This window comes from Miniopterus schreibersii (assembly GCF_964146895.1).
Source record: "Miniopterus schreibersii genome assembly, chromosome: 4".
In the NCBI taxonomy this organism is placed as follows: Eukaryota; Metazoa; Chordata; class Mammalia; order Chiroptera; family Miniopteridae; genus Miniopterus; species Miniopterus schreibersii.
In genome coordinates, this window is record NC_138105.1 from 12,597,839 (window position 1) to 12,883,046 (window position 285,208).

General features: G+C 43.6%; 2 protein-coding genes across 6 annotated transcripts; both read left to right on the forward strand.

Moving 5' to 3' along the window:
• Positions 1-28,759: 28,759 nt before the first annotated feature.
• On the forward strand, positions 28,760-37,744 carry SPINK1 (serine peptidase inhibitor Kazal type 1). Its single transcript, XM_081134019.1, has 4 exons — positions 28,760-28,942; positions 29,667-29,698; positions 33,678-33,784; positions 37,620-37,744. The coding sequence occupies exons 1-4, from the start codon at positions 28,888-28,890 to the stop codon at positions 37,663-37,665; spliced, it is 240 nt and encodes a 79-aa protein (XP_080990145.1). The 5' UTR covers positions 28,760-28,887; the 3' UTR covers positions 37,666-37,744.
• A 22,649-nt stretch (positions 37,745-60,393) lies between these two features.
• Positions 60,394-209,671, forward strand: JAKMIP2 (janus kinase and microtubule interacting protein 2). 5 transcript variants are annotated; one of them, XM_081135097.1, is made up of 22 exons: positions 60,394-60,722; positions 145,794-146,070; positions 157,633-158,130; positions 161,866-162,075; positions 163,884-163,982; positions 167,459-167,605; positions 168,477-168,617; positions 170,750-170,806; positions 171,934-172,053; positions 173,297-173,425; positions 175,813-175,896; positions 176,555-176,617; positions 179,247-179,345; positions 180,529-180,627; positions 182,318-182,371; positions 183,240-183,305; positions 186,113-186,181; positions 188,353-188,430; positions 190,767-190,970; positions 196,614-196,679; positions 200,325-200,395; positions 209,132-209,671. In XM_081135097.1, the coding sequence occupies exons 2-21, from the start codon at positions 145,942-145,944 to the stop codon at positions 200,373-200,375; spliced, it is 2,463 nt and encodes an 820-aa protein (XP_080991223.1). In that variant the 5' UTR covers positions 60,394-60,722; positions 145,794-145,941; the 3' UTR covers positions 200,376-200,395; positions 209,132-209,671. The 5 variants fall into 5 exon arrangements, with proteins under 5 accessions (XP_080991223.1, XP_080991224.1, XP_080991226.1 ...); XM_081135098.1 differs by lacking the exon at positions 200,325-200,395; XM_081135100.1 differs by lacking the exon at positions 190,767-190,970.
• Positions 209,672-285,208: the final 75,537 nt, after the last annotated feature.

Here is a 285,208-nt window from a genome sequence, read left to right on the forward strand (position 1 = left end):
CATCTCTTTGTTGTCTGCATAAGTGATAAACTGAATCTAAAAGCGGTTCACTGGATCCTTAGCAGTCCTTTCAGTCAGGCCTTGGCTTTGCCTTGTCCCGTATGTGTGAGCTGGACGCACTGTCAATACCCAGCCAAACCGCACCTTCTCCATGTGGGTGCGATTCCAAGAAGAACATCAAGAGTTCATGGTGTACTTGGCCATGTAAAGGTCTTCACTCAGTGCCTCAGCTATAAATCATGTCCCCCTTTCCAAATGTTTATACTGTGACTCTTGTGGCCAGAAGTACAGGGTGGGGAGGCCTTTTTATAAGGCATGTTGGCTCCAGGCAAGTCTCCTACAAGTGTGCACAGTGAATGGTGTTTGCTCAGCAATGTCTCCAGCTCCTTCAACCCTCCCCAACCCTGGGCTGCTCTTCTGCTCCTTGAACTCTCTTTTGCCCTCTGGAGTGATTAAACTCTGGCCCCGGAGCCAGCCTGTCTGCATTCACAGCCTCGCTCCTTCTTTGGGGAAGCTAATTTCTCTCTGGGCCTCTTTATCATCTTATAACATGAGGCTAACAAAAGTGTCTTCCCTATTGGATTGTTCTGAGGAGTAATGAATAAACATACATTAAATGTTTACAAAAATCAGTACCTCCGAATGGGCACTCAGTATATGTTAGAGGATTTTTTTTGTGTGTGTGTGAGCGATGGAGCATTAGATCAGCAATTTACTCTCTCCATTTGTACCCTCTCCATTTCTACTTTAAGTTTTCCAACTTCCTAACTATAACCTCAAACACAGCAACCACCATTACCGACACTTTCATGAACACTACTTCTTAATTCTGAGTGATTTTATTTAAAATTTTCTCTTTAATACATCCCCTCTTTCTTTGACTTCCTATAGAACGAGGGGGATTGATAACCACCCTATTAAGTAAACAAATAATGGAGGGGGTTTTTGGTATAAGATTTTTTAATCTGAGAAAATTTTAGACTTACAGAAAAGATCTGAGTATAGTACAAAAAAAAAAAAAACACAAAAAACTTGTTTCTGAACCATTTGAGAGTAAATTGCTGATATAATGCTCCATCACTCACAAATACTGGTGCACACTACAAGCAAAGACCTTCTCCTACATGGCCATAATCAGGGATCTAGCATAACTACCACCTAAGACTTAGACCTAATTCCAATGTCGCCAGCAGTCTCAACAATGTCCTTTAGAGCAAGAGGGTCCAGTTCAGAATCGTGTGTTATGTTTAGTTGCCAGGTCTTCATTCTCTCCTTGACTTTCACGACCCTGACATTTTTTAAGATTATAGGCCAGTGTTTTCGCAGGCTGTTGCTCAAGTTGGGTTTGTCTGACGTTTCCTCAGGGCTAGGCGCCGGTTATGCAAGAACCCAAGCTGTGTTCTCAGTGGATCTTTAGGAGTTGGCACGGGATTTGTCCCCTTACTAACTGAAGTTGTTCATCTGGATAATCTGATTAAGGCAGAGTCTGCCAGATTTCTCCACAGGACTTTTTGTCCTGTTCGTCTTGTTAATTAACAAGTATTTTGTGGGAAAGTACTTCGAAACTATGTAAATATCCCATTCCTAATCAAACTTTCAACTTATCTTAAATTATCAGAATGGATTCATGGTTTCATACTTTATTAAATGAATTATAATCCATTACTATGATGTTTTATTTAATAACAAAAGTGACCCAGACATTGCCAGTAGGAGCCCCTTCACACTGGCCTCCCTTTGCCTGTTGGTGTGTCCCCATCAGTCTTTGTGAACTTCCCTGCTTTCTGGTACCACAAGATGCTCCAGGCTCGTCTTCAATAATCCCGGTCCAGCCCTGGAATAAACCCTCTCTCCAACAGAGAGCCTTAGCTCTCTCTAACAGAACAGTAATTTTGTGGGATCATCAACGTCCTAAGTTGCTCATTTCAATTGGGGTGTCCTGCTCCAAGGCCATCTCAGTGGACAGAGCTAGGGAAGGTAGGTATATATACATGGAAATGTCTTCCTCACGCTGCAAGGCCTTGCCTCCTCAGGAAGACCTTCACACCCCACTAGGGCCCCGACTCCCCATGCCAGGCCAAACCCGTGGATGCCTCACCTCTCTCGGTTAAATCAGCTCTCCAGTGAAAGAAGTCCTGTTCCTACCCTGCGCCCACATCTCAGTGCACTAGCTCCATCCACCTGAACTGCTGATGGGATGGCTGGACATGCAAAACACTGGCATTTGTGGTTGGCTTGGCCAGGAGCTCAGCAGGAACTGTCTTCAAGAGCTCAAGACAGTACATTCTGAGACTTGAAAATTGAAACTGCAGATGTTCCTAATGCTTAGCCTCAAAAGAGTCACAGCATCTCTTATGCTACATTCTGTTAGTCCAACCAAGCCAGAGGACCAGTCCAGGTCCCAGGGGAGAGGAAACAGACTCTACCTCTTGGTGGGAGGAAGTGCAAACAATATGGTCCATATTTAATCCACAACAAACCCGTATTTAAAAAGGGTGTCCAGGCTTTCAAGTGACTGTATGAGGGACAGTTAATGAAGATGGGAACATCAGCCAGGAGATCAGATGAATCGAGAAGACCTTAAGCTGTTATTCAAATACTTGGAGGGCTATCACAATGAAGGAAGAACAGATTTAGATAGAGAATAGAATGTGAGAGTTCTTTTGAAATGTGATTAGAAATGATAAGAATCTACAGTTTAGTGATTCAATATTGACACCCACAAACAGAGGTTGACTAATGTCATAAATACTGTAGGAAAGTTTCTTATAACAGATAAGAGGATGGATTAAATAGTCTTCATTGCCCTTTCCATTTCCATAATAATAGACTCCAACAGCTTCCTTGGCCTAAAGCTTAATTTAAATTTTAAAAAAAAGTGCTCAATGCTCTGGTTGGTGTGGCTAAATTGGTTGGGCATCATTCCATGCACCAAAATGCTGCGGGTTTGATTCCTGGTCAGAGCACATGCCTGGGTTGCAAGTTCGATCCCCATTCGGGACATGTTCAGAAGTCAACTAATCAATGTTTCTCTTTCACACCAATGTTTCTCTCTCTCTCTCCCTCTCCCTTCTTCTTTCTCTAAAAATCAATTAAAACTCTTTTTTAAAAAGTGCTCAAGACTGCAATAAACCATTTTAAAATGCTTAAATTTCTCTCCCACCATCTCTGGAACCGTATCACAAGCAGAAGTCTTCAGTTCAGTAAATACCGATGCACAAATTCTGTTTCCCTATGAGTTCCAATTTGTTAAGGTTTTGACGATCAAGTAAGAGGAGCTATAATAATTTAAGTCAAAAGCAAAGCTTACTTGACCTCTTTAATACCAATTTAAATACTTAAAATATTTCTTTTTTGAAATATATAAAATAACTTGCCGTGCCTCACTAAACTAACAAGTTGGATTAGACTATGGCTGATATGCTCCTTTGTTTAGAAGCTTCATAACTGTACATTTTATTTCTTCCAAGCCTTGGGAAACCTTGCGGGTTTGTGAAATCTGATGTTGACCACGAATAATTTTCAGAATGGTTTACGAGCACCCTCTTGTGGCCAGTTTCGAGATTGTGCTACAGTTTGTCTATGAAACAAAGCAAAACAAGAGACCATAGGTTATGCATAGCTTCTATGTGTCAGGCCCTATACTAGAAGCAAAAAATAACTGTAAAGTTTAAAAGGAAAAGGCACGAGCTTATTGTTTTTTGTTTTACTTCCCAGATGATAATCCAGCTAAAAGAAACACTGCGTCAAAACGCAGCAGAAGGTTTGGAGACTATTATAGAGGATTTGGGCATATATGTGTGTTTTTGTGCCTCAGGAGGGTGGGATGCACAGGGTGATGGCAGAGTAGTCAAACTGACTGAGGAAGCCTCTAATCCTAAGAGACTTTCACAGCATCCCAAAATAGCAGGAAAGACAGAGCTTTGGGATCCTTAGGTCGCGTCATGACACGGGCTGCATTAATATTCAGTCCTCCTGCGTTCCTAAGTCCACAGGTGCCAAATGCAGGACTTGCAAGATATTATGGTCAACCATAGGAAAAAACACTTAGAAAGGTAGAGCTTTTTTCTGATTCCACGTGTAAGGAGCTTGGGAGTCTCCACTTTGTCCTAACGACAGGTAAGAAGCCGAAAAGACTGAAAAATCAACAACTCTTCTTGGATCTGTAGGATGTGGAAGACACAGAGCAAACCGCTGCCCCAAGACTGGAGAGACAGACAGGCAAACACAGAGTCACGGCTACCAGAGCCGAGCCTCATGATTCATCTTCACGATTTATATTAATACATTTATATTCAATACTTAAGTTCAAAATTATATCCAACTTTTACCCCTAATGCTAATCTTTCCCCTCTCTTTCAATATTAAAACTTCACTCACCTTTCAGCCTTCCCACAGTAACCCCTCCCATCTTTGGGGAGGTTCCCAGTTCTGACTTTCTGCACATAGGGGAGGTCACTAGACATTCCTAAGGTACAATCAATGAGCCATCTCAACAGTGCCCTGACAGGAGAGAAGCTCTCTGAGCCTCAGTCTTCTCTTCCACCTAAGTCTAACCTTGAAGATGGCCTTTCCAAATACTAACATTACATCTTTATAATGTCAAACTATTTTTTTTTAATTTATCTTTATTGTTGAGAGTATTACAGGTGTCTCATTTTTCCCCCCAATTGACCCCCTCCATTTCACTCTCACCCCTTCCCCAGGCCTTCACCCCGTTACTAACTGTATCCATGGGTTATGCATACAACTTCTTTGGTTAATCTCTTCCCACCCTCCACCCTCTTTCCCTCTTCCTTCTGAAATATGATTGTCTGTTGCATACGTCCATGTCTCTGGATATCTTTAGTTCATCAGATTCTTTTGTTCATTAGCTTCTTCTTAAAGAAGACCCTTCAACATTTCCTCTAGTGCTGATCTGGTGGTGATGAACTCCTTTAGCTTTTTCTTATCTGTGAAGCTCTTTATCTGACCTTCAGTTCTAAATGATAGCTTTGCTGGGTAGAGCAATCTTGGTTGTAGTTCCATGTTCTTCATCACTTTGAATATTTTTTGCCACTCCCTTCTGGCCTGCAAGGTTTCTGTTGAGAAATCAGCTGACAGTCATATGGGGGCTCCCTTGTAGGTAACTAACTGCTTTTCTCTTGCTGCTTTTAAGATTCTCTCTTTGTCTTTAACCTTTGGCATTTTAATTATGATTTGTCTTGCTGTGGGCCTCTTTAGATTCCTCTTGTTGGGACCCCCTGTGCTTCCTGGACTTGTAAGTTGATTTCTTTCCCCAGGTAGGGGAAGTTTTCTGTGATTATTTTGTCAAATAGGTTTTCAATTTCTTGGTCTCTTTTTTCCCCTTCTGGCACCCCAATAATACAAATTTTGGGCCTCTTGAAGTTGTCCCAGGGGCTCCTTATACTATTTTCATATTTCTGGATTCGTTTTGCTTTTTGCTCTTCTGGTTGGGTGTTTTTTGTTTCCTCATGTTCCAAATTGCTGATTTGATTCTCAGCGTCCTCTAGTCTACTTTTGATTCCCTGTAACTTATTCATTTCCGTTTGTGTAGCCTTCATTTCAAATTGGTACTTTATTATGTCATCAATTTCCTCAGTTATTTCCCTAACCATTTGCTTAAACATCCTTATAAACAAAATTCTGAACTCTGTATCTGTTAGCCTGCTTGGATCTATTTCATTTAGTTCCTCTTCTAGGAACTAAATTTCTTCTGTTCTTTCCTTTGTGACATGTTTCTTTGCCTCCGAATTTTGGCTGCTTCCAGGTGTTTGTTTCTATGTATTAGGTAGAGCTACTATGTCTCCTGGAATTGGTAGAGTGGCTTTCTGTAGTAGGTGTCCTGTAGGGTCCAGTGGCTCAGCCTCCCCAGTCACCTGAGCTGGGCCTTCTCGGTGCTCCCCTGTGTGGGCTGTGTGCACTGTCCTGTTGTAGTTGAGCCTTGGTTGCTGTTGGCTTCACTGGAAGGAATTGATGCCCAGGCCAATCGGCTGTGACAACCAGCTGCAACTACAGCCAAAGAGCTGCTGTGCTGGAGACCCCCCTATGGAGCAGGATTCACTTCAGTGGGGCTTTGTTGTTGACCAAGTGCGCCCCTTGAGTGTGTCACTCGTGGATGTGGTAGGGTTGTAATCCAGCGTGGTCGAGCCTGACCATCAGGTGCACTGTCTCTGGGACCTCCCTGGAGGTGCAAAGTGAGCCTGTGCCAGTGCCTTGCCCAGGCCCACCCAGCATGAGCTACACAGCAAACCGTAGTTGGCTGCTACTTGTGCTGGGCTTGGAGGTGCCCAGGAGAGGCCAAGCTATGAGTCAATGCAGCTGCCGCTAGTGCCAGGCCTGGGGCCACTTATCAAGCCGTATGGGGCCTGCTGCTGCTTGTTTGAGAGATTTTAGGAAAGTCCTAAGCATGAGGCTGGAGAGGCCACTTGCACAGAAAAGCCCCTGGAAATGGCCTGGATGAGCTGCAGGTGGGGAGGGGCGGGGCCTCCGGGAATCACGGGGCGGGGCCAAAGGTGAGAGTCAGGTGCTGGCGACTCAAATATGGCGCCTGCCTGCGGGCTGTGCGGGGAGGACTCGCCAAAGGAGCCATGGCCTCTGCCAGCCCTTCTGACCGGGAGGAAGCCGCCCCTACAGTCTCCCCCAGATCTCAGGCAGGTTAGTTCCCCCCCGTGTCTCCCAGGTCCCAGCGCTGGGCTCAGAGGGAGCGTCCGAGTGAGTCTGTGCCGGGCCCTTTAGAGGAGCTGCTGGGGCTCCCGCAGCCTCCGCGACCCTCAGGGACAGTCCCTGCTGGTTTCGCAGCCCGGAGTTTTGGAGGCTTCTCTTCCTGGCCCTGGAGCTCTGGGCTGGGGGCCTGCTGTGGGGCTGGGACTCCTTCCTCCTCCAGGAAACCCCCACCAGGGAGATGCCCTCCTGGGTTTACCCAGCGGCACCGGGTGCAGGCCCTCGGCCGCATCTCCGCCCCTCCTCCCCTCTCGGTGCTGCTTCAGCTCCCTGGTTGTGGGGCTTCTGTGCAGCCAGATCTCAGGAGGCTCTGAGTGCTGGTGGTCCTGTATTTTAGTTGTGATTTTGATGTGGTTGCGGGAGGCGGCGAGTGCAGCGGTTCCCTACATCGCCATCTTGTTTCCTGTCAAACTATTTTAAATCAAGCCATAATTCACACATTCGTAGTATGCTTTCTGGTTGTCAGATTGCTTTCATTAACTGGACCTATTTAAGCTACGGGAATCGATACTAATTCTTTTGCTAGGGCCTAATGAGGTTGAGCTCATTTTACAGCTTGGTCTCAGCATTAAGACTCAAAGCCTTCGAAGCCCAGTGATTTGATTGGCATTTGTGACCAAGCGACCGCCCCTTCCATCCCCACAGGACATTCTTTGATGTGGTCTTTCCGAATGCTCATACCACTCTGCTGTTGCCAAATACAGACAAACGAGAGAGTAAAGCTGCCCTGTACTAAGCACTCCATAAATATTAGCTGTTACTGTTATAATTAACATCAAGCTATGCTCACGTACTTTTGTATTATTTTTTATATACTTGTTTTAAAAGTGTAGACAAAAAAATCCCGTCAAGGATAAGGTTACCATTTCCTAAAAGTTTCAATGGCCTGGCCAATGGCCAGTGAACTTCAAGTCCAGGAGAAGTACAAAAGATTCTTATTGTGAAATAATTCTAGGCATTTAGGCAAACCTTCTCATTTATGTCCCTAAGTTCCTCCTTTCAATCATATTATTTAGGTCCTCAGCAGAGTCTTCTCCAGTCTGACAACTGACCCAGAAGCCTCAGAATCCCACAGACCCCAGGCAGTGAACAACCCTCCAGGAAGCCCCAAGCTAGCCAAGGTGAGGGTGTGGGGCTCCACTCCTGACACAGGCACGGGAGGGCTCAATAGGTATTTGGGGAGATGTTTGTGGGAAGCTGGGTATGGATTGGTCAAGAAGAGGGAGGCTTCACTTAAATAAATGAGCAAATAAGACACCGTAGTTTCCTATATCATCTCGTTTAATCTTGATCAGTACTACAATAAATAAATAAATACATAAATACATAAATAAATACATGCTATGGAATGGCTAATATAAACCAAATGTATGGGATAAAGTAATAATAACAACATCAACAAAAGTAATAGCTGACATTATCAGCAGTATTTTTAATATATCAGATATACTCCCAAATGTTTCACAGGACTATTCCTGCAGAGCTTGGCAGCCGCCCTATGAGGTATAAATATTATATATGCATTTTAAAGAGGAAGAGCATAGAGTTCAGAGAGGCTAAATCTCTGGCCTAAAGTGTTAGGAAGCAGAAGCAGAGGAGGGTGTGGCTTGTAAGATGAACCCTGAGACAAGGGTTTCTGATAAACGGGCATGACTGCTGGCATCAAGCAGATACCAAGTACTAGGAGCAGTCAGAGGGAGAAACAACTGAATCTACTAGGATATTTTGTGCAGGATTTCACCAATAGAAAAGTGGGGGCATCCCAGGCAGTGAGAACAGTGTAAGCAAAACTTGAGGGCATTAATAGGATCGAAGACCATCCCCACTGCTTAAGGGATGTAAAGCTTAAAACAGGAGAACAGAATAGAAATAGATGACAAGACAGCAATGTGAGGCAAAATTTACTGAATTTTCTGTAAGAAACTGAGGAACAATTATTCATAAGGGTGCTACTCTTATGCCTGGCTCCTAAATGCAGCTGATGGGACCACAGTCCCTTAAGAGAACCTGGAGGTTCACTGGGAGAGAGCCCAGTACCTCCAGGGCAGCAGTTTCAAGATACTCTTTCCCCATAATAAGGAAGCATTGAGATGAGGTGGGGAAAAGATAGGGTTTGGCATCAGGAAGTCTTAGTTCAAGACCCAGATCTGCTAGTTCCCAGTGCAGCGAACCACATGAAAACAGCCTCTCTGAGTCTTTGTTTCCATATATGTAAAATGAGATCAATAATAAAACATGTCTGGCCAAGCATTCCACCTTGGGAGTTATTAAATGCTGTGAAGTACAGGAAAGCTCCTTTGTAAACAAATTTTTAAAAATAAAGATGAGTCCCCTCATGACACTGAGAAAGCAGTGTACCTTGAGAATCAAAGAACAGTGCCAGAAATATGAATTATTAATTCAGCAGAATTAGGCCCAAAATTCAGTTCTGCTTTATTTTATTTTATTTTTACTACTGGATAATTGACTTTCAGGAATTTACTAACCTCTCTGAACCCTTTTTCCTCGTGCATAATAATTTCTTTCTACATCACAGGCTTATTATAAGTGATAAATGCAATATATGAGCAAAGCATTGGATTCATAGTTGGTGTTTAACTCGTTATATGCAATATCATATGGAAAGTAGGTGATATACAATAAGTGATCTAAGTGTAGTGAAGAAAGTGAATAGAAAAGGAAAATAAAGAGGAAAGGAAGGAGAAAGAACAGGAGGAGGGGGAAGGGAGGGGAACAGTCCAAAGAGGAGAAGAAATATCAGCAGTAGAGAAAGATACACCCTAAAGCATGGACACGAAAGCTCTCGGCAGTTATTATAAGAAGGGAGATGGTGAGAATTTAAGCAATGTATGTAGTTGTGGAAGTTGGAGTCTAACTAAACCTTAGTTCTTTGCAGTAGCATGGAGAAGGTATCTATGATATCACTGTGGACCACGGAGAGTTCTACGTCTATGACAGACGATGATGATGATTCTTTGGAGAGAGTCAAGTCTCCTCTTGACATCTTTCCCATGGTAGTCTACTCAGTGACTTTCTTCCTAGGCTTGACTGGCAATGGCCTTGTCTTCTGGGTGGCCGGCTTCCACATGCCCCACACAATCAACGTGGTGTGGTACCTCAACCTGGCGGTGGCTGGCTTCACCATCATCCTCTCGTTACCTCTCCTGCTCATCTTGGTGGCTCTGCACAACCACTGGCCCTTTGGCCAGTTGCTCTGTAAGCTCAATAGCACTAAGTCTATTCTTCATCTTCTGTCCAGTGTCTTTCTTTGACCCTCACCTCCATGAACCACTGTGTTGTGATCTTTTGGCCAATCCAATCCTGAAACCACAACACACAAGCTAAAGTAGCTCTGGGGGCTTTGGGAGCATGGCTTTTGGCAGTCTCCTTCTATGTGCCCTACTTTTCCTTTAAGGAAACAGTTACAGGGGGGTCACCTATTGCTTCAACCAATATGACCTTTGGAATCAAACTCAAAGAAGTCACCAACTGTTGAAGGAGATCATTATTCTACAGTAACATGGCTGATCTCCAGCCATTTGTCTCTGGTTTCTTTCTCCCTCTGGCCATCATGACCTGCTGCTATATCCTTATAGCGCTGAAGCGTAAACAAAGCCAGCGGGCTAGGTTCAGCTGACTCTTCCAGGTCCTTGCAACCATAGAGATTGCCTTCTTCCTCTGCTGGTGGCCCTTGCAAGTATCCTGTGGCTGGACTTTGCCTCCTACCAAGAGAACAGGGAGGACCTATACCAAGTTGCCTTATTTATAGGCCCCTTGGCCTCATCTTATGGCCTTTATCAACAGCTGCCTCAACCCGGTTCTTTATGTCTTCATTGGGCACGATTTCTGTAAGTACTTGTTTTACTCCCTGCTGGCTACATTGGAGAGGACACCAGAGGTGCAAATCCAGCTCGCAGACAAATGAATCCTTCATAATATGACCCAGTTTCCCAGGCCATCTGGTCACAACTCACTCCATCTTTATAGGCAGGTCTCCAGGAATCCAAGATTAAAACAGAATTTTAGAGAATAAATCACACCTTGAAAATGGGCTGAGCTATGTTTCAGGAATAGAGCTTTAAGAGCTTGGGAAACAAGAGCAAGAAACAAACAAGATCTCACTCTAAAGAGGAAGACATGCTGACCAGCTCACCAAGACTCAAACAGAAAAGGGATAGGACTCCTGAGAGAACTGATCACAAGGTATGATCAGACTGCAGAAAGAGAGACTTAACACTAGAGTCCAGAGCGCTGATGGGAAATTGCTTTAAGTTTGCCTATAGAAGGTCAAGGTTGGACATAAGCATCAGCCAAAACCTGCTGGAGACGAGCTGGTTTGGTATTAAAACTTTAGTGGATGGCTCAGTGTCTTAATGGTGATATGGGGTCTTTGAACCAAGGAATCTGAGCAGATGGGTCTAACAGTGTTTATGTACATGTTATATATCAGGTGCTTGGTGGATGTTTAATAAGAGAAGGAAAGAGGGGAAAAAATTAACGAGAAACTTTAGTCATGCTCCACATTAAAAGGAACCTCAAGTTGCAGTAGTGTAAGCTAACCTACACAGGTAACCCAGTGTACAGATTAACCTGTGTTTAGAGTTTATAACATTGTCTCAATTAACCTGTAACCCCACTTGGATCACTCTAAAATTTATAAGGCTTGTATAATTCTATTTGGTAATTTGCTGAAAGACCAAGACTTAGTCAGATGTTTATCCATACCTATGCCATCCCTGATATTGATGAGAGCTGGGACTGTTTATCAGGAACAAGCCCGGAATATCTTGCAGAGCCAAGGGGTGAATCAACTAAAATCGCCTGAGACCAGTTGGAGCAGCCTGAAGGACATCCAGCGACCTTCTCATGAACTTTTCTCATGATACCATACCTGCCATTTTGAACATGTGATACATGCATAGCTGTATTTTCTGGCTGCACATGCACCGAAATGTCTCCACCCACACACACAATGACGAAGCCTACCTTGATGCCGATGCATGATTTCCCCTAATAAAGATGGATTTGATGGTTTGTTCAGGGACATGCTGCTCTGGGAGCCATCCCCAGTGTGTCCTGGCTTGCCGGCTTGCAATTAAGTTCCTTCTCATAAAATCATCTCAGAGTTGCCTTTTGGCTGGCTAAGCACTAGGACCCAGTTCAGTGCAGTAACAGAAGCCCATGGGCATGTTTCAAACTCCCAGCACATGTGCTTGACTCACATATTTCCTACTCCCTTCGTAAATAGGTGTAACTCTTGCATCCTGGAAAGGGTCCTGGAACTAAGCCCAGAGTTACTGAAGAGGCACTCCGCAAAAGACAACTAGCAAGGATGCATTTTCCCTCCAAGCTAAAAGTCACTTGACAGTTTAAACTCCCCGCCTCCCAGGCTTTTTTGTGACACTGATGGATATTGCGGTGATAGCTGCCCACTGCTTTCTGCCTGAAGTAACACCCAGTAGCTGTGGCCACTGCCCCTTCTATCTCACAGCAAGTGGAAAGAGGGATTATGTCCCATTCTTGTCCCAACCAATAAGTGGACAGTGGAAGTGTTCAATTTCTATAGGAAACACAGCGTTGATCAGAGCAACAACAACAACAATTGGGAGCCATTAGTATAAAGATTTATTCAGTATATCCATATAGGATCAGAGTCTCAGGCTCTGAATGTCATTTTTTGGCTGTTGGCCAGAAGTCTGATACTGGTTCCTAAATAACTGCTGTTGAAGAGGGTGTGGAGGGAACTTTAATAAGCACCTAATAGTCTGGACGGCCAAAGCAGCAGCCCTCGCGTGCTTAACGTTCATGATACACATAATGTAATAGATGCCACCTGAGTTATAAAGAATAAAGCTCCTATGTAAGTGGTAAGGGGTTTGGATGCTCATTTTTGCTTTTGTTAAACCCATACAGAGTAAAGGCCTACGGGAGAGAAAATAAATCAGATACTAAAATGAAGGCCTAATTCCTTACTAGGTGGGCAGGAGGTAAGAAAGAAGACATTTGCGGTTTCAAAGACAGCCCTGTCATGTCAGGAATGATACACATGGGTAATAGTCCCGAGGCCAGAGCCTTGCCAGGACTGATAAAACCCAGAGGGATAAAGTTTGCAATATATTTTTTCAGAGGCGAAGGAGAGTTCTGGGCCAAATCAATGGATTCACTACTAGTTCATGGTAGCTGTTGCCAGTTTACACCACAATTCAGAACTGGCTTGTTGCTAAGAAGAAAAAACACAGAAATAATAGTAAGAGCCCTTGATCAGACCAGGGGAAATTTTCAGAGGACAAGAGGAAATCTGTTGCAGACAACCCCACTAGCAACTGAGAAGGGTGGGGCCTGGAATAATGTTGCTACAAAAGAGGGAAAAGGAAAATTCCTGTTCCCAGGTTTTGCCCACAGGATACTGCTTTTAAAGAAACTAATGGTAACCAATTGCATACTCAAGTTTGGACAGAATTCAGACACTTAAAGTTACTGGAAAAACATTTTGAAATCTGTAACTCAAAGACAGAAGGAAATCCGGCAAATCTAGAACTTGGAAATGGGGCATAGTCAGGGTCCTGCCAAAACAATGGTGAGTGCTGGCATGGGAATTAGGATGAGTGTCCCCAGAGTGGGAAGCTGAGGCACGCCGGCAAAGTCTGAGAGAGTCTTCACGGAGGGTGGGAATTCAGGCAGGCCTGGAGGAGTGGGCAGAACCTAGGAATGTAACAGTGGGTGAGGATGAGTAGCATGGCTGGAGGCAAGAAAGGCGAAAAGATGCTAGGTGGAGGGACAAATGGGGGAAGAGAGGGGGCATCTGTAATACTTTCAACAATAAAGATAAATTTAAAAACCAAACAAACAAGAATTCCAGCTACACTATCTCAGTAAGCTTCCATGGAAATAGTGTCAAAAACTCAAGTACCAGTGGGATCCCATATTCAGTCAAATTTGTACCCAAAACAACTAAAATAATGGTGTTTGGTAATCAGAACACTGGCAGGGCTGGTACCTCAGGGTCAAAATGTAAGGGGGCTCCAAAAACTCAGCAGCAAGATAAATAATTCCTTGCTGTAATATTTTTTAAAATTAAAACCCAACACTCATGATAAACAAAATATAAAATTTTAAATAAAGATAGGATTCAACTCCGCCGCTGAATGACTCAGCCTCACCTCACCCCAACCAGGGCCCTAAACAATAGGCTAGTTTTTCATCATTAAAGGAAGTCAGCTCATTCAACTCTACACAGTGACTAGGAACAAGGATTGACGCATTTTTTAAAAAATATATTTTTTCAACAAGGGTTGAAAACTAAAAATATTAAATGAGACAACCAGCACTGAAAGGCCACGTGTCTTTCAATGAATTTTTGGAAACCATTTGTATGGTGACAAATAAATGCTTAATAATAAGTATCTTTTGCAAGAGGATCACCAGTTAAAGCCAGTGCTATGAACCATGAAACTGCCCTGTGGCAAGCACTGTGCCCGGGGCTGGGGATGACCGTCTTTGCCATCAGTAACTCACTGTCTGGTATGTAGATGAGATGCTCCCCTTCTCTAAGGTAGAGGGAGAGTGGTAATGGACGCGTACAAAGGGCATCTTACAATCGCTTGTTAGTGAGAGCCTCAGATGAAGCCACTTAAATTATGGTCCCAGACCGACATCTGGAAGCAAGGGCCTCTTCTGGAAACTTGTCAACAAATTCTCTGTCTCCATCTTAAATCTACTGAATCAGAAACTCTGGAGCTCAAGCCCAGGAATGTGTGGTTTAATAAGCCCTCCAAGGGATTCTAATGTACGTTCAAGTTGAGAACCTCTGAGACAGAAGAAAGAACACTTGTCTTAAGATCAGACCAACTACAATTCTGGATCACTCTTGGTAACAGTGGCTTGGGGCCAGGTACTTCATTTCAGTTGTTTTTTATTGTTTAAATTGGAAACAGTAGCTGTCTCACAATGTTGGTGATAAATGAGTCATGTGTATTTGAAGGCATTTTGTATGTGAAAACCTTTAAGGAAATGTAAGGGATTATGCTTCTGCTGGGCAGGCCGAGCCTCAGGATGCCTACTGTGCTGATGAAAGGAAGCCCTTTTCTCTCACAGCCCATCTACTAGATGGCCATGAAGTTGACCAGAAGAACCAATCCAAGGGCTCCGAAGGACTTATCCAGGGACCATGCACTTGGCTCTAGGGCAGGCAAGTTCCAGGCTGGCCTGTGAACTATGGAACGACCTGGTTAAAACACACACACACACACACACACACACACGTAGGTCAGGATTTGCATTTAGGAGCATGAAAGTATTGATGCAAGAAAACAAAATAGTGGGCGATAGAAGCTGAAAACAAAAGACTGCTTTGAGTCAAGAGAGGCCACGGCGAGGTGAAACGATAAGGAAGCAGAATCTTTAAGATAAGAGACCAGATATAGAGAAGTGGCTGTCCCAAGAGAAAGAGGGGAGCAGGGACAAGGCAGAGCTGCCTTAAAAGATGGCCACATTGTGAGCCACGAGGCAGAGCAGAAAGAAGAGCTGAGCCCCAAAGCAACCTTAGCTTCTGATGAAATTTCTAGCACCCATTTGAATCCTCCCTCATACCTTTTCCCTTGAGTGGGCCCCTGTTCCTTTAAAGCCCAAACCCTCAACTCAACATGTTTCCATTAGTACCCTGTTCAGGCTGTAGAAGAGGGGACCCAGCCTGGCCAGGAGTGGCGAGTGGGCCACTGCCCTCAGCTACATGATGGGCTCTTGCAGGGAAAACAGGCGGCCTCGCTCTGTGTCGCCAGGAGCTTGAGCTGGAATGAATAGCTGGACCTTAGATGATCCACCAGGGCTTAACAAGGAAGGCTTTCTAACGACATTTTCTTTTTTTACTTCTTTTATCAAATTTTCCATCTTGAGCATGTTTCATGGTTTATTGAAAATGTTTTTAGACATTGGATCCTTCCCATAATCATCTTTAGAAAAAGGTGTGTCCTTCGGTAAACACTGGATTAGTGGTGTTTGTTAAAAGTTTCTATGTAAAGTTCAGCAGATGAATTATGGGATTTTGACACCCTGCTTTGGCACCAGTCTCTGTCCTGTGCTGAGTGGACAATGAATGTAGCATTTGACCAAGGGACGCTGAGCAGATTCCAACCTAAGATTCAACACACTGTTCTTTAGAGATTTCCTCCATAACCCTTTTCCAATATAGAAAAGGAACAACTTGCTCCCATGCCGAAGGCATACCCTATCTTCCTGAGACACACGCAGATGTTTCATCTGCACCGATGCTGAGAATGTGTGGGGAGAGGACAGTTTCTAGCATGTTGAAGAACATGGCTGTGGACTCCCTCGCATGTGCCAGCTCCAGTCATGAGGCCTCGAGGGTGGCTAACAAGATTCTCAACCTACATAGCCTTGGTTTTCTCATCTGCTGATGGGGTAATAATAGTCCTTTATATGTTTGCGTAGCATTAGATAAGCTCCATGGTATTTGGCACAGTCCTTGGCATGCAATGAGTACTTTTTATTACTTATTCATTTTTTATTATTTGCCATAAACTTTTATTTCTACTGGTGCTTTTATCAATAATTATTTTGGGTTTACCATTATCATTAATGGAAAAGACTTAGGTTTGCTTTCTAGGCTAAAGAATCACCAACAATGTGGGCTGCCTTTTCAGAGGTAGGCATTTTCCTAAACTCAGTATGTAATATGGTGATTTAAGTTCAATAAAATCTGAATCAGGCATTTTTCCAGCTCCAGAGACCACCAGTACCTGAGGACCATTCTCCCCTCAGCTCTGATAAAGCCTAAATTTAGGGGAAGCCAAATGAGAGTGGAGGTTGAACGCACATATAATCAAAAGGAAGCTACAAAACCTTTCAGATTTTCCGTTTCTAGGTACATGCGTTTCTCTCCACATTTACATGAACTCAGCAGGGGATAATCTAGTTGGAAAGTCCTTTAAGGCCTGGCCATGACCCAAAGTCCTACCCATGCCCCTGTAAAATGATTTCTGTCCTGTGGCCACCTTTCCTCTCCCAAATACCCCTGAGGAGAGCTCATTACATATTTGGGCAGTTCTGGCTGTTGACAAGTTCTTTTAAATATTTGCCTAATATCTGTCTTCTTTCACTCATTGGTCCTAATTGAACCCTCTGAGGGCACAAAGGAAAATGTTCCCCCTTTTTACTCAATAACCCTTCAGATAGATATTATAACCCCTCGTGTCATTCTTGCATGGTTTTAATTATTTACTTATTAAATGCACTCAGAAAAATTACTACACACTCTATCAGAAGCTGTGCTTGGTACTAGGAGGCTACAACAAGGGGAAACATGACACAGCCCTTAACCTCTAGAAGCTTACATTATCCTAAGTCTAGGTCAAAATTTCTCAGAGTAGTTTTTTCAACTTCTAACAACTTGATTGCAAAACCTCCCAAACAATTGAGAGGAACTGAATAGACAGTTTTCCAAAGAAGATATACAAATGGCCAACATAGATGAAAAGGATCTCATAGTATTGATCATCAGGGAAATGCAAATCACAATCACAATGATATATCACTTCATACCTGTTAAAAAGGTGACTGTCAAAAAGAAAAGAGATAGCATGTGCTGGTGATGATGTGGAGAAAAGGGAACCCTTGTACACCGTTGGTGGTAATCTAAATTGGCAAAGTCTCTATGGAAAACTGTATGGAGGTTCCTCAAAATTAAAAATAGAACTACTATATGACCCAGAAATCCCCCTTCTGGGTAAATTCGAAGGAAATGAAATCACTATCTCAAAGAGATATCTTCACTGTTATGTTCATTGAAGCATTACAATAGTCAACACAGGAAAACATTCTAAGTGTCCAACAAAGAAAATGTGGTATATGGATACACAGTGGAATATTATTCCTGAGAGTTAAGATTTTTAAAAGTAATTTCAACATGACTTGGTGACTATGTTAGGGGACAAAGGAAACTGAGAGGAGACAGAGATTACATTGTCGGTAAGCGACTGAACCGGGTCATAATCCAGGTCCTCTGCTTCTTGAGGCCCATTAGAGTCATGGCATACAGCATGTAGCAGAGCCCATCCGAAATATCATAGGGGAATAGTCCGGGCACGGGGCAGAGTGGTGCAGCAGGAACAGAAAGAAGGCTGTGGAAATAAAATGAACTAGGAGCTTTGGTTGATTAGATCAAGGGCCATGGGAAAGTGGGAACCAGTGATGTTGATGCTCTCAAGAGAGCAGAAGTTTGGGAGAGGAGGACTGTAGGAAAGAAGATCAGATTTGTTTTATAACGTGTGTTGGAAAGGACATCCGGGTATTATTGGAAATGCTCCATGGTAGAATAAAGCCAGGGAGAGTCTGGAGACATCTACCATGTGTCTAGAGACGTGAGAAAGACTAGAAGGTAATTTTGATTGGCGAGAATGAATTCATTAATAAAATGTGAGAGGTAAGTTTAAGAGCAGCAGGACCAGACCCCAGAATCTACTCCAACTGTTTTCATTTTCTTCACATACCCTTTCATTGCTGTGGTTGCCCCGTGCCCATCCCAGATTTCCTTATTGGAGATGTGGTTAGCTATATGTCAATCTTTTGTCCCCACATATGACTCTGTGTTTACCTACAGATTTTTTGGGGGGTTTCCATAGATCACAAAAAACACTTTCTGTTCTGGTAAACATTTACATTTCTCCACTGAAATGCTTCCTTCTCTCCCGTTTGAGCGCTGAGTTAATTATTGCCAGAGGAGGATCGGTGCCAGGCCAGAAGAACAAAGCTCTGGAAAGTGAGACTCAGGCTTCTGTCAACCAGGAAACCTCGGTGGGAGGCGTTCACAACCGGCCTGGGCCCAGCGATGTCCACCAGTGGCGGCTTGCTTTTTAAAAAACTGATAATAAAAGAGCAGCTCAGAAATTTCCTATAAATTACATATACAGTATAGAAATATTTTACCAATAAGAGAAATGAGAAAGGGCAGGAAGTGATCCCAGGTTTAAGGTGAGCTAAAGGCTGGCGGCAGTAACCATGCACCAAGCTTTTAGCGTCAGGGCCTGAGCCATGAGCTGTACTCGCACCGTCCTCTTTGTTCCCAGGGACAACTCCATGAAGCACGTAGAGGTTCATAGTCCCTAACTCGTAATTCCAAACCCCACAGAATTACAAAACCAGAAGTTTTTGTTTTATTTTGTAACTCATTCGACAACAAGACCTGTCAAGGGATGATTTAAGGCTATCTATTTCTTATATTATTTTATTATAATACTGTATGTTTGATTAGAGGGTGCATCATATGCTTTCTAAAATAAAACTCTGAATTCTAAAACTCACCTGGCACCAGGGGTTTTGGAGAAAAGATTGTGAAAACTGAGGGTCAGAAATATAAAGTTTAGCTCAAAACCACACAAGCAGAGAATGAAGTTGAGGTCTGTCCTGTCAATCACTAGAAATGTTATTATCTCAACTGCTGGCACCAGAATTTATCTTAGGGAAAGAATTATCTTTGGGGGGAAAATACCCAAAAAGAATCTATTAGAGCATCGTTCCCATATACCCATGCGGGTTCGATCCCTGGTCATGGCACATAGAGAAATCAATCAATGATGCACAAATAAGTGGACAAAAAAATCAATGTTTCTCTCTCTCAAAAATCAGTCAATAAAAATTTTTAGAAGAATATATTGGGGGTGGTATCTTAAGGGTCTAGGTGCTTTAGACAAGAAAAGAAGCTGGTGTTTTGCTCTGGAGGGAAGGGGGTAGATAAGAGAAAGGGGGAGAAACAGCCAAACATTTGTGGGTTTGGCTTCCGCTTGGGGGGAAACGAGCAAGGAGGGCCCCCCAGTAAGGCGCCTACGAAGGCCGATGGGTTGTTTTGCCGCCTGGTGTCTGATGCAACACCTTCCATCATTCCTCTGCAAACACCTTATTAAAGTCTACCGTGCCCACAATGCTTAGAGCGAATGGATTTCTCTTTCCATTTTATCAGGTGATTTGAGATTAAATAGTGTGCTTAACTCTGGAGATTTAAAAAAAGGTCTCAACTGCAGGAGTTTAGGAGAAGAGAAAGGATGAAAGGTTAGAAGCCCTGGTTTAGTGCTATTGAGAGAAGCATGCGTAAGGAGGGCAGAGTGTGCACGGGGGAGGGAGCCACTCTCACTGCCCAGCAGGGCATCGCCATGGGTCCACTGGGGCAGCCGAGGCAGGGGAGGCCACCCTCACATGATACTGCAGGGTGCCCGTTCAACAACGGTCACCTGACATGCACTGCGAGGGTTCTTAGTGCTGGAAGAAATTCCCTCGAGTGCTACAGTTGCTTTTGATCTCTCTTAGCAGTCCTGTATTCAAAAACATGATTGCCTAAGCTGGTACCTTCCTGTATTTTATTTTACTTTTTTTTCCAAATGCAAGTGAAAGTTTATTTAGAAAGTCACAGAGGTAGAAAAAGTGAGCCAGTCCCACCTGGCGTGGCTCAGCAGTTGAGCATCGACCTAGGATCCAGGAGATTGAGGTTCGATTCCCGGTCAGGGCACATGCCCGGGTTGTGGGCTCCATCCCCCGTGGGGGGTGTGCAGGAGGCAGCCAATCGGTTACTCTCTCATCATTGATGTTTCTATCTCTCTCTCCCTCTCCCTTCCTCTCTCTGAAATCAATAAAGATATATTTTTTTAAAAATAGTGACCTTTTAAAAGAAAAGAAAAAGTGAGCCAGCTGGGTTGGGAGACTTAGGAAATGAGTTACAGAGGCAAAAGCCAGGCCCTTGGAGCTTAGAATACATGGGGGGAGGGGGGAAGGGAGCAGGTGTGCTCCAGAGAGAGGGAGAGAGAAAAAGAGAGAGAGCCGCTATGTTCCTGTCTTACCCCCACAGTAAATGCGTATCACTTGCCTTCTATACTGGAAGGTTCTATGAAGGTTTTATGACATTTTCTTTCCACTCTGATAATTAATTAAAGGGGCTGAAAATTTTGATCCTGAGGGAAAGAGTATTTGGAGGTGACCCAGTGGTTGTCTACACAAATCTGTATTTGAGGTACATCATTTCCCATGTTAAAACCCTATAGGACCCATGTCCGCTTTCAGCAACAGCCTGTATATCCCACTCTCTTTAGAGCAATGCTTCATGAAATAGGTGCGAGCCCTTTGTCTCTACTTCTCACTTTCTGTCCACTTTTTAACTTACTTTCAATGGAATTTACATATTCCTTCTACCAACCCCTAACACATAAGTCTAGATAAGCATTTGTTGAACAAAAAAGTACATTGATTATAAAATCCCCCTGTGGCGGGAGTGAGGGACTTCCCCCTCTGGTTCCCCCAGATGACCTGATGTGCTGAGCGCCGGCAGAAGGGCAGAAGTGAGAAAAGACACTGAGCAGGATCACGGGGGGGGGGGGGGGGGGGGGGGGGGGGACTGTAGGCAAATTCTGCGTGGTAAAGTAAGTGAAAGCATAACTTTGAGTTAGAAGATACTCAGTGAGGTTTTGGACGTCGCTGTTAGAGTTTTGTGCACGGAATGAGAGAGTAACAGTCCTGCAGGCCGCTGCTGTGGCCCAACAGTCCTGCGGCAGGACTCTAGGTAGCTCCTAGATCCCTTTAAAACGCAGAAAGCCGCGTAGAACCGCTCAGTGGAAGAAAAAGTTGCAGAAATATCAAAGGAGAAGCAGCTGATAGGTTATCTCGGGGAAGAGAAGACACAGTGGACTGCAGTCATTATGAACAAATATTTGAGGGAGGATCGGAGTGGTGATAAAGCCGAATTGTTCTGGTCAAGGGTTAAGATAAATAGATGAAGTTCCAGAAGGACGGCTTTCAGCTTCAGATAAGGAAGCGCTAATCCCTCTCTGTCACCTGAGGTAATTAAGCATCTGCTTCATGTCCACAATAGAGAGAAAAAATGTAAACATCAGAAGGAGAGTGAGAACAGATGATTCTTTCCTCCCCAGTCCCGTGAGGAGCACAGTTATTCTACGGGACAGTCGCAAACCCTGGAAAGGTCTGTTGAGGCAGCCAGCTGACATTCACTTTGCCTTAGAATAGTGTTGCTAAAAATCCTACTGGCATTCCTTAAGGTTAAACACCAGACTTTTATAATGATGAAAATGTTAAAACAACCAGTTGATTGACAGAAACATCTAAGCTCAGTCCCTCTCGGACAAAGACACAGCAGGTGCTCATCTCCACTATCTCCTTGACTAAAAAAAGCAAGCCCAAGAAAGAGGGGAATGTTCCAACTCCAGTTCAGTTTTTAGTGGTATCAGTTAAAGACCTATTTCGATGAGACCAAGGTGACCTGAGACAGGTCAGGGGAATTTTCCACAGCCACAGGATGGGCCTCTACAACGCCAAGAAACTTTAGCCAGTGGCAAAGACGGACACCACGGAGGGGAAAGGCTGCCATCTACTGTGCACAGCAGTAAACGAAAGTGGTGCGTCTGTGAGGGCCAAGTCGGTGTTACAAAGGAAAACACATTAGATAAAAAGCCCAGGATAGTATCTGAGCAAAGATGGGCCAAAGGAAATAGGATGCAGAAACTTACCCACAGTATATAACCAACTGGTTTCAAGAGCTGACACTGCATGGTGATGGGGGGGGTGGTAATTTAACGACTGAAAATGGGTTGGCTATCCACAAATCAATGTTGAAAAAATATTGGATCTTGACACCTATTTACATAATTTATAAAATTAATTACAAGGGATTGTACAGTTTCTAGAATCATATAGAATATCTTTATAATCTTGGGGCAACACTTTCTTAAATAGGATACAAGTCTACTCTAAGACATTAAAGAAAAAGAGTGCTAAATTGGACTCAATTAAAATTAAGAGTCTTTGTTCATCAAAAGATATGATTAAGAGGGTGAAAATGCAAGGCACTCAGTAGAAGAAGATGCTTGTAATACTTATACTGAAAGAAACTGAAGCTGGCAGAGTAGGGAGGCCTTGCAAAATATCAGACGGTTGCCAGTGGCAATATCAAATTAGGAGCCAAGCCTCCCGAAGCTTAAGCCAGTGCTCTAACCATGTCATTACACTCCAATAACTGTTTCCAAGTGAAAAGTGTGGGACATAAAGTGCATTAGGAAGAATGAACAAAAGATATGAGGTCAAGTGTATATTATACACACACATACATGTATATATATGATGTGTACATGTGTGTATATATAGGCGTATATATATATGTGTGTATATCTTTATATATATGTATATATATCATAAATATGTATATGCTGGTATTGGATCTCTGTGACCAGAAATATGTCAACTAAAATATCTGTGTTTCAGTTTCCTTACCTGTAAAATGGGAATAATGCTGTAAGGATTAAAAATAATGAAAATAAAGTACCACAGTACCTGGCACAGAAGCTTTTGACACTTTTCAGCAGTCAGTCATGGTTATAATTACAGTTACATAATGAGGCAATTAACACAGTTATTACTTAGTGAGAGCTTTATGGACTAGCCCGAGAGAGAGATAAACATGTCACGAATTGATTTAAGCGCCACAGATATCTTAGCCAAGCTATAAAGGACGGGTCCAATCAAACCCACTGGAAGCTGTTTGGAGAGTAAGGGTAGAAGGAAAAGAGATTATTAAGAAAAGTAAGTTCTATAAATAATAAAATGCAAGTGCTAAGACAGAGCTAAGTCAAAGAGGTCTTCAAATGTCAGGCTAGACACGTGAGCTCCGTAACTCTAGTTTCTGTCATTTTTCTTACATGTCACAGCTTGGGCAGAGCATGAGCGAGGCGAAAGGGAATAAGAGGTGCTAACTTCCAGTTACAAGACCAGCAAGGCACAAGGACACAGTGCACAGACACAGGACACAGTCAGCGTCGTGGTGACTGTCTGGTGAAAGATGGTTGCTAGACTCACAGCGGTGATCACATCTTAAGGTACATAAGTGTTGAATCATTAGGTTGTATGCATGAAACTAATATAATATTGTATGTCGATTTTACTTTAATAAAGATACAAGCTGGGCACAGCTTGTGAAAATCAACAGGTGCCCAGCAAACCCCCCCATTCCGGCAAATATTATCAGCAGCCAGCAGAACAGTTCTCCTGAGTTTGGTCATAATTCTTTATTCAGGTGAATAATTCGTCCTTGAAAGAGAGAGGAGTGGGTCATAATGTGTTTGCTTGAGTTCCTCATGATGTACGTCCTCGGATATGTACACAGAGAAGTGAAGGAGGGGGGATTTGTGAAAAGCTAGGTCATGGAAACACAGTAAATGTGACTAAGAGTCTAGCACATGAGCAGAGCTGTTTGACCAAGGCTGCTCCTATCCGTAAGGCATTGACCATCTGAAGCCTAAATGGATTTCCCATTATTCCCATTATTCCCATTATTCCCATTATTCCCATTATTCCCATTATTCTGGCCGGGGAAGGAAGAAGGGCTTCATTACCAGCGAGCAATGATCCTTCCGGGCCGAATGGACGACCACATTTTTCCACAATATGTAGTTACTTTTCTGAGTTTACTCTCACACCAAGAGAATCTATTATGACATACATCTTTGTAGTTGAGGAAAATGATTTTCCCAGAGTCACGTCCGTCCCAATTGAGATGGCGTATTTGTAACTGGAGCCAGGCCTGTCCTCTCATGTCCTCTCCAACTAGCTGCCTCCAAAGAGCCATTTCCCATCACACTTTTGAGGGCCAGCTTCTAACTAGAATTTTATCTGAGTTTATTGCAGTTAAGAAGATAAGATTGAGTCCATAGGAGGTCACTTTAGTGAAATGTTTTTTCCAACCGCAAGGCAGAATTGGTATGAGGTAGAACAAAGTACAAAGTGCCAAGAATCATCACATAGAATAAGGCACCATTTTGTTTCTTAACCATTGCATTGGTCCACACATAGGTGTAAATAGGCTAGGCCATAACATAGAATTTATTTATTTTTACTTTGGTCCACAGTCAAAATGTTTAAAAGTCAGTGTTTGGTGGGGAGAGTCCAGGCTTTGGCATCAAAGACGGGTCTGCATCTGAATGCTAGGAATGCTGCTGTGATTACCTAGAGAATTCCTGGGACAGGAGCCCAGCCAATCCCCTTCTGCTCAGACTACTTGTGAGACCAAAGTAAGATCCCTTTTCTCAAATATTAATCCCCTTTACAGTGGCTACTGGAACCTTCTTATTGGTAACAAGACTACTTACATTATAATTTAAGAAGAAAAGAAAAAGCTTGACTCATCTAACCAGTGTATATCAATGATTAGCCTAAACTCTATGAGGGCAGAAATCAACTCTATTTCCCTAACGCTCAGGCTAGAGCTTTTAAACAGTAGGAACTCAATGAATATCTGTATTGTAACAATAATGGAATAAATAAGACTGAATGAACCAGTGGACGACTGTTCTACAGCAGACACCGGAGATACAGAAATGAACAAGGCATAAATCTGGGCCTTTAAGAAAATGACTATATATATATACACACACACACATATATATAGTAATTATAGTCACTATATACATATACATGAATGTATAGATATATTTACTTAATTCATGTTTTCAACAAATATTTATTTAGAAGCTACTATTTTCTGGGTACTTTGCTAGGCACTGCAGTAAACAAAACAACCATATTTGTTCCATAGAGGTGAAAATACACTATGTAATAATAATCATACAAACAGCCATAGCATGAAATTGAAGTGCTTTGCGGGGTACCATAAAATCATATCACAGCAAGGCCTAACCTGGATGCACAAGAGAGCAAGGGAGGACTCGGAAAAGCAGCTCCATGAGGAAACTACATTTAGCCTGAGTTTGAGGGTTAAAAGCTAGAAGCTCTTTGTCCCCTGTTAACTGACATAGAAGCATGGAACAGACTGACGGATCTCAGAGGGAAGGCGGGGGTGGGTGGGAGGGGGAGACATGAACCAAAGAACTTAGATGCATATATGCACGACCCATGGACACAGACAAGAGTGTGGGGAAGGCCTGGGGCGGGGTGGAAGGGGCCAGTGGTGGGAAAAGGGGGACATCTGTAATACTTTCAACAATAAAGATAAATTAAAAAAAAAAAAAGAGGGAATAGAGAAAGGACCAATGTAGCTCAACAGACTGAACAGAAGGAAACGAGAGGGGATAAAGTGAGAGAGGAAGAAAGGAGCCAAATCACGAAGAGCCTAAATCCTCCCTGAGGATTCTGAGCAAAGGGAGGCTGGAAATGCACCGATCACATGTGCATTCTCTAAAGATCATTGGGCTGTCCTATGGATAGCAGCTTTGAGGAAGAAATAATCGTAGAAGCTGTTAGGAGACAATTTGAAGGAAATTTCAGAAAGCCAAAGGGGCACAGATATCATCTTAGAGATGGCAGCGTAAGGTGAGAAGTGTCCAAAATTAAGGTGATCTTGGACACAGATTCAAGAACAGAACTTGGTAACAAATTAAGTGCAGAAGATGGTGCATGGTAAGGCCAAGGGAGGCACTGAGGAGAACATTTGGGTTTGGGGTTGACCAACCATTTGGAAGAAAGAGAAGCAATGGGGTGGACTGAAAACAATTTTTTTGTTGTGAATGATCAAAACAGCAATATAGGACATATTAATTTTGAAGTGCCTATAGGATGTCCAGATCATCACGAAGGCACTTAATATCAGGTCTGAGGGTCAGAGGAGAGATCTAGGACCCAGGGCCAATATTTCAGAGACTCCAAGTCTTTACACATTAGAGTAAGAAGAACCAATGGAGAGAATGGAGAGGATACGAGGATGGAGGAGGTATGGAGATGTAGGGGAATGTGCAGTCATGAAACCCAAGGAAAGAGGTGATATCCAGTGTGAAGGATTAGAAGCCACATGCTCTGAGAGGATCTCAAAGGACTGAATCAACCTGCATTGGTGACCTAAACAAGAACTAGATCACTAGCAATAGTAAAGGAAGAAGCTAGAACGTGAAGGTTGAAGCATCAATGGAAGGTGGGAGAACTAGTCATAGACACAAACGGTTTCAACAGTGTGTTATATGTTATACTCAAGCATGCTCAAAATGCCACAGAAGCCCAGAATGGGCTGAAGAAGTTTTCCAGCAGGAAACGACATTCACACTGGGCCTTAAAGACTTAGGAAGACTGTATTCACGTGTAAGCCTAAAGAGGAGCCTTCTGTTTAGGCGGAACAGCATTAGAAATACTGAAAAAATAACAACAATCAAGATAATATTGATGGATACTATTTCTGAGTGTTTACCATGCGCTAGAGACTGTTATAAAAGCTTCATAGGTATTAATTCGCCTAAGCTGCAAAACCGACCTTGTCCTACAGTCACCATCATCTCTTGGTTGGACCATTACAATAGCCTAGCAGCTGGATTGCCTGCTGCTGTACTTGCCTCCTGGTTTATCCTCATAGAACAGATAAAGTGACCTTTTAGAACAAACATCAGATGTCATCCCTCTGCCACGCTCTCCAGAGGCTTTCCCTTTGGTCAAAAAACAAAGGCCCTTTATTACCGAGTGCCCCACTGCTTCCTTTATCTTACCGCCTGTTCTCTCCATCACATTGCTGCAGATAGTCATCCTGGATATTTCTCCAACATCTCAAGCAAGTTTCTGTCTCTGAGCCTTTGCACTTGCTATTATTTCTTTCTGTCTGGATGGCTTGTTCTTGGATAGTCACATGGTTTACACATCTCACTTCCTTCACGTCTCAGTTCAGAGTCACCTGATCAGCAAGGCCATCTCTGACCAATCTATAACGACACTCTCCCAGATCCTCAGGCACACTTATCCTCTCTGTCCATCTTCTCCATGATATTTATCATAATCTGACATACTTTATAATTATGTATTTTTTTTATTGCCTGTCTCTCCCATCTAAAATTCGATAGAAGCTCCACGAGGGTAGAGACTATCATTTCTAGTCACTGATATGTCCTCAGAGATGAGTACAGCTCTTGATGTATATGAAGATCTGGAAGCGTCTGAGATTTTACCCTACTTGAAAGCTAACAAGTTAGCCTGCCACGGTTAAATGGATGCTGGCAGAAGACACGAACTCCTGGGTCAGAGACAAGAGACTTAATTATTCAACGGCCACAGTCAGAGTGTCAGCATTTGTTTCAGGTTCCCAGGGTGATGTGAAGAGGACCCAATGGTACCCGGACAGAAAGTGCAGTGTGTGGCAAGAGTAGGATGTCTAGTTTTAAAAAAATCTCAAATCTTTTTAAAAGGGCACTATCCCTACCTAAGCTTTGCCCTGGGGGGAGAGAGTATCTTTATTACACTAAACATAAACAAACCTCCCCTTCATTCCAGAGGGGAACTATTCCTCTCTCCAAGGCCATTCGTTATACAAACACTCTTGAGAAGATGGGCTGAAACACAGGCAGGCAGTGCCTCTAGTCACAAGGCATGCAAAACATGAGAGAGAGTAGGGAATTGTTTCCCAATGACATGTAGTAGACACAGTACATATTTCTGAATGAAAGATCAACACTTTGAGTTAGGTGCTGTTATTATTTCAGTACTCAGATGAATAAATTGAGACACAGCAAAAGTATGCTACATCTCCAATATCATAGAGCTAGTAAGCGTCTCTGGCAAGTAAGCACGCACACACACACACATACACACACACACACTCACACACACCCCTCAAGGAAGTGAGTCCTCCTTGTCTCTAACCTGCCCCTCTGTCGGCTACTTGAGGCTTTGTGAATGGGTGACAGAAAAATAGAGAAACAGTCAAAAAGGGGAAAGCTGAAGAAAAGCAAGAAAGAATGGAGAGAGGGCTTTTTAAAAAAATACCCACACCAGTTCAGATATCCAGAACTACAGAGTACAAGGGACCTTTGAGTTCACCTAACAGAAGAGAAAACGGGGGCTGAGGAAAGGAAAGGCTTCCCCAAATCACAGAGGAGGCTAGGGAGAGAGCCAACTAACGAACTAGCAGAGCTCTTGTCCTGACGGGATGTTGGCCTTGCACCTTTCAGGCCATGGCATGCCTTTCTGCTTTCTTACACAGGTGACGTCACCCAACCCTGGAGGCCAGGCTGCGCTGCGAAGTCAATGAATAACCCCGGAGACCCGTGACACAGGGCAGCAGGTGGAGCCTGGGTTGCCATCCTGCCTATATAACCCTTCCTGTCCAAGGGTTCTGAAGAGAACTGGTAAGTTCAGTGCGGTTTTCAGCTGAGTTCTGAACACAAAACTTCAGCCATGAAGATAGTGGCGATCTTTCTTCTCAGTGCCTTGGCCCTGTTGAGTTTATCTGGTAGGTGCCTTTGCATATTTTTTCTGATTTGAATAAAACCTTTGGATCTGTTGCTTTACTGGGCGCATTATCTTCTAGACTTAGGATCTAGTCTTCAACAAAACTTTTGGTCCCAGTGAGATGAAGTAAGATCAATGGATGAGCATTCTAGAAAGAGGAATTTTAATATAAAAGAAAGAAAACAATTTTTTAACATTGCTTATGAAAGGAAACTTAAAGATAATTGCAAAAGTTAGTTTTACATCAGAAGGCCTGGTTACTGCTGGTTGTGTTTGACAGCCAGCTATATAAACTCCATGGGTAAACTGAGATGAAGATACTTATATTTCCTATATCACTGGTGGTGAGATCGAAGGTCTAAGTAACTGGCTGTGGGGATGTCAGTGAGCATTCAGAAGATATCTGTTCAGTGCCTGATACATTTCAGGCAGTAAACACATCATTTCTATTTTCAAGGCCATGGGTCAACTTTTTGGAAATACCAAATTGAGATGCTTTGGTCACAATCACATTTTTGCTTAATTTTTTGAGGTTTCAACAGGTAGGGAGTGAGTGGACACCAATGAGACGTCCTTCAGAGAAAACAGCAGTAAGAAGGGGTGGGGAATGGAAGAGGCTGGCAGAGAGGTCATGGTCTTAAACAGAAGCAGAGAATTCTGAGCGAAACAGGTCTAGCTTCTCCCATTCAGGACCCAATTTCACAGGTCTGATTTATGTTTTCTAGGTAACGCTAAAGCTGATGTTCCAGGAACAAAGGTAAAGACAATTTTGTAATCTCTTATTTCTCAGGACAGAACTGTTGGTTTCAATCACAGTCTAGTGGACACCTTTCAGTTTAGCCTAAAGTCAAGACAAATGAATGCTAGCAAGGCTCAACCTCTTAATGCAGATACTAACAGCAGTTCCCCCACAGGGGCTCATGTTGAAGGACAAATTCAGTGATACACAGGCAATTTCGATGTAGTCACATAATGCCTGCTGGGAAGAGGTTATTATATATACCAGGGGTATCTGGAAGGACAAGAATTGGGGGTGGGAGCCTTCTTAACTTCACTCCAAATAGTTCTTCCTCCTCATATGCTTCCATGTTGGCTTAAAGTTCTCCAAGTCACCAAGACGCAGCTCTACTTAACAATGATCAGAGGAACATCATAAACTAGGTTCTTCCTCTATGAAAAAATTATATATTCAAATATCTAAAAATATTCCATGTCTATATCTAAAGGAAGAAATGCCCCCCTTTTCATTACATTTATATGTAGAGGGGAGGCAGATGACAAACCAAAAGCACATAGTGAATATATTATTCCATCTGTGATAAGTATCATAAAGAAGTTCTGGTACTTTTGGGAACCTAGCTTAGGGTGATCAGGGAAAGTACCCCTAAGGAAGTGAGATTTATTTTGAGCCACGAAAGATAAATGAGTGTCAGCAAAATATAACTGGTGAGAAGCAGTAGAGTAAAATAGCTAAGAGATAGGGTTCAGGACCTACACTGACTGGATTTGAATCCTGGATCCAGGAATTAATAGCTGTGTGGCCACAAGTGATTTAATCTCTTTGTGCCTCATTGTCTTCAGCAGAAGGAGAGTATAATAAAAAGTTCATAGAATAGTTGTGAGTTTTAAATAGGATAATAAATAAAAAGCATTCGGGACAGTCTCTGGCCTGTAATAGTCACTTAATAATTACTAGTTCTTATTGACATAGAGGAAATAGGCTGTGCAAAGACTCCAGGGGTGGAAGGCACCCAGTGTCCCCAAGTGACTAAGAGAATGGACTACAGCGTGCAAGGAGGACTGTGCTCCAAGGTGTGGCTGGCCTGAGGGGAACTAGCACCTGCAGTGATCATAAACTTGGACATTATCTCACTCACCTTATTAAAATTTCATACAACCATTGTGAATAGATGATTTTATTCCCATTTTCAGATAAAGTAACTGAGGTCTTGAGACACCAGGATACTTACCAATGTCAGGCAACTTGTAAACAGCATAGGCATTACCTAAAACCAGGCTTTCTGACTTAAAATCTTTCATTCTTTTTTTTTTTAATTTATCTTTATTGTTGAAAGTATTACAGGTGTCCCATTTCCCCCCCCCCCCAATTGACCCCCTCCACCTCACTCCCACTCCCTCCCCAGGCCTTAACCCCATCATTGTCTGTGTCCATAGGTTATGCATATATGCATATAACTTCTTCGGTTAATCTCTTCCCACCCTCCATCCCCCTTCCCTCTTCCCTCTGAAATATGATTGCTACATGCATCAATATCTCTGGATCTATTTAGTTCATCAGATTCTTTTGTTCATTAGCTTCTTGTTAAAGAAGACCCTAAATGATGAACTCATTTAGCTTTTCCTTGTCTGAGAAGCTCTTTATCTGACCTTCAATTCTAAATGATAGCTTTGCTGGGTAGAGTAATCTTGGTTGTAGTTCTATGTTTTTCATCACTTTGAATATTTCTTGCCATTCCCTTCTAGCCTGCAAAGTTTCTGTTGAGAAATCAGCTGACAGTCGTATGGGTGCTCCCTTGTATGTAATTAACTGCTTTTCTCTTGCTGCTTTTAAGATTCTCTCTTTGTCTTTAACCTTTGGCATTTTCATTATGATGTGTCTTGCTGTGGGCCTCTTTGGGTTCCTCTTGTTTGGGACCCTCTGTGCTTCCTGGACTTCTAAGTCAATTTCTTTCCCCAGGTAGGGGAAGTTTTCTGTCATTATTTTTTCAAATAGGTTTTCAATTTCTTGGTCTCTTTCCTCTCCTTCTGGCACCCCAATAATACGAATGTCGGGCCTTTTGAAGTTTTCCCAGAGGCTCCTTATGCTATCTTCATATTTGTGGATTCTTTTTTCTTTTTGTTCTTCTGGTTGGGTGTTTTTTGTTTCCTCATGTTCCAAATTGCTGATTTGATTCTCAGCATCCTCTACTCTACTGTTGATTCCCTGTAAATTATTCTTCATTTCAGTTTGTGTAGCCTTCATTTCAAATTGATACTTTATTATGTCATCAATTTTCTCAATTATTTTCATCATACTCTTACTAATATCCTTGAGCATCCTTATAGCCATTATTCTGAATTCTGTATCTGTTAGCTTGCTTGGATTTATTTCATTTAGTTCCTCTTCTAGACATTTCTTCTGTTCTTTCCTTTGTGACATGTTTCTTTCCCTCCACATTTTGGCTGCTTCCAGGTGTTTGTTTCTATGTATTAGGTAGAGCTGCTATGTCTCCTGGAATGTGTAGAGTGGCTTTGTGTAGTAGGTGTCCTGTAGGTCCAGTGGGCTCAGCCTCCCCAGTCCCCTGAGCTGGGCCTTCTAGGTGCTCCCCTGTGTGGGCTGTGTGCACTGTCCTGTTGTAGTTGAGCCTTGGTTGCTGTTGGCGTCCCTGGGAGGAACTGACCCCCAGGCCAATCAGCTGTGAGGACCAGCTGCAACTACAGACAAAGAGCTGCTGTGCTGGGGACACCCCTATGGAGCAGGATTCACTTCAGTGGGGCTTTGGTTCACCAAGTGCGCCCCTTGAGTGTGTCACTCGTGGATGTGGTAGGGCTGTAATCCAGCGTGGTCCAGTCTGACCACCAGGTGCACTGTCTCTGGGCCTCCCGGGAGGTGCAAAGTCAGCCTGTGCCAGTGCCTTGCCCAGGGCCACCCAGCATGAGCTACACAGCAAACTCTAGTTGGCTGCTCCTTGTGCTGGGCTTGGAGGTGCCCAGGAGAGGCCAAGCTGTGAGCCAATGCAGCTGCCGCTAGTGCCAGGCCTGGGGCCGCTTATCAAGCCGTATGGGGCCCGCTGCTGCTTGTTTGAGAGATTTTAGGAAAGTCCTGAGCATGAGGCTTGAGAGGCCACTTGCACAGAAAGGCCCCTGGAAATGGCCCGGATGAGCTGCAGGTGGGGAGGGGCGGGGCCTCCGGGAATCACGGGGCGGGGCCAAAGGTGAGTCAGGTGCTGGCGACTCAAATATGGCGCCTGCCTGCCGGCTGTGCGGGGAGGACTCGCCACAGGAGCCATGGCCTCCGCCAGCCCTTCTGCCCGGGAGGAAGCCGCCCTCCGCCTCTCGCCCGGATCTCAGGCAGGTTAGTTCCCCCCGAGTGTCCCGGGTCCTTTCCTGCTGCCCGGCGCCGGGTCAGAGGGAGCGTCCGAGTGAGTCCGCGCCGGGCCCTTTAGAGGAGCTGCTGGGGCTCCCGCAGCCTCCGCGACCCTCAGCCACAGTCCCCGCTGGTTTCACAGCCCGGAGTTGTGGGGATGTCTCTTCCTGGCCCTGGAGCCCTGGGCTGGGGGCCTGCTGTGGGGCTGGGACCCCTCCCTCCTCCAGGAAACCCCCACCGCCGAGATTCCCTCCCGGGTTTACACCCAGGGCCGCGTCTCCGGGATCCAGCCCGGATCCGCCCGCGTCTCCGCCCCTCCTCCCAGTCTTGGTGCTGCTTCAGGTCCCTGTTTGTGGGGCTTCTGCTCAGCCAGATCTCAGGAGGCTCTGAGTGACGGTGGTTCTGTGTTTTAGTTGTGATTTTGATGTGGTTGCGGGAGGTGGCATGTGCAGCTGTTACCTACTTCGCCGTCTTGTTCTTCTCTGTCCCAAATCTTTCATTCTTTCTCTCGGAACACTCATATCCCTCTCGCAATCACAATTGTGCTTCCATCTTTATGCCGAGCAACTCCAGGGTGGCAAAAACCATTTGGGAGATTTTGCTATAAATTCAAAGAATGGACTCTGATTCTGTTTCGTTCCACTTGCAGGCTGTATGTAACAGTAGTGTGAATGGATGTACCAAGATCTATAAACCCGTCTGTGGGACTGATGGACAAACTTATTCTAATGAATGCATTCTATGCATGGAAAATAAGTGAGTAAAAGCTTAAATTTCTTTTAAAATATATTTTAAGCTAGTTGTCTTCAAATTTTCATGTATCTTATCTCTTGAAGCCCCAATCAATATAGCAATATCATCCACCTTACCACGAGAAAAACAAGACATCTAGTTTTCCAAAAATAATTTTCAACCCTTTTTTTCTCCTTAATATATATCTGGTATGATTATATAGAGGTGTGTGTGTGTGTGTTGGTAGAAAATAATAGTTATTGTGTTGAGCATTGTGCAAGGCACTTAATATTCACAAAGGCTCTATGAGGTAAATAACACTAAGCCCGTTACACACATGACGAAATTGACTCAGTTAGTCTACATAACTTACCCGAGATCACCAGCAGTAAGTGGCAGAGTGGGGACCTAGTCCTTGCTCTTCCAAACATGCTTCAGCGTCAAGTACCAGACTGAGGATCTGTGAGATACAGAAGAAAATCCAACCTGCTTTGTTTCTCAGTTTGCTTACACTCAACGCTAACAGTGTGGTCAATGGGTGTCTGAGCACAGAGCTCAGAGAGCAGAAAATTAAAACCAATGAATTCTGCCTGCTAGGATTTGGAAAAGTTTGGGGACTTTTTCTATGCCATAAAGAAGGAGAGAAATAAGAAGGGGAAAAAACAAATAAAAGAGACTGGAATTAATTAATATAGTACAACATAAAATATGTTAAGGACAATGGAATAGAGGAGGGAAAATGTTTGAATGGTTTTCTCATGAATTAAAAAAATCAATGCTTTCATAGCAAAACTGTAGATAGTCTGGATTTTTAAAAAGCTTATACACCCCAAATGCCCTTAAAGGTAAAATATCATTGTAGGTATAGTAATAATTGTGTTTACTAAAACCTGAAATATGCAAGTATGAATTATATAGATTAGGTGACCAAAACATATCTTTGTAACTTTTTTATTTGTGGCATGAGAGCCGGCCACAATGAAGCTCATTTTCTGAAGTGATTAGAGGTGGGTAATGGGAACCAGACTCAGGCCCTCAGAGAAATAGCTCTGCCACGGATTTCCTACCTTACTCAGCTACCGAACACAAGCACCATGCTAGTCGCTGCTTTTCTTGTGCTTATGAATAAGTGGAGATAGGTCCTGAGCACAAGTAAGGGAGCTTCTTACAACTTGTGACAAATGCCGCCAAAGGAGCTACGAGCAAACTGTTACAGGAGTGAAGAAAAGCTAGAGATTTCTTCTTACTAAAAGGGTCAAGAAAGGATCCATGAAAAGGATGTTCTTTTGGTAGCATCACAAAAGTACTCCAGGTCAAATAAAGGTGTAAAATGATCAGAACAAGAGATTCCACAACTGACCCAGAAAACTCAGTTACCATAGAGCTTATTGGGTATTAAAACTTTGATTTAGGCTCAAATGACTACATTTTCACAATTCCATGGTATAAATTCCCTCTAACGTGATCTCTCTTCTTGGTCTACTTTAAATCATTTTAGAAAAGTCTCAGTGTTTAACAAGGATTGTGGAAATAGGTCATCAGGGAGAAAGGTCTAATATCCTAAAGTTTATTTCCACTTTAAAGAGTTGCAAGAGGCCCCGGCTGGTGCGGCTCAGTTGGTTGAGTGTTGTCCCATGCACCAAAAGGTCAGGGCACGTACCCAGGTTGCGGTTCAATCCCTGGTCAGGGTGCATACGGGAGGTAACTGATTGATATTTCTCTCTCCTATCCATGTTTCTCTCTCTCCTCTCTTTCGAAAATCAATACAAATCCATTTTTTTAAAAAAGGCTTGTAAGAGGGACTTGAAACCACTTGTTAATTTTCTCATGACCTATGTTGTTGACATTAAGGTCAAATATCATATTTCCATCCAAGGGAAGGAGAAAGCAATAGAACAGCCTTGGACACCTGGGAAATTTCCAAGTGCTAAGACCGAGAGGCTCAATGTTTAGAGTGAAACATATTGGGAAACATGAGCGCAGAGCCGGGACACCCGCCCTGTTCCCTCAGCCTTCACAATGTACCAGTCCTGCTTTCTCTCTGTTCTTAAAAAAAAAAAAAAAAAAAAGTAAATATGGGAGGAACATTTGATTGCCAGAAAATGTAACTTCTCCAGTATTTTTCAGATAAGAAAACAGGTCTACAGAGAAAATTACTCAAAGGCAACATCTTCTCAAATGCACCACATTGCCTTTCTCTCTATTGCCCATTAAAAGCACCCAGCAAGTGCACTGTATCCTTAATAACTTAACCCCTAGTTATCGGGTTTTGTGATGGGTAGACAAACGAGGGCTTCTGTCTCCTTGATAGTTATGTGCTTGGCAGATATATTCAGTAAGGGCCGTTTCCTATTTCTTCTGCATCTTCGGGACTTTGTACTGGCAAGTTCTTTTCAGCATCTCCAGCAGAGCCTTCTGCAACGACGGACGTGCTCTCTGTGCCGTCCAATATGGAAGCCCCGAGCCACGCCTCTGGCACTTAAAATGCAGCTAATACAACGGAGAAACTGAATTTTAATATCAATTAGCTTTAACTGATTTACATTCAAATAGCTACATGTGGATAGTGTCTACTATACTGGACAGCACAGCTCAAGAAAAGGAGGGACTTGAGTGCTCTGTTTAGATGTTTGTGCTTGTATATGCTACGTCAGAAATAAGCATTATGAGTGGTTAAGAATTATGGAGCCCGGCCAGCCGTGGCTCAGCAGTTGAGCGTCAACCTGGGATCGAGGCGATCGGGGTTCAATTCCCTGTCAGGGCACATGCCCGGGTTGTGGGCTCGATCAATGACTCTCATCATTGCTGTTTCTATCTCTCTCTCCCTCTTCTTTCCTTTCTCTGAAATCAATAAAGATATATTAAAAAAATAATAATTATTGAACAAGAAAGCATAAAAAAACTCCTAAAATGAAGAATCAGCAAGGTCTAGATAAATACAGGCATAAAGATATATGAGCCTGGCCAGTGTGGCTCAGAAGTTGAGCATTGACTTGTGATCCAGGAGATTGCAGCTCAATTCCCCATCAGGGCTCATGGCCGGGGTTTCGGGCTCGATCCTCAGTAAGGGTCGTGCAGGAGGCGGCAGATCAATGACTCTCTCTCATCATTGATGTTTCTCTCTCTCTCCCTCTCCCTTCCTCTCTCTGAAATCAGTAAAATGATATTTAAACATATATATATATATGAGTCAGATGTCCTCAAGCAATAGAGAAGTAAAATAATTTTTATAACCCAGTATATTCAAGGAAAGAATGGATAGAAAAATGAGAGATCTGGAACTAATCTCACAAGGAACAATGAAAGGATTTAGAAATATTTGGCTTAGAGAAGAGAAACTGGTTTGGGAAAGGAGGACAGAAAATTTTTTATTGGAGGGGAGGGTGCTTCGAGCTGGCAGGTATCAGATGGGAGAGAGATGGCTTCCTTTGTGAGGTCTCAGGAACATGAATCCCAAGAATTCTAAGGGGAAAGCTCAATCAGTTGGAAGGCCTTGCAGTCGCCCAGGCACCAACCTGGAGACTCAGTGGTTGGGACAATGACATCAGGAGCAAAAGAAGCAACAATGGATTTGAGGTTAATTTCAGAGGTTCCACTGTGATTCCCACCTGATCTGTAAGGACACATACTTTTTCTTTCTGTTATATCCCTAGTGTATGTAATAGTTCTCAATCAGTACTTGGTGAATTAATGAATAGGTGGATGAAAGAAAGAGAAATGGGGATAAATCTCAAACCTCAAGTCTTTAAAAACACCTCTCTATTTTGAATAAAGCTAAACTTTTTTCGTTGGTTTTCTCCCATAGTCATTTTTTATGTCAGCAAAGTTTAAGCTAATTTTTTTTCAATGTCTTCTACAGGAACCGCAAGACTCCTGTCCTCATTAAAAAACAGGGGCCTTGCTGAGAACCCAGGTTCTGAAATCCTGTGAGGTCACCATGATGCCCACTGCCTGATTGTTAAATAAAATGCATCTAAATATTTCCTGTGGCTCCCATATGCTTTATTCTCAGAGACATGTTCAATTATAGTGGGGACAAAGAGCCAAGTTTATGAAATCCAGCAATCCTGTAATTTCAGACAGGGTTTCCTTCGCGATACTTTTCCCTTCCCCATCTTCCCCACATTCTGAGGACTCTGTCTCAGGAAATGTGACTGCTGATATTAAGTGACAGGACACAGTTGATCAGCAATACATTTAGGATTAGACTAGCATTTTCAGAAACAGTTGGAAAACTAGTCCGGAAACATGTTAGCCATCACCTTTCACTACTGAAATCATTCCTTTAGGTTTCTTTGGGATTTAATTGAGCATCTGTTGCGCCTGGCATTGGCCTAGCTACATGTATGTAAGATTTCAAAGAGCTATCTGGTAGGAAAAAAAATAGCCAATATTTTCCTTCTATCTCAGAGTATAGATTTCAGGTGAGACACGATTTTCTCAAAGAGGCTCTGAATCATTGGAGAAACCAGAAAAGCTACATTTTCTCAACTCTGCTGTGGAACAGCCTCTGCATTCAGCCATACGTCATCCTCAGCAGGGGTAACTCCCCCTTAGTGAGTGGGGTGAGTAGCAGTGCTACTGAGCTCCCCACTTTCGCTGGTACCTGAGGTCTGGATGGAGGGCTTCATAGAGCTTGACTCAGAGATGTGCTTCATAGGGCCTGAGGGCTTTGTGCTGAGCTAACCAGAAGGGGACCAAAAGCCTGATTCTGAATTATTTGAGGAATGGTCTCCTTTGCCACCAAACCATCAGGCAAGAAAGGAGCTACAGGCCAGATGAACGGGTGGTGAGGACTCTGTGTGGTTCACTTTGTTTCTCATGTCAGCCACAATAGCCCTGAAAGGTTAACTTTATCTTGTGAGTAAACAGAAAAGTTAAATAACATGGCTAATATTAGCAGCACATAAGAGGGCAGAGCTAGGCTTTGGAGCCAGGGCTGACTCCAAGCCTAATGCTTCATCTCGAGTGCAGTCACCTCCGGTGGATTGTTCGTTGTCTATTTCTTCTGTCCGAGCATTAGGTAAGATCCTCATATTAAAATATGTATTTATACTCAGAAACAGCAAGGTAGAAATAAAGAACTACCTTCAAGAGAGGAAAGTGTCGGTAATTATTGAAAAGGAAAAGCAACTTAAACTCCTGAGCTCAAGTAGAGAACTGAGCCTGGAATGGAGAAATGGACAGAGGGCTGAAAGGGCCTGAGATGCATCAGGCTCCCCGATATACAGTGGGGAAGAGTCACCCATCCAACCAGAAATAGCCAATCAAAATCTGTCCCACGCCTGCAAAAGACCAACGCTCAAGTTTAGGCGAATTTCTTGTGATACCCAGAATACACGTGTCTTAAGGTTTGAATCCGACCACTAGAGGATGCTGTGGTCTGCCAAGTGTCTCGGCCAACCGGGCACGGAACAGCCCCGGGATAACCTGCTACCAGACCGTGTGGGTGCAAGATGGCTTCCAGCATCTTGTCCGTGATGCTAGAGGACACCTGAAGGGCACATTAAGGAACTTTGCCAGAGGTAACAGAATGTGAATCACTGAGTGCTAGAAATAATCAAGTCTAACTGGACCATTTCACAGATCTTGAGACAAAAGGTTTGGAGGCGATAGGCAGAGGTGATGCATACGTGCAGATTGTCTGCCTCTAATGCTCTGCTCTCTCTCTGACCTGTTAAAAAATAAACTGAGGCAACTCGTATTTCTGCCCGGCCATATCTGGGGGGCCTCCAACCTGACTGCTGCCAAGTCAAGTCCTCAGGACACGAGAGAGGACAAGCAAGAAGACATAGCTTTCCCGGGGGGAGAATGGATCTACAACCAATGGGTGACTGAAAGCAAATACACAAGCCACAATTCAAAGATCTAATTCCTTTTTTTTTTTTTTTTTTTGCCTGACAATCTGAACTTGGAAAGGAACAAAGTGAAATTTGACCTTCCTGTCTCAACCAGGCACCACAGACAGAGAGAGCGATGGGAGAGCTGACTTTGGTAAGAATTCTTCCTCTTTGCCAGCATCTGCCAGTTTTCCCTGGATCCTGTCTGCAGGCTCTGGAGCAAGCGGGGTGTCCTAGTGGGTCTCATCCGGGTCACCAGAAACTGTAGAGAAGGAAAATAATTTTCCCAACGTCCTTATGGTGACAGCTTGGCTGAGAGGTGCCTTTTCCTCTAAGGTAGAAAGTCAGAGAATTTCTCAAATTCTCAGTTTCCTTATATCTAATATGAGGTTAATAAGAACAGTTCCTGCCATACAGCAATCACTCAGGAAGTATTAGCTATTATTATTGTTATTGTTACGGTTACTACTCATCTCCTTGACCTTCAAGCTCACTAAAAAGGTCTCGTGGTGCGTGAACATTTCCCTGGGAGCAGGAGCTCTGCTTCTTCTGGTAACAATTCATCATATTCGTGGACTGTCAGGGATTTTATGGAAGAGATTCCTCGACTAGGTAGGAGATTGGACTGACATCTCTCTGCTTTTAACTGTAAAACAATTCCAGAATTATAAACCACACCCTCAAAGTAGGAACTCGGGCATAGCGGCCGAGTTTTGTGGACTGAGAAGGGTTTTGTGGCCCTGGTAGGGATAGGGTAGTAAACCCAGTTCCCACTGGTAGGTCCCCATCCCTGGGTCCTGCAATCCTCATAAATACAGGACCACACAGCTGCAGCTGCACTCCAAGGGGCATGGCCACAGGGACAACAGATTTCTGTAGTTGCCTTTACTGGTTTCAGAGTATTTGAAATATGGGACTATCAGAAGGAAATAGTATACCAAGAATATTTTGTCCTGTTGGAAAAGTAAACTTGTTTGAAATTAAATTTATTTTTTTAAATGAGCTATACTGAACCTCCTGACAAATAGGAACATGAAAAACATTCAACCATATCTTCATGTCACTGATGGAAATACCAATATAGCCCCTATAAACCTTGGCTTACTTCAACAAAGTAAAAATAAAATGTATTGGCAGAATAGAGGCAGCAGTTACACTGAAACATGCCAAGCTCTACCATTCAAAGTCTTAGCACTGCCAACAATTTCCTTTGTTTGCTTTCACTGTTTAAATGGTAGCTAATTTTTTTTTAATTGATTTCAGAGAGAGGGCGGGAGAGGGAGAGAGAGAGAGAAACATCAATGATGAGAGAGAGCCATTGATCAGCTGCCTCCTGCACGCCCCCTGCTGGGGATCGAGCCTGCAACCCCGGCATGTGCCCTGACCGGGAACCAAACCACAGTCTCCCGGATCCCAGGTCGATGCTCAACCGCTGAGCCACACCCGGCGGGGCAAATGGTAGCTAATTTTTAGCTAAAAATATGGACTATGTAGAGAAGAAGATGTTCACTAAAAGGAAAAATACAGTTTGCTTTTAAACAAGATTAACCGAAAAGTCAACAAACAACAAGAGCGACTGCAACAGAGCCTGGCTGTGGCAACAGGCAACCCACTCTACTCAATGCATGTGCAGCCAGGAATTAAGAGTGTAAAACAGAATCCGTTCATTTTGGCTTTTCAGCATTCCCCATAGAAGGAAGAAGCAGGGAGGAGACTAAAGCGGGGACTAGGAGTCACCAGCCGAAGAGCTGTGTTAGAAACAAAAAAGTAAACACAAAGAGAAAACCACAAAAGAAAGCGAGAGAGAGAGAGAGAGAGAGAGAGAGAGAGGGGGATGGAGAAAAACCTACCTGTGGACGTCCGAGGGGAAAGCAGCAGAGAGGGCCAAGTGACACAGAACAAAACAAACCCAAACCAGGAAGATAAGCAGCAGAACGGAAAAAGAGAAGCAGAAAGACAGTGAAAATCTAGTAAGTTCCGTCGTGAGTGAGACCCTGGAAGACCACAAGCAAATCAAGCTCTGTTTTGAACTGCTCGTGCTAAATTTCAGTTTCTTTAAAAGGCCTTTTATTTACTGAAACGAACTGTATGTGCCTTTCTTTAAAACTTAAAACTATTTATATATTTAAAAAACCTATCTTTATTGTTGAAACTATTACAGACGTCCTCTATTTTTGCCCATTGACCCCTTCTGCTCCCACCCCCGCCCCCCGCCCCTCGCCCCAGGCCTTCACCACACTCTTGTCCACAAGTATATTTTTTGAAATAAATTTTTTTTGGAGTTCTAGAGACCATTAAACTATTCAAGCGTCTTCATAGAAATTACCGCCAAACTTTAAAGACGTAAATTAGCCCCAGGCGAGAGTAAAGGGGATGGAAGCTAACCTGCACCGAGTAGCTCCATGTGCCAGACCCTCCCTCACACGGGGCGGCGGGCGGGCGGTCCCCGAGTCCCCGCTCAGCTCTGCGGCGCGGTGCAGGTTAGGAGCTCCCGCCGCCTGCTCAGCGCAGGGTGCTCTCAGGCCCATGCAGCGCTTCCAGCCGACAGCTGGCAGAGCAAGCTAGGCCCTGGCCAGCTTCTAGGCCCTTGGTATCACCTTCTTTCTTTTTGTTCCTCCAGCCCTTCTAAGAACATTGTAACCAACTCCCTCATGAAATCCCTCCGAGAAATATTTAGAGATGTCTCTGACTTCTGGGCATGACACTAACTGATACACATGTGAACCTCTGGCTTATGAAATACAGGAGAAAACTATTTTCTGAAGCTGTCTGCTCTTTCTGGTCGCTATTTCCTGCCCTAGTCTGGTATATCATTTGGGAAATAGGTCCGATCATCTCAGCCAGGGCAACAGTGTGGTGTAGCAGAAAAACAGTGGCGTGATCTTGGGCAAATGAAAATTATCTTTCAGGGCAAATTTCCTTCAAAATGGAATCACGAATATAGGTTGCTGCTCAAAAAAATGGAGATAATTATGTTAATTGCAATACACAAATCATTTGCTTGTGAAAGGAGTTAAATGGTTTAGAACTTAAAAAAGAAACTGAAATCAATAGACGTGAGGCTAGCTGGCTGCTCCAGGAGTTGAAGTTTCTGTCTGTCTCCTACCCTCCGGCCCCAATCAGTCAATCTCTCCCACCCTTTCTCTCCCCCCTTCCCTCTCCCCTTCCCTCCCTCTTCCCACTTAACTCTATCTCTTTACTTTCTTCCTCATCTTTTCTTCACTCATGTTTCCGCCCCCTATTATCAATCCACTCCCCCCCTTCCAAGTTTAAGGTCACTGACAATGTAGGCACACTATCCTAGCATGTGCATCTAGAACTACAGACCTAACTTAGCCGACTTCATATGTGTTCCCCATCGAGCACGCCATGCAAACAAAAGATGAAGAAGTTTCAAAGCCTGAAGAACTGCAATTCAGATATCGTTCAATTAACTTGGAGCCGCATGGGGCATAGGTACCTAAAAACAAACCTTGGAAACTCGGAGGGGGCTGGCTAAGCCAGATACTGGTCCAGGCTGAAGGGGAAAGATCAGGATCCTATCCAGGGATGGAGCTGAGCTTACTGGCCCCAGAGGAGACGTACCTTTCCCTGCAGAGCGAAGGGGGTAAGACATCAAAGAATATGCTGGGTCTGTGAGCCAGAGCAAGGAGAGATGTAAGTCTGGGGAAGAAGCATGTGGAAGATGCCGCCTTCCCCTCATCCAGAGGGCCCCACCCCACCGCTACTCCTACTTGTACCCCTGACAGCTACTGCTAAGGGGGAGCCTCGTGTGAGTCCAAAGGCCTAAGTGTCCAGGCTCCCCAGGCTCCTGCATGGAACTGCTGCTGACGCCAAGCTTAATCAAGCAAAATGTCCTGAGCATGGAGGACCCCTTCTGTTCAACAGAGAAAATCCTGGACACACTAGGATGGGAGAAAGGGCCGAAGTCCATGGAAAAAGAAAACACAACCATCAAAGGAGGCAGGTCAAGGATTGGGAACTGATGCTTTCAGTGAAGCTGGCAGTGAGCACAGGGCTTCTTAGGGCCCAGAGGAGAGGGACAGGTAAGGCATGGGGGACATTCCCAAGCATCAGGGCAAGTTATCTTCAGGGAAAAGATTGTCACTGTTCTCAAAGACATCGTCCCTGTGCCAGATTTCTCACTCTTCTCACACCCCTACCACCAACACCCCTCCGAAGCCTGCCTCGGTGTAATTTATGCCTCACTTTTCTCACTCCTACCTTCCTCCGGTCTTATCTTTCCCTGTTTTTACCACGTTTAGCTAGAGTTTTATTTCAAGACAGTGAAGCATCTCACCTCTACGAATTGTGTCCATGAGAACTAAAATGGGCATTTTGCCCACCTGACTGAGGAGGAAGCTCATGAATCGATGATTTTGGAAAGTGACACAGAGTTTTCACCTCAGACATTCAAAGACTCAAAAGCCAGAGGTTATTTATCTGATATAAAGTGCCTTCAACCAAACATCATTGAGAGAGACTGGTATCAATGTTGTTAAGTTCTAAAAGAGGTGCGATCTGGCCTGTCCTGAGGAATCCGTGTGAAGTACAGGACACCTCGTTTCACTGTGCTTCGCTTTACTGTGCTTCACAGATGTAGGGGGGTTAATTTTTTACAAATTGAAGACAAGACCCTCCACCAGCGAAAGGATGACTACTCGCTTTATTGTGCTGTTCGCTTTATCTCAGTCATCTGGAACCGGGCTTGCAGTATCCCTGAGGGATGCCCACACTCTGGAGCTGGCAGAGACCAAGGCTGGAGCAGAGAGCAGAGACACCTAACATTAAGGCAGCACCTGATTTCTTCATCAGTCATTACCTGGAGGCCAGTTTCAGGTGACAGGCCAGGAACTAAGGAAAAATTCACCTCTGTAACAGGATTCTATTTTTTTTTTCAATCCTCACATGAGGACATTTTTTCCATTGCTTTTCAGAGAGGGTGGAAGGGGGAGAGAGAAGAGAGAAACATGGATTGGTTGCCTCCTGCACTTTGCACCCGTCTGGAGCCTACAACCGAGGTACGTGCCCTTGGCCGGAATCAAACCTGGGACCCTTCCGTCCCTTTGGTCCACGGGCCAACGGTCTAACCACTGAACCAAACCGGCCAAGGCTGACGGGATTCTTTTAGCGATGAGAAGGTCTGCGCTTTGGCCCCAGGAGAGAAAACTGTGAACTTCCCTAGAAGGGATGGAAGGAGAAGGGAAGAGCATGTAGCTCTGTCTTCTCCACTCCGACCCAAGTGCCCTGGACAGCCCTGTATTGCCTGCGATAAAGTTCCTCTTCCTCTTACGGCCCAGAAACCCCGGGTGGGGACACCTGTGCTCTGTATGATGCCCAGGGGGCCCTGACACCAGCCGAGGAGGTTTCTGTGCAATTACCCGCCCGTCCTTTCAGAATAAAGGGAATTCCAGGAGTCACACCTTTTTCATTCCTTGGAAAGGAAAACAGAGGGTCGGGCATCAGACAGAATCATCTGCCTCTGTCCTCCTGTGACAGCCACCAGTCCTACCTGTCTAATTCCCCTGGAAACCCCAAAGTACGGAGGGGAATATACTGCAGTTTCCCCCCGGCGAGGCCTTCACGTTGCAGAAACCAGTTAAGCAGGCTCCCAGACAATCTTTTGAAATTAATTTTGAGTGTGCAAGGTTCTCTAGGATTGCTTGTCCCCTCTGACCTGGGAGAGCACTTGGGGTGTCAGAGAAGGCGACCCACAGGCGTAAGGGGCAGAAAGTGTAAGGTAAGGGGCAGAGCGAAAAACAAATGTTAGGGCAGGATGCTCAGATCATAAGCATATCAAAACTATTTTTAGTGTTTTCCTCCCTCCGTCCCCACAAAGCCCTTCAGTCTTCCCTGCCACGTCCCAGGTTAACCCTAGGTGCTCACACGGCCCGGCTCCTAACTCTTGTAATTACCTGTTTATCCTGCTGTGTTCTCAGTATTTCTGGCTGCATGGTTGCCCCAGGCAGACCAGGTGTGAGGCATGTCCATCTGTCTCCCCAGATCAACTTCATTCAAATGAGCATGTCCTCCTGCTTCAAACAAGAGAGCTTTTTTAAAATTGATGTTTCGGGGAAACTGGGACAGAGTCATTTCTCAAAGCCGCTGGGATAGAATGATGGGCCAAGATTTGTTTCTCACCATATGTAACCAAAACAGCCTGCATTAAGTGTTGCTACGTTTCTCAGCATGAGTCAATGGAAAGCATGTTTGATTGAAACAAGAGAGAGCTATTTAAGTGACCTCCTTTATTTTAGTAGTAATATTAGGCCACAAATCAATCGGGTCTTCTATATAAAACCTGGAATTTCTAAAGTTATTAAGTAAATACCAAATTACTAACTTTCACCATGTGAAGCCAGGGATGGTGCATATATGGAAGCATATGAGAAATTTTGAAATCAGAAATACTAATTCTCAGGCTTGAAAGACCACTTAACTATGAACAAGAGAGCCTGGCTAAAGGGTTTCTTCCTAAAGGTCTAGCATTTTCTGTATGATCACCTGGATCCTGCGGTAAACCCACCCATATGTTTAGCTTGTTTTTGCCACATTTGCTTACCTTGACTGTCTGATTAGTCCTGCTCGACCTGCCCTTTTCACCTGAAGTTCCCTTCTCAAATGCTTAATTGCAGGGAACTCTCTCCCATTTCAGAGAACATATTCCTAATGCTCTTTATGCGCCATCCTTGAGGTATTTCCTTTCAGTGAGGGCTGGCAGAAATCCCATCAGTGCCAGTGCAGTGAGAAATGTGAGGCCGGGGGATGTGAAAGGCAGAGTCGAGCTGTTTATAAACTTGTTATATAAGTAGACTCTATAGGGCATTTGCACTGTACTCCCTTGAAGTATGATTACATCATGAAATTGGTCAACAATGAAAATTGCTACTGGACCAGGTATAGGGCTAAGATAATCCCCCAGCCCTCAAAAACTCAACTGAGCACCCCTATCATGTGAGAACCATGGAACAGGTCCTCGGGAGACAAAGGGAGGAGACGGAAGATTACATTTCATTTCCTACCTCTTCTAGCTCCTGCTCTACTCATTTGGGCAAAGAAAGCGCAAAAGGGTCTGAAATAAAACTCAGGCTCCTGCTCTATTTCTCTATGACCCCATCCATGCTGATACTAAGAGTCACAGGTGCGTGTGGAACATGCACTGGAGCTGCCCAGAAAGCTGCATTCCTCCTGATTCCACTCAAGTTGATTTGTTGCTCATGGTAGGCGGTGACCTACTGGAACTGTCCAGCAGTTGAGGCCCTTAGAAGGGACAGTAGAGCAGAGAGCCCAGAGAGCTCACATAATCTAATAAATAAACAAGCAAACAAACATCTCAGCCCCGAAGGTCAAATTCAGAGAGATCTGGTTATGCTATTGGGAGGGAGAGACTCTCATTCAACATGCAACAGGAGTGTCTTACATTCCATAAAGCCTGAAGGAGAGAGTTAGATAATCCTAAAGGTTTGTCCCTGGAGAAGGAGCTCATACTTGCTTCTCCACTACAGGTCCCAAGACTAGTGTGAAAAACTTGCTGAGGATTTCAAAGGAACTTCTAACTATAAGCATACAGCATATGGTTTACTTCCTACATGATAAAAACGTCCCCTTTAAGAAAATGACACTAGCAATTTTGAGCACTCAGAGGCCAGAGTCCTGCCTCCCTGCAAAGCAGCATGAAGCTCCCCCTCCAAGGCTCAGTCTCTTACACTGAAGTATAATTAACACAGGAAGGCACCTCCTGGAAAACTGATGGGCTAAGACACAGAAAGCATTGTGTCTCAGCTTCAAGTCCTCCCTTCAGTCTTTGATTTATGATGTTAGCGCTGACGCTATGCAAACCCCATTGCTGCATGACCAGTCAGCCAACTTTGCCAATGAGGCGGAGGAAAGGGGGGGCGGTGCTGGAGGGAGGCTAGAAGGCTGTAGGAGGGAGAAGGGGATTTTTCTTTCCCGTTTGTATCCTGTGGGCTTGAGGTTCCTGTGAGCATCACTCCAGCAACACTAGGAATGGGCGGGAGATGGGGGTGCTTGAGAAAGAACCAGTGGAGGGGACGAAGGGGAGGAAAAGGGAAAAACCTCCAGAAAAATGTTGCAGACACTATGTTCTCTCCCCTAACTACTTCTACGTGTACCTCCTTAAAGCAAGGACAATTTCTTTCAAAACAGAAGTTCAGTTGGCAAAATCAGGAAACTAACATTGATATAATTCTCTCTATCTGCCTTACTCAAATATTGCCAATTATGCCATTAGTGTCTTTATGGCAAGGTGTTTCGTTTTGGTTTGGTTTGGTTCCCCAGGATCAGATCCAAGATTCCATAGCATTGAACAATCATGTCTCTAGCCCTGGCTGGTTCGGCTCAGTGGTTAGAGCTCTGGCCTGCAGACTGAAGGGTCCCAGCCTCGATTCCAGCCAAGGTCACGTATCTCGGTTGCAGGCTCAGCCCCAGCCCCTGTCGGGGTGCATGCAGGAGGTGACCAACTGATGTGTCTCTCACACATCAATGCTTCTCTCTCTCTCTGTCTCTGTCTCTCTCTCTGTCTCTCCCTCTCTCTCTTCTCTCCTCTCTTCCACTCTCTCCGAAAAGCAATGGAAAAAATATCCTCTGGTGGGATTAAAAAATAATAATCATCATCATATCTCTAATCTTCTTTAACCTAGAAGATTTTCTCAGTCCTACTTTACCTATTACAACCTTGACATTTTTGAAGGGTACAGGCCAGTTATTTCGTAGCGTGTCCCTCAGCTTGGGTTTGTCTGCTGTTTCTTCATGGGTTAGGATCAGTGATGCATTTTGGCAGAACTACCGCAGAAGGGATGTTGTTCTTTTCAGGCATCATGTTGAGGCACGTGATTTCTTTCCTGTACTCTTGGTGCTAACTTTAGTCAGCTGATTAAAGAAATATCAACCAGCTTTCTTCACTGTGAAGCTACTGTTTTTCCTTAGTAATTAATAGGAACTTTGTGAGGAAATAGATTGAAAATCTAAATTTCCTTTCCCCCTCAAACTCATTAGTTTCAGCATCCACGATGATTCATGCCTAAAAATATTATGATGATATTTGCAAAATAACAATTTGCCAAATGATGGATCATTCCTTTTATAATTATTAGTAGACTTCTTCCTGTAAGAGGTTTTCCTTCTCCCCATTTATTCCATTTTGTTTGTTTGTTTATAACAGTATAGACTCATGGATTCTAATTTTATTCCATGGACTATATTCCATGACTACCATTATTCACTGTGATGCTCCGACATTCCCATATTTTGCTAGTGGGAGTCCTTTCAAGCTGGTGCCACTGACTTCTGGACTGTCCCCATCATTGTTTGAATACCCCTTTACTTTCCTCATGGCAAGATGTTCCAGGCTCATCTTGTGCTTTGCCGCTCCTGCCCTGCAATCGGCCATTTCTCCAAGGAGTCCCGGTTTCTTTGCTTTTAAGGAAGTGTGGCATTTAGAGGTCATGCTCTGGGTGGCGGTGCGTCATCGCTGCCAGGGCCCGCAGCAGGCAGCCGGCGAACGTGTGTACGTGTCCTTTCTCTCCGCCACATCTCCCTTTCAACTTGATCCGTACAATCTATGAGAGTGTCTGTTTCACCGCAGCATCAACAGAAGCTGTTTTCACAAGGATCTGATTTAATGAGACAGTTTCCAACGGTCTGTTGTAGTCATAAGGCCAGGCTCACGCAGATCCGGGAGCGGGCCATGCTCACAGTGTGCTTCGAAGTGGACACTGCGCACAGGGTGGCTACGTGTCTCCCAAGGGCTCCCCTGAGGGCGGCCGTCTACCACTGAAGTTCTGTCTGCAGCTCTCATAGAGACCAGGCTGGGTATTTCCGAATAATCTCTGTCCACCCATCCCCTTGTGTATGCGAGACATAAAAAGGGCCCACACAAATCAGAGCGCAAATTACAGGAGACACCTGAAGTCCTGACTCAAAATCTGGTCCCTGATATTAGACTTGGAGTATTAAAACCCCTGCTAACTCTAGAAACTTCAGAGGTTTGTCAGCGAAAAAGAATCCTCTATTTTGGCTTTAAAGGCTCACATAGAAACTTGCCACCAAGACAATTAAGAGTAGAAAGGAATATTGGGAAATGAGCTTATGACAAAGCAAAGGGTCCTATTACTCCTCTTTGGCCTGCTCTCAATGCCAAGATTCCTGCCCAGAGTAAAAGGTGACTGAATGGAGAAAAAAGATAAAAAGAGTTAGCAGAAGCTCTGTTCCACTTGATTCTCCCCCAGCAGATTTGTTCACCAAAGTGTGCGTGCTAAAGCCAATCCCAGACCGTGAATAGCATTGGACAAGGAAAATATCCACGGCTGCTCCATAGTTTCGATGAGGTCCTACCAGAAGGCACGACTGAAAAGGTCTTGGTCTTGATGGTTAGATCCAGAAAGTTCTGGGATGATCCTAGAAGGAATGATAGTCAATGTTCCATTGATGAACTTTCAATCAAGCCAAGATTGGAGGAAGAATTAAGTGAAATGTGTTCTAAAGGCTTTTCATTGGAGAAGGGAGGAAGAATTCTAGTTTCCAGCTGCAGCTCCCATGCACAGCTACAAAGCCTGGGGGATCTTGGCAACAGTCATGGAGTCCCTTTTCCACTGAGGGACATGGTCAGAGGGGAGGTGCCCACACCAAGAGGACACTGGGAATGCTGGTGACACATCACTCAAATACTCATCAAAGAAAATGGAGAGAAACAGCACCAGGATTGCTCTCCGAGTTTGGTCTCTCAGACTAGGCTCCAAACTAAGAAATTACCATCCTATACTCGGAATTATTAGTCTCAGTCATCTTCATCTTTCCTTCCTCTGTTTTATGCATGAATCTGCCTGACCTGAGAATAGGGCGCTGAATGGAGGAAAGTGTGAGGACTGGGGGACACTGAATGAAGCAAACAATTATTTTGTGATATATTAGCTAAAGCTTAGAGTAAAGAAATCTGGGATGACAAGGAGGTGATAGTAGCTGAAACATGAAGCTCCTTTTTCTTGGTCATATACCATCTGCTTCTAAAATCCTGTTTATAGAGCCTTTATAACTTGATCAGAGGAACTAAGGCCCCCAAACTAAATTTAATATCCAGTCAAACCTTGGGCTCAAGAGATAGAAAAGACTGACATTGTGACTTATAAAAGGCCAGGCCTTAATTTAGGTCACAGAGGCCACGAGTAAGCATAAAATATTCTTTCTGGGCTCGATATCCCATCCTGAGGTCTGGGGAATGAAGGCCCTTTAGGGAAAGGAACATGAAACAACTTACCCTTGTCCTTTAATATCTCCACATAGATCTCAGCATAAACTCGGACCTAGATTATTTTTCAGAGAATCCTGAGAATTTAGGATTCTGCATGATACAAAGCATTGCTCTTCCCCTTGGATATCCCCATTGATTCAGGTGATACAAGGGCTGCTACTAGGACCTACAAAGGGTCAACCACTAGCTTAGTTTATTCAAGGTCATAAAGATCAATCCTGTGGATAAAATTTATATCTCAAGGCTTGAAGCTCAAGGGAAACTGCACAAGTAAAACCACTCTTGTCCTTTCCTTTGTATATTGCCTATAAATATCCAGCTTCTCAAAAGCTCTTTGGGCCAGTTTTAACACATTACAGGTCCTCTGATGAAAAGAGATAAATAAACCCCTGATGTGCACATTTGCATTTGCCCGAGGGTCCTGGCTTTATCATTTTGAAAATTTCACTTCAACAAGAGTTTAGAGTATCACAGATTTATTTCCGAGACGGATCGGGGTTTTGTTAGGGACTGATAAATGTGTTAAGAAAAGACATAGATGCCGAGAAAGGAGAAGCAATTTAGGCTTAGGGTAAAAGAAAGGAGGCTTAAAAAGAGTTAAAAGGAGGAAAGCCGCTTCTTGAAATGTTAACTGCCCCTCTCTGGGTTTGGCTCTGCCTTCCTTCCATCAACCCCACTCAAAATCCAACCACGTGCTTCAGAGCCGTGGTCTCTGAGTCCTCAGGAGAGACCCTGGGGCCAGGGGCATCATAAGCAAGAGTCCCCCAGAGAGGGTCGTGGGCAGATGCAAAGAATCTTAAAGATTTTGTTGACAGAGTTTGGTTCTCCTTGGTGGGGGAGAAGCCCCCCAAAACTCAAATTCCTTCAGTATGTATTTTTCCAACGTGGAAGTATTAGCAAGCTCCAGGCTCCCAATTTCACACTTCAGACCAACTGTAAGAAACAAATCGACGAGTAATAAAATGTAAATGTGGGACATAAGCATTTAAAGAAAGTTGGCTCGTAAGTATGAGGCCGTGAAATCTGGATGCTGTACTTGTGGACTCCCCTTTCCTCCCCTCTCAGTCCCTGTGCACCTGTCACGTCTGTCACAGGGAAATAAGCACTCAGCCATTCGAGGGACGCCAGGGATCACTTGGGGTTCTTGAGGTGAGAGGTATTAGGGAATTTTTTAAAATTTGGGGGCTCGAAGGAAAAGAACGGCTTTAGAGACTTTAATGAGGAAGGTTCAGGTTTGGGGGAGAGGGTCATGCACTAGAACAGCTGAAATGCATGGAGATCCCACTCCATGCCAGGCGTGTGTAAAGTACTTTCAAACATCATTCATTTAAATCTCCATTCAGCAGGCAAAGGCAATTTTCAACCCAGCTTCATAGATGAAACAGTGAGACTGAGAGTAGATATGGCTGCAAGGTCTCATGATTAGAGGGCGGTGGAATTGGGCCTATAACCCTAGGAAGCAGTGGCTGTGGAAGAATATACATTTGGAATATTTAGGAGGCCCGGGTAGAAGAAAGCCATTTCTTCTCGGCAAGCCACTTCTCAAGGCGGAGGGATTCTCAGAGTCAAAATCCTGGTGTTCTTCCAGGCCTCATTTGTCCCTCTCAGCCCAAATACTCATGTGTGGTGATGGTTTTCCCAACGCTCTGACTGGTCATTAATGCCTAACTCTCAAGAGCACTAGGCCTGGGGAGAGAGGGAGGAAAGACCCCTGAATGTTGGGTGCTTGGAAACCCTTCAAGTTTCCCCCCAAATTCCCAGAGACAGAGCCCTGAGGCCTTTCCTCACTGCAGAAGGTGAGAACTGAACCTCAACAGAGACACCTTCAAAACGGAAGAGTTGTCTGTGTCGAAGGGATCCTTGATATCTGCCTCCCCCTCAGCCCAACATCTAATCCATGAGCAAGTCCTCACAATGTATTTATTCAAAACAGCCCAATTTTCTCCATTTCCACTGCCACCACCCTAGTCTAATCACTGGCATCTCCAGCCTAGATGAGCATCATCCTAACTACGTGCACTTTTGCCCACCACCAATTCATTTCCCCCAATGCTTTCAACCAAATTCAAATGGCTCTTTGTGGGCTCCGGGGTGCTGCGTAATTTGGTTCCTGCCCATCCTTCCGACTTCCTCTCATGCAGCATTGCCCGTGCTCACCATCTCCAGCTGTACTGACCTTCAGGAACATTCCTCATGCCTCAGCTCTCTCCTCTGAGCTCATCCTTCCATCTGAAACTCTCTCTTCTTCCTTCTTACAGGCCCGGCATGATCCACACTCCATTCCTCAATTTAAATGTCACCCCCACAGAGAGTCGTGCTCTCTCTCCCCACCTCCAGTCCCACACTCCCTTTCAGTTCATTGTTTCACAACACTTGGGGAAATTTGCTGCGATTTTGGTGTTTTGTTTTCTTGTTTTTTGGCTACTCGCCCCCTAGATGCTCAGCTCCATCAGGACAAGAACTGTGTGTGTTTTGTTCACTGTGGGATGTATGTGCTAATCATATTACCTGGCTCATGTTTCTACTGTTGTGCCGCATGTAATAAGACATTCTGAGTTCCTAACTATAAAAACTATGGTGCCTCCATGGACAACTAAAAGAAAGAACTATACTAAAATTAAAGTAAAACTTGCATGTATAGTGAAATTAAACAAACTTATTGTAGATTTTCTAATCATAAAGTTTCAGAAAAGATCATTGAAACAGAACTTGTCTCATTTCTTCGTTGTCCCTGACTTGCTGGACACCTAAGCCCGGATGCTGTCTGCCACTGGGTCATAACCAATTACACAGGGCCTGAAAGGAAAAACTGCTTCTTGTTCCAACATCAGAGCGAAAGGTTAGATTACTGTGTAATGTTATTTGACAAATCTGCAATGGAACAGGGGTTACTTTAGCATCACACCTTTTTCGACCATAAGACCACTGAACCTGTTGGCTTCTCTGCACCTTTTCACTCCACACAGCCTGTGAGCTCCTGAGCTAATGACAACCTCGAGTCCCCCAAGTAAATCAGCAGAAGGGATATACAAAGAAAAGAAATTCTGGGTTTTTGTGTGTTAGAAAGGGAAGGAGGCAGATTCTTTCAACAAACATGTAAGTGGCACATGATTTATGTGCACAGGTATTAAGCTATATAAGAGCATTAAACAAAAATTGAGTAACATGCCATGTTCTTCTGGACCTAGGGATCTGCATACATTTCCTTCGCTCGGTCTGAAACCATCTGCCCCTCCCGCCCCACCCCACATTCCCTCCAGTAATATCTTCCCGGGGCTCCCACACTGTTTCCTCCCCCCTTTATGTGCTATCAGAGCTTCCTGCTGTCCTCCGGTGCAGCCTTCATCTTCATTTATGTTAAGTAATTACGCAGCCTCACTTCCCTTTCAGATTATAAGCCCCGGGCCCTAGGATAGTACACAGTAACAGCTAGCAAGAAATATTTGTTAATGGATCCATAAATGACTGAATACACAGTATTCCTGACCTCAAAATGCTTACAGTCAAATAGGAGGGAAAGACAAAGGAAAAAAGACTTACCCTTCAACATCCTAAGTGAAGCAATAAAGCCACGACAGGGGACCATGGGAGCCTCAGTTCTAATGCTAATCCTGGTATCACCGAAGACCCCCCTGAAAGAGGTGATGGATGAATCTTGAAGGTTGAAGAGTTTGGGAAAGAGGAGGGACTTCCAGAGGAAATGGGGTAGCCAAAGGCAAAAGCGTCCACCTGCTTCTGCAGGGAGTCACCCCTAAGGAGGTTGGCCATGGGAATGGAGAGTTCATGAAAGGGTTCCTCTCACACACTTGCTTACCGATACTACAGACACGGGTCAGAGGGGTGTCATTTTTCTTAGGGGACTCAGAGGGTCTTGACTGTTCACATCTAACGTTCTCTGCAAATATATAGCATGTTAATAATCTCTTATAGAGTAAACGGAATAAAAACACGTTCATTTGAAGTCCTCCCTTTTTGCCTCATTTTTGGGAGAAATCAGGACATTGGCCTGTCTCTGAGATAAACATCTCCAGAAATCCTCACAGTCTGCTGAAAGCTGGTCTGCAGCCCTAACAGCAGTTCTTAAAATAACCCTAAGTGATCTGAGTGTTTTGAAAACATCCAGGAAAATGTGTTATGCATAATTATAGTTACTAAAAATTATGTTAATAATGGCATTAGCTAACATTTTTGCCACTTACTTACTACCTGCCACATACTGGTTAACTCTGCACACATGTACGCTGATCTTCAAAACAACCCAGCGAAGCGGGTACTGCTCTTAGGTCATGCAATGAAGAAACTGAGGCACAGAGAAATTAAGCAACTCACCCAAGGTCACTCAGAAAACAAATGGTGAAGCATGGCCTCCATCCAAGCAGCCTGTCTCCAGAGCCCACACTCTGCAGCTTCCTCCCATTACACTGTGGTTTCTCCTGAAAATTTAATGACGCTTTTGGAGCCAAGACCCACACCCTGTACTTTTTTAGAAATGCCTTAGAATTCAGAAGTCAAAGTTGGAAAGGTCCCAGAAGAGGGAGACAAGCCTGCTCACTGTTAGTATTACCGGAGAAGACACTCTTAGTACAAAATCAGTAGTTCCCAAAGAATCCATGCATACCACTGGCAAATGCTAGCTGACTTTGAATATACATGCACAAGCATTTCCATTTTAATAACCATGTATATTTAAGATATGGATTAGATAAACATTATGCTAATATGCATGTATACAAATAAAATAATTATTACGTTTTAATTTTCAGAAATATCAAAAATATATAACTAGAAAAAGAATATTATAATAACTTATATAGCCATGCTTCAATGCAAAAACTTGTTGATATTATATTTATTTACTGTCTTACTCAAGAAATTGATGGTGGCCAGATGGTAGTAGGTTGGGGCACGGGGATGGGTAAAAAAGAGGAAGGGATTAGGATGTACAAATTGTCAGTTATAAAGACAGTTAGAGTGATATAAAGTACTGTACAGCATAGGAAATATAGTCGATAATATTGTAATAACTATGCATGGTGTCAAACGGGTACTAGACTGATCAGGCTGATCTTCATATACTATGAAATGTCTAATCACTGTGTTGTACACCTGAAACTAATATAACAGTGCATGTCAACTGTAATTGAAAAAAGATTTTTCTCAAAAATCCCCACCCTTTCATAGCTTACATTATAGTGGGGAGAGACAGACAAAACATTTTAAAGTACAAATAAGTAATATAGTATATTAGATGATAAATACTAGGGAAAATAAAGCATGGTAAGAAAGGGCATGGCAATGAAGAGAAGGGCTATTGTTTAAAGTTTAATTTTTTTTTTTAAATATATCTTTATTGATTTCAGAGAGAGGGAAGGAGAGGGAGAGAGGGAGATAGAAACATCAATGATGAGAGAGTCATTGATCGAGCCCACAACCCGGGCATGTGCCCTGACCGGGAATCGAACCCCGATCGCCTGGATCCTAGGTCAACGCTCAACCACTGAGCCACACCCGGCCAGGCTAAAGTTTAATTTTTAAAAATAAAAGTTATTACAAACACAGTTGAAGTCCCTGTTTTACTCCCCTCTCCCCCCAAAAAGTATGGTTTCGCTTCAAGATCCTCTCACTGGGGACACTCTCCCTACCATGCCTGTTTCTATTACTGTTCTGCTGAAGCCAGAGACAAATTTCATTTCCAAGTAAATAAGTAACAAGCAATTAAATAACAATAACTCCTGCATAATTAAATATCTAAAGAAATCATTAGCTAATCATTAAATACTATTAAATAATGATGCGCGTGCTGCACAGATACAGAAGAGAACGAGTGTGTTTGGACGTTCAAACCTGGGGCTGTTCCTCAGGGAACCCCAGACCCTCCTCTCTCCGCCAGCTGATGCTGGTCGTGTTGACGGGGAGAGAGGACCAGAATCCCTGCCCCGCCAGGCCCGCCAGGCGCTGGGCGCGACGCTCCTCACAGGCCAGTGGGGAGGGTGCTGTCACCTCCACAGGGCACCCCTGCACCCGCAGCTTCCTCCTGGGCTTCCTCGCGGGCACCTCTGTGGGGACAGCGGACTGTGAACCGCACAAAAGAAGCGGGGTCATCACAGCCCAGCCCTTTACCTAACAGCCTCACTTCCAGGGCCCCAGGACTCAGGGGCGGCTGCCCCCGGCTTCTTTGCCCCAGGCATTGCCCCCCAACACTCTCTATGCATAAGTGATGGGCCTTAAGGCAGCTTTGCAGTAAAAAAGATAAAAGAGTGACAAATAAAGAAGGGATGTTAAAAGGGCATGAAGATACAGGAAAAAATGGGTAACAAAATTAACAAGACTTTATTGGGAAATACAAAGTATTTGAATACATTTTAAATGTCTGTAGCTTTGTCTGGGTGGTGTGGCTCAGTGGTTGAACGCCGGCCTATAAACCAGGAGATCACGGTTGGATTCCCGGTCAGGGCACATGCCAGGGTCGCAGGCTCGATCCCCAGCAGGGGGCGTGCAGGAAGCAGCCCATCAATGACTCTCTCATCATTAATGTTTCTCTCTCTCTCCTTCTCCCTTCCTCTCTCTGAAATCAATAAGGATATATTTAAAAATATATTTTAAATGTCCACAGCTTCATGGCGATACTACTCAAATAACTGATCTTTGTTGTGTGTGCCTAAGCACGAATCTTTGTTCTGTGGGAAATGTGGGTTCCACTCCATCTTCAGAGGGCCCTGGCCTCTCTTTCTTCTCTCAATACAATGTGCTTCAAAATAACAAGCCACCAACTCTTGGGGCAAATCCTCCTCACCTGGAAGGGATGCTACTTCCAGATCACCAGCACCAGGTCTACTAACCGTATGTAGGCCACTACGAGGGCGAGCTAAGATTTCTATATAATATAAAAGTGGGAGTAACCGCGAGAAATTCATCCAAACTAAAAATCCCCACCGCACAAACAAAAACACCCAAACTGTCAGCCAGTTATTTCACCTTTTTTACGGAGGTTGACTGATGAATGGAGAAATGACACCCTTCCCCCCCTAAAAAACCCCAAACAGTTCATCAGTTTATAATATCTTTTATGACAAACTTGCCTGACCGCCAGTTAGTGATGCTGCAAAAATGCTGTGGCAAAGATGCTTAAGGCGAAAATCCCGGTCGGTGATGCGGACGTGGAGGTGAGCGCAGACCGCGTGCTCGCTCGGGCTCTAGGAAGGCGGGTGCGCCGGCTGCACCGGGCAGGAGCGCTGAGGGTAAGCGGCCACCCTGTTCCCGACAACCTAAATAAGTGCAGGAAAAAGCTCTCTCACCTGTTAGTATCAATCAGGTAAGAATGTGTAGCAAACAATCATAGCGAATATTTATTGAGCACCTACTATGTACTAGCCGTGCTAAACGGTCTCTATGCATCGTTCTGTTTCATTCTCACGATGACTGTGAGGTTCTATGGTTAGCTCCATTTCCCAGGCAGAGACACATAGGTTCAGGGAAGTTAATTAACACGCCGAAAATCACATCTAATAGTAAATCAAGCCCTGGCTGTCCGGCTCAGAAACTTGTACTAATCCCATTTGAACCTATAAATAACCCTAGGGGTTAAGAACAAACAGTATCCCCGCTCCTTGGCAGAGTGGCAGAAAAATGTACAGTAAAACCTCGATACAACGACCTAATTCGGACGAGAGGGTGTCTGTTAAAGCCATAAGTCTGTTATATAATAAACTAGGTTTTCCAAATGCGAATGCGTATGTTAAAAATTTGACAATTAATTTACCTGTTTTTACTTACGTAGACATGTTTGTGTAATTAGAATTAAGTATGTATGAAAAGTTTAACTTCGCAGAACATTTTCTATATGTATTACTGCAATTTTAAATTGATCCTGAATAGGTCTAGTAAACGTGTGAGTTCACCAGTCACCTCAAGTAAACAAATGCACAGGACTAGGGCGTGGCTTAGTGCACGTGGCCACATGGGCTGGCGCCTGTTAAAAGTGTTGCAGAAAGTCAGGGGCGAGACAACAACCAATTACCATGCACGGTGCAGTGTGACCACGTGCTAATCATTTGCCAAGCATAGTTTAAGAGCAGTGACTCTTGGATTTAAATATGTAGACTACAGCTGTAGATATGTAATATGTATGTCGGTGAAATTACTATAGTGTTTTTTCCAACATATGGCCTATTCACTAAAATTTATTAAAAATAACAGTGAATTAATAACAACAAAAAAATAACCTGTTAATTTAATTGTAAGCAAATCTTGGTTAAAAACATTTTTAAATTAACAGTGCGTTAATTTTCACATATGATATATGGACCGGAAATTCTGTCTGTTAAATCTGAAGTTAGAAGAGCCAGAGTTTTAATTCTGGCTCTGCCATTTATGGGCTGTGTGAATTCTGGAAACTTATCCAACTCCTTTAGGACTTAGAACGTCCTCCATTGTCACACATTAGAGAACTTTTAATCTCTCAGGCCTCCCAGTCTTTATCATAGTCATTGTCATCATCATCATCATCATCACAGATAACATGTATTAAGTGTTTTCTCACCTTAGTTTTTCCCCGTATCTGCAGTTGCCACGCTATTCCTTTAACTTTTTGGATTAGGACATGAATACAAGGTACCCCTACTAACAGTAATCATTTACTGTACACTTACTACGTGCCATGCTTTTAGTGCATTGCCTCATTTGATCTTTACAACTGCTGCATGAGATAAAGACTAGTGTCATCCGTAACTTACGGTCAGAAACAGAACTCACCTAGAACTCAACACTGCTGACTTCACTTTTTTTTTTTTTCTTCTACCTACCTACCACCCTGACTACCATCTGTCTTGGGATCTCCAAAACAGCACTCATGAAACAGGCATGAACTTATGCAGGAAAAGGGCATTCCAGCAGTCTGACACTAAAAAGGCTTGGAACTGCCCACCACCTTGTGCTCCTGAGGCCCCTGATTGCTCAAGGAATTTGTTTCCTCGCTTCCATCTTTCCTTTCCCACAGGGTCTTGCCCATAAACTCTGGGTCTCCTCGGGGTGCAGCTGCAAAAACTGTAAAACCAAGCGACTCCCCTGGAAAGAACAAGGGAGAGGAGCGCCCAGGCTCAGATTCGTGCTTTATTGCAAAGTCCACTCGCTCATTTTGCTTTTTAACAACCTTGATGCTGCAAAGGACAAACATTTGGAGTGATCCTTTCCTGTTCCTGGATGTCATTTTCTTTGCATTTGTTACTCTTTTTTCCCCGATCGCCGATAAAATGCACAGATAAAGCTGAGCTGTTCTGTATGTCAGAGCCCAGGTTGCATTCAATTGACCGTATTCCGGAGCCCAAGGTGGGAGAGACCTGGAGCCTGCCGGCGGGCAGCAGCCCAAACTCCAGCCCCCCCAGCCCCCCGGCCCCCCGGCCCGGTTCCCGCAGCTCCCCTCCCCCTCAGCCCGCTGGCGGCCCATTGGCTGTTGCCATGCCAACCAGCAGCTGCCGGGCGGGCGGCTCGGCCGCCGCAGGGGTGGGGCCGTGGGGGAGGGGCGCGCGGGCGGGGCGGGGGGCGGCGCCTGCTGCCCGTTCCGGCCGCCGCCGAGCTCACCCCATCCTCCGGGAGGGAGGCGGCCCAGTGGCGATGCGCGTGTCGCCGCCGCCGCGCCTGCGGACGCTCTAGCGGGGCTGGAAGGGTGGCTCCCGTTGGCACCATCGCCAGCCAGAGACGGAGGGAGGAGAAAAAAAAAAACCCAAAAAAACAACAACCCGAAACCCCAGCAGCCGCTGCCGATGTTGGGTTCGGAGGCTGCATCCGACTCGCGCTCCGGGAAAATGGGTCCAGTTTGCATCGCTGCCCCCGTTCTGCAGCTTCTCCGGGTCTCGGCGTGGTGAGTAGGCGGCCGCGCGGCGCCCGGGGGGCGCAGCCGGCTCCCGCGGGGCGCGCAGACCTCCGGGCCTGCTCGGAACAATGACTCCCTCGGAGCCGGAGAGGGAGGTGGGGGGACGGGTGGGGAGGGAGAGGGGGCAGGCTGCCAGGACGCGAGAAGGGAGGCATCCGCTCCCGTTTGCTTTCTTTTTTTTTTTTTTTTTTTTAAATGATGCTCTGATTTGATCCTGAGCTGGCTCAGGATGCAGAGCGGGCCACTTGGTTCCTGCCCTTCCAAGCTTAGCAGCAGACTCAGGGGCTGGGGACAGCGCTCAGGAGAAATGGGTGGCGTTTGTGGCTCCCCCCTGCAGGGCTGGGCCTTCCTGGGAAACACAGTCGCTGCCTGCTGGGCTTCCCTGCCTGATGAGAAGGTGGCTTTGCTCACCCCCTTCAGTGCCCGGAATTTAGCGCCCTGTTCCAGATTCTCATGTGCTCCTGTTGAGACACCATTGGCTGGGGACAGTGTCATTTTTCGTGCCTAGATGTGATTGTGAAGAGCCCAGTGTATACTCCGTGGATATGCAGATCATCTATACACGTTACTTAGCATTTTGGAGTGCCTTTATGGAACGTATTTATGGGCAGAGCGTTCTTTGCAGTCATTTTTATGGGTTATAAATGCCCTTGCGTGCCTGGAGGTAATGGGATGTTCTTGAAACTGTGCTTCTGGTTTGTAATATCATTCATTGACTTCATCTGGATTAATGTGAGATTTATTCTTGCGATTGCCCCTCAGTTTTGTTGTGACCAATTAGGACAGATGCCTATCATTTAATGTGTATGGGAGCCCCGGTTGCGAATCCGTAGGCTGCCTCTTTTCTTTATTTTTAATTAGGTTTGTGGGGGTTGATTTGAGAGCCCTGACTTGACAATGATGGGAAAGGGAGGCGGCTCGTGGTATTATTTCGTGCACAGCCTCTCGCCAAATGATTGTGGAAACAAATCAGTTTTCTTGAAATTCTACCCCAACCCCTTCACGTCCGTGCCTTATGTCCGGGAAAGGACAGGCGAGCAGGGCCTATTAAATAGAAGGGCTATTTTATTTAATAGTGCTGCTATTTGCTGTTCATTCCTTCAGTATCGGGCACCATTTTAGAGTTCTCTCAAATGCTGTATTGTAGATTCACATCTTTAGGTGGCTAACTAGGAAAGTGGGATTGTTTTGAAAGATCTAGGTATTTCCTAAGTACCCTAGCCATTTCCAAATTAACCTCTTACACAATGAAATGCAATAAGAGAGAGCAAAGCTCAGCCCAAGAATGTGTGGCTTGTAGCCTAAATGGGGTGGAGGGGTGGTTATTGTAGTTTACAAATGCTTGCTGGGATCTGCTTGACCTTTTAGTATGTCAAGGCTTTAAGGCAGCCCAGGATACTAAAGATGCCTGAGATGAGTAGGGTACAGGGCTCCATTACCACCCAGGATAATGGATTTCATTGAATTAAAGCCAGAAAAATCCTTGCAGGTAAAAAGTGTGTTAGTAGTGTTACATTCATCACAAGGACTAGTTTTATCCATCGATCTTCTCTCTAACAGTATCACTGTCAGAGCAAACATTTTTTCAGTGTAAAATATCCCTATTTTTGTTTCAATTTTTCATTTTATTTGACCTATTGTCCCCCTTTATTTAAAAATTTTATATGTATTTGAATCAGGTTTATATTTAATTTCTCTGAGAATAAATGCCCTATTTGGTTTATATATGGGAAGACCCTTTAGAGACTTTAATGTGAAGAATGCATTTAATATGCTTATGGTATGTCATATATTATTATATAGATTCACAACTCTGTAAAGTGATGCTACCATGTGCCTAATTATGACAACTATATAAAGTTGGGCAAGGAAAGGTCCTGGGCTTGTATGTCATATCAAAATTTTAACACACTGCATCCTGAATTTTTTAATGATAACTTTTGACCTCCAAAAATTATAATGTTAGATATATCTACAGTAAGATTTAAAGAATTGAGACATAGTTGACTCTGTTTCATGCAATGAAAATAGGTATCTTGGGGCTTTGTTTTATTTCCTTTGTGTTGACTTTTCATTGGGATGTGGTTTTATAGGTGAAGTTGGAACAATTTGAGCAGAGGCAAATCACTGTAGGCCATGGACTCAGAACTAACAGTCATATGTTTCATCTATGTGTTCAGACCATGATGGGAATCCAGGTCTATATTTTAGTCCCACAACTTGAGATGATTACTTGGCCTTCTCAGAGGAGCCACAGAAAAGTGAAGCATGTTTAAAGGGCTACAAGTTGAACTCTTAAAAAAGAATAAGGAAACTAGGATTATTATGTTTGGAGGAAACTGAGAGGGGACAATTATTTGCTTTAGAAGAGCTGAGGGTTTGGACGTAGGGCATTGCTTCTTGCTATTTTTTGGAACCTAAAATATGGTCACTGGGATTCAACTGCATTAGGAGGAATGAAGATTATAAATACAAGATGTAGAGCTTCCGGACAGCAAATGTGAGTGGTCAGCTGGGTCACCAGATAGGGCCGTGAATTCTCTTTTCATCAAAACCTCCATAAGTATGACCTAGACATGGATTTATTTGGGATGGACTAGATTCTTTCTCAAAAACTTCTCTGACTTTTTCTAAACTGTCCGTTTAAGAATGTGTTTTAGTACTTTAACATCATGTCCTTCTACACCTGAAATAGTAAGACTTCATTTTGTAATGGGCTTTTAAATGACAAAATCTGGATTTTTAAAAAATATATATCTTTATTAATTTCAGAGAGAGGAAGAGAGAGAGAGAAACATCAATGATGAGAGAGTCACTGACTTGCTGCCTCCTGCACGCCCCCTACTGGGGATGGAGCCCGCAGCCCGGGCATGTGCCCTGACTGGGAATCGAACCTCGACGATCTCTTGGATCCTAGGTCGATGCTCAACCTCTGAGCCACGCCAGCTGAGTAGAATCTGGAAGTTTTTAAAGAAATCAGTTGATCATCTGCAGGGAGACATGTATGTGTCATCTTGTCAGGATGCAGGGAACTGAACACTGGCCGCTTCACAAGAGTCCTTTCCCAGCAACATTATGGAATGTGATGCCTTATAGCCATTTTAAAAATATCCCCTTCTGGGTGGCTGATTTTGAAAAATGAAATGGGGTTTTGTGGGGTCAACATACAAAATAATTCAAGAGCCATCAAGTTGATGACACACAAAAACAAAACATGGAAAAGGTACATTCTAGCCATGGCCATTGTGGCTCAGTTGGTTGGGTTCATCCTGTGCACGGAAAGGTTGCTGGTTGGACTCCTGGTTGGGGCACATGCCTGGGTTTCGGGCTCAATCTCCAGTGGGGGGCGTGCAGGAGGCAGGAGACCAATGTTATGCTCTCACATCAATGCTTCTCTCTCTCCCTTCCTCTCTCTCTAAAAATCAGTAAACTATTCTTTTTTTTAAAAAAAAGATACATTCAAGTTATTGTTTAAATGTGCTGTTTAACAGCAAATTAATTTTATTAATTATCTTTTTCTCAAACACTGTCTTGGAAATCCTATTCTTCTTGTTGGGATAGTGAATATTTTGACTGGTATTTAAACTTTAAAACCTGTTTTAATTGGAGTAAAATGCATTATCTGATTTCTCACTTTGTGATAGGATGTTCCTTATTTCTTCAAGTGACCTCAAAACATATTTCAGTTTTATGTACATGCTTCAAGTCCCCCTCAGGGTGACTTAGAAAGTATCTGGAGAGTCAAAACCATGATCTTCATTTCTCATAGGTTTATCAAAAGATTAATGTTTTTTTCTCCACGGTTGGAGCCTAAAAGAAAACCAGATTTATCATGGAAGTTTCAACATAAATAATTCGACATTTGGTTTTTACTGAAATAAATAAACCAGATTTATACTTGGGTGTTATTCTGAGAGGTCAGTTATAACTCACCTCTTCAAACTGAAAACACATCTTTCAGATGAAAATGTGTTTTCAAACAAGAAAAATTAATTAACTGAAAAACAACTATTTGTAGAGCTCTTATATGACTGGCAAAATTTGCATATGCTAGCAACAGAGTTGGTTTGGAGAATATAAGATGTACACAGGTGAAAGCGTTAATGACAAAAATAATGCATCTTATATTCATCATTAACGCCTTATATTAATATAATCTTTTGTAGTTCTCAGTCACTTTACAATGTTTTATTTTTAACTTTTATTCCCCCAAATTCTATCACTGTAACTATTTTAAATAAGTGGAAACAGTCAAAGAGGTTAGACTTGTTGAAGTTTGGGTTAAGTAAATGGTCCAACAAAGCTGGACTCCAAATCTCATGAGCCCAAATCTGCCATATAAGAAAATGTAACAGCCCGGCAGGCGTGGCTCAGCGGCTGAGCGTTGACCTAGGATCCAGGCGACCGGGGTTCGATTCCTGGTCAGGGCACAGGCCCGGGTTGCGGGCTCGATCCCCAGTCAGGGGCGTGCAGGAGGCAGCCGATCAGTGACTCTCTCATCATTGATGTTTTTCTCTCTCTCTCTCCCTCTCCCTTTCTCTCTCTGAAATCAATAAAAAAAGAAAGAAAATGTAACAAATTATCTTGCCAATTTGAATTTTTAAATATCAAATATAGTAAATCTGCATTAAATGTGCCTCATTTTTTTTTTTTTAATATTTCAGGTGCCATGATTTGTTCTTTGGCCATATTGAGTTGGTCCAGTAGACTAAGTACACATTTAGGGTATCAGACCAAAAAGAAAGGGTGCGTACAAAAATTGTTTTGGAGAAAATTTGGGATTTCTAATATTTCAGAAAAGCAGAGAAGACTCAGAACTTTGTTGGGCTGATGTGCACTTATTTTATGACTAAGCACTATTTTTATTTTTAATGAGAGGTTGGGAGGTAACATAATTTTATTCTGTGCTTTGCACCTTGAAAGAACTTCGCCATACCTCCTACCTATATGTTCTAAATATCTTTCCACCCACATGTTCTTGGAAATAAAAATGACATTAAGTAATAAATAAGTGTACATCACTTCAACATCTTCCTAGTATTTTCCCTGGACAAATACTTTTACACTTTTCTGAAATATCAAAAGTCAACTAAGCACCGTTCTCCAAAACATTCTCATGTCGGTGTCTCCCTTTCTTGGCGAAGGCCCCGGCACATACTTCTGTTTGGTGACTCCGTGCTGGCCAAAGAGCAGACTGTGCCGTCTGGACTCTCATTCCACGTTGATTAGCCTGCGGTACATGTGAGATGTCACACCAAAGACATTCAGCTTTAAGTCAGTATCACCAGTACCATTAAAGTTTGTCTCTGAAAGGCTTTTTTTTTTAAAATGTATTTTAAAAATACATGCTCATTTTGAGGGAAAAAGAAAAAACAGATAATACAGAAATATTTAAAAAGGAAATCACCCTTAATCTTACCATCAAGAAATAATTCCTCTTAGCATTTTAGAATATTTCCCTCTATAGCCGATCAGTGACTCTCTCATCATTGACGATTCTATCTCTCTCTCTCCCTCTCCCTTCCTCTTTCTGAAATCAATAAAGATTATTTAAAAAAAAAAAAAAAAGATATTTCTCTCTAGATTTTTTTTTTTCTGTATGACACTATAAACATACTCAGGAATACAGTTTCATAAATAGGGCCATATTCTATGCATTGTTCTGTAGTTCTTTTACCGTGTCAATGAAATATGTCTCTACTAAAATTTTAATCGCTGTGCATTTTTCTTGATGATTCAAGATGTTTTTTCCCCCACTTGGGGCTCTTTACACTTTGCTTTAAATACTTATGATACAGGTAGAGCCTGCTGATTTACAGCAGCTGTGAGTCGAGCATTATTTTCAGGCAATGTGAGATCTGTTACCCAGACTTACCAATACCTCTCACAATGGGCATTAAGTTAACCTCAGTCATCTCTTGTCTGCTGGTTATGAATGAGTTTAAAGCCCAAGTCTGCAAAATCTCTGTTTGGGTCACTAGGAATTTCAGCAGGAATTTCTGTGCATGCATCACCAGCAATCACAAAGCCAAACCCAAACATCTCTTTCAGATTCATGTTCTTTTTCCTCAGTACAGTAGTGGCATCCTGCAGTCTTAACCTCTGTGACCAGCTCAACTCCTTTATGAAAAGATATTTTAGTACATACATTAGCTGTCACATGACTTCTCAGACTAAACCGAGATCTATTTTTGGTATGTATATTCCTTAAACCTGTATATATTTTATCTTTTCATATTTTATATATATATATTTTTTATTGAAGTGTAGTTGACATACAATGTTATGCTGGTTGCAGGGTTGTGAAATGGTGATTCTACATTTATATACCTTATGATGTGATTATCACAATAAATCTTAACCATCTGTCGCCACACAAATTTATTACCGCCTCATTGCCCATGCTGCACATTTCGCCCCATGACTTATTTATGTTAAAACTGGAAGCTTATACCTATTATTCCCCTTCGCCTTTTTCATCCATTCCTGTCGCCCCTTCCGTCGGGCAACCGTCGGTTTGTTCTCTGTGTCTATGAGCCTGTTTCTGTTTTGTTTTAAACGTGCGTATGGTTTTTAACTGAAGCCCAGTCATCAGACCCCTCCCCTTTTAAAATATGAATAGTTGGGTTCTTCTTATGCTTTAAGCGTGAGCTTCACTACGGCCCCTTGTAGCGGTCCATGTATATGTGCACTGTGTTTCCTTCATCGCATTCATCAGAGGTGTCCTTGTAGACAATCTAGCTTTTCGCTAGATTGTAAGTGCTATGAGAGCAGCAGACAAGACAGTTAATAACAGATGCTCTGGCACAACACATGTGCTCAGTAAATACTGGTTGAATGAATGAATGAATGAATGAATGAATGAATGAATGAATGGACTGACCTCCGGCCTAAGATTGTAGAAGAGCCTTTTCTCCAGTAGTTCCTTGCACTGTTCGCACCCCTTTCCCCCATCACCTATTATCCCTTCTGTGCCCTGTACCGCCTCCCCCCCCCAGTCACCACGCTGCTGTCCATGACCATGAGGTCTCGCTCATTTTTTTTGTTTTGCGCAATCACCACCCCCCCCCAGCTGTCTGCCTGCTCTCTATCTATGAGTCTGTCTCTGTTCTGCTTCGTAGTTCAGTTTGCTCATTAAGTCCCACATAGGAGTGAAGTCACATGCTATTCTCTTACTCTGGCTGCCTTATTTCACTGAGCATAACGCTCTACGGGTCCGTCCATGCTGATTTGGGCTGTGAAGATAAAACGGATTTTGTATCCATATATGTGATACTCTCGGGATTTTAAATTGTGATGAAAGAAAACCAAAATTTTAAAGGTAACAAACGTCCTTAAACATCCATCATTAAAAATTGTACGCTATATGCTCTGACGTAGATAAGAAAAACTGTGGACAATTCTTTTCTTCCCTTGTGGTTCCTCTTACTCCCTTTCAGAAGGAACTACAAGTCAGAAATGTGGACACCCTTATGAGAATACCTTTGGTTTCAGTGTAATTTATTAAAATAAATTAGTAATTTAATCAATATCAGCATCAAATTACATGATACACCCTCATAGCTATTTTACTATTCTAGAAATCCACCCTAATAAAGCCACTCATCATAAACAAACCATTTCTTCATATCTATGTCCAAAAATCAAGCTGAAACAGAAATTGGAGTAATAACCTCACTCAAAAGATCAATTAAGGCAGCACCTTGCTTTCATGAAAGTTTTGAAATCAAATATGAACAGAAGAACTTGGAAGAGTGAGGTGTAGTTGGCAAATACGGGGAAATGTCTTTAAACCAACGGGAACAGCCACCTCCATAGGTGCCTAACCTGCTAATACAGTTGAACTCAAGTAGGAGGAGAAAGTCTTTGTTCCCTTTCTATGAATCTATATCAAGGTCATTGACTTGACATTCTGGAGTCCAACTGCAAATAAAATCTCCACAGAAGACCAAATCGAAGTTTTATTGATGCTATCTGGTCTGAAAACAATTCATTGGCATTATTTTCAAGAAGGAAATTTTGCTGAGATCATCGTGATTCTAAAAAAGCCTTGTGAGCACGTGCGTAAGAAAAGAGGGTGATATTTTCATCGTGCCTTGTGTTGCAAGCTGGGAAATTTCCCCTGGAAAAGCCTACCCATGATAACCACGATGAAAATGTAAACCATGCAAATGTTTCTCACCCACGTTTCTTCCCTGGCCCGCTCTTGTGCGGCATTTCATGGAGAGAGGTACCTTCCACAAATAAGCTAAGTTCTTCCACTATAGTCATTACTGATCCATATTTAAGTCCCCAAAACTATACATAGGTGAGATAGACATAATTTGAACGCATATTTTAAAACAAAAATTGTTTTTTTAAATGCAAGAATACTGATGGAAACAACTAGAGAGACTACTTTAAATAAGTACCATTCCATGAAATACAGGATATGGTGTCATTCTACCAATAAACCACTAAAAGAAAAGCAAGATAATTGATAATATTTTCTTTAATGAACAACAACTAACCTGGAGAGTTTATGTTAAAAAATCAACACTGAATTCACAAGATTCTAATTCTGCCAATAGGCACTGACAAGCCAGAGGGAAGGACTTAGGTGTTTTGAAGACGTTGCAGATCCCATGTCGCCTGGATGATTCGGATCGTGAGAACAGGTCCCCGGCAGTCACTGGGGTTCCCTATTCTCCACTCTCCACTCTGGTTATCTAGACCCTGGGGAAGGTACTACTCGTACTTTATTGGCTGAGTCTTTGTCCCTGCATCTCTCAAGAAGGAATTAAGTGGTAGTTAATTAGCCATAAAATGAATTTTGAATTTTAGAAAACATGACATTTTTTGCTGTATTAAGGAAAACATTTGAATTATGACTTATTTTTATTTTTAAAGCATACCCCTAGTCAACTTTGCAGAAAGGGAACATTTAGCCACCTTGCTCTCTTCTTGCTAGGTTGCCCATATTTTGGGCTCCACGGGGCACAAGGCTACACTCTGAAACAAGAGAAAGGGAAATATTAGCCTTCAACGGAGACATTGATTTTTCCACCGCTGTGCGACCTTCAGGTTTCCGTCCTTTGTAGAGCCCAGTCTCCAAATGCATGCTGAAACACGCCTGATTCATACTAATGCTCCTAACTGGACAGGTTTGATACCCATATTGTCCAATCTCTTCTAGCTGTGGTATATGATTTTATGTTTTTCTTCTGTCTTTCTACTTAACAGTTTTTGAAATCTAACTAAATGGTTCAGACAAGGACCCCAGAAGGCAGTAAAGAGACAGGATTAATATTTCTAGTCAGTCACTGGTCGTTTGCTTACTGAACTTACACTAACATTTGTATAGTTTGAAAACAGTAATGGCCTAAATTTATTTTATATAATCCTCTTGCTTTGAAACATCAATCTTTGGCTGTACAGTCAACTGTAATCTAAGCAGGATCGATCTGCTCTCAGCTCTCACGGTGCCATCACCTCCCACATTCTCGACGCCCTTAAATGCTGTTTGACTAACACAGGGCCCTTTATGACTGAGGGTAGCTAATGAAATAGTGCAAAAGCGTTTTGTCCAGGAGACAGTAATTTTGCAAAACAGCGCCCTCCCTTGGGTCAATCTGAAAAATATTTCTGACTTGATGCTGACTCATCTCTTATCGAGAAGAATTGGGGATAGCCATCGTTTCACATTTTCTTTCTAATTCAAAGAAAACAACTTACTTCAACACTGGATGGGCTAGCTCTGACCTCCTTAATAGCAAGGATATCTGAGGTGCTCTGTATATAACAAGTATAAAAAGAAGAAAACAGAACCACTTACTTTTTTTTCTAAGTTACCCAGAGAAAAAGGCAAAAGAGCTGAATTCTTTGAGCCTATTACATATATATCAGTGTTTTCACCGTGTCCCTTTGTGCAGCCCTGGCGGCGGAAGCACAGTTTTTCCCACCGGGAAGAGAAATGAAGCCCAGAGAGGCTGCACTTTGCAGCCAGAGCCGCCCAGCCGGGGAGTGGGGAGCTGAGGTCGAAGGAAGGGCTGGGCACCTAGCACAGGGCCTGGAAGCTGGAGCTTGGTGGGCTGGGCCCACCTCGGGGAAGTGCTCGTAAACGTGTAGAGAGTTTGTAAACAACAATATAAATGCTTCCTGCACAATATTTTTAAAAACATATTTGTATTCAAAATTTTATAGTTTTGATATTTCAAAAACCAGCTGAGTTATCTGTCTCCTCTTGGAAATCAAGACAGTCAGGCATCACCAGGCCCTCATCTTCTGGCAGACACATCTGGAGCTGGTAACGGGCATTCCTGCGGGTGGGCATTGTGCTCTATAGGGGCCCTGCCTTGACCCCCAGCGCCCCTGCGCCCTCATTTGATTTGCGTTAGCTCTCTGGCCCTTGAGGCGACTGGGGTTTTGACCCTGGTTTAGCTCATAGTTAAGCATGGTTTTTGCTCCTCAGGGAAACATTCGGATTTCATTAACATAGAAGCTGAAATGGGTGTAAAGTCTAATCCAGCAGATAAGCTTTTGATACAAATGAACTATTTGCATGAAATGTAATGGTGCCGATCTGGTTTGGGGGCAATCACAGTGACATTTTTTACAGTTTGCTTCAGGAGTTTTCTCTTGTGCCCCATGAATTATTTGTTTTTGTCTCTCTTTTTTTTAAAATATGTTTTTATTGATTTTTTTTTTTTTTTTAGAGAGAGAGGAATAGAGAAGGGGAGAGAGAGGAACATTGATCAGTTGCCTCCCTCAGCACGCCCTGGCAGGGGACTGAACCCGCAACCTGGGCTTGCGCCTTGACCAGGAATCGAACCAGTGACCTTTTGGTGCACGGGAAGATGCTCAACCACTGAGCCACACTGGCCAGGGCTTGTCTCTTTTATAATTAGTAAGCTAAGGCATTTTCCACAACAATTAATGTGTTTAATACTTTATTTTACAAGTTACAAAGAACTTTTGAAATCTCACAAGCATATAGATAGAAAAGATATTATATACTATGTTTATTATATTACATTATGTTATGTTATATTATTTATAACTATCCTCAGGGTAAAGTTCAGAGAGTTTACCTATATTCAGCATCACATATCCACTAAGAGAAAAAAAAGTATAGAACTTGAATCCAGATTTTTTTACTTGAGAATTTTCTTGTTTGTCTTATAAGATGCTGCCCCAAACAACCAAAGGATGCACCAGTGGTGTGAATCAGGGCCAGGGAATTATGACATGGTCCGACCTGGCTGTAAGTCCTGCCTCGGGCACTGGGGTAACTTAGCCTTCGGGTGTCCTCACCAGGTCCTTCCTTTCACATACAGCTAGTGGGTATGTGTCTGTATATGAAACAACTAAATAAACCAAGAGCTTTGGTGGGGGGTGCGAATAAATAGCTGCCACATGGGAATCATTATCGTCATTACCGATGCCATAAAAGCCTAACAAGGTCCTTAGAATAGAAGGCATTCATAGATGCCAATTATTAGCCCTACTCCCTGTCCAAAAGGAACTTACATTTTTAAAAGGACCAGACTTAACTAGAATATTAACGCACTGAACACTTACATGGAATGCATAAATAGCACCACCGTTCCCAGCAGAAGTCTGTGTTTTTGAGGACTGACCACTGTGGCTTCTAGCCAACGGGCCCAAACTACAGATGCGCATGTTGAGGAGAATGGCTTTGGATCAGTATCCACTCTCTTCTCTCTCGCACTAAGTTATATCTTTCAGTTGATGAGCCAACTACAATAATGTTTATGTTAGTAAGTAGACATTATTGAGGCATAGCAATCTGATTTTTGGACTAAATGTAGGTTTAGAAGTGTCTAAGAAAAATTTTCCAAAACATAGTTGACATTAATGTTAGTTGTTGTGTGGGCTTTTATTTTACTGCGCTGCCTCGATGCCAAGCATGGCGCTGAGATTGTTGCATGCCTTGCACCACACACTTTGAAGAAGGGAATGGCATCCCTATCTTACGCGTAGCTAAACTAAGGTTTACTTAGGTAAAGCAATTTAATGCTTACTCAAGAGTATTTCACTAATAACCGATAGAGCCAGATTCTGAACTCAAGCCTGTCTCACTCCAAAGTCACTCTTAACTAATAAGCTACAGCTCTTCCTCTTGTTATGAAAACTTGATTGTGCTCCTGAAAGTTAAAGTAAATGAAGGGAAGGCACACATATATTTACTGTTGTTGTTGTTATTAATCAAGCCCTCATGCTTGCTAAGTGGAGGATAGCAACACTGCTAAAATTTTCATTCAAGAGCGAAGTTCTCATAAGCAGTTTCCTCAGTGAGGAAATAAATCAGGAGCTGCATGATTCCTACGCCTAAAATAAGCCACTTGAAGACTTGTGTTTAAATACCTATTAGGAGAGCATGTCTGAGTTGTGTGTACTTGTACACTGTAATACAGGATTTTCATTTTAAAACAAAAGTTTAAATAGGAATTCAATATATTTTAAAAAAAAGAAAATTACTTAACTACCCTTCTGACTTTTTTCAAGCAATAAAAAAGCAAGAAAACATTTTTGTTCTGTGTTTTTGACAGTTCTTAAACTATGAACATTTTCTTTTGCTCTGAAGAGATTCAGAGAATAGTTTTACTGGCATTTCTTCTCTGGAAAATATCCCCAACTGCAAAATGACTGAGCAGCGCACACCTCAGAACTTAATGCCACGAATAATACAGTTTCTGTGTACTTGCAGCTTCCATGGTGCAAAATTCAACGCAACTGAAGACTTTCGTGTTTGAATCTTTTGCCTAGAGTGAATAGCAGGAGGTTTGATAAGAGTAGGATTTGGTGAGGAAACAGTGAAACCCTGATTTGCTTTTCTCTGTGTGTAGGTCAGCTGTCCATGATAAGTTCATTGTGACCTATCGCAGCTGTGGAATACAGTGGAGCCCTTTAACAGGACATTGTAGAAGAAGGTTTAGTGACCTAGGGAAATATGTAAGATGTGCCTTTTAAGTTAAAAAAGGTCAAAAGTCAAAAGATGTGATTTAATCCCAATTTCATGAAATGGGGAAAAATTATACAAACATACTTGCATTTTTCAGAAGGACCAACAGAGTGTAAATCAAAATATACCAAGGAGTATTTATTATAATATATTAACAGGGATAATTAATTCTGGATGGTAAGTTTATGAGAAATTTCTTCATTGAGTTTTTGGTGTTTTCCAAATTTACTAGAATGCATTTTCTTTAATTAGCAGAATGTGGTGAATGTTTTTAAATGAGAGCTTTTGTCATCAAAATTTTGAAATCATCCACTAACCCAAATATTTAACTAGTTAGAGTGACTCTTCAAAGCTTCTGAGAGCTGGGAGTTCCACTCTCTGTGGGCCAGAGGCTCACACCGGTGTCCTTAGACAGCCACAGTGCTCCTGATGAGGCAGAGAGAGAGGTGAGGCTGGCATAGGGCCCGGGCTCTCTGTCCATAATGCCCATTGCATGTACTCCTAAAGTTTTGAGAAAGAGATCCTGTCACAAAATCGATTGAAACCCAAGGACGTAATTGATATCATTAATACCCTATGTGCCAAAATATCTAATTCCTTTAAACACGAACATTTTCAGTTTTCACTTGGGTTTTCATCTTATTTTCACCAGCCTCTAGTGGTTTCAGATCACAGTACTCATTAGGATCAGTGTTAATGAGACAAAACGCCAAGCTTAACTCCACGTGATTCAGTCAATTTGTTTTTTACGAAAGACCCCAAAAAAGGGTAATTAGGTGAGAGAGCCAAAATCCACACACATGATTCAAAATTCTGACTTTTCTCCTGCTCAGTGGTAGACAGTTATTTCTGTCACGAAGGGCCTGCGTACACTGCGGCTGCCCTGTGTAGTTTCAGATGAAGTGACATTTTTGTGTTCTTGAGCCCCGTGACGGTGATGGTGGTGGTGATGATGCTAAGGAAGGTGACACTTCATGCTTCGAGGGCGGGGTCAGGAGTTGCACAGCTCCAGGGAGGGCTGTGTGAACGACATCTGCCAGAGCTGTGCCAAGGAGCAGCGCTGACCTGGCATCCGCTGTGTGCCAGGCGAAGTCCTGAGCACTTTACAAGGGTGACACCTCCGGGTGGAGGTCCTGCTGTACCCGCTTCTTACCCCTTCGGCTGAGGAAACAGAGAAATGTTCAGCCAGCTAACAGATGGTGTACTGCATGGTTTCCGAGTGCTTGTTTTTATACTAAGTGATCAGCGCCCTATTCTCAAAAGGTTTCTAGAGCAGTAAGGGAGACAGGTAGGTCTATAAACAAAGAGTTGACAATAAAACATGGCAAATATTGTAAAGGTTTGCCTTTCTCACTTAGCCACCAAAAATGGAAAATTGAATGCCTTACCTCTTGCCATCAGGATATAGCCTTATTTAAGCTAAATGGTATTTGTTCTTTTTTTTTTTTTTTCCTTTAATTGATTTGAGAGAGAGAAACAACTATTTGATTTTCCACTTATTTATGCATTCATTGGTGGTTTCTTGTATGTGCCCTGACCAAGAATTGAACTTTTAGCCTTGGTATATTGGGACTATGCTCTAACCAACTGAGCGACTCAGCCTGGGCCTATTAGTTCTTTACTGAAGAAATAAAAACAGAATGTGAATGATTTTTAGTGACTGTTTCCTGTTGCTATACATTACACATTATCATACTGGACATTAGATCGTATATTTTAATACTATCTGACCAAAGCCATCTCCATTGATAAATCTTAAGATAACTCAAATATCTTATGTCTTACATGAATTACTAACGGAAGGTTATCTTTTTTCCTTCATGACGTCACCTGGGGAACCTGTTCAGTTAGAAACCAGGGATATATGTAAAGGTTTCAAATTAAAAGAGAAGTATAGTATATTCTTCAAACCAAATGCAAATAAATATTCTTTACATGTGTGGTTCTGATTTTAATACAAAGGAAAATTAATTCTAACATCTGTAATGCGTTTTTCTACGTCGGGTATGTGTGGAAGAGTAGAGGGCGGGGAACAGACTCAGTGCCCAAGGTACAGTAGCAGCAGCATTTAGACACTGAAACTATGCCAAGCGACACGGGGGCCTTGCTCGGAGAACATAAGGGCATTTGCAGCTTGGGTGTCAAACATCTGAAACCGTGTACAGGAACGCTTGGTGAAGGACATCAGTCAAAGGGTATTGACACTGCGAATGAAGAAAAACAGTGAATTCACAAAGATTGAGCTTATTTGCCTAAAAGCGGGGGGGGGGAGGGGGCATTGTAACCTACCTTGCTTTAAAGTTAAAAAAGAACGTCACCAGTGACAGAGTCAGGCCACCATGGCCTCCTTTTCCAGAGAAGAGTGCCCAGCGTAGATTTTAAAAATAAAGTGGCCCTGCTGGGCATGCCTCAGTGGTTGAGCATCGACCTAGGATCCAGGAGATCGGGGTTCGATTCCCGGTCAGGGCACATGCCCGGGTTGCGGGCTCGATCCCCAGTGGGGGGCCTGCAGGTGCCGCGGGGAAGGGGACAGCAAGTGCGAGTGGCTTTCCGAGGGTTTTTGCCTGCTAAGCCCTCCCTGGTCTGTGAATATAAGGAGGCCATATGCACAGTTAGTATTGGAAGACGTGTTGGATCCATTGATTCCAGAAACAGTCAAGGGACTCTTTCATTATTGTTTTTCTTTGTGTTTACTACAGAAAAAGTAACCCAGAAAGTGAGGAAAAAGGTAAATCCGGAGGGAAAAGAGGTCACTGAGTATTTAATGAGAGTATTGATCCTGAGTCTCCTGTCTTCACTTTGTTTTTCCTTCTTTGAGCTACAATGATCAGTACTCCAGCCTCTGTATTAAATAGCCTGTTCTCTCTCTCCCTCCTCTCTTTCTCTCTGTCTCTGTCTCTCTGTCTCTGTCTCTCTGTCTCTCTCTCTCACTCTCGTGTCAAATGCCACTGAGGCAAAAACCTTTAAAACCCTGGCAAATCTTTTAAACTCTCTATTTCTCTTTAAGTAAAAAGAAAGCCTTGGGCTATATTACCTGCAATAAGGACCCTTCTAGCTCTAAAGATGTTTATGATTCTGTGACTGTCCCTCACATTTTCTGGCAGTCCAGTGTCCTAATAAATGCTTCGTCCCAGGGTAATAAAGCAATATCAGTTTTTTGTCATTTTTTTTCTTTCACTGTGTATAAGTGTGCGTGTATGAGAGAGAGAGGATGTTGCCGTTCAGTTTAGCAAAAGGCCATTAAATCCAAGCCCTACATCTAAAAAGCCACTGATACGGTGTTAATGTGGAATACTGCTGGGCTAATTGTCAGTCCAATGCTTAACAGTATTGAGTTCGCTTTTTCTTGACTTCAGCCCAGATACTAGATCCATAGTGCTGACGTTCAAGTACATGGTGAATGATTGACTGACAGATATTATTGAGAGGTTTTCTGGCGTATTTAAGGGATTATTATATCAGATTATTTTTAAGGACTCTTTCCGCTCAACACTATGAGTGCATGGTGAGGAGGCCCCAAGGCAGGAGCATTCTCTGTCCTATAAAATATTTACTCGTGCACGTTCAGAAAGTCACTTTCTAGATTTCTCTTTTTAGGGGCCGTGTTGGAAGCCAGCTTGCCATGTGTTTAACAGTTTAATCAAGGCATGAATATAGCTCTGCTTGAAAGAAAGAAAAATGAAATGAAAGGGTACAGGATTTTTTTTCCACACTGTCTCCCATTTCTCAGGACACCTTTTGCTGTTGTATATTGAGTCAGTAGAATTTCTCGTAAAATTAGGGAATCCCTTGACTTTAACAGGTATTCTTTCCCACTGTCTCTGTCTTGGTACCAAACTCAAATATTCCAGCTGTGATTATTTTTTTAGGGTGACCTGGTGTGATACACTGTGAAAGCACAAAACAGGGATTCCGAAATCCTGGATTTAATGTGAATTAAAATAATTATTAACACTAAATATATGCAGGAAATGAAAAGCCTAGGGTTTAGATAAGTAGATGAAGACCAGCAAAGCTGTCCTACCAGGTTCAAAGCTGTAATGATACTGACGGAAAGCCACAGATCTGGTCAAGCAAACCAGTGTGATCATATTGCCCCCATCAATAGGAAAAGAGCCGAGCTTTCTTGATGTTCTATCTACTAATAATTATGCAAATTAATATTGGGGTCATTTCTTTTTTGGAAAATATGGCCTATTGGCTTATATTCATGCATCTTTTTCTTAATTTACAAAATGAATTGTAGTAAACCATTGTTGTCATCAATTAGTATTTATTCAGTACATACTTATAATGTAATGCTTCCTAGTCTTTATAGTTATTTTTGATATACTTGCTCTTTCCATAAACTATAGATCAGTTGAAGAGTTTCATTTGTCACTTTTGCTGAATTTAATTCAATGTCCCCATCATTTATTTGTGTCTTGGCTGCAGCATCCACTGTCATCCCCGACCCCCTTCAACATTCATCTTCCTCACCTTGCTGCTCTGTTACCTGCCCCGGGCACCCAGAATGGAAGGGACCTTTGCCTGGCAGTGTGGCCCAGGGCGCACAGATGTCGCCTTGTCCGAATTCCCCCGTGCTTGTGATCCCTACCGCCCTGTTCAGGATGTCACTGCTCTCCTTATTTCAAATGTTCTCACTTTGTCTCCACAACTGGATTGAAAGGCTCTTGAAGAATTTACAATTCTCCTCATTCCAGAAGTGGAAGGAAACCTCTATTTTATGAGGCTCTCTTGTATGTCATGTACTCTGATGAGTGTTTTGCATGTTATCTCATTTAAACTTGGGAACTGCTCTGGTTCAGTTGATATTAATACTCTCATATGTCATGGAAGTCGCTAAACTTAGAGAGTCTGCCTGCTTTCCTGAGCCACACAGCTGGTGAGTGTCCGAGCATCTGCCTCTGGGCCTCTAAACGTTTTCTGTTTCACCGTATTGTCTGAGTGGTCATTTTAATGTGGTAGCTCATTTATAATTTTATTTCCGTTTCTACTCTTCCATACTCTTGCTTTGTTGGCATAGTTGAGGTAAAATGTAATGGTGGAAACATTAAATAATCAACTTTTGGTTATTTGCATTTAAATGGCCTGCCCTGTTCCTGCCAAGCTTTTCTTCCTCTCTTGGTGTCTTCCCCATGATATTTTTTTCCACTCACCAAGACTGCATTAAACCTCAAAGTGCCCAATTCATTAAACTGCTCCTCTAGCCCAGGAACAGTGTTGAGGACATAAATGCATGACTAAGCTCTCTCTATTCCCTGCGTGAAAAGCCTGCCTTCTCTTTAAATTTGAGGTTCCCCTCCACCTCCAAATTAAAACATTCCCCCAATTGTAGAGGCTCCAGACCCCAGAGACAAAAGGCAGTTAAGGAGAAGCAACGACTCCAGACTATGCTCCCTGCAGCGCCTTTTGGATACTCAGAAGCTCAGGTAACCTGACCCCAGCAGGAGACAGCAGAGCAGAGCATTTATGGAGAGAATGCTGAGTAGGAAAGGGCTCCCCTTCAACTGTGTTAGCTTAGCAGGAAGCAGGAGACAGCCTCCTAGCTGCCCCCAAATTAACTATATTTCTACAATTATTACAGCTGTACTGACAAGTAGAAAGACTGTGGGTGTTTATTAACTCCATGAAGAATTAATGCTGGGGCTGGTGCACAGAATTTATCATCAGGAGCACCGCATTGTCAAATATAGTAGCCCAGGTGTTTTGCATATATCAGAAATAACTATGTATTTGTCAGCTCTTTCTTACTGTATAACCGATGAGAGCACCTTGATTTAGGAGCTTTTTTGAGAATCTGTTACCTTAAAAAATTCTATTTATTATAAAAACAGATACTAAGCAACACTAGAGGAAGGAAGATTCCCCTGTATCTTCGTTTAACTCTTCAATTACTCATATTTCCTTCCAACCTGCCTAACACATGCGTGAGGTCAGTTATAACTAGGACGTATGTGCCTCTGTGTAGGGAGAATGTCCCAGTGGGAGAGTGTCCCATACCTGTGGAGGCCTGAGAGGAGCCTGTAGATTCTGAATCTCATTCCTCTCACCTTCTCAAGGTCTTTTCTTCTGCAATTGTATTCTTTCTCCTGAATCATCCATTTCTTTCTCTTAACTCAGTCACTGACATCAGCATATAAATAGGCTCTTGAATCTCACATCTTTAAAAATTCCTCTTTTGACCTCACATCCCGTTTAATCCCTCCCCCATTTTCATTCTGCCCTTTGCAGCAAGACTTGTTGAAAATCTGTTTCTCAATGCTGTGCACACCCACTCACCCCACACTTTCTCCTTAACTCCCTCTAGATGGCCTTCCATTCCCATCACTCCACTGAGACTGATTTGTCAAATCCCCAAGAACCTCTGTAATGCCAAATTCTAGTCTTTTTTTAAATCTTGCCTTTTCTTATCTTGACCTCTCAGATGAGACTGTTGACCAGTCCCTTTTCACTGTTTTTCCCTTCATGGTTTCTATTACTGTACACTCACTGATTATTTCTTCTGTTTCACCAGCTCCCTCTTCTCCTTTCTCGTGCCTGGTGCCTTTTCTACTTCCCACTTCCTACTTCTACTTCCCAAGCATTTGAGTCACCCAGGCTCAGTCCTAGACCTTGTTAAGCTCTCTAGTTACACTGTCCCCCAGTCATCTCATGCATTCTCATCTATAGGATGACAACTCTCATTTCCAGTCCTGACTTCTGCGAAGTCCAGACTCATATTCGGTCACCTACTTAACACGTCCACTAATGTGTTTACTAGTCTTGCAAACTTCATAGGGTCAAAGTAGAACTCTTGACTTGGGTGCATGTCACACTCACCACAAGCTCATCCTTCCCAGTCTCCATCCTATTAAAGGACATTAATCCTCTAAAAATTTCAAGCCAATTTGCAGAACTGCCCTGGAGTTCTTGCTTTGCCTGAAACCCCACATCCAATCTACGAACAATCCTATGACTTTTACCTCAAAGCATTCCCTAACGTGGTCTACTTTTCTATTTCTATTTCTGCCTTCCTAGTTAAAGCCACCATCTTCCTCTGTCCAAACCGCCTTGGTAACCCCTAGAGGGACTGCCTGCTGCTGCTCCTCTTACAGTGAATTCTTCTCACAGGAAACAGAGCAGCCCTTTGAAACGTGAGTCAGATCATAGCTCTCACTTCAGAGTCATCCAGTAAAGACAAGCTCCTTGCCCCAGTTTGCACGGCCCTGCAGATTGGCCTTGCGTACAACTTTGATATCCTCTCCTCCTGGCCTTCCTCATGGGCTCCGCCTTCTGTTCCTCAGACACTGCCACGTGCTTTTCCCTAACTGATTAGATGAAGCTGTAAATTGGGAAATAGTGGACAACGTTTCGACGGCCCCAGTACTTTGGTGTTCTCCTTATTGGTCTAGTAACATTTTAATTGGAGGAATCAAACTCTGGGGAACTGTATTATTTCCTGAATCTTGACTCAACTGTTCATTACTGCATCTGAGTATTTCACCTAAAATAAAGTCTATGATGAAAACCTTTTAGCAGAGAAATGTGTCCTTTAAAAGTTCAATAAAACACAATAGCGTTTATGCATGAGTTTAAACAAAGGCATGGCTCATATTATCGCTGGTTTCATGGAAAGGGAAACCAGAGTCCAGAGGTTACGTGATGAGTCAGATTCAGTGACAGAGGCTAGATTCACACCCAGGCCCTCTGACTCCCAGAGCCACTGGGACACTGTCCCTGACTTGGTTGACTTGTCTCATGAAATCCATAGCTTCTCAAAGGTCTTCTCTAGATTTCTGTAAAAATTTAAAGACCAAGTTTATTCCTGTGGGTAGAGAGAATAAGAAGATGTGTCCCCAATGCCACATCTTGCAGCCTCCTTTCTGCTACCAAAGTGAAGAACTTAGGCAGGGACTTCCGTCTCTAAGAGTCTCCCGCTCCCCGAGAGTCCAGGCCACCAGAGGAGAGATCTGTGGATAAGTTGTATTTTCTGTCCCAGTGGCTACTTCTGTCCTCTTGTCTTTTGGGTTCTTCAGTTGGGGTAGCAATCTTTCCTGTGAGTGGAATGTGTTCCACTGGGTGTAATCGCTGTGCAGAGCCTGCTAGCCAACCTTGAAAAGGCTTCGTACCTTTTTAAGTCACGGGGACCCTACTTTTTCTCTACAAAAACCAGTTTCCTTACTCAAAGAGCATAAATCATAGCACATATGTGAAACTGCACTGCCTCTTCCCCGTGTGAATTAAATGGCATACATCGTGGAAGAGGCCAAGTGCTCACTGTGAGTGCGCGTTATAAATGTGACAGCGTCTGGCACAGTTGCCTGAGCCCAGGGAGCACTGTTATTACCCCTTTTCCTTGCCTTCTTTCCACCCCCTGCCCTCCATGCTTCCGACGTGTCCCTTGCTGCTGCTCACCTGTGTTAACAGATGGCAAAGTCTAGAAACAGCGGCTGCCACATGGGAAGGGCAGAGCGCTGGCTGTTTATGTTGACAAGTCCTATCGGAGGACAAATGCATGCAGCCCTGCACTTCTTTGGTGACTGGATGACAGTGGGCACCTGTCCGCCCTCCTTCCCTCCTCTCAGTCCCTGTTTTCTGTCCCCAGTTTCCATTCAGTGGGGAAGCGGTCCCACAAGCAACAGTCTTAAAAAGATTTGTTAGATCTTGTTTGTAAAGCTTTTTCAATTCCTCAAACAAAAAGAAATATGAATACAGCACATCACGCTGGATAAGTTTTTTTGTTTAATGTTTTATAACCGTGAGAACTTTTCATGAACAAAACCTTTTTGAATAGCTCAGAGGGCAAAGTACACAGTAACTCTAAGGTTAAGCGGTTAGTGTTCTCATCTCTGCGCGTCCCAGGGTCAGGGGTAAGGGCAGGAGCTTCCCTATAGTTTCTTTTTGACCTTTACTGACAAATTATTTATCCTGCAGACAACACAAACGCACATTGTCTTTGATAGAATTCTTCTCTCTGACACTTCAGTCACTAAGTAAAAATATAAGATGCTTTAAAAATAGTTCTTTCAAAGCATTGTACTTCCATTTAATTCACTATAGTTGCGACGTTAGTAATCACAGCAACTCTTCTTTTTTAGAAAAACATTTAAATATTCATAAGGGGTCCTTCCTCTTGCACTGATAGACTCAGCTGTTTATGATACTTTTATAGGGATGTTTGTAAGTAACCTGTGTTTCTTTTGTTAAAGCAATATAGGATATGCATACATATGTAGGTTAATTAAACTATCTCAGTTCTCATTGTGGGGTCCCAGCTGGAATATGTCCAGTTTACTGATATGCTAGTACGAGTGACTGCTGAGACTCTTTAGCCATTAAATACTGGTACATGAACTAGTTGTAAAAAAAGATAAATAAATAAAAATTATGTGTTTTTACCACCCTAAGTCAAGTCTCCAATATATAGATGATTTGTAGAATCGTAGAATTATATACCTGAAACATAGTTCATTTTATTAACCAATGTTACCCCAATAAATAATTAAAGATAAAGAAAAAAAATTACTCTGTCTTGCTTAATTAAAAACAATCAACAAAAAATTACAGAGGCGCTGGGATAATATCAGGTTTAACTTTATTGTAAATATGTGTATAACTATTGTTGGTGTTGGGATTGCGTTTTAGGCCTTTATTTCTTCTCATTCCCACACTTTACCTGGGTGCAGGTGACCCTTTCTTGTGGCTCCTACATCTGTGTTTTCAAGACAAATTTCTGTTACCAGTTATTTCTTGGACTTATCAACTTGAACACCCATGGACCTCCCCTTTATGTCCCAAATTTCACATCAACACCTACCCAGTTCTTCAAGCCTGAATCCCTAGTGTCACCCACGGTACCTCTCCTTCATCCCTCCAGTTAATCCATTCTAAAACCGTGCTGATGTTCTCTCCACAACACCTAGATGCACCCTTATCTTTTTTTTTGGTCCTCACTGCCAGTACCCAAGTTTAGAACATCATTATCTTTTGTCTGGATTATTTCAGTAACCTTTTAACAGGTTTTTCTCGCATTTGGTTCCCTCAAAGTTCCTGGGTTTATCTAATGAGCTCATTCTTGACCATGTTAATCTGATTCTTACAAGCATTCAAGGGGTCCTTGCTGCCTGTGGAGTAAAGCTCCAACTCTGTAGTCTTAAAATCTGGACACAGTTTACAAGTCTTACATCTAAATATTTAGAGCTGCTCCTTGCCTGAACCCCCCACTCCAATGCACATGAGTACAATAGACGAATCTCAAACAAAAACATTTTATGTCTACATGCTGCTTACCTTACCTGATGACAGAGTATAGGTTTCAAAGCCCGGGCTGTCAAGTCACCCAGACCTGGAGTTGAATACAAGTTCTTCCGAAGACCAGCTCTGAAGCTCTGGTTAAATTACTTTACTTTTCTTGACCTCAGTCTTTTAATCTGAAAAATGGGCGTTTAAAACAAGTTTAACTTACTGAGTTGTTGTGAAGAATTAGATATATGTGTACTCATGGTAAACCTTTGATAGATATTAGCAGATGTTACCCCCAATGCACCTCTTCTTACACCTGAATTCTGAAACTAGCCATTCTTAAAGTTAGAGCTGAGTGGTAGCCTTTCGTGTATAGCTCTACTTGACCTAGACTTTTCCCAGCTCTGCTCCCATGAAGTCATGATTAATCATCCTTTTGTCTGTGTTCCCAGAGCATTTTGTAATCCTGCCATTATAGCATGTGTCTCAATCTCTTCTTGCTTATGGATCTGTTCCCCCCACTGGAACATAAGTGCTCACGGCCAGGGGCAATGGCTTGTTCGTTTCGTATCCCGGGACCTAGCACAGGTCCTGGCATATCACAGGCATTCGGTAATTGTTCACCAAATTGAATTTGTTAGGTTCTTTAAGCATTTCATTCCCCTCCTCGTTATACTATTTAGAGGTGGTTGTGCTTAAAATGGAAAAGATAAGCCAGTGAAGGCATTTTCTAATCTCCCACTTTTATGAAATTAACCTCAGTTGGAACCATCAAAATGATATCCAGTCCCCCAAAACCAAGAAATCTTTAAAAAAGAGAAAGGAAAGAAGGGAAACGTTGGATATCTTTAGTTCTAAAATCCCAGGGCTTGTTGGCACAGCGAGGCCAGCGTAGTTGTGTCATTGCATTAGGAGCACCACATGAATTCATTAGCCATGTGCACAATATGATTTGGGGTTTCACTCTACTCATCAAGCAGATGTTCAGACATTAGAGAATGGCTGCTGTGTTCAAGACAAAAAGCAAGTGCCTGTGCAACCCTTAGCTATTCTAAGACACATCTCCAACAGCAAATACAGTCGACTGAGCACCCAGGGACTGTGTGTTACCCCAGATTCGCCAATAATATTTACAAAGGAGTAGATTAGTGTTTCTCCCCTTGAAAAAGGTTGTTAGTCCGCAAAGGAAATTGTGAGAAGTGCCTGCCATGATTGGATTCTCTAATACTTGCTCTAGGACAAGGTCTTTGTTGTTGTTTTAATTTGGAGGTTTCATCTTTACAAAATAAGCTGGATTTCCAGCTTCTCTTGAAAAATCAGACCTGGCAGTATTGGGTGGGTGCTTTTCACAGACTGAGGCTCACTGGCAGCCAAGGAGCAGTTGCCCACTTAAGGAAGGCTGTCGCCCTACGGTCCCCTTCACCCAGCAAGACAGGTATTTGTGCTTTTGGTCCCTTGCTCTAAACCTGAGCTTCCAAGTCTGTAGAACTGCTGTAGCAGCAACCAGCGGGTTGTGTTTTTGTAAGGACTCAGTGATGTAATCCATGTGAGGTGCCTCCCTGAGCTCCTGATGTTATGGTAAGTTCTCAGGAAATGGTTGCTGACTGTCTCTTCCGTTCTCTTTGAAAACCTGTATTTATTAAGCTTCTGCTGTGTACCAGGTACTGGGCCAGGCATGGGGATACAATGGTGAGCCATGCAGGCATGGCTCTTGCCTCCAGAGTGCCACTGTTTGGCATCCAGGGAAATGGCAGTTAGCATTCTCCTGGCCACGTGGCTTTTGCTTGTGTTACAGAACAGGGAGAGAGGAAAAGTCACTGGGTTCTTTTGAGAATCACTACACTGAACTGTAAAGAAAAGCAGCCGACAGGCTTTATTAAAAGACATTTCAAACTAAACATTCCCCAACAGCCCTTCGTTCTCCCCCTTCCCACGGAGCTGCTCCCCCCTAGAATTCCCTGTCTCTGCATTTGACCTTGTTATCCACTCAACTGATCAAACCAAAATGCTAGAAATATTCTGATTCCTTTCTATCCCTTCTTCTGTCCCCGCTGTGTTTAATTCGTCAGCAAATTCTGGCCTGTCTTCTTCCAAGAAGAAGACCTGTCCACCTCCCACCTCTGCACTGCTCCCAGCATCATCACCTCCGCATCGGATGCCTGCACAGCCCCAGACTGCTCCTCCCGCTTCCACGCCACTAAATGTGACCCCAGCCACACCACCCTTCACCCTGACTTCAGACACACCCAGCTAACGCCTGCCCTAGGTGGTTGTGCCAATTCCCTGATTTCTCCTCCCAGATTTTAGCATGGCCTGACCACGATTCAGACTCACTTCAAATGACTATTAAAGGCCATCCGTTACTATCTTTTAGGGTCTTTTCAGTACTTACCGTCACAGGGAACTATTTATGAATTTGGTTCATTTTGGATGGTGGTCTGTATTTATATACTAGTTTGTAAGCTGCTGGCAAAGACTTAGCTCTGTCCCTAGGACCTTCCCAGTACCAGGCACAGAGCAGGACTTAAAAAAGGGGAAATTAAATAAATGCGCTCGATCGGTGTGAACCACAGCAGTGCTTTAAGCCTGCAGCCCTTAAAGGCCAGAGGAGCCTTATCTGTCTGCGCAGGCCATGGCTTCCTTCTGTCCTCCTTGATCAATTGACAACCGGGGCTGGCCTAAAAAGATGCAATTGCAAATCCCTTTCAGTGGGAAAGAATTTAAATTTCAGAAGGAAAAAGAGGACAATCCGTGTAACAAAGAGCCGGCATCATTGCTAAATTCACACTGGTTTCTTCTGTGTGCCTGGTCTTTGTCTGCCCGCGGCCCTTTGCCCATGCTTGATGTCTAGAGGGAGATACTTCAAGAAAAGACCCCTAATAAAGAGATACTTTACAAAACAAGTGTTATGTGTGGGATGTTAATATTTTTTTCTTTTTGTCTGAAGTATAAAGGCCAGAAGATCCCAACTACATCTCCCAAATGGACTCCTTGACTTGAAAAGCTCTTTGTTCAATAAGCCATCCTTACTCTCCGTTGGAAAAACATAACCATTATTGTTGCAGGAGGACAGGCAATGATTTGATATAAGTATTAGTATTATTATTAGTCTGTTCAGGCTGTTTCTGCCGAGACCTTTCTTCCTGATTTGTAAAAGGCCAACTTCTCACTTTGCCCTCGTATGGTCTCTCCTCTGTGCATGCTGAGAGAGAGCCCTGGTATCTCTTCCTCTACATAAGAAGACCCTGGGTCTATTGGATTAAGGCCCCATCCTCATGACCTCATGTAACCTTTATTACCTCCTTACAGGCCCTGTCTCCAAATATAGTGACATTGGGGGTTAGAGCTTCTACATGTGGAGCACAGTTCAGTCCATAACAGTCAAGAACCTTCAAACACTGCAGTAACATAGACTTCTTTATTTTTCTTTAATATGTCTTTATTGATTTCAGAGAGAGGAAGGGAGAGGGAGAGAGAGAGAAACATCAATGATGAGAGAGTCCTCATTGATCAGCTGCCTCCTGCACGCCCCCCAACTGGGGATTGAACCCGAAACCCAGGCATGTGCCCTGACCGGGAATCAAATTGCGATCTCCTGGATCCTAGGTCGATGCTCAGCTGCTGAGCCATGCTTGCTGGGCTAAACTTCGTTATTGATTGAAGTGGAAATAGATATAATTGTATTTACTGGCAGCATAAGTGATGCCTTCCTTGGGAAATCTATGTACTTACTGTTTTTCTCTTGTCGACGCTAATACTTTACAGCCGGTGTCAGTCTTGCAACTGTGAATAAATCGGAGATCACAGTCTCCAAATAAGTGAATACTACATGTGAGATTTACTCTGTCGGCGAGACTGGAGGACAACGGAAAAGCCTCTCTGTGGGGCCTTTTGCACACATAGTAACAACGCAAAGCCACCCTCTGGGGATTGTGTCCCTTGGGTTAAGAAGGAAGCTGCTTACCACAAAAGGGACCCTTTCAGAGCACCTTTTTCTAGAGAGGTATTTATTTCCTGTTCCTTCATCTTTGCTGGAGTTTATTTCACCGTATTTGTGATCTTTCCCTAGAAAGACTTTAGACCTGAATAGGGGCAATTGCTTGAATGATCAAGGAGCTACTCTTTAGTTATTTGACTTTTGAAAAAGAATCCTACGTTTGTATTTATCAAGCAAACTTTCCTGAGTGCTTACCACGTAGGAGTCGCCATGCCAAGGAGCTATGATGAATATTTGTATTGAACCCCGTCAAAAGCCCTGAGGGGGAGGTATTATCCTTGTCTTTTATTTATAGATGAGGAGGCTGGGGCTTGATTCGCGCTCAGCCCAGTTTCCAGGCTGAGCCTCCTAACTGATGTGGAAGTTGTTTCTTGTTTATTAGTTATTCTCAGTGGGACTGGACTCAGGCCCTGCGTCATCATAACTTAAAGTGCCAGTGTGAATGCAAAATATTTTCTATGCAACAGTTGATCCTTTAGGATTCGGCTTCCAACATGAAGTTCCACTCAGCCCAATACTTTATTCGGCGTCTGGCACTTGGAAGGCACTGCTGGGCAGGCAGTGAGAATGGGGCAGGGCCCTGCTCTCCAGGTGATTGGCAGGTTGGCAGTGTGTCCGACATAAGCACAGCTCACAAAGTGCCCGGTGATACAGAAGGAGCTTCTGCTAAGAGAGAGAAGAGCAGGGGGGCTGGGGAATAATTTCAGCTAAAAGTAAGGCAGGGTATCGTTTCAGATCAGAGTCGGGGTTCGAGTCCCAGCTCTTTCACTTGTAAGTTGGGTGACTGAACAAGTTTCTCTAACGCATATGTCCTCTATAAAACGAGAATAAAGGTGGACTCTGCTTGCTGAGTCTGCCGTGACAATTAATGAGATAATTAATGAGTGCTGAGCGCTGTGCTGGCACCTAGTAAGTATTCAGTAAATGTCAGTAAATATTGTCGTCGCTGTTATTGTTCAAGCCTCAGTCAGGAAAATCACCAGGCTGAAACCCAAGACAACTAGTCTAGCCTGGCCGGCGTGGCTCAGCGGTGGAGCATCGACCTAGGATCCAGGAGATCGCGGTTCGATTCCCCATCAGGGCACATGCCTGGGTTTCGGGTTCAATCCCCAGTTGGGGGGCGTGCAGGAGGCAGCTGATCAGTGAGGACTCTCTTATCATTGATGTTTCTCTCTCTCTCTCCCTCTCCCTTCCTCTTTCTGAAATCAATGTAGATATATTTTTTAAAAAACACACACAAAAAACAAAGACAACTAGTCTACCTGTATCTCTGAAACTAAGAGCACAGGTCTAGAGTTGACGGGTTGGTGTGTGTGTGCTGGATCTGTCACATATTAGCCCTGTAACTTGGGACACATTTCCACTTTTCTCACTTCAGTTTCTTCATCTATAAAATGGACATGATGATGACATCTACCGTGTAGCATATTTTGGTATAATACTAGCGGCATCAGATATTTATACTGTAATTACAATGTGTCAGGGATTGTCCTGAGGGCTTCGTAGGAATTATTTTACATAATCCCCATAATGGCTCTATTAGGGTCTTAGCTTAAACTGTCTTCAGTTTACACATGAGGATACTAAACACACAGAATGTAAATACATTCCCAAGTTCATCAGCAAATAAGCCCTAGAGCCAGGGTTTGAGCACTGGCACTCTTATCACTGTTACACTTTTCTCATTTGCTATGTAAGCCTGTGAAACCGTTAACAGAGTGCCTGGTGCATAGACCTTGAGTAAATGTTCCCAGTTATTATTATAAAGAATAACATACGGGAAACTGGTTCCCTAGGAGAGGTAGCACATGAGATGCACTTTGAAGAATATATGTCACCGAGTAAATAGTTAAGCAGATCCAAGCCTCGGGGAAATCTGTGCCCTTGGACGTTCTAGACAGAGTTATCAGCTTATGCAGAGACGCAGAGGCGGGAAGACGCAGCATGTCCATGGAGGCCAGGGGAGAGTTCACATCGGCTCGGACACGGGGTGAGGGGGGAGGTCTGGGGCGATCAGCCTGGAAAACATCAGCCGGCGCTGAACAGTGGGGTGGTTTCAGTAGAATGAAGGGATCTGCTAAGGGCAAGTCACTGACGGTTTTCAGTAGAAAGGCACTTCAGGCAGTAATGTTGATGGTACCTGAAGGCAGGTTTCGGGAGGGGGAGACTAGTAGAAGGCTACTGAATTCGTTCACGTGGCAGATGATGATCCTGGGGTAGACCCAGTGGCATGAGACGACATCAGAGTCAGCCTCTGTCTGTTTATTTACATCTTTGGTAATTATCTGTTTTTAATTGCTAGAATTTTTGTATTTTCAGCTGTGCCAGTGTTCTGATTTTTGCTTTATAACTTGTTTAATTTACCCCCAGAACTTGGTGGCTAGGTAGAAGTGATGTTTTCAGCAATTTTTCTTGCAGGGTCATTTATATGTGTAATGATTTCCAGACTTTATCCCCAGCGGAGAAATGGAGAGCAATTCATTTTCCTGCGCTTGGTTGCACTGCCTTCTCTGGTTGCACCGTGGTGCCGCCAACATTTATAAGAACCTTGTCTTTTTGAAAGAACACCTACTGACTCTACTGGGTGAAAATGTAAGCACTGTGGCATGGGGGCAAGTAAGGGAGCGTTTGTACCTACAGGGAGTCTTTTTCACAGCCCATGAATCATAACACTGCCTGATTGTTGATGAGCATTGGACAGATAGGCGGCTTTTTGTGCATGGAGGAGTGGTCCTGGCGAAGGCTATTAGGAAGAAACCTCAATCTCCTGCCTTAAAGCACTAACTTAGAAGCACTGGTTCAGTTTGGTGACTTTTTTGTTTTTTATTGGCAGAATAAGTGGCTTATAAATGTTTAAAGATGGAATCATGAAGCAAACTATGCACTAACAAACCACTGGGCAACCAAGTCACCAGCTATAAAGTTAAATACTCCAGCAGCAATAATGCCTCGAATGTATGGAAATGAGTGTTTCTGAGTAATAATTAGTTTTTGGAAAACTAAAAGTTATTATTTTCATACTAAAGAATGAATAATAAACATGCATATGCAAAAATGGAGGAAAATACAGAGATATAATTAGTTAACTTAAGTAATATTTCTTGAATGCTTTACGTGTTTCAGGTTCCGTGGTAAATTTTTTGCATATATAGATGATATAAATTCATAAAATATATAGTTTTATGTCATACATTTGTTATTTATGTTTCCTATATTAGTGATATTTGTATATATGCCTATATTCCTATATAAACAATAGTTTATATTAGGGGTCAGGGCACCTAAAGTCTCAGAAGAGCAGTTGGTTCCAGAAAATTGTTCTTCTGACAGGTTGGAGGTCTGTCTCCAGGTTAATTATATTCCTATTATTAATCCATGGGTACAATTTAGGCCATCAGGCCTTCTCTAGGGAGAATTAGATGAGGAAATACCTCTCCCAGGCATGTCTAAATGAGAGGCCATGGAGCAGTGCTTGAAATCTGGTGCAGCCCTGCCAGCTCCAGGTAGCTCGGGTGCGCCAGAGACCCCTGAGAAGCTGGACCGGTCTCCTCCGGCTGAGTCCGATTCATGCAGAAGCCCATTTCGTTCAAGGTATATATGTACATACATATATATATGTGTATGTATATATACATACATATACACACACATATATATATATTCATATATATACACATATATATTTATTTGTGTTCTCAATTTGGATCTTATACTCTCAAACTTCAAAATTTGATGTCACCTCATCAGAATTCAGCTGATAACCTCATCTATCCTTAACATAACTAATAATAAAAAATAATAACTATAAATTCCTGTCTGTATTACTATGAGGACATGACTAACATTACACCATGCAACTATATTAATATTCACCAAAATTCTACGCACAGTTTTCCGAATTTTGAACAGGCAAAACCACAAAGATAAACTCAAGGGCGTTCAAGTTCTGAAGTTGCTGCCCTGTAGCTGGAATTCATAGTAACATCACCCTAAGGCTGTGTGTGTTTTGTTTTTAGACACAGCTAACAAAGCTGCTCCTTTAATCTTTAAACTCTCAGGGGGGAAAAGAAAAGCACAGGTCAGAGGAGAGTCTGTCATTTGCAGGCTCAGTAGCCGATGTGAGAAATATAATCATTAACAATAAAAGGGGAGAGTACAAAAGGCCATAAAAATCAAACAGAAGAGCTGGAACCTCTGTGGCCGTCTGGAGCAATAGGGATGGGTGGGCAATTTTGTCCACCCATCCCTGGGTGCACACTGAGGAAATAATTTAGCCACAAAAAAGACTGTCACTAGTCATTATAGGGATGATGGCCGCAGAGACTCTAAGCCAGGACTCGGTTACTCTTGGTCATCTCTGTTTAATAAAGCAAGGAGTGGTTAATCCAGCAGAGTCTAACAAAATCTAAATGCTTGGGAGTCTAAAAGAATAGGTCTTGGGTTATCCAAATTATTTCAAGACAGTTTTAATCTTTATTTTCCTGCTCTGGCAAATATTTTACCGATGGGCGGTTCTCAGGTTATTGGTAAGTGTTTGTCAGAGTAATGTAAGTTTTATCCCCCAAGGCTTGTTTGTCTGTGTTTTCCCATAGGATCTGTTGTTCAGAGAGCACTCAGTGGGCCTATTACAGGGGCTGAGGGCAGACATTTCCAAAGGGAATCTCACATTTAAACTTTGATTCTGTGTCCACATGAGGATCTGTGTACAGCCACAGAGATACCCTGACAGGACTGAAAGCATCCATCATAAAATCCAAAATGTTTGTTCTAGGGTAAGAACTTACAGGCTTTAGTGAACTGTGATTAATGTTATATAATACTGTAATTATTTTTGTGAGAAGCACAGTTATTTGTTTTGTATCTTTTGTATTGAAACAGCATTGATGGGTTTAATAGGTTTATAATATATAACAACTTTGGGGGAATTGTTTTGGACTTTTATTTAATTTTTAATACACTGGCCAATGCTCTAACCACTGATCCAAACTGGCTAGGGCTGTAGGACAACTTCTTACCTATAGTTAGTAAGGTGAATTATCATTAAACAACTATGGTCCTATTCCTATTAGGTGCCCTCCTCCCTTTCACAGTCACGGTTAACACAGCATGATCAGCACCTCTGCCCCCAACAACATGGCAAGTTGGAGAAGACTTGTTTTCCTTTGCCGATCATAGTTGGGGAATATTTTCATTAGCCATGTAGGTCCTCTCCTTGGTATCTGCAGATACCATTTAGAGACAGGCCACATCTTGAGTTGGCTCCTCTTTCTTTCTTTCTTTCTTTCTTTCTTTCTTTCTTTCTTTCTTTCTTTCTTTCTTTCTTTCTTTCTTTCTTTCTTTCTTCCTTCCTTCCTTCCTTCCTTCCTTCCTTCCTTCCTTCCTTCCTTCCCTCCCTCCCTCCCTCCCTCCCTCCCTCCCTCCCTCCCTCCCTCCCTCCCTCCCTCCTTCCTTCTTTTAAATATATCTTTGTTGATTTTAGAGAGAGGAAGGGAGAGGAGGAGAGAGAGAGAAACACCAATGATGAGAGAGCCATTGACCAGCTGCCCCCTACACGCCCCCGACTGGGGATCGAGCCCACAACCCGGGCATGTGCCCTGACTGGGAATCGAACCTCCATCTCCTGGATCCTAGGTCGGTGCTCAACCACTGAGCCACGCCGGCCAGGCATCATTTATTTCATTTATTTGTCCTTTTTTTTTCCAAAAAAAAAAAAGAGAGACAACTTGCGTTAAAATAAAAGGAAGGAAAAGAAAGATGAAAGAAATGAAGGGAGGGAGAAGACAGAAGGGGCCAGGGAGAGAAAGAAAGAAAGAGCTCGATGCTCAGGGAAGGAAACCGAATGCAGGCTTTGATTCGCCTTGGAAAAACGCCAGCCTCCACAGAGGAACATAATTTTCAGCTCTATTTTTCAAGGCTGAGCCTTTTGGAAAAGAACATCACTAGGAGGTTGGGGGTGTCCAGAGCCCGCCCTCTGGCAGCTCTGAAGAATTCGCCAGGAATCAGGGCCAACTCCAGCGTAATACCCGAGGCCCGAAAGAGAGAAGGAAGGCACGTCCAGACACATTCCCTGCGTTCATTAGTGATCAGGTGCTATGGGACATTCTGAAATGCTGAGAGCACCGTGAGGCTGTCCACCCAGGTAGCTTAGCCATGAATTATTATTTTCTAAGATAATGGAGAGACAATAAAGATAATCTACTGACCTGAGTTTCTCTCTTGGCCAACCTCAACTTCATCCCATCACTGAACAGAAAGCATTTTAACAATATCAGAACTATAAGTTTTCTTTGAGATCCAAGTCAATAAAATGCCTGCATTTTATTGTGAGAGATACACAGATTCCGATTTTTTTTAAAAAGGATTTCTCCTCCACACACACACCCATTCACGTACGGCTATTCAAGCGTCATCAAGCAATTTTTGTATCTTCAACAGGCCAAGTAGCCTTCTCCGTGAAAGCTATTGCAAATTAAATGGATAATATAAGGTTTATTTGGACAGTGTGTGTGAGAGTGACAGAGAATGCTGGCTCGGCTCAAACCAGATAACCTTGGCTGCAAGCTAGTCATTCCTCCTTCTAGCTGTGTGATGCAGAGCAGTTCACCTAACCTCTCTGAGCATGTTTCCTTAGCCACAGAGAAAGAACCGACAGAAACATCCCTCATAGTGTCAGTGTGAGGATTCATAACATGATAATCTAAAGAATTAACAAAGCAATTCATTTATTTATCACAGTAAGCTCTCAATAGGGTCAATTATTGTTACAATTATTATTTAAAGGGTTTTCTCACAGAGAAAAAGCCAAGCATTGTGGATTAAGATAGTGTGTAAAATTCTAGAGGGAGACTCAGAATTCATCCCTATTTCAGGGTATCCACGCTGTAAGTCAACAAGCCTTGCCGTATACCTACTCTATACCAAACATTGTGCTAGGCATTTTCTAAGCCATTAACATTTATATTTCAATAACTAATTTGCTCCTAACATGAAAATCGTGTGGGGATTATTAACAGCTCAATAAGTTAAAAGGAAATGCCTTGGGGAGTGGGTTACAGTTAAGCACTACAGGTCATCATTTCCTGAAGGACCAGCTAACTGAACACATGTAGGCTCGTGTGCTTAGGCCACAAGCATTGATGGCGCCCGCACACAATGCACTTTCTTGAGCGTGCTGCATAAATAAAGCCCCGTCTCTCTCCCTTACGCTGCCTTACCTTTTCCTCTTAGTCACCTGTCATTCTGCATACCTGTTTTGTTATTGTCTGTCTGCCCTCAAAAGACTAAATTCCGTGAGAGCTGGACTTCATTGGTTTTTTACACCTAGCATGTAGTAAGTGCTCAATAAATATTTCCTGATGAAATGAAGGAGTGAATGAATGAAAGCAAACTTGCTGCTGGTCACAGAAGAGCTCAGAATAAGTTGCCATATGCAAATCAACTTGCTATAACTGAGCAAGACCTCAGAGGGACCCTGGGAGGCCAAGGGTGAGGGGGTCTGCTCTGCACCTTACTTGCACCCCATAAACAAGCGTCAGGGTATAACGCGCCCTCTTGAGCCAGTAGTTCAGTACGGACTAGCCCTACTTATGACAGCTCAGGGTGCCTCTCATTGGCATTAAGAAACATGTTGCTATCCCAGCGAATTCCCACAAAAATTTACTAAAAAATACAATGCAGTATTATAAAATATACAATCCACCGCTTATGGAGAAGTAGATAGGATCCGCATGGCTGAAGAGAGGTCACAGATAATGCAAAATCAAAGCGACCACGCCTGTTTAGCAGCGAGGTTCAGTTGTGGCACAGCTGTTGTCTGTTAATATTCTGTGCTGTGTGTTTGCATGTGCACACACGTGTGTTCAAGTGAAATTTTGAGCTGGACCTTTTCTGAGTTGGCACCATGGTTGTGAAGGTTAGGTGACCTCCAGCAAGAGCGGAGCTCCTCTTGGCGGCTGTCCCTTCAGCAGTTTTGCTGGTGGGCAGACTCGCGTTTCGTTCAGGCTCAGGTATTGATCATAACTGACCCCTGATCCTAAGCTAGTAGCATTCATTCAATACTTAACTGTATAGTTCACAGGCTTTCCCTAAAACTAAACCGAGAAACCTTCTTGGGCATTGCTGAAGGAAAGTTAGTTTCCTTAGTTAATGTCTAGAATGAATACGCCCATCTCTGTTTGTTTTCTGTGCATTTTCTTTCACCAAAGAACAAATATATTACCAAAGTCTACAGACAGTAACAACATAAAACAAAGATTTCTTCATTTTCTGGTGAATTAATCAAGAAAGTTAGCACACTACCTAGCTCCTGGAAAAAGTATATACTTATATAACTTTCACCTTCTTATATATCAAATAAGTTATGTGTGTTCATTTTAGACAATAAAGTAATAAAATTCAAAGGAATAGATACATAATAAATGCCACCCATAATTCTCCTGTCTAAAGTAGAATTTTGGCATTCACATTCTGAAGCTGGGATTGGTATACTTTTTGAAAAGCATATATCTGATAATTTCTTGCAGTGAGTTATCAGGATTATTTTGAACATACTCTGTGCAGATGTTTTTAATCTGTATTTGGAGAAGTACTGAAATCACTTTAATATGTAGGTAAGGTTTAAAATATTGTTTCATGTAGTGATATCCTAACACCTAGCTTAGCTTACAAACACGTTTGTGTTTTAGTCAGGGGTTTTTTGCAGCAGGATTTAGCTATAACGCTCTTCAGGCCTGGATGGACAGGGCGCTCTGTACTGATTGACTCCCTCCTAAGAAGTCCGTCCTGTAGGAAGTGTTAGTTGTCTAGGATACCGTGAGGAGCTGCAATAAATCATCTGATTGGGCACCCCGACTCTAGTGATTTATGATTATATTAAAATTCCTTCTCGCAGAAAAGGAACCCACAGCTCATTTTACAGACAATGTTCCTCATCACCAAGCTTATATGTGAGGTTTGTGCTTCAAGATGGGCTGCAGTAATGATAGAGAGACAATCCCCCTGCCCTAACTGCCATTTATTGATCACATACTAAGTGCCAATCACTGTGCTAAAGTCTGGTGTGGAGATCAAGGCTGATATTGGGGCTCTAGCTTTAGCCCTTTCATTATGCCAGGGGGTTCCTGGAAGATGCGAGAACCTGCAAGATTTGGGGATTATTGCAACATCCCATACTACTTCTAAGTTGTCCAAAAGTTTTTGGAAACGCAGATATGCTGAGCACCAGTGGGAAAGACTTGGCATTGTAGGGCAGATTCATGGTGGACACCAGGTTCTAGCCTGGGGACTGCTCTTAGTTAACTCGCAGAAAAAAGGAATTTTATGAAATTGGCTTGTCCATTAGGAGCGAGACCGTGACCTTGCCCTCTTATCACAGCTGCCGTGGTTACCACCCTAACCTCTCCCCTTCCCCCCAGTACTGTTCAATCTGGCTTCACAGAGCACTGATAACATATATGCATAAATGTAAAATATGGAATGGCAGGCAGCCCTCGATTTTTTTCTTACATGTATGTAATTAATGTGTGTCTTTCATTCTGATTCTATAATTAAGCCCTAGATCTTAGCGCTGCCTACATTCCTGCTTTACGTATTTGCCTTATGTGACATCCTGCTGGAGTGTGTATAACAAGCGCTCCCCCTCCGCGGTGGCATCTGACTAAAGCCAGGAGAGCAGGGTAGACGTGTGACTCAAGACGCAGCACCGTACAGTTGTATGCATGAGGCCCTGGTATCTAGCAAATAAGGGTTTCCAGTTAACAAAAAAAGAGAGCGAGAGAGCTGTTTGAACCCATAGGCGGCTGTGCTTTGAAGAAGTGCAGCTCATGGAACACAATAAAACACTTTGTTTTTATTTTTCATTGCTCCCTTTAAAGTTTACGTACTTGGCGTGGTCTTTCTATGACCCTGGGTGGAAAAGGCAGGGGCTAAGACTTTTGTGGTTCATCTCAGGTCCTGGAAAAAGTCCTGCGATGTCTTTAAATTACTGAAATGACACTGTCTAGTCCCAGAGGATGGCCACAGCTCTGAACCTGACTTAAGGCTGATGTTCTCCCCCCACAGTGGAAGCCGGCCCCCTGCCCTGTGTATGTTGTGGGGGTGGCGCGTCGGAGGGAGGGCCCTGTCCCTCTCACCCCCAACTCCCTTTCTGTGGCTGGAGAACTGGAAAAGAGACTGGAGGAGTTGTTATTACTTGAACCTGTTCTGTTTCATGATGACTTCAGGCTCTCCTCTCCTGTGGACCCTTTTTCTTCTTGTCACAGGAGAAAAGAGTTCAGAGCTGACTCTTTTACCCTGTGGACACTTTGCTGGGTTCTTCGTGCAGGTATTTTGTGGGTCCCTGGAGCTGTTACTCTCCTGACCCAGGCAGCGTCGCTCCTTGGGCTGGCCACCCCCTCACTCCGCGCCTGGTCATCTGGAGGACGCTCCATATGGACTCTCAGGGATGGAGTCCCATTGTCCCTTCCAGGTGACACTCTTTAGAGAAGTGAAAGCGCCCCTAGGCCAGCTGCTTCTTCCATGTGGCTTAAATATGAGGGTAAACTCTCATATTCCCTGGTCTGTGTTAGGGGGAGCCCCGGGGAGGCAGGGACTCTCCCACTGCCCCAGTTCCGTGGTGGAAGTCAGCTCACGTCCATTGCCTCTAAGGTTCCCAGAGACCCCCATCGAGCCTCCCAGCGGGCACGTGAAAGCCCCTCCCTAGGCTCCCGTGGGGAGCACGGCACCCCCTCCTCCCTTCCCCATGCTGAGAGGTAAGGAGCAGGTGTGATAGGCCGTCCTCCGAGGCCTCTTTTCTAAAATCAGCCGACTAAAGCCCTTCTCCTCTTTACCCCCAAACAAATATCCTACAACTCATTTAAGATCTTTGGGTAAAGGCCCTAGAGTCGTTAAACTGGTTCCCGGGATATACACTGAAAACTTATAGTTTGATCTGCTGTGTCTCTGGCTTGCAGCTGCAGCATCTCTTATGCCTTTGGCCTTGGTTACGGTTTCAGCCCTAGCACCCCTTTACTCATGATCACCTTGTGGTCACATCAGACCCTAATGACAGTTGTGTGGGGTAGTGGACACCTATCACCCCTTTTCCAATGGAAAGAGGAAAACTCAGCATAGTAACTGGCTCCAGGTCCCACATCTGGTGAGTGGCGGAGCCAAGATTTGGTTCTAAGTTTTTTCTCCCTCCAAAGCCCAAGCCCTTAATCATCACCTTCATATTTACTAACACACGTGTCATTGCACATCTAACAGTTCTGTAAAGGAAATTTACATTTCAGGGTTTCCTACTAAGAAATTGTCTGCCTGACCCATGCATTGAATTTCCATACCTTGAATTTTGTTACAAAATATAAGCTACTAAAACCCATTATATTAGTGTTTTGTAAAAAGTATATCTATATATGTGTGTGCTCCATAAGGTACTTGTATCAACTGAGACATTTAAGTCACTCAAATTAATCCTGCAAGAATCCTGATCACCTATAATGCGAATGTTATTTTCCAATAGAATGAACATATTTCATGAGCAGAATCTTAAACCCAGTCCGGAGCTGTTGGAACCAGTCCCTGTGTCATATTTTAAATAGCTGTACCTATAAGCCTTATCGCAGCTTAAGTGCATTCTTGGTCAGACTATACACCTTAAAGATTACAAAAGTAGCAATGGAAAAAGCTGTAACATTTTCAACCTTTGAAGACTTTAATTCTAAATTTATATTGTCACCCTGATTTAAGGGAAATTAAATCTCAGTGCTATTTATGAGTGAGTTTCTTCTTTGTTTCTCCCTGCCTCTAGGAAAGCAGTACTTGAATGCCTTGGTGTAAAAATGAAAAAATAAAAATTGACATCCTTCTTTATTTACATTCCTGATTTATAACACCGAAAGAGCCGAGTTACAGCCAGGCTGGAACAGGGCACAGGGAAAAAAATCAGTGATAGTCATATGCTGCAGTCTAATTAATTTTATTAGGAGGTGTTTTGACATTAAAGGGGGAAGTATTTTCATCCTACAAGATCAGGCAATACTTAAATCAAAGAAATCAAAATTAAACATAACATTCAGAATTTATTATTGCAATGACTGTTTCTGGAAATATTCTGGCTTTTTTTTGCTTCCTCCAATTTTGTGTTTTTTATGCAGATTGCTGAGACTGACATCAGATACTCAGCCAATATTCTACCTAATAGGACAAATGTCCATTTTTGTGGTAAGAAAGATAAATGAGCACTTAAATGTTCTTACAAATCAAATATCTCCAGCAATAATAGTAACTAGGGACACCTCACGTCTCTCCCTATCAGGCACAGTGTCTCTCCTAGTAAACTTCTCTTTTCCCTTGGGAGCTCAGTTAGGAAATAGTAAAATCAGCAGATATGTGTGAGAAATTGACCTTAAATTGCTACCAGTTGCCTGAATATGTCCAGTATTTTAACATAGAAACAATACAGGGCTCACATAAAATCTGTGTAAGATACATATAAATATTCAGGGTTTTGACTAAGTCAACTCTAAGATACCCCTTAGTCACTAATGTTCTTTAAATTAAATGGATTAATTTTTTAGACTATTCTTGGCAATGACTTAAACAAAATTTTAATTGTAATTAATCAGGAAATTAAATGAACTGGAAAACCTCCTCTCTTGAGACTTGTAGGGGGCAAACAGTTTACTATATTTCTTTCTTAAACCGGGTTAAGGAATAAGGGGTGAGAAAGAGCATTAGTTTAGGAATTGCCTCGTTTAATCTGCCTGCGGCTCAAGGAGGAGATCGACTTGCCCACAGTGGCAGTGAGTGGGACTACGGACTGAGACCAGAGCTACCAAACTCCTGACTTCTAAACCAGAGCTCATTCGAGTCCACGTGCTGACTTCATTATTTCATAGAAATGGTGCCTACATTGAGCGACCAATAGCAATGATTACTAGAAAGTACAGCAGCCAGAAACATTTAGTACCACCCGAACAGAATTTCCAGGTAATCATTAAACATGAGAATTCAGTTGGTGGAAATATTTGGAAGATGATCCTTGTAATAACAACAAGCAGCATTTGCCTCGCCTGCGTGGCTCGGTGGCTGAGCATCCACCTGTGACCCAGGAGGTCCCGGTTTGATTCTGGGTCAGGGCCCATGTCAGGGTCGCAGGCTCGACCCCCAGTAGGGGGCGTGCAGGAGGCAGCCCATCAATGACCCATCATTGATGTTTCTGTTTCTCCCTCCCTTTTCCTCCCTCTCTGATATCAATAAAAACACATTTAAAGAAATATAAATATAAAACAAGCAACACTGGAAGCGGATTTACTGCTTGAAAATCACTTTCATATTCTGTAAATTGTTGATGTGAGTTTCGTAGCACCCACTTTTTTCAAATAAGGGAACGAAGACAGTTTCAGCAATTTGACCAAGGTGGCCTTGTTGGCAGAGCCAGCACTCAACCTGAGGCCTGGCAGATGAGAAACACCTTAAAACAGAGACACCCGAATAGCAAGGGTCTCGGAGGAGCCCCTCTTCTGGGTGCTGAGCCCGCATGTGCAGACCCACACGAAGCCATTTGCGGGGACCCCCACTCTGACCCCTGCCGGAACCCTGCAAGCGAGTGGAAAGGCGGCCTGGCAGGAGAGTTTGCTCTGTTTCCTTAATAGCGTTTTCCTCTCACGCAGATGTCTGCAAAGGGCCTCGGGGTGCCCCCTGCACCCTCCCTTTACACAGAGGATAAATCAGGCTGTGTTCACACGCATTAGGAAGATAAAGCAGTTTATTAGCAGTTTGTTATGATCTGCATGCAGTTTGTAAATCTTACCCCAAATCAATTTGTCGAGAGCCTTACCTGCAAAGACGCTGAAGCAGCAGCGGCTGTGGGAGGGTGGGCGTGTGTCGGGAATACACAGGCAGGGGACTCAGTGGGAGGCACCAGCAAGAAGGAGGTGCAGGGAGGGCACAGGGGGAAAGACGGGGCCCTCCTCTGTCCCTTCCCTCCCTCATCGACTGCAGAGCCCGCGGCATGGAAGTTGCCCATTTGTTTTTCTGTGGCTGATTTGCTTTCACGACTAAAGTGAACCATCTGATCATGAGTGAAGTTGTTTTTTTTCTTCTATTTTATTTGCATTCATTCAATAAGCCTTATCTGGTGACATCTACCTGTCAACCATTGTGCCCGTCATTGGGGACGAAATGATTGATACCATCTCTCCCCTCAAGATCCTCAGAGTTTAGTGGATTAAAAAAATCCTCCCCCAAACCATGATTTAATTGTAAGTAACAGTTTCACACAGGCGATCTCTGTCAATTTTAAACCCTGTAAGCATCATAAAGATTTTAATTTTAGCTATTCCCCTGAAGGTGCTGGGAAGACAGAAGGATTCTAATAAAACATCGTAAGATCAGAACGGCAGGATGGTGTTAGATACGTCAGAACTTCCTGCTGTGGAAGAGAAATGTCACGGCATGAGATTAAGAGCAAATGTCAAAGGTCAGCCAGATCTGGGTTTAAATCCTGACCTCATGAAAAAGAACCAGCTCTGTGACATTGGGCAAGCTACTTAACCTCTCTGAGCCTTCCTTTCCTTACTCAAGCGGCAGGAGTGCTGGTCCTGACCTCACCAGGTTTTCATGAGGGTTAATGACAGGATGCAGGTGACTGCTTCGCCCCTGGTAAATGTTCAATAAGCATTTGCCATTATTATTAGCAGTAGTGGTAGTCGTGGTACTAGTATCCCATTAATATTATTATTATTATTATTATCTGAAAGATTAAAGCAAGCCCTATGTTTTCTCCTATATCCGTCATCAAGGCAGACGGGGGAAATAGCCATATTTAAATTCTAACACACTCCACATCTTACAAGAGATGGAGCCATCTCTGTGTTGGGAATAGCAGCTATGAACAGAAAGCGAGGGGCCGCAAACACATGCTAAAAGAGAACATGAAATATCCTTACAGCCGGGTGGGGGAAGGGCACAAAAATGGCAATGACTCCAGATGAAGCCACTAATCTTTTTTATAGTTATATTGGACATTATGGGAAATACACATAATGCAGGAGTCACACGACCTGCATTCCTACATGCCATTTAATCAATGCTTTATACAGAGTCAATTAAATGTGCTGAAAACAATTCATTAGACATGAACTGGAAATGGAAGGTGGTAGGGACTTGGAGATGCAAATCTGGATTCTGCATTAATGGCCTTTCTCAGAGCAGCTTGGGGACAGGGGAGGAGATGGCCCACGTGTGATCCGATTTAACTTGGAAACTGCTCTGTGATGTTTAGTTTTGCAAACCCGTGTATTACAAAGGTGCTCCAAGGTTTTCTGTAGCGATCCTTTGTGTGCACAGCGCACTGAGCCTAATTGAAATGCTGAGTGGTTTGTTTCTGCGAGGTTCAAATTCTTGATGCATCTTCTGAATATCAAACACCCAGAACAATGCTGCCCCACTGGCAGGTGTGCAAGTACATGTGTTGTGTCGGGTTTCTGCCACGAAACCAGTAACAGCTCATTGCAAAATCATCCTCGGCCCCAGATGGCTCAAAGCAAAATCGTTTTGAAATCTAGGTGACCTATTTTTCAAAACCATTGTTGCGATTAATTTGGAGGAAAATAACCTAGGCTTTTAAAAAAGGAGGAGAGCATTGCTGTGGTCTCTGGAACTCTGAATCAGAGGCTGCTTTTGCTCAGGAAACATGACCGTGAATTTGAGGTACAAAACCTCTAAAGCACACAGCATGGTCCTGAAGGATCTGCTGCTTCCACAGCTCCTATGGAAACTTCCTCCGGAGTCTCTCCAGAGTCCCCCCTTACTGGGAGGCCTCAGAAATAGGGGAGCAGTGTGTAATTCATCGCCCAGGCCTGGATACTTTCAGAGCACTGGTAGCAGTTACACCAGAAGAGCGGGTGTGAAGCATGCCTGTCCTGAGCAAGCTGGAATATCACCGTTGCTCTTCTCAGAGGCTAAATTATCTCACACTCCCCAAAGGAGTTTCTTCATCTTCGATGATTTCTTTTCCTAAAAATTCTAAGCAATGCCTTTTATCGTCAAACTAGATCCTTGAGGCCTCATTGAACATTTCTCCATTCAAAAGAGAACCAATATTCTTATTTTTAATTCTTGTGATTTTTTTTTAAACTTATTGATTTGGGAGAGAGAGAGGGAGAGAAACATCGATTTGTTGCTCCACTTATTTCTGCATTCATTGGTTTATTCTTGTGTGTGCCCTGACCAGAGATCAAGCCCACAACCTTGGTGTATCGGGGCCACGCTCTAACCAACTGAGCTCCCCAGCCAGGGCCAGAACCAGTATTCTTATTTCTGCATCCCATCGCCTCTGCATCTGGCCTGGGACACTGACCCCCTTTCCCTGTTCATTCCCTTTGTTCTAGTCTAACAGACTTGTCTTGTTTCTTCCTGTCCCCTCTGTCTGCTTGCCTTCTTTATTAACCTAAAATGCCCGAAATCACACAGGCTTGGCCCACAGTTGAAAAAACAAACACAAGTGCATTGGTAGGAAATCACCCAACATATCATTCCGCAGAGACCATTTGTTGAGCACGTTTTATGTGCCAGGCACGGTGCCCAACACAATGCCATGCACTTTGCGTACACTATTTTTATTTAACTTTTGCAACCATGTTTCAGATAGCTGTTATTATTCCTATGTTACAGATAGGAAAGCGAGGCCTAGAGACGCTAACCCACTCCTGTGGTCTTGTAGACAAGGAAATGGCCATGCCCACCTCAAGCCGGGCATAGTTGACCTTGACGCCAGCCGCACTCTACTGCAGCCTCCGTGAGGGCAAACCCTCCTGTTCGCTCTGCTGTGCTGGGAAACGGTTTCAGGGAATAAATATTTCATAGAACAGAGCTTTTTATTTGACAGTATCTAACCCTGCCTTAGCCTCTTGAAATTATAACACTTTAGAGCAGGTAAGTCTTGGTGATTTCTCTGTCCTTTAGTCTCCCCTCCCCCCAGTTTTTATTGATGACACTTGAGCGTCCTTTCAGTTTCCTAAATGCTGCCTCAGACATCCTCCCTGTGTCCCCATGAAAGATGGGAGGACTTAAGCTAGGCAAGGATGGGATTAAGACTTTATAGATGAGAAAACAAACATGGGAAGGTTAAATGTGTTGGCCATGGTCCTGCATCTGTGACTAAAACTGACATTGGCCAACTCTTAATTCAGGGACACCCTGACTTGCACAGGAGAGCAGTATGTCTATCTGTCTGTCTGTCTATCTATCATCTACCTACCTACCTATCTACCTACCTACTTTATCTGTCATCTATCTATTGTCTATCTGTCTATCTGATCTGATCTAATCTCTGTCTGGAGTGATTAAACAGGAAGAGAAAACTGCTGATCCAACTCTTCTAAAAATCAGTTCAAACTGCCCAGGCTTGTGAAGTCCTCACGGATGTGGAATAGGCACAGGAAAAATCTCTCTTCTGTCACCGTTCCACGGAACACACCTGAGTTTGAGTTTGAACTGAGCCTCTTATTAGCCTGGTTAACTCCAGAAAGTTAGTAAATCACTGCAAATCTCAATTTCTGCACATGAAAGTAAAATGTAATGGTTCTTATCTGATAGAGTATTTGAGATGGATTAAAGGTGATGCCTGTAAGGACCTCGCCCAATTCTGGGCACATACTAAGTACACAGCACATGAGATGTTATTCTTTTTATTGTTATTGTTGTCGGAGAGCAAGAACGACATCAAAAGACACCGCTCTACAACACCCTGTCTCGTTGTACCAAGCTGCAGGTGTGATAGTAAATGGGAGTACAGAAGGATGGTGCTGGAAAATGTAAGTTTAGATGTTTGCCTGGCCTTCACCCATGCGCTTATGGCGCAGTAGGTAGTAAAGGGAAGCTGCCTGGCATTGTAAAGACTCAGAATAAACAGCTGAGTTGAGGTCCGATGTCTCTTATCTTCAGGACCGAGCTCAGTGCTTGGAAATAGTAAGTGTTCCCTGGCCGGGTGGCTCAGTTGGCTGGAGCGCCGTCCTGTGCATCAGAAGGTTGCGGGTTTGATTCCCCGTCAGGGCACATACCCAGGTTGTGGGTTCCATCCCCGGTGGGTGTGAGGATAGGAGGCAACCAATTGAGGTTTCTCTCTCTCTCTCTCTCTCTCCCCCTTCCCCTCTCTCTAAAATCAATTTTAAAATGAGTAAGTGTTCAAGAAAATCATAGAATTATGAATAAAGAAATAATTTACTTGTCTTTGTAATCCCATCACTTTATAGTGAGCCTGCCACAAAATAAGTCCTCGATTAAGTATCTGGTGAAGTAGATTATTCTTTTTATAATAAATAGTATCTTCTAGACAGTGAGCTGAATTGGATTGAAGCCCCTTTGGACGTGTAAAAATCCTTTACACAGGTGGTGGGAAATCATAAGATTATTTTTACCACACTATCTTCCAAATATGGTATGCCTCTCTCCTTTTGGGGTTTAGACCATTCTGTATATTTTTTAAAGAGCTAATGTGTTTGGGATTGCTAACCCCAGGCTACTGTGAAGAGACAACTATGTAGCGATAGCTGGTGGGTAAGAAAAATTAGTTCTCTTTGAGCCATGTGCTGTTATTTCTGTAACATCTAATGATGGTTTCTGCAGACCATCATGAGATACGAGCAGCACTGTGCTTGCTAAACATAACTACATGAAAAGGCACAGAAGAGTGAGAATCTTCTTCTGAATATTAAGGAGTGCCAACTTTTTACTATATTTGGATCAATTTTGACCTGTTTTAAAAAATTGCTTATGACTGGACACCCAGCAATGAAAGAAAAGACATTCTTTAAAACAAACAAACAAACAAACAAAAAACCAGGAACCGCCTGGCCAGCGTGGCTCAGCGGTTGAGCATGGGCCTAGGATCCGGGAGATCGCGGTTCGATTCCCGGTCAGGGCACATGCCCAGGCTGCGGGCTCGGTCCCCAATAGGGGACGTGCAGAAGGCAGCCGATCAGTGACTCTCTCATCATTGATGTTTCTCTCTCTCTCTCCCCCTCTCCCTTCTTCTCTCTGAAATCAATAAAGACATATTTAAATAAAGAAGTAAATAAACAAGCAGTGACCAACTTTCATCCCAGGGTATTACCCAACATTAATGTTAATAACCCAAAGGGGCATTGTAATAGAACAAACCACCTAGAATGTACAAAGTCATTGAGTTAAACTCTTCCCCTACTCTCTTGGAAATTTGTTTTGTTGTTTTTTTTTAAATCTCACAAATGTTTTCTGTTTTGGGGAGAGTTATTTCACATGGTCTCCATGTAAATTTGAAAAGCCTTCCAGTTAACATATGTGGGCAGTTGCTAATTTGTTGAGTTGAATTGTATTTTATCCTCTGAAGACGAAGTCTTTTCTGTGATTAAGTGTGGGAAATGGAACTATTTTGTTTCTTAAAGATTTATGTAAGCTAGAAAGTGGATTTTAAAACCGCAGTATTATATGCAAGTTTATAAAATATTTAGCTAGCCTATTAAATGTCATGTAAATCAACATGTTTACAAAGTACACATATATCTGGACTTTGTGCTTCTGATTGTGTATAATGGATGATATTGTTTTTCTTTAGGTCTGATATTAAAATAAGAGTAACAAGGCATCAAGTCCAAGTAGCTTAGAAAGACTATCCTATTAAAATGGAAAATGTATGGATGATATTCTAGAATTCCCACCAATGCTCTGCTAGTGGTGCATGGTTACATTTTTCAAAATTCAACATGTAATTAATTGCATAGTACTCTTATTTTTCCTCGCCCACAAATGCTTTGTTGATGCTGGTAACTACACTAGCATTGTCAAAGTACTACAATCTCTCCTGCAATAAATGACATGAAATGGGCAGCCGATCAATGACTCTCTCATCATTGATGTTTCTCTCTCTCTCTCTCTCTCCCCCGCTTCCTCTCTCTGAACTCAATAAAGATACACACACACACACACACACACACACACACATATTTATTTATTTATTTTTAAATCTTAGGTCAAGTACTCTCTACTCTGTGAGAAAAGAAAGAAACAAGAAATTTCAGTCTATGATATTCTGGACCAATTGGTACAAATCCTGAAAGACTTAGGAAATTGGGAAATGGTTAAGAGGAGTTGTCAGGAAATAGCCACTCATTACACAAGGAACCAGAAAACACAAGCAGAAACAAAGGAAAAAATGAAAGGTGGGTAGGGAGAGAGGGGAGAGAGAAAAGAGAAGGGAAGGGAAGCCAGAGGACAAGGGAGAAATAATTAAAAAGAGCAGGCCAACAAACCCGAGATCTGTGATAGCAAGTTATAACAGCATCTTTTAAAGATTGCACAGGTATTTATAAAACTGTCAGGGTGAGAACTGCAACCAGAAGCAAAATACTAAGATTAGTCATTTCCAGCAAAGTTGGATAGAGAGTGCAAACAGCAATTAGTTGATTTTTAAAAAATGTTACAGATACAGAGGACTCTATAGAAATTTTCAGTTCACTGGCTTTAACATTTTGAAACGTCAGGTAATTTTTTTATGTCCCAACAATCTATATTAGTTTTTCTCTCCATTTGAAAAAAAAACAAAACTTTATTGATTTCAGAGAGATAGAAACATCAATGATGAGAGAGTGAGCCCGCAACCCGGGCATGTGCCCTGACTAGGAATCGAACCCGGATTGCCTGCATCCTAGGTTGACGCTCTAGCACTGCGCCACACCTGGCCAGGCAGTTTTTTCTCTCCATTTTTAACCTCTTTTGTGTTGATAAGAAAATTATAATCAAGAAATTTCTTTATTAATTTAGAAGTTATAGACTTCTTTTTAAAATTTGTTTAGTGTTAACCCTCGTAATTACATCCCTGAGTTATCAATCTAACTTTAATCCATATCTTCAAGTCCTTAAAACTATATTTATTCTTTCTGAATTATAAAATTATGTGCTTATATTTTGGTGGATTTTAATTATATATATCACAGGAAATACTCATATTTTTAAATAGTGTTCATTTAGATTTGCCCAGATTTTTATCCTGCTCCTATTCCTTTCTGTATCATTTTTCTCCTGCCTGAAGGATACCCTTTACTTTTTTTGCAGTATGCATCTTTAATGTCTATTTTATACTTATTCTTAAAGGATATTTTCAGTGGATACAGAATTCCAATTTGGCAGTTATTTTCTTTTAACATATTGAAAATATCATTCCACTGTCTGCGACTTCTCATGTTGTTGTTGAGAAGTCAGTTGTCAGTATAACTTGTTTTTTGTAGGCAAGCTGTGTACAATTTTTAAGATTTTTAAAAATCTAATTTTTTCTGATACTTATTAAACTTCTTGAATCTATGGATTGTTATGCCTTATCAATTCTGGAAAAAACTTAGCCATTATCTCTTTAAACATTGCCCTGCCCCATTCTGTCTTTTGGATCTTTCCTGGCTCTGTTGAACGTATGCCAGACTTTCATATAAATCCTCTTTTTCTTCTGTAATATCCTGGATCATTTACATCTTTTGATGTCTCCATGCTTTTGACCTATGTTTCATTCACTGGTTCTCTCTTCTGTTGCACCTAAACAGTAAATGAAATCATCTGCTGATTTTTAATTTTGGTTGCTCTTATTTTCACTTTTATAATTCAAATTTTGTTCTTTCCTAAATCTACTCTAGTTTCAGGTTGCCTTTCAAAATTTTCAGGCTTGATTTTTACCTCTTTGAACAAAGTAAGCATAATTGCTTTACAGGACCTTTCTGAGAGTTACGGATTTGAATTCTTTGAGTGTTTCTGTTGTCTTTCCTGGTTCTTATGCATCCTATTTTCTCCCCTCATGTGTTTGGTCATTTTTGATTGTGTGCCGAGCATTGCATTTTAATATTGTTAATAGAAATCACTTGAACCCTCCAAGTCATTTTTCTTTTGCTTGCCCCAGGCTCCCACAGATAATACCTATCTTGGATAATCTAAATTTGGGGTTTAAGATGTGCTAGGTCATCCAGATTAATCACTGCCAGGCTGCAAATTTTGTGTGTGTTCATTTACTAATGCTTCATCTTTTCCTTTAGTATGCAGGTCCCAGCTCAAGGCAAGCACCATTTACCTGGATTTCAACTTTTTTCTGCTCACCCCATCATTAGTCTATCAAAAACTTAGCATTTTAGCCACGTCTCCTGGATCAACAAATACCATCAGACCAAAAGCCTCTGAGTGCTCTGTGTTCTTAGCCCTGGGTTTCTGTTTTTCCCCAAATATCAGCCTGGTAATTCTCTACAATCTTGTTTGTTCTTTAATGCTTTTTAATATTTGGGATTTTTTCCCCAGGCTTTTTAAAAATGGTCTGTTGGCTTTAGTTTGCTCAGACTTATCCAGCCTGCCATTAACTAAGTAGAATCCCCAGTGTAATTAAAACTTTGCCATTTTCTCTACTATTTCCTCATAAGTATAAAAAGGATTATCTGCCTTTTTAGACTATTTTCAGTGAATAGATGAATGTAAAACTCCAACAGTAGTATCTGGTACTTAGGGAATATTCAAAAAAGTGTATATGATTTTTCCTATCATTATTGCTGTTCGTTAAAAATGTGTCACGTAAAAAAAATGGAACTTTGACTTTAATGAAGTCTCACACTTGCAAAAAGCCTTCTTAGTTTGTAAACTGTCAAGAAATTGAACAAATGTTAAACAATTTTGTATTAACATAACACAGATATACTAATTCTATAATCCTTGAAGTGAAAACAAATCCGAACCAGCTGTATTATAACATTCCTGGCTAGAAATAGTTTAAATGTAAAAAATGAAGTTTATGCAACTTATTAATATTCAGGATGTGGTTTAATTTTGGAGAATCCCAGTTTTGACCATTGCTTTTACTCTGGTTGCCTCCTCGCACCCACACATTTCTCAGTTGTTAGCCACATTCCTTGCAGGAACCCGTGTAACTAGAATTACTTGCATTTGTGACCTTCGCATGTCAGAGTACTGTTTCAGTCCTTAGCATCCTTAGAAGGGTAATTGCTTCGGGCTTTCCTTGAGGAGGGGAGTGGGCTGGTATCTGTGTTTGAAGCTGAAATGGATGCCCTTCCACTTTTGCTTTTAAATAGTCATGGCCGTGGCCGTTATTTCCATCACGGGAGAGGGTGGGTGGTCGGTGCTGTGGGGTTATGGTGTCTAAATTAAGATGGATGGGGGAGCAACCGAGTGAAACAGCCAATTCCTGGTTTAAAAGGCCCCCGCCCCGTCCACTAACTGGTATTGGCGATGCAATTTCGAGCCCACAGAGAGATGGCAGTGACGCCCCAGGAAAGCAGCGTTAGCTGAAGGACCCCCAATGTGTTCCCTGGTCTATGTGCCCCCTCTTTCAAGAAATTTCAATTGGTTTCAGAAGGGACAATACACAAAATAGGATCATTTGCACATTTTATTTCTCAAAGAGCAACGTGGCACACAGTTTTGAGATCTCAGTTATGAACAGTGCAAGGTGTCTCTTACAGTGTTCTAGCTTGACGTAAAGCCTGTTGGAAGTCAGTTAAAGTTGCATAGCCAGTGCAGAAAGCGTGACCAACAACTTGACGTCTACCATTTAATACAAATTTACTCTGGGCCACACACGGTGATGTATGTCTATTGTTTTATTTAATCTTCTAAAACACTCATGGGATCAGTGATAGCACTATTCCATTTTCACCCCTGGGGAAACCAAGGCTTAATAAAATGTGCCCCCAAATCCCACAGGTATCTGTCTCGTGAAGCCGTCTACAGTCTCACCAGGGTGCCACCCTGTTTCCACGTTCTTTAACATATTTTTTTCTTTTCTGATTGACAAGTCTGGGAAAGAGAGAAACCTATCATCTTTACTCACTCCTGGGCCTCCACTTCCAAGCTTAGTACCCAATGCAAAATAAATACTTGTTGAATGAACTGATACATGAGGAAATGAAAAGCACATGCCATTTTATCATCACTTATGTGGACTGGCAGGTACCTCATTGCGGCTGGAGGAGACCACAGACTCTGCCCCTGATGTATGTGTCCCCTTGAATCAGGCACGAGCATCTATTTCTCGGCAGTAATGGCCATGTTCTCTTGCTGCTAAGCCCACGTTTCCAGTCTCTCATGAAAATGAAAACAAGGGAAGTTATTTTTAAGGTAGATCCATTCCTGTCTCTGCTGTTACAGATTGTTGCCATTTAACATTTTCAACATTAGGGAATAATTTTCAGGAGGATGTAAGATCCTAGAATTCTTGGCTTAAATAAATAGTATAAAGATCTTTATTTCTCTCTGTTCAGAAACATCCATTTGTTACCTAGACATTTGACAGCTTGGAATGTGTTCCTATAGCTGATTCAGAAACCTGCATCAAGATTTAAAATATTACCTTACATTTGCATAATGTAATTAAGTTTTCAAAGCTGTTTCCCATCACATCTATCATTTTATTTTTACGTTTCTTTTTAGCAGAGCCTTGGAGCATTTTAAATTCACTGTGCCATAATAATATATAGTTGAGTACCATTAAAACATTGATACTGAGGGATAAAACCACAGCCTTCATTTGAACAGCACTATATAAACTGCTTTCACATATATTATCTTAATGGACCACACAGCAACCCCAAGACGGAGGTAGAGCAGGTATTACAATGTTTATTTTACAGACCAGGACAGGGAGCCTCAGAAGTTAGTTGACTTGTTTCTGAAGGCCATCCAGCCAGCAAATGACAAAGCCCAGTCTAGATTCTGGGATTTCTTTCTTCTAAGTGAAATAAGCCAGCTGCAGAAGACCATCTATTGTGTTTTTTACTTCTTGACACTCTGGTGCACGTACAGTGCACACCTTGTGATTTTAGGTATTTTATTTTACTTTTCTTTTTTGATAATATATTTGATGGAGCAAATGATAAAATTGTAACAGCAGAATATATATATATATATATATGTAGGCATGTAGGTATATATATATCAGAATATACATATATACACATATATGAGAGAGATATATATCACCATGATGTTATAAAGCATTCATAGTATTTTTTGGAAAATGTTTAATATGTGAAACAAAACATCAAGGCTCCCTGGAGGATAACTCCACCAAGCCTGTGACTGTAAGGCTGAGTAAACTGGGTTTCAAGGAAACTTGCTGACGGGCCCAAGTTTAAGAAGGTAATTGGTAAAGAGCTCAGAATGGAGCTCATGTGTCCTGCCTCACCTGTTCACTTAGTGCTCCTTCGGGGTTCATTAAGCCTGTATTACATGCAGATCACTCTATTAGGCACAGAAGGAGCGAAGACTAGTAGACTACCATTGCCTTTAAACACTTTCTAGTCCAGTGGAGAGATGATTCATGCGCATTGATGAATGAAGCGCAAGGCAGAGTGCAACGGGACCTTAAAAAAAGACTAGAACAGTTTTCTCACCTCCCATTTACTTTACACTGACTTCAGAGTAAGCCATTAACATGACTTGCTCAGTCTGTGGGATAGACCACAGAAAATACGTAATTTTTTAAATATCTTGAAATGCATGCTATATACATCAGTACATATGGACATAACCATGGAGCGATGCTTATAGATCCATGTGCGTATGTATAGAAATATTTATATATGTGTAATTGTAGGCATGTTTGGATATAGAAGTGTAGATGTGTATGTACATAAATGTTTTAGGGAGTCGTGTATGTGTATATTTTTTCCTGTGTACAAGTTTTGTGAATGTTTTCTGGTTTTACTGAGATAAAATTAACATACAACATTATATAAGATTAAGGTGTACAACAGAATGATTCGATGTAGGTATATATCGTGAAATGATTCACAAGTTTAGTTAACATTCATCACCTCAAACAGTTACAAATTTTTTTTCCCTGTGATGAGAACTTTTAAGATCTACTCTCTTGACAAGGTTCAGATATACAATACGGTATCGTTAACTATAGTTGCCACTCTGTGCATCACATCCCCAGAGCTTATTATAAGTAGAAGTTTGTACCCTTGGCCAGTTTCACCCAGTTCCCCTACCCTGGCCCCCCCCTCTGCTAAACACAGTTCTTGTCTCTGTTTCTATGCGCTTGTTTGGTTGTTTTTTTTTAGATTCCATAGACAGGGTGGGATAAAAGTAGGTTTACAGTCATTTGTATAGAAAATAATACAATAATGAATAAATAATAAGAATAAATTCTGTGTTTTGCGTACTCACAACTGTAAACCTACTTTTTTACTCCAGCCTGTATAAGTGAGATCATACAATATTTGCCTTTCTCTGTCTGATTTATTTCACTTATGTGGCTATTTTTACACACAAGTACATGCAAGTATATATAGCAGACCCTTAAATTCTCAGCAAATATCTGACATCATCTTAACTCCCGTAGTGTAATTAAGTTTTCAGAAGTTATAAAAGATCACTTAGACATTGGACAGCTCCATGAGTTCAAACCATTTGTATTACTCATTGAGAAGATCTTATTTGCTGCCATAGTTCAGCTCCTTGGTTTATTGAAAATACCTCTTTTTAGACTAAGAGATTGCTCTTAGACCTTTCCACACCCAGCCCCAGCCCCACCCGCTGGCCATGTTAGGGGATGATTTTCACAGGGAAGCCAGATGTGCTGTTGTTGGCGGGGTGATGGTTGCTTTCCTACTTCGGAGGGTCCCTGCGTTGCTGAAGAGGGACCCTGTCTTGTGATGTGACGTCGGGAAGTTGCCTGGGCTCACACAGCAGAAGTCACCTCAGTCCCCCCAGTTCCCACCCAGGGATGTGCAATATCACAAACGGCCTTGTGTCATGAACCTTCGAGGTCCCTTGCAAATGTTGTAGTTCTTTAAGACACAAGTCATTGTATTTTTGTAGCATTGACTTACTGATGTCTTTTCAGGTAAAAATAGTATGTCGGTTGTAAGAAGCCCCTCAATTTCAGGAACCTTGAAATGTGGGGGAGGGAGTTCATATTAGAACAGAAGGAATAGAAGTTAAAACTGAATGAAAAATTAGTTTTAAGAGGCATTTATTCTGTAGGTTATTAAACTAATCATATTTAAAATATGTGTTGACAGTCATAATTCCAACTGTCCCACCTCCCACATGACTAGCTGTCAGTTAAGCCAGTGCTTTGAAATGCCCTGTGCGTCAGAATCTCTGGGGAGCTTGCCAAAAATGGGATCCCCAGCCCTAACCTCTTAAAACTTGGGTCCTAAATCAGAATTTATAGAGGGTCAGCCTACCCAACTTCCGTATTTTTAACAAACTCCTCTGGTGACACTAATTCTCTTCAAGCTTTGAGAATCTATGTCTGACACCCGGTGCCGAGGGAAATGTGAAGCCTTCTTTGGGCCACACTCCTTTTATTATTTTATTTGTTTTTTATTTGTTTGTTTGTCTTACTGTTTTCAAGTTGACACTCCTATTGTCACTTGAAACCTAGTTGGTTGGAATTTCCCCATGTGTATCTAAATGTGTAAATTTTTTTCCATAATCTTTGACTCAATAATTGCACATTTCCAAGAATGTGTCCTAAGGAAATTCTTTAGAAAATGAACAGATATTTGTGGATATGTACATAATATACATTGAAACTTCCCTTCATTCAGACTTATGCTCTTGGGAGACATTGCTCAGAATCTCCCCCCGCTTAAGCTTTTCCCTGACTTTCCCCGGACCAGTGCATGTCGCCTACATCAAGCCAGCCCAAGTTCTGTCCCCTGGAAGCATCCAGTTCAGTTCAGAGCGTGGCTCCTTCCCAACCTCTCCCCCAGTTCATTTTTGCTAAGAACACTTTTACTATTTCTGACCTGATTTCAAACACTGACTCATCACAACTTCACTATCACAAACCCACTGCACACATCACATCCACAGTCTGAGTCAGACATTTGGAAAGAGAGTGCATGGTGGGACATGTCTGTGTGTGTGTGTTGGAGTGAGATACGTCACCGGGGAGGGTGTGCGAATGCCAGTGAAAAACTGTGGTAGCTACACATTGCATTTCTGTGAGCAATAGTGTAATGAAAGTGGAGTGAGAGAATGGGGCACGGGAGGGAGACACTGTCACTCTGCCACCATCTGGCATTAATCCAGAATTCCTCAAAGTGGGGTATTAGATGGGACACGAATGGACTTTTTTCCCGCTGTAATATATTTGTTGTAGCATATACTAGAAAAATTTTACTAGCACACCAAAACGTTGGCTCTACACATATGTCTGCCTAGATTGAGGCTAAACGAGGTAGGCTTTAAGGGGGGAAAATGAGTTGATTTAAAGAAAAGTAATTAAGTAATATTAAAGTTGGCATGTGCGGACAGTGTAAATTTCGAGGGGGGTATGCAAATGCCTGAAATTGGGGAAACACTATGTTCATCGATACTGGTTGCACATCTCACTGAGAGCACAGGCCCATTTCTGTCCTCCCCGGGGCTCTCTAGCTCGGCTTAGCACTGGGCCTGGCACCTCGCACTAATCAGTCTGTATTAAATCACAATGCCTGTGTAAATGCTTCGCTTCCTGTGTAAAAAACGTTCACCCGCTTTACGAGAAGGCTTAGGGGTGCACTAGGAAACACACTTAAGCTTTGGTAGCAGAAAGAACAGTGCACTAACCTCAACCCCTTACTGTCATTCTCAGTATCAATTATTAAACTTCTCAGAGCCTGAGTTTATTATCTAACAAATGCAGATACTGTTTAGGTAGATCACAATTTTTAGGATAAAAGGCAGCATCTACACAAATGTCTAGTCATACTGCGTAGCCATTGTAGGTGCTCAATACTGTATGTCATTGTTTTCTTTTTTAAAGAGATGCCCATTTTCTCAGGTGGCCATGAAAAAGGTGTTAAGGAAAAGAGCTTTGAGTAAGGTCTGTGTGACAGAAGGTGCTCACACACAGGCATCGCGGGGAAGGGACAGTGCGGGAGGAAGCGGGGGGTTTAGGAAGAGGGCCCGAGGGGAACCCTCAGCGAGCCCCTGCGCCCTGGCTTTGCCAGCGTTGACTGGAAGGAGTCGCTGGTCCGTTTTTGGTTAGAATGTGGTTGCTGACCTTACACCCGCCTCTGACACTCAAGTCTTGGGGAAGACGAACGACGCCTGCATCCCATGTGAGCATCTCTTTAATCAGTTAGCTAAGGCAGTTCATTTCTGCAAGAGTCTTTTCTCCATATATTTTTAAGATCTTTCTGCCAGACCTGCTTCTTTACTTGTAATAGCTGCATGATTTTTTGCTTAGAGCTGGTCTGTTATAGATACCGATATTTCAGTTGTTTTCCAGTGTTTTGCTGCTATAAGCAATGTGCGATGACTAGCCTTCTACAGAAGTCATCGCACACGTGAGCGAGGAGACCCGTAGCATAAACTCCTAGGAGAAAGTCTAAATCAAAGGGTGGGTGCGTTTGCAGTCGTTTAATACGGTGCCGGATTTCTCTGCAGAAAGGTTGTGCTGGTTTCCACTCCGCTGCAGTACAGGAGCGTTTCCTCACATCCACGCCAAAGCAGTGTACTTAAAACTCGCTTCTTTTAATGTGCAAAAATACAATTATAGTTTTAAATTGCAAGTCCTTACTTATGCATAAGATTGAGCTTCTGCTCTCTTTCTCACTTTGTGTCAAACTAAATGTCCAACCTCCCAACCACACACTCTGCCCGAGGGTAGGGACTCAGAGCCTTTCTGCCCTGGAATTGACCTTGACTTCACTTGCTCCGACTCCCTCGCTTTGCAGAGCTGAAGCCCAAATGGAGAGGGTTTTGCCAAGGGTCACACGGCACCTCAAATATATTCTTTACTTAACAGGTGACCATTCACTGTCTCTGAGTTAAGTGCTCTTGGAGTTCTTTTCTGGCTCCAGAAATCCACCGCTTCAGGTGCTGCAAAGGTGAGAGCTCAGCCTCAGATCCAGATCGAGCAAGACAGGTTGTTCCATACGCTCACAACGGGCCTCTCTGATGCACAAGGCTTTCCAGGGAGTCAAGAAACCAGAGGCAGTTATCCCTGAGAATAAAGAACACTCCCCCCCGCAGCACCAGCGAGCAGCTTCCAGAGAGATTCACGCCTCCTGAGCGCAGCAGACGACGAGATAAAAATATCCTGGCTGGGAGGCGTGCAGATGTTTGCCTGCACCTTGCTAATTCACACCCTGCTCTGGCGTTGGTGCTATTTTCTCCCTCTGGCTCCCTCCAGTAAATGCAGCGTCCTTCAGAAAAGTGAGCAAACAAACCTCCAGCCTCACAAACAGCCCCACTGCAGCCTGCTTCTGGGGAAGCTTCCTCCCTCCACCCAGCGCGGCCTCCAAGTCACAAGAGCCAGCGATGTCCAGCAAGTGAACTAAGTCGGAGAACACCATATGCTTTCACTTATACCATAAATTTCACTGATATGAATCTAAAAACGAAATAAATGAACAAACAAGAGAAACCATCTCAGAGATACAGAGAACAAACTGATGGTTGCCAGATAGGAGGGGGTTTGGGGGACGGGTGAAAGAAGCGAAAGGGATTAGGAAATGCAAATTGCAAGTTATAAACATAGTTATAGGGATGGAAAGTGTTTAATATATGGAATATAGTCAATAATATTGGAATAGCTATGTATGGTGTCAGATGAGATTTATCAGGGTGATCACTTCATAAGGCATATAAATGTCCAACCACTAGGTTGTACACATGAAACATATCATATTATTGTATGTCAACTATAATTGAAAAATAAATTTAAAATGTTTATTGAATTTATTGGGGTGACAGTTAATAAAATTACATAGGTTTCAGGTGTACAATTCTATAACACATCATCTGTATATTGTATTGTGTGCTCACCACCCCAAGTCATGGCTCCTTCCACCATTTATCCCCCCATACCCTCTTCTACCAACTTTTCTGTCTGAAACTTTCTATAACAACAACAAAAAGAATAATCAGCAATGTCAAATACAAATGATTATTGACAGCCAAAGATATTTAGAAGTTAAGGAAGCCCAACCTCTGCCAGGCTTCGCTATTGAGTAACTGATCATGCTGATTGGTTATCAAAGAGATTCCAGTTGGTCTCCCATGGAGAAGCCGATTGATTGCCAATAGAGAACTCAGTCCCCTGGGAGAATGAATCATTCCTCCCTACCTTGCTCCGCGTCTGATGTGGTCCTCTTCAGCACCGAAGTCCCCAGTAGGGGGAGGCCCGAGAGAAAGGGAAAGTACACACCCTGTCTTCTTGAGAAAGGAAGGGACCTGGACTGGAGCACTAGCCTACCACTGAGTCGATGGAACGTGAGCAAGCCAGAGCCTTTCCAAGGCGTGCTCTTCATCTCGGGGGCGCTTTCCTGTGAATCTCCGATGCTGTTGCAAACAAATTCCATCCTTTGCAAAGTCTCCCAAGTGTATTGGACAGTAGTGTTCTTTCGTGAGTGACAGAAGCAGGTCGGTCTCAGTAAGCCTCATACCGTATAGGAAAGGACCTTAAGCACAGCTGGCATTGGGTACCTGCTTCCTAAGCTTTGTTTGCCCAGCCTCCAAAGGGACGCACCTTGGCATCCTTTCAGTGATCACCCAGCCTTGTCCAGATGAGGAAAGTTAGGACAGGTAGTGAGTGACCTGCATACTGGGAAGCTCTTCACAGAACATGGTTTTGCTTTTGTCTCTCCTTTAAAACGGAAGCAAATAATCATAATAATTATATTCAGATTTTAGATATGGGATCTGCCGTGACTTTAAAATGTATAATATAATTATGTATTATTCAGCATAATCTTGCCATTATAATGTTCTGGCTTATATAACTTATGTCGCAGTCTAAGTCAAGCAAGTATGCCTATGTCAGTCCTCAAGTCCTCTCAATCAGTGTGCAATAAATGAGTATAAATGAGGGAAAATCCCTGGGCCAGCTAGCTGGTCTCTCTCTCTCTCTCTCTCTCACTCACACACACACACACACACACAAGATACAGCTCCACTTCTGTAACATTAAGGGAAGAAAGGAGTGGAGCAAGCCTTGCTTCGATGGTCAGGGTTAGAGAGGAACACAAAGTCTGGTTCCAGGGCACCGGCTGGGGCTGCTTAGTTGAAGCCTTGCTATTTCCACGAGCTAATGCCATAGGAGAAATCCTATCATCTGACTCTCCCTAGAGAGGAATCTGGAACTGGAGCCAAGCAGCAGACAGAGAAGCCATCATAAATGTCACCTGCCTTGAGTCTGCACCATTAAGCGTGTTCTACTTTGTGGAGCGGGTGTGGAAGGAAACTCTTCAAATGGTGCCATTCTGCTTTACTTTTTTTTTTTTTCTTCTTTTTTTATTGATTTGAGAGAGAGAGGAAGGGAGAGGGAGAGAGAAATAGAAACATTGATGAGAGAGAAACATCGATCTGCTGCCTCCTGCACACCGAGTCCTGGGGATCGAGCCCGCCACTTGGGCATGTGCCCTGACCGGGAATCGAACCTGTGACCTCTTGGTTCCTAGGTCGATGCTCAACCGCTGAGCAGTACCAGCCAGGCTGCTTTACCTTTTTATCCTCACGGCCAATTTATAGGCTTTTCTTTGTTTAAGCTTGTGTTGAAGAGCACTTACTCTAGTTGGATTGGTAGCTATCTTTAAACTGCCAAATATCACTCCATAAGAATCCTGAGTTTAATTCCTATGCCCTCAGCTTGGCTTGACTTGAACTTGGTCATGATACTTATTCCCAGTTTAAGTTTGAGAGTAGGGGGAGAAAAATCCTTCTAGTTCTGCATCTAAAAGAGGTCCCTTAGGAAACAGATCAGTGTGCTCGCATGTGCTCTCTTATCCCTTGCCTTCAAGTTACTCAGCCTCCAATGTAGAATCTTAAACAGGCACAGAATTGGTCACAATTTGATAAGCTCTGAGCCACATATATGCATTACTTCGGTCAAAAGGACAGCAGATGTGACATTTAATTCCTACGTCCTTCAGAACTGTTTAGTTCTCTGTGCTTTATTTTCTTCCTTTGATAGTAGTTCCCATCATTACTGTATTTTTTCAAAGATGAACTCTGGCTCTCAGCCACAAAGAATGAATCTGAACAATACTGAGAGAGGAGAAAAATTTGAGAAAGAATCTCCGGAGCAGGAGTAACCTGAAGACACGCTCAGGGAGGCGTGAGAGGCCCGATCACACACCAGGCTGTGAGAGCTGCAGATGGAAACCGCCAGCCACCAAAAGGGAGGGAGGGAGGGTGACGAACTGGCTTTGACAAGCTTATTCCTGTCAATTTCGCTAGGCCGTCGGAGGATCTGCAGGAATCTTGCCTGGGTGGCTCCCTTTCCTGCATGGCCTCCCCGTGTCGCTGGCCTGGGGTGATGACTGCTCCTGGTGTAGACAGCCCACTGAGGAGTCCCGTTTCTATTTTAGCTGCCCCTCATATGACTGTGATCCTAAAATTAGCCACAAAGACAAGATAGGAAACATCCCCCCCAAAAAATAACAAGCTGCTGGCATCCCCGGAAAATGAACTTTATCTTCTCTAGCCCAAAGAGAACCATAAAGGAATGCTTTAAGCCTCAGTATTTCCCCAAGGGAGGTAGTAGTGGCTGCCAGCAAATTCATCCTTAAAGCTGGGACAGAATGATGGTGGTCCTATTGACACCAAGAGAACAGCTAAGCTCGAGCCCGGCTGCTCTGTTCCAGAGTCCGAAGACATGAATTGGCCATAAAATTCTTTAACAAAGAAGTTATTGACTGTGTTGTCAGGAGAAGTTATTTCTTTGAGTAGGAGCAAGCACCACAGATACGCTTAATGGATTTGATTTTCTCCTAAGATCTGATTCGTCTGATCAGAAGTTCAACCCCCAAATTAATTGTAATTCCAAGTCTTTTGACCATTTATTCTGTTAACCTGAGTTTTTAACAATTCTTTGAAATTTTGACTTGACAGGACTGAAACTAAAGTGCAAAAACTGGAACTTTAAAAATTACCATAAAAATAAATCAGTGCCTTCAAAAGAATGGAAATAGGGCATTTTAATTCAATTTTTTGACATTTTTAAGGCTCCCTACTCCCTTGCCCAAAATAAAAAGATTAATTAAGCTTTCAGCATTTTTTGTTACAGAGAAATGTGTTTGCAAGATCCCTGTGCCATCCCTAACCCCACCCATCACTCACCTGCCTTTGTTCTTCACTGCTTTCTCATTCTGGGAGAAGAAAAGCAAAATATCTGTAATTTGTACGCGTGACATAGACAGATGGCATTATCTCAGTGACTACTCACCATGGCCTCATCGAATATCAGATGCCTGGTAGCAATAATAACGCTAAAATGTATTGAGTTTTACCAGGTGCCAATTACTCTTGCATATATTTGCATATATTAGCTTATTTGATCCAAACAGCAACCCTGTGAGACAGAAATTAAAAAGCTGGGCAGAGAGGAGTTAAGTAATATGTCCAGGGTCACTCCATAAGTGGTTAGAGCTGGTCTCTAAGTCTAAGGTCTTGCCCTTAACCGTTACGAACATTACTTTTCTGTGCTTTTTAAAATCTAAAAGTATGTGACTGTGCGTATAAATAGCTAACTCTAAAGACAGAAAAAAGAACGACTTTTACTGTTTGTATCAAATAAAAACTGTCTGCAATTTTAGATTATATGCAAAACTGATGGTACAAATCATGGTCATTGTGCTGTTTGATAAGGAGACAATGATAAACGGCATCCAGTCTCTCTAATCTGTAGAAAGAACTGATTTGTCTTCATTTTTCACAGTTTCATAGTATTTATCATCAGTGTTGGTGTTGACAGTTCTCCCTGATGGTAGGAACTGTTTTGTCAATCTTATCATTCCCCACAGACTTTCAAAAAGACAAAGGCTCTGAATCTAACTTGACAGAAGCGAGAGAATGAAAAAGAGACACAGATTGAGAGAGAGAGAGAAAGAAGAGAGGGAGGGAGGGAGGGAGGAAGGAAGGAAGATGTTTGTTTCAATTTCAGATGGACCCTTTTTCCATACCTCCACCCCAAGGCCAAAATTACAAGCGCTATACTCTATTCTTGACGTTCATTCATTCATTCACTCGTTCACTCATTCAGTCTTTCATTTTAAAGTATTTATTGCATTCAGTACTATTTTATGCTAGTCACTCTGATGAACAAAGCCCAACATTCTCTCTGTTTTCATAGGGCTTTCATTTTAACTAGGGAGATAAGTATTGATTAAAAAAAAAAAAAAATCAAGCAAACGTATAACCCAAAGTGTGATACAACGCTATTTAGAAAAAAATTGTTGATGCTATGAAAACTCGAAGACCCTGGCCTGATATGGAAAAACTGGGAAGGCTTTATATTAGTTTGCTAGGGCTGCTGTAACAAATTACCACACACTGGGTGTCTTAAAACAACAGAAATTTATTCTCTCTTCATTCTGGAGGCCAGAAGTCTGAAATCCAGGTGTCGACAAGGGGGGTTCCGTCTGGAGGCTCTGAAGACATCTATCTCTTCCAGTCCTCTCTCCTGGCGCCTGCTGGTCACTGCCAATCTTTGGTGTTCCTTGGCTTGTAGGAGCATCACTCCAGCCTTTACCTCCAGCTTCACATGGCTTTCTCCCCTGCTTATTTGTGTGTGTATAAATTTGCCTTTTCTTAAATGGACACCAGTCATTGGATTAGGACTCACCCTAATGCAGTATGACCTCAACTTGATTATATCTGCAAAGACCCTATTTCCAAATAAGTCCACATTCATAGGTGCTGGGAGTTAGGACTTGACATGTCTTTTTTGAGAACACAACTCAACCTACAACAGCTTCCTTGAGTCAAGTACATTTGAGTTGAGATTTAATCTAAGAAAGAGGGGGCCTCATAGAGAGAATGGGGTGTGTGAAGGCCCCGAGGCAGGAAGGAGCATTCTATCTGATGGCTTAAAAAAGAACACAGAGACAGACATACACAGCAAATTACAGAAGGGAAGAGACTCCAGGACATGTACTTTCGGGTATGCCACACACCCTCCCCTGACACAGGATGAGGACAGTCACAAGCCTAATGGTCTTCATTCCAGTTCAGGTGCGCCTTCTGCATCTTGCTGATCAGAAAGAAGGGAAAACACTTTCTTATGGGAGAGAAAGCCTACGGTCAAGCCTTCTTCAGGACCACAGTGTGGTCTTGAAACCTGAGCACAGGGGCTGGAAGAAGACTTAGGTTAGTTACGTCCTAGCTTTTGAACAACCACTTGGGTGATTTCTCGCTCTGAGCCCGATTTTCCATCTGTAAAGTAGGGGGAGTACTGGGAATAGAGAAAATGAATTATCCTGGACCTTCTGAGGCTGGCACAGTTCATGCACATGCCTTCCCAGGGACAGAAGGAGCAGGGCCAGCAAGGGGATGTACCGTGGAGGAGGTGAGGTTAATAATAACAATAACATTTTGTCTGTGTACAGTGGAGATCGTGGGAGAGTTAATATGTGTCATTTTAACCACTGAATCTATGTCCAGTTTCTCATATACAGTCTCGGGCAATGTTTGTGGCTCCTAAACCCCTTTTAAAAATCAAACTCAGTATCAGGGCTGGGCAAGTGTGTAAACACACACCTCATCTGCGAGCACTGGCAGGAGAGGGTTATCACTTTTACTGATCTTGAGAAGGCCCAATGGAGGGAGGCCCTGGGCAAGAAGGTGGTGACAAAGGAGGAAGAGACAGGAGGCCGGAATGGGGCTCCAGTCACCCCCAAACCCCTAAGAAGGCCCTGGGAGACGGGAAAGAAACTGAAGAAATCTTGTTTTAACCCAGGACCAACCCCGGCCACTCTGAGGGTTTCAGCTTTCCCAGAGACAGATCACAGCATGCGGTTGTCAGAGCTGTCCTCGAGGCGAGGCTTCTGTCACACAGGATGACACAGCCGCACTGCTGTGGAGAATGACCTGCAGACCACCCACGGCTGAGAAGGGAGGGGCTGGAGCTGCATTCCCCAGAGGGTTCGGAGCAAATGATGTGAAGCATCTAGGAAGCCTCGTTAACCCCTGAATGCGGTGAAGCCGCCACCCGGTGCATCTCCCCAAGGTGTGCTATGGCCTTATGTGCATATATGTACCATAGGGTTGTGTGTGCGAGAGACGTTTTACCTTGCACTTCATTCGTCATCCTGCTCTTCTGAGGAATATGTTCGAAGTGCAGCTGGTCTCATTGGTTCATCAAACCTACTCGTGTGCTTGTAACTATTGCATACTGACTTGTAGGCTGGACATGCCACTTTCTTCACGTGGACATTACGTTGTCCCTAATTTTGCACTCTCAGTGTTGTGCAGGTATGGGTGTGATCTTTAGGAAGTCGCTCATTGTTACCTTTTAAGATGCCATATAATTTATATATCTACCTTGCTAATTTTTTGTCTCACTCGACTTAAATACCAACTCCACGAGAGCGGGAACTTTTGTCTCGTGTGTTCACAGTTCTCCCTGCAGAACCTAAAACTGCACCCCAAAATATTCATTGGACGAATGGACATGACCGCATTCCGCCTCCTCGCGTCGTCGCAATGTGTTGACCTCGTACTAGAGTTAAGCTCTCAAAGGGGGCAGGAATAGTCGCTCTCTGGTTAGAGAGGGAGCTTAATACGTATCAGAGACACACAGCATAGCACGTCTCAGCTCAACAAGTGACTGGCGGTGATTTGGGCCAAACACCAACTTGAAAAGATTAACAGCAACTTATATCTGGTTCCCCTTTCCACCTCCACAGCTCCCACCCTGGCGTCAGCCAGCACTGTCTCTAAGCTGGAGTTTTGCAGGGGCCTCCAAACCAGCCTCCTTACCTCCGCTCTTATGCACATCCTTCCACGGTCACCACGGCAGGGAAATGCTGAAACCTCAGATCAGGGCAGCCCCTGTCGAGACTTCCAGTGGGACTTTGCTCCGAGTAAAAGCCCCAGTTAATGGGTAATGGCTCCAGAAGCACGGCATGGTGCCCGATCGCTGCCCTTCCATCGCTGTCTGCCCTCAGCTTGGCTGCCGTCCTAGATGCTCGCTCCCTGCAGCCTGCTGGCTTCCGCAGTTCCTGGAACTCGAGTTTGTCCTCGCTGTGGGGCTCTGGGACTTGCCCTGCACTCCTGGGAGGCTTCCCCCAGGCATCTGCATGGCGTTTTCCCTTCCAGCCTTTAGCCAAATTACAGGACTTAGGCTTTTCTTTATCTCAAACTGCAACCCCACCTGGACACGTCCTGGCACCTCGGTGCTTTATGATGATTTTCCCCTAACACTTTGTGGTCATCTAGCACAGTGCTTATTTATTTGTTTGTTTGTTTATCATAGTTATTGTGTCTCTTCCAACTAACAGGCTAGGGCCATGAGCCAGAGTGTAGGCATATTTTATTTATTTAGTACCAAGAACAGTGCTTGGCAGCTCTTAAGTGTTCAATACGTATTTGTCCAAGAAATTGATTTTAAAAGAGAGCACTTATTTGACACCCACCCTGCTAAACCCTTTACCTGCATTATTCTAGGTAATTTTCATCACTGCCCTATGAGAAGACAATGGGCTCTATAGTCAGACAGCTTGGATTAAATCCTTGCTCCATTGCTTAGCAGCTCTGGGCCCCAGGTCAACAATCATCTATGTTCGCCAAGTCTCCATTACCCCATCTCAAAGAAATCAAAGGAAATATTAATGGTTACTATTTACTACTATTGGTTGTATGTTGTCAGACTCTGTATGAAGCAACCAGGTCAACACTGAGAAGTGTTTCAAGTGCAGCCCTAAATTTAGGCTTCAAATCGCATCTTTTTAAATTATCTATCTCATGTGATCATTTAAGTCTTAATAACTGTTTTGTGCATACTGTTTTGCAAGAGTAAAGTACTCCCTTGTCTTACCCTATTTCACACAGGAGAAATGCTAACTGTTAGATCCTAAGTGCCCTGGAAAATGGGATTTATCGGTGACAGTGCATTAACGCACTCAGCGCTCAGTGCGTTGCTTCGATACTGACACACAGCCTTGCTTTAAATCCTTGTCATAGACTGGGCAAGAAATGTGTTTAGTAGCCTTGCAATCACATTTCTACAGAACAAGACTTGTTTTCGAGCCGTCTGAGAGTTTTAAAGATAATAACTTCCTCTCTCTCTGGAGAAGAAAAATCAATTTAAAGATAATAATAGCTGTGACAAAGAAAAAACTGATGGCCTTTCTGATACTCAAGGAGAGCCAAGTGCCATGGAATGGTTAAAACAAATGTTGGTGAATGAGGCTGACCCAGTGGAAATCCTCACAGACACATCACAGGCTCTCAATAAACAAACCAGTGAATGGCCCACAGAGGTACAACCTGTATAATGTTGGGAAAATTTAAAGTTTTTCATTTCTTGTATAATGGGGAAATGATATTTATACCATGAATCGTTATATTGTGAGATAATATGTGTGCAGTGGTAGCTCCTGTGCTTGACATATAGAAAGATTTTAACCGTTATTATTAAACAATTTTTCCACCCTACAGTTCAGAATATGGAGTCCTCTGCTCCCAAATGTAATGCTTTCCCTGAAGTGTGAGAACACAGAAGAGCTTAATAGCAGATATAAAAATGAGCCCTTCCCGAATTCTCTCCTCCCCCCCTCCCCCCGGCCCAGCTCCGTGTAAGCAATAGTAGGGGTGCATCCCTAATTCCTACCAAATCTTCTTATATAATAATTACTCAGCTCTCCCCGATTTCCTCAACCGCACGACAAAACCTGTGTTATCTCTGAGGACAGCGCAGCCACCCCTTCTGCTGGCAGCGGTCCCTGTCCTCCCCCGGGAAGCCTGCCCTCGGCGCCCGGCCCTGCCTGGTTGGCTCCTGGGTTCCAGGGCTCATTATATCCTCAGGCCTCCGCTTCATTATTTACATGTCAGTCCCTCCCAGGGGGCAGAGCTGGAGAGAGGATCATAAATCATACATTCGGGGCTGGGCTGGATGACTTTTAACACGCGGCCCAGAGCATTAAAAAGATAATGCTTGGCATTAGCTTAGCGCAGCGGCCAGCGGGAGAGAGTGGTCACTGGTGGTAATGAGGGTGATTAGCAGCAGTGTGGCATTCAGCTGTCACGGGACACGGCAAGTAAGTGGGTGAAGTACAATTATCTATACAAACGCTGTTATGATCTAGAGTATTACAGGCCAGGGCCCCAGAGCTTCGGAATATCAAAGATTGCTTACTACGCAAAGAGGAAATACCAGCTCTCGGAATCTTCCTCGAGGGTCCATGTGGAGAGAAAGAAAAGAAAAAAAAAAGAGCCTTTGAGACTGTTTTTCCTAACCAAACTATTTATAGAAATAGTTTAAAAACTTAAGTGAGAAATTATAATTTCTGGTTTCTGTGCCAGGAGGTAACAAACCAAAGAAAATACCAGGAAAAGTATGTTTTGCCTATGTAAACTGCTGACGCGTGATAGTGTATTACTTAAATTTCCGAATACTTAGGTATTATTAATATGCCACTGAGTTTAATACGGGTAAAATAACATTTTGATTAAGTCAGTGGTGAATTATACCTTCTCCTATCAGAGTCCATATTTTGGGAGAGGAACATTAATATTTTGTGGGTTTAAAGCGTTCTTTGTTCTTGCGAGTGAAAATTTCATTTTGGTTCCATTCATTTACTTCAACAAACATTTTTATTTTTGCCTGTCGTCAGGCACTATGCTAAGTACTGGACATAAAGTGGTGAACAGGCCCAGGGAAATCTCTGTCTCTGTGCAGCAAAAAGGGATAGAGATATTGAAGGGGGCATTGATTTCATAGGTAATACAGTTTACTACCCTGAGTGATCTGTACTTCTGAGCCTATAGGATATAAACAGGAGAGTCTGGCAGGCAGTGAAGGCTTCCCGGAGAAAGGTAGGTTTAATTTAAACAACAACAGCAGCAATCACAGTGCCCCCAGTGATTCCCAAAAAATGACTAGTGAAGGTTCGATGTAATTCACTATGAGAAGGGGCCCAGCGTCCACGCAGAAGGGTTGGTTCCGGCCTCACGGATCTTGGTTGTCCAGTTTTGCAGAGCACTGCTGAGCCTCAGGGCTGGTTCTCCATTCAACCAGAGGAGAGGTGTTTTAGAGTCCAAAGCATTTCAGATTTAGGAGCAAAATCTTTCTGTTTGCATTAATTCCAACTTTTCATGATGGCGCGTTGAAAGCATGAAACTTAGCACGTACTTAGCATGTGTTCCAGCTGTACTCCCGCTTTCAGCTGTTCCCTACCCTCACTTTCTCTTTGTTCCACTTCCCTCACTGAATTCTTCATTTTCCCCCAGAAACATTATTTTATTCAGTGTAGAATTTACATAACACTTATTAGAGAAATCTTGAGGAGGGGGAAGAAAAGCCTTAATAAGTTTAAATTAACCTCCCTTATCATGAACACTTGCTATGTGAACACCCGTCTTTATATATATATATATATATATATACACACATGTACTTGCTTACTTTATTTTAAGTGTCTTAAATATTGCTATGTTGAGGTACATTTATTTGCATAAAGCCCTTGGAAATTTTTTTCAAATAAGTTGTGGAATAAGTTTTTAAAAACAGACAAATCAATCAATTGATAATTAAAAGGTGGTACTGATGTCCCTCAAATGTGATTTCCCTAAAGACAAACAGGAGTGTTTCTGGTAGAGCATAGGCATTGGGTTCCCGGGCTCTGGAGTAAGACCGCCCACCCCATGTCCTGGCTTTGCTGTTTCCCACCTACATAGCTTTGCACAATCCATGAGTCTTTAGGGGGCTTCTTTTCCTTTTCTGTAATATTTATGATGTTGCAGATGAACTGAGGAAAGGAGTGCATAGCATTTGGCATAGTTCCTGCTTATAGTAACCACCCTGAAAGTATTAGCTCTTGTTATTTCTTTTTTTTTTTTTAATTTTATTTTTGTTTAAAATATTACATTTTAAAATTTTGTTTTAAAATTTTTCTCCCCAATGACCCGTTCCACCCCATCCCACCCCCCTCCCTAGGCCCCCTCCGCACCATTGTCCGTGTCCTTGGGTTGTGCATATAAATTCTTTGGTTACTCTCTCCCCCTCCACCCACCCGCCCTCCTCCCTCCCTCTGTCATTCATCAGTCTCATCCATGCTTCCATGTCATTGAATCTATTCTGTTCATCAGTATATTAAGTTCTTTAGATTCCACATACAAGCGAGATCATGTGATGTTTGTCTTTCTCTGCCTGGCTTATTTCACTCAGCAGAATATTCTCCAGGTCCCTCCACGCTGTCCCAAAGGGTACGAGATTCTTCTTCTTTACAGCCGCATAGTATTCCATGGTGTGAATGTCCCACAGCTTTTCCATCCACTCACCTACTGATGGGCACTTGGGCTGTTTCCAGATCTTAGCTATTGGAAACTGTGCTGCTATGAACATAGGGGTGCGTATATTCTTTCTGATTAGTGTTTCAGGATTCTTAGGATACATTCCTAGAAGTGGGATCACTGGGTCAAAAGGCAGCTCCATTTCTGATTTTTTGAGGAACCTCCATGCTGTTTTCCATAGCTCTTGTTATTTCTAAGCACTCATGTGACTCCTTCAGCTACGTGCGCTCCTTGATGGCTCCCGCGTTCCTCCAGCGTCCCAAGCACAGGGTTGGTGTCATCTTCAACCTCCCTTCTCTCTCTCTCTCTGTTTCCCAGCAATCAGCACGTTATGTGGACCCTTCGCACATCACAGACCTGCAGGAAAGAAGAGTTGGGCTTAAGTTCATAAGAAGCTTCAGATTAAACACGTGTGACTGCCATTCACCCAGCTCTGCGCCTTTGAGTAGGGACTTGACCTATGGACTCAGATCCCTCCTGTATAAACGGGATGCTAACGGCCCCTCTCTCATAGTCTTGATCGAAATCAGGAATCGGAGGGTGGATGTGAACTGCGGCCTTACTCAGTGCTCAGCGCAGGCTAAGTGCCCAGTAGCGAGGTGATGTTGAGCGACAGGGAAAGTGGCGATGGTGAGATGCGTAAGGGGCCCCTTAGCTTGGGAAAGAAAAGCCCTTCTGCCCTTCACCCTAATCCAATCTTCATCTGCTTACATCTGAACGTTGGCGATGAATTCCTACCTGGACCTCTAGCCTGTAGTTGTTTCTGCTTCATTCCACACTACACATAACTTCAAGATCAATCTTTTAAAAAATTGGATTATGCTTCTTTTAAAAACATTTGTCATATTTCCAGTAATTATTAAATGGGATGGAAATTCAGTATCGAGGCAGTCAAGACACGCGTAATTTATCCTTACCTTGTTTCCCCAGCTGTGCATCCACTGGTTCCCTGCAGTGAACCCCCCACCAGTCTTGTGATCGACAATTTATTCCCCACACTTACCTTCTGCCTGTGCTACCTGCCTGCCTTTCCTTGCTCCCTCAGGGTTAGCCAGCCTTCAGCGTCCTGGCCCCAAACACGAGTCCCGCGCTCTTGGTGAAGTCATGCATTTATTCGGAAACATTTATTCCGAATCTGTTTTGTGCCTGGCACTGTACTTGGCACTGAGAGCCAACAAGGAGCCAGAGGGACACAGTCCTTGCCCTCACGCTCCCCTTCCTCTTGTTCGTGTGTGTACACGTTTCCCCACTCCTTTGGCACATAGTATACGCAGCTTTGTTTGGTAGATATATACTGTATTATCTTCATCTATAACATAAAATGTTGCACACAATTATGGTTCAAGAGGTAGCTGATGTGGCTTTTGAAATGATTTTCCTCTAGTGTATGGTCCACATTGGGGTTAGGTTGATTTCCTTCTGTTAGTCAACCTCATAGTCTTGCTCCAAAGGTCCCATCAACTGGAAAAACAAATGTAGTTAAACACTGGCCTCTGGGCCAGAACTCAAAGCAGAATCCTAAATGTTCACAGAAGGAACGACCTATCTTGTTGTGTAATTTATTATATTGCATCTCACCATATTATAACATAGGGAAAATATTGATGGCCAGTTTCTTTTTAGTAGCATGTGGAAAATTAAATGCATTTCTTTATAATAGAACTATGTAGTGTATCCAAAAGTTATTCTAGTCAAACTTTATGTGCTTTTACTTAAATGATACTGATCAGTATAAGTCTTAATACAGGAATTGTTCTGCCTTTTTTAAAATAGCAGGTGCGGGTTATGCGTATCCTATATATAGAAATCTCTGCTCATGTTGGACATGCAAAGTTGTCTTTTTTATAATAGTTTTCTTTTTTTAAATTCAAGGTCTTTGAAAATGGTCACCAAGGAAACAACAGAATAGGTTTCACATGTTTCACTTAAACCTAAAATAGAAAACCCTGGTGTCCCTTATAAGTGTAGTTATCTGAAGACGACTCCCTCACATGCGTTGGGTATTTATGTGCCGGTTTGCTCTCAGTAACCGTGTACGTACAGAGCAAATCCTACGTTAGGCAAGGGCCCCGATTCACTTTCCTGCTCTGCCTGACCTTGAGTACATAACTGTTTGCTGCTGAGTGTAAGAGTTGCACCCCGTGTCCAGTGAAGTTGCTACTCTCTCTCATCCTAACATCTCAGCTGTAACGTAATTCAAATCCAGAACGAAAGGACAATGTAAAGAAGAATATATAGCGCTGCGAGATTTCGTTTGCCAAACTCATCCTCAGGAATGCCTTCTAATCCAGACCAGAGAGTGCGGTGCAGGCAACTCAGGGCGTAGGAGTGAGAGGAGGCCTGGAGCATGCAGGGTGGCGGCAAGCACTGTGACACCTCAACACACGGCTTAAATGCAAAGGCATTGGCTTTTATGGTTTATTGAGTTGTTACACCAAGCTCTAACTTTTGCCTGAAATCAAAACCGTCATTCAAGGGCTCCTGCAAAGTGAAATACATTTCCAGTAATAAACCTGATTATAAATGATCTTTGTGGACATTGTGAAATGTTTCTCAATCTCAGCATTTTCCTCAGATCGGAATCAATATGCATTAAATTGGCAGGTACTGTGAGTACAGAGATGAAGAAAAACACAGTTTTACTCTTAAGTGGGACTCAGTCAGTCACTGAAGAATCACTGTAATATAAAGGGACATGGCCACAGGCTCCCGGCTGCTCTTTCCACATCTGTGCTTATTTACTCTCTTAGTCCCTTCCATCCTCTGTTGCCAGAGGACTTTTACTAAAACCAAAATGTGGTCAAGTCAGTCGCCTCTGTGAAACCCTTTGCTGACTGCACCCTCTGCGGGGATGAAGTTCATGCCCTTTAACGCAGCTTATCCGGGCCTCTGCCAGCTGCTGCTCGCCCGCCCGCCCGCCTCTGCAAGCTCATCTCTTAGGCTTTCATGCACTCACCAAGCTCTTGTCTGTATTTTCCTCCGAGCACCCTTCATAGTCTCTTTTGCCCCTAGACTTTCATACTCAATACTCTGCTGACCCAGAACCTTCTCTGGTCCCCCTCCTGCCCTTTGCTGGCTGATTCCTTCTCGTTGCAGATTTTTGTTTTATGTATATTACCGTTCCTAAGGTGTCCTTCCTGACCCACCCAGCCCCCTAGGATGCTTAGCGCCTGTGCTACGTGCAGTTACCACCCTGTATGAAATTGCTGATTCTTTCTCTGGGAAGGACGGGGGGGACCCTGTCCCTCTTGTGTAACACAGGCATCCTCTGCCCTCCAGATGCTTTGTAAATATTTTTGAATTGATGAATGAATAAATGAAGGAATGAGAAATGGGTACTGTAAGAAGTGCCTTCAAACTGAAAGTGAAAACCCAGGTGAGGGAATAGCTGGTCCTATCACCAGGGAACGGTGAAGACATATGAAGGAAAGTATATGAGATGGCATTGGATCTGGGCCCTAAAAGGTGAGCAGGAAAGAATTAGGGGGTTGAGGAAGGGAAGTGGAAGCTGAACAGGAACTGTGTGGTCAAAGTCAAGGGTTTGCAGAGTAGATCATTCTGGATGAATCCAACCTGCTTTGGATCTCAAGTCAAATATCACCAGGCCTTCCCGACAACCCCCCTTAAAGAAGTTAGATGTGTGCTGAGAGTTCTCTCTTGCTGCTGACTTTATGAGTTATATTTCTAAAGTGAAGTTTTAAACCAGAGATCTAAAAACATCCATTAAGAGCAATACTTTTTTTTTTAAATATACCTTTATTGATTTCAGAGAGAGGAAGGGAGAAGAAGAGAAAGAGAGAAACACCAGTGATGACAGAGTTGTCATTGATCGGCTGCCTCCCGCACGCCCCTGATTGGGGATCGAGCCTGCAACCCAGGCATGTGCCCTGACCGGGAATCGAACCCCGATCTCCTGGATCCTAGGTCGATGCTCAACCTCTGAGCCACGCCAGCCGGGCAAGAGCAATAAATTTTGGTTGTATTTTTATATAGTATTCTTTCGTATGAAAAACATAATGGGTTGACTTTAAACAATTTATAGTAAGTGCTATTATTATTAAGTAATAAAGAAGACATCCGGTGAAAGAGTAGAAGAGAGAAGAACACGTGAGGGGACAGACCAGCCTGACCCCTTACAATCCTAAGATGCATGATCGCTACCAGGCTGAAGGTCAGCCTGTCAAATTCATTTTCTTCTAACACACGTGAAGGGGTTCAAAGCCCTTAGATCCATCACCGCAGCAGCGCATTCTTTTTATATAGGGGATCTAGACTCCAGGGTTGGGGTGGCTTACACAGCAGCCCCCCTCCTCTATATTAAATGGCTTTGTCAACTTAATAAATGCACAGTGAGACATTTTTCCTGCATAGAGAATGGCTTAGTAAGTGATAACATAGCTCCACAGGTTACTGGGACTAGAGTAAGTCAGTTTAATTCAGTCATTTTAAAGCCTAAAGCATCATCTTTGGGAAAGAAGGGGGAAGGGCTTAAACCAGCAGGCACTGGTAGAGTGGATGTATCCAAATATTAATCGTGCAGGAGTGCTGTAGCCTTTAGCCTCATACATATGAAGTCCAGCTATTTCATATTACAGTTGCTTTTCAAATCATAGCTCAGAGGCAACAGCGTTATTGGAAACTCTAAGGTTAATAATGACTTTACTCAGCTTATAGCTTAGGGCAGAACCAGCTACCAAGCCAAGACTCCTGGGAATGCTGATCGTGTCAGTGCTGGTCCCATTTCCCCAAAAGCATAAGCGTGAATTCCTTCAGTCTTTCCAGGGATCTCTGAGCTTTTCTTGACCCATGTTTTTAACACTAATGGGTGATAAATATGTTTCTTCTTCCCTTAAAATCTAAGCTGGATTTTAGTGGATGTTAGGGCCTAGAAAAATAATAACTATGTTGTTGATATTAATAATTTGCTAATCATTGGTCACACTTTGGTTCATTTATTTTTCACAAGAGCTCAATGAGGTAGATATATCCTTTCCCCCATTTTACAGTAAAGAAACAGAAGCTTCAAGATTTTAATTTCTCCAGAATATACAGCTAGGAAGTATGATTCAAAGCCAGTTTTTCTGATTTCAGATTCCAGTCTCTTTTTAAAAAATATATATTTTTTATTGATTTCAGAGAGAGGAAGGGAGAGGGAGAGAGAGAGAGAGAAACATCAATGATGAGAGTCATTGATCAACTGCCTCCTGCTCGCCCCCTGCTGGGAACGGAGCCTGAAACCCAGGCATGTGCCCTGACCGGGAATCAAACTGGAATCTCCTGGATCATAGGTCAGTGCTCAAGTGCTGAGCCACATTAGCCAGGCAGATTCCAGTCTCTTAACCACTACATCCTACCAACCATTCTATTGTGTAAGCCCCCAACTGACATTTTCATGCCTTTGCCATATCTCTAGCCTACCCCCAACCAGAGCTGACTCCTGCCCTTCCTTCAAGTGTGTTACTATAGTTAAGCTTAGAGGGTGCCATGTATCTGACTTGCAGCTCTGCCCCTTCATAGCTGTGTAATTTTTTTCAAGTTAGTTAACCTCTCTGATCTTCCATTTCCCTGTCTAAAAGAAGAGTAACTTTCTGAAAGGGTTAATTAGAGTAGTTTGTGTCCCTGGAGTTAGTGTAACTTGGCAGCGTTCCTGGCACCGAGTAAGAACCCAGCCAGGTGGGCAGCATGATTCAGGCTCAGCTCAGGTCGCCTCCTCTATCAGATCTTTCTCCTCAGTCCACTCTAAGCTGCATCATTTACCAATTAGCTCCTTTCGTTCTCTGCTTTCTAGAATGTTCTCTTGTCTCCTTTTATAGCCTAGAAGCCACTAGAAGGTAGGCAAGAACAGTGGTTAATAAATAGTGGCCCTATTTTCTTGGCCAAATATGTGGCCACATTCCTGACAAAGAATTGTATGGTATTTTAGGGAGTGAGAGCCAGTAGAAAATATAGTTGGAACTCAAAATGTTGGGATTTCTAGGACATTTTTACTTTTCTGAATAGACTATGCAACAGATTATAACCGATGATCAATAGTATAGGCTCATCATATTTAAATACTTATAAATTGATTTAATAAATGTTTCTAATCTCTTGACTTTAATCTTGTGTTTTAAAAAGAGAATAATGCTGAACGGGAATTTTTAAACCTGGACATTTTGTTAGAATGAATAGATGCTGAGGTTCCCTAAATACTAAACGCCCTAGCTGCACCTGAGAGTGGATGATCTCAAGATTATCTCCAAAGCAGCATCCTGCTCAGTCTTGGAAGTGTGCACAGAGAACCACGGTGAGGAAGGAAAGAGGCCTCTTCTGCTCACGTTAATGTCACTCCCCTCTCTCATTGATTTCTTTCTCTCAAGGGTTTTGTGCCAGTCCATAACTAAGTCTACAGAGAGCCAAGAATAAGAGCAGCATGTTGAATAGGAGGCCTTCCATCCGTGGCCCTTGGGTTACCATCGTTTTTGCACGCCCCCTACCATTCTTACTTTAAGCATCCTGAGGGGCAGACAGCACTTGTAGGCTATTTTGTTTCCACTGCCTTAGCCAATAGTAGAAATAAAGCACTTAATAAATGGCCACTCTCCACTCTCGTGTGTCATAAGCTGTGTGAGTCCATTACTTACATTCTTTCATTTAATTGTCAAATAATTCAGTGCCATAGCACTATCTATCCCTATTGCCCTTGCCCCCATTTCAAAGATGAGGCATTTAGAGAACTAAGTGATTGATCCAAGGTCCGCATCTATTAAACACAGGAGTGGGACCTGGCAACTACTACATGGAAATCCCCATAGGTGGAGCTCCAGAGTTACTAAAGCTCTCAGTAGAACTTAACACAAACAGACCAAAGATCTGGAAGTTCTACTTTCTAATAATACTTACTCTCAGAACATGTCTGTTTGAATGAATGAATGAATGAATGAACGCATGGATGCTGGTGTAATTCTTCCATCGATAACCATTCCTGCCTTAAGGTTTACTCGTAAGCAATGATCCATGTTCTAAAATGCAAGTACTCCTGAGAGGCTAGCTCTAACTTTTCTGATATCTTTGTCAGAGACTCGGTCACAAAGCAACTCCAACCTTGGTAGGGATGAGAGGTCCTGATGAAGGAAAGGATAGAACCAGAAGGATAAGCTAAAATGCTCACCTCTGGTACCTCACGGTGTTGCCTGGGGCTACCACCAATGCAGCTAAGAGCTGGAAGCTTCAAGTTTTTTATGGTGTGAAACCTCCCAGGACTGGCCCTTAGTTGAACAAGGTTTTTATCCCTCCTCCAGATCATCTGCTATGTCAGACGTTACTGGTGACAGGGACTCTTAGGCTGGCCCAGAACCTTCCATCTACATGCAGTGATGCCTTCAAGCGCTCCTTTATGGTCTTGAGTACGTGTCTTGGGGGGAGGGGGTGTCCCTCCTCATGCCCAGCAGCTTCTCTAGAAGGCTGACCTCAAGCCATTTAAGAAAAGGCTGCCCAAGTGCCCACCAGCTCATGAATGGGTCAATAAAATGCAGTTCTAGCAGTACGATGGAAATTATTCAGCAATGAGAAGAAATGAAATATCGCTGCACGCTGTAACATGGACGAGCCTGGAAAAGATGAAGCCAAAGCAGAAGAGGCCAGTCACACAAACACACACAGATTGTGTGATTCCGTTTAATACCCCATGCCCAGAATAGGCCAGTCCATAGAGACAAAACACAGGCTGGCGATTGCCTCGCCCTGGGACAGGTGGGTGGGGAGCAGGGGGTGACGCTAACAGGGGCACGGTTTCCTTTTGAGGTGATGCAAAGCTGTAAAATTGGTCGCGGTGATGGTTGGACAGCCTTGTGAATGTGCTGGCAACCCCTGAACCATCTGCTTGGAAGGTGTAATACAGTTGAGACGTATGTGAATTATATCTCAATAAAGCTGCCCCAAAAGAAAAAGGAAAGGCGGCACAAGAGGATGGAAGCATTGTAGCCAAGTTATAATGCAGACCATGAGCTTGCTGGGCACCCATCGCAGCCTGAAAAGACTTGGGGAAGTTCCCCTCCCGGAGGGGTCTATAGGGCAGGCTCGCTGACAGCTGTGCCCCTGAAGGTGTCCACAAGTCGATGCTACCAGGAACTTTCTGCGATGCTTTTTTTCTCTTCTGAACATGTTTCCATTTTTTTAAGCCGTTTTCTTTCCCTCAGCCCTAATGGGACTAATTTAACACTGATTCACAGACCAAAAAATACCTGGAGTCAGGTACATACTATTATATTTTTTTGAAAGGATTATAAATTAAAATGTAAAATTGTTTCGCACATTTTTGCTGCAAGCAATACCAGAAGAGAAGGGGACTGGTTCAGACCATTAGGAATAGGTAAAAGTTAAGACACGATTCCATCGAAGTCGCATGTGTCAGAGCTGCCACCCCCGTGTGCTCGCCCCATGGCCCTGCTCGGCTGCAGGGCTGCCTTTCTTCTTGCCTGGACCATTGCCGGTTTCCTGCTCCAGCCTCGCTCCCCCTAGTAACTCATCTCGCCCCACGTTGCCGGAGTCCCCTTTCTGTGATGCAGATAAGAGGCAGCGCGGCCCAGGGGAGAAGAGCCTGGCTCCCAGCCTCTCTCAGGCTGCCTGGATTTGAATCTGGGCCTCACCACATAACAACTCAGTCATCTTAGGCAAGTTACTTAACCTTTCTGTGAATCATTTCCCCCCATTTCTAGTGAGCAGTAAATGAGAGCAGTAGGGTAAGTGCTTAGTCTAATGGCACGTTCACAGCAGTCACTCACCATAAACTTTTATTATTATCTTCATTTTATTACTTTGTATTGATTTCAGAGAGAAGACGGGAGAGGGAGAGAGACAGAAAAGTCAATGATGAGAGAATGACTGATTGGCTGCCTCCTGCATGCCCCATACTGGGGATCGAGCATGTGCCCTGGCCAGGAATCAAACCACAACCTCCTGGTTCATGGGTCAACACTCAACCACTGAGCCACGCTGGCTGGGCAAAGCCTTTATTATGACACTTATATTCAAATGCTGCGATGTTTCTTCATGTCTGCATAATCAAATTCAATCCTTATCAATTAAATCATGCAGGAACCCGTGAAATCTAACCTCCAGGTATATTTTCCTAATTCACAACTGTCTCTCAGTACATCAGGCAAATTTGTGACTCCACGTTTTTTTCAAGCTCTTTCCTCTGCCGTTCTTCTGTCTCCAACCAGAAGAGCCCATTTTCGGGTTCTTGGTTCAGGAACACTAGCTATAAGGCTCTGAAGGGACTGTGATGCTTTTTCCTGTGTGGGGTTCAAGGGAAGTTGACCAAAGTGAATCCTGTTTTATAGCTAAAACAAACCGGACTTCCTGGTGGCCTAGGTAAATGAGGGAGGAAGGAAGAAAGGGTGATGTCTAAGCTGAAATCTAAAACACCTAGGTATGGGGTGGTGCCATCTGTTGATAGGGGAAAACCTGGAGAGCATAAGTGTTTGAGGGACAAAGAATAAAAACATCTATATTAGTCAGGTTAGGTTTAAATGCAGTCAGATATTCAAGTAGATTTGATAAGTAAGCAGTTGAATGTATGAGTCTGAGGTTGGGGAATGGTCAGGACTATGGATGTAAAACTGAGTCACAATCTGTAGTTGGGGCCAGTGTAGATAATGTTGAGGACGCTCAGGGACCAGCAACATCTAGAGACCAGCTAGAGGAAGAGAAACCTGTTAAAGATGGACATGGAAGTTTCCTCACCCAGTACCTACTGGAAGTGAAGCACTGTCTTGTTTATCTCTGTGCCTAGTGGTGTTTGTCCTATGAATTTTCAATAATGCTTGTTGAATTCATTTTCATTTTAAAAGCAAAGGATGGCCCTGGCCAGCGTGGCTCAGTGGTTGCAGCATTGGCCTGCGGACTGAAGGGTCTTGGGTTCGATTCTGGTCAAGGGCACATTCCTCAGTTATAGGTTTGCTCCCCACACCCAGTCGGGGCATCTGGGCACATGAGGGAGGCAACCAATCGATGTGTCTCTCTCGCATCAATGTTTCTCTCCCCCTCCCTCCCTCCCTTCTACTTTCTCTTTAAAAAAAAAAAAAAAAATCAATGGAGACAATATCCTCAGGTGAAGAAAAATAATGAATGAATGAATGAATGAATGAATGAATGAATGAATGAATGCAAGGACCTTTAGAAGTCTCCCAGGCATGATTTGGCAACTCTTGCAAAGCAAGCATGAAGACAACTCCACCTTCCGACTTAGGGCGGAGTGTTGGGGGCCAGTTCCATGGCCACTGGAGACAGGCTTACTCTCCCCATCCCCTGACACTTCCCTACCCCCTTTCCCTAGAGACACATCCAAAAGGCATGGCCCCAGTGCACAGCGGGTGGGTGGCAGAAAGCCCAGGATCTCAGCATGGTCCTCAAGCCTAGATACCAGGGGTCTTGAGAGAGAAGCAGCTGCTGGAACAGATGTGCGATCTGTAGGAATTGCCCTTAGTCCTGGACTGCAGCACATCCGTGTATGCAATACTCAACTTTTGGAAAGGTTGCATGGTAAACTGCCTCTAGTACCTCGTTTCATGTTTCCCATTGACTTCGACAGGTCAGTGTGCATGTTCTTCTACCCTCCTTTGTTCCTGTGAAACATTAAGAATTTGTAAACTAAGGCCCACCCCTCTTTTGTCCTCTCCTCTCCCTCCTGTTCTGATTAAGACTTCATCGCCCTCCACCTGAGCAAGCTCAGGAGGCAGGTCCCCCCCCTCCATTCTCTCGCCACTCTGCCACCAGCGTGACCACACCAAAGCCCTGCTCTGTTATGCCATCCACCTGCCCAGAACTTCAACAGAGTCTCAAGTGCTTATTGAAAGAAAAATGATTCCAAAATCCTAAAGTTGGGATTCCAGGTCTCCCACAATTTGTCATTTCCAGGCAACTTTTTCAATATTGGTGCCCATAAATCAAATCTTGGGTTGTAATTAATGAGGTCCCCATTTTTTGTTTTGTTTTTTAATTTATCTTTATTGTTGAAAGTATTACAGGTGTCTCATTTTTCCCCCAATTGACCCCCTCCATCTCCCTCCCACCCCCTCCCCAGGCCTTCAGCCCGTTTTTGTCTGTGTCCATGGGTTATGCATATATGCATGTAACTCCTTTCTTTAATCTCTTTCCACCCTCCACCCCCTTCCCTCTTTCCTCTGAAATATGATTGTCTGTTGCATGTGTCAATGTCTCTGGATCTATTTAGTTCATCAGATTCTTTTGTTCATTAGCTTCTTCTTAAAGAAGACCCTTCAACATTTCCTGTAGTGCTGGTCTGGTGGTGATGAACTCCTTTAGCTTTCTCTTGTCTGAGAAGCTCTTTATCTGACCTTCAATTCTAAATGATAGCTTTGCTGGGTAGAGCCATCTTGGTTGTAGTTCCATGTTTTTCATCACTTTGAATATTTCTTGCCACTCACTTCTGGCCTGCAAGGTTTCTGACAGTTGTATGGGTGCTCCCTTGTAGGTAACTAACTGCTTTTCTCTTGCTGCTTTTAAGATTCTTTGTCTTTAACCTTTGGCATTTTCATTATGATTTGTCTTCCTGTGGGCCTCTTTGGGTTCCTCTTGTTTGAGATCCTCTGTGCTTCCTGGACTTCTAAGTCAATTTCTTTCCCCAGGTAGGGGAAGGTTTCTGTCATTACTTTTTCAAATGGATTTTCAACTTCTTGGTCTTCTTCTTCCCCTTCTGGCACCCCAATAATATGAATGTTGGGCCTCTGGAAGTTGTCCCAGAGGCTCCTTATGCTATCTTCATATTTGTGGATTCTTTTTGCTCTTCTGGTTGGGTGCTTTTTGTTTCCTCATGTTCCAAATTGCTGATTTGATTCTCAGCGTCCTCTACTCTACTTTTGATTCCCTGTAAGTTATTCTTCATTTCAGTTCGTGTAGCCTTCATTTCAAATTGGTACTTTATTATGTCATCGATTTTCTCAGTTATTTTCGTAATAATATGCTTGAACATCCTTATAAACAAAATTCTGCACTCTGTATCTGTTAGCTTGCTTGGATCTATTTCATTTAGTTCCTCTTCTAGAGATTTCTTCTGTTCTTTCCTTTGTGACATGTTTCTTTGCTTCCACATTTTGGCTGCTTCCAGGTGTTTGTTTCTATGTATTAGGTGGAGCTGCTGTGTCTCTTGGAATTTGTAGAGTGGCTTTGTGTAGTAGGTGTCCTGTAGGGTCCAGTGGCTCAGCCTCCCCAGTTGCCTGAGCTGGGCCTTCTAGGTGCTCCCGTGTGTGGGCTGTGTGCTCTGACCTGTTGTAGTTGAGCCTTGGTTGCTGTTGGCATCACTGGGAGGAACTGACCCCCTGGCCAATCAGCTGTGAGGACCAGCTGCAACTATAGCCAAAGAGCTGCTGTGCTGGAGACACCCCTGTGGAGCAGGATTTACTTCAGTGGACCTTTGGTGTTCACCAGGTGCGCCCCTTGAGTGTGTCACTCGTGGATGTGGTAGGGTTGTAATCCAGCGTGGTCGAGTCTGACCACCAGGTGCACTGTCTCTGGGGCCTCCCGGAGGTGCAAAGTCAGCCTGTGCCAGTGCCGTGCCCAGGGCCACCCAGCATGAGCTACACAGCAAACCGTAGGTGGCTGCTCCTTGTGCTGGGCTTGGAGGTGTCCAGGAGAGGCCAAGCTATGAGCCAATGCAGCTGCCGCTAGTGCCAGGCCCGGGGCCGCTTATCAAGCCGTATGGGGCCCGCTGCTGCTTGTTTGAGAGATTTTAGGAAAGTCCTAAGCATGAGGCTCTAGAGGCCACTTGCACAGAAAAGCCCCTGGAAATGGCCCGGATGAGCTGCAGGTGGGGAGGGGCGGGGCCTCCGGGAATCACGGGGCGGGGCCAAAGGTGAGTCAGGTGCTGGCGATTCAAACATGGCGCCTGCCCGCTGGCTGTGTGCGGGGAGGACTCGCCACAGGAGCCATGGCCTCCGCCAGCCCTTCTGCCTGGGAGGAAGCCGCCCCTCCAGCTCTCGCCCCGATTCCAGGCAGGTTAGTTCCTCCCCGAGTGTCCCGGGTCCTTTCCGGCTGCTGCCCGGCGCTGGGCTCAGAGGGAGCGTCCGGGTGAGTCCGTGCCGGGCCCTTTAGAGGAGCTGCTGGGGCTCCCGCAGCCTCCGCGACCCTCAGGGACAGTCCCCGCTGGTTTCACTGCTCAGAGTTGGGGGACGTCTCTCCCGGCCCTGGAGCCCTGGGCTGGGGGCCTGCTGTGGGGCTGGGACCCTTCGCTCCTCTGGGAAACCTCTGCCGCCGAGATTCGCTCCTGGGTTTACCCCGCGGCACCGGGTGTGGGCCCGCGGCCCCGTCTCTGATTCAGCCCCGATCCGCCTGCGTCTCTGCCCCTCCTCCCGCTCTCGGTGCTTCTTCAGGTCCCTGGTTGTGGGGCTTCTGTTCAGCCAGATCTCAGGAGGCTCTGAGTGACGGTGGTTCTGTATTTTAGTTGTGATTTTGATGTGGTTGCGGGAGGCGGCGGGTGCAGCGGTTCTCTGCCCCGCCATCTTGATTCCTCTCCGGGGCCCCGTTTTTACCACGAGATAGTTACCTTGCTTCCCATTTGCCGTAGCTCAGCGCCTGCCACTTCTGTCACCCAGAATGCCTCCCCTGTTCCTCCATCTGTTAGCATCCTACTCGCGCCCCAATTCCAGGCCCATGCAGCCCTCTTCAGGGAGCCTTCCTATCCCTTCAGAAGGAGAAGCCTTGTCTGTCCTTCTGGTACAGCTGGTTTATTTTATTAAAGACGGTTATCAAATAGATGATGATGATGATGATATACATGTAGATAGATAATAGAGGCAGAGGTTTCATTGAGGGCTTTTTTCCCTTGAAACTCCAACTTATTTTCTTTTTTTTTTAAGGAAAGTGGGTTCAGGAAATTATTTTTTTAATATGCTTTATTGATTTTAGAGAGAGAGGAAAGGAGAGAGAGAGAAAAACATCAATGAGAAACATCAACATAGATTGGCTGCCTCTTGCACGCCCCCTGCTGGGTATCAAGCCTGCAACCCTGTCATGTGCCCTGACCGGGAATCGAACCAGTGACCTCCTGGTGCATGGGTTGCTGCTCAGCCACTGAGTCACACCAGCTGGGCTCTTCATTTCTTTTTCTTTTTTTAAAATTTATCTTTATTGTTGAAAGTATTATAAATGTCCCCCTTTTTCCCCCAAGTGGCCCCCTCTGCCTCGCTGCCCCCAGCCCCAGGCCTTCACTACACTATTGTCTGTGTCCATGGACTATACATATATGCATATAAGCTCTTTGATTAATCTCTCCACACCCACTCCCCCACCCCCTCCTTTCCTCTGACAGCCCTCCTGCTATTCCATGCTTCCCTACCTCTGGATCCATTTTGTTCACTAGTTTATTTTGTTCCTTAGATTCCACATATGAGTGAGGTCATGTGATATTTGTCTTTCTCTGCCTGGCTCATTTCACTTAGCATAATACTCTCCAGGTCCCTCCGTGCTGTCCCAAAGGGTATGAGATCCTTCTTTTTCACAGCTGCATAGTATTCCATGGTGTGAATGCCCCACAGCTTTTTATCCACTCACCTACTGATGGGCACTTGGGCTGTTTCCAGATCTTGGCTATTGTAAATAGTGCTGCTATGAACATGGGGGCGCATATATTCTTTCTGACTGTTGTTTTGGGATTCTTAGGATATATCCCTAGAAGTGGGATCACTGGGTCACACTGCTGGTGCAATGCAGACTGGTGCAGCCAATATGGAAAACTGGAGTTTCCTCAAAAAATTTAAAATGGAACTAATTTATTTTCAATTGCAACATATTGTACCTAGCACAGCATATAGAAGGAACTCTAACAATATTGCCTTAGTGAATAAGTGACCCAATTAGCCCAGTATAATTCATCCTCACTACTCACAGTTTATTCATTGTATAATTCTAGGTCTTCATAGGTCAGCTTTTCTTAAAGTTGGGGCTCTTTATGGGGTGACCATGAGGTCATCACATAGGTGACTTCCTTTTACAAATACTGATTAAATACCTGGTCAGTACCAGGCCTTATGATGGATTCTGAGAAGCAAATTGTAAATAAGAAGCACATTCCCGCTCTCACCGAGCTCATAGTTTCATGATGGTGACCAAACTTAAACAAGAAGGGCGTGTAAGAACGTAGGGGGTGTTTCCAGGAGGAGCTGATGTGGAAGCTGAGACCTGAAGGGGTCCTAAACTACAGTCAAACCACACTGTGTGTGTGTGGCAGGGTGTGAGAGTGAGGAAATGAGGAGGACCATGTGTGGAGGCTGCTCAGAGGATGGATAAAAATGAACAGAGTAGGAAAAGTCCTTATGGGAAGGGAGAAAGAATCAGCAGATCGAAAGGCATGCCTATGGCTAGAGTATAAGTGAGTGAAAGGGGCAATGAGGCGAGGAGGGCACTCAGACCTGAAAGCCACCCTCACAGGTCTTTGAAGGATCTGAGGCAGGGCACTGGCATGGTCAGACTGGCCCTTTAGAAAGACCGCCGGAAATTCCTGTGCAAAGTGGACGGGAGATAGTGGAGACAGGCGCCCTCGGAGGAGGCTCTTGCGGGCAGCGCAGGCTGCGAGTCCCTCTGTGGCACTGACACCGGCCGGGTCCCTGCCCCAGCAGTAACTGCTGTGTCTTCTCAGGGCTTCCAGGGCAGCGGCCAAGGCGACCTTACCAAGGACCACCACGCAGTAGATGCTGCAACATCGCACTCCGGGATAAGGGACAGTAACATGGCAGCGCCCGTGTGAAAGGAATTAAAACTCAGCAGACTCCACTTCGAAAGAAACAATGTCCAAGAAAGGGCGAAACAAGGGCGAGAAGCCCGAGGCGCTCGTTGTCGCCCTTCAAGCTGCCAATGAAGACCTCAGGACCAAGCTCACGGACATCCAGATAGAGCTGCATCAGGAGAAGTCCAAGGTGAGTCCAAGGCCCCTGCCCAGCTCTGCCCGCCGGCCCCCTCCGTGGGCTCCTTTCTGCCGGTCGCCTTTCTGTACCAGTGGAGACTTTCTTGTTTGTGGCAGGAGGGAATGGAGCACGGGAGTCACAGAAGGTGACGGTAACACGGTCATGAGGCCGATCTCTGCCACCTCAAAAAACCTGGCTCAGGAAACCAGATAATAAACATTGATACAGTGACACACACACACCCCCACCGCCTCCCCTCAACACTTAATAATTGGGCAAGTCCCACCCTTGCCCTCTATAGGGTATTCCCGCTGTGGCGGTTAGAGCAGCCTTTCTAAAGTGTATCACATCATGTCACTCATAACCCTTCAGTGGCTGCCTCTGTCTCTCAGAATCAAAGTTTTTCCTACCAACTACAGGACATTCCCTGCAGCTTTCTCTTGACTCAGCTCCCACTCCCCTCCCCCTGGATCACTGCTCCCGCCTCTTGGAAGCATCGAGAGAGATGCTGACCACATTGAGGGCCTTGGCACGCGTTCCTCCCCCAGTGAGCTCCGTGCTCTGTCCTCACCTCCTTCAGGTGTCAGCTACAGTACGTGCATCTGGCCACAATCTGGCACAGGACGTGCCCAGTGACCCCCCATAGCCTGGCTATTCTTGATTCATTTCACAGAAAATTATATATTTATTTATTGTTTAAATAAATGCCCAGTTATCCCCCATAGCCTGGTTATTCTTGATTTATTTCGTAGAAAATTAGATATTTATTTATGTTCTTGTTTAGTGTTTATCTCTCCCCAGTCAAGCACGATCTCTAGGAAAGCAGAGACTTAATTTCCCTCTGTATCCATAGAGCCCAACTAAATGTCCAGAACTGAGAAGCTCAACATGTATTTTTTGAATGAGTCGAGGAATGAATGAAAGGTAATTTATTCCTTACCTCTTAGTTTCTTTACCAGCAACACAATCCTATCTCGTAGAGCTGTGATGAGGCTTAAGTTAGACAAGCCTTTAAAGTAGTTATGAGGATTACATGGGGAAATTCATGTCAGGTGCTCAGAGAGCTGCTGGGGACACAGTAAACTCTCAAAAAATGGTAATAGAGATGTTTTCTCTACTGTGTTCTGCACTGAGTCGGTTACTAACTAGGCTTAGGAATGTCCCTGCTTCTCTGAATCACATAGATGGATTTGCTAACACTTAGCTCACCAGGGCTGTGTGGAAATCAAATAGGGTAATGGGCAGAAGAGCATTTGGAAATAGCAACATGCATTAGGACATGTCTGCTCCCTGGGCACAGCCGTGTCCGCACTGTGTTGCCTTCTCTAGATAATTTTTTATATAGGAGAAAATGTTCCTGATCAAACTATAGATCACAAACCAACAAATGCCCTTATTCTATTTTCTCTCTCTCTTCTTCCTTGACATTACTATTAAATTTTAATTAGTTATTTTCCCCCAAATCTATTTCTCCTGCTTTCAGTTATAATAAATATTAAGTCGCCCAAAGCCCTTTGCCCCCTGTCTCGGCAAAACCTTAACCTTGGATAAGCAGACTCCAGTGTAAAATTTGTGATGGAAATTTTCTAAGTTCCCATGAAGGTAAAAGGAACATGATGTTGTTTTTTAAAAAATAATTGTTTGCAAGTCAGAAGACCAAGGCATTTTCTTTATCTCTCCTTGGGGACAAATTTAAGCATCTCAGTGTCTCGATCTGTAATTCAGATGACTGAATCCATTTCTCCATATCTGTGTCTCAAGCATCACTGAGCGTTAGAAATAATGTGGGGGAACTTATTAAAAATTGAGATCCCTGGGCCCACGTTCGAAGGATTCTGATGAACTAGGTGGGGTGAGGACCACGATTTCCAATTCTAACAAACAGTTCTGACAGTCCCCACTCAGGTGGCTCTCCGCCTTTACTTTGACAAACACTGCACTCTAAGATTCCTTCCAGTTTGACAGTCTATGAACATTTCATTGGTTTTAACTTTCCCCGGGGCAGCGTAACATTTCAAGAGAGCAGACTCCTTTAATTGTAGTCAGGACAGGATGACAAACTACGTTCATAGGAGGAGCCTGTTGGGCTGGAGACTGGTAACCATACAATGCCACTGATTTACAGAGAACAAGCTCAGGAGGTTTCAAAGAGGCAGAGGCCCCGAGGACCCCACTGCTGCCAATTTTCTGCACATTCAAGTCTTTTAAAGGGGTAACTTAAGCCTGGATGGGCTGCCTGTTTATCCAGGACCTGGCACCAGTGTCTAAGTCGGGAAGGTCAGCGTAATCTCCCCTTCCCCTGACAAGAGGCTGGAAACCAGCCCCCTGAATAAAAGCACTGCCCTTATCCTCTGCTCTGCAGGTGCCTCCCTGTCTCCCTCTGCCTGGCAGTTAATTACAGTCCCAGCTCAGGGGCGAAAGCAAAGCCTCACCGCCTGTCAGCAGCCTCCCCGAAGAACAAAGGGAATTTAGGGGGCAAACAAGTCATGAAGCAGTTTTATTAAAATAAATATGATTGTGTTTCCAAGGCCCAGGCTTTCAGAGAGAGGATATGAACAGTGTCAAGATGTGAATGCTCACTCTCGGTTTGGTTCCAAGACTATGATGATAAAATGGCAATTTAGCTCCTGGGGAATAGGCTAGTTAGAGAGCGGGGGCCCTTGGGGCACTGGGGCATTACTTATTTTTCCAGAAAGACGGATCATCCCACTGACATTTATAGAACACATTGTGTAGAGAGCAGGGTCATAAACGCTTAGAGCTGATAAGAGAAATAGCTACACTTTACTGAATGTTTACCATCGATCACACACTGTCATAAACGCATCTTCTCCCGACATAATCCCAGCTCTTTCACTCGGCACCTGAGTGAGCCTGAGCAGACTATGAAATCCCCCAGTGTTTTCCTTTCCTCATCTGTCAGATGGGATCATAGTGGTGTCTACTTCATAAGGGTGTGTATCTGTGTGTGTTCGTTTTTGAGCCGTTTGTGTCAAGCACATTAGGTGTTTTAATTCGTTATCTGGGCAGTGTTCAACCTTTCTCATCTCATGCACACATGAACTAATTACTAAATTTCTAAGGCACACCAAAAAAAAAAGTTATTTATACTGATCTGACAAAAAAAAGTATAATTTTGGCTGATTTACAAAAAAAATAATAGCAATAACCTACCCATTTTGCTCCAAAGTGATTTTTTTTTTTTTTTTAAATCAGATGCCTATACTTGTAGGTAAGGATTCCTGGTGCCAAGAATTTACCAATCAGACACAACCTTATTGTGCAACATCACCAATAAGCTGCAACTGTATTATATGACCTATATATTTATGGTTCAAGACAGGGCCTCCACAATGGACGGCTATTGATGCGTTGGCTGCTGTCATTTTCTTATTTGACAACCTAAGGGAATTCTTGCAGCACACCGATCAGAAATGGCTGCATTGTCTCATTTTCTCCTCACTACCACCCTCTGAGGCGAGCACTGTTGTTACCCCCATTTTATAGCTGAGGAAACTGAGGCTCAGTGAGGTAAAGCAGCTCACCCAGAGTCATGTGCTAGAAGGTGGCACAGCTGGTTTCCCAATTCTCCTCCCCTCTTTACCAATGTCTATTCTCTTATTATTTTTATGTTTTCCTCCCAGTTTTATTGAGATATAATTGACATATAGCATCGTATAAATTCAAGTGTACAATGTAATGATGTGATATATGCATATATTGCAAATGATGACCACAATAAGTTTAGTTAACATTCATTACCTCCCATAGTTAAATTTTTTTTCTTGTGTGAGAATTTTTAAGATCTACTATCTTTGCGACTTTCAAATACACAGCTCAGTACTATTATGACTATACTACTATGTTGTTCATTACACCCCCAGAGCGTATTTATCATAACTGGAAGCTTGTGCCTTCTGATCACTTCACCATTGCCCTCACCCCCTACCTCCTGCCTCTGGCAACCACAAATCTGGTCTCTGTTTCTGTGAGTTTTGTTTTTTAGATTTCACATATAAATGAGATTCTACAATATTTATCTTTGTCTAACTTATTTTTTTTTAATATATCTTTATTGATTTCAGAGAGAGCAAAGGAGAGGGAGAGAGAGAGAGAGAGAGAGAAAGATGAGAGAGTCATTGAACAGCTGCCTCCTGCACGCCCCCGACTGGGGATCGAGCCCGCAACCTGGGCATGTGCCCTGACCTGGAATCAAACCCGATAGCCTGGATCCTAGGTCAACCCTCAACCGGCTCTTTGTCTAACTTATTTCACTTAGTATAATGCCCTTAGGGTTTGTCCATGTAGTCACCAATGGCAGAATTTCCTTCCTTTTTATGTGTGTATATACTGCATTGTCTTCATTCATCCTTCTATGGACACTTAGGTTGTTTCCATGCCTTGCAAAGCCTATGCTCTTAAAATACGTGGAGGTCTGGAAAAACCTGGAAACCTTAGGCAGAGAACGAGAGAATATTAGAACTGTCTTTCCCACTATTATGCATATTTCAAATGGAGAAATCAGTGGGAAGGCTCGTGGGAACATACCCATTTCCTTTCCCCGTAGATGACTGCATTTCCACCGCAGGGAAATGAAACAAAAATATTAGACAGTCAACTTCTAGTGAGTAGAAATTATCTAAAAGATTTGCCAAGCACTCATAGGAATAGACATTCAGAGAAGTAGGTCATTGTCACCACATCCAGGCATAAGGGCCGAGAGGATGGCCCTGAGAGGGCCCTGTGGTCAGGACGAAGAACACTGAGTGGACCCTTTGTGCAGATGACCGTGTCTTTCCTGGGCCTGCATTTTCACATTTATAACGAGGGGATTGGATGAGATTGAAGAGCTACGGTCCTTCCATTACAACCGGGATTCAACAGGAAAGGCATTGGGCTGCTCTGGCTCTTCCTGCACAGGGATAGTTCTCAGGACCCTTCAGTTGTCAGCCCTCCCCAACCACCTGGTGTAGATGACACTGTCCCCTACTTCCATTTACTCTACCACATCACCCTTAGATTTTTATCATGGAATTGTCCCGTCTGAAGTTACCTTGGTTATTTGCTTGTTTATTGCCTGCCGCCCCACTCCAGTAAAATGTGAGCCTCCGTGTGCAAGAGACCATGCCTGCTAACGTGTCCCCTAAGTCAGATCTAAGTCAGGCGCCCCGAGTCAGGAATTGCCGTGCTCATAGTGCCGCCCGCCATGGAGGAGGCGCGCAGTACCGCTTGCTGAATGAATGCTCATGATCCCTTTAGAAACTTCCCCAGCAGCGCCGTGGCGTAAGTACTGGCATAGTGCTTATTTAGGTGGGGAACCCCAGGCTCTGGGGGAGAGAGGATTTCCACACAGGTCTTTCTTTTTCTTGGACTAGCACTCTGAGCTATTGAGCCGGGGTGTTTTCCTCTGATCGTCCCTTCTGTGGACTCTGTGAGGCCGTGATCCACTGCCCAGAGATCACGTGAGCACACCAGGGGTTGCTGTGAGATGTACAATCCTCCCCCACGGTCCCCAGGGCTTCCCAGTCTCCCTCAGAGGTAGCCCACGGCTGCAGGTGATAAAGGCAATGGTAGGAGAGAGCAGTGGGCCTGGAGCGCAGGGTGTGGGGGGGTCTGTTGCAGACAGGAGTTTCCACCATTGGGATAGCCCTCAGAGACCGCAGTGCATTGTCACAGGCCTCACGGTGAGCGTGGGACTAAGGGCCGCAATAACTATTCTGATTTCACCGAGGAAGAAATCGAGTTCAAACCCTTTAACTCATTTGCTCCCAGTGACATGCGAGTAGAGGAGCCAAAATGGGAATTCAGCCTTCTCTAAGGCGGTGACGTAGGTAATGATGAAACCTGTTCTGCTGGGCTCGTTGCTGCTGGTGCACTCTCAGAAAACCAGCAGCCTTCTCCATCCCCAAGGGGCTGCTTCAGAGCCTCCCGCTTCAGGGCCCAAATTTAGGATACAGTATTTCTTGCCTCTTGTATCTTTAACTTTGTTTTCAGGAAGCCTAAGTGGCTAAAATGAAGACATGAAAGAATAGAATCCTTTGTGCTTCCCCAGGTTGTATAAAATCTCCCCTAGAAGCAACCTGCTGCCACTTTCCCTCCTTCCGTCTCCTGTTTGGGATTATTTAGTGCCCATGAAAATCCCCACCAGCCTGCTGTGAGCCTACACCTCCAACAACTGCCGATGCAGATAATCCGAACCAAAGCTTCTGTTAGCTCGTCTTGCCTTGATAACCTCTCAGCCCTCCTCACCTTTGACGGGACTGTCCAATTTTTAATCCTAGATTTCTAAGGTCTGTGAGAGCTCACGTAACGGCCAGCTTGATCTTGGCAGAATTTACACTGGCATTTTGCAAACAGACTAGACATGGGACAGAAGAGGAAAACACATGTGCGGCAGTCAGGAATGTCCTTCCTCCTCTCATAACGTAAGCTTTCCCCAATAGGATTAAATTTCCCTACTGACTATTTTTTACATAAAACCTCTCGGTAGAAGGGATTGGGGAGCTGTTGCATTCAAAGCCTGATCAATGCTCACCTTCCTCTTGCCCTGTCCCAGACCATACCCCACTCCTTCTGTGTACACGTCTTCTGAGTGTACAGATTAGATGCCACCAATGTCAGGGGACTCAGTACATCCTGAGGAAACCCAGTTTTACCTTCGAGCGTCATTTATATTGGGAAAATAGTTATTACAGTCTTAATGCAATAATGTTAGTCTTATCACAGTGCTATGGGTACTTACAGTTATGTCAATATTCATATAGCATTGCATAGCACTGTTTATCAAAATTAATATTGTGCTATCTATCATATATTAATAATTATTCATCCCCCATGTGGTCCAGCCTTTGCAAAGTACTGTGATACGTTATCTAAATCATCCCTCACGATCACTTGAGAATGATGGCGCCACTCCTGGTTTACAAACAGGAGCACTGAAGCCGAGAGAGGAGGCAGCTTGCCCGGGGTTTCAGAGCGAACAGGGAGATCTGGGCTCTGACCCAGGCCCGGCTCCTGCCGCACCCTGGGTTCTCATCAACCCTTTTACATTGCGCTTATCTGGAGACTGTTCCTCACTTTTCTCACCTGAAATTCACGTGAAACAAGCACTGCCTACATCACACCGCCGCTGGGGACATTAAATGTATTGGAATATGGAAAAGCCCTTAGAAAGGTGCCGACTCACAGTAAGGCCTCCGTACAGGCTTGGTCATCCAGCTGAAGCTTTTCTCCATAAAACATGTCCACTAATCAAAATTGGTTCTTTCTTCCACTAAATATTTTTTTCTATTTCAGACATTATCATCTTCGTACTTTTTCATTGTTGCACAGGAATAATTCTTGATCTTTTTGTATACGCATCCTTACAATTCGCATTAAGATACTAACATTGGTTTCCTTAGTGGTGCTGTATGGACTACGAATAATTTTCAAAAAATGATTTTACTACAAAAGTTTTATTGGCTCTTTTTAGGTAAATGTCAGTCACATCCTTTGTATCTCCTTCGTAGTGAAACACTTCTCTCAAGCTTTAAAAAACAGTCATACCTAGAAATCCTACAAAATCTCCAGTTTCCATGACAGCCAAAATAAGGTAACATGAAGCTGCCAGATGTATTCAGTGCCTTTGAATTTTGTTTGGGTTCTATGGATTCACTTAAGTGATGGGCAAGAAAGCCAGTGTTTGTGTCTGTTCTTGTCTTCAAGCTAGAATACACAGGGGTGGGCAAAGGTAGGTTAAATTACCAGCCATCATTACCTAAAAGATAAATCATAAGTAAGGATACGAAATAATGACAATACAGCAAATAATACAAATAAATAGTACAATGATAAATAAATATATAATAATGTAAGACTAAACTCTGTGTTTCTCCTACTCACAACTGTAAACCTACTTTTACCGACCCTGTATTTCCCTTGCACATGTATTTTCATGGTGTTTTTTTTTTAATTCATCTCTACAGTCTACACATGAAAGATTAGTGTTTATAATTTGAGAGAAATTAATTACAAAGTGATACAATCTAATGTACCTACAGAGCATTTGACATAAATAACTTTAGATTATATGTATCTTCTATTATATCCAATAATAATACCTGAGATTTTGTAGAACTTTACAGTTCAAGCTACTTTCCCATAACTTATCTAATTTAACCCTAAAAATAATCCCTTTTACGTATTTTTAAAGTATAATCAAAGATCCTCAGAAAGATAAAGCAACTTTCTTAGAGCAGATGGTGAAATTGAAATGCAACCCAGAACTCCTTACCCTTTGTCCGCTTTACTATAGCTTCTCATTATTCTAGGAAGAATTGCTAAAATTTCCTTTAGTAACTTGTAACCAGACAGCCCTCATGGTCACAATGCTATTCCACAGGCCTAATGTAAAAACATCCTGCTGAAATGGGAGGTAACTAACGTCCTATTATTTGAGCTAAACGTAATGTTCCCAAGGTCCAAGATGGGAGGAAATTATCAGTTTCTAGATCGGTGAAAAATGAAGACCCCTTTTCAAAGAGATTCCTTTTCCATCTAGAAGAAGCCTTAGCAAGCTTTTTCTGCAAAGGCCAGACAGTAAACATCTTAGGTTTTGTGAGTGGGTCTCTGAGACCACTCAGCTCCACTGTAGCCTGAAAGCAGCCACAGGCAACTGGCTAACGAACGGGCATGGTTGCCTTCTAATAAAACTTGATTCACAAAAGCAGGGGGGCAGGAGAGATTTGGCCCAGGGGTTGTAGTTTTCCCACTCCCGAGCTAGAAGACACCCATTTTGGCTCAACCTAGAAAAACGGGGAGGAAATTTTAGGTTGCCCTTATGGAAGCGTTGAGAGAGACATCACGCCGAGGGCCAGCAGGCATTCGTATGTGTCAGGGCTGGTTTCGTTTGGGTCCTGTTTTACACGGGGAAGGGACGGATGAGAGGGGCTGCTCTGGGTAACCCTAGAAGCCTGTGCTCTCTAAACCGTATGACAGGACATACTATTATCGCCTCTGGTTAGGTAGCTAGCCAGGGAAACATACTGGTATACGTTCTTTATTCCCACACACTCTTTTTGGCTTCGTCTTACGTGTTGTCTGGCAGCCACTGGGTAGACAAAGATGAGCCAGGCTCATTGGCAGCCTTCTTGGAGTTTCCAGTCTGGGTAAGGGTAGGAGAGGAGGTGGTGAGGACAGAAAATGTACAAAAAAACACACAGCATAAAGAAATATGTGGACAGGACAAGTAAGGAGGTATCAACAAAGTGCACTAAAAAGACAAAGGCAGGAGAAATGAGCTTTGTCCTGGGCGATCAGGGGTATCATGACCACACAGGTGACATCTAGCTGGGCCCTGCAGAATGGGAGATTCCCAAGGAGGGAAATGCAGGTCAGGGAGAGGAGACCGTAGGCACATGGGTGCAGGAAGGCATGGCATGTGCAGAAAGTAGCCTACCCCCGTGTACCTGGAGAGGAAGATGCTGGAGCTGGAAGCCCGGCCAAATCTTCGGAGAGCCTGAAGGGCGAAGCAAAGTGTTGGGAGTTTATGCCACAGTATAAAGGAGCCCTGGGTGCCTTTGGAGCAGGCACATGGATCAGCTCAGAACTAGGCTTTACTCTGAGAACATCACCACGGTGTGGGGGAAGCTGGGTTCACTGATGAACCTCCAGGAACTCCAGAGCAGGGCTGTCTGAGGGAAATACAATGCGAGCCACAGTGCCGGCCATATATGCGATTTTTAAATTTCTTGTAATTAGAATTTTAAAAGTAAAAAGAATTAGTATTAATTATTGAACCTATTTTGCCCCAAATATTAAAATGTTGGTATGTAATGAACATAAAAATTGTTAATGAAACATTTTACATTCTTTACCTCACACTGAGTCTCCGAAATCCAGCGTCTGTTTCACACTTAGCCCAAGTCTTACTTCAGAATTGCCACATTCCCAGGGCTCAGTGTGGCTCGTGGCCGCGGTCTTGGACACTCGGCTCTAGAGCATATGAGATAAGAGGCATCGGAAGGGACCTTGGTCTAAGCGGGAGGCAAGATCGAAGGCCAGTCATTTGAGGATGCCTGGCTGCTAACTTCGCCGAGTCTCCATGTGCCCCGAGTTCTTTTAGAATAGCCAACATGGAACAATGGCTGTGCCTTTAAAATAAAATGTTCATAAATGTCACGTGGACTTAGAGAATTCTGTTCTAGATAAAGGTAGGTAAATTGTGAAGGTAAGTAAATCTCAGACACTTTTCATTATCATTACAGTGGTTTCGGTAAGGAGTTTGAGTCTTAACACCTTTCAGCTGAAAAGCCTCTTAACAATTATTTTATGACACCTTCCAGTTCTACAAATGGCAGACACTCAGTATCACTCAACTATATATTACTCCTGGGGCTGCCAGATTCTTGCCTTTTATAGGTGTGTGTGTGTGTGTGTGTGTGTGTGTGTGTACGGACAGGCTCACAACAGAGTCAAGGAGGAACAAAGTCAGCGGAGATGAGGTGAGGGAAGAAGATTGTAGAACAGGAGCCACCATGAGGCTTTCCAAGCTGCAGATGCCAGGGCCCCACCCTGATCCACCCCATCAGAGCGGAATTCACAGCTGGGTTAAGGTAGTGCCGTTGCTAATCTATAAGGAGACCTATATTATCACTGGATATGTAACAAAACAGATTTTTAAAAACTAGAATACTTAAAAACTAGAAGGAATACTTTATTAAACTACTTGGAGCGTCTGCTTCGTGGGGAGGAAGAGAGAGCAGTAAGAGTGGGAGAGGGGAGGGCGGAAAGAAACATCCATGGAGCATGAGAAATAACAACAGCTACTCCACTCTTTCAACAGAGAGAGGGCCCAGTGGCCTGCAGGGATTTGGGGCAGGTGTGTGCCTATAAAGTTGCCAAAAGAGAAAGGGGAGGTGGGGGGGTATGTCACCTAACTTCATCCTTCCCTTTCCACTCAGTAGCAGCATCTTCTCCTTCAAAGAATAAAGAAAGATGGAAACTCTTTCATAATATTCCTTTAGGCATAATTTATTCGTCTGATCATGCTGAACGGTGAACATTCTTGAGGCACCCGCGTTTATCGGTTGGGCCTAGCTAGGGATGTGCGGTCTGAGACGCTCGCTCGGTGGTCTGTTTTGAAGGCCTCTCTCCCAAGGTGAAAACCACTGTACCACCGGTTGCTGATTTCACTGCTTACACCACTCACCCGGGGATTTGTTAAAACGCGCCTTCCGATCCGTAGACCTGGGAGGGAGCCCCCGATGGTGCGTTTCTGACAAGCTTCTGGGTGATGCCCCTGCCCCTTGTCTGCAGACCACACGTGTATCCCATAGAGAGGCCCCACCCAGTGCCACAAATATTTGTGTGAACAAAGGAACAGAAGCATGCTAGGCATTTGCTCCTTTGACACACTGGACCCCCAGCCTTAGAGCCTGTGGTTGGTCCCCTCCCCTCCCCTCCCAGCACAGGCGGCCTGGAATTTGCAAAGCGATGGGGGGCAGGGTGGGGGGCTGATCTGCAGGTCCTGCCTGGGGGCACGCTTTTCCTTGGGGGCTCATCTCCTGCATCCTTTCGCCTTTGTGCCTGTAGGTCTCCAAGCTTGAAAGAGAGAAGACTCAAGAAGCAAAGAGGATTCGGGAGCTGGAGCAACGCAAGCACACGGTCCTGGTGACGGAACTGAAAGCCAAGCTCCACGAGGAGAAGATGAAGGAGCTGCAGGCCGTGAGGGAGAACCTCATCAAGCAGCACGAGCAGGAGATGGCGAGGACGGTGAAGGTGCGGGACGGGGAGATCCAGAGGCTCAAGTCGGCCCTGTGCGCTCTCCGCGACGGCAGCAGCGACAAAGTAAGGACAGCGCTCACCATCGAGGCCCGGGAGGAGGCCCGGAAACTGTTCGACGCGGAGCGCCTTAAGCTCCTGCAGGAGATCGCGGACCTGAAAACGGCCAAGAAGCAAGTAGACGAAGCCTTAAGCAACATGATCCAAGCCGATAAGATCAAGGCGGGGGACCTGAGGAGCGAGCACCAGTCCCACCAGGAGGCCATCTCCAAGATCAAGTGGGAGTCGGAGCGGGACATTCGGAGGCTGGTTAGTAACCCAGTGCAGAGCCCTTCTCTCTCCGGGGTTCGGGCGCTTCTGCAAGCGGATTATAAACAGCGCCCACCTTTTGTCTCCTGTTGTATCCAAATACAAGATAGGTCGATAAGCGGGTAGGTAGGTACGTAGGTAGGTAGACAGATAGTGTCACAAAATGTAAAAGATTTTGGATCGCCTTTCTCATAAAAACGGGACCCTTCCAGCCCAGTCCACATGGAGAGTATGTATTCAGTGACTCCTGTTTTATTGGGAGTCTATAAAAATATTCTAAATTATGAATGCTTCCAAAATCGCCATGCTTCATGTGCTTTCTACTTATGAAAATGTTACTGGGTTTTCACAGGAGTAAGGGGCGTTTCTATAGTTTTCATGACATCTGAGCAGGGCAGCCGCTGGGACCATCCTGAGCAGTTCACCAGTCTTCCCTCTAGGTACCATGTCCAAAAACAATAGTAGAGCTATAAAATTCCTAGTCATTTTTAGAATAGATTTCCTCCTAAATAAACAGGGGTCATTGTAATTTTAAAAATGGATGTCATTCCTAAGTAGCTTATTCCTAAGTTTGCCATTACCAAGTTCAAAGACTTACGTCAACCCCAGTAGAGTTTGGTCTTTCTTTTGAATATATATGACCAAAGCCATCGGTTTCTCACTATGTTAAAAAATAAAACGAGTATCGTTATTGTGTGGAAGCTCTAGTATCCTAGGGTCGCCTTGTCTAATTATTTTAGAAGAAGCATTTTCATGCATATACTCGGAATGTTCAGCTTCAGTTATATGTTAGCGAACTAACCATCACCTGTTAGAACGTGCTTTATGTTTCTCTAAGAACAGTACTTTCAAGGGAGAAATTACACTTTCCCTCTTGTGTCTTCCAATTCCAAGCAATTCTTTTCTAAGAATTCTAATTATGTTCCCTGGATGATATCTCGAGGGTTCCAATTTTAAGTAAAATGTGGTTACCATAGAACATTTAGAAAAGCTAAACGTGTGTGTTTTTCTTTGTACTGATGTGACTGTACAATGTTGCCTTTGCCACACTTTTCAAATTCTTCATCTGCAATTCATTCTATTGTACTGGTTGACAAAAGAGACCAAACACAGTGTAGAAATACTGGTCCCTGCCCTGCCTTTGATTCTTGAAACAACAGTGACTGATAAGAAAGAATCAGATCTGTGCACTCTGGAGTCAGCAGGTAGGTAAGTGAAAGGGGGAGCTTTGCATTAAATATTTTCATTTGTCGATGGTTTTCCATGTAAAATCTACAGATACATCCACTTGTTGATGTGTTGTTTTTTTCTTTAACCAGCATTCCACTGGAGTAGACGTGAATCTCTCTTAATAACAATGTAAAATCTAAGCTATGTGAAGAGTGGCTCAGAAATTGGGTGCAGTCTGGCCGGCGTGGCTCAGCGGTTGAGCGTCCACCCATGAACCAGGAGGTCATGGTTCGATTCCTGGCCAGGGCACAGGCCCAGGCCCAGGCTGTGGGCTGGATCCCCAGTAGGGGGCTCACAGGAGGCAGCCGATCCATGATTCTCTCTCATCACTGATGTTTCTATCCCTCTCTCTCTCCTTCCCTCTCTCTGAAGTCAATTAAAAAACATATTTTTAAAAATTGGGTGCAAACCAAATAACATGGTAAACTTTTTCAATCATACAGATGCACTTTTCATTTTTACCTTCTTAACCTGTTCCTAACCTTACCCCCAGCTCCATTTTTGGAACTAGAATTGAGAGAAACAGGAACAGTTCTGTTGAGAAAATCCCCTGAGAATTCTGAATTCTGGTATTCCCATGCCATCTAAGAACAGAACTATGGAAATTTTTGGTATTCAGAGACCACAGCCCATGCTTATAACCACTAGATAGCAGAGCCATCTCAACACTAATTGCTAGATACCCTGCAGAAAACCACTTGGGGAAATGCTGGAAAAAATGCTGGAAATAATCTTGGAGTCGGTATAACATAGAATCTAATAGAATGGGCTCTAAAGTCAGAAGACTGAATTTAAAATCAGGCTTCACCAATTAGCCGTGTGACTATGACCATGTTGTTAACCCTCCAGGTCCTCAGTCATCATCTCTAAAATGGTGATAACAGAACCTACCTAAGAGGATTGTTAACAACATGAGATAAGGTGTGTAAAGCTCTGAGTTTAGTGCCTCGAATGTGGTGAAAGATCAGCACCTTTCCGTTGCGATGATGGTGATGATGAAGATGATCATATGAGCAGTATTGGAATGATTCCCCAGCAAATTTGGTTGGGTAGAGTACGTCAGAGCCTCCAGGAGCATGCGTATCTGGAACTAGGGTAAACTGTAAATGACACCGTAGATGGCAGGTCTGACCAGTGAATGAGCTCCTCACTGAAGAATAACGTTGGAGTCAATCTTCTACAAGGAGCTAGAGACTGAACACCGTGCTTTTATTCCCAAATCAACAGGAGAGTGTTTAATTCCTCACCAAGTTACCAGGTGGTATCACTGGATCGTTCAGAATTTAGCCCAATGGCCACCCAAAATTGACCTAAAATTTCATCGTGTGACTTGGAGGCAGCCGCTCTCAGATATCTACATGTGGGAAATAAGTGAATAGCTCACAGATATTTACATGAGGGAAATAAGTGACTCTATAACACAATTTCTGTCCCTTTTTTTTTGTTTTCTGTCTAAGGAACATAGCAGGGGAAGCGTTATACAGAGTGATTTGTTATTATAAGGAGACGTCTTTCTAAAGAGAAGAGAATTACGTTGTTTGCACTGAACATCTTTTCTCTATCTCCATTTTGAACGTTCATGTAGAATGTGATGAAATTGGAAGGAAGGCTTCACCCCATGACTATGCTTTCTTTAAACAGTATTTATAGATGTTCACTTCGCTTGCCCTCATCCAGGAATGGCAGAGACATTTCAGTCCAATGGAACCCTGAGCAATTGGTATCGAATGCTTTTAGATCTTTAGTTGAGAAATATTTCTGAGCCCATGGCCAGGCTTAGCAAAAATGAGTGTTGGGGTCAATAAATATATCCCACGGGTGTAGGAGGGAAAGTCGTGCTAATAAAACCAGGCATTTTCCATCCCTGTTCTTGTTCCAACCATGGTTTTCTGACGGGAAAGGTAAAATGGTTGCTAAGTATTGGCTGCTCTGAAACGTGGGTAGGAATGGAAAGAGCTAGAACATGAGCCACGAAAGGACCTCACTCCAGAGTCGCAACCTGGATGCAAACATGTTGGCCTTTGGAAATGGCTGGGCTCCTGGGAAGGCTGCAGCTTCTTCCGTTACAAGTGACCTAGTCCTAGTGGCTACTGCTGTTTGAACTGAACTCAAAGGCTATGCCCCCAAAGAGGAGGTGACATTAAAACTTGTCCCAGGAAACACTGTAGTGGGATATTTAGTATTTGTTTTTATTAACACTGATGACCCATTTAAAAGTGAGCCTTTCCATAGTCAACCAACCCAGACCATTTCAAACAATCTATTGAGTCAAAGCGTCCACACAGAATATACTAGAGAGAGAAAAATTACTCTTTGATGCCTAGTTAGCCTGGGGCAGCCCTTCATTCTCCAGCATCGCCTGGTCTTATTCATGAATCCGATACACTTGTACCCATGACTTGGTTCTGTAGCAATCAGCGGAGGGAAGTTAAACTCACGCCACTGTAAACATGCATTTCTTTACAGCATTGTTAAATAAAATGTCCTGGGTGTCATTTAATTCAGATGGACGAAATCAAAGCCAAGGACAGGATCATATTTTCCCTGGAGAAGGAACTGGAGACCCAAACAGGCTATGTCCAGAAGCTCCAGCTGCAGAAGGAGGCTTTGGATGAGCAACTCTTTCTGGTCAAGGAGGCCGAGTGTAACATGAGCAGCCCGAAGCGAGAAATTCCAGGGAGAGCCGGGGATGGCTCCGAGCACTGCAGCAGCCCTGTAAGTCTACTCCAGTTGAAGTTAAGAACACGGGAGTCATCTTTTATTTAGCTCCCAAGTTTTACTTTTCACTTAAGCTCTTTTCCTGTTTACTCCAAAGAAATCGATTGTATCTCCTACTATAAAACAGCTAGTATCTTGGGAACACGGTTTTCAAAACTCAAGACAACAAAGTGGTGTACACTGCATTAGCAGATCACAGGAGAATTGCAGCTCCTTTAAAATCCTTCATAGAATTCTTCTAGCCATTGATACCTATCCAAACTTCAGCCTATGATAGAGAATCATAAATTAGATGAAAATACTTTGCCTCTTGCCAAGGCTGGTAATTTTCCCTTGTGTGAACAATTGGGTTGGAAATTAGTAAAGACGGTTATCATCTGCAGGGGTCAAAATGTGTGACTATAAAAGGCCAAAGCAATATCCTCTGAATGCTTCTAGTCTGATTGAACTTGCCACTTATGTCTGTGGATGTTCATCATTTTATATAAGAAATTATTTTCAGAAGAGCAGCAGTAGAAATCAGCTTGTGTATAATTAACTTTCATACCTTATCCCTTTCAGATTATTTAGCTGCTAAAAAGATGAAAATGAATTATTTAGGAACAGAGACAGGTTCCAAAGTAGTACTTAGAACCAAGTCATGAATAATTGATGAGCTGGTATTCAGGATTTCCAAATCCCAGTAGGTGGTGGAAAGACTGCCCAATTTGGATTTAGCAGATATAAGTTTGTATCCCTGACACTTACCAGCAGGCAAGGTAGCATAACTGTCAAGAGAAGGGGCTCTAGAGTCAGACCCGTTAGTTCAAATCCCGGATCGGCCGTTTATAGCGTGACCTTAGGCCAGTCATTTCACTGCTCAGAGTCTCTTCATCTGTAAAAGAGAGACAGTAGTGGTATTTCATAGGCGGGTCCATGATTTAGAAGATAACGGGAAATGCTGAACAAAGTGCCGGGCACATAGTTAGCATTTAATACATATTCGCCATGCATCTATTGATACCAGCCACCAGACCTTGCACAAGCTCTGACCTCCCCGAATCTTCCCTGTTCTGCTGAATCCTCTAGGATATTGTGTATCTCCGGATGCACCGTGTGTGAAACTGCCTTGTCAACAGTACAGCGCTATCAAGATGTAAGCTGATAAGGGAATTGCGAGCGGAGGGTAATGATGGTCCTGTGGACTCTAGAGAATAGAATTAAGCCATGACTGCTGTGTGTAAGGTGATCCGTGACAATTATGCCAGTTGGGAAGCCAGTTGATCCGGGCAAAATATACCAGCGACGGCTGTCCTGTAGTCCACTTCCTTCATATGTGGGGATCACGCACCAGCCTGCTCACTCTGACCTCCAGGAATGTGCAGGAATTTACAAACTCCAAATCTCTCTCCTTTGGCTGGGTCATAGCAGAGCACTGTCTGAGCTGTGGGGAGCAATGTGTAGCCACGACGCAAGGATGCTCCTTGAACCTCATATAATCACAACATGACCGTGGTCTCACAGCTCACAGATTTAATAAGCTGGTCCAAACATCTCCCTCTGCCTCTGCCAGGAGCCAGGGCTCAAGGGAGTAGCTGCCACATAAAATTCATCTGCAGTTTCAGCTAGGCTTGGTCTTAAACCCAAGTGGTAAATATTAAGGGTTCAAAGAGGGTAAATATTTGCTCTCCTCTGAACAGGAGAACATTTCACTCTCACCTCATAGCCAAATGAAAAGACCTAAGCCTATTACTGTTATGAACTGCATTACAAAACTTTGTGAAAAGTGCTAATGACAAAATAAGCACTTTAACTTTCATGTGTAGGATTTGCGGAGAAATCAAAAGAGAATAGCTGAATTGAACGCCACTATAAGAAAATTAGAAGACAGAAATACCTTGCTTGGAGATGAACGAAATGAATTGGTGAGTTCGAATCAGAAAATGTTTCTTTTATTTTTTGTTAAACGTTATATAATAGAAGTATATATGATGTTATAGATGCATAACAATAGAAAAAGGTGCACAAATAATAAAGGCACAGCTCAGTAAATATGCCCAAAATGCTATACCCACTTAACCCACCCAGATGATTAAGTGGAAGATTACCAGCATCTCAGGCCTCTACTTGTGACCCCTCCCAATCGTTTCTCTTCTAAAGTTAACCACTCTACTGACTTCTATCATGACAGATGTCTATCGCCATTTTTACAATTCGTTGTAGATGGAATTATACAATATTTACTCTTTTGTGTCTGTTTTGCTCAGCTCAGCATTACATTTGTGAGAGTCATCCACTGTGGGGCATGTAGCATCCATTCATTTTCACCCTCTAGTGTTCAATTAAGACACCACCAGTTTCGTATTCTTCTATTGTTAATAAACATGCGTATTGCTTCTGAACAGTTTTAAGCTGTGAATGGTGCTGCTGCATGTCTTGGGTGAGAAAATGTGTTCATTTCTGGGGGGACTATACCAAGGAGCAGAATTCCCGGATCATAGAGTCAGCTCCAGTCAGTTTAGAAACGAAACAGTTTTCCACAGTTTTTCTAAGAGTTTACATTCCCACCAGCCGTGTATGCGAGTTGTCATTTCTCCACATCTTTGCCAAAACACAAAGGTAATTGTTCATTTCAGTCATCTTGATGGGTGCGTGGTATACTTTTATTGTGATTTTCATTTTTATTTTTCTTCTTAAAAACGAGGCTGAGTAACTTTTCAGCTATCTATTGGCCTTTTGGGAATCCTGTGTGTTTTGCCCTTTTTATTTTACCCAGATTGTACTGTCTTCATTTTCTTATTAATACTAGGAAACTATTTTACACCATCTTTTCAATATTTGTATTTAAAATATCCTGCTCTGTGGCTTACATCTCACCTTATTTTTTTATTTTCATTTTTCATTGTTGCCTCTAATATGATGCATTTCACCTTCTTCTTTTTTGTTGTTTGGGTTTTTTTTGTTAATCCTCACTGGAGGATATATATATTTTCCATTGATTTTATTTTTATTTTTTTTAGAAAAAGTGGCAGAGAGCGAGAAAGAGAGAGAGAAAAACATTGATGTGAGAGAGACGCATCAATTGGTTGCCTTTCACACATGCCCCAGCCGAGGCCAGGCATCGAACCTGCAACCCAGGTATATGCCCTGGCCTGAGAATCGAACCCATGACCCTTCGGTGTGCAAGCCCATGCTCTAACCATTGAGCCACACCAGCCGGGGCCATTTCACCTTCTTAATGGTGGCTGTTGGTATAAAGAAGCTACTTTCAGTCTTTCCTTTTTCCAAATATATTCTTTTTTGGTCATAAATGTCTCCATAAGCATGGCTTTAGCTTTATCCCATGTTTTTTATGACATAATGTAATGCTATTTAATTCATATCTTTTCTAATGTCATATAATTTCTTCTTTAAAATTTTGGGTGATTTGGAAGGGTATTGCTTAATTTCCAAACATTTGAGATTTTTTAGTTATCTTTTTGTTGTTAATTTCTGCCTTAATTCCACTATAGTTAGAGAACATACTTTGTGTTATTTCATTCCTTTAAAATTTTGTTGAGATTTGCTTGATGACTCTATCATAGTCAATTTTAGAAATGTCCTGTGTTCACACGAAAAGAAGGTATACTCTGCAATTTTTAGAATCAGTTTGAGTCAAGTATATTAATAGTCTTGCTTTAAATCTTCTGTATCCTTACTGATATCTTTGTCTACCTGTTCTCCCAACAGATTTGCCCCTGCCCTTTCTTAGTGTTGTCAGTTTTACTTTATGTATACTTGAGTTATGGTTCTAGCTATATATAAATTAAAATCTGTTATATGTTTTTGGTACATTGACCCTTTTATCATTATGAAATTCTTTTTTATCTCTAGTAATGCTTTACATAATTTTTTTGCCTGACAGTGGTTTAACTATATCAGATTTCTTTTCCTTTAGTGCTTTCATGAAAATATATAACATTGAGTCTTTCTCTATTGTATTGAAAGTATGTCTTTTAAAAGGAACATTTTGTTGGGTACTATGGAACTGTGGTTATTGATGTATGGTCCATTAGAATTACAGATGTTTCCTTTTCTTTGTGTTTATCTGCACTTTCTACAAACAGCATATACGGGTAAATTTAAATATTTAAAACCCTTGTCACTGACCTCCAGAAAAGTGACAAAGTTTAACATAGTGAACCTAGTGGAATAATTTATTTTTCCTTGCATATACTCAATATTTAATATTAATGCTTCAGGTACTAAAGCTCAAAACTGAGGATTAAATGGGATTCTTGATGAAATATAAATTCAGCATTGGCCTTTGATCTACGATGGGGGTTTTCGAATGGCGATTAGGACAGAGTTGGGGAGTACTGCTTTAGACTCTCAGAGCTTTTTGAAATATTTAGAGGTGGCTAAGTCTCCTACCCCAGCAATTCCCAAAGTGGTAGGTGCTCATGAACAGGAGGGAGTAGACAGTCTTTTCAGATATTTTGGACACACGCTCCCCCCGCCCCCGTTGTTTATTTTGGTTCCCCCTCCCCCAGTGCATACTCGCATTCAGAACCATCAGTATGCAATGAGTGAAGTAATCATGAGAACATGGAAATTCATTATGGATAGGCACTAAAATGTGTCATCCGAATGGGAGAGCTTTGAGAGGAAAAGGGGAGACTGTTAATGATTGCTCTGTGTCAACACTTCTAAACTTAGACCAGTGTTTTTCAACTAGAGGCAATTGGGGCACTCCCTGGAGACATTGTTGGGTTGTCACAACTGGGAGGGTGCTACTGGCATGTAGTGGGCAGAGGCCAGGGATGCTGCTAAACATCCGACAATACACAGAACAGCTTGTCACAACAGAAGGAAAATCCGGCCCCAAATGTCTAGAGTGCAGAGGTTGAGAAACCCGGCCTTAGACTAGCTGGGCAGACCAGAGTATGGTCACAGTTAACCGTGGGGAGGTAACAGCAGAACCATGCTTCTCCGAGGCTTGATGAGAGTTGGTTGTCCTGAGGCACAAATTTCAGAATTTCAGAAGTATGTTGTATTTTGTTTTCTCAGTAAAGCTGTCTTAAACAGCTTTAGTGTGAGTCAGGAGACTTGGCAAGACGTCTGGTGGAAAGGACGGGCTTCGGGGACAGCCAGGCTTGGACGCGGGCCCCGGTTGTATCGCTTAGTGACTGAGGTTCCGATGCGCTGCTCTGTGTCTTCGAGCCAGGGAGGCCCAGGGAGAGGGGTGAGCAGGGGGGCCCTGGGCTGGAGCAGTCGAGGGGAACGGGGTGCGACCCCTCTCCCTGAACATTTCCCGAAGCAGCATCTCGGCGGCACCTCCTTTAGGGTGATGGCGTGTTGGGGGGTCACGAAGAATGTGATGACAAGCCATTCGAGGAGACCGTGCCTTGTGTCTTCTCAGCTGAAACGCGTGCGGGAAACCGAGAAGCAGTGTAAACCTCTGCTGGAGCGGAACAAGTGCCTGGCCAAGAGAAACGACGAGCTGATGCTTTCCCTGCAGCGCATGGAGGAGAAGCTGAAAGCAGTGACCAAGGAAAACGCAGAAATGGTGCGTGGCCCGGCCCCCCAGCCGGCAGCCTCCCTTCTCATCTTACCCTCACTCACTCACTGCTCCTTCCCAGTTTTGATTTTAAATACACTGCTATTTATGAAAGCTTGGATTTTTCCTTATGTAAGCAAGGAAGCGTGAAGGGGCGAAAAGGTTGCTGTCTCTGGGTTTTACAAAGTTTCTAAGTTTGCAGAACAGTAGGAGTATTTCCAGGAATCTTTTTTTTTTATTTTTTTATTTTTATTTTTTTAAATTACTTTATTGATTTCACAGAGAGGAAGGGAGAGAGAGATACAGAAACATCAATGATGAGAGAGTCACTGATTGGCTGCCTCCTGCACGCCCCCTACTGGGGATCGAGTCCACAACCCGGGCATCGAACTGTGACCTCCTGGTTCATGGGTTGTCACTCAACCACACCAGCCTAGCTGCTTCCAGGAATTTGTACACACTCTGCAAAAGGTCCAAAGTAGAGAAGCCAAGTTTCAACAGAGCTCCTTCCAAGAATTTCACTCAGGCACTCTTCACAGAACTGTAGAGTGGGTATCCTTCATCTTCTAAGAGCCCTCATGATAGTTGGGAAATAGATGCCATCTCGTGTATTATGTATGGATAAGTCATGTGTTAATGCACTCCCTCACAGACGGTCACCACAGCCGGGGTGGAGATCTTCATTCATTCCCAATGATTTCGACTTCTTATGGCAGATAAAATGTACTTGAGAGTTTTCGTTGGGAAGCGTGTGTATGGAAGCTGGGCAATTTTCACATTTAGCTAGAGCTTCGTAAAGCTTCTACAGATGTTTTATGTTAACCACTAAAGTTTGGGATTTTTAAAGTCTCCACCTGTACATCCTTCTTTTCCAACCCAGAGAGAAAAAATAACAACCCACCCCCCCTTGAAGAAATTAAAATCTCTGAATGACCTCGACCAAGCTAACGAAGAACAAGAAACAGAGTTTCTCAAGCTTCAGGTCATCGAGCAGCAGAACATTATTGATGAGCTCACCAGGGTAGGTCTTGATCGACCCATAAACCTAAGCTGTTCCCAAGGACAAGTAGCCAAGACATCAGCATACGCTGGAAGCACGTAATAATCTTGAATTAGCCCCAAAGGCCCAAGTTTTCATGTTCACTATGTAAGCAGGTTCAAGAGACTCTATTTCAAAAACACTTGGTATTATTAAACTTTTCAATTATAATCTGATTATCAGTAATTGTAATAAGTTAATTTGTTAGCTAATTTGGTAACACAAATAATAGCTGCAAAGCACATTAAACTTTCAAATGCATTGTACTGTGAGGAGGCAGGTCCTATGGGTATATCTTACAGTTGCCTTCCAGTAGCAAGATTCTGGGACTCAGAGATTAAATATTTCGCCTACAATAACAGGACTGTATGCTTCTCAACTCCTATTTCAGTGCTTAGCACATAGCCGCAGTTTCATAAGTATTTGTTGAATGAACAGCCACAGCGTGAGTAATGGCAGAGCTGAAGTTGCAGTCAGATCTTCTGACCACGGCTCCAGTACCTGGTGAAGCAGGTAGAGCAGCTGTCACTCCCACTTACACCTGACTAAAGTCTGTGTCACCAACAGCTGTGGATGAAGACCTTGAATGCCTTTGGGTTTCCTCTTTGCCTCCCTGTCTTTATAATGTGAATGGCATCTCTGGTCAGTCTCACTTCAGGACCAAGCAAGGGCTAGAAAGTTGAGGAACTCGTGATGGGGGGTTTCAAGCAATAGTGTCCAGAGTAGGTGAGCACGTGATTTGTAGCCAATGGGGGAAGAAAAAATTACAATTTTGTATGTAATTACTTGTGGTTTACCCTTTCAAAATGTTCTTTGTTGAGTATATGTTATAATGCATATACTCTATTAGGAGGGTAATCTAAGCATACATTTTTAAAAGTTTCAGGTATATTGAAACTGCATGATCCAAGTATTTTTACGTATAAAGGTAAGAAATCAGAAAGGTTAAGACCACTGACATAATCCAGATTATTTATCAAACATGCGCTTCTGAAACACTGTGCCCCTCCCTCCCTCCCACACCCTTCATAGCACATACATCTCACAGGTTCTCTAGTCCAGGAATGTGCTTGGCTTTAAGTATCTGAGTTTAAGCTAAAAATTTCTCATAGAACTTTGACACATTGAGGCATGTCAACCAGACTTTCAGGGAGAAATTAGTGCCCCCTTATTTCCTCTACCTTTGAATTTGTACAGTAAATACCTAAAGTACTTAGTAGGTGAATGCCAAATTCCCAGGATATCTCTATTCATAGGAATGAATCAAGAAATCATTATTTCTAGACATTCTTTGCATTTCCCAGAAAATTCTAATGAGAACTTCCCCTGACCCCATAAAAGCCACAAGATCAGTGATTTTCAATGGCCTGGCTGCAAGAATTTTCGAAATACGCAGTATCTGACTATGTAGTGAGGGGCACTGATGTCTTTTCTCTTAGACTGTCAAATAAAAATACAACAAAAGCCAACAAAACAATAGTCGTCTGGTGTGAATGAATAAAAATTATACCTATTTTTTGTCAGATCAGCAAAAAATCTATTTTTTTGGTGTGCCCCAGAATTTTAGTAATCAGTTTATGTGCCACGAGATGAAAAAGGCTGAAAATCACTGCCCTAGATGATTTCAAACATGACACACTGTTCCCACCTCCAGAGGCTGCCCTGAGAACAAGCCTCCAGGAGTAGTCGGGTGGCTCTCTACGCCTTTCAAGCGATCACATGAAAAGAGCGAGGCTTTCCCTTATTGTGAAGTGCTATTTTTTCAACATTTACATTGAAAGTAATTTGGGGCCTGAGACAACTGCAGAATTGTGCTTTGGGAAAACACGAGTAACTCTTTTCAGAGCTACTTGACCTTCGGGTATAAAACAAAGGATCCTGATTAGGAACACGGTGCGATCAGGACAAGTTGTAGAATATTCTTACTTTGAAAATATTCAAGCCTCAAACCCAAAAGCTGCTAAAATTTACACAACATGATCTCATTTTAAATAGAAGTATGTAATGCCTCCAGGAAAAACAACTCTTTGTAAAACAAAAAACAAACAACAACAAAAATCTACAGGGGGAAATGTACTAATTCAAGATCTGAAAAGTCCTTCATCTGTTTCCAGGACCGAGAAAAGCTCATCCGCAGGAGAAAGCACAGAAGAAGCTCCAAGCCAATTAAGGTAAGGAGGAAACTGGGTTAGCGGGCTTTCACCACGGCCAGAGAGAGGCTTGCCAAGGAACCTTCCTGCGAAGATGTGATAAGTCAAATGTTCTGGAGAAGTTCAAACCATGGGCTATATTTACTAGAAGAAAATCTCTTCTCCTAACCATTTTCAGAAGCCCAAAAATGATTGGGTTGTGCATTTTAACCTGAAAGGGTTTCTTTAAATATGAGTTAAGAAGCCACAAGGCTTGACATAGAAGAAAGGGTTCCCTGGCAAGTTGGAGAGTCACACTCCAGGAACATACAAGTGACACATATGATTGTATGTCTCCCACTGAATAATAGTAGCATCTGACACCCACCCTGTAATTGATTAATATATTTCCATCATTCACTTGAATTGTATTAATGATATTCCCAATTCATAAATATCTGTGTAGCCTCTTTGTTTTCTTTATATATATCTTTATTGATTTCAGAGAGAGGAAGGGAGAGAGAGAAACATCAATGATGAGAGTCATTGATCGGCTGCCTCCTGCACGCCCCACACTGGGGATCGAGCCCACAACCCGGGCATGTGCCCTGACCAGGAATCGAACCCCGATCGCCTGGATCCTAGTTCAGTGCTCAACCGCTGAGCCACGCCGGCTGGGCTGTATAGCGTCTATTAAACAATACGATCACCAAGTATTGTTATTTAATTTGTCTATTGGTTTGAGTTTTGTTTTTTTCGGGGACATCATTTGATTTGGACGTGGAATTAGGCAACGAGACTTCAGATTTGAATCACCCTCTTCACATAGATGCCTGGACTCAGGGAGCCCCTTGATTAGTTTTAATACTGGAAGGAGTAAGTTACATAAACTCATCATGGTCTAAAATGGGCTATAAAAGAGGCTACGGTGTTTCTGTGAAGAGAGCCAATATTAATGAATCTCCCCCTCAAAAAAACCAGAAATTGCATATGGACAAACACTGACTGGAATTATTGTGGTCTTATCCATATTTTTATTTCATCAAAGAAGCATTAAAGGATCCATGTCTTCTGTCGTTTGCACGTATGCCTGCTGACAGCGCTTTAATAATATGTCAACTCTTCCCCCTTTTACCTGTGTCAGTAAATATGCACTTTTCCTCCATTAGAGGCCTGTTTTGGACCCATTTATTGGCTATGATGAGGACTCCATGGACTCAGAGACATCATCCATGGCCTCGTTCAGGACAGACCGAACCCCAGCCACTCCCGACGATGACCTGGATGAGGTAAGCCTTTCCACTGCTCTAGTCTTTTGTGATATTGTCACCAAATCTTTCCTTTAAGGGGGGGAAAAAACCGTTTCACTTCCTATCTCCTTTATAAACAGCACAAATTGATTTGATAACAGGGACCAATTTTGAAACCACACTTGACTTTGATACTTCTTAGAAAATAGTTCACCTATGTCATGTGGCCCTTTTAGAACCGTCTCTAAAATTCATCTCTGTAACCTGAAGACTTCTTTCAAAATGAAAGTTACTGTCCCGAATTCTTCAGCTGGGGAACCTGGGAACCAAGGAACACGCTTAGGAGAGAGAACAAGCCTGTAGATATGATCTAAGCCAGTGCTGAGCAGTGTGCGCCGTAGCCCGCCTTCCTCAGGACCATCTAGGGAGCTCAGTCACAGTACAGACTCCTAGATTCTCCCACACAGCTCCTGACCCAGGACGTCCACGGTGGAACCCCCAAATCTGCATCTTTCCCAGAACTCCCCGGTGATTGTCCTGTGCTCTGAAACTTGAGACCTTAAGCTGTAAAACTGTCTTTCATAATTGATCTGGGGAAGGGGTTGTTGGATATGAATGCACTGGAAAAAAGTGAGACTAAAATTCTGAATATCATTTTCTCAAATTTGGATCCATAGTCAGGGTACAGGTTCTTCTCATTTGGATCCAAAATTGACTGTAACCCAAGCCCAAATAGGGAATAGTTAGAAATGTATAAACAAATGCTTCTTTTATTAAAATAAATACTGAAGTACTTCTGTGGTGTCCATCTTAAAAGTACTATAGTATTTTTAAATTTTTATTTTTCAATTGCCGTTTACATTCAGTATTATTTTGTATTGGTTTCAGGTGTACAACATAGTGGTTAGACAAGCATCTACTTTACAAAGTGCTCCCCCTGATATTTCCAGTCCCACCTGGCCCCATACATAGTTATTACCATATTACTGACTATAGATTCCCTGTGCTGTACTTGACATCCCAGGGACTGTTCTGTAACTACCAATTTTTACTTCTTAATCCCTTCACCTTTTTCGCCTAGCCCCCAACCCCCTCGCCTAATCTACTACAGTATTTTTTTCCATCCACATACTTTCGAATCAAGAATAAATCGCACAGAATTCAAAACCAAATGAACATTTAACTTCTCTTTAAAAAGTGGACAAATGTTAATATTTCACATTGAACACAGGAACTGAACTTAACATAGTTATTTTTTGGCTTTCTATTGTTCCCACCTAAGAGTTTAGCAGCTGAAGAATCTGAGCTGCGATTTCGACAGCTAACAAAAGAATACCAGGCCCTCCAACGAGCATACGCCCTCCTGCAGGAGCAGACTGGGGGCATCATCGACGCTGAAAGAGAGGCCAAGGTTAGTGTGTGTCTGCGGAGAGTGCTCGGAACTGGCTTTTTACCCGGCGGTCACAACATAAAAGAATCATGGACCTAAAAACATCAATAGGGTAGCTTTCCATGTGCCTTCTCTCTTCTGTGGCTTTTGAACTAGTGTATCTTTTCTGTTAGCAAACATTGGATCTAGAGACATTAGAACCAGCTTGGATCAATGCTTTTGTTTCTTTTAGACAGTTGAGTATCTTGCTATAGGAAAACTTAACATTTTCAAAGCTAGACAATATTGAATGTTGATAATCCATTTTTTTCAGCTTCTTGCTTGGCGGGGGGGGGACTTTTACCTTCCAAAAGCAATGGTTAGCTAGTTTCTTTTCTTAGTAGTAAGTACACAGCATTAAATCTACAGCTTACCAAGAATTTCCACTGTCAATATCTTATTTAGTCCTTGTGACAGCCCCCTATGGTAGATATTTTATAAAAGAGGAATTTGAGGCTTAGAGAGATTAATTGAATTGCCCAAGATCACACAGGGTAATAAATGGGAAACTGAGATTCCAACTCAAGTCTTACTGGGTCAGATGTTCCTCTCATAAGCCTATTTCAAAAAAAATTAACACATACAATGCTAACATTTAACACTTAGCACTTGCTGTGTCCCAGACACTGTGCTGAGCACTTTATATACATTTATTTCATGTAACCCTAAAACAGCCCTCTGCGTTAGATGCTATTGTGATCTTCTTTCCACAGGAGTGGAAATAACATCTTAGGAAGAGTTAAATGTAGCTTAGTTAGCTTAATTTAAATCAGGATATGTAGCTTAGGTGAAAGCTAGGATATGAACCTAGTCTTTCTGAGTTCAGAGTCAGAACCGCTGTGCCATAACGGGCCCATAGATTCATTTACAAGGGGTAAGAAGGAGTGTGACCGCCCAGGGCTTTTACCCTTTCCCATTTAGAGGGCCTTCAGTATGCTGAGGAGTGTTGTAGAACCTGCTGTTAGTTGTTTAGTGGGAAAGGATAGATATTCTAGTTATATATTTTAGTGGTGGCACACATACATACATACATACATACATACATACACGCACATACCTATCTGTGAGTAAATATGTTTAAAAAGCCACTGTGATTTGGATTAGACAGGCATGCAATCATCAGAAAGGGATGCATGTATGTGCCTTCGTGTTTATGCCTAAAACTGTGATGAGAGTTGTGGTTTTCATTGTCAGCGTTTATTAAGCATTCTTTCCAACATAGGATTGTCATTTAAAATAGTAGCATATGCCTTGTGTTTTGGAGAGGCGATGATGGAGAAACCAGTTCTCTTGCTCTCATCTCACTTTCCCATCTAAACAAAGGTTTAGCATTGTCTCTGGCCATTAAAGTAAAAAAAAAAAAGCCTTAACATTCAAAGCAAGATCATCTAAAATGAATCAAGATGTTAGAAAAAGAGCAACAGAGTAAATTCAAAGAAGTAGAAATGAAAAAAATATAGTTGAAATAGTATGCATGACATAAAAGATAAAATTATTGTGATACCCAAAAAAGTAGATTATACTCAACACCCGTTCAAAGTTAAAATAATTCTTAGCAAAATTAAGCTTGGCGTTTTTTTCAACCTGATAAAGGTAAATATGATATTTAATAGTCCTAAGAAATATTCTCGTCATGGTAAGGATACGGAAAGGATGCCTGCCCTTGCTGACTTTTTCACCTTTGTAACAAAGCACCTATCCAGATCATAAGAAAAGAGAAAAATATGTGTATGTGCGGAAAACAAACCAAGAAAACCCTAAGTTTTTGTAGAAAATAGGATCATAAACAAAGAGACTACAAGAGAATCTAAGAATAAATTACCAGACTAAATGAAGAAGGGGGGTTCCATGCAAGATCGGTGTTCAGAACTGTTGATTCACACCCACACACATGCACATACACACAACACCTGATAGATACACGCATGCATACATGCATATACATATACGTAGACTTGGACTTAGATTTAGATATAGGCCCGAAGTTGGCTCTGAAAGAACGGAAAGACTGTGGAGGAAAAATGGGAGGTTTTCCAGAAGGGGAGCCGTTCAAACAAGAGCCACAAAGCATATTGGGAGACAGGGAGATGGCCTGCCAGTGAGGGGTGGACTCTGGATATTCCTGAATAGTGGGAAAAGATCGGAAACCTAACGGGAAATCTCAGATCCCAAGTTCAAGAGTTTGAATTTTAACCCAATGGCAAAGGGAGCCACTGAAAGTTTTCAGCAAGAGTTTTGATCATAAAAATAGTTGTAAGAGATTCTTTGGTCATAGACTCTCTTGTTGAGCTCTAACCCAGGAAGGTGAGGGGAAGGAAAACCTTGAATTACCACTTACTTACGGAGGTCTGGGTTTTTGATTTCACTAGGCTCAAGAGCAGCTCCAAGCAGAGGTGCTCAGGTATAAAGCCAAAATCGAAGATCTGGAAGCGACTCTGGCTCAGAAAGGCCAGGTAGGCATTTGGTTGCTGCTGATTCGACCTGACCTTCCTCCAGCCCACCCTGTGCATGGGCTGCCCCCGGGACACGGCTTGGCTCTCCACAGTGACCCTTCTCAAACGCGGCAGAATGTTCAGCTCTCTGTTTCCGTCCCTGGTGTTTTTCTGGCCAGAGCGTGAGCCCAGCGAAAGCAGCGAATGAGGTTGGGGAGGGAGGGAATGCCGGAGGGAGAGGAGCCCTTGCCAGGAGCCTAGCGTGGTCCTAACACGAAGCAAAGACCCCCTCCAGCTGCACCCCTTGCCTCTGTGCTGCATTTATGGTTCTGCATTTTAATGTTTTTCATCCATACGTATCGAGCCTGTGTGCATTCTGACCCTTGTCACTTTTTGCCTGTGTGGTCACTTCTGAGTCCCCAAAAGGCTGGTCCTGGATTATTCAGACTGAAAAGGGTAGAGAGTAGTGAGTGACACCGAAAAGGGGGTTAAATTTTCCTGGCAACTTTGGCCCCAACGTCTTCGAATAAGGGGCTGGCAGGGGCGGGTGTCCTTCGCCAGCGGTTGGCAGGCACACAAACCGGGCGGAAAGAAGACAGCTCTGGCCACGTGGTGTGACAGCACAGGCTCTTTCGTGCCCCTCTGAAATGCTGACTGCGCGATATTCTTTGTCAAACAGGATTCACACTGGGTAGAAGATAAACAACTTTTCATTAAGAGAAACCAGGAGCTTTTAGAAAAGGTATGTTGGGCGCAACACCCTAGCGGGACAGAGGAGAAAATGATGAGAGATCCAGGAGCAGCAGGGGGTCCTCTCAGGAGTGGCACCCGGGCCGGCCGGGGAGGGGAGGCTGCTGGGCGCTGCGCTCTCCGCTGCGTGCTCGCCTGCATCTCTGTCACCGCCATCGCCATCAGTGGAGTGGCCCGTGTGCATGGCTCTGGGCTGGGCATCGCGCCGGCGCGGAGGGATGTGATCCCTGACACCTATCGATTTGTTAACCATATATATATACTGTATATATGCTGCACATACATATATGTACACACACACATATATGTGTATATATATAACACACACATGCGCGCACACGTGCACACGTCCTTTGTGGATGTCCCTCTGCCAAAAGCACACTCTGAATAGGATTTGTTATTTTGTGCAAGGAAGTGACAGGTTGTGACTCCAAAGCCATGCTGCAGCTTATCACAGACAGTGTTCTCACTTTTCATCTTTTTTGCTAAACGTGGCTGTTAATTTTTTTTAATAAAATAACTTTTTAAAAAGATGCTTCCAAAGCACAGAATTGCATGTCCAGGATTTTGTTCAACAAATCAAGATGCAAAAGCATGGATCAGTCCCCATCGATAGAAGTCGTTTTAGTCCCCACAGATACGATATTTTGATTTCGGGTTATGAATATAACAGAGATCGTTTTAAGTTCAAAGGTGGCTTTTCCTTTGGTATTTACCTTCCAGGAATCTAATTTTAAAATTGCAAAATAATCTTACGGTATTCTTGACAAAAACAATTTGAAAGCCCATTGGAATAAGGAAAATAATTCTGTAGGTCTACCCAAAATTGTGTAGAAATTATCTTAGAGTATTTTCTACCAATATTTACTAGCTTTGACAAGTAATAAAAATTATAACAAACTTGCAAGCATAATAAAGGAAAGAAGACTTGTCCTCCCTCCCCTCTGATCCGGCCAAGTTAGGACATCCCAGCTCACTTTCTGTGTGACGAGAGACAGAGCCGATATGTGCAAAGTGGGTGGGTGTTTCAGGACTGAGAACTCGTACTCTCAGAAAGCGTAAGGGTCCCTTCAAAGAAACCTCATTAGACATTGGCTCTGGTCTGTGAATTACAACCTGCAAACCAATGATCTACTTGCTAGCACTAGCCACCAGGACCAGGAATTTCCCCAAATATCTCGTCTCTGACCCCAATCGAAGATGCTAGGAAGTAGAATCTTTTTTGTGATCTAAATCAACTTCAGAAAACTTTCAAAAATTCACAAGACCACAAAAATCTAGTATAAAAAACTTGAATTGACTCTATTCGTCAATGTCAGGTGATTTCTCACTATTTCCCCAACTTTTTTTCCTCTAATTTTTGTATATCATGAGGCGATGAGAAAAGAGGATTTTAGTGGTCTCAGAGATGCCCAGTATTATGTATTATTCTATCTCTTTATCATCTAAAAAATAATTTCCATTATGTCTTCTGTCTGATTTCATTTGGCCTTGATTTCTTTGGTCTAAAAGCAGAATTTTGAGCTCAGCTTTTTAAGAGTGAAAGAAAACCAAAACAACAATAAAGGGAAACATCCTACTTCAATTGTGTATACTTGGGAAAGTATACTTTGTCCTATGCTAAAAATCCCCTATTTTTTTATTTCTAACTTTAAGATTTTAAATAGTTACTGTGCCTAAGGCTCACCCACATAGCTAATATAAAAAGCAGCCCCAAACCCTTTGCAGATCATAAAAGTGTGTGGATTCCTGTCGACATGGGCCGTGTCTATAGGGTGAGGCACACTTGCACACAGCAAACTTAATTCCATGCTTCATCAGTTACACTAGATGTCCTGTAGGGAAGCCCTATGGGAAGACAGAAGGTGGAGGTGTCACTTCTGAATGGATGGACACGGAAGCCTCTTTTGGTAGGAGATGCTAGGGCTTGGTGTTCAAGGAAGTGTAGAATTCTCAATCTAGAAAAGAATGGGGGAACCCCTTTTAGGCAGAGAGAGGAGCCAAGATAGCTGCTGAGGTAGTCGGTCCATGGGGTAGATCTGGGTTCCTAGATTCCAGCGTGTGTGTGATCCCATGTGAGTGTGTGAATGTGTTGAGATGACAGGGGTAACATTTAAAACTGGAAAGGTCCATGGTAACCAGAATATCAAGGTTTTTGAATTCCATATGGAGGAGTTTGACTCTACTCTGCAGGTAACTGGAATTCAGCAAAGGTTGTAAATGATTAGAGATGGGGTTTTTTTTAATTACTTTTCCGACAACTTGCAACTCCAGAAATAAGAGGTATAAGTCTCCATTATTTACGTCATGAAATCTAGTTCTAGGACCCTGTCCCTGCCCCACAGCAAGGGCATAATGAATACCCTCAGGTTCCCTATTCACAGGGTCTCCAGGCTTCATCTCAGTGAATAGAGGTGTCCTCCAGCCTGTTCTTCTATGACCCGAAAAACTCAGCTACAAGATAACTGAAAGGAAAGCCAGAGACTTAGCTTGTTCACATCTCCTTGGGATTTTTTTCATGGTCTAGATGACTTGTTCACTGAGTAAATGAATGCTGTCCATGCTTGCTTTGCAAAGTTGTATTGGCGACATTCACCTAACCTGAGGATTTACTTTATTAGATAGAAAAGCAGGAGGCAGAAAACCACCGGTTACAACAGGAACTGCAGGATGCCAGAGACCAGAATGAGCTGCTGGAGTTTCGAAACCTAGAGCTAGAAGTAAGGAAATGATGCTCATAATGATCATAATCATCGTAACAACTAACATACACTGAGCACGTCCTGCGTGCGAGGTGCCGAATTAAACATTTCAGCTGCATGCTCTCACCGGGCTCACAACCAGGATCAGGATTTTACAGATGTGGCAGGTGAGGTAGAATCACCTTGCCCAAGTCCTGTGATCAGTGAGTGGTAAAGCGTTGATGCAACTTGGGATTATCTGCTCAGATACCGTATATTTCAACGCTAGTATTGCCTTTATGAACAAGACTAATGAATAGTTTTTAAATAATTTTAAGAAGAGATATCAAACTTCATCAATAATTCATTGCTTTTAAAAAATCATTTCCATCCTTCATCAAATTCTTACTCGAAAAAAATGTCACCTTAAGAATTACATTTCAAAATGTGCTATATATATGAAACGATTTTATCATTAGACACTTGAATTTGTCAGTCAGCTTTTTTAGTCTATAATGCATTAATGCCAAAGGCTAAGAAGCTAAGTAACTTGTTTTGGGAAATACTTTGGTTAAATCTGACCAAATTTCAGAGTTTGTTTTTTTGGTTTTTTTAAGTAAAACATCAATCAAGTCAGATTTTGATTGTATCTTGCAGAATCTGGCTAAGGATAGGTTGAATGTATGTTGAAATGCAAAGAATAAGAAAAATTCCCATTTGATTTCTCTTAATCTTCCAGCAATTTTTTGCTTGAGGTTATTTCAAATTAAGTCTGGGTAAAGTTAGCAGCCGGTATGCTTCAGTGAAAAAGAGTTGTCTTTGGAAGCCCATCGACAGTATCTTACTCATAAAGCTTGAATGGGTTGCATATGCAAGTCTGTTGGCTGCCATAAAATTTCATGGTCGAAAGATAACTCTTTGTGATACCTGAAAGCTTGAAATATTCATATAGATTGAATGGTAACTTCTCTTCACTCATTTCCCTGATCAAAAAATTTGCAAGCTTGGATGACACCATCAATAAATTCCCTTCTATACCTTTGTTGATGAATCAGTCTTTACATTAAATTTAAGCATGAACATCTTGAGTTCTGTTTTTTGGGGGGGATTTTTTGCCAAATGTCATATTGATACACTGCTGAAACAGCAGACGACTGGTTTAGTCTTTAATCAGTTGTTGCTTTTTTTTTTAATGCCCATATATTCTTCACTGTATTTCAAGGAAAGAGAGAGACGGTCCCCTCCATTTAATCTACAAATTCACCCATTCTCAGATGGTGTGAGTGCCCTCCAGATCTACTGTATGAAAGAAGGTGTCAAGGTAGGCAGATACTTAATGTTTTATGTTTGTAGAAAGTAGAAAAACTGGGAATTTTGGAAAAAGGGAGGTTGCTGATGACTGTTTTGTCTTTTTGTCCCTGGGTGTCATTTTGATACAGACTGCGTAGGAATTGAAAATAGTCACGTCCGTTGGAAAATCAGTAGACCATAAAATAAATGTGCGACAGACATGTGCATGGTAACAACTAAGAACACAGGAAGCCGTGATTATTTAGAACGGAGTAACATAATGATGCTATGAAATCAAAATATTAAGATAATGGCCTTTAGTTATCTAGGAGAAATATTAAATGAATTCAGTACTTCAACAAACGTATTTCAAGTATGCCAGATAAAAATGTGTTCGTCGAGGCCTTCTGTGGTGTTGTTTGTCGTAAATGCTGTGGAGTTCATAATCTTGGAATTTCAGCATTAAAAGAGACCTTGACTCATCTAGCCCACTGTCTCTTTAGGTATGTTTAACTTAGGGAAGTTTCTCTTTTGAAAGTTTATAACATATTGCTCAGTTAGACGAAGCAGAGTTCTGTCTGTAGTGATATTGGAACACATTGTAGATGCGCATTAAGGTTGAATGGAGGTGGTTCCATCTCCTGAAATCAATATTGCCCTTCGGCGTAATGAAATCACATGTGAAGATCTATTCCGGAGATGAAGCTGGGAAGCCTCCGGCTATTCCTGGTCTCTCCCTTACCTTCTGCATGGCCCTTCCTGCTCCCACTTTGAGCTGCTCAATATACTGCTTGAGTTGCCTTCTCTCCGCCTATCAGATTGAGCTAGACTTTCCCCGTGGTAGGACCTGTCATACAGCGTTTGAACCTAAGTGAGAGGTGAAAATGGTACTAAAGAGGTAAAAAGCGTGGGGTGGGGTGGAAATTGTGCTCCTTTGACTTCCATCTTGAACCATTTCACGGCGTTTAAGCTTCTGGCCTTCCCAGGCTGTGTGAAAATTTGTAAAGCAAAGCCACTTTTTATTTAGCTCTAATTAAATGAAAAGCACTTTGCTTGTCTTTTCCTTGGATGCTTTTTCCTTTAGATAAGTCATAAACAACCTAATCCAGTGAATGTAACTTATATCCAAGGGAACTCTTTCCAATGGAGTTCGCCTGCTTTAAACTGATTCAAGGATTAAAGTAAAACTCAGCTGTTTCCAAAAGATGAAATTGAAACTCAATACCAAAAAAATGGAACTGCATCCGAGTTTTTTTATGTGGCAGTCAAAATCTCAACCAGGCCAGAATTCCGTTCATTAGCATGAAATTGGTTTGTTATTTATATTTACTACCTATTACTTTTCTTTATACCTGAAATCTGCCATCACTGAAAAAAAAAAAAATTTTGACAACTATAAGAAAAAAGTTAATAAGCTAATTTGAGCCTATACTACGTTCTAGACTCTTTTGTATATAATCTCTTTATCCTCAAGATCAGCCTATGAGGGAGGTATTTCTTTACCTCCGTTTTGCAGTTGGCAAAATTGAGAGTGAACTGTTGTTTTCCAGAGTTCACACAGCTTATAAGAAGCAGAGTGGAAGCTTAAAACCAGGTGTCCCTGATTGAAAGCCCAAGAAATACGGGTGTTCAAATGTCTTCCCTGTGTCAGGGTTGAGGCACCAGGAGGACATGAGCCACGTTTGTGTCTTTGACTTCAGCGTGTCTCCTTGATTTTGCAGGATGTGAACATCCCTGATCTCATAAAACAGCTTGATATCTTGGGTGACAATGGGGTAAGTATGAATTAAATTAAGTGCAGGAAAGATACGAATTTGCCTAAGGAGCTGCAAGAAATACTTGCCAGTGTATCACGTGTGAAATAGTCGCAGGTGGGAGGCCATGTTCGCCGAAGGATGGAGCTCCCTGGAGAGAAGCAACAGTTTATCAGACAGCTTGGCCAAGGGGTTATAAGGCGCTCTGGGAGGCAGTGGCAGAAACGGGAACTGGTCAAATGCTTCTCGGGAGCGGGTTCGGATTTGAATGCCAGCCGCATCCGCAGTGATTAACGCTAATTGCCTTCTGACTGTTGCTTGGAGGCGTCCAGCGTGAAATTACTCAGTCATGCAGTTGCACATGGTGCTAAATAGTAGGGTTGGTGGCAGCCCCATAAAAATGGCCCAGGAAACTATAATCCCTCTTCTTTCTAAAAACACCTTCCAGGCAGGGTCAGGGCATATTAATTCAGTGGGAGGGCCACTCATTGAGATATTAGATGAATGATGCATGTAGGTGGAGGAGTCACACCATTTTTTTCTCTTAAAAAAATTGTCAAAGGAGAGAACAGTATCAATTAAATCACATATAACTGCTCTGCAGAGATTACGCCTTATTCCATTTTGACTTATGCTTTTCTCGTAGCATGACTATTGATGAAGTATGCTTACAGTGAAGCAAAATCGAGTCGGTATTTGAGCGATGTGAAAAATCACAATATACTTTACACAGGTTTTGAATGAACTCTTTGTTAAGAATTCTTACTAAATAGAACATTTGTTAAGGTTCCATGCGTTTGTGCCTGTGGCAGGCACTTAGGCAATATTTTCTGATAGTGTCAATATCTTGAGTGTCTTCACCTTATTTTTTTTTCTTTCTTTTTCACAGAATTTGAGAAATGAAGAACAGGTGGCCATAATTCAGGCCAGCACGGTGCTGTCCCTGGCAGAGAAGGTAATACGTTGTCCTGACATTTAAATCATGTCAGTGTCTGGCTTAACACCTAAAGAGCAGGGTAGGGTTAAAGGACATTCTCTTTGCACAGGACTTTGCGTTATTGAATACCTAATAAATGTTTTATTTTTCAGGGTGATACATGAGAACGCACACCAAAAAGGTCTACACCCTGATTTGGGGTGGGTGGATAATTCTTGCTTTGAAGTCTCTTAAAAATGTAATTCTTAAAAAATGGAAAACCTAAATTACATTATTCAAACAGTCCCTACCAACGTGAGAAACCAAGAAAGAAGGGTTTCGTTAGAACAAAATTCAGATTAATTTTGAAGATCTCCTTTTCTTTTTTATTGAATTTATTGGGGTGACCTTGGCCAATAAAATTATGTAGGTTTCAGGTGTCCAGTTCTATAATATATCATCTGTATATGGCATTGTGTGTTCACCACCCCAAGTCAAGCCTCCTTCTATCATTTATCCCCCTATATCCTCTTCTATCTCTCCCACCCTCCTTTCCGGCTGGTAATCACCATTCTGTTGTCTGTATCTATGAGTTTGTTGTTGTTTTTTCTGCTTAATTCTTTCACCATTTTCACCAGCCCCCCAACACCCCTCCCCTCTGACAGCTGTCAATATGTTCTCTATCTATGAGTCTGTTTCTACTTTTGTTAGTTTATGTTGTTCATTAGATTCCACATATGAGTGAAATCAAGTGGTACTTGTCTTTCTGAAATTTGAAGACCTAATGAGATTTATGAATTGGGCAGCATCCCATCTCGCAACTAGAAAGGTGCTCTTAGAGGTTGTACACAATGGAAAGTTTTTATAGGAAGGAGGGTAGGGTAAGGGAGCTAGTCACAAAACAAAATAAATTATTATTTTTAGGCCAGGACATCTTTTTGGGGGGAGAGGGGAGCAAAGGTTTTATCATGCCAATTGCCTCTTCATCCTATGGGGGATGGAGAAAGGCTCAGTGACAGGTTACCTCATTGGTGTTGACTAGAGAATTCCCGACTGGTTGATTAAGATTATATTTCCTGTGAAGGTCAAAACTGCAGTGAGGTCAGATATTAAGTTTAGGTTTGGGATCATGAGCTTTCGCACAAGCGATGCCATTTGGGGCTTGTGGTTTTCTCGTGAGCAGTTGAGAGGCCGTAAACTTGGAGTGTGGCTCTTTTCGTGGGCCTTTCCTGGTGTGTGTACATCACATTGTTTCCCACTGAGCCTGTGGCTCGGAGGCTCACTGCAGCCTCGGTCAGCACGTCCAGCCCGAGGGCGCGCTCTGCCCCCTTGTGTCTAAACCTGGTAATGGCAGAAAGTGAGAAGAGGGAGCCGGCCCACAGCCTGGCCACGGGCTGCACTAAGGGCTCCTGAGAATCGGCATATAGTTTAGAGTCACGTATACGTGGTTGGATAAAAGGAGAGCTGTTTAAGTCCCTTGAGATGCTTCCTTAATTCCTAAACGAATATAAAGCTTGTTATAAATGAAATGAAACCATGAACAATCAGCTTACAACAATCTGAAATGAGGGGATTCTACAGATCGAGCGAGTCAGTCGACTTAAACAAAACAATGACATCAAGGGAAAAATGGGAGAGGGAAGGACTGCTGTAAAACAAAAAGGTTCTCAAGAAATAGTGAAATGATCTTTTCTGGCATCCTGATTCAAGCATACCAAGTGTAACAAAAAGGATATTTTGCTGACAAATGGGGAAATTTTAATATGAACCAGGTATCAGACAACACAAGGAATTATTGTTAATTTTGCAAGATGTGGAAATGGCTTTGGGGTTATGCTTTTTTTTTTTTTTTAATTATAAAAAGACCTTATCTGTTAGGGATGTGTATTAAGGAATTTACATGTGAAATGATATCTGGGATTTGCTGTCCCTGGTTACATGAAATACATCTTTTAATCTTCACAGTATTATTAATCCCACTGTGCAGATAAGAAAGTTGAGGCTTAGAGAAATCAGGTAACCTTTCAAGGCCACACAACCATGAAAAGCTAGAATTGGGATTTGAACCCAAAGTAGTCTGCTTCTAGAAGCCACACACTTCATTATTATCCCCAATTTCTTCCCGAAGGAATAACTGATGTTTAACTTGGTAGAGACACATTATAAGAATTTGTTTCTTTAAGTTATATATGTGGTACGCTGACATAATATTCAAAGTCTAAATTTATTCAGGGTATCGATCAATGCTAACATCAATGCCATATAACAAAATGATATGTTTTTAAGTATTAGAAAAAATGTCTAAGTTCTTTTTATGTGATTTAAAATGCCGGTACTCAACAAGAATGATTCTTCAACACTTAGCTGTGCTGTTTTATATATTGAAAACTTGCTGCATCTCCAGGCTCACTTGACCTTCTTTCTTTCACCATGCGCCCTCCAACCATGGAGAATTGGGCATCCCTTCCGGTTGGAACTTGCCCCCCTTCATTTTTGCCTAATCGCCCCTGACCCATTCTTCAGATTCCAGTGCAATTGTCACTTCCATGGTGTCCTCCAATGAGGTCAAAAATGTAATGGTTACCAACACAGCTAGCACATTGCCTGACACATGGTAGACATTAAGGAATGTCTTAATTTGTGAATGAATGAATGAATGAATGAATGGAAAGATAGAAAGAAAGATTATAGTCTTGTTTCTTAAATAAGAGATAAAATGCACCGAGTTTTCACTTCAGGTCCTAGTCTGTTTCCCGAGATAAAAGGGGAACTGACTAAGTACCTCAGCAGAGAGCACCGTATACACCATATCAAGGAATCATGTCGAACACTTTTGTCTTGTTCAGTGGATCCAGCAAATTGAAGGAGCGGAGGCTGCCCTGCACCAGAAAATGATGGAATTGGAAAGTGACATGGTGAGTGCAAACATGAGGTATCATAAAAGCGAAGACAGACTGACCAGGCAAATGGAAAATGGCTATTTTCTATCAGTTTTATGTGGCAGTGATGAAAGTCTGTACCACTCCCATTATTTTGTGTACAGGCTGTGGAACAAAATTCCCAGAAGTATCCGACAGTTTCCAGTTGTACCCTCCAAAACAATCATGTTGTATTTTTGTAACATTTCCAAAACTGATGCTGAAGAAAATCCAGTTAGGAGTTTTCTCTCAGGTTAAATAATTTTAACGTGTTTATCATTCTAGCAAAAATTACAGAAACGATGGGTGTAACTCTGATTTTAAAAATCTCCGAGCCACTTCCCACCCATTAGGATGGATACTAGCAAGAAAATAAACAGACAGAACATAACAAGCGTTGGTGAGAATGTGGAAAAGTTGGCACCCTGTGCACTGCTGATGGGAATGTAAAATGGGCGGTGTGCAGCCAGTGCGGAAAACAGTATGCCAGTTGTGCAGAACAGTTCCGAACACAATTACCGTATGACCCAGCAAGATTACCTTGGGTATATACACAAAGTCATTGAAAGCTGGGTCTCGAAGATATATTTGTACGCCTGTGTTCAAAGCACATTGTCCACAACAGCTTAAATGCAGAAGCAACCCAGCGTCTATCAATGGAGGCATGGCTAAGCCAATGTGGTCATACACACGGTGGAATATTAATCACCCTGTAAAAAGGAAGGAAAACCTGACACATGCTGTGATGTGGCTGAACCTTGAGGACATTATGCTGGGTGAAATAAGCCAGTCACCAAAGACAAATACTTTACGATTCCACTTATAAGGGCACCTAGAGGGGTCAGACTCATAGAGACAGAAAGTAGAACGGTAGCAGTCAGGGGCTAAGGGGAGGAGGAAATGGGGAGTTTTTGTTTAATGGATGTAAAGTTTTAGTTTTGCAAGACGAAAAGAGTTCTGGAGGTTGGTTGCGTAACAGCCTGAATATACTGAACACTAGTGAACTATACACTTAAACATGGTGAAGATGGCAAATTTCACATTGTGTGTATTTTACCATAATTAATTGTATTTTTAAATTTCCGAGCCTAGGAATTGGCTATTATTAACTTACAGCAATACATAATAGAATTTTATAACCGTACTGTCATTAATGTTGTTATTACTAAAAAAAAAAAAAAAAAAGGTAGTGATTCCTATCAGGTTAGAGGATCCTGTAATAAGAGCTACTTGCATTTATATAGCATGTGACAGATTAGAGACCATTTGTTTATATTGTACAGAGCATTTATATTTTATCATGAGCTTAGGTTCTAAAGTCAAAGCACGTAACAAGAACTGTTTTTATTGAAAATACCCTGGAAAACTCTTCAAATGCACAAATATTAATTAGACACTCAACCTGTACCGGGCACTGTTCTAGGCACTGGAGCTCAGAGGTAGTTAGGCAAGTCACCAGCAAAATTCCTCACGCAGATGGCTATGTACCGAAAGCAGTTATCCACACAAAGACATAACTGACTGTACTTGGGGCTGTATTACACACAAAGATGTATTTTTAAATGCTCGTGGCAAAATGCGCACAATATGAGAGGCACGCGGAAGCGGAGGACTGCAGGGGAGCGTCAGAGTTAAGTCTCTGGCTCGCGCTGGCCTTGCGGCAGGAGGAGACTCATCAAGGGCCACCGTGCTGGTGGGTGGAATCGCCACCACTCCCTGAATTCTTACCTATCTCTGTGTTTGCTGATCATACACAGGGGACTTCGGATGAGTTTTTCCTTATACGACCCTGCGATATATCGCATTTCATAACATTCTTACAAAAGTACACTGTCATAATATATTTGCACAGATATACTTAATAGTTAACATGGATCTTGTTGAAAGCTATCCTGGGTCACATACTCTGGGATTGGCGTAAAAATCCTCTAAAGCATTCCATTCGGAGTGTTCATTATGTCTTTTGTGCTTCTTTCCATTGATTTTCATGTTGTCTGTGTGAGACGATGGAAGTTGAACTATTTCCCTAACAGACAGAATCGATGACCCTACAAATACCAGTGATTTGTCTTGTGATGGAATTCGAGAAAACGCTGATCAATACAATTATATATCACTTTCTGGTTAACTAAGCTGACTCTATTTATCAACTTGGCCCTTTTTTATAGGAACAGTTCTGCAAAATCAAAGGCTATCTGGAGGAAGAACTGGACTACAGAAAACAAGCTCTCGACCAAGCATATATGGTAGGTACAGCAAGCAACCAAGACACCCCAAGTGTTTACATCATATGCTGTGGAAGAAAGCACCCTGTTTAATTGGTCGTGCCAGGTACTCACAATATGCAATGGTTTATTTATTCAGTAGCTTTCAGTTCTTATTTTAGAAAATATATCTCTAGCTCTTTGCTGTTATAATATTCTTGTAACACTTAATAAATATTTAATTATACTTTAAAAATTTTTAATTAAATGTGTATCATTATATAATATTTTAATGAAAGACAGACTGCATGTCAGTGTAGATTCAACAGAAAATTAATTAAATCCAATTGGGAACCTAATCTAGTGACAGAGTAATAAAGTCTTTAATGTTTGTTATATACATCTTTCAAGAGTTTTTTTATTTTAGTTTTTTTTGGGGGAGAGGGAAAAAGGAGAGGCAGAGAGAGAAAAACATCTCTCGGTTGCTTCCCATACGCACCCCGATCGGGGTTCAGACCCACAGCCTGAGTATGCGCCCCGACTGGAATTGAACCCGAGACCTTTTGGTGTACAGGACGACCCTCCAACCAACTGGACCACACTGACCAGGGCTGTTATATACATTTTTAATTCAATTATATCTCACAACAACCCTATGAGATATAGATGATATTATTCCTGCATTATATGAGGACACGAAGGCTTAGAGAGTGAAGGAACTCTGCCCAAACTGGATCAAAAGTTAGATCTGCCTGCAGACAGTGTGGCCTTAACTGCCACAGTCCAGGCCGTATCCGTAGGAGGGGCCGTGCCTCTCTCTCTCCCGCAGATCATGCTGATTGAGGAGCGCACTTGACCCATTCCCCTGGGCAAAAGTCATAATAAGCAATTCCTTGGATTGGGCTACAGCTTGCATTTCTCCTGTCCATACACGGCCCCGGCCCCATTAATTCACAACAATGACTCGAGAGAAACAGCAAACTGAGAAGAAGAGCATTTCAAGGAGTCGCTTGTGGTGGTTTTTATAGTGCTTCCCTGGACACGGCCTGCATCACTTTTGGGAAAAGAGTGAAGCACTTAGTTTCTGCTTGTAACAAAGATGAACTGATATTTCCCCCAAATGAGTAAGAGGCTCCGAGCATTACTTGATGGGGAAAGGAGAGAATGAATCGCTCGCTAGAGAAAAAAGGAAACCATGCTTCCCCTCCCTTCCCACCCTTTACCCTTGCCTCTACGTGTGCGTGAAAGACTGAGCTCTTGCCCGGCCGGGGTGGCTCGGCGTTGAGCATCGACCTGGGATCCAGGAGATCGGGGTTCAATTCCCGGTCAGGGCACATGCCTGGGTTGTGGGCTCGATCCCCAGCAGGGGATGTGTGGGAGGCAGCCGATCAGTGACTCTCATCATTGATGTTTCTCTCTCTCTCTCCCTCTCCTTTTCTCTCTCTGAAATCAATTTTAAAAATATATATTAAAAAAAAAAGATTGAGCTGTGTGTCTGTGTGCCCCATCACTGAGTACTCGTTCAGATAACAATATTTAACTTTAAAAAGATGAGATCTGCATAGGCCAGGACAAGAGCTAGGAAAACATCCCTCACCAGGGCATGTCCTGTCTGCGTCACAGGGAGCAAGGTTGTAGATTTTGGTGACTGTGTGTGAAACATGTTTTAAAAACAAAACCTGGGATGTAAGAAAGAGTAGACGCTTCATCTAAAAAAGAAAAGACTCAAGAGGCATTTTTATAGCTAGAGTCACTGTAAATCTCAGAGTTATAATTAAGAAACAGACCAATTCCAGAGATTCTAGGCCATTTTTAGAACATATTTTCTGATTTTTATCTTAAGAAAAAATGTGGAGATTGTAAAGCTATTTTCAGGTACAAAGGTGTGTCATGTGGAAGAGATGTGGCATTTTGTGCATGAAATTTATCTCTGATTTCAGGTATTTTATTCCAGCTATGACTACTTTTCAATACTTATTTCTAAAAGTATGGCCACCATAATAGATGTCTTTGAAAATCTGAAGGGCTGTCAAATGGAAGAGCAAACAGACTTATTTTCAGCTCCATTTGAAAATAGACGGATATACAGTTATTATAACAAAGTAAAACTTTCTAAAAATGAAAGTTGTCCAAGGAAACGAACAAATTTCTCACCATCCAAGAAGTTAACATATTGGCCAAATGACTCTTAGGGAATCCTGTAAAGGGGATTATCGGAAGGGTAGCTAGTCTGGATAAGCTATGAAATTATTTTATCGCTATGATCCTGTAAGGCTAACATAATACATCCCTTCCCTTACACACACCCGTGTATACACTCACATGCCGCCCAGAAATCCTAAGACCCAGAGTTAGACTTCTCTAATTTTATTTGCCAGAGAATCCAGGAGCTAGAAGCCACTTTGTACAATGCTCTGCAGCAAGAAACTGTTATCAAGTTTGGTGAATTATTAAGTGAGAAACAGCAAGAGGAGCTGAGGACTGCTGTGGAAAAGTTGCGGCGGCAGATGCTGAGGAAGAGCAGAGAGTACGACTGTCAGATCCTTCAGGAAAGGATGGAGCTCCTGCAGCAGGCGCATCAGGTGAGCACTGAGCGGCTTCTGCGTAGGGCTGGGGCTGCCAGACGGGACTTAGTACTGATTACACTGCTGAGTGCGGGTAAGGAGAAGCCCTGGAGCCAGAGGCTATTTTCAGAGTGAAATAAATGACTATTGTTTTCTACCTACGTGCAGATGAGGGAGGACTGTTTTGCAATGAACCCATCTTAAGAAAATTGGCGTTTGAGAAGCATTGCAGATTGCTACTATTTTTTGCAACTGCTTTGTCATAAAATACCCTTTGAATCTCCTGGAGCCTGATCATCTCTGTGATGCAAAAAGGCAGGACTTTCTCCAGGACAGGAATGAGGCTTTCCTCCTGTCACCCGGGCCCGCCCAGCCCTCGCCTGGCCAAACAATCTGAATTGTAAAAGAACACAAGGGCCTTTCTCTTCATTCCCAGAACAAACAGCAACAGCAACAGAGCTTGGAAGCTGCCACTCACTCCCTGGCATTGGCTATAGGTCAGCAAATAAACTAAGGGCTCTGCTTACATCATTTCATTTAATCGTCACAAGAGCCCACTAAGGAAAGTATCCTTAATATCCCAATTTAGGAGATAATGGCTCTGAAACAAGAGTGCTTCAACGACTTGCCCAAGATGACTCAGGGTCAGCAGCAGAACCAGGATTACCACCCAGGTCCTCCTGACTCCAAGGCCCGGGCACGTAACCACTTCTGCACGATGCTGACTTATGCAGCTTGAGCCCTGTATGATTTATATGATTCAAACTAGATACCCGATATTCCTTTATAGCCAAATTCTTCATCCAACTTTTAGTTCGTGTCATTGCTTGGCAGGTAAGGAATAGGTTAAAAGCAGGGTCCCTAAAAATTCCAGAATTGGAAGTGGCAGGCCATAGTATTTGGTACTCAGGAGCTGTAACAAGCTACTGGTACAAAATCCAGATGGGCTAAGCAAGAAGTAAGAACCGTGTGGTCGTCCGAGATCAAAGCAAGCGGAAAAGGAACAGGGGTTATTCGATAACACCAACGAGAACAGAGTATGGGCAGGTTGACACTTAGCACGCTTCAGGTGCAGCCAGGAGCTTTGTGGATCGCTAGAGGCCGACAGACCCCCAGGTTAACAGGGAGCTCTGCAGCCATCTGCCCGGGGGATGACAAACACATGCGTTTGTTTCAATGCCCCTTCAGAGTCCGTCCGAAAGGTTTGGGTTTTGACCCAGGAGAGAGTTTGTAAAGCCTTTAATGATAGACTCTGTGGCATCATTACGTTACCACAGGCATCCTTTCCTTTTACCAGGGAATGGAAGCACCTTCTGCATGAATTTCTTATGCCACGAAGCCTTTAATTCATTTCAACAAGTCAAGAGTTGTGTCATGGAACCACAGAAGTGTTTGTTTTTAAAATGGACAAATTGTTATCTAAGTTTATTTATGATTAAAACTTTGTCATCTCTTTTTAAGTCTCTTTTTAATCAGCTCAGGTACTTCACTCACAAAAGCGATGGTTAATGTGTTTTGTGTTAAATTATCCAGTCTGAGCCGATAGGTACATTACATTTCTAAGCCTCAGAGAGTTCCACCGACACTTTTTATTTCCAAAACAGTAATTCTTTACTCTCTCAGTCAGTAGCTTTGATTTGAGAGAATTATTGCAGAAGGCAATGGCTAGCATTTGTTATGTGTAAGTATAAAATCCAGTCTAAATTCTAGAGGATATCACGGACCATTTGTTGGACATTTCCATTTGACTGGTTCCCAGTGAAGTCGTGTGAAATATACCTAACTTTTCATTCTAATCCCGACTTCTCCCTTTTGTCCTCATCGGCCCGTGTTGAGCAGTAGCATCACTATGACCCAAAGCACCCAGGCGTCTTGGTCCTTTGTCTCCAATAGTTAATGTAGCCCTACGTCCAACTGCCGTTTCCCCTGAAATATTTTTGAAGCTGGCCCATTTTGTCCACACGTCTTATCCCAGGCGTATGCAAGACCTTTTATTACTGTCACAGCTTCCAGGTGCTGCCACATGTCCTCGGAGATAACCTAACGCCATCATCGATGCATTTCCTAGATGTTATATACCATGCTAGACACAGAGAATTCACCGCGGACCCTGCCTTTACAGAGCTCACGATCTATATAGATGAAGACAGAGGAGATTAACACAAAGAAAAATAATTTTGATATCTTGTCTTAAGTGGCGTAGCAACATCCTATGCAGTGTGCCATGGAGACCCAGTTGTCAGGAAGACTTCTCGCTCACCTCTCTCCATTCATCATGGATATCATTGCAGATTCTTCTCACATTTTTAAAAAAATACGTCTTTATTGATTAGAGAGAGAGAAACATTGATGTGAAAAGCATGGATTGGTTGCCTCCCACATGCACCCCAACCGGGCATTAAACCTGCAACCCGGGCATGTGCCCTGACTAGAAATCGAACTGGTGACCCTTTTGGTCCGCTGAACAATGCTCATCAGCTGGGCCGCACACTGGCCAGGGTTCTTCTCGCCTTTCTCCGTGGTATGTTCTTCCTCAAAAGCCTCCCTGATCCCAATGTCCACTGGAGCCTAGTCCTGTGCGGGTCTCTCCAGGTCCTTCACTAGCTCGCTACCTCTCCCCCAAAAAACCTGATTTGAAAGAATCTCCAGAGCATACCTTTCTCTTACCCAGGCAGAACTCTTCCTGGGGCCACCGGGGCCACGTCTTCCCACCTCCAAGCCTTCCATTTCCATGAGTGCTCACCCTGAAATGCCCTTCAGTGTCTGCTGCATGTACCCAAATGCTCTAACTTTTCTAGTCCTACTTTTAAGATCCACCTCCTTCAGGTTGCGCTCTCTCATGAAAATAATGGGCCACATACTACTGAAAAAAAAAATCAGCTTTTCATACTTTGTTATACACTCACTCAAAACCATTTATCGAGGGCCTGCTTGTGCCGGGTGCTGGGAATGTGTCGGCCGACAAAGACATAAAGGTCGCTCTCCCCTTTCCTCCCGTGCAGAGGGACAAAGCAATAACACAAATGAGCGACGGCCGAGGCAGTTTCAGGGAGTGGCAATATGAAGAGAATTACACAGCATGTGTGTGTGAGAGAGAGAGTTTGGGAGTAGGATTGGCCACTTTAGACGGGCTGGTCGGACAAGGCCTCTCTGAAGACATCTAGAACCGAAGGGACCAGATACTTGGCCAGGCGGCCCAGAAGATAGGGACAGCAGGGGCTGTGCGTCTGTTGTGGGGGCGTTTGAATATTCAGGGGACAGCGAGGAGGCCAGTGTGGCCGGAGCACACAGAGCCAAGGGGAGGCTGGTGTGAGGTGAAGTTGGCGAGGTGAGGCAGGGCTGGATCATGAAGGGCCTGGAAGGAGTTTGGGTTTTACTCCGAGTACAACCCCGTTAGCTCTCCCGTCTTCCCCTTCCTCGCCCCCCTTAAAACTCGGGGAACAGCGTGAGAGTTTCACATTATAACAGTTGGCAGTGGCCGCCGTGGATGGATCGGACTGGGCAGGACTGGAAGCAGGAGGGGCCGGCAGTCAGCTGTCACACCAGCCCCGATGAGGGACAGCAGTGACACGGTGACCCGGGAGCAGAACAGACTAAAAGGCCATAGGCAGGAAAGGGATCTGTTTCCAACCCTGCAGCATTCCCCGCGGGGTTGGATGCCAAGCGGGCAGGAAGAAGGCAATGCCCGCAGCACGAAGCGTGCGGCACCCGCGTGGCGAACGGGCTCGTGTAACACATGCGTCCGGCGGCCTGTCCGTGCCGAACCCGGTACGCGGTGCTGGGCGTGGGTGCTGGCGCGGTGCGTGGTCTCACCGCTGGCTGCCTCTCCTGCTTAACTTGGTTTTCCCTGTGTTTCCGATGTCGTCTCCCCGTCTGGACGTGGTGGTTTGGGGAGGCCGGGAACTAACTGGTGGCTCATCTGTATTCTCCGTTGCCTCCAGCACAGACCTGAGCAGTAAGAAGCTGCCCAACAGGCACAGACCAGATGCTGCAGTGACCCCGCATGTCCCCGATTATATGGATATAAACTTGGCTCCGTGTCCAGTGGCTACACCAAGGAATTATCTGCACCCTCAGAGTGGAAATGTCCAGCAGCTCTGTCCTTTTGCTGTGTAGTTTTGGAGCAAGCGCAACACTGTAGAAATACGCGCATCACACCCACAGACACCCACCGTGGGCATTCCAGTCCCGCTCCCTTCTCCGGCGCTCATTGCCGTGTCATTTCAGGGTCGGCCTTGACAAGCTGTCTGGCAGACACACCGCCCTCTCCTACACAGCCACAGCCCCTTTCCTTTAAAGCAGGACTGCTCAGGCTCGGCACCACCAACATGTTGGACCCGGGATTCTTTATGGTGGGGGCTGGCCTACTGTCGTAGGGTATTTAGCAGCACCGCTGGCCTCTGCCCATGGGACGCTTGTTGCAAAGACTCCAACACCTCCCACTGTGACCCGTGATCACAGGTGATTTAAAAAAAAAAAAAAAAATCTAGACAACTAGATATACTAAAACCACAAAATTCTACAGTTTAAATTAGCTAACTTTTAGAATGTACAGACATTGCCAAGAGTCTGCTGGGGGCAAAATCATCCCCAGGTGAAAACCTCTATTTTAGAGAAAGGGAAATACGATTTCCAGGTTCAAGCGTGCTTTGTCCTAGCTCCCCTTCTTCTTCTCCGCCTTGCATTATGAAAACCCCTCTTTCCTGTTATCCCCCCATTTGGCGCCCAGGGTTTTCCTCTCAGACTCCAGTTCTCCGTTCGCTCGTTACATCCCACAGAGGCATAAAATAGCGAGCCTGCACTGTGGGACCACGTGCCCTGCACATGAGAGGCCTTTGGATGGTCAGGTAGAAACCAGGAGAGTTGTCACTTGCAACTAATTGCCTATCTAATGTTGATTTCCAATCTGCGCTGTTTAAATCACTGGAATTTTATTGTATAGTTGGCAGACAAGTTCAAAAACAGTCCCGGAACGTTTTTGTCTTCCCGAATATTTGTGCTGTGTTCCTTGTTTGTGTTTTCCCCGATGTATCTGTTCCCTCCCTGAAACTTTCATGGAAGTGTAATCCCTACTGTGTAGTAGGAGGACTGGCCAGTCTCCTTTTGTGAGGAAATTCCCCCCGGCAACAGAGCTAAAATATGGTCAAAAAGAAAGGTTAGCAAAATGCAACGGGCTTGTTTATATTTACGTTCTAGCTTTAGCCATTTTTTACTGTCCTAACAAACCACCAAGTATCTTAATCCAGGTGGTTTATGACGAAGCGTGTTTCTTGCTCACTAGCTCTGATCACACTGCTGTGTCCGCTAGGATGCACGTTCCCGCAGGCACATCCCACCGCCAAAGCCGGTCCCGTGGCCAAGCCCGAGGACAGCGGGGTGGGGACTGTGTCTCTCTCACGGGGAAGGGGTGAGCAGGGATAGGCCCAGTAGGGAGCGATAGCAGATATTTTTAAATATAATCAATGACAATGATTTTTCCACCAGAAGTCAGGTAACTTGAAAAATGCAACAATACATACAGAAAAACATATATGTGATGTTTCCAGCTAGTAATACTAATGATAATGTTTTCTATAGGAAGTTGACCATTTTAGGTCGATGAACAATCCTTTCGTTCAACCTAAGGCCCACTAATGCTTTCCCTTTTTCTTCATTCTACAGAGAATTCGTGACTTAGAAGATAAAACAGACATCCAGAAAAGACAGATAAAGGACTTAGAAGAAAAGGTATGTGTTAAGTTCAACATCTGTTTTAATTTTATTTTGTAATCAGAAATTAATGCCAGTTTCTCACCGTGTGACCGTTTCTGTCCCCCCAGTTACTGTGTACTTTACGTAGGCAGGTGTAGTAGGCCCAGACACCACCTCCGGTCAGGCACCAGGATTGCAGCGCAGGTTCCGCCTTCAGTAACCTAGCCTGGGCATTTTCGCCTTTTGTGTTGATTCCCATTCTTTTCTGTAAGTGTTTTCTTTCCTCAGTTTCCCCTTCATCACCTTTATTTCCTTTTCAGAAGTTTGTTTTGAGTTTTGTTACTCTTTCTTTTTTTAATATTTTTAGCACCTTAAAAAAAACCACACACACACATTATTATTCATAAAAAGCCCTATGTTCCTGATCCTGCGGTTTCACACTTTAGAAAGGAATTCAGAAATTTAGATTGGCTGACGTGTGATAATTACGCCTTTGCCTCATGTCCTCCTGCCGTTCCTGCCGGTGATCTGAAGGGGTCACTGCTGCTTCCAGATGAGCCGGCACTTCTTCGGGGTAGAGCATCGTCCTTCTTAAAGCAGCGTTTGCAGATGTATATGTGCTGGGAGGTGTGTGTGGTGCTAAGCAAGCGGCAGCGAGGGAAACAGTCCGGCACAACGGAAATTATCCTGCCCATCGTGCCGGGAGCGCCCTGCTGGGAATACAGCAAAGATGGCAAGAGGGCCTCCTGGGGGCCCAAGTCGGATTGACTGGAAGTAGCTGCCTGATCCCTGTGTTGCAAAGTAATATGGTTGTTTTGCTGTGTTTTCCATAGTCACCCAAAAAGAAAATAGCAGATGATCTGTCATTTCTGAGCAATGGTTAAAATCTGGTTCATGCCAAATGGCTTTGGTAGTTGTCCACATATGTGAGATCAGATGGAGCCGGTGGGGCCGTTAGCCGGGCCATCGGCGCAGGGATTGTTATGTAGGCCGGGCCTCAGGTGCTTATTTGACCTTGGTAAGTGATTTCACTGCCAGTGTCTAAGCCATGTTTATAAAATAGGAGTCATAACGCTTGCCTTCACCTCCCCTCCATGACAAGCAAATGACATCCCTTATGTGAACATTAGAAAACACTAAGAAAATGTAAGTCAAATTTAAAAGTATAATTTTTTAAAAATTTCCAAACGTAAAGTATACTTTATGGATTTTAAATGTGAACTTTCCTCATTTCAGAAGTGTGCTATCAGGTCCTGCAGAATTGAATGAGACAAAGTTAAACCAAGGACTTGGTCTAATTTCCCAAGTGTCCGGCAGGAAGGCCTGCAGGAGGCAGGGATTTCCCTACAGGATTCCCTGGTTGTCAACCAGTTTCCTCCTTTTTGAATGGCGAGGTTTTGGCTCTAATCACTCTCTCTGCGAATCCTCACACCGTCCTGGGGTGGCTCAAGGACAAAGCCACAGTTAAGACAGTTCTGCCCCAGAAACGTTAGTTCAGTTCAACCGAGGAAAACAAACACAGGATTTATATATATATATATATATGTATCTACTAATGTCACCACCCTGGCCATTCTCTTACTAAACTAAATCCCATGGAAATGCTGGAAGGAGGGAGAGAAAAATTATGCTTAGTTCCGAATCCCACGTAACTTTTCATTTCACAGGCCTGACCTTCCTAAACATTTATGAGAATGAAATATTATACTTAACAGAAAATATAGATTCCTTCAAAGCAACATCTCCCGCATATAGTAGTAAATTAGCCACTTTAAAACGATCCGGTTGGTTTCTGATTAGAGCTTGGATGAGCGATGAGCGCCTCAGTTCTCCTGGTCTGCGCGCCTAGTCAAAAGGCCGAAGGTCGCTGTCAGAGATGGTCTCCATGCTTTCCCCTGGGACCTGCACGTCCGCACAGGGTACATGAAATACTCCTGCTTGGTGCCTTGTCCCATGCACACAGTTACCATAAATCGGGCGATAACAACCAACGGCAGAGTTGCCCAAAATGTGCAGCGTTTCACCATTTCCCGAGCACTTCCTCTCCTGTCATCTCTCTTGATTCTCAGAACCGTCCTGTGATCCAGACACAGTGAACCTCACGATCCCCTTTTATACGGATCACAAAGCAATAGCTCGGAGAGTGAACAGCTTCCCCAGACTGTGTAACCAGCCCACGGCCGCGGGCGCAGAGGCCTGCCCGCCGCACTGCGCCGACGGAGGATCTCGGGCCAGACCCAGGGCCGGGCGTCTCCTGGCTCACGCCCAGGGAGGTGGTGCCCACAGGGGACCTCCTGGGAATATGGGAGCCTCCCCTCGCTCTCACGCTCCGTCCCCACCTCCCGCAGGGGCCGCCATACCCCTGTCCACCTTTAAGGAATGAAGTAGAAGGACAGTTGCTGCATCTTAGGCTGATAGAGTGGTGGCCAATACGCGGCTCTTGGCACCACATTTATGACGTGCTCCTACGGTTTTGCCATAGCGAAGCGAGAGCCTCCTCAGCAGGGGCGCTACAGGAAACATGCCAACGGCGCGCCCAGCCTGAGGGTGCCACTCGTGCCTTGCCAGACGCTGTGTGCAGCAGGGTCTCCCGAAAAGTGAGGGCGAGGCAACGACCTCCTGTCTCTGTAAGAGCAGATCGCCCGAGAAGCCGGTATTTGAAAACACCGGCCTGACCTGTGACCTTTCAGAACTGGCACAGAGTTGGTCAGGCACCAGGGCTGCGCAAGACCTGGTGGTCGGTCAGGCATCTGCTTCTCTAGGGGAGATGCGTGGTGAACAGAAACAAACCAGGCTTCGTTTAACGCTTGGAAGTCTAAGAACGCGAGGTCTGTCCCAGAGGCTCTCCGGGCTGGAACAGCGTCGCGTGTGCATTGCCCAAGTGCCCGCCGCTGGGTGTGTAGGCAGATTTCACAGCAGGCCGGCCACGCAGACTCCCCCGCACAGGACGGTCCCAGGGTGCACCCGTTGCCCTGCTGCAGTCGCTGATAGTGTCCCGCTCCCTGTCTGGGGTATCCCGCTGCGGATCGTTTATCATACGTTTACCCTACATGTTACTAGTCTTCCTGCTGTGCCTTCGTCCTAAAACCTAACACATCAACCAGACAAGGACAGCGTTGAGCGATTTAAGTGTGTGCCCTAGATCCAGTTTTGTGTTTTCGAAATGACCTCCCATATATTAAGAATGGAGACCACGTAGAACAGAGTAGGACTCGGGAGGCCTAAGCGCTAAACTTCCCTACGCCATGAAATTATGAGACGTTAGTCTATTGATTCCCTGCCTGTGCTTTTTCTGTCTTACTTAGAAAATGAGGGGCGGGGCTGATGATCCGTAAGGCCCCTCAGAACTCTGAAAGGTGTGGGTCCCTGTTAGTGGAACACTGGTCAGTTGTTTATTGCATTGCTTTCCCAGCAGGCAAATAAAAGGTACGTTTTGGGAAACGGAGGGACATGGTGTTATGTGAGAAGTGATCAGGCGAGCCCCGGGCAATGCCAAGGTTTTGCACAAGCCGTGGGCAACGCTGAGGTTTCTCACGAGCCGCGGGCAAAGCCAGGGTTGCCCACGAGCCGCGGGCAAAGCCGGGGTTGCCCACGAGCCGCGGGCAAAGCCGGGGTTGTGCACGAGCCGCGCGGCGCTGCAGGAATCCCGAGGTGCATAATCTTCTTCTCTTTCCTCTGCAGTTTCTGTTTCTGTTCTTGTTCTTCTCTCTCGCCTTTATTCTGTGGCCTTGATGTCAAGGTGCCTCTTCAAGGTAAGATTCCGTTTAATTCTCAAAACGTGGTTGGTCAGTACATGCATGTAGTCACTGTGCCCGTGGTTTTGTTTTTTTTTAAAAAAAACACACACACTTGGTTTGATCGGCTTCAATGCCATAAGATAAGAAACGGGTCCAACCCATGCGAGTGTTTTTTGGAGAAATAAAGCAGCTATGACGTATAGTGAGAATCGAGAATTTTTTTCCCCTAATGAACAGTTTTGCTTTGGGAAGTCACAGTGTCTCCGGGTTTCAGTGCTCTCATCATAATCACTCTACAGAGCCGGCTGCTTCTCTTTCTGCAAGAGGAAGAAATGTATTGTCAGTGCCTTTTCCAGATCGAACATGCTGATTTCTGTGAATCCTAACAAGCTAAGAATGATTGATTTTATTTTTTTTTAACCTTTTGTCTCCATCTCTCTTCATCAGAACTCAGGGAAGTGAAACTGGATCTTGGGTTTTCAAATAAGATTATTATTTTAACGTCAATTTAGAAGAGAGAAAACAAAGTCTTATTGTTACTAAATTAAGTCCGTGTCTCACGAAGACACGTATAAATAACCCTAGACGAGGATTCCCAGTGCCATTCAAAATAAAGATTCCGTGGCCTTCCTGTGACTCAGCAAAGCAGATTACTAGACGTGAAGGTGAGATAGATGGTGGGAGTGTTAGGGGGCAAGGATTCGTCTATACCTGTAACAAGCACGTCAGGTGATTCTCATGTCCACCCAGGTATGGAAACAACAAATCTCAACACAGCACCCTCACTTAAACAGGAGACAGGGCTGGCTGCTCTTCTAAATCCATTTATCACCATCTGTGCCAACTGTGCTTGTCCCATTAAGTTAACTAGTCAGGGGCCGTTCCTGGACCTCATCGTATTTAACATTTTCTACAGCCAGTTGGAAGGTGGGAGAGACACACTTTCTCTCCCGTGGGCATCGGCCCTGCCGCCTGCGGGCGGAGCCCACGCAGAAGGGCTTCGGCGTGTGCAGGGAGGGGCTCCGCAGATATGTGCAGGGGGCCGTGTCATCACAGAACCCACTCTCTGGCTTTATTCCTTCCAAAATCTCTTCTTTTCAGACTGACTATAAATACCCTCTGTTTGACCCGCAGGGCATTAGGCTTGCAGCACATCAATACGACTGCGCCTCTCCAGTTGAATGAAAATAGCTTAAGTGAAATGGGTGGGATTCTCTAAGAAAGGCACCAAAACGGCCAGAGCATCCGAAAACAAACAACTCTCCCCACAAAGAACAATAAATAAACAGGGCAAATACAGCTCATGAGACACGAGCACCGTGTGGGACTTTAGGAAGGAAAAGCCCGGCTTCGTAAATAAATACGTACTCGCTGGGAGAGGCGCAGGTTTGAACACTGACCTCAGTCACGGCCAACACTTACGCGGCAGGTGTTGTGTGAAGCTGGATACGTGAATCCTCACAAAACTCCCTATAAAGCAGGTGTTGCTCCAGGGTCCACTTGCGGCCACCCCACTGCCTCACAAGAGAAAGGGCGTTTCTCTCGCATTCCGAGCACCGCTGATGTTCATATATATCAGCAGCCAGAGGCACCCCCCCCAGGGTGTGCAGTATCCTTACTCGCTGGGTTTCGAAATTACAGCTCCCGCCTCTCTATACCTTTTCCCATTTTTTTGTAATTCCTTGAGGGAGGTACAAGATTCCCATCGCTTTTCCTCCAGACCAGCACGTAATGGACACTTCGTGTCCGTTGAATAAAAAGCATTATTAATAATAATATAAATTAATGTGACAGTGCATCTGGGTGGTATGAAATATGCACAGGAAACTGGCTGAGTAGCTGAGAGTGTACAGCCTTAGAGTTAAATAGACTGCTAAGTTTGAATCCTGCCATTTACTATCTGTGTCATGGTAGGGTTTAATCTACCTGAGATTAGGTTTTTTGTTCCATAAAATATATTACCTACAGAATGATGTTATGTTAAAAGAATTCAGTAGTCAGCAACTGAATTCAGTTAGCTATTATTTTAAAAAAAAACAAAAACACATTTACTGAGTTTGCAAATGTCTAAATTTGAAATTATAACCTCTGGTATTGCCAAGCGGTTTACCACTTAAACCAAAACAAGTAGTTGCCTTTGCATCTCCTCTTTTCAGGGCATAATCTGGATTTAATGATACAAGGGGATAAGGCATTACTGGAAACTGATTCATGCTACTTTTATCTCCAAAGCGGGCGAGAGGGATTGGGATGTGAGGAAGAAAAATGCTTGGCTTGTTGGCAGGTAGTAAAAGCATACTGCAAATAATCATAAAAATATTCTCCTACTAAATTAATAATTTATATTCTGCTCTTAAACCCAAGACTAATTTAAATTATGTATAAAGAAACCCTCCTTAAAATGGAGGGACTCGTGCTTCGTTTCTTTTGGCAATTACCTAAGTCATTTTTGTCAGCGATGATGTAAAAGCCGCCGAAGGCCTCCCAGAAGGCACCCTTACTGCTCTCAGTGGTTCCCGGCTAAATCATTCATTCCAGGGATTACATTGGGATTTTTTTACCTTAAGCAAGGGAACCACAGTAGTTTCGGGAGCTAGCATCTTCCCATGCATTCTGCATGTTTATTCCAAATAAATAGTGTACCACTAATTCTTTCACATTAGTTATACAAAGGAAAGAAAAAACGAGAAGAGTACAGAAGTAGCCAGCACCAGGCTATGCTATATTCTGGTTACACTGACTCATCCTACGATAGAAGAGGAGTGATTAATAGAGAAATACAGCAGCGGCTTGCTCATGACGAAGTCGGAGACCAGGCAGGGAAGAGGGGACCAGGATTCTTCACCCACATATTCTAGTCTAATTTTTTTTTAAATTTCTTTCAATGACAATTTACATTCAGTATTATTCTGTATTAGTTTCAGGTATACAGCCTAGTGGTTAGACAATCATACGCTACAAAGTGTCCCTCTCCCGCCCCCCTCCCCATATTTCCAGTACCCACCTGGCACCATACATAGTTAATACAAAATTATTCACTATATTCGCTATGCTGTAGTCTGGTTCATTTTTAATGATTCTTCTCTAGTGTCAACTGTGGAGTTTTGATCTTGATAGCTCAATATCTTCACTGCTTGCCTAGCAGCATAGAACATGTTAAAAGGCACGTGACACCGTATTAGTATGGAAAAAAAAAACTTAACAAAAAGTAAGTACTGTATCATAAAAACAGCCACATTCGATTAGTTACAGATTCTCCATTAAAATATGCAAGTGTTTGTTTATTGTTGCATTTAGGGTTTATCAGTCCCTGCTCCCACCGAAGCCTGTGGGCAGCCTGTGGAAAACACGTGGCAACATGACCAGCCTCTGCTATATTTGTGTTTAGAATAGGACAGTTCTGCTCCTTATTTTTACATTGGTAAAAGAAGTCTATAAGATGAGTCATTCGGGTTACCAGCTGCCCAGTCCTTTCTCTCTGTAAATGTACCCATTAGCCTGTATCCAGTCATTGCAATTGTTTCCCTGACTGTCGCATACATTGGGCTGTTACTAAAGCACAGAGCAGGGCTTAGCTGTATCCACCTTTGCATCGTCAGTGTCGCCAGCAGCGCCTTACTTGTACTTGGCACTGAATGCATTTTAAATTGCCAGGACTGAAGGGCAGACGGATACATGAATAGAGAGCTGGGTGATGAATGGGAAAGGTTTGCGACACATCAGAGCAGAGCCCTGGGTAGCCCAGGAATGGGATACCAAGATGACTGTCCGACTTGCTCTTTATATGTCATTTGGGGAATAAGTTGAAGACGGAGTGAACAAAGGAAAGAAACACAAACACATTCTCCCCCAATTCCACAGTGGGGAGCCCTATTAACTGGGTGCAGTGCTTCTCCAGACCCCCGTCTTAGAACTCATTCTCCGCACAGCAGCCAGGTGAGTTTTAGGAAACACAAATCTGACATCCCTTCTTCTTAGGAGAGCAGCACTGTTAGGTCATATCCCAGTTCCTTCCCGCGACTGACAAAGCCCTGCCTGGTCTAACTGCGGACAATCACTCAGGCTTCCTGTCGCTCCATGATGTCCCCTGATGAGCCACGATGCCCCCGCCTGCCAGCACAAGGCCTTGCCATGCTGTCCTGTGCACAGAACACGTTCCCTCCTGCTTTATTTAGTAAATACCTACTCATCCTTCAGATCTATTCACCTATGCTTCCCTATAGGGAAGTCCTCCTTGATTTCACTTCTGGCTAAATTTTATATGCATTCATGAAGGCAGGGACCATACATGTTTCTTCATGCTTGTATCCCATCTATCTAGATAGTGCCTAGCACATAGCTGTCAACTAATAAATGCTTTTTTATTTTTTTATTTTTAAATATATCTTTATTGATTTCAGAGAGAGGAAGGGAGAGGGAGAGAGAGAGATAGAAACATCAATGATGAGAGAGTCATTGATCAGCTACCTCCTGCACACCCTGACTGGGGATTGAGCCTGCAACCAGGGCATGTGCCCTGACCGGGAATCAAACCGTGATCTCCTGGGTCCTAGGATGATGCTCAACCGCTAAGCTACTCCCGGCCCGGCAATAAATGCTTTTTTATAAGGATACTGATGATATCACTAACAGGAAGAGAGCATCCTGTTTTGCATTTGGAAAAGTACATTTTATATCCACTATTTTATTTAATACATACAACAACCCTGCAAAATAGACTCTATTATACTTCTCCAAATATCAATTTCCTAACATAAAAAATTGGCAGATAATGACATGTATTTCTCTTCTGAGGATTAAGTGATATTATATATGCAAAGCAACCAGTATGTTACCTGACGCCTGGAAAGGCTCATTGAAGGTCAAGTTCCTAGGACATCGTACCCAGCGTTGTATCTTGCATCACGCATTCCAAGATGTGTCTGTCTCCCTGACCACGTTTCCCACACCGCCATCCACTGGTTAATATCCATGTGTCCTTCCCATCTCGGGGTAAAATCAGGGACTCAGGGAAGCCTCCCCTGATCCTCCAGCTCCAATTAAATTTTATTCAGTATTATCTGCCTTCCTCAGTAGGATTCTCAGAAACCAATTACCGAACAATCCTCGAGGTCAGTTTCCTCTTCTGTAAAACATGGGTAATAATCACAGCTCCCATTTAAGGAGCACTTTACTGTATGATAAGTTGTGTATGGAGGCTGACTAAATGAAAGGTGCCAGGAATGGCCCCGAGGGTCCCGACGGTGGAACTGGAGGTGACCTTCGCTGAGGCATGGAAACCATGTTCATGGTTTTTAGTTATTTGTGGTAACTAGAAAATAGGAGTTAGCTACACTTGTTAATTAATATCCCTCTAAATATGTGTCCATAAAGGACTGAAAGAAACTTCTAGCAGTTAGAAAACTCTAGAAAATAGTGAACATAAATAGCCTTTTAGTTGATCTCCATGAATATCTGCTAAGTGTCTTCTATGGACCAGGCAGAGAGGTAGGTCCTTGGATACCGGAGTCCCAGGTCAGCAGTGACTGTCTGGTTGACTTAGGCTCAGAAAGGATGGCTGCCCTGAGGTTCTGTGATATCCAGAAAGGCCCTCTAACTCAAAGATGAATTTATATCCTATACTGCTTTAGTTATAGCGTACGAACCTTTAGCTCATTGAGTATTGCTGGTCATCAATGGCGACCTGCAGGGTAACACTTCAATTATTCCAAATGTCAGTTTGAGTAAGTCTGGCTTGCTGTCGAAATCATGCTCAATTTTACAGATGCTCAATTTGTAGAAATTTAACATTTTGGGAGACTGCCTTTAAATCCTTTTGTTTATTATTATTATTTTAAATATATCTTTATTGATTTCAGAAAGAGGACAGGAGAGGGAGAGAGAGAGACAGAAACATCAATGATGAGAGAGTCATTGATCGAGCCCATAACCCGGGCATGTGCCCGATCTCCCGGATCCTAGGTCGACCCTCAGCCGCTGAGCCACGCCCATCCCGGCATTATTATTATTTTTTAATCCCCACCTGAAGATATGTTTATTGATTTTAGAGAGAGGAAGGGAGAGAGAGAGAAACATCAACGAGAGAGAGAAACATCAATCAGTTGTCTCCCCTGTGCATCCTGACCAGGGATTGAACCCTCAGCCTTTTGGTGTACACGCCAACCAACTGGGCCACCCAGCCAGGGCAAGCCCATTTGTTTTTTAAAACCAACATGGTTTTACTCAAATGGACGTTCCCAACAGACATGAAAAACAGAAATTACACATGTGTGCTTTGAAATTTAGGATTTATCTCTGAGAGTATATAAGAACATTTGCAAATAAAAGACTTTTATATTTACCTATTTATTTTAAATATACAAACACACACATACACATACCTTAAAGGGTCTTTTATACACATTCAGATCAGCTCTCTTATTTACCAGGGAATATGGGGATATTATAGTCATCACCTGTTGTTTAGGGATCTGGTCCCAGTGGGGTGTAAATATGAACATAATCTATTTGTCTCAAAACATAGCTTAAGCTCAGGGTCCGTCTTGTCCTCTCCCATCCTTTAGTTAAGTCTTAGGTTGGTTTCCAAAATGTTTAGTCACTTCCAGTTCTTAGAAGTCTAGCTCAGTTTAAAACTTCCCTCTCAGGCTCTGTTTAATCTCATTTCTTCCCTGTGCCCGGTGGTGGAGGCTCACGGCCTGGCTCTGAGAGGTCTCTTTCCCTTCCCTCCCCCAGGCTGGGCTCCCCGGGAGGCAGGGCCAAGCGGGAGGGACAGGGGGACACGCCTCTCCACTCCAGTGGCAGGGTCGTGGCTCTCTCCCTGGTGGCCAGTGCTGGTCCTCTGGATATTACCGACCAGGTCTCAATGTCTTTCTATTTTACTTATTTATTGTTTTTAATCTTCACCTGAGGATTTTTTTTTTAATTGCTTTTCAGAGAGAGTGGAAGGGAGAGAGAGAGAGGGAGAGAGAGAAACATCAATGTGAGAGAGACACATCGATTGGTTGCCTCCCGCACACGCCCTGACCAGGGCCACGCCTGCAACCGGGGTACATGCCCTTGGCTGGAATCAAACCCTGGACTCTTCAGCCTGCAGGCCGGCGCCCTAACCACTGAGCCAAACCGGCCAGGGCTCAATGTCTTTTGGAAGAGAGATGATGGAAGACCGACCTTCTGGGGGACATATGCATGAGTCCCTCAGAAGCTGTGCAGGGCATGCTCACTGCACTATTCATTCCCTCCCGATTGCGGGCCAAGCTCTTCCACTGCCACTCTGATGCCACCATTGGTGGTACCAGCCACAGCTTCTTGCCGGGGAGGAAGCTACCCACCATCCGCCTCCGTTTCTCTGCGCGGATTTCTCAAGCACTGCCCTGTGCTTGAACAGTAGCCTGTGAGGCTCCTTTGCACGAGCACCGCCCGCCTCTAACTCTGCCCTCTGGTGCCCCCTCCCACCCACAGTGTGCTCCCCTCTCAGCCCCGGCCCTTCTCACTGCAGGATCTCCTCTGGGCTCTATCGCTCTTCCATCCCAGTCTAATCTAGTCTTTTGGAACAGACAAATCGGCTCTGAAAACGCGAATTCTAAATATCTCTGACTTGAGGATTTGTTTGAGTCTTTAGTTTGCCTCTGTGTGGGGGGCCGGAGTACTGAGTGCCTCCCGTTCCACCGCTTCGGGTCTTGGTCACCATTCCTGGGCACCAGTAAAATCCTGCTGCACAGTTAGTATCTTCGTTACATAGATGGGGAAATTGAGGCTCAGGGAAGTTCAATAGCTTGTCCTTGGATAGACATACAGTGAGAACATGGGGATCGCATTTTCTCCATCCGTGTCATTCGGACTCCGAAGGCCGTGACCTAATGCGGCACATAGCAGTACAGCCTCTGAGCCGTCGCCAGCTTTTCTTGGAGGAGAACACTATGTCCTAAACGTCTACCCAAGTGAAACACAGACACGTGGCTTTAAAGAGGAACAGGCCAGGAGTCCTGACTGGCATAGCCCGGGGAGGAACCTTTTCAGGGGCATCTCTCGGGCCAACCGGGAAGCCTGTGGGACAGACTTCATAGGGAATCCTCGGGTCAGGACTTAGGGTGGAGGCCACCTGCCATTGCATACAGTTGTTGGGGAGGAAGTGTGGCATCAAACTAAGTCTCTGAAAGGCATGGACAGACCCGCTTTTAAAATAAGATCTTAAATTAATATTTGGGGGCATGATGAATTGGGCTGCTTTAGGCCTCAGGAAGGCCCCAGAGGAAAAGGTAACAATAATATCAAATGTTTCAGGCCACTTACCCTGAGGCAAGAACTATTCATTGCTTTAGATGTTGCAACCCTTGAAACACATACTCCTACTTCCTCATTGAAAATTAATGTAAATAGCCCGGCCAGTGTGGCTCGGTGGTTGAGCATCGACCCAGGAGATCCCGGTTCGATTCCCGGTCAGGGCACATGCCCGGGTTGCGGGCTCCATCCCCAGTTGGGGGGCGTGCAGGAGGCAGCCGATCAATGACTCTCATCACTGATGTTTCTCTCTCTCCCTCTCCCCCTCTCTCTGAAATCAGTAGACAAATAAAAAAAAAAAAAATTAATGTAATTAAGCTTAGATACTTTCTTTATGGACCTTGCACAAGATCATACAACTCAGAGATGGTAAAGAATACTTTTTTTTCCTTTAAAAAAAAGCATTTTGAGATTTTCTTCTGTTTCAGCTATCGACAGGAATGGTGATTAAGCAATATTCCCTCTGTTTTACAGAGTAACCGGAAACACGGATGAGACCCCGGAAAGACAAATGCTTCTAAACCTTCAGAGATGGCAGGAATGTTTACAGCCGCGAGGGGAGAGCAACAGCTGAGGACTTCCCTGTAGCCAGGACTACAACTGTGTCTTTCAAAGCCATTATTCAAGGTTTCTTACTTGACAGTTCCTACGTGACCCTGGTGGAAATCTACAATATATGCTGCATTTACTGAAACGTGTATATGTCAAGCCAGAAGAAAATAACTATAAACATATATTGTGTAAAGGAAGAAAAAAAATCAGCAGTGGAAGCAGCTTCGGCAGATCACGCAAAGATGTGTCTTGGGCATGGAACCAAAGTTACAAAAAAACATTCTCCCCCTGCTGTGCAGGGGCAGTCATTTTAATCTAACACCACACCCCATGGAAACTCTAGTCCTGAAATAAACATCATTTTAAAAAAAAAAAAAAAGCAAAATAAACCAGGGCGGGTGGGAATGAAGCACGAGGAATACCTATGAGGAGCTATTTACAATAAAATGTTTCCTTTGAAAAGTCTGGTTTCTTACTACAGGGATTTGCTTTTCTGTCTTTATTATTGTTTAAAACTCAGGAACAGAGACGTCTGCCGCGCCAGTGGGAAGAACAGCGCCCTCCGGTCGGTGTTTCTGCAGAAGGTGGAGCGGGGGGAGCGCAGCCCGCGGGTGACAGATGAGCCCGCCGTGGGGCACGGCGACCCGACCGGGCGAAAATGCCACCAGAGACAGAAGCCGCTCTGACGCTTCCTTGGCCTCCTGTCGCGTCTGTCTTGCTGCACGAACAAGGGACTGAGCTCATTCGTCCTGAAAATGACGAAGCCGATGCTCTAGATGAGGCCCCCCGACTTCGTTCTGTTTCTAAGCCCAACATCTCCAGGGAGCGCGGGCCAGAGAGCATCTGAGTCTTTCGGTTTCCAAAATACTGGTTTTCAAACGGCTGCTTAAAATGGCCTGCAAATAAATGTCATAGGTTTTAAGTAAAAAAAAAAAAAAAAAAAAACCACCATAGAGGCGATAAGAAAACTTCTGCCAACTGTTGAGTTTGCCACAGGGATGTGAATATTAAACTAAATTATGACTATTTTTGTATACGTCCTGATACGCCTCGAGGACTTGGGTCTCTTGTCACTTAAACGGATATCATGGTGTGTGTCTTTTTTTCCCCAGAGAGCTGACAGCGACAGGATAGCTCTACCTTTTTATATAGAAGCAACGTTTATGTTACCGACCAAGGTCGTTTTCTACCGGCGACAATAAAAGGACTGGTACTCTTCCTGAGTTCCGGAATACCTAGTCTGGGGTTCAGGTTTGAGAGCGAATAAATGTTCCCGAAGAGCTGATTTTACACCTCATTTACTGTAGATAACGAAGCAGCCTCAGTTTTTCAAATCGTCAAGGTGGCACTTACAGGGCTAGAAGTCCCGCGCGGGGCGCCAGAAGCCTGTGAAGTGCCACCCGCGTCTTCCCGCGCGGGGCCGTGTCCCGCTCCTGGGTGCAGCGCTGGCGTTTCCTGAGCCGGCGCGGCCCCTGGGGAACGCACAGGAAAAGCTCGAACGCTGGGGTCCGCTTTTTGTTTTTATATCGCCTGCCGACGCAGGTGTCTCTGGCCCAGTCACTTAACCTCTCTGTGCCTCAGTTTCCTCATCTGCAAAATGAGGTTAAAAATGCTTTTTCATAAAGTTTCTTGTTTGCAATTCTGGAACAAGAGGTGCTTACAGGAGCACACAGTGCTTTGTAATTATTCTGACTGCTAGACTATCAGGCTCTCTCGCACCCTTGGCAGAAAGGGGGTCCCCTGTGGAACGACGTAGCGCTTCAGTCGGGCCGAGCCTGAGTGCCGCCCCCTGGAGCCTGCTGTCCAACGCCTGGGACATTCTAGCAATAAAGCCCGAGAGATCCAGAGCCAGGGCCCGTAATAACCTGCAGCAAACAGATCATCTCATGCTTTTGAGCAAGACGGAAGGATGTGTCTCGGTGGCGGGGATCTCCTGGCCCTCCCGTGCGCACCCACGCCCTAGCGCACAACTCCACGCTTCCGTGGGAGAGCCAATCCTAAAATTAGGGCCTGGGGTGGACCAAGAGCATCACATCACCTGGTCGCCCCTTTCGTTTGGGGGCAAGGCCCAGCGATGCGCTCTCTGGGGAATATACAGAAATAACTGTGCTCCCGAGGCCTTGGTTCCGTTGGGTAAGTTTCAGGTCCATTATGAATAGCAGGCTTGCTGTGCAGGCATCGGGACCGGGTGCCACCGCGGCCTGGGACCCGACGCTTCCCAGCCTCAGAGCGTGTGGGAGAAGATACGTTACCCTTCCCTGTCCTCAGCGTTTCCCTTTCGTTGCTCTTCGTTGCCATTCCAGGGCCCATCCGAGCGAATTCGTGCCCCATCTCCTCCAGCAACCCTACTTTCCTGCTCTTCATCTGGCTTCCCCCGCCAAGAAATGTGTATATCCAAGCACTGGCTGTGGTTTAAAGGATTAGAAACGTTTGTAAAAGTAGGGTGGTCCAACCATAGACGTTAGCTGCCCTAAATCACCGCTTCACACACCCCCACAAATCACACAGGAGCAATGCCAGCGAGGGTGACCATGGCGCAGCTTTAGACGTATTTAGGGCAGATGTTGCTTAAGATCCAGGAGATTAGCAGGTTTCTCTAGATTTTAGGCTGCAATGTGATATTTTTACCTAGTCTTACTCATGATCCTCAAAATTATTATTGGGTAAGGCCAAATATTTTTATAGGTGCATCTCTGTTTTCCATTTCAACAGTTATAAAAAAAACATGAGCAAAATTGCACATGTCTTTTCTGGATCCGTGGAATGGACCGTTTCTAAATGAATGCGGCTCCTGTATACGATGCTCAGTAAAAAGAGTGTCTCATTGATGACCGAGAGGTTTGCTGTGGCTCCAGTCCCCACAGAGGGCAGGTGATCCTCACTCTGATCTTTAATTTCTGCATCTTAACCATCCTGCCGCATTCGGCCAGTGGGTCAGCCCTCAGAACAGCACTCTTCAGGGTTCATTTACGTAATTTTTCTGAAAATATCCATCTCTTGGAAAATAAAGATAACCAACAATATTTTAAAAAAATAGTTTGAGATAAAATGAAAGCCCCAATTTAGTAGAGTTATTCAAGACAGGAAAAATTTGATGATGGGGGGAATGGAAGGCTATATTTGGCTATCATTCTAGAAAGCACCTTTTACTAAATTAACTTTTTTCTAATGCCACCCAAGTTTTATTTTTTGGAAACACTAGAATTTGCTGAAAATAAGTATAAGATCCTTCCTAACCTACATCATGTGAGTGAAATGATTGCCAATAGTGAGATTTGGGGGGTGGAAGAATACATCCTGCTTGGTCTTCTCAGAGGCCAGATGAGGGGGGGCTCCTGGGTCATCGCTGGGGTAGGAGGGGGGCATTCGGTCTCCATCAGGAAGGGGGGAAATAAAGTAATGTTTGCTACAGTGCTTCGCTTCAACTCACTGTGTTTTCCATTTAAAATAAACCTCTGGCAAACTTCTTCCTTTCTGCCTACTTATTGTCAACTTTGTCTGTAAAACCTCTGTGTAATTTATATACGTTCAATGCCTTCGACGTAACTCATGAGATTCTTGTTTTCAAGAGAAGCAAGTCTTTTAAACCTGCCTAGGTTTTTATGGACACTGTAAAGATAATACCCATCAGTTTTGTGTTGATGTTTAAATAATTGGGTCACGTGTGTTATGTTACATGAAAATAGGTGGAGAGCATAGATATTTTATTTTTAAAATATTCCATTGCATTTTTTTCGATCTGTCAGAGAGTGGCACAGAAAAATATATATACATATATATATGGAATGAGTTCAATACACCTTTTGAGAGATCAGTAATCAAAGCGAATCTTAGAGGACTGTTTGTGTAATGAGTTAATGCTTCCAGAACGGCCCAGGCCTTTCCTTAAGTGGATTTCTACTTTCTAAAGGGAAACGGTAGGCCGCCAGGTCTTGAGAGATGAAGGCTTCCATTCTGTTCAACTGCCTTGTCATTTCTATGTAATCTATTGTCTGGAGAATGAATTTCAGGCGTATCGGCCAGAGGATTCAGACATAACAGGAGGTTGGAGATGGTCCCCGATGATTCCATAGGGCAGGGCAAAATTCACATTCCCTTGGCTGCCTCTAGTTTGGGAGTTTAGTTCGTCATAAATAAATCTATTGTTGAGTCCAATTTTTAACCGAAATTACTAAAGATATAGTACAAGGGGCCATGTGGCAAAAGTAAGGATTGCAATTTGCTGTACTCGACGTAGCGTATCTAACTCGGAAGCACGAGCGGCTGATTGGGCGAGGTTCCCTTTTTTTTGTCCCTGTTTTCGCATTGAGGTCTCTGTACCATGCTTATATTTCCATCCTTGTGACATCGAAGTTCTGCAGGGTGGGAGCGGTGTAGAGAAGCAGCTTTGAGGCCAGCTTTGCCCACAATCACGACTCCACAAACCTGCTAAATTGTTTCCCAGAAGCAGATCCCCAACACCCGTCAGTAACAGCAATCACTTATATTTTATTGACATCTCACAAAATGTGCCTGTCCGCTCCCCCCAACCATAATAGTGAGGCAGATCAAGACCCAAACACATATAAATACGTGATGTACATACATGCACATAGGTATCCTGTACATAGTATGGTGGTGTGAGTGCTCACGAAACATGTGCTTCTGTCCTAGGATTGGGGACCCGAGGAAGGGTTTGCTGCTGCTGCTGGTGACTCATGTTTCGTTTGGCACCGGGTGTCCGTGCCCTTCCCTCCTTGCCTGCCTCTCCCCCTCCTCCCCGCCTTCTTTTCGTTACCATTTCTCCCTGTGGTTGACTGAGACAAAGAACCGCTCTGTGGCTTTCCAGTGACGCAGGCCCATGAGCCAGCCTTGTAGGGATCTGGTGGTTTTCTGGGAAGAGCAACAGTAAGTCCAGCACAATCTATAGTATGAATATTAGCCCAAAGTCTCATACGTTTATCCGCTAAAAACCCCATTTGCAGAAAGCTTCATGCATGTTTTAACCTTCAAGATCCAATTATGTGAGGACTCATACAGAGCCGCTGTATTTGGATACAGAACTCCCCAGATCTCTACTGTATCCATGTAGCCAGGGGGCCAATTTCTCAGAACTTTCCTACAATCAACTGCCTCAGCCGGGGTTCGCTTTCCACCGCATTAGCATGACTCCACATATCGCTTCATGCTTGTTTACTAATGGAAGAAAGCTATAAATTGAGTTTCACCAGAACGATCCTCTGAAGTACACCGAACATGTACATGTATTGTATGTATTACCATAGAGATTGGAATCAACCTATTGTATGTAAAGTTTTATGAATGGTTATTTTATAATTTATGTATTTAATATAGGAATCAATGAGCTATGGTGTTTTAGTTTCTATAAAAATAAAACGAACTGCATTTTTAAAAACTTTATCTGGCATTGTTCATAGGTTTTTGTTTTGGTTTTAACTGAACTCTTACCTACTTTTGAGAAACAGGGCGAGAGGCAAGTCAGGGCTCTGAGAATAACAAAGGGAACAAGCTCCGCATGAAGAGTAGGAAATGGGTGTCTTTTCATCTGTCCACCCTGAACTTTGTACTATACCTGCCAGGGGCACTGTGGTGAGGAGTCCACGCAGAATTCGCACTCAGGAGGAGAGAACCGTGATCATTAACACGCCCGCTCTGAGGACAGTTTGGGTAGGATCTTGGCAGCTATTTGCCATGCTCATTCTAAATAGTCTTTCCCTTTTCCCACCTCACATTTTCCCTCTACCTGATGGAGCCGCTTGCTGGAATAAGCTAACAGGTACGTGGCATCTGAGCATCCGTTACGTGCGCGCCCGTTCCGTGGCCTGGGATGCAGGGGCCTACCCTCAAGGGGCCTAATGCGGGAAACGACCCGTGTACACACATAACAAACTAAGGATCGAAATGGCACGAAATGAGGTAGAACTTTGTAAGTCACTGTTAAGACTATTAAAAATAATGATAGTTCTTGGGGGTGGGCTTGAAAAATCCATGCAAAGAAGGTTTGTGTGTGTTTTTCCTATTGTCACCTCTTACCTGGAGCAAAAAGTGTCGCCCAACAGTTCCTTACAATGTTCTGTGACCCGTTTATAGGCACCCTGTTCGTGCCCTGTCAAATCTTTAAAACAGAGAAGAGCAAGACATAGCCCTGGCCTCAGGACAGCCCCGTCTCCCTTATGGGATGGCGATGGACAACTGACAGAGGCCCTATGAGAGAGGCACCAAGCACATCACTACACCCCGAAGTGGGCTGGTGTGATGGGTTCTAGTTTTACAAACGAAAAGCTCCGTTCTGCTGGACTCTAATTCTGGTATAAAACTCAAATACACTATCATGTCAACTCCACTGACTTCTAGCTCCAGAGGAAAATGCCTCGGTGACATCTGGACATGCGAAGGGGGGCGGGGACCCTTCCTACGCAGGGCCAGTGGGCCAGTGAACACCCACGGGCCGCATACCGAGCTCGCACGGGGCTGCCTCCCGTGGGCTCAGGACACGGCCTGCCGCGGAGCAAGGTGAGCAAGGGCGGCCACGGGCGGGCGGGTAGCGAAGTGCTGACCGGCCTCCTGAAGATGGAGGATGTAATTCGGTTCCCTAAAGAGTTGCGCCGAACGGCTGGTGAAGAATGCTTATTTTATTCGAGCGACTTTGCAGTTTCATATGAAACGTGAGGGTGAATTGCAAAGGCATTTTTCTCACTGAAAATGCTCAAAATAAAAACCTGTTTGATCAAAACCCCCATAACAGATAGTCCTCAGTGCCCTAGCTGGTTCGGCTCAGCGGTTAGAGTGTCAGCCTGCAGATCGAAAGGTCCCGGGTTCGATTCCAGTCAATGGCCCATACCTGGGTTACAGGTTCATCCAAGGCCCCGGCCTGGGCTCGTGCGGGAGGCAACCAGTCAATGTGTCTCTCACATCAATGTTTCTCTCTTTCTCTCTCTCCCACCCCCCCTTTCCACAGTCTCTAAAAAAATCAGGATGAACAAAAAAAAAAAAAACAGTTATTGGTAATCTTTGCCTATAAATTAGCATAATTAGCATTAAAATGTCGAGAACAAGGCCCATGACATCTGTCATCTATGTGAAACCATATATGATACCTTTTTTCTAGAATTTAGGAGAGGAAAACACAAAACAAAATCTCAATCACCTCAAAACTGGATGTTTCCTCCTTTATGATAAGAGATAAATAACTTACTGTGTAAATAATTTTGCCTTGAATGCCTAGACATGCATGAACAAATCTAAAATTTAATGATGGCATCTTATCAATTCTTCCTATTTTCTTTTTACCTTATCGATTTTATTGTTTTGCCTTTAATGTGCTTTAATTTTGCCTTGAGTTTAGACCCCCTCAAATCTATTTCTGTACAGCCACAGATATAAATTCAATGCCTTTATTTATTTTTATTTTTTAAATATATCTTTATTGATTTCAGAGAGAGGAAAGGAGAGGGAGAAAGACAGAAACATCAGTGATGAGAGAGTCATTGATCGAGCCCAAAAGCTGGGCTTGCGCCATGACCAGGAATCGAACCCCGATCGCCTGGATCCCAGGTCAACGCTCAACCGCTGAGCCACGCCCGGCCGGGCTAAATCTGATGCTTTTAAATGCACATGAAGTATTCTTAGAGATACTATTGGAAAGTGTGTAGGAAAATATTTAAAGCTTGGAAATAAAGCAAAATGATGAATGTGTCTGTATCTTTATAATTCCACTTCTGAATGATTTTCTTTAAAAAAAATGTTTTTATTGATTTGAGAGAGAGGGAGGGAGAGAGAGAGGAAAAGAGAGAGAGAGAAACATTGATGTGAGAGCGAAACATTGATGGGCTGCGCCCTGCACGCCCCCTGGCAGGGATCGAGCCTGAACCCCGGGCACACGCCCCGACTGGGAATCCGACCAGCTACCTTTCGGGGCGCGGGACGGCGCCCAACCACCTGCGCCACGCCAGCCAGGGCCTGGGAGCTTTATAATGTCACCTGGAAAGTCATTTGACTCTGGGGAAATGTAACAATGGATGAAGGCCCAGCTGTTTCACAACCCTGTAAAGCCAGAGGCTAACTTACAGCAAACGGAGAAGGTGTGATGTCCTGTTTTTTCTGTTTGATAAAAAAAGAAAAAACCCAAATGTTAGGGTCTTGTCATATATACACATCAACCACTTTGGTTCCTAACATGTTGCCTGCATTTCAGGTTGTGTATTTGTTGTTTTTTGCCATTTTTTAAATCCTTCCTCAATGAGCTCATTCTACTGGCTGTTTTCATTCTGAAGCGTTACGAAGTCTATAAAGCCTTGACACACGCTCATTTCTATGCGCGAGGCCAGTTTTAACAGTTTGCTGGGCGCGCCTTCTCAAAGGGCATCCTGAGGGGTATTGAGGCGAGATGTCCTTGCTCTCAGTGAACTTAAAGTAAAATAAGACAGATACGGCCCAGACACGAGGAAATAGAAATCCAAGCGGGTGGTTCAAAGCCATCAGGGCACCACAAACCACGAAGCACCCTGAGTTCCCCTCTCACTCCAGACCTGCCCCTTGCCCGATGCCCCCGACTCGGTGACAGATGCTGGGAGGAGCTGTCATGGCTTCATGGGCTTCGGCCTCCCCTGCCCCCCCTGCTCCCCGCATGCAGCCCTGCACAGGTGCCGCTGACTTACCCACCCGCCCTCCACCCTCCATCGCTGCTAAGGGCTCCCCACCTGGGCCCTTCCAGCGGCTTCCTAAGGAGCCCAACTGCTCCCAGCTGTGCCCTCTTTAAACGCGGCCGGTCCCGCCCCGTCGAGGGTCTGCCTTAGGACGGCCAGGCTTGGCGACGGTGCAAGAGCGAGACGTGCCCGTAGGACCCGGCCTGTGACTGTCTTCGCCCCGCTAGCGGCCCGGGGAACAGCAGCTGTGCACGGTGTGTGCCCGTGGTGAGTACCCACACAGCCGCTCTGTTTCCCTTCGTACACGCGTCAGTCATGACACGCGGCGTCCAGCACGGCTGTGAAACAGGCTCCGTGAGAGAGGCTCCTGCCCCACCGCAGGCTAAGGGAAGGGCCTGGGCACGTTTGAGGTAGGTAGGCCGAGCTCTGACATTTGGGGGGTCGTAAATGTATGCAGTCAATGTGCTTTTTACTTACACTATTTGCAACCCGCCATGGTCTATGGGGACGTAATTCATCACTAAGTTGGGAGCATCTGTGCACCCTACGTGCTTTTTCCAGCTTGAGTTAACCTGTAGCTCAGACCAGGTCGTTTTCATCGTTAAAATCCCTTCTTGGTTCCCCATGCCTACCCCAGGTCAACTCTCAGGTGCTGATGAAATTAAACACGGAACGAACGTGGGGTTTAGGATTGGGGTACCACGCTGCAGCCAACAGCAGGCTCTTGGACCTGGCCCAGCTCTAGGAAAGAAGGGTCGGACGCTCCTCTCAGCATGGCCATTTATGTCCTGAATAAACCTTACGCATACCGAGGCTCAGCTTAGCCATAACCTTCTTCGGGGGTCGGACAAAACATCCTGCGCTCTCCCAGAGCACTCCGTGTGTACCTATCTTGCCTTTTAGCCTGTGTATTAAAATCGCTAGTTCTGTTCACCCCCATTTACACCCCGAGTTCAATCTGAGTTGTTTTAAGGGCAGAGAATATGCCGCGTTGGGCTTTGGTCATCAGCGTCTAACACGGTTCCTAGCCCCCGCGGAGCCTCGCGGAATTACTCTAATTCTGTTGCTTATGTATCGGACCGGGGGCGGGGGAGGGGGGAGCCACTTCTTGTTCAGATGCTAAAAGAAGGCCCTGTGGGCGTGGAAACGGGCACTTCTTTGGAAAGTTATTTTGCTGTTGTTTCTGGGCCTCCGTTGTTTTATTATTTCCCTCTCTTCTCCCCCTTTCTTCTTTCCGAGGGGAGTTTTGTTCCATAAGCCAAAAGCTCCTCAGAAAACATATGCCAAAAAGTGCGTATATAACAGACACAGGCACCAGTGTGGTGACAGCCGGAGGGACAGGGAGGCGGGGGCCGGGGGAGGGGGGCAAAGGCGGGGATATGGGCGCCGAAGGAGACACTGCTTGGGGCCTTGGGCGCAGGACGTGTTATACAGGCGATGTCTTGCTGTGTTGTATGCTTGGAACCTGTATGGTTTTGCAGGTCAGTGTCACCCCAGTAAATTCAATTTTTAAAAAATGAACACAGCCCCTGCTGGCTTCCCGGTGTCCCACTGGTGGAGTTCTCTGTCCCCCTGTATTCTACTCTCTGACCACAGGAGGGGAGCATCTGCCCAGCAGTCCAGGAAAGTGTCAGCTGCAGGAACCCCCGAAACTGATCTGACGGCGTGTTTTGTGCCCCTTGTCTGTGTGTCTCTCCTGCATCACCCTGTGGACGCGGTAGCCCCGCCCGCTTTCCCACCGCCTCGGCTTTTGCGGGGCCTTCTTTCAGGGAGGCTGGGCGTCGTCTTCACCCGGGCGGCAAAGTCATTTGCAAACACAAAGCCTCCGGGAAACAAGGCCACGGATTATCCGGTCTCCAAATAGCCCAGACTCCCCCGGACGCCAGACAGAGGGGGTCAAGGCGGGTCATTGGATCCACTCCCTTACTGTCTACCTCCAAAGCGAGGCCTCCCCGGAAAACAGAAAGGGATGGTATGTGATTGCCTAGGGTTTCTCTGACTGTGTGAACGACTCGGATTTTTCAAATAAGTGTTATGTTTGAAACATCTTTGCCAAACAGATTATGTTTCCTAAAGGAATTTCAGAAGAAAAATAGGGATTTGTCCTTATAAAACATCTACCTCCCAAGAAGTACAAGAATGAAAACAGCAATAATTCCTTGTTGTTTGTACAAAACGTTGGCTAGATAAGCTTTTCCCCATGAGTCCGCCACTCCTAACCATAAAGAGTCATTTTTGTCGCTCTGATTGACAAAGGACCCTTGCTTCCTAGTGCTGGCGTCTCCCCAGTTACATAGGTTATGTTATGGGAAAGCCCAGCTCAAGGTAAGCCGGGTGCTTCCACTTTCTTTTAATTACTGATGGATGGAAAGCAGGCCCCCAATTATGTTTGCCTTTGCTTTTTCTGACCTATTTTTCTTTCTACTCTGGTATGAGAGGCAATATGTGTGTAAAAGACAGACAGTCCGGGTCTCGGTCCTACCTCTGCCACTAGGTGTGTGTCATCGAGTCACTGAGCCGTCGAAAGCCTCTCTTTCCCCTGTTGGGCCATGAGATGCGCAGCAGGATCCGGACAAAAAGTTTTAATGCGTGGCCGGTGCGAAAGGGCCCGATCGGTAGACTTCATCAATCAGCTCTTTTAGTATTTGCTAGGCCTTCGGTTCATTTACAAGTATAAAGGGATATAGTGCAAAAAGTTAATGGGAGAAGGTGACGTTTGAAAGAGCAGTTCCCTGCCTTCACCAGGCTGCCTGTCTCCCGGGAGCCTGGCAGAGCCAAGCGAGACGGATCCCGCCGGAGCGCTGCAGTGTTAGGCGGACCCACAGTGATTTATGTGCGGGGCCGAGAAAAAGTCTTCCCGTTCAGGCTCGGGAGGGGGGCGGCAGAGGGGGGCCAGCAAGTGGCAGGGCAAAAACCCCGGGCAAAATGCCACCAGGCGAGGCCGGGCAGCCTGAGCCCAAGCCATTGCAGTACCCGCCTCCTCCACGGGGAGCCGCTGTGAGGCCGGCCCGTGGCCGGGTACCTTTGACTCGGGCATTGAGGACTTTTCACTTGGGCATTAACCATTTATTTTTGAATCTGTGCGCACCGCAAGAGCCACCTTGAAAACCTGGGTGAGACCATAAATGTTTTTTGTTTATTCATTCGTGCATGCCTTCGTTTTTCGACAAATATTTCTTGAGTGGCTACTGTGCAGCCTGTGAGCCTGCGTGTGATGGGAATGACTGGTGTTGAGTGACGTGTGTTAAGTGACTCGCTGCCCCATTGTGATTTATAAGCTCGTCGATCTTCAGCCACAGTTCCTGGCTCGCAGCTCCCCAGATCCTTGGAATTTCTGAAGTGCTGAAGAAGATGAAGGTGTGTTTGTTACATGAAGGAGGTGGCTTTGGGGGCCTATCCAAGGGTAGGGGGCCGGTCACCAGGAGAACCAACCATGTGATTGTAGATTTGGAACTTTCAGTCCCACCCCGACCCCTGTCCCAGGGGAGGGGACAGGCGCTGGAGATTGAGTCCAATTACCAATGGCCAGTAACTTAGTCAATCTGCAGGTGGGCATCGTCCTAGGCACCTTTCTATGTAAATATACAGGTGGAAGAAAAAAGGCTGAGGCTGCTTGTAGGGAAATGGAGTTCTAGAAGAGATCCTATTTTTAAATACATGTCAATAATTTAATTATACCCGAGTTTAACAAAAGAGCTTGATGGGTTGGGGGCCTGGGTGTAAAAAGTGAAGGGACTGAGATGTACAGATTGGTGGTTACAAAATAGCCTCGGGGATGTAAAGCTCAGCATAGGGAATCTAGTCAATAATATTATAATAACTCTGTATGGGGCCAGGTGGGTACTGGAAATATTGGGGGGAACACTTTGTAAATTATATGGTTGTCTAACGGCTATGTTGTACACCAGAAACTAATACAAAATAATATTGAATGCAAACTGTAATTTTTATTTTATTTTATTTTATTATTTTATTTTATTTTATTTTATTAAACATATCTTTATTGATTTCAGAGAGAGGAAAGGAGGGCGAGAGAGAGAGAGAGAAACATCAATGATGAGAGAGTCATTGATCGAGCCTGCAACCTGGGCACATGCTCTAACCGGGAGTCAAACCCCGACCTCCTGGATCCTAGGTCAATGCTCAACCGCTGAGCAATGCCCAGCTGGGCAAACTGTAATTTTTTTTAAAAATTTAATTTAGGAAAAAAACAACCTGATACTAAACTATAAGAATCAGTGAGCTCCAAATAGGTTTGCTGTTACCACACACACATGCACACATACACGGGGGGGGGGGGGGGGGGAGTGTTATATTTCTTAAATGACCAGTCCAGAGCCCCTGGAACCATTTCTTTGGCCCTAAAATTAAGGCCCTTAAAATTATAAGTCGGGTTCATCTATTTCCTGTTCTCAAAGATCATACCACTAAGAAAGAAAGCATTGAGCAAGCCAGCCCACTAAGGCTTCAGAACAGAAAGCCAAAAAACACTGAGCATTAACCCTTCAAAACACTTTAGAGCCTTGGTGGAGAGAGAGCTCTGCTTTTCTGCCTTTGACTCTCTGCTTTGTTTCATGGCTAAAGCTTTGGCCAAGCTGTCCCAAGCATAGTCAAGTATTAATGAGAAATAACCAAAATGTATTGATATATATCATAGAGTTCACTTTGCTGTGTATATAGCAAAGAAATTATAAATCTTGCAGATGTAGCAAACTTTCTAATTTTAAAAGCGATATACAGCTTTTACCTCATTTGAATGTCATGGCAACTCTGTACAACATGAGTTGGGGCTGATATCATACCCCGTTTTACAAGTGGTGACATCAAGGCTTACAGAAGGGAAGCAGCTGGCCTACAGTCATAGGGAGCAAGTGACAAGGCCGTAGGGTTTTGCAGATTCCTGGACTTTTCCCCTTTCTATCACATATTAATAACTAAGTGTGACTCTAGGACCCTTAAAACCCCCAAATAGTAAAAGTAATTTAATACACCCAGGAAATTAAAGCATAAAAGCAATAGAAATCTTTCTCCCCCACACACAAAAAAAATCTCAAACACACTAAGTGGTTAGTAGGAATATTTTTTAAAATCATACTAGCAGATGATAGCATATTACAGAGCAGAAGTCAAAGGAATGAAATACAGGACAGGGAAGTTTGTATATTGGGTAAGGAAAGTAATAGTATTTTAATATGTTATAGCACTGTGCTAAGTATTTATTTTTATCACATAATACTTATAACAACCCCTTGAGGTAGATGACATTTTATCCCAATTTTGCAAAAGAAGAAACTGAAGTTGGAAGAGATCAGACAGGTAGGAAGTAACGAAGGATCTGGGATTTCAGCCTATGTTTGTCTGATGCAAAATCCTGCATTTTTAACCCAAGGGAGGCTTCATTATATCCTCTGGAGAATAGAGGGAAGACAAACAAAACCCCAAACTAACTAAAGGTACAACTGAAAGGAAAAGTTGACGTCGAGGATTGTGATGTATTCTCTGCCCCTTTCTTGTATTCGTCTCCCCTCCAGGCACCCAAGCTCTCGTCCATATAGAAAGTGGCTCTCTAAAAAGTGTCTAAATCTCATTTAAGATACAGGACAAGTGACTCTTTACAGATTTAAAACATGTGGCCCCTGAAGCTTTTTTAGATCAAGTATTGGTTTATCCTTTGGAAGCTTAAATTGCTTGGTTTTTAGGAAGTAGAGATTTTTTGATAGAAAAAAAAAGTCTAAAAAATATGGCATACAGTTCATTGATTTTTTTTTTTTTTTTTTAACAAATGGTACTGGGACAACTGGATATCCTCATGTAAAAGAATGAATTTGAACTCCTGCCTCACACCATATATAAAAATTAACTCAAAATGTATCATAAGCCTCAATGTAAGAGCCAAAACTATAGAACTCCTGGAAGAAAGGTGTAAATCTTCATGCTCTTGGATTAGGCAATACTTTCTTAGATACAGAACCAAAAGAAAAAAAGTTAAACTGTACATGATTAAAATTAAAAACTTTTGTGCTTCAAAAGACACTGTCAAGAAAATGAAAAGAACCCACAGAATGAGAAAATTTGGAAAATCATACATCTGATAAGGGACATGTATCTAAAATATATAAAGAACTTTTTAAATTCAATAATAATAAAAAATTTTAATTCAATAATAATAATTCAATAATAAATAATATTTTTAATTCAATAATAATTTTTTTAAATTCAAAAATAATAATAATTCAAATAGCCCAATTACAATGTGAGCAAAGGCCCTAAATCATTCTCTAAAAGAAGGTGCCAATTAGGCCAATTAGGACACAAAAAGATGCTCACCATTGTTAGCCATCAGGGAGATGCGAGATCACGGTGCAGTGCCACTTCATACCCAGTAGTAGTATGACTAATAAAAACAGAAAGATAACTGTTGGCAAGGATGTGGAGGAACTGGAACCCTTATGTACCCGGTGGAAATGTAAGTCGGTGCAGCTATTTTGAAAGCCAGTCTTTAGTTCCTCAGATGGTTAAGCATACAGTTGCCACGTGACCTCGCAATTCTACCCCTTGGTGTATACGCAAGAGAAGGGACATGTCCACGCAAACACTTGCACTGCTCATTACAGCATTATTAATAATAACTGAAAAAATAACCCAAAAAGCCATCAACTGATGAATGGGTAAGTAAAATGTCTGTGCATTAGAGTGTTATGTGGCAATAATGAAATACTAATACCTGCTACAATGTGGATGGACCTTGAAAACATTATACTAAGTAAAAGAAGACTGTCACAAAGGACCATATATTGTATGATTCCGTTTATATAAAAAGCCCAGAATAGCCCGGCCGGGCGTGGCTCAGCGGTTAAGCGTCGACCTAGGATCCAGGCGATCAGGGTTCGATTCCCGGTCAGGGCACATGCCCGGGCTGCGGTCTCGGTCAATGACTCTCTCATCATTGATGTTTCTACCTCCCTCTTTCCCTCTCCTTTCCTCTCTCTGAAATCAATAAAGATATATTAAAAAATTAAAATAAAATAAAAAAAAATAAAAAGCCCAGAATAGGCGAATCTATAGAGATAGTGAATAGATTAGTGGTTGCCTAAAGCTGGGGTGGGGTGGAAGGTTGGAGGGCAATGGCAAAGGGGTAAGGAGTTTCTTTGGGGGACTATAAAAATATTCTGAAATTGTTTTGATGTTGGATGTAGCAGTCTGTGAATAAAAAGAGCCATTGGATTGTACACTTTGAAAGTGTGAATTATGCCCCAATAAGGCTATTTGAATTTGGCGGTGCAACCGGTGGGAAGACAAACAGAGGCTATGATAAGATGTCACTACATACCTATTAACACAGTTAAAATAGAAAGGAGTGACGATGCCAAATATCGGCAAGTGTGTGGAGAAAGTGGCTCTCTCCCCTATTGCTAGGAGGAACGTAAAGTGGGACGGCCACTCTGGAAAATACTTCGGTGCTTTCTTAAATTAAAACTATACATGAACTTACCAAAACACCCAGTAACCGTGCTCCTGGACATTTACGCCAGAGAAATGAAAACTTATATCCAAACATATCCTGTATCTTATAGTTCAGGGCAGCTTTATTTGTAATTTCCAAAAACGGAAATAAGCAAAATGCCCTTTCAGGAGGACAGCTTGCTTAGACAAACTGCTACAACCGTACCGTAGAATATTGCTCAGCAAGAAAAAACGAAGACTTAGTGATGCATGCAACAGGGGTGGATGCCAAGGGGGTTATGCAGAGCGAAAAGGGCCAATCTCTCCGTTTCTATAACATTCTCAAAATGTCAAAGTTATGGGGATGGACAGCAAAGCAGTGGTTGCCAGGGGTCGGGAATGGTGGAGGAAAGGGGATGGGTGTGATTATGAAGGAGCAGCAAGAAGATCTTCGTGGTGACCGAATAGTCTGTATCTGGAGTCAGGTCGCTCTAACCTGTACGTGTAACAGAGTGACGCAGAGCTGTGTGTGCATCCCTTGTAGAAATACCAGTTTCCTGATTTTGGTGGCGCACTATGCCTAGGTCAGATGTCATCACTGGAGAAGACTGAATAAAGTATAACAGGCACTTCTCTGTAATACCTATGCAGCTTCCTGTGGCTCTATAATTATCCCAAAATAAGAGGATAGATATATGTATGTATGTATATGTATATATATATAGCAATATACATATTGCCATAAATATACATATTTAAACCAGACACTGTAGCTGGTGGACGCTCAATAACTCTTAGCTAAGCTATTTGTTTAGACATCTAAATGTACAAGACATTCAAGAAGAGTTATTCAAGTTAAGCACATTGCTCCTCAGGCCTCTCAGACAACAGCGGCCCAGATAAAAACCAAGAGCAATGAGTCATCTCCTGGAGAAGTTATAACGCCTTAGACGCCTTGTCTACACTGAAAATGTGTTCACATAAGTGATACATAAACATGACACCCCCTAAATTTTGCCAGCTTCTGAACACTCGTCCTGATACTGGATCTGTTTCTAAAGATCTCGAAATCAGGGCTTCGATCCCCGATCGGGAGGAAATGCTGGGAGCCGAGACTTCCTTTCCTTCCCCGGCGATTTCGCCCTTTCCAGTTGCTGCTCGTGTGAAATCCTCTCCCCTGTCACTCCATGGGGCAGCTGCGTCCCAGCCCTGGAGTAGATTCAAACCCTGTGGTTCAGAACAGGCCAGCAGCTGCCAGAAGACGCCTAATCTTTCCATTCCTGGGCCATTGCGAGAAAGGGTTTCTGGCCAAGGTCATCAGAGGCTGGCTCTACTTTTCAACGCAAACCAGCCAGCCAGGGTGGAGGGCTCCCCGGTGGGAGCCTGGCTCAGCTTCTCCTCCACACAGAGGCCTTCACGAAGCTTCGGCTGGCGAACCTCAGCCCTCATCGGCCCCATCGCTCCCCACAGGAGCGAGACAGCTCTGTGACCTTGGTGGCCAGAAACAACCTGGTCCAGTACTCTACCTCTAAGTCTGCCTGGGCCCACAAGGCCAGGACGGTCTCCACAAGGAAGCCCTGGCCACATGGGAGCCCACCTCCGATTATCTCCCCCCTCTAGTTACAGTCCTTCAAGGCTCCCACCCCACTCCGAACCCACCACCCAAACCCCCTCTTTCCTCCACATTGTATATGTATTGTCTCACTTTCTACAAAGTCTCATACGACTCACATCACAGCCCAATTACTCTTGTAAGTGTTGTTACTGACAGTCACCAGGTTTTATATACAGTATTCAATTTATTCGTGACAACAACCATAGAAGTTAGGCACAATCATCTTCTCGATTTTCCAAACAAACCAGAAACAACATCAGCAACAACTGAGGGCTGTATATCTCTGAAGCCCTTGCTTTTAATGTTGCCACCATAAGTCTCCCTGCTGTCCTTTTATTTCATGGGTCGGTGCTGTGACCTTTAGACTATGAGACACCAAGTCACTGACTCTCGTGATAAGTGGCACTTGCATGGCACACAGCGATCTGAACTTTATTTCCTCATTGGCGAAAATTGGGGATGAAGCTAACGCCTGTCTCACTGAGCTGTTTCATTAATTAAACGAGATAATAAAGCATTTAAAATAATTAGCATGATACCTGTAGCCATGAGCGTGAAGAGAGGAGAGAAGAGACAAGAGGCACAGGAAATGCCAAACAGTGACAAACAGGCCATCGGGGATACTTGGCAGGGTGATGAGGCCAGAGACGCTTGGATAGGGAAGCCCCATGTCACCCTCCCAGTGCCCCTGGCCGTGGCTGTCTGCAGAAGTTCAAGGCTACCGAGGCCGCGTCCCAGAGGTCCATCCTCCTGTGGACGGGCCATTCACCTGGGTTCCATGGGCACCGGGGACATCCCTAAGGCAACCACTCAAAAACGCTGCTGCTGAGAGGCACTGATCCAAAAATAGTTCTATCTGAAGAGTTCTCCCTTTACTGCTAGACAGAGAGATAACTTCGTGCAGAGAGCCAAGTTCACAGGATCACTAGCTGGTCTCTGTATAGCCCAGTGTTTCTACTCATGAGCTCAGCACTTCTGGGACTTGGGTATCTCACCTACTAGTAAAATAGGAGGGAAAATAGGGAAAAACTTCCAAAACAATGTATAAAGAAGATTCTTTTTTTAAACCAAAAGAGTAGAAAGAGCTTGCCTGCATTTTAAAACTGTCTAAAATTTGATTGACACTCATTACGCTGATCTTTTTTGTTTTTTTAATTTTATTTTACTATATGAGGGCGAACACTTGGTTATGGAACTAACCCCAGTATATGGACAGGTATTTGGGAATGACTTCAGTATATTACTTCATAGAAAACCAAAAACACAGTTATTATTCTGAATTTACAGGGGAGGAAAGTAAGGGATGCATAAGGTAAAGAGATTTTCCAAAGACTCAGGGTATCCAGGGGGCTGAGACCCAGAAAAATCTCAGACTCAGGAAATTCTCATGGTCCGGTGCCAGTAACCTGAGATGCTAAGTAATTCATAAAAGCTCAGCTTAGCCAGTCTCAGGCTATTTATGTAGCTGTTAATTACATAAAAGAAAATTGAAAATTCCCTCAGTTATCTTATGGGCTTTTCCACTCCCCCACAACCAAACTATATATCTAGATATATCTAAAATATGGCTACTGATTTATTATAAGAATAATATTTTCATCTATAGATTGCATGTACATAGATTCAAATTGAGAGGCCATAGCTTCCCCATTCTCTCTCGCTTTCCTGCCCCTTTCCCCATGTCTAACACTTACTCCCCTACATTCTCGGTCCTACCCAATGCCCCACCCTGTGACATAATCTGTATATTACAGTAGGAAAGAACCTGGGGTCAGTAAAGTTTTTCTGAGTTTTTAGAAACAAGTCAATGAAAACATCTTAGAAACTCAGCTAATTAAAAGCCAGTCATACTTTGCTGGGAAGTCCCAATGTCATGATAAAGTTTCTCCCCGGGGCAAGGCTGCCTGGTTCTACCCCCTAAGACGTCTCAGCCGTTTATTCTGAGCTTTTCAAATATATTTGACCAAAGGACCGCCCCCCCTTTTTTTTTAAACAGGGTTCAGGGAGGTAGCTTTAAAACAATCTCTCTTATTCTGTGGGAATGTGATTTGGGAAATTATGTTCAAACGTCAATGTGTTAAACCAGTGTAGCTTACTTAAGGCCTTTCAGATTTGTACAGTTTTTACCTACTTTGTACCCTAGAGTGAAAAGATAAATTACAGATGCCTTTAGTCTTCAAAACCCGTGAATCCCTGGACTCGGGCCTGAAACATTCTGAAAGTTTCCTTCCTTCCAGGATCCACGGCCACCTCCCTCCATAAATCTACTCTCAACTATAATTATAAAAGCAAGAGTTGAATAAAAGCACAAAATGTGCCCATAAACATGTTGCCCACGATGTTTCCCTTAACCCGTTAGCCCTCGCTATGAAAAAACTATAATTATTGTCCCCACTTACGGATGAAGAATTTTAATCTTGCCCGCTGAAGACATCTTTCAGCATCACCTGGCTAATTCCTGGAGCTCTGAGGCGCGCTGTGCAGAGCCAGCCTCTTTCAACACCTGTCCCTTCCCTGCCGTCAAGGCCAGCACCTCCCCCGATGTCCCTCCCTGATACCTTATCACACTGGACCCTGTGAAAACCCTGCCGGCGGCTCCTCCATCGGCTTGCCTGGTGCCTTCACGGTGTGTTTCATCAGCCTGCGCTTTCTTATTTGAGCAGCGATAGAAAACAGCCAAAAGGATCAAGATACCTTCAAAGCGGCAAAGGGGACTGACTGGCTGTCCCTTCCCAGACAAAGGCCATGTCCATCTTTCTCCTTTGTGAGCTTACACACTGGATGGCTCCTCAGGGAACACAAAAGACTTGTGAGATGGGACAAATAATAAAAGACTTGTGAGCCCAGCCAAATAATAAAAAGCCTTCCCTGCGTCCCGTCCCTCTGACGGGGACCCCAGTGAATACCATTTGTCTAAATCATGATCAGAACATAATAGATATGCTGAGTTTGCCAAGAGCCCATCCATTCAGCTCTGCCTGACTGAGGGGAGAAAGGAAAGAAAAGGGAAGGAAAAACCCACCCTGATGTGGCCATGACATGCTTTGTTGGGCTCAGATTTCTCCAAACTGATGTTTGAACTGGAATCCCAAGATCTATCAGCTCTAAGGAGTAAGAAGTTGGCAGACACACAGGACCTTCCTCCCCCACCAAAAAGACCCTTGCGAAAAAAAAGAAAGAAAATATTGGATAGAGAGGACTGGCATACTTAGGAGTAATTATCAGAGCCGTAGACCTTAGTGATACTCCCCTCGGTTGGGGGTGGGGTGGGTAGTGGGTAACTATTGGGGGCGGCAGAGTGTCCAAAGGTAAAGAACAGGACTGTGGGTGGCCCTGGATTGGGGTTTGAAGCCTCGCTCTTCCTTGCTCAGATTATGTGCTTTTGATCAAGCTGTTATTACTTCTCAGACACTTGGTTTCCTTAGTTGAAAAAGTGGAGAAAATACAGCCACCAAGTTTTAAGAAAATTAAATGGCTTACTCTACCCAAGGGCTGTGGGAATGGGGACATTTTGCTTGTCCTGGAGGCAGAATCAGCACCATCAAAGCCACGGGTGATGCGCCAGTTACTGTGTTCCCATCTCCACTCTCGCCCAGGAGCCCGACACTCCCCTCCCTCTTTAGCCATGTGCCACAGCAATTTTTCAAAAGGAGCGTGAAGTCCTTGAAATCCAGCATAGTCAATAATAAAATAAATAGGGATGCTGCGGAAGGCATTGTATTTTGAGCGTCCATGAGAATGAAGTCCTCTCCAGGGAGGAGAAGGGGTGCTTGTTGGACCTCGTCATATGCCAGCCTCACAGCCTGGCTGGTGCGCCCTGAGGCCTGATGTCATTTACAGAGGCCCCCGGGCATTTCCCCGCCCTGCAGAAGGGAGCGCTGCCCACTGAGGAGGGGCCACCGAATATGGTTTCTGCAGCTCGAGACCTCTGCAGTCCAGACTTCTCTGCGCAGGAATGTTGTAGCTCAAAGTATCGCCAGTTGTATTTCCCTTCACCCAGTTTTCTGTGTCACCAAGGCCAGGTCCTGGATGGTGGAAATAAACTCATCCGTTGATCAGAACCCTGCACGCCTAAAAAACACTTACCTGCAGAGCAAGTGCTCCGTAAATGGGAGCCGGTTTGTACATGGAAGGCCTGCCCCGGAGGGTGAGAGGCTTCTTTCTGAGATGGGAGGAATTTATAACCTTGTACAGACGACCTTCAAGGTCAGTCCAGAATATCATCCTTGTGATTCCTGAGACATCGTCTCATCTCCATCAGTTTTACCCAGATTTTCATTTTCTTTTCTTTTTTAAAATTTGTTTTTATTGATTTCAGAGAGAGGAATGGAGAGAAGGGGGAGAGAGAGAGAGAGATAGAAACATCAATGATGAGAGAGTCATTGATCGGCTGCCCCCTGCACGCCCCCGACTGGGGATCGAGCCCACAGCCCGGGCACGTGCCCTGACCGGGAATCGAACCGCAATCTCCTGGTTCATGAGTCAAAGCTCAACCACTGAGCCACGCTGACTTTCATTTTTCTTAAACTCAATTTCCTTCATCTGTTTCCTAATTATCATTCTCCAAAATATCAAAATATAGTATCTTTCTTGTCTGCTTCCCTGCATTGCTCTTGTAGGGGAGGAAACATAGTTTTTACTCTACCCTTTTACGTTCTGGACTGAGACCTGCCCTCCCCGTAATAAAACACAGATGAACAGGAGAAAAAGAAACCCAGGTTCACTAAGTGTATCTCCTGCGTTCCTGGGAGACAGCCAGGAAAACAGCAACTTCTTGAAATGCCCCAAGTCACCACTTGAAATGCCTTCAGCTAAAGACAAAGGAGGTTGTTGGGTGGGGGTCGCGCTGAGGGGGGCGGGGAGGACTGGGCGTGGGGGGTTTTCAGGCAAAGCAGAGCGCTGGTCGTTCCCAGATTGAAACCGGGGCTTCTCCAGTGATAAGAGTTCCTGGAGGATGGTCGTCTTCTTCTCCGGGTACAGAGGGGGCACCCTTACAAATGAGATTTTCTTATACAGCAGCCCCCCTTTTGTTTTCTGGGGTTTCAGTGACCCCGGGGTCAACCATGGCCCAAAAATATTAAATGGAAAATTCCAGAAATAAACAATTCACACCTTTTTAAATTGCACACTATTCTGAGTGGTGCGACAAAATCTTGCTGCATCTGTCTGTCCCGCCTGAGATGTGAATCATCCCTCTGTCCGGTGTGTCCAGTTAGTCACTGAGCAGCTGTCTCAGTTATCACATCGGTTGTGAAAGAGAGAGGCCACATTCATAGAACTTTTATTGCAGTATATTGTTATAGTTGTTCCATTTTATTATTTCGTTATTGTTGTTAATCTTTTACTGTGCCTAATTTATAAATTAAACTTACTCGTAGATATGTACATGTAGGGAAAAAACCCATAGTATACACAGTGTTTAGTACTACCTGTGGTTTCAGGCATCCACGGGGGTCTTGGACTGTATCCCGTGGATAAGGGGGGACCACTGTGAATGTAAATTTCTCTTACAAAAGGGGTAACTTCCACTTGGTTTTCAGAGAGTCTCCTGTATCTGTAGCCTCTCAGAAATGATGCCCCAGCCCTGGCTGGGTGGCTCAGTGGGTTGGACCTTGTCCCATACACCAAAAGGTCACGGGCATGTATGGGAGGCAAACCAATGGATGTTTCTGCCTCACATCAATGTTTCTCTCTCTCTCTCCTTCCTCTCTTTAAAATCAATAAAAACATATCCTTGGGTAAGAATTAAAAAAAAAAAATTATCGCCCCAAAATAATGAGTCAAAGAGGCATATTCTATTCCCTTCCACTCCAATTTCTTTTCACTGTTGCATTACCTCCCGCTCTCCTGGGCCTTCCCCCCACTATTGTCTGTGTCCGTGGGTTATGCATATGTGCATGTAAGTTCTTTGATTTATCTCCCCCCACACACACTCCCTCACCCCACCTGCCCTCTGAGACCCCTCAGTCTGTTCCATGCTTCTGTGTCTCTGGATCTGTTTTGTTCCTCAGTCTGTTTTGTTCATTAGATTCCACATATGAGTGAGAGCATGTAAAACTGAATCAGGAAGAATCAGAAAACCTGAATAGGCCACTGGTGGACTATTTATATCAAAAGTATACCCAAATTGTTTTAAAAAGGATTTGAGCAATCTCATATGTATTTATATTAAACCCAATCCCCCCCACACACATACAAAAAATTATGTAAAATCAAGAATCTGAGATAAAAATGACCAGGTCACGGCAAAGAAAAGCATCCATAGTCAGCCCCTCCTACACTGCTCTGGGACTGCAGAGGGGACTCAGAGTCCTCACACTGAGAAGCTGGAGAATATGCTGGGCTTCATGAGATAAGCAAGACCTTACAGCAGAGTGAGCTAGACACAACTACCTAACAAAGTCAAGGACAGCATTTGCTCATTAAGTGCCTGGACATGGAAGCCTTACAAAATGTTATCTTGGCCTGATTTAGCCAATTAATAAAACTATTTTTGTTCGCTCTTTCTCTCTGCCCATCTATAACTTTTCCCAAACTGAGCCCCCCCAGGGTGGTCTTCCAAGAGAATGTAATCCCCCAATTTTGATCTCAGTGTGAAGCCTTCAGAACTTAATCACAGGAGTCCAGACTCAAACAGCATTTGTCAACCAGTGTCGCCCCACTAAATTCAATAGAAAGAAAGAAAAAAGAATCAGTTCTTTCGGTTTTCATTCAAAGAACTTTCTGGGACACAGGCAAGCACCAGACTGACTTAGCCCAGCATTTACTCCACACAAGAAACTAGGCTGACACTCCTTCAAGTGGCTCCCAGTGCAGGTGGAGGGAGGCCTTTCTCCCAGGACAGTCATGCTCCCTCTGCGCCTGACTTTGTAAGGGGGGACAAGCTGTGATTAAACCCATAGTTGTAAACAAACAAACAAACAAACAAAAATGTATTATCAGGAATTACAAGATGACCTAGCTGGCAAGTTCCCAAGCTGAAAAGAGAAATACGAAAGTCTCATTCTATACTCTTCTGCTCTTGAACCCATGTAAAAATAAAATTCAAATGATAATGATTATACTGAGAAAAACAAAAGGTCCCACCGGACTCCTGGGGAGGGGCCTTCTGTTGAGCAGAGGAATGCATATGAAGACACAGACTGGGGCAGCCAAGAATTTCCTAAGGAAAGGAATGTGGAAGGTCCAGAGGGGACGATCTGGGAGGGAAAAGAAATTGAAGCCTGCAAGATGGGAAGGCCCTAGAAAAGGAGATTTGGGGGACAGAAAGAATATGTCTGGCACCTAAACAGAAAAGGAGTGGAAATAGAAAAGATGGATTTTGTGAACTTTGGACATCTATTTAGATGTTAGTATATTTGTAAAAGAATTGAATCAACCTTCAAGCTGCTGATGGGTGAACAGAGACTGTGCTAGGGGATCCGGTCACATTTGAGTTATAGGTCCCTTTAAAAAAAAAATGTTTTTATTGATTTGAGAGAGAGAGGAAGGGAGAGGAAGAGAGAGAGAGAGAAACAACGATGTGAGAGAAGTGAAAAACATCCATCAGCCGTCTCCTACACACCCCCTACTGGGAACCGAGCCTGCAACCGACCTGTGCCCTCACCGGGAATCGAACCAGCGACTTTTTGGGACATGGGAAGACACTCAGCCAACTGAGCCACACCAGCCAGGGCATAGGTCCCTTTTTATTGAGTACTTTGAAAAGGCAACATGGATCCATTTGCTTTTTTGTTGAGAGAGAAACTGAGGCATATTAAAATTTATAAGTTTATTTTAGCAAAACATCATTCAATAGGGCAGCGTCCAACCTGGCAGATGGAAGGGAGCCCTGAAGAGCTGCGCAAAATGAAAGGGTTTTCCCAGCGGGGAGGGAGTGAGACCAAGGGAGGGACCCCAGACAGCAGCAGGTTGCTCGTGGCGAGGCTCCTGGCGTGAGGGAAGGGGCCTGTCAGGCAGGGTGCTGCCCAGGGCGCTCCTCAGTGACGCGTGGAAGGTTCCATTTCTGAGAGGCCGGAGCTGGAATGAAGCCTTGGTGTGGTGACGCAGGGCTTAGCATGAGTGACTCCATTCGGGGCCTGTTGTCTTAGTTTTTTAACATTCTCTAAATTCGGTGCCTAGGACTCCTTTCAGCACAAAAGTCATTTAATAAACACTCTTTTCTATGCTGAGAGCAGATTTATTCTTTCGGTGAGGTGGGAGGGGGAATGGGAGGTATGAAATAAGAGAGTTATGTTTCTCCACTAGCTTTTCTATGATGATCTGATTTCAATTCAACTACATTTCCATGTAACTATATACACATAGAAGGATTCTATACAACTATAAACCCATATTTTCTGCCATATTTTCAGATTCTTATGATCCCTTCCTTATACAAGAAAACTAAAGTTGAGAGGTTTAAAAATTCCCCCAAATCCATGGCCAAAATCTGGAGACATGTGTTTGGCTCCTAGGCTGGAGTTCTTTCTACCACACTTGTGTGTTTCTCAAAGTGTGGGCCACGGACAGGAGCACTGTCACCAGGGATCACGTTAGAAGTGCCCCTGGCCAGCTGAGGGGTCAGAGAAGCCATGCGCAGCAGAGAACATGAGTTGGCATGAAGGAGCCCCGTGGAAATGCAGAAGCTCAAGCCCTACCCCAGAGCTCCTGAATCGCAATCCGCATGTTAGCACAACCCCAGGTAACTCGTAAGCCCAGCTCAGTTTCAATAGCTGCCATTCATTCCGCCAAACCACCTGCTCAGAACACAGGGCATTCGCTTCTCCCTACAGCATGACTCTGGATAGAAAATAGAAAAGTTCTGTGTGAAGTTTGAAAATCCTATGCCGTTAAGACGCCATATGGCATTACAAAGTAAGCTACAAAGCGGTTCGTTTAGAACAATTCCACTTAAAAATAAATTTTATATAAATAGGCACGTATATCCACACGGAGAATAAAGATGAAGATTTTAATGACAATGTTCTCTCTGGTGATGGGATTACGGGCAGTTTTGCCCTTTTCGTGGTCTTCATTCATTTTCTTTACGAAGCACCTATTAATTTCTTAAAGTTAGTCTTTGGTAATCACTGAATCTGGCCAGCTCAGAGGTTAAAAAAAGAAAAAGAAAAAAAGTAATGAACAGAAAAACCACGAATTGACATAAAGCTGCCCAATAGAATGCCACTGCTGAAGTTTTCTGGGGTACGAACCGAGCACAAAGGGGGGGCCTCACAAGCATTTTAAACATCAGCGACTCCACTCTGGCAGCAAGAGGCCCATCCTTCTGGCCCCGGGGTGTGAAGGCTCAGACCTCACGTTAGCCAGCACTCATCTGCAGAGGGTCTGAAACATTCTGGGCACTTTAATAACAACAACAACAATTACAGACAGATAATATTTTATAAACAGACGGAAAACCCCCAAAGAAACAGAAAAGAAACAGAACACAAACCACCCACATTGCTCAGCCACAGCAGCAAAGAGTCTCTGGCGACAATGGTTTCTGTGTTTGTGCGGGGCGGGCGCAGGCGGGAAGCAAAACAGGACCAAGACAGGAGAGGGAGGTCAGGTGGCCCCAGGCAGGGCCTTGTTTCACTCTTACCAGCCCTTTGACCCGGGGCAAGTGGCCCGATTGCTCTGTTCTGTTTCATCGCCCGTGGGCTTCCCAGTCCTAGGCCTGGAGGGTTTAAACACTGTCAGGTGTTCAGGTGTGGCTTCCTGGTTGTGTCAGCCTAAGGGCAACACTCCTGTGTGTCTCCTCTCCATTCTCTTCTGCAACACTCACTTCTGACACCAGATGTGTGAGTTCACACATCAAGCAAGCCCGTGACACCAGCTGGCTGTCCTGCAATTTCCTTCATTTCCGACGCTCTCTACCTGGAGATAGTGTCAGAGCCCACAGGTTAAGGCCTTAACACAACTACAAGTGCAAGTCCTAGGTTGTCGCTTGTACTTCTGACCGATGGGCTATAAATTACAAATTCCCGCGATGCCCTTCTTAAGTTTCAATAACTTCCTAGAGCGGCTGGCTCACAGAGCCACCAGGGTCTTGATCGCCTTCGGCTCAAAATAATTCACAACCGGAGTGGCACATCTTGGGGAAGCCCCTTTTGAACCCCTTCAGTGTAATCAGGCAGAGGGCAAGGTGGGACAGCGGGAGGAGACTCCTTCTTCCCAGACACCTCTGTCACCTAAAGGAAGCCTCGGGGGCAGACATACCACCGTCCCCACTGTGCCACGCCAAAGACTGAAAGGCATTCTTGAGATCTGGGGCAGGGGTTTGTGCCAGTTACTAAGCGTTAGGTCTACTTACTCACCTTGTTGCCAAACACTAAACTTATAACCCTCAGCTTTAGAACAGGGAGCACCTTGGGATATGATTAAGCCGAGTCGTTCCCCAACTGTTGGTGATGGAGCCCTGGTATCCAGGGAGCTGCGAAGGAGCGCACCCAGTGTGCGTGTGGTCTGCGGCGTGTCTGCAGGCGGAGTAACTCACGCGTTGCACGCAAAAACTCCAGGAGTGTCCAGAAGGAATCATGAGACAATACCAACCTTGTAGAGGCATGACTGAATTCACCGGGCCTGTAAATCATTGCATACTTCTCAGTGTCATTGAAAGTACAATCCTGTCACGGAAGCCTTTTTTTATATAAGAATATTGGAAATTATCTACACTGACTTTTAATGAATTCACTCTTTTTATTGTTAGGGTCTATCATCTGGGGTAATTACTTTTCCTTCCTTTGATGTATTCCACAAAAGCGACTTGAGCTCCTCATATACGTTCAGCATTGAAATAAACCCTTGGATTCCTTCGACAAACACCATCTCATGGGCCTTATGCTCTAGTGTGGAAGGTGCTCATTAACAAATTATTACCCAAAGATTTGTTTAGGTTACATTTGTGACAAATGCTATGAAGTAAAGATATAGGGTGAGAGAGTAGATATATCAAGGGACATTGTCCAGTCGAAAGTGTTAGGGAAATCTCCCCTAAAGAAGAGATATTTGAGCCCGGCCAGCATGGCTCAGTGGTTGAGCATCGACCTAGGATCCAGGAGATCCCGGTTCGATTCCTGGTCAGGGCACATGCCCAGGTTGTGGGCTCGATCCCCAGTCGGGGACATGCAGGAGGCAGCCGATCAATGACTCTCTCATCATTGATGTTTCTCTCTCTCCCTCCCTCTCCCTTCCTCTCTCTGAAATCAATAAAGACATATTTTTAAAAAGAGGAAATATTTGAGAGTTATAAATACTCTTGAAGGAAACCACTCTGCCACACTATGCTCTTCCCTGCACCAGTGAACTCCACTCAGGACTTCTCCACCAAGTGTACCTTATATGTGGTATTTTAAAAGGAATACTTTATAATCGTCAACAAATTTGTTTGCACTCTTGTTACAAATGGCAGTCTACTTCGTGCCATGCCTATATTTTTGAAGATATATTCATTTTAAGGCCATTTTGAAGATATATTCATTTTAAGGCCATTCATGGAAAAGTCTTATTATTGTGATTTGAAGCATTTTTTTCTTTATTATTGGAAAATTAACCTGGAGCAGATGGTGAATGTGAATATATTTGTTTAATTTATATTAAAAAATATTCTGAGCTATATTGGATAAATTCATTAGCCTTTGATTCTCATGATTGTTTCTTAGATTTTAAGGGTATAGACATCATGTTGACTCAGTCTGGCTCTCGCTTGTGCTGTGGATATTGTGATTTTATGAGGTTATGGACTAGGAGACAAGGATCTCTTACTCTGCTAAATATAGAGTTGTCGAGGCTGTGAGATTTGAGCTTAACTTTCTCTACCCTGGACTTTGATTCTTGAAACCCTCTAATGTTTGAGGAAATGAAAACTATATATATATATATATCAAATAAAGTAAATCAATATTAACAAACTACTTGAAAATGCCATATTGAATCCCGAGCGAATGCAGTTGCAGAAAGAGTAGGGAATTGATGAACTAAGTAAGGTTCAGCCAGTGCAAAGCCTCCTGGCAGCTGCTGAGACTGGACTATCTATAAAGCAAAGCATCGGGATAGAGTGTCCAGGGTGGGAGACGGAGCAGGGGCCTGTTTGATTCTCAGGGGGAGTTGTTCTCAGCTACCTGCCACGCTGGTAGAGAGATTCTGGTGTTACCATCGTAATTAGCTAGTTAATATTAATAAAAGGAAAAGAGCAAAGGGAAGGCCAGGCATTATAAGCGTGGTCATCTGGGCGGCTCCACCAGGAAGCCACAGCTTCATGCTTCCCAGGGAACTCCACTTCCACTGGTAACACGGGTACCAATTTTAATGTGGGGAAGGGGTTTGCCCCACACCAGCAAGCAATGGCACCAGCTGGGCCTTCTGACTACTCAGCTCACTTCTGACACCATCGACCCAGAGGGAGCTTCAGATCCCACAGGTTAAGGCTTCAAGAGCCCCCTCCCCACATACCGTCCCCCACATACAGTCTCAAGGCCAGGTTTTACCTGCGCTTCTGACTGACTGGCTATAGATCAGAGGTTCCCACAACACCTCCTCTTTGGGTTTGATGAATTGCTAGAGCAGCTCACAGAACTCAGGAACCCACTTACTCACTCGATGACTGGTTTATTATGGAAGGACATAACTCAGGGACAGACAGACGGAGGAGATGCATAGGGGAAGGATTGGGGAAAGGGCACAGAGCTTCCATGCTCTCTGCAGGTGCCACACTCCCTGAATCTCCATGTTCACCAGCCAGGAAGCTCTTCAAACCTTGTCCTTTTGGGTTTTCATGGAGGTTTTGTTACAAAGGCCTAAGATCATTGGATTGAATCTGCTGACAACCAGCCCCCATACTTAGGTACTTTGGAATAGTCCCTTCATTGACATAACAAAAGACGCCATCATCATCCTCAACACCTAGGAAATTCTAAGTTTGGGAGCCGTGAGCCAGGAGCCATGGAGAAAAGCCAAATATATATGAAAATTATCATTTGCTTATCTGAATGACCAAATATATTTTTTTCTTATAAATCACAATATTGCAGCTGGGAAATATTTTAGAGAGGTATTTGGTTGAAGCTATTAAAGACTAGTAATTACCTTACGGTTAACACTTAGGGACAAAGTGCCTCATCTCTGCTCTTTCCGAATGCCAGGAGCCTTTCTTGTTACTCCTCAAATCGCACCACATAATGCCGAATGGTCAGTGGGCTTCCGTGCCAGGCAGTGAGCCCCAGTTAGGATAGGATGCAGTTAGGATAATACTAATACCTTGTATGGTTGCTGGGAGGTTAAGTGGGGCAATGCCTGTAGCAGACTTACCCCAGTGGCATGTACATAGCAAAGATGAAAAAATACTGGCCGTCATTCTCACCACTGTTGTTGCGGTACTTAGAGAAGGGGCCATGTACTCATCACTGTATTCTTAGCACCTACTAAGCGTCTGGCACATGGTAGGTGCTCAAAACTTGAGGAATGGGTAAAGATATTATTAAAAAACTCAAGGGTGCCCAGGGTTTAGAGTTCAGGGCGATGAAAGGTCTCTTTTCACTTTTTATAGCTCATGTTAAAAATCCAGTTAGAGAAAACACAACCATGTTGTGTTTCTCCAGTTAGAGAAAACACAACATGACCATGTTGTGTTTTCTGAGAAGAGTAAAAATTTTTACTGAGAAGAGTAAAAATTCATGATTTTGTCCTAAACAACAACAGAACAAATGTGTTTCTAATTAGGGGGAAAAAAATACCTTGACCACTAGCTTCCAAACACTGACTTCCTGAAAGAAAGTGGAAAACTCCAAATCGAAATAAAAATCTACAGCTTCTGCAAGACCCATGCTCAGGGCCGTATCAGCTAATACTCCGGGAGGGAGTAGCTTCCACCCACCAATGAAACTGGCCCCCTTGTGCAAATCCCTTTTATAGGCAGAATTCCTTTTCTCTTTCCTTGGGGTTTTATTTCACTTTGTGGTCCGCTTGCAGTATTCTGGCTTGAGGGAGCAACAGGGAGCGAGGGGGCAAAATGCAGGGCGAGTTCCTCCAAATGTCAGGCAGGGCAGTGCCAGGACAGCTGGGCCTGAAGCCCCGCACCCAGGAGAGGCGCTGCTGTGGCTGGGGAGATGTGAGCTCAGCCTCATCTGGTTTCTCTTACTGCTCACGGCAAACGCCCTGAGTCGTTGCATTCTTTCTCAATGTCTTACATAAAATGGGATTATGAAGCGCAGAGACAGTCCACTGTTCTCTGCCCTCTTGGCTCGCTTTCTTGCGTCACCATAGCGATATCCATAAACAGAGAAGTAAATTAACCTCTGAAGCAGTGCAGGCTTCACTGTTCAGACCGCTCTCACTTTCCCTGCTTAAACATACACATGTACCCACACGTACATGGTCACACGCACCGCTGTTGTGATTGCTGGTTTCCTTACTGTTATATTTGTGAGCTATTTGACGCAATGGTGACAACACCTAAGAGCACAGCTTGGTTCCCATCACTGTTTTCTTTAAAAGACCTTCAGTTTCTCCCCATTGCCCTCAGAATTAAGTGTGATTCCTTCGCACAGTATTTCGAGTTCTCAGTCTCTTTCAAAGGCACATCTTCGTCATTGTCAGTGGCCCCCACAGGCCACTCCAGGAGGAAAAGGTGTCCTTTCCTTATAGAACCCTTTCTTGTCTGGTCTCGGCATGTCTCCCCATGCCCCCTGTTATCGTTTCAACACAATCAAAGCAACGTGCAGGTCCACCTCCAGCACCGAATCCCAAACTCCCCCTCTTCTGTTTCCACTGCCACCAGCCTAAACCAAGCAATTCTCAAGTCCAACCTGGACGACCTCTTCAAAAGTCTCTGAACTGGTCTGTTCCTACTCCTGCCCCGCGTGGTCTATTTTTGACACAGCAATCAGAATGGTCTTTTAAAAATTTAAATCATATGAGTTCGCTGTCCTGCTCAAAACCCTTCTGTGACTCTCCTGGTACATAGATTAGGCCCAAAGGCCTTCGGATGCCTGCGGGGTCCTGTGAAACCTGGCCCGCGCCCATTCACCCGACTGCATTTTATACCTTAGCCCACCCCGGCTCTTCTGCTCCAGACTCTCTGGCCTTATTTCTGTTCCTTAAACATGCCAAGCCCTTCCTACTCTTGGCCTTTGCATTTCTCTCATTCCAGAACAGTTTCCTCTGATTGTTTTAGGGTTGATGCCTTCTCATCGTCATTCAGGTCTCAGCTTAAATTCTTGGAGAATTTCTTGACCGCTTTACCTGCAGTCACCTCCATCCCACCTCAACACTCTATCAAACTGTCCTATTTGGGTTTTTTGATAGCACTTAACACTATCTGATGTTCACTTGCTTATTTATTTGATAAATCAACTGATAAATCATCATCTGTGTCTCTCCCTTGGAGTACAGCTAGGGCAGGGGCCATTTCCGCTTGTTCACACAATCTCTAGCACCTAATAAAATGCCTGGCACACAACAGGCCATCAATAAATATTTTTTGAATGAATAAATAAATAAACCTCATTTTTAAGACTTACTTTATTGTGACCTTTCTCCTAAAGCCTTTATTGCCCATTACTAAAAAATCTCTCCCTCCCATTTGTATCTCCCACACATCACTGATCAATTCTTTTCTCTTTTTTAAATATATTTTTATTGATTTTAAAGAGAGAGGGAGGGAGAGGGAGAGATAGAAACATCGATTGGCTCACTCCTGCACGCCCCCTACTGGGGATTGAGCCGGGGAATCGAACCAGTGACCTCTTGGTTCATGGGTCGATGCTCAGGCACAGAGCCACACTGGCTGGGTGGTCAATCCTTTCATTTTAGAGGAGTGATTTGTACAGCTGCTATATCTTTGCTATTAGACTGTAGCTTCTTAAGGATTGCTTGATTTGTTTTTATAATTTACCATACTTATCTTATACATCAGAGCTCCTCAATAAAATAATATATTTTGCATCCTACCACTACAATCACCCACAGACACAGGGCTGATCCTAAAGTTGACCCTCTGCTAAATGTCAATGCAAATGATGTTTATATCTTGGTATCTAATCACAGCAGACGCTTTGGGTGGCCTACATCACGTTCTGTGGCTCACATCTGATGTGTGAGCTGTTGAAAACGGTCTTTGCGAGCTGAAGCATAATGATCGGGGTCTCCAGTGGGCACCACACATAAGCACACCCTTCAAAGCCCAGCAGGCCACTCCACACGCATAGGCACCCTTTGGAGTTGCCAGAGATCTAGCACCTCCTCTTTGAGGAGTAACCCTCAAACAGTAAAGACAGAAACTAGGGGTCAGGGCCTCATTCTTCTGTTCTTCAGATGGGCCACCTAGGGAGATGTTCTAGATAGTTTTTAGATGGCCTGGCAGAGCCGAGCCTCTGTCACTTATGGCAACAACATCCGTCCTGTACCTTTATACTGGATTCTTATCCTTCCCTGTATCCATCTCCCCTTTCCCTCGCTCCTGCTTCCTGTGATCACCTCCCAAATGAACTATCTATAAGTAAGTTTTTGACACAGGCCTTGCTTCAAAGGAACCCAAAATAAAAGAAAAATATAGATAAATCGAACTATATCAAAATATAAAACATTTGTGCCTCAAAGGACTCTATCAACAGAATGAAAAGACAACCCACAGATTGGGAGAAAATATTTGCAAATCATATATCTGATAAGGTGTTAATGTCTGGAATATTTAAAGAACTCCTACAACTCAACAACCAAAGCCAAACAATGCAATTTTTAAAAATGAGCAAAGGACTTGAATAGCCATTTCTCCAAAGAAGATATAGGAATGGCCGATACGCACAATGAAAAGATGGTCAGTATCGCTAGCCATTGGGGAAATGCGAACCAAAACCAGAATGAGGTGCCAACCACCTCACACCCACGAGGATGCCATTATCCAGAAACACAGAGCCTCAGTAAGGATGTTAGCAAGAGTGAAGGTGCAGAGAAATTGGAAGCCTTGCACACTGCCGGTAGGAATGTAAAATTGGGCAGCCTCTGTGGGAAGAAGTACAGAAGCTCCTAAAAAACTCAACCTAGAATTACCCTATAATCGCACAGTTCCTCTTCTGGTTACCTGCCCACGAGAACTGAAGGAGAATCTCAGACAGATATCTGTACACCCGTGTTCACAGCAGCCTTACTCACAAAAGCCAGCGGATGGAAGCCACCCAAGTGTGTGCTGACAGACGAAGGAATAAACAAAATGTGGCATGTACATACAGGGGAATATCCTCCAGCCTGAAAAAGGAGAGAAATTCTGGTACATGCTGTGGCATAAACACAACGTGAGGACATCGTGCTAAGTGAAAGAAGCCAGGCCCAAAGGAACAGACAGACACTGTGTGATTCCACTTATACGATGCACCTAGAGGGGTCAGATTCATAGAAACAAAAAAGTCCTCCTTTCCTGCACATCTGTAGAGACAGTGAGTAGATTCATGGCTGCTAAGGCTGCAAGGGGTTGGGAAAATGGGGGGTAAATGCAAGTGGATTAAAAGATCTTTCTGGCCTGATGAAAATGTTCTAAAATGTACTGTGTTCCTAGCTGCACAACTGTGAAATATGAAAAACCATTGAATTGTATACTTTAAATGGGTAATTGATATGGTGTATGAATGATATCTCAACAAAGCTGACGTACAGAAAGAAGCCTCCTTTGCTTGAACAATCCCTGTACCTAGACAAGCAGGCCATGACCTCGGCTGTCCATGACATTCCTTCCCATTCTATCCAAAAATTCAAATTCCTTTCTTCTCCATCAAAACTAATTATCCTCTGCCTCATCCTGCCTCCTAATAACTAAGGTGATATACATTTATGTTTTTTAAAAGGCCTAATGAGGACCTCTGATAGAGAGCCTCTGATACCCAAGAGATTGAGCTAATGTGGAAAATCCGGGAAACCTGGCAGACCACGGAGGGGATATTTAGAGAGGTGTCACAGCAAACACAGTGAAAGCCACTCATCATCTTTTCTCTTTTTGCTGCCAAGAGGGATAGAAACTATCAGTCACAGGGCTGAGTTTCACTTTCCAGAAAGGAAAAAAAGAGAAAACAGAGAAGGGCTTCCCAGCAACCGGAGTCACCGGGCTCAGTCGGCATGACAGCAATGTTCTGGATTGCTTGCAGTCCCCCAGATCCTGGGACCACCGAAGAGCTCGGGATTAGAAAGGGCGATCTGGGTTCTAGAACAGCCCTGTTCCATGTCAGAGGCCCCCAAAGCCACGCAGCAGTGAGAGTGGTGAGGACAGATTTTAATCATTGCAATAGGAAGAGAGGCCTGCATGAACTGAGCTCAGCTTTGATTTGTACAGAAGTAGCTGAGTGGTTTAAAAAGAGGGTTAGGGAACAGGGAGGGGGTTGAGCAGGGGGCTCAGCCTGAGCCAGGGAAGTAAAAAAGTGGGAACCTTGAGATTTCTTAGGCAGGCACTTTAAGGGGGGCTAGGGTCATCCTAAAAATGTGGCTTGAGCTATTAGAAACTATGTTAGTGTTTTATTAGTCTTTATTTTTTTTATTTTTTATTTTAAAATATATCTTTATTGATTTCAGAAAGAGGAAAGGAGAGGGAGAGAGAGAGAGAGATGGAAACATCAGTGATGAGAGGGTCATTGATCGGCTGCCTCCTGCACTCCTCCTACTGGGGATCGAGCCCGCAACCCGGGCATGGGCCCTGACTGGGAATCGAACCACAATCTCCTGGATCCTAGGTTGATGCTCAACCGCTGAGCCACGCTGGCTGGGCTTATTAGTCTTTAAAGACCAAGGTTGAGGCCTAGTCAAGAAGAGGGCTCAGGGGAGCCTGGCAAGAGTTTCGTCAAGGAGGGAATCTTTGTCATCTATCTCTTACTAGTTGTATGATCCTGGGTGAGCCACATGTCATCCCTGACCCTTAGTTTCTAAGATCAAAATTGAATACTTCCACACCCAGTACCTTCCACAGTAGCCCACCCCTACCATGGATACTTATGGTGCTGAAAGGTAGGGGGGCCTTGGGTTTGAGTCTCAGTTCAGCATTTATTAAATATGTGACCTTGAACAAGTACTATAGTCCTTGAGTGTCAGTGTCCATACCCTTAAAATAACAACAAATGACCTTGACAGAGACTGGAATCTATGACTTCTGCTTCAGTACATTTCCTTAAATATATCAAAAGTATATATAATAGGACTTGCACTATTTTATGTGGTAAAGTGAACATTTAAAAATAACCCAAATGTCTTTCAGTAGAAGACTAGTTAAGTAAATGGCACATTTATACAATGGAATCCTGAGAAAAAATTTAAAAATAGATCATTATGTTAGAATAGAGGCTAAAAATCATGAAGGGGGGGGGAGAATCAAGTTATAGAACAGGATTGCAAATTAGATCTCATTTTAATTTTTATTAAATAAAAAGCATATAAATAATATATGAATACACACATGTACATGTTTGTGTTTACAAAGATGAAAGCTTATTTGGATACATACCAAACGCTAATATACCCGTAGTGTAGGCTATTGTGTGTTTGTTATATGCGTATGTGGGTGTTGGGGAATGGGGGGTGATGAATTATACAAGGTTAGACTCTATTAGTGAGGATATCAGTTTTCCTCTTATAGAACAGGCCATTTGTGCTAAGCATTGCAGGCTCCTGTGCTAAGCATTTTATGTTTAGTAACTCATCATTTCAGTACCCTGGGAGATGATGATGATGATGATGCTGACAGTGATGACTATTATTATTCCCATTTTACAGATGAGAAAAGTGAGACACAAAGAGGTTAAACAACTTGCTCAGTATCACACTTCTGTAAGGTGGCAGAGCCATGGTTCTAACTGTGGCACTGACTTCCAAATTTTCCATTTTAACCAATATTTAGCTTCTTAGTTAATTACTTTTTAAATAAAAGCAAAAAAATAAATGCTTATCAGCAGAATAATTTTTTAATTCCAAGATGGCTAATCTCTCTTCATCACAAAGAAACCACTCACAGATTTCTCCATTTTCCATTTAATATGGGGAAACATTTCTCACAAAGGAGTGTATGTAGGTAAAGGGATGCCTGTCTGTATGATATTACTATCCATCAGTAATATTTGTTCTTACCAACATGTACTTTAAAAATCTTGAAACTATCCCTTTGTTTCCCTACCATTATAAACAGTCAACAAATTGAGCGAGGGGAAAATTCCAGCATCTGTAATTTAAAAAAACATGTCCTTCCCCACTTGCTTCTGCTTATTGGCCCTGCGCCTAACAGCCTGAGGAAGAGCGAATGCCTTGTAGGTCTATCCCTAAGCCAGAGAACTCATGATCTGAGAGTAAAAATGAAATGGAAAAGACAGAAAATATAACTTAATCCGAACACAACTTGCCAGTTATCCAGCATGCTCCAAATAGAAATCGTTTTGGAAAACAATGGGAAAATGTCAATTCTGTCTCATAAACTTTTTGGGGGGTCAATCCAGCCGACTTTTACAGCAAAAAGCATAGAGGTGGGGTTAAGCAATAGAGGGAAAAGAGGGAGGTGGGAGCATCAAGCATAGCCCCACCCCTCAACCCCAAGCGCAGTGTTTAGCAGTGACATGAAATTAACAGGAAATTCACATAATTGCCCCAAATTCCTTCTTGCTTGACTTCAGCCTTTCTGCAATCCCCCTTTCCCCATCTAAGAAGTCACAGCCCTCCTACTTCATCTCTCACAGGAAACAATGGCAAAGTATCGATTCTTTGCTGAGTGCATTGAACACGAAGGGTTTGTAAACTGACGTGACTAATGCAGCCCAGTCCCCGGGCCAGTGACACAGGGAGCCGGCTTTCCCTTCCCCCCTCCCTCTCTCCCGTCCTCATGAACCTTGGCCTCCTGCTGGCCCGTTGCATGCGAAGCCGGCCGAAACCTACTTCATAGGCGCCTCCCTGCTCTGTGTTCCATCGGACATGTTTACTAACATGTCACAACGATGGAAGCTCGCTTTGTGTCCAAGGAGGAGTAGAGTTCCACGCGGCTCAGGGGCAGAGCCTCCCAGGCAGTCCCCAGGCCATGTCCCCTTGTTCCTGGACCCACAGCGGCAACCGGAATGCGCTGCCCAGGCTGCTGGCGGCTAAATGTGGCTGGATCATGACTCTGCCCCCTCCCATCGTCCATACTACAGGGGACAGCAGTGGGGCAGCTGGGTGCTGGGCCGCAGGGCCCGGGACGCAGGAACCCGGACCCGGCCTGGCCCCCCTGCGGAGGAGAGGAGAGGAGCTGGCCCATCAGGAACGGCCGTATGGGTTCTGTATGCGCAAGAGACGAATGTCTTGGGGTCGGGCCATTATGATTTTGAGGCCTGTCTGTCACAGCAGCCCTTTTCACCTAACAAACACAAGATTTCTTCTACTGAAAAAGAGACAGACGTGATCCTTTTGTAGCTCATGAGCACGATGATGGGGTGTTCATGCTCCCGTGTGAGCTGTGCCTTCCACAAACCTTGTTAGGACTTCAGCACATTACCCGTCTGACATGAGAAATAAATAAGTAAGTAAATAAATAAATAAATAAATAAATAAGTAAATGACAGACATGAAGAGGCCATGGCTAAGAATTTTTTTTTTTTAAATGGTAAACTTCTTTTAAAAAAATATATTTTTATTGATTTCAGAGAGAGGAAAGGAGAGGGAGAGAGACAGAGAGAAACATCAATGATGAGAGAGTCACTGATCGAGCCCACAACCTGGGGCATGTGCCCTGACCGGGAATCGAACCCCAATCGCCTGGATCCTAGGTCGACGCTCAGCCGCTGAGCCACGCCCGGCCGGGCCATGGCTAAGAATTTGATCAGCCCTGGCGAGTGTGGCTCAGGGTTAGAGCATTGACTCATGCACCAAAGGGTCACGGGTTCGATTCCCAATGAAGGGCACGTACCTGGGTTGCAGGTGTGATCCCCAGCCCCGATCAGGGCTCATGCTGGAGGCAACCCATCCATATGTCTCTCTCACATTGATGTTTCTCTCTCTTTCTCTCTCTGTCTCTCTTTCTCTCTCTGTTTCTCTCCCTTCCACTCTCTCTAAAAAAATCAATGGGAAAAAATATGTCCTCAGGGGAGGATTTAAAAGAAAGAATTTGATCAGGTTGATGAAAAGGCTACAGTGTCAGCCAAGCACCATGATCTTCCATTAGAGCTGAGAAAACAGAGGCCCCAAGAGGATGACCGAAAGGCCAAGAAGTCACATCAAAAGTCTTGATCTTATATTGAATAGTTCAATATAAGCAAACGAGAAGATGTTTTAAAGTTTTCTAGAGTAATTCAAGAGTGGCAAAGATGAATGAATAGTTTGGAGAGCGGAAAGGAAAACACTAAAGATAAGATGAAAAGGCAGAATAAAAATGGCACCAGTGTGAGGACCTCAGCCAGCGACAGTGCTCAGTGGTCTGGCTCGCAACAGGATTTTAGGTACACGAAACCCTTATGCTACATTTTATATTATTAGCTTTGTCATGATGTGGCATAACTCTCTTCAATTAACGTAATGCATTTCCTGGGGTGTTTTAAGGAAATGAAGGAAAGCATGCCGCATACCTGGCCTGCAGGAGAATGGGGCAGATGGAAAAAATAAGAACGACAGTATTTACTCATCAAAAGCCAGCATGTCAGAAAGACATGGGCAGGAACAAATGTAAGCCTCCAGGGACTTTGGGGGATAATGGCAGGGTGCTGGATTTTCTGCTGCGTGTGGGAATGCAAATATTGTTTTACACCGGCTCTGGACTTGAACCGCTTATGACTTAACCCAAGTGTCACCAGTCACTCTTGCTACAAGTTAATTTACTTATCAGGGCCCTAGTTCTGGACCCTGTAAAAAGAGGACAATGCTAGCACCTATCTCCTAGTGATGTAGTGAGAAATAAACTAATTAAACAATATTAAGAGGAATAAATAGTGTCTGGCCTATCGTAAGCCTTCGATAGACTATCTTTTATTATTATTATTATTATTATTATTATTATTACTATGTATTGCGTGTGGGAGATAATGTAGTGAAGTCAGGAATTGGTGGAGACTAAAGCTTTTAGAGTACGTAGTTTTAGTAGTGATTTATGACATTTATGCACAACTATCGTAAGTGAATGTCAAATTAGCTGACAATGCAAAAAATGATTGCCTAAAGAAACATTATTAAAATGAGGTTATTGTCTGCCCAAATGGCTAAAATTTGAAAGACTGCCCATTCTTGAATTTAAACCGGAATTCCTACATATTGCCAGGGAGAAGAAAAATGGGCACAACCACTTTGGAAAACTAACATTATTTGTTAATATTGAAATGCACAGAGCCACGGCCCAGCAATTCCACTCCAAGATGTGTGCTGAGTAGAAATACAGTACTTGCTCACGAAAAATTCTTTAGAACAGTGTTTATCCCAGCATTATTCTTGGTATCCTCAAACTGGATTCAGCCTCAATGTCCATCAGGAATGGAATGGGTAAATTTAAAAAGGCATACCATGGAATAGCACAGAGCCATAATAATACAAAGAGAACACCTGCCACATGAAAAACATGGGCAAGTCTCACAAAAACAATGTTGAGAGGAAAAAGCCAGATAGAAAGGATCAGACGTCCATGAACATGCAGAATTATGGATATATAACGAATATACAGTGTTGAATAGTATACAGTGAAATGACTATGTAGTGTTAGAAGTGCAGGTAGTAATGACCTTGGGGAGGCAGGGACAGTGACCGGGAGGGGGCCTGAGCAGGACTTTTGTAATGTTGTATTTCTGTCCCTGGGAAGTGGCTGCACAGGGGTGTTGACTTTGCCATAATTCTGTGAACTATACGCTCATAACTTGTGCCCTACTATACCTTGGTAAGAACTTTTTAAAAAAGAAGACCCTTGATGAGCCTGGATACAGTGTTAGCCCAGCTAGATCCAAAGTGGTACTTGCTCTGTGCTCCCGGGATCACAAACTTTCAACACCCATCCTTGTTCAGAGATGAAACCACAGAAAAGACTCTGGCCTCACCACAAAATAACCTGAAGACAATGGCATTTCTTAAAGGAATTAAACAACTAATGCACACGTTACGGTCGGTTCTCCACAAGCCAATAATTCCATTCAAAGCTGTTCCCAGACTTAGAAAAATAAAAAGACCTTCCATTTCCACAAAACTATTTGTCTGAGTGTTTCCATTGCTCTGCACAGCAGGACTTTACTTTCAAAAAATATTAGCAATTTTAGATTCCATGTTGAAATGCATTTGAATAATGTTCTTGCAAAACAAAGTGATTTTTTAGTCTTTCTATAGAATACATTCAAGTTCAGTCACCATTTTTTCTACATTTGTTAATGCCATTTTGCCCCCCAAGATATTTCATTATAAATTTAATAATTAACTCACAACAACAAAAAATGTTATCTTCAACACTGCTTACGCTTGCAGTTTTTATTGTGTGTTTGCTGCTTTAATTTGTGTCTCACCCACGAGACTATAGGCTTCATTAGAGCTGGGATTAAGTTACTGTTGGTTCATTTGTTATATATACAATACCTAGAAGGCATAGGAATGAATGAATGAATGAATGAATGAATGAATGACTACAACTTTTTTTGACGTACCAATGTCAATATGTTTCCATCATTTTTGAGGGAGCAGCAGTAAATTAAATCTTGTGCAGATCCCTAATCCATCAAGTATGTAAAAGTGAAACTTTGGGGCGGGGTTGACCTCAGGGGTCTCTATGCCATCCCCAGGGGCTGAGCCTGAAGGCCTGAGAACCAAGAGCACTGATATCTGAGGGCAGGAGCAGATGTCCTAGCAGGAGCAGAGAGCGAATTCACCAGTTGTCCAGCTTTTTGTTCTATTGAGGGCCTCAACAGCTGGGATGGTGCCCACTCACATTAATTCAGTCTGCTGACTCAAACGCGAGCCCCTTACAGAAATATGCTCGTAGGCCCACCCAGAAATAATGTCCGCACAGCTCCCGGGGCGCCCGGAGCCCCTCGGGGACTTGCTCTCCTCTCGGGCGGTGTCCCCGGCTGTGGCCTATCTCTTGCCTGGCTCCGGCTTTTGCCAGACGAGTTCTCCATCGTTCCAGCTTCCCCTGGAACCCCCACGCCACGGGTACCTCCTCCCCTCTTTGGTCCCCCCCCAGGTTGGTCCCGTGTTTCGGCTGCTGCCAATCTCTGGTTTCCTCGCTATCTCCTGTCGGTGTTTTCAGCTCTCTTGTCTCCTGTGTCATCAGGGCCCCAAATTAACGTCCTTCTTGTCAAATAACAAGAATAGCTTGTTTTCTTGATTGGATGCTGCCTTGAGCAGGTCCTGGAGGCCAAGGAAAGAAAGTGTGTCCAGGAAGAAGGGCTAATTGACTGCTAAACACTGCCCAAGGTCGAGAAAGGTGAGGGCTGGGGCTTGATTATTGGATTTAACAAGACGGAGGTCACTGGTGGCATGACCTGAGCAGGTTCAGTGGAGTGGCAGGCAGGTGCAAGACCAATTAGGTTCAACCAGAGGCCACCCTGCGGCTGTGATGGGGCCAATTCCCCAAAGGACTGACTCATGTAGGAAAGACATAGGGAGCGTGGATGTGGGGAAGTAAGCACAGTAGCCACTTTCCCCAGGAAAAAGGGGGGAGACTGAGGTCACGAGAGAGGATTCATCGGGGTGGAAGGAGCCAGTGATCACAGCCAGGGCCTTCCAGTGAGTAAAGTCAAGGACCCATGGCAGAAATACATGCTAACGTGGGAAGGGAAAGTCACTTAAGGAAAATGCAGAAACTCTAGTTAAAGCACCAGAAAAAGTCACAATCCCTTTGGGGAACAGTGACGTCCTGCTTTCCAAACTTTATTTTGGGTATTGGACAAACCAAACAACAGAGTACTGTGGGTGAGTTTATTGTAGGAAGCTAGTATATGCTGATGAAATATGTTTATCTGCAATAAACTTCGGAATACAACAGTTTTGAGTAGTGATTCCACTTGAGGGACGCTAACCCGAAGAAATAATCCTAAAATGGAAAATGTTTAGGCCTGAAGATGAATCCTTGACTATTATTTATTAGAATAGAAATAGAAAAACAGGAAACATCTTAGTTGTTTAGGAACCTAGGACTATGTAGTTAAACTACAGAGCATCCACTCAGAAGACTATTATTAAAACCATTAAAAATTATGGTTCCAGCCCTGGCCAGTGTGGCTCTGTTGGTTGGAATTCGTCTCATGCACTGAAAGTCTGCTGGTTTGATTGCCAGTCGGGGCACATGCCCAGGCTGCAGGCTCAGTCCTGGGCAGGAGGCAGCCAATCCATGTTTTGTTCTCACATTGATGTTTCTCTCTCTCTAAAAATCAATGAAAAACTATTAAAAAATAAAAAAAGTTATGGTTCCATACACAAAGAAAATGCAGACAATGACATTGATGTTTCTCGCTCTCTAAAAATCAATGAAAAACTATTAAAAAATAAAAAAAGTTATGGTTCCATACACAAAGGAAATGCAGACAATGTAACGTTCAGCATTTAAAATGAAGGAGGCAGCATTTATGTGCAGAGTATATTCTAACCAAGTGAAAGCGGGCCAGCATTTACGTAGCAGTGTGATGGGTGTGAGACGCTAGGTAATCTTTCTATTTTTCTATGCTTCACTCATTGATTGTGTACAATTTTTTAATAGTAGAAAAATATACTCTTTAAAAGGAAAAAAATTCAGACGATAGGAGGCAGAATTATTCCCTTTGGAGAAATTCTCTATTGAGTAAGAGGCACAGTAGAGATGGTTTCTTTTACTCTTAGGATAGACTGTATCTTAGCTAATCAAAGTCTTAATCTAAGTTCCAGTTTCTCTGGTTGCTTGTGATAAACACAATATTTAAACTTGTGTCAAAGCTGCTTCCCTTGCAATCTTTCTTTTCCCATTACTGAAGCTTTTAATTCACATGTCATGTCACAATGCTTCAACTGACAAAGTTGCATGTATGCAGATGTCACAGCCAACTGTTGCAAGTTTCTGGGATCCTAATTATATAGACGAAAGCTTGCACTACATGCAAATGGATTGAAAACCTTCATGGAGACAAGAATGGGAAAAAAAATTACTGTATTAAAAATATCTTTAACACAGTCCTTAGGAGAAAAAAAAAAAATGGGGAATTGAGTCTGAGATGAAATTGTGCCATTCAAATTTATTACAAGATCTCAGTCTCTGATTTGAAAGGATCTGTCCACACATCTCCCCATCCAGGACCAACAACCTTTCCAAACCACTGTTATTTCAAACCCTAAAGGGATATGTAAGTGTTATGCTTTCTTTAAATTGTTGGAGAGTATGTGCTAACAAAAGATAAGGGGGCCCTCAGACATTAAGTTAAGCCCAGAAGAATGTCAGTGTCAACCAGTATAGTATTTCCAAGGAGGCACAACCACAAAGAAATAGCTGGGATTCCGTTGCAAGGGAGGTGAATCCAACGCCTGCTTCCTAAGGTTAACCGAGAAGCTTCGACCAACATTACCCTCTGGGCCTCCATCGTAACAGCCAAACATTCCAGGCATCTTATGCCGACAAGAGGTTGAGATCCAAACTTCGGTGCCTCTTACATTCCTGAAATTACTTTAAAAGACGAATAAACAGCGGGTATGTTGTTTTGGTAACCCAAGGGATTTCTAATCAGGTATGTAAATGTTTTCGCCAAAATCTAGCATTCTTCCTTCCCTCGGGTCAGGCACTATGTTTTTCCCCCACTCGCAAAAGTTCAAATTCATCTTCACTCATATATAGATTAATGGCGAACCTACTATATTCAAGCTTTCTTTGTTCTTTTGCTGGTATCATCATCATCATCTTTATTACATGTTCACCCTTTTTCATCTTTTTTTATTGAGAGTATTACAGATGTCCCCTGTTTTCTCCCCTTTACTCCTCCCCCCACCTCCCTCCCCTCCCCAGGCCCCCGCCTGTCTATTGTCTGTGTCCATGGGCTGTGCGTATATGATAAAAGTTCATTGGTCAGTCTCTTCCCGCCCTCCTTCCCGCCTTCCCCCTGAGATCTGTCTGTCTGTCCCATGCTTCCAGGTCTGTGGTCCTATCTTGTTTGTCAATTTATTTCGTTCCTTAGATTCCACATATGAGTGAGATCATGTGATACTTGTCTTTCTCTGCCTGGCTTATTTCACTCAGCATAATACTCTCCAGGTCCCTCCCTGCATAATATATTCAAGTTTTAATAGCATGTTGAGTTATTATGTCGGGTAATGGGTATAGCGTGGTTTAAAAGCATAGACCTAGAGGTCAAAGTTTGTGGACTAAAGTATAGCTTTTACCACTTACTAAGTAGGAGACCTTAGGCAAGCCGGGTGACTTCTTTGAGACTCCTGCCTTCATTCATAAAATAAGGGTAACAATAGTATCTCCCTCCAAGGAATGTCGTGTGACTAGTTAAATTAACATGTGGGAAGCGCCTGCAGTGGTGCCTGGCACCTTGTGTGTTAATAGAGCGTTAGTTGTACTTACATTTCCAACCTTTGTGCGCAGCTCCAGGAAATTCTTTGGAGATGATTATACCCAGCCTTCCGATAATATGGTAGGACTGATAATCTCTCTGGTTCGTTTAAGTGAACATCTGGTCAAGTTTTTATTCCAAACAATATCAGTTGGAATGACTCAGCCAGACCATGACTAAATAAGGCAAACATTCTCTAATTCTACTGTATTGCTGACCAAAAAAAATGTTTTACCCTCTGCTAAGAGCCAGAGATAATGTTAAGGCAAGGTGGAACTTCATTTCATTTTACAGACAAGGAAGTGTTTAAAATAAATACATAACTCTGACTACAAATATCTGGATAAAATATTTTTTTTAAAAAGCATATACTTAAACCATTCATATTTTCCAGGAATCTATCCACCAAATCTTGATTATTGTGTGATAATTTCTCCCCCATAGAGAGAGAAGTTGGAGCCAATATAACCAATTTACGAATGGCAGTCTTCGCCAAAGTTCCATGCTGCTCTGCAAAATAGAACACCTTCTTGTCCACAAAACCTTGATGCCCCATGGATTTGAAAAATAGCACAGCCCTCTTTACTCCATCAGAATAATGGAGATAAAGATATATTTGAGGTTGTCCCTTGTTCAATCACCTGTTTTAGGACAGGAGGTAATCAAAGAGTGAGGCAGAAGACTCACTTATTTAAGGTCATGTGACAAGTTTAGAACAAAAGTGGGACCTAGCTCCTAAGACTGTTTTTCACACTATTCCCATGCTTTTCCAAACTCCACTGCTTGCAATTATGAGGGGGGAAAAAGGGGGGAGGGGTCTTGGCACATTAACTTCCACAGAGATATCAGCATCAATTTCCTTCTTCCATTGTCTATTTGCAAATGAAACCAAAGTTATTTCCATCCTGATCATCTGGATACCATATGTAGCATATTTGGCACTTTAACAAATAAACAAGTTGTGAGTGTGCCAAAAACATTTCAGCAAGTCATCAACAATACATTGTACCTGGGATGATTCTATTATTGAAGATTCACAATGGGCCTGACATGGGATAATGTGTTTTTTTGTTGCTGTTTGTTTGTTTGTTTGTTTTTCTTTAAAGACTTTTTTATCCATTTTTAGAAAGAGGGAAAGGGAGAGGGGGAGAGAGAGAGAAACATCGATGTGAGAGTGAAAGAGATCAGCTGCCTCCTGCACACACCCTCACCAGGGATCAAGCCCACAACCCGGGGCATGTGCCTTCGACAGGGAATGGAACAGGCAACCTTCTGGTGCCCAGACGACTGAGCCACAGCAGCCAGGGCCTAATGTTTTATAGGGAATACTTCATTTACTGCTCACAAGAACCTTATGGTGTAGTTAATGTTGATTCCACACTTTAACAGATGAAAAAAATTGAGACTTATCCAAGTTAAGTCAACTGCCTAAAGTCCCAAAGGTAAGGAATATCGGAGTATAGTCATTTACGCTTTGGTAGTCTCACCCCCGAGCCTGTGTGGAAGCCTTTTTCTAATTGGGGGCCATCACTGCCATCCACAGACCTATCACTGTCTAATTGTTCCATTTCTGGCTTTAAAGTTCACATGAATGCATCCAAGGTTTGTTGACCTGATCCTGGTTTTGCCAGTTTTAGTTTATTTATTTAACAAACCCTTATACAACAGTTAGGGGCCAAGCATTGTTCTAAGCAATCTATATCTATCACATATGTACTTATTTAATCTTTACTGAAACCCGATCAATGAGTTAGGTAAAATCAAAGGCCTCATTTTATAGATAAGGAGCTCAGGCATTTGTGTAACTTGCCCAAGGCCACACAGCTAGTAAATGGCAGACTCTACCACAAAAGTTACATCATTTAGCCTGGCAGGCGTGGCTCAGTGGTTGAGCATCGACCTATGAACTAGGAGCTCAAGGTTCGATTCCCGGTCAGGGCACATGCCCGGGTTGCGGGCTCCATCCCCAGTCGGGGGCATGCAGGAGGCAGGCGATCAATGACTCTCATCACTGATGTCTCTCTCTCTCTCCCTCTCCCTTCCTCTCTCTGAAATCAATAAATCATATATTTTTTAAAAAGTTACATCATCTAATGTTATACTTTATTTTTTTTAAAGAGCATATTTTCAAAAGAAAACAAGTGTTTTATGTTTGTGTTTTGTTTTGTTTTGTTGAGAAAGATAGGGTCATCTCAGATTCTCCTCCTGTCTGTTGAGGATAAAAATTCAAGCTAGTCAATGTGAAAATTTAATTGGCTTTATTAAGCGATTCAGGAGCATGGTGGCATCCCATCCAGTAACTAGAAGCACATGCCAATGAGTAGTACAGAATGGAAGGTTGTTATAAGTAGAAAGAGGCTGGGACTAAGCAGTTAAAAGTGGATTATTTCAGGCAATGACATCTTTCCTTAGGAGAAGGCAACAGATCTTACGGGGCAGATGACCTCACAAGTGTTGACCAGGACATTCCAGGCTGACTGATGTAGAATTTTACTCCTGGGAGAGGCTGAAACTGCAATTAGGTTGGGTATTAAGTTTGGGCTCGGTGATGTGGCTTCACAAGAGTGACTCCATTTTGGCCAGTTTCTTTTCTCTTCTTTTCTTTTTGACATCTCCCATGCCGTGGTAAACTTTGGGGTATGCCAGGGATCACAATCTGAAAATTACTGCTTTAGAATGTGCTTGAATTACTTTTTTCTTCCTCAGTTTTTTTTCACATAATTGTTACCTGTTCTCAACCCAAAGAAATGGCGTTGCCACAAGCAATAACTTGCGGACAATTACTCGACCATTAAAAGTGATTTTTATAAGGACTATGTAATAACATGGCAGGGCAGCTGTAATGTAATAAGTGGAAAGAAGGAATTCAAAATCGCATGCATTGCATGGCTGTCGCTGTATAAAAGTCTATATGCCTATATTCTTTGAGTGTCACAGAGGTAGAATCATGGGAGATCCTGCTCTTTTTCAGATTTCATCTGAAGCTATTCTAGCATCTAAAGAAAAACACCCGAAGAGTGTCCAGGCCGAGGGCTGGAGCTGGTTGTGCTCAGCGAGGAGGAGCTGCTGCTGGCACCGCTATGAGACCCAGCAGGGTCATTAGCTCCCCTCACTGACCCCCCATCCCAGCCACTGGCCTCACCGGGAGCAGCCCTGGGCCTGCCTACCTGCTCCAGATTTTTAAAAAATACAATATCTTAATGGTTATGAAGGCCACCTGATTGGTCAGCGCCAGGGTAGGGGGTCATTATCCGATGCAGCTGGTCCTGGGGGCAGCCTTGGTGTCGCTTATCTGGTTTTGCTGCTCTTCTGGGCCTGGAGCTGAAACACAACGGAAGCCTAGATGTTCTCTCTAGGGAGGAAAAGCTCAGGGGGTCTAAACCATATGACTAGCGATATGCTAGGGGAGGAAAGGTCACCCTGGGGGGCGAGGTCCCACCCTACAGTTGTCCTCTGCTAGGCACCCAGGACTTTCTGCCCTATGACCCTCTGTACCTGGCCCATCACCCTTGCTCTGCTCCTGTCTGTCTAACTGCCTACCACAAGACCAACGGATACAATTCTACTTGTAGGCTCCCTGATGGTTTTCAGAAACTCCTAAACCTGGCTGGTTATCGGAACAACCTGGGGACCTTTTGGAAATATAGGTGCCTGGCTGGCAGGAGATTATGACTCAGTAGACAAGGGATGGGGTACTCTCTGGTTTGTATAAGCAAAGATCTAGGCCAAAAACAAACCAAAAAAATTATTCTAGGGTGGCCAGTTGTTCTAATGTTAGCACTAGAATTCCTATGTCCCAGGATACTCTTTGGTCTTGGGCAAACAGGGACAGTTGGTCATCCTAAATCTTCTTTCCAGACTCCCAACCAAACCTAAACTTAATACCTAACCTAATTGCAGTTCCAGTTTTTCCCAGGAGTGGCATTTTAAACCAATCAGCCTGGAATGTCCTGATTTACACCAGTGAGGTAATCTGCCTGATAAACCCTCTGCCTTCACCTAGGGTAAGTGTTCTTGCCTGAAATAATCCACTCTTTAACTTCTTAGTCCCACTCTCTTTATGCCTATAAAAACCTTCCATTTCGTGCAACTCTTCTAGGGCCCTTGCTAGCTGGGATGCTGCCAGATTCTTGAATTGCTTAATAAAGCCGATGAGGTCTTCAAATTTACTTGGTGATTTTTGTATTTTAACAACTTGAATCTATTGTTGTCATGGTGCAAACACAGAGAAATGAAAACCAGAAAGAATGGAGTGAAATCTCTGAAATGCACAAGTCATCTCTTTGCTGGAGTGTTGAAACCATCAAATGGTCACAATTAGAAAAAACCCCACTTAGATTTTTAATCTTCTAACTTCCCAAATGTTTCTCTTTCCCAATGAGCATTTTACTTAAGAGCATATGATACGTACTCATAGGTGTTAGGACTCTAATCTAAAATGCCTATTAGTTTTCAGGGCAGAAATAGAATAGTGGGGACTAGCTGTAGTTGTAAGAAATATTAATCATGGTCTGTTAACTCTGATTGTTTTGTTCTGATTAGAAAAAGCACATTCTAACCTGTCTGAGTGTTTTACACCCCAGGACATGGGAGTTAACCTTGGAATGCCATCCATTCTCCTTATCTGAGAACTGCCTATCATCATGGAAAGATTAACAACCTTGTTCCAGAAACAGTGGAGTCCTGGAGGTGCGCATTGCCTGTAACCTGTTAGCCTGATACCTTGCCTGCTTTCCCATGTAATCTTTTACATGGTCCAAACTTTCCCATGTAATATTTGTCCTTCTACCCAATCTAAGCAGCTGGTTTGTGAGGGGCAATAGAGCAGATTTTATATGGATGGATCCTGCTGCTCTCCCATACTGCCAGCATTATTGGAATAAATGCTCACATACAATTCCACCCTGTCTGCTTAATTGGCTCAAGTAGTGACAGATAGCCCCGACCCACTCGTCCAGTTTCATTAGGAAGAATGGCATGCAGGGCCAATCCTCAGACATCATGGCTAAACATTGTCTTTATTTTTGTTTCTTCTTTTTTCAACCTTCCGATGGTAAGGTAATAAACTCAGACACTAACAAGAAGGTTTTCTTTCAGAGTTTGGACTGGAACTCAAGTGTTTGGGTCACTTGGTCTATCTGTTGATGTTGGAATGGGGTAGGGTGTAATTCTTGTATTGTATTACCTTCTTCATTGTTTATTCAATAACAATATGGTTGAAGGTATGGAACAAGAACTCTTGAGCATTAACAATGGGAGGAGTGATGTCTGCTATTATTAGAGATTGATTCTATTATGGGGAGCTCACCCTGAACCATGAGAGGTAACACAACTTAAAGCAAGCCCCTTACAAATGTAGTAAAAAGGGACTTTTTGCCCTTTTTGCATCAAATCATAGTGTGGGAGCAAAAACTCACCAAATGGTAATTTTTCAATCATTGTCCCAAATAAAGCTATGTTGTTTTCCCAGTAAAAACAAAACATTGTTATTTTTACCTTTCTGAACTCTGTGTTAAGGAGAAAGAAATTACATGGAAGTTCTAAAAGATATGATTTCATAACAAATCCTTTTGACATTCATCCCCAGTGCAGAATCTTGGGTAAAGTTGACCTATAGCATTTTAATAGCTTTGGCTATACTTTCAAGTGTCTTATTTACTTTAACAATAGGCTTCCTAACCAGGATCACAGAGCAAGTGATCTCTTGTTAAATCAGCCTATCATCCTAGCTGAGGCCAAAAACAATCCAGGGATGGTGATGCTTTGGAGAAGCTGAGCTGACTGGTGTGCAGTCAGCAGGCGGCATTGGGTAGTGGCTTAGCATACTGGCTCTGCAGGCCAACTGACTGTTCACATCCAGACTTACCCTCCTCCTCGCTCTGCAACCACAGGCTAGATCTTTTAACTTTAAGCCTCAGTCTGCATTTGTAAAGAGGAATAAAAATACTGACCCCACAGAACGTTTCTGTGGCTGGAATGAAATGAAAAAAGCTTCTAGCACACGGTGAGAAGTGAGGTGTCTGCTCAGGAAACACTCGCCCCTGATGTAACTCTCTCTCATGTTCCGACCACATGGGATGTTTGTTCCTGAAATGAGCGACATGCTCAGTTTCCAATGTAGGTCCGCACAGATGCCATTTCACCTGCAGGAAGCTCCTCTTGACCTTCACCTCGCTAAATCTTACTATCCTTCCAGCCCCCGTGCTTCAGGGAGGCTGGTCACAACACCTTCCTGGACTTTCCCTTTATTTGTCAGAACTGGCGTATAATAAGCTCTTAACAAATGAGAATTGTTTACTGACATCATTCTTATTTAGAAACTTAATGTCACCAACCAAATAAATGGGGGAAAGATAGCTTTAGAAAATAAGGTGTTTATAGCCAATGGATTCTCCCACCTCTTGTAAATAGCCAGGTTACAACAGAAGGCATCCTGCAGCATTTGCCAGATTTCAGTAACGCCCATATATATCTAATAGTTATGCTACTTTCCTAAAAAAGGTCTTATAGTGGGTCATTTTTGTGTTTAGATTAATTTGTTCTGAGGAAATATCAAATCACAACCCTTAATGAGGAAGCAGTCTTTGTGCACCACTAATCTATTGCATCTCTCGTTTTCCATATCAGAAAGCTGAGGCCTAGAGAAGGGAGCAGCTTACCTGCAGTCTCTTCTAAGCGTATAGCAAAGGCCTACCACCGGCAGTCATGCAGGCCTCCCACTTCTCGGCCTGCGTTCTCTGTCGTATTTCACACTGCCTCCTGTGAGCTTCATCCCAGGCAGTCTTAGTTGGGTTGACACATTTGGAAGGAACTGACAGAATAACCCATGCTTATTTTTGATAACTTACAAAGCTAAGACGCCATGCTGGTGATAGCTGTCTCCATCAGAAAATAATGAACTAATTCAAAGGAGCAATTTATGTTTCAAAAACCATGAGGCCAGTGACCATCTTTGCTCTCTCTGAAGATCCACTCCAATAGCTTCTACCTACTTTACAAGGGAAGGCAGTAAAGTCAATGAGGACAAATTTCATCAATGCAACTATGCTTTTGTAATGGAAAAGCTGCTTCTCCTTTATAAACAGCTTTATTGAGATTGATTCTCATGCAATTAAAGTGTGTTTTTAGTGTATTCACAGGGTTGTGCAACGATCACCACAATATAATTTTAAAACAGTGGGGTTTTGTTTTGTTTTGCCTCTAAAAGAAACCAGTATCGATTACCAGACAATCCCCACCACCCTCCCTTCCCACGCCCTAGTCCCCTTGGCCGGAGGTAATCCCTAATCTACTTAACCTACTTCCTGCCTCTGTGGATCTGCCTGTTCTGGACATTTCATAAAAGTGCCATAATGCAATTTGTGTCATCTGGGGCTGTCTCCTCTCCCTTAGCACAGGTTTTCAAGGCGAACATGTTGTGGCATGTATCAGTACTCCATTGTTTCCTGTAGCTGAATAATATTCCATTATTTGGCCACACATGTATTAGTTGATGGACATTTGGGTTGTTTCCACTTGATGGTTATTATGAATAATGCTGCTATGAATATTCATTTACAAGTTCTTATGTGAATGTACGTTTTCATTTCTCTTGGGTATAATACGTAGGAGTGAAACCTCTGGGCCATATGGAAATTCCACATAAAGCCCCTGTTTTGCCTGCCTAAAACCCTTGACTCCTCCTTCTAGTATCAGCCCTTCCTGTCTCCCTCCTATTTTGCTAATTCCTTCTCTTTTGGCTACAGTCTCGGTAAAACTGTCAATCAGCTCTTTAGGACCTCCCTGGGCCAAAGGGTTGAGCATGTGGCCCAAGTCCTACCCATCAGATGCTCTCTCCCTGGAATTTGGTTCTTTAGCTGAGGAACAGCGAGCCAGAAAGGAGCTGGAACTCATTCATCACTGTCCATTCATTTTCTACCATATGCATCTCAGGGTTACACTTATACTTCCACTTTTTCTTCAAATATTCAATTATTCCACATCCTTCCAATAAATTCTCTGATTCTGTTTTTTCCTTCGGCAGATCAAAGGTAGCTTTGTTGCTCGCCTGCACCTTTAGCCCCATCTTGAATACCTCCTTTGGATAAATAAAAATGCATGCCTCTTTGTTCCCCAAAACTGGTCCTTCTGTTGACGTTATAATTTAGTCAACTCACATCGCGCTCTCCCCCTACCATAGCCTCAGTCATGAGCCCTGTCGCAAAAACGAGGAATTCAAGGAAGCTCTTGAATTCACCCCGTGTCCCCAAAAACAAAGATGCAAACGCCAGACCCGCCAGCAGTAGCTCTTCCTTGGCCAGCTTATAATCTGAGGCTTTTACAGAGCATGGCCCTGCCCTTTCATGTATATGAGAGGATGCAGTTAAGACAAATTAAAGGCTTGCCCGCCTTCACCCTCTATTAACCCACAGACCCACGGAAGGGTTCCCAAGCCCCAAGATCATGCACTAAACCCCCTTTTTTCTAGCTGTGACAGACAAAATACTCAGCACAATTAAAGAGATGATTTTACTCAGGCTGTTGCAATAAGAAAAATGTCCATTAACGAAGGACAGCGCAAAGAAAAAAAAGGGGGACCTGTGGCTTTATAAAGGGAAGTAGACAAAGGGATCATGAGACAGAGTGGAGGAGGGGTGTAACTGAGTCAGACGGGACGGCTGGCGTTTTGTGGTTAGCTCTTTCCTGGAGCAGGAAAGCCTGGGGAATTTCTTTTTGGGGGCAGAGTGCTGAGATGAAGCTCAATCTTCCTTCCTTCCATCCATTCTCCCTCCCTCAGTTCCTCCCTCCCTCCCTCCTTCTTTCCATACTTCTGTTCATTCAGGAAATATATATTGAGTCTCTGTTTTTATGCTGGGACCATGGCTCTGGGCTTGAGAGAGGATCCTGCTGTCAAGGGCCCTTGTGAAAGGAAGCAGAGCCTAGCAGGTGTCCTGACCTGCGTAGGCCGAGGGAGTCAGACTCTTTCCCTCTCACTGCCTCTTTCTCATAATTCCCATCGCAGGACACCTCCCCTCTCCTAGGTCTCTGTGCCTTGGACCAAGAATCCCCTCTGTCTGGATAGTGCTTCTGCATTTTCCTACTACCTCCAGGTCAACCTAAATACCTCTTCCTCCAGGGAATTTTTCTAGATTTCAAATGAAGTACATGAGATTGTTTTGGGAGGCTTTAATGGTCCCTACCATGGTCATGACATTTTTAAATAGAGATTGTCTACTTTTTTTAATTTTTATGCAAAGTGTTATCTAAATGCAGCTTCAGGACAGCCTGCCGGTCCCTGTCGGCTAGATTGCCCCCCATGAATGCCTCATATGGAAGTCCTGACAGGTGCCCAGAGCTGAAGGAATTTCCCCTTCCCTTATTCAGGTTCTTTAACAATCTGCCTTATGAAATTATTTATAACTATCTGCTCTGGTAGTTTGTAAGACATTTTTTATTCATATGTCTATCTCCCCAAATGCCTTTTATAGCTATCATGTGTGAATTTTTCTGGGTTTGAGGAGCAGGAGCGAAGCGTAAGTAATATAGGGAAGATTCTGTGCTTCAGTGGAAAACTGCATCGTCGAGAGCACGGCCTTCCAGTGTTATCTTAGCTGATTCTATGGGAACTACAGTTCTGTAGGCTGTAAATGATTGATAGCAGTGCAAAATAATTCTCACCTGGAGCCACACAAATTCTACCCATTGGGGGTCCAACAGACTTCTGTCCCCCATTGTGGAAGGGTCCAGGTTTTTCTCCATTTCAACATTCCTGATATATAAATGTCTTTTCTGTTGTTTTTTAACACATCTCGAGTTTCCTCATTAAGGAGTCGATAAAATCTTTGACCCGTGTTCATATTTATATCTATATGAGAGTCAGGATTTTACCTATTTTTCTTTTTTTTCTTTAAATATATCTTTATTGATTTCAGAGAGAGGAAAGGAGAGGGAGAAAGAGATAGAAATATCAACGAGGAGAGAGTCATTAATCAAGCCCGCAACCGGGCATGTGCCCTGACCGGGAATCGAACCCCAATCGCCTGGATCCTAGGTTGATGCTTAACCACTGAGCCACGCCCGGCCGGGCAGGATTTTACCTATTTTTCAAAGTTATATTTTAACAAAGTTGGATGAATTAAGTTGCTCAGATCATCAAGGTGCACTGAGGAAATTCCCGAATGGCATGGCTTTAGGGGAAATGAAGTGTAGTAGTTAAGAGTATAGGATTTGCATTAGACTCTGTGAGTTCAAGTTCTACCCAGATCGACTACTTTTCCCACCTAAGCTCTGTGACCTTGGGCACTCTGCTTACCCTCTCTGTGCCTAGTGGAGATAACAATACTTCTTTTATAGGGTTGTTGTAAGGATTTCATGAGCTAATTAAACAATGTGTAGCATATAGTAAAAGCTCAGTAAATACCAGCTTTTACTATTATTACTTAATAAAGAAACATGTAAGTAAATTCTGGTTCTCATAAAATATTAGCAGGTTAGAGATAGAAAGCAAATTTTCCCAGTCACATGTCTCAAGTATCCACAGTTGCAGTTCCATTTATAGATGGACAGGTTGAACAGATAGAAAGAGGTAAAACCAAGCTCAGTTGAGATTATTCTGCAGTCTTGTTCTACTTTGCAAATAAAGCATTTAAATGCCAGCCCTGGGATTCCCAAACCAAGGCCTCTAACTGACAGACAAGGGGTCCTCCCTGTTTCTTTCTCACACATTTGGACACCGCCCCCCCATGCCCACTGTCCCAGGATTTCTTACAAATCTCCCCTCTAACTCAAAATAAATGTTATAAATATCCAAAATAGAAAATGGGGCTGAGGCCCAGTTACCAGGGTCACGCTTATCTTAGGGGACCATTTTCAAGGTGTCGGTTTAGAATCCCATTGCAGCCAGTTCCTGCTGGAGTATTTTCTGAGACATTTTGGGGTCCTTGATGACCTTCCTTTATTCCATCTCCCTTTGTGGCCAGATGACAGCAGAGCTCCTTGATGGTATCTGGATGAATGTCTGGAAGGCGACAATAAAGACGAGGCTAACAAACCCAGAAGTGTCAGAGGCAGAAATGGGAAGCGCCAGACCGACCTAGGAGGCTTGGGCTTTCTGTTGTTGTTTTGTTTCATTTTGTCTTTGTTATTTCAGAGGCAAAGGGCCTTTTTCTGCTTTTGTTTTGTCTATATCAGAACAAAATTTTTAAAAGATGTTGATACATAGTTTAGCTTTGAATTGCTTTCCTACCAATTTCTTTGAATTCACTTTGAATCCGGTTTTCTACTATGGGGCCCATCTCCATAGCTTAACCGTATTTATTTTTGTCCATAGTGTCAAGTTTCTTAATTATGACTTCATGGAACCCTTTAGAGGTCAAGACAGGTAAATATTTGAAGCATATATATCTTAATAAATTCTTCTGGGAGCCTTTCTTTGTTAGTTACTTAAAAGGATCAAGAGTAACCCAAATTTTAGACTCATTGCTCTAGAGCAGGGGTGGGGAACGTCCGGCCTTGGGCCCTATATGGCGGGAGAGATCATTGGGTCTGGTCCTGCCGAGGCAACTGCAGGTGGGACTCGAAATTCAATAAATCTAGGAGCTTTTTTAATAGCTAATTTTAAAATTGATTATTTTATGTGGTCCTCGAATGATGTCATAAATATCCAAATGGTCCTTGGCAGAAAAAAAGGTTCCCCACCCCTGCTCTAGAGGGTTTTCAAAAATGGATTAAGTTTATCATTTTTCCAGTCGGCCGGCGATAAGAACTTTCAAGGGAGGAAGGGATCTGACTCAGCCTTTGCTCCATCTTTGCTCCACGGCCAGCTCTGGACGTGAGTCAGTGTGTCACTCGGGGAGGGAGCGAGAGTTTGCAAGAAGCCCGAGTATGCGATCATTGCAATTCCACAGAATAACACGAGGCCACTTCTCAAAATTCTTGCTTCTTTAGTGCCATAAAAAAGTAGTAATAAAGAGAAATGGGTTCATCTTTTCTTTGGAGAAGTAAGCCTTCAAGGTCAACTGGTTAAGGGGTGTGGCCAAGCTCCTTGACGTGTTAGATAATGTTCTGATTATTTAGGATGTTTGGAGGGGTTTGTTCTCTGCTGAGGCTGAAAAGTCACCACTTTAAGGCTGTCAGTGACTCATCACAGAGGTCAGGAGGGAAAAATCTATTCCCCCCAGCACAGCATAAATGGTTGAATTCATTCTCTAAGCTTTCAAGCCGGCTTCTGAAATGTTGCTGAACTGGATAAAGCAGAGCAGGAGAGGGGGGAGGGTGTCCCTTTATTGTCCAGTGTGGCTCCTCAGTGACAGCACCATATTTTATATTTTTAAAATCATGTATTTAGCAAGCCTTAAAAAAGGAGGTCGCTTCTGACCAAGGCAGGTTATATTTAGGAATTGTTTACCTCTGAACAACTCCATAAAATCGCTAGACCATGGCCATCAGTAGTTCTCCGGGTTATTTGAATGTGCAGCCTGAACTGAGAATCATTGTCAGAATCAGAAAAATCTGGACTTGAAATACCGTTTTCCTACAAATCACTTTAGACTCAAAGCCAGTTTTCTTATCCATAGAGTGGGAACATGCAACAAATACTATATTAGGCTTCAATAAATATGGAAAAAGAAAAAAAAGGCACAGTCAAAATTAAATGCTAATCCTTTCCATCCTACGATAGACACAACAAAGGGTTATAAAAGTGACAAATGTCTCATTACCATATTCAAATATAATGAATTTAAAATAACTGGGCTTTTGAATCATGATTAATTCTGACCAAGCATTTTCTCTCTTCGCTGAGTGAATAATAATAATTAATTTACAGTAAGCGGGTGATTTACAGTCTCCTCACACTCAGACATCCCCTGGCTCCAACCAGTGCGGAGGATCCAGCCACCTGGGCTGGCTGCCTTTTCATCCGACGGATTGGTCTTTACCCACAGGCCCGGCCACAGCAAGACCAGGTCATGCCCAGTTGAGACAATTGTCCTTATCACCACACACCTTCTGGGGATGCCCCTCGATCCCTGCCCACGTCCTGTGTCTCCTTTGGTAGTGGTACAGGAGAGCATTTTGAGTGCTTTCTCTGTGCCACTCCATTTCTGCTGTATTTTACACATATTATTTGCATTCCACCCTCACATCAGTTTCGTGAATGAAGTGTAGTACTATCTCCATTTTTCAGATGAGGAAATAGGCTTAGAAATAGAGGTTTCTAAACTTGCCTGTGGGCACAGAGCTGATATTTAACATCTGGATTTGAACTCAAGTCTGTCTAGCTCTTAATAATTACACTAAATTCCTTCTTGACCCTCCCAGCTTCTGCCCTTTGTTCTTGCTCAAATCAGAGAGCAAATAACGTAACCACCTCGGAAAACCTACACTTAGAGTTTCTATTACTATAATAGCTTACATTGATTGAGGGCTCACCAGGCACCAGATGGGTACAGTATATGCCTTCTCTCCTTTGAACTACCTCTTCGAGACTTTCCATATACATATTTTTAAATTTAGCTAATGAAATATTCCATGTGTTGAAAATTACGCATATGTACTTACAAACATATACTATGTCTACTCACGTTATTTCTCACACTCTTTGCCCCTCCCCCTCTGTGCATAGGAAACTGTTTACTGTTCTAGGAACCAGACAAGCAACCTCTTGCCCCTGTTTTTTGCATATAACCTTTTTCAGCACTGGGTTCCTTCAACACCACTTTGCTTCTCCCTACTCATGCTTTAGAACTTGGGCCCGGCCAGTGTGGCTCAGTGGTTGAGCATTGACCCATGAGCCAATTCATGGTTCAGTTCCTGGTCTCAGCACATGCCCTGGTTGTGGGTTCCATTCCCAGTAGGGAGCGAGCAGGAGGCAGCCGGTGGATGTTTCTCTCTCATCCTCTCATCGATGTTTCTCTCTCTCTCTTCCTCTCCCTTCCTCTGTCTCTAAAATCAATAAAAAAAATTTTTTTAAACAGAAAAGAAACTCTGTTTCTCTTACCCTCCAAAGATGGCTTCATGAGGCCCATGTCTGAGCTGATCCTATTGGATAGAGTACAGTGGTGCCTCGGTTTTCCAATGTCACTGCCGATGAGCACTTTGGTTTATGAGCGCCATAAACCCGGAGGTAAATGCTTCAGTTTTCGAACTCGCCTCGGAAGTGGAACATGCCCCGAGGCTTCCGCTGAGGGCAGGATCCTGAGGCCTAGCTGTTGGCTGTGGATCCCTCAGTTTTTGAATGTTTCAGAGCTCAGACGGTCTCCGGAATGGACCACATTTGGAAACCAAGGACCACTGTATATACTTAGGGCATGTTTTCATTTGCACTTTCTTTGTTGGTCTCCTCCATGATGTTGGGAGTCCATATGCTACAATGACTGACACATCAGCTATGCATAACAAAGTGCTCACATATGGAAGACCCATGGGAATTTTTTTTTTTAATCTTTATTGTTGAGAGTATTACAGGTGTCCTATTTTCCCCCCCAATTAACCCCCTCCACTTCGCTCCCACCCCCTCCCCAGGCCTTCACCCCATTATTGTCTGTGTCCATAGGTTATGCATATATGCATATAACTTCTTTGGTTAATCTCTTCCCACCCTCCACCCTCCTTCCCTCTTTCCTCTGAAATATGATCGTCTGTTGCATGCATCAATGTCTCTTGATCTATTTAGTTCATCAGGTTCTTTTGTTCATTAGCTTCTTCTTAAAGAAGACCCTTCAACATTTCCTCTAGTGCTGGTCTGGTGGTGATGAACTCCTTTAGCTTTTTCTTATCTGTGAAGCTCTTTCTCTGACCTTCAATTCTAAATGATAGCTTTGCTGGGTAAAGCAATCTTGGTTGTAGTTCCATGTTTTTTATCACTTTGAATATTTCTTGCCACTCCCTTGTGGCCTGAAAGGTTTCTGTTGAGAAATCAGCTGACAGTCCTATGGGGGCTCTCTTGTAGGTAACTAACTGCTTTTCTCTTGCTGCTTTTAAGATTCTCTCTTTGTCTTTAACCTTTGGCATTTTCATTATGATGTGTCTTGCTGTGGGCCTCTTTGGGTTCCTCTTGTTTGGGACCCTCTGTGCTTCCTGGACTTCTAAGTCTATTTCTTTCCCCAGATAGGGGAAGTTTTCTGTAATTATTTTTTCAACTAGGTTTTCAATTTCTTGGTCTCTTTCTTCCCCTTCTGGCACCCCAATAATACGAATGGTGAGCCTCTTGAAGTTGTCGTAGAGGCTCCTTATACTATCTTCATATTTCTGGATTCTTTTTTCTTTTTGCTCTTCTGGTTGGGTGTTTTTCGTTTCTTCATGTTCCAAATTGCTGATTTGATTCTCAGTGTCCTCTACTCTACTGTTGATTCCCTGTAAATTATTCTTCATTTCAGTTTGTGTAGCCTGCATTTCAAATTGGTACTTTATTATGTTATTGATTTTCTCAGTTATTTCCCTAATAGTCTGCTTAAACATCCTTATAAACAAAATTCTGAACTCTGTATCTGTTAGCTTGCTTGGATCTATTTCATTTAGTTCATCTTCTAGAGATTTCTTCTGTTCTTTCCTTTGTGACATGTTTCTTTGCCTCAACATTTTTGCTGCTTCCTGGGGTTTGTTTCTATGTATTAGGTAGAGCTGCTGTGTCTCCTGGAATTTGTAGTGTGTCTTTGTGTAGTAGGTGTCCTGTAGGGCCCAGTGGCTCAGCCTCCCCAGTCACCTGAGCTGGGCCCTCTAGGTGCTCCCCTGTGTGGGCTGTGTGCACTGTCCTGTTGTAGTTGAGTCTTGGTTGCTGTTGGCGTCCCTGGGAGGAATTGACCCCCAGGCCAATCGGCTGTGAGGACCAGCTGCAACTACAGCCAGAGAGCTGCTGTGCTGGAGACACCCCTATGGAGCAGGATTTACTTCAGTGGGGCTTTGGTGTCCACCAAATGCACTCCTTGAGTGTCACTCGTGGATGTGGTAGGGTTGTAATCCAGCGTGGTCAAGTCTGACCACCAGGTGCACTGTCTCTGGGGCCTCCTGGGAGGTGCAAAGTGAGCCTGTGCCAGTGCCTTGCCCAGGGCCACCCAGCATGAGCTACACAGCAAACCGTAGTTGGCTGCTCCTTGTGCTGGGCTTGGAGGTGCCCAGGAGAGGCCAAGCTGTGAGCCAATGCAGCTGCCGCTAGTGCCAGGCCTGGGGCCGCTTATCAAGCAGTGTGGGGTCCGCTGCTGCTTGTTTGAGAGATTTTAGGAAAGTCCTAAGCATGAGGCTCGAGAGGCCACTTGCCCAGAAAAGCCCCTGGAAATGGCCTGGATGAGCTGCAGGTGGGGAGGGGCGGGGCCTCCGGGAATCACGGGGCGGGGCCAAAGGTGAGAGTCAGGTGCTGGCGATTCAAACATGGCGCCTGCTGCCGGCTGGCTGTGTGCGGGGAGGACTCGCCACAGGAGCCATGGCCTCCGCCAGCCCTTCTGCCCGGGAGGAAGCCGCCCTCCGCCTCTCGCCCGGATCTCAGGCAGGTTAGTTCCTCCCCGAGTGTCCCGGGTCCTTTCAGGCTGCTCCCGGCGCTGGGCTCAGAGGGAGCGTCCGAGTGAGTCCGTGCCGGGCCCTTAAGAGGAGCTGCTGGGGCTCCCGCAGCCTCCGCGACCCTCAGCCACAGTCCCCGCTGGTTTCACTGCTCAGAGTTGGGGGACGTCTCTCCCGGCCCTGGAGCCCTGGGCTGGGGGCCTGCTGTGGGGCTGGGACCCCTCCCTCCTCTGGGAAACCCCCACCAGTGAGGTTCCCTCCTGGGTTTACCCCGCGGCACCGGGGGTGGGCCCGCGGCCACGTTTCTGGGATTCAGCCCCGACCCGCCCGCGTCTCCGCCCCTCCTCCCGGCCCCGATGCTCCTTCAGGTCCCTGGTTGTGGGGCTTCTGTGCAGCCAGGTCTCAGGAGGCTCTGAGTGACGGTGGTTCTGTGTCTCAGCTGTAATTTTGATGCGGCTGCGGGAGGTGGCGGGCGCAGCGGTTCCCTGCACGGCCATCTTGTTTCTCTCCCCACATGCGAATTTTTTTAAATAGGGGAACTATCTGCTCTTTCTGTAATCCACACTAAACCACCTAGGCTGCACCTCTTGTCATAGTTCCAGTCCCTGCCTTGTCAACCTCTGTGAAGTGGAACTAAAAGCGATTTGGAACAAAATGGCAGGAACATGTAGAACTGTTTGACTTAGTCAATGACTTTCTCTTTTCTTTTTCAATAATTAACTTTTCCTGGGCCATCCTCAGGCTGTACCTTTGACAGACATAGAAGCATTAGCTAAAATATCATTTGCCTGAGATTTAGAAACAGGAAAAGGAGCAGATTTATTACTTTGCTTACTACAGTCCAGATTTTTGGTCCTTCTTGACAAATGAAACAACATTTCAGCTCTTTGTAATTAATATTAAAATTTAAAGCAGACTGTTTTGGCTTAAAAAAATTATGAAATCCAAACAGAATGCTATACCATGGGGACTATGTGCAGAACCTTTCTCTTGACTGTAAAACTGTAAGTATTTGTTTCCCCAAAGAATCAAAGCACACTCTTTATAGAAAAACTCCCCTAGAACCAGTTAGAACATTATAATGTGTTAGGGAAATCCCCCAAATGGTGTGGCTTGCAATCAATCTGTTACAGTAATAGTCTCCCTGACTTCATCATGTTCAAGCCTGCTTTGTTCCTATGACCTTCGGGCTAATAGCTGCTGCCTCGTCTTGCATAAAGACATGCTAATCATTACAGAGATTGTGCTTGCAGCCTGAGGAGATAAGGGAAGTATGCATTGCTTATTAAAGATTTGCAGGAACCTCATGACCAGACTCACATCAACTAGCACAATCTTCCTTGGACCCCTGCTGGTTCCCAGATGTCTGTGGTTGTCAGTCACCTCTTCCCTTCCCATTTCCCCTTCCCTTGGCATAAAAGAAGCCTGAACTCTATACTTCTTAAGATGGATTTGAGGTACCACTAGAGCTCCTATCTTCTTGGTTGGCGCCTTCTTAATCAATAAACCTTTCCTTAGTCCAAAATCTGACATTTTGAGTTTTGGTCTTTTGAAGCACCAGACACACAGATTTTGGATCAGTAACATTACTATTTAAAATAGGGAATCCTGGGAGTTGTAAGAATTTGCTCTTTGAAGGATCCATCAGTTACAGTCAGCGTTCAGGTGTGTAAACTGCATTTGAGGTGGGTTGTGGTGCTGAAAGAACAGTTCCTACAGAAGCTCTTTCACCTACACCAGGCGAGACTGGGGAGGGAGACCTGGGAATCCTCTCTAAGGTAGGAAACATCAGCAACATATAACAGAAAAAAAGAGTTTCAATAAAGCTGGTCTCAGAGACACCAGAGAACACTGTTTCTGAGAATGTGCCCTGGCTGAGAACCACTTGCTGCAGAAATATCTGGCAGAGGCATCTTAACAGGCAGATTTCTTGAATATGGTCAGACTCTTGATATCTACTGTCAGACTGCCCTCCAAAAATGCTGCACTTTATAAACATTCCCAGAAGTGACGAGAACCTCTCTGCACATTCAACAACCTGAGCACACCATGGATCAAGGTTTGGCAAAATTGCTTTATAAAGGGCCAGATAGCAAATAGTGTCAGTTTTTTGGAATTTGCAGTCTCTGTTGCAATTGCTCAGCTCTGCTGTAAGCATGTGAAAGCAGCCATGGGCAATACTTAAGTGAGTATGGCTCTCATCCAATAAAACTTTATTTATGGACATTGAAAATTGAGTCATATAATTTTTACATGTCATGAAATGTTTTCTGATGTTCTTTTCAACATTTAAAGTGTAAAAAAAAAAATTCTGGCTTGAGTGCCACAGAAAAATAGGCTGGTCGCTAGGCTAGATGCCCCTGAGTCTGCTCTAGTGTAATTACAGAAATTATTTTGGACCAGCACTGAACTTTCGCAACATGTATAAAAGGTAAAACTCCTGACTGTTACCTTTGTACTCCCATCATTTCCTTTTTAAAAGATATAGAGAGAAGAAACTTTTATTTCAACTCAATGAAGGATGCCCCACCAGGGTATCTCCCGTAGAGGAGCCAGGAGACTTAGCCACACATACATTAAATTCTCAAGTCTCCAAGTCTAGCCCACTGCCGAGCCTTGTTATGAGAACTTCTGAGGCCCCATTAAGGAAGGCTGCGTACCTGGGAGAATCATCTTACTGTGACCACATGAGGCAAGAGGCTGCCACTGTCCTGGCTCACGATACTTGGCTTCTCTGGCTTAAATATTTGGGAGGTCTTGCCCATCTAATAACTCGTCAAGATTTGGCCTAAGAATTTCTCCCTAAATTTCCTATAAATTCACACATTATATACATTTCTACAACTATTACCATTTGATCCTTACAGTCAAATTGCTTGGTCCTTATAGCAACTTTGCAAAGTAGATAAGCCTGTTAGGTTTGTTGTCCATGGTGCACATTGTCAAGATTCAGAGGACTAGAGTGGCCTGCCTGAGAGCACCCTGCTAGTAACAGATGCCACCTGAACTAGAATCCTGATCCCCTACTGTGTTCTTCCCCCTGCTCTACAAGGACTCTCAAAAAGTTACACTAAAAAAAAAGAGCATTTTATTTAATTCAATATCTATTTTATTGCTTATTACCATCTCATTGTTTTGTGAATTTGTGCTGATAACCTAAATATTATATAACAAAATTTGGGTAATATGATTTTGAATCATATGATCATATCTGCATAGCCATCCTCAGGTATACATGTAGATATTTTGATACTTAGTAAATCTTTAAGCACTAAGTGCTAAGCAGTAGAGGGAGTTGTTAGTCATATAAGAAATGGCGAGGCTGGCCCACTTTTCAACAACTTTCCCCATGGAATAAGAGCATCCTCACCTATTAAAGACTCTGGCATATGTCTGTCTGTGACAAGCAGAATTCTAGGATGCCCCTCAACAGTCCATATACCTTGGTTGTATACATCATCTCCCAGTTATCCAAACAAATATATATAGTTTTTCAAACAAATATTAATCTAGGTGCTGCTCTGAAATGATTTTTCAGGTGTAATTAAGGCCCTTCATTGATTGAGTTGAAATTAGAAAGAATATCATGGTGGGCCTTACCCAATCAGGTGACACTTGACAAGGTGGCAAAGACTAAAAGCAACCAGGATTTTAAGAGCTGAAGTGGTCCCTGGACAACAGTCAACAAGAAAATGGTTGGCAGTTTTGCTCCTGGAAATAACTCTGCCACCAACCAGTGAGCTTCGAGAGGACCCCAAGATTTCAGCCTTCTGACATGAGACCCGAGCAGAGGGCCCAGCTAACCTGTACCCAAATTCCTGCTCCATGGGAGCCATGAGATAATGCATTTGTATTGTTTTAAGCTGCTAAATTTGTAGGAATTTGTTGTAGAAGAATAGAAAACTAATACACGCTCCATGAAAACCTTCCTTCAGGTGCCTTGTGTGTGTTACTTGCTCTTGTATTTCACACCCCACCCATCCTCTGTGTAAAGTCCACCCATCTCATCCGTCACAGCTCTAAGCTTTCTGCTCTGCTGTCCAATCACTGGTTTTCCAACAACTCTTCTCCACCTGCCCCCCGTGACCAAAAGAAATCAACTCTCATCTTAAACTCACTGCACACTCGTTTAGAAACGTGCCTTTTCCACGGTGAGAATTTGCCTCCTGATTCTAAACCTTTCTCGAGACACTCCTTGCCCCACACCTTGGGACTGAGCCGACCCGCTCAGCGGGGACGGGAAGTCTATCTACTGCTAGCTGGGGCGTTGTCACTGTCAGGAGAACTTGCGTCTCCGAAAGCATGGAGCCTTAAGGAATAGAGCAGAGGCCCTGGAGCTGGTCTCAGACAGCCAGGTGAAGTCGGGACATCAAGGCAGAGGGTGGGTGCAGGAGTGTTTCATTGCAAATCAAAGCCAGGCCCTCGGGGCTGTCGCTGAGGTTAGTGTCACAAAGCAGGTACGACCCAGGGTGTACTTACTTCCCTAACCAAAAGTTCCTCCCCTGTCACTCAGGGTCCCCACGTTGGAGCCCTGCCCAGTGTGCCTGGCCGCGTCCGTCACCGCCCTGCGAGCTGCTCCGCAGCCAGGCTCCCGCTTCCCCGCTTCCCTCGGCCAGGACCACCCCACCGCTCCCCCTGAACACCCCAGGTCTGCTTCTCAGGAGGCCCTCACCCACCTGAACTTCCCTTCCCCTTGGTGACACTGCCGCAGGCTGGGAGGCATTAGATTGGAATATTTGTCTTATCTCCCGTGTTATAAACTCCCACAAAATTCCCTGACACCAAAATCAGTCCTCAGGACATATGTAATGAATGAAACTGATTAAACAGGCCCCCCCTTTCTGTTGCCCCAGCAGAGTTGCCCTCCCCCTAGCTCAGGGAGAGTGTGCTCGGCTCAGACATCGTCTCTCCTGCATCTGAACTATTTTAGGATAATAAACGAAACTGGTCTTTGGATACAAAAAAGGGAAAAGACTGAGCAAGGCTAATTCAAAGTTTCACTTTTTTTAAAAAACTAGAACACATTTCAAAGTGGTTTCGTAGACATTAGCCAATGTCTTCAACGGTGAAACAGAAAAACCAAGGAAATTTGATTTTCATGTCTGGAGGTATACTAGAGTTTTAGAAAGAATACTTAAAGGGCTACAGAAACAGTTAAATTAGAATAAAATCAGATCTGCCGTCCCTGTGGGAAGTTTTTATTTATGTCTTGTCCGGAATAAATGAAAGACTTCTCAGAATCCAGATGTAAAAAGCACTGGTAATAATCCAAATAGTGCAATTAATCATCATTATATAATTTAAGATTATATTTTAATCACTGATTATTGAATTTTAGAATAAGTAATTATGGCTTGCCAGCCACTGTCAAAAATTATATCCATAAGAATGAGTAATCCAGCTAAGGATATCACATCCTATTGTATTTTGTTACCAGGCTAATTCCCAAGTTCGACATCCACCAGACTTACCACATGCTATAGGAGTGTTGTAAATCCTATCCAGGTTTAACTCAATCACATTTTTTAGTTTGATAATTAACTTTTAGTTAAAATTCAGCCACAAAAATAAATTATTATATTAAAAATAAAATCCTTCACCAGATAATGTATCTACTATAATTTTTGCACAGTATTTAATCTTAGATCTTCTTTGGAAAACCCTCCTAATTTATGTATTCAATAAGTTATGGTTTTGAGAATTTTAGATTATGCCCTGTTGATATATTCTAGTTATTCCTAGAACTGATCAATTTTGTTGCTAGAGACTATAATAGGTCATTTTGTAAATACAAATTTTATAGCCAAAAAATCCTTTCTGATACAACTAATGATTTTGTAGTATATTATTTGAGCATATACTAATATTGACTATTTTTTATAAGAAATAAACACTTTATTTTTTTTAAAGGAGAGAAAAAGGCCTATTTTTAAAATAGAATGTTTATTGATTTTTTTTTAAGAGAGAGAGAGGAAGGGAGAGAGAGAGAGGGAGGGAAACATCCATGTGAACATCCATCAGCTTCCTACTGCACCCCCCCCTCCCCCGGGATGGAGCCCACAACCTGGGCATGCGCCCGGTCCCAGAATCAAACCTGCCACCCTTTGGTGTATGGGACGATGCCAACCAACTGAGCCACACCGACCAGAGCAAGAAATAAACACTTTAGCAAGGTAACATTGTACTTTCAATATTATAATTTCTAGTGACAGCAAACATGAAAAATGATCAGTTGTTAGACATTATATAGTCAACACTGAGAAAATTTTAACATGGGATCTGCTTTAAAATAGCAATCTTTAAAAACATTCATCTGTATCTTACTATTTTTAGTGGATTTTGATATAAGTTTCACATACACATCTGACTGTACCTTTGATCTAGGACACCTTTAGGGAACAAATGTTTGAGAGTTTTAGGATTGGAATTGCAGGTGGTCTGACTTGGTTTCCCAAAATATATTTTCACTTTGGGCATGCCTAAGACTGATTAGTAATCACTAGTTATATACAGCACACAGTTCTACCACTGAAAAACAAAAATCCTGGATACCATTAATCCAAAATGTGCTTTTTTATGTGTCTTTTTTACCTGTTGGGTCACAGAAATTAGGGTGAGGCTCTGAAGAAAACAAAACAACATTTGCAGAGAACAGTTACAACTTCGTATGCAGTACCTCAATTTTATTTTTTCCAACACCACAGCTTTTTATTACCATTTTGTTGATGAGGGAACAGAAATAGAGAGTTCATGCAGTCCCACCAAATTCACTCAGCCAAGGGAGCACCCACAGTTGTAGTCCAGATTTTCTCACTTCAAATCTCTTGTCTTTCTCAAACTTATCACATTCCACATAAATACTCTAATATTTCTTAGTAAGAATGGAAAACTGGGCCCTGGCTGGTGTGGCTCAGTTGATTGGAGTGTCCTCTCATACATCCAAAGGGTAGTGGGTTCGACTCCCAGTCAGGGCACATACCCAGATTGTGGGTTCAATCCCTGGTCGGGGCTCGAGTGGAAGGCTACCGATCGACATTCCTCTCTCTCTTCCTTCCTCTCTCTAAAATAAAGAAACAAAAGGAAATGGAAGTTGAGGCTATATGATTAAACTATTGTCTATATATTTTTTCACATTTCCAATATTAATCTCTGCTCTAAGAGCTTGAAACAGTGAATGGATCCTGTTCCCCATCCATTTGTCTTAATTATGCAAGATCTGGCGGAATAAGGCCTGCCAGGGAGCTGCCTAAACAAAGAGTTAATTTATTAACAGAAAAGTGAAATCCGACAGAAACACTGGGTAAGGAGGCATTACCAGTGCATTTCTGTTTTCTGAATCTCCACACAACTATAAAATCCTCAATGAAAGTATTATTTGCCATATTTCCATCTTCTCTCCCGTATCTCTTAGCATCTGCTATTCATGCTCTCTCCTGTTAGCTCTTGATGTTGGAGCCAGGATGTGCCCTAGTCTTGTGGAGCCAGCAAGTTTCTGTCTGCGATGAAAGGAGCTTCTCTTTTCAGACTGTCATTTTATTTGGCTACTTTTCCTTGGGCATTACTTAGCTTGTGCTCCAGGGAATCCTAAAATAAAAGTCATCTTTTTCAGTGTTCAGTGTAAGTTTCATGGCCAGGTTTCCTGAGCCCCTGCAGCTATAAAAACAACAAAAATATTCCCCATAACAGCGAAATGGTTGGGTTTTGAACTGTTTTCTGACAGAGTTGGTATCATCTGATGCAGAAACCCAGAGATCAGAAGACACACACCTTCTGCAAGAGTTTGAGTGGGACATTTTCTGCCCTGATACATACACTATGATTATATTTATTGTGTTATTGCTGCCAGCTTTGGCTTTCTGGAAGGGAGGGGCTTCTATGTATCAAACATATGATGGTTATTCTTAAAAAATTAATTAAACTAGGGCAGTAATTTATTAGGTAAGAGAAAAGGATTTAAAAATCCCAATTACTAGCCCCGGCTGGGTAGCTCAGTTGGTTAGAGCATCCTCCCGACGTACCAGGGTTGTGGGTTCGATTCCTGGTCAGGGCACATACAAGAATCAACCAATGATGCATCAATAACGGACAACAAATCAATGTTTCTCTTTCTCGACCTCTCTCTCTCCCCTTCCTCTCTCTCTAAAAATCAATTTAAATTAAAAAAAAATCCCAATTAAAGGATCAGGTTCCAACAGAGAGCAGGTCTCTAGGAGAGTAAGAGATTAATATAGGTTAGTGGTTCTTTTTTCAGAGGGAGAAAGAGCCGAAGAGGGAAGGGGCACTTGAAGTCTATCACATTTTACTGCTTAGAGACATGAATAAAAGGTAATGAAAAGTTAACATTTATGAATTCTAGAGGGTGAGCGAGTACATGGGAGTTTGCTAAATTGCCCTCTGCATTTCTGTCCTTCTGAAATTGTCACTGAAAAGGAAGGAAGGGAAGGAGAAATAAAGGATTCATTGCATACTGTTATTTTTACTTTGGATGGCAAAAAGTAAGAGAAAACTATATTTATTTTAAATAATCAGAATGAGACATAACAATAATGTAAAACTAATGAGATTTTTTTTTTGGTAAATGAATAAAAACAGGATAAGTAACTAGAAAAATAACAAATAAGCACATCTTTTAAAACTTCGGAAACACACCATGAGCCATTGTGGCTGATAAAGAGGTTGGAGGGGTTATAAGGGCTTTGGGGTGAGCGTCTGCTTGTTTGTTTTTCTGTTGCAGCCTGTAACTGGATTTATTGTCTGTCCCTCCTGCAGAGATTTTCGGGTAGGAGATTCAATTGCGCCTGTGAAGCTGCAGCGAGGGGGCCGGGCCTGCGGGGTCGGGAGTGTCTGCCTCCCCACTCCACTCCGCTTGTCTCCTTCCCGCTTAAGGCAGAGATTCTGTGGTTGACATTGGCCTTGGAACAGCTGAGAGCAGTAACATCAAAGAGAGATGCTGGGTGCATGGAACTGGGAAGGAAACCCCAACAACTCCCCACTAGGCAGGTGATTACGTCGCATCTTATTAAGTAATCCCTCGGCGGAAAGGATTTGCCTCAAGGACATGTATAAGCCCTCATGTCACACCCTCATCATAATGATCACCTTCTCTCTCAGCTGTCCAACTGCTGAGGCGCTTTGCATGAGGTGACAACTTGACTCTGATGAGGGGTCTAATGTTCTTTTCTTTTTCTTTTTCACTTTAGAGAATAGATCTTCATAATAGAGTAGGGAGCTAGCGGCTTGGTTCAATAATTGCCCACCAGAGATTTTTTTGACATGCCCAATAAATGTGTGTTTATGTAAAATAACACCCTGGATGCCCATTTAAAAATAAAGTACTTTTTGATTATAAAAGTAATTCACACTTATTATAAAGATTTTTGGAAAAATATAGAAACGGATGAAAGGAAAAACTAAAAGTTAGTCATAATCCTATAACTCACCCCCTATTAATATTTTATATATATTCTTACGATTTTTCACCCTACGTGTGTATATTTACAAAACGGTAGGATTTTTTCCCCTGCATGCACAATTGGGATTATTAAAAATATTTTATCATCTGATTTTAACATTGTGCATATATCTGAAAAATGACCTGCTTTCAGGTTTCTAATGAATGCTTTGTTTACCAGTATTGGGCTATAACTCAGTAGCAGCCTGTCAAGAAAAGTCTTAGGGTGTGGTGGAGGCATATTGAAAATAGCAGTTATTTTTAGATTTAAAAAAATATATATATCTTTATTGATTTCAGAGAGAGGAAAGGAGAAGGATAGAGAGAGAGAAACATCAATGATGAGAGAGTCATTGATCGAGCCCACAACCCGGGCATGTGCCCTGACTGGGAATCGAACCCCGATCGCCTGGATCCTAGGTCGACACTCAACCCCTGAGCCACTCCTGGCCAGGCAGAAAATAGCAGTTATTTTTAAACATATACTCCAAACATTATTATAGTGTCAATTTGCTCCACAAAACCCGCAAACCTAAAGTCACAGGACAAGCTCATTATTACAAACTCCGTGTGATATTAATGATGTATTTGAATATACTCTGAGGAAACGAAGGACTGATATTTATTAAGCACCTACTATGTATCGGTCAGGAAGCTGAATGTTTTGCAAAGATCACCTCATATATGCCCTCTGTAGGGGAAAAACTGAGGTTTCTAATCCCTGTACCCTTAAATAGGAAAGAAATCATGTAGGTTCAAATCCTGCAATTCAAGAAAGAAAAAGCCAGAGGATGGGTTTTGATTGGAAATATTTCCATTCACTATTGAGCCAAGGTAAACTGCACGACTCCTCTATTTCTCCTTATTTTGAGCATGGAGGCACAGCCTTAGTGAGTATTAAAATTTTATCTTCTATTGGGTAGAATTTGGCTTTCTAAGCATGCAGCGCCATTCGTTTTGCACAAAAGGCATTCCGTGCCAGCTCTATCGGGATTGCTTCGCGAGTGCCGCTGCTGCCTGGCGGGCTCTGCCTTCTGCTGATCTATAGGTAATAGAGATGCCTCCGGAATACATTTCCTAAAGTTATAATCGGATATGCTAGGGGCTCACATCAGGAGTCATCTCAGTGCAGAGTGGCAAGTCATTTAGTGCAGAGTTACAGCAAATGCAAATTTGATCTGGCATGTGAAGAGTGGGAGCTCTCTTTTGTTGCCGTGTAATAGAAATAGCTTGCTGTTTGCACGGTGTTTTGAAGGGCCCCTTCTCTGGGAAGTCGGACTTAAGGTGGCATAGACACAGTGCTGCTCTCATGCCCGTGACTGTCAGAAGAAATGCATCCTCTATCTTATTAGGGAGAGACATGACAAGATCCCCACATGTTCCTGGGGCTAAGGCCTTTGTTAGGAGGACAATGGTAGGATATTTCTTTTTGTCCTAAATATGTTTTTTATTGATTTTAGAGAGAGAGAGAGAAGAAGAGAGAGGGGGAGAGAGAGAAACATCAATGAGAGAGAAGCATGGATCGGCTGCCTCCTGTACAAGCCCTTAACCTGGGTGTGGGCCCTGACAGGAAATTGGAAGGGCAACCTCTGGGTGCATGGGACAACACTCAACCAACTGAGCCACACTGGCCAGGGCTATTTCTTTTTCTCTTAATTAAAGTTAACTTTTGCCTAAGAACAATTGGGGCACTTAGAATTATTTCCTTTGTTAACACCTTACCTCTGGCCCTCCCATTTATTATCTCTTTGGATCCTTACAACAGAACTCTTGTGGGGTGGTTTTTAAGAGCACAGGCTCTGAAACTAGCTGGGAGAGTGTTTGAATTCCAGCTTGCAGTGCTGGCTGTGATGCTTTGAGCAAGGAACTTAACTTGTCTAGGCCTCGTGTTCTCCACTGGTAAATGGCAACAACAATCTCACCAAATTTATGGGGTTGATATGAAAATGAAGGCAATGCACATGAAATTCGTAGCACAAAGTCTCACCCAAGGAATGAAGTCCTGAACAATCCTGTTAGGTGGCTGAGGCAAATACGAAGCGGAAACATAGCAAGAAGCTAAGTGAGGCACATGGCCTAAGGCCCCGTCATTGCAGAACTGAAGCCAGATCAGCCTTTTCCATTTCAGTCGTCTTGCTTAATTAAACACATGTGTGTATACACAGCTGTTGACTCTAAATATGATGCTTCATCAATAAATGTAATTACTGAGCATATACACTGCAGCACCGTGGTGAGGCAACGTAGCTGCAGCCGTGGGGCCGATCTCTACACTGCGCCCACACGCGTGAGCACACGCACGCGAGCATCTCCACTCGGAAAGTGCCTCTCAGAGGAAGCAGACTCTGCACCTATCTTGCCTCCCGTTACGATCCTGCCATAACTCGGGCATTTACTCAGAGCCTCAGCTCCTCGCTAGTAAAAAAAGAAATGATAGTACCTGACTTGCAATGTTATTAAGATTAACCAAGGTCCTATATGGAAAGTCCTCAACACAGGCTGGCACAGAGTGGATTCCTAATAAATGTTAGCTGACATCCTTACAGTCGTTGCTGACGGTGTTGGTGCCAGTGGTGCTTATAGAATCAAGGGGCAAAGACTCGAAGTGTCTCATGACCAGTCGATCTAAAAGTTGGCTCTCTTATTTTCTTTATCGCTCTTGTGACTATCTGTCCTGATGGTTCTTATTTACTGTCTGTTTCCCTTCCACTAGAATTATGTTCCAAAGAGGAGAGAACCCAGGACAGGGCTGGACACATAGCAGGTATCCCCCTAAAAGTCTGTAAATGAATTAATGAGTGGAGAAGAGGTTGAGAGCCATGGGAAAGAAGATGGAAATAATCCACATGAGCAAGAGGGAGGGAATGGCCTGCATTACTGATTTCTCACGTGAAATTCTGGATCCATCACCTATCAGATTTGTCAAAAAGGAGCAGCTGCCCAGAGGAAGTCAGCTTAAGAAATCATCAATAATTTTAACAGAGGGCAGGCAGTTTAAACAAATGCTTTTCTCCTCACTGGGGGTAAGTATAACTTGTGTCAACATACCTGTCTTTGATCTAAGTTCAGGTCCACTTCCATCTCCCAAACCTTCAAGGCTGTCACAGGCCTGCCCCTGAGATCCCATTCTCCAATATCCTAACTACACCCCCCCCCCCCCCAACTGAAGTTCAGGGTTTCAGGGCATCACATTCTGTGCAGATGCCTTCCAGGGTTGTGTTCGTGTACACAGTGCACAAAGAAGCCCGCCCTATGCTTATGAGCATCGGATGAGTCAACATATGTGAAACAATGACAATAGGGATTGGCACATAGCACAGCTCCACAAATGTTCCCTGTGGTTGCTATTATTAATTGTCATTATCCATGTATTCAGAAAGGATTTATGCACTACCTATTATGTGCCTGTATGTGTTCTAGGCTCAAGATATTCAAAGGTACACCAAACAGATCAGATGCCTTTATGGAGCTTAGATGCTCGGGTGGGGGGGGAGGGCTGGGGGGTTGTTCAAAAAATAAAGTTTAGTACACTACACAGAATGGTGATGACGGTGCTACCCAGATGGGTGGCTGTAGACTGCACTCTTTTTTTTTAAATCTTCACCTCATGTACCTGAGGTAACAAAAAGCAAAGGCTTTCATTGTGCGTTTTTTAGGTAAATCTGAACTTACTTGTAAGCCCAAGTGCAGGGTTCCGGCTGAGGTAAACCGAGCTTGAGTCAGCAGACGGGGTATTAGGCTGCGGTTGTATGAGGACAGGGTATTACTATTTTGCAAGTGTTTTGCTAGGGAAAATATGCCAATCACTAACTATTGTCATTGTCTCACGTATACTGACTCATTAGGCATGCCTGTGATCTGTAATGTAATTGTCTGTGGGCAAAGTAAGGCTGGGTGCAAGCAAAAGCTGGGTGCTGTGTATGAGGAAAG

Coding starts and splice junctions, on each gene's coding strand:
- SPINK1 (XM_081134019.1), top strand. CDS start 28,888: ATGAAGATAGTGGCGATCTTTCTTCTCAGTGCCTTGGCCCTGTTGAGT. Junction 28,943..29,666: donor GGCCCTGTTGAGTTTATCTG/GTAGGTGCCTTT, acceptor TATGTTTTCTAG/GTAACGCTAAAGCTGATGTT. Junction 29,699..33,677: donor CTGATGTTCCAGGAACAAAG/GTAAAGACAATT, acceptor TTCCACTTGCAG/GCTGTATGTAACAGTAGTGT.
- JAKMIP2 (XM_081135097.1), top strand. CDS start 145,942: ATGTCCAAGAAAGGGCGAAACAAGGGCGAGAAGCCCGAGGCGCTCGTT. Junction 158,131..161,865: donor AGCGGGACATTCGGAGGCTG/GTTAGTAACCCA, acceptor CATTTAATTCAG/ATGGACGAAATCAAAGCCAA. Junction 180,628..182,317: donor GTATGAAAGAAGGTGTCAAG/GTAGGCAGATAC, acceptor TTGATTTTGCAG/GATGTGAACATCCCTGATCT.